The following is a 282828-nucleotide window of genomic DNA, read 5'->3' as shown; positions in this document are numbered from 1 at the left end:
TGATCGCTTATCAATCTTTCCGTGGTGACCGGATTCATGGGTGTCGGGGCAGCTGTGGGGGTTGGTGCGGCCTGTGCAGCCGGTGCTGCCGGTGCCTTTCTTTTTGGGATGCGTGCTGGCTGCTTTTCACTTTCCGTTCTTTTAACGTACATTTGCGTGCTTTCAGTTAACTCTTCGCAGCCTGCCATCTCTTCTTCATCTGTCTTGTCTGTCCCGAAGGCACACATAAAACCATTCTGAACTGAAAGTAACGACTGGAGCTTATCTATCTTCCACTGGCATTTAACGTGGTCAACGGTGCTCTGCCTGTGTTCTTTAGTGGACTGGTGGAGCACTGCTCCTTCCTCAGGTGAATGAAGAGGTATGTGCCAGAAACATTTACTAGACAAGGTCAAAGATGCAAGGTGATACTTTGAATGCGAGCATTTGCAGGTGATCCAAGGTCCCGGTTGAGGCCGTACTCGTGTTCGACCGGCACCTGGGATTCATGTCGCATTACATTCACCCCCGCCATCTGGCTTGGATTTGCAAAATCCTACCAACTGTCCTGGCTTGAGACAATTCACACCTCTTTAACCTGGGGTTACCCCTCTCTCTGGCTCTGTAAAGACTTAATTACCTGCAAATGCACAGTAGCCTTGTGGAGGGCAGCACGGTAGCCTTGTGGATAGCGCAATGGCTTCACAGCTCCAGGGCCCCAGGTTCGATTCCGCTTGGGTCACTGTCTGTGCGGAGTCTGCACATCCTCCCCGTGTGGCCGTGGGTTTCCTCCGGGTGCTCCGGTTTCCTCCCACAGTCCAAAGATGTGCAGGTTAGGTGGATTGGCCATGATAAATTGCCCTTAGTGTCCAAAATTGCCCTTAGTGTTGGGTGGGGTTACTGGGTTATGGGGATAGGGTGGAGGTGTTGGCCTTGGGTAGGGTGCTCTTTCCAAGAGCCGGTGCAGACTCGATGGGCCGAATGGCCTCCTTCTGCACTGTAAATTCTATGATAATCTATGAAATGCTCTCATTCAAAGTATCGTCTTTGACTTTGTCTCTATATATGTTTCTGGAACCTACCCCTCCATTCACCTGAGGAAGGAGCAGTGCTCCAAAAGCTAGTGTTTGAAACAAACCTGTTGGACTTTAACCTGGTGTTGTAAGACTTCGTACTGTGTTCACCCCAGTCCAACGCCAGCATCACCACATCATTTTTTTAAATGGGATGTTATGTTGCCAACATTTGTTTCCACCTTGGACTAAATTGGTTATTAGTCCATTTTAAGGGTATATCTTTTTCATTAATTTAATATTTAAATTCCACCAGCCTCATCTGTTGCCGAAGTCCTCATCCATGTCTTTTTTACTCCTACCCTTGACTATTCCACTACCCTCCTGGCCACTCTTCCGTTTTCCACCCTCTGCAAACTGGAGCTCATCTACTGTCAGTATCCTAACTTGCACTAAGTCCTGTACACCCATCTTCTTTGTATTCGATTATCTATTTTAGCTCCCTTTCCAGCAATGTGTCAATTTTAAAATTCTACCCCTCGTGTTCAAATCTCCCCATGGTCTCTCCCATTCCTACTTCTATTTTCCTCCAGCCCTACAACCCTCTGAGATTTTTGCACTCCTCCATTCTGCCATCTTCGGCATCTCTGATTTTAATTCTCCATCATTGCATGTGCCTTCCGTTGCCTGGGCCCGAAGTTCTAAAATTCCCTAAGTCTCGCCTCTTTAGTTCTCGTTCCTCTAAGATACTCCTTAAAACATAACTCTTTTAATCCATGTGTCACTCAGTGTTAAATTGTGTTTGACAATGTTCCCGTGAAGCTGCTTGGAATGGTTTACCATATTTAAGGGGCTATATCAATACAGGTGGTTGTTGCGTAGGGATTTCTGGAATTCACTCACTTCAAGAATCACTGGCAATGCACCTTGCATCGTGATTACATATCCCCCAAGGCACAAACCCTGACCCTGTCCACGTGCTGCCTCGCAGCAACATCATCCAAAAGCACAGAAGTACTGTTCAAATATACGCCGATGACCCCTATCTCCACCCCACCACGACCTCTCTCAACTTCTCCATTGTTGCTAAATTATCAAAATGTTTATTGATCTCCAGTACTGGATGGGCCAAAATTCCCTCTATTAAACATTAGGAAGACTGAAACTATTCTTTTTGTCCCCATTCCGAGCTCCATTCCCTCATAACTCACTCCATCCGTCTCCTTGACAACAGTCGTTTAAGCCAGTCTGTTTGCAATGTTGTTATCCTTGTTTATAAATCTGTCTATGGCCTCACCCCTCCCTAGTTCTGTAATCACCTCCAGCCCCGGAACCTACAGAGATATCTGCACCTCTTATTTTGGTGCCTTCGGCCATTTTATCGCTCCAATATTGGCGGCCACACTTTCAGTTTCCCAGGCCGCTAGCCTTCCTTTAAATCTCCGCCGCTCTATATACCTCATTCGAGAAACTTCCTAAAACCTACCTCTTTGACCAAGCTTTTGGTCTTAGAGTCCTAGAGTTTTCCAACAGAGCAAGAGGCCCTTTGGCCCATCGTGTCTGTGCTGGCCAGCAAGCATCTATCTACTCTAATCCCACTTTCCAGCACTTGGCCTGTCGCTTTGTATGCTAAGTGTCGTGTTGGGTGTTCTGATGTACAAACGATCCAACACGGCTGGAGATGGTGTCACTCAGTTTTATTAACTACTCAACACACTGCTAACTTGCGTACGTGCATTACCAGTTAATCTGTGGACCCTGTCCTATCACTATCTGGGTGAGGCACTCAGCACATGGTGAATGTCTGAGTGGCAGGCTCTGAGCTGGCTGCTGGTGCTCTGAGCTGGCTGCTGCTGGAATGGGCGGGAACTGTAGTGTCCCGTTGTTATAGTGCGTGTGCTCTCACTGGTGATTGGCTGCGATGTTGTGTGTGTGTTGGTTGGTCCTACTGCATGTCCATCAGTGTGTGTGTGATTGCACCTTGATATGCTGATCTAAATATCATGACATCCTCCCTTTTCGCAAAGAATATGTGCCTACATGATAATAAATAAAGAAGTGTAGTGAGTGCATCGAATCATGTGTGTGCAATATTTACAACAATATGTACATGTGGCTATACTATATACACAGGAAGGTGCCAGGTGCAGAAACTAACTATGTTACACCAAGAATGAAACCAATGTTATTAACAAACAAGAACAAAATCTTAAACAATATGGCAAAAAGTCTGAAACAGTATGTCAGAACAAGTCAGTGAGTCCAATATGAAAAGGTTCATAAATTAAGTCTCTCAGGTGGGCGACGAATTCGGGTTGACCGCCTCAAGGGTGGGTCAGGATCCACCGGCTGAGGAACGGGCCGGGCCACAGTCGAGTGAGGAGGATGCAGGGTGTCCGGAAGGTCAACAAAGTCCATTGCAGGGACAACAGGAGGGCGTGGCACCGGTGCAGGATCACGTGGCGAGCACGGAACCAGACGATGGGCACGCCGATTGCGGCGGTGAATAGAGCCATCAGGCAGACGAACCAGGAACGAGCGGGGAGCTATCTGTCGGAGAACCTCAGCAGTTGCCGACCAGCCGCCCTCTGGAAGGTGTATGCGGACATTATCTCCAGGCGCCAGGGCAGGAAGATCAGTCGCCTGAGCATCATGTGTCGCCTTTTGTTGCTCACGCTGTTGCTGCATCCGCCGAAGTACCGGAGCATGGTCGAGGTCTGGGACGTGAATGGATGGCACAGTGGTCCTGAGGGTGCGACCCATAAGCAGCTGGGCCGGCGATAGGCCCATGGACAGTGGGGCCGAGCGATAGGCCAGCAAGGCGAGGCAGAAGTCAGATCCTGCATCAGCAGCCTTGCAGAGGAGCCTTTTAACCATGTGGACGCCCTTTTCTGCTTTGCCATTCGACTGAGGATGCAGAGGACTGAACGTCGCGTGTGTGAAGTTGTATGAGCTGGTGAAGGAAGACCATTCCTGACTCGCAAAGCAGGGGCCATTGTCTGACATCACGGTGAGCGGAATGCCGTGGCGAGCAAAGGTCTCTTTGACGGCCCGGATGACAGCCGATGACGTGGTGTCGTGCAGGCATATGAACTCTGGATAACTGGAAAAGTAGTCGATGATGATGATGTAGTCCCTGCCGAGCGCATGGAATAGGTCCACGCCCAGCTTCGACCAGGGGAACGTGACCAACTCATGGGGCTGAAGGGTCTCACGGGGTTGTGCCGGCTGAAACCGCTGACAGGTGGGGCAATTGAGCACAGTGTTAGCAATGTCCTCACTTATTCCCGGCCAGTACACAACCTCTCGGGCCCTCCGCTGGCACTTCTCAAGGCCGAGATGGCCTTCGTGCAGTTGTTCTAAGACAAGCCGGTGCATGCTGTGTGGGATCACGATGCGGTCCAGCTTCAGGACAACACCATCAACGACTGCCAAGTCATCCCGAACGTTGTAAAACTGTGGGCATTGTGCCTTGAGCCACCCGTCCATCATGTGGCGCATCACACGTTGCAGAAGGGGGTCGGCCGCAGTCTCACGTCGAATGTGGGCCAGGTGTGCATCAGTGGCCGGCAGATTGGCAGAAGTGAAGGCTACATGTGCATCGACTTGGCAAACGAACCCCTCAGGGTCGGACGGCGTGTTGACTGTCTTGGACAGAGCGTCTGCTATGATGAGGTCCTTACCCGGGGTGTAGACAAGTTGAAAGTCGTACCTCCGGAGTTTGAGCAGAATGTGCTGGAGGCGAGGGGTCATATCATTGAGGTCCTTTTGAATGATGCCAACCAGCGGGCGATGGTCAGTCTCCACAGTGAACTGGGGAAGGCCATACACATAGTCGTGGAACTTGTCAACGCCAGTCAACAGGCCTAGGCACTCCTTTTCAATCTGCGCATAGCGCTGCTCTGTGGGGGTCATGGCCCGTGACGCATAGGCGACTGGGGCCCATGATGAGGCGTCATCCCGTTGCAGGAGGACCGCCCCAATGCCGGACTGGCTGGCGTCAGTCGAGATTTTCGTCTCCCTTGCAGGATCGAAAAACGCCAGTACCGGGGCGGTGGTGAGCTTGACCTTGAGCTCCTCCCATTCACGCTGGTGGGTGGGAAGCCACTGGAATTCAGTTGTCTTCCTGACAAAGTGCCGGAGAGCTGCAGTGTGGGAAGCAAGGTTAGAGATGAACTTCCCCAGGAAGTTGACCGTTCCGAGAAAGCGTAGCACCGCCTTCTTGTCTGTGGGCTTCTGCATGGCCGTGATGGCTGCCACCTTGTCGGCCTCCGGCCGCACCCCCAACTGGGAGATGTGGTCTCCCAGGAACTTCAGCTCGGTTTGTCCAAAAGAGCATTTGGCTCGGTTAAGATGCAGGCCTTGGTCCCGTATCCGTTTAAAGGCGCGCTGGAGACGACTGATGTGCTCCTGCGGTGTGGTGGACCAAATAATGACGTCGTCTACATAGACGCGCAGTCCTTCGATGCCCTCCATCATCTGTTCCATGATGCGATGGAACATTTCAGAGGCCGAAATGATGCCAAATGGCATCCTAGTGTAGCAGTATCTGCCAAATGGAGTGTTGAAAGTGCACAGCTTCCTGCTGGACTGATCCAATTGAATCTGCCAGAAGCCCTTTGAGGCATCGAGCTTGGTGAATATTTTTGCCCGAGCCATCTCGCACGTGATCTCCTCACGTTTGGGTATGGGGTAGTGTCCCTCGTTATGTTGCGATTTAAGTCTTTCGGGCCTATACAGATCCGGAGCTCGCCGGAAGGCTTCTTGACGCACACCATGGAGCTGACCCATGGAGTCGGCTCCATTACCCGGAAAGCACGCCTTGGTCCTGAAGGTCCTGCAGCTGCTGCTTGAGGCGGTCCTTGAGGGGTGCTGGGACCCTGCGAAGTGCGTGAACTACCGGGGTGGCATCCTGTTTAAGCTGGATTTTGTACGTGTTGGGCAGTGTGCCCATGCCCTCAAAAACATCCTGGTTGTGCGTGAGGATTGAGTTGAGCTGTGCCCTAAAGTCTGCATCTGGGAAATCGGACGTGCCTTCTGGAGAGAGGGAGTGTACACGCCGAACGAGGTGGAGGATTTTACATGCTGAACGAGGTGGAGGATTTTGCACGCCTGTGCGCCGAGCAGAGAGTCCTTTGAGGAGCCCACGATTTTGAATGGTAGTATGGCTTTACATGAGTTGTGTGTCACTTCGAGCTGGCACGACCCCGTGGCAGGGATGACGTTGCCATTATAGTCAACGAGTTGACAGTTGGATGGAGAATAGGTGGTTTAACCTTCAGGGTCTGGAATGCTGACCATGCGAGGAGAGTGGCGGAGGCACCAGTGTCCAGGCGGAATCTGATCTGGGATTGGTTGACCGTCAGGGTGGCACACCACTCGTTGTCCGGATCAATGCTGTGCACTGACAGAGGCTGGTGCATTCAACTCGGGGACAGCTTGTTCTTGTTGATGACAGCAACGCGCGGAAGGGCTCCCTGTCCTCTGGTTAAACGGGTACGAGTTGGCAGGGTGAGCTGCTCGACAGCAGGCAGCGTAGTGGCCCAACCTGCCACAGCGTAGGCATTGTCGCGCTTTGGCAGGACATTGCCACTTTAAATGGGCGGAGCCACAGTTGCCGCACGTCGTGACGTCAGTGCGTTCGTTGCGCCACCGCGCATGCGTGGTGCGGTCTTGCATAGTGCCTGCGCATCGCGTTCCTCTGCATCAGCGTCCCTTCTTTTGGAGCGTACAAGCGAGGGAGGCCTCGGAAAGCACGCAAAATGGCCGGCCTCCTCCAGGCCACGGCCAGGGAGGTACTCGATCGACTGGACCCGCTCCGCCTCGTGGGGCCTGTGCCGCACCATTTAGGCCGCCTGGATGTGTGAGTACCGGCTGGTGGCGTTCTCATGCAGGACGCAGGTCTCGACGGCAGTCGCCAGGGTGAGTTGCTTGACCCAAAGGAGCTGCTGGCGCAGGGTGTCCGACATGACTCCGAAAACTATCTGGTCGCGTATCATGAAGTCAGAGGTGGTCCCATAGCCACAGGACTGCGCGAGGATGCAAGAGTGTGTTAAATAAGACTGGAAAGGTTTGTCCTTACCCTGCAGGCACTGCTGAAACAGGTACCTTTCGAAGCTTTTGTTTACTTCAATGCTGAAGTGTTCGCCGAACTTCAGGAGCACCGTCTTGTATTTGGTTTATTCCTCGCTGTCCGCAAATATAAGGGAGTTAAAGATGTGGATGGCGTGTTGCCCCGCCGTGGAGAGAAGGGGGCAATCTTCCTGGTGTCCGATGCATTCTCCCTGTCTGTGGCCTCGAGGAAGAGCTGGAAGCGCTGCTTGAACAGTTTCCAATTGACCCCGAGATTGCCAGCGATTCGGAGCGGCGGCGGCGGGTTGATGTTCTCCATGGTGCAGGACGGCGGATTGCTGATACGTTGCAGGTAGGTCTCACAGGCGCTGGTTTGCGTCCACTTCTGGTATCATGTCGTGTTGGGTGTTCTGATGTACAAACGATCCAACACGGCTGGAGATGGTGTAACTCAATTTTATCAACTACTCAACTGTAACAGCACACTGCTAACTTGGGTACGTGCATTACCAGCTAATCTGTGGACCCTGTCCTATCACTATCTGGGTGAGGCACTCAGCACATGGTGAATGTCTGAGTGGCAGGCTCTGAGCTCGGTGCTCTGAACTGGCTGCTGCTGGAATCAGCGGGGACTGTGGTGTCCCCTGTTTTTATAGTGCGTGTGCTCTCACTGGTGATTGGCTGCGATGTTGTGTGTGTGTTGGTTGATCCTACTGCATGTCCATCAGTGTTTGTGTGTGATTGCACCATGATATGCTGATCTAAATATCATGACACTAAGCACTTTAAATGCTCATCTAAATACTTCTTAAATGTTGTGAGGGTTCCTGCCTCTACCACGCTTTCAGGCAGTGAGTTCCGCCGGGTGGAAATGTTTTTCCTCATGTCCCCTCTAAATCTCCTGCCCCATACCTTAAATCTGTGTCCTGTGGTTATTGACCCCTCCGCTAAGGGGAAAAGTTCCTTCCTAGGTTATCGGACCCAATGCCTCCTTATGTGCCTCGGTCTCATATTTTGTTTTATAATGGACTTTTGAAGCACTGTGGGATGTTTTAATACATTAAGGACATTATCCACAAACAGTTAATGTTGTTTGAAAAGCTGTTTCTATTTAGTTATTTAACAATCTGGCTTTTGTTTGTTAGTCGGTGCTGGGAATGTGGGAGCCAATCACTGTCTCTGGAAAGCAGGGATCTGCTGTGCCCTCTGTTCTCGTAAATTGGAATATGTGTGATTTGTTCACCATTTGCTTTTCTCCCCCAGGTAATGAATGAGATCGCATTTATATAGCGCCCTTCATGATTTCTGGATGACAGAAAGCACATCTAGCTTTTTAAGTGTGTAATGTAACAAAATTCAGCAGCCAGCTGCCATACAAACAGCAAGGAGATCCTACAACCAGAAATGTGTTTTACAGTAACATTCCTGTTATCCGGCATGCTACCAATTTCAATTCTCTATTGGCTGGGATTCTGCTGTTGGTTCTTCATTTTGAATGGACCATTCATTGATAGCTGCTGTTGGGGGGCCTGTCTTTGCTCCAGTCTCAATCTCCCGCTGTTCTGCAGCACCATGTTCCTTCAGCATCACTCTCTTAATTCACTCCCCACCCCATTTCTCGCAAGTCGTCAATGCCTCTGTGATCACCCCAGAGGTTCCTGACTGGATGAAAACGCGGAGCCCCACTTGCGTCTTAGTTCACCAGCATTTTCGATTAACTGGCTCATCCCATTACCAGAGCATGTCGGATAACCAAGATGTTCCTGTGGATGATTTTGATTGAGAGTTGTATGTTGGCCAGGTCACTTCCCCTGTTCCTCTTTTACATTTGCCTGAGAGGCAGCTTTGAGCCTCCATTTAGCATTTCATGTAAACATGAGAACTCCCACTTATTCAGTACTGTCCCAAAACACATACTCAGGTTTCTGGAGTGGGCCTTGAACCTACAACCTTCTGATTCTGGGGTAAGTGAGAGTTACTACTGAGCTGAGTCTCACATCTAAATCAGCAGCTGTTCTTTGCTCAGGGCCACTGTTCTTTGGTGTGACTGAGATTAGGAATTACTAGGCCAATGCTTCTCAAACTGTAGTGCATGTATCCATGGGGACCCGTAGAGACTTTCCAAGCATAGTCATGCAAATGGAATCTGTGGGATCGAGCAGAGCTGGTACAGGTCGGGCACCCGCCATTGTTTTGATTTTCTTCATCCACTTGAGCAGCACAGTCATGATCTTAAGCATCACAGTGTTTGATGTCAGATCTGGCGTGTGGAGGGAGGAGTGGTGGGGGGGGGGGGAGGGAGGGGGCTGGGGAGGAAGTGGGGTTGGGAGGGGAGGAGGGGGTAAGTGAGGGTGAGGGGGAAGTGGGGGGAAGGGGAAAGTGGGGGATGAAGGGGTGAGGGGGCAAGTGGGTGGGGGAGTGGGCGGGGTGGCTGGTGGACTTGCACACTAGTGAGCAATCACCATCCAGGCACTGGGACGAAGGCATCTCTAAATTTGCTGCGTCTTGGACTGAACTGAGAGAGGAGATGAGGAGGTTGCCAACCCTCCAGGACTGGCCTGGAATTTCCTGGAATTAAAGATCAATCTCCAGAATACTGCTGTGTGGAGAAAAAGCCCGAAGACATTAAAAGATATTTATTTTTGTCTTTTGCTTTGAACAATTCTCTTTACCAGATACAGAAATATTGAAATGGGAGAGATAAAAGGCCATGTGGCTGACAGTAAGCATTATCCAAGTAGGTAATGGGTCTTTTTACCTGTGGAGTTATCATTCATAGAAGACATAACTTTTCACATCACCAGTGTCATCAATGTTCACTATATCAGACAGCCCTGGAATAATGCCAGCCTCTTTAATAGGATGCTGATAAACTTTGCATCCAGAAGTGTAAATGTGTAAGGAGGTTATAGTGTAGATTGGGATCCATGATTACTCCGCCAATCAAAAAGGGCTCCTTCAATCAAAAATGTCAGAGAACCACTGTTCTAGCTGGAGCCCACTGCCTCCTGCCCCAAGTCCCTTAATACTGCACTAAAATATTGGGAATTTCTCTATTGTTGCAGTACATAAAATACTGAGAGAATGCTCATCTCCTCGTATCCTAACTCTCTAATCTTGTCTTCCAACCATGTTGAGCTGAATTCTTTGCTTCGCGACACTGGCAGCGAGAATTACAATCAGGCAGAAAATAGCACGCAATGAAAAATTGCCATGTTGCGTCTGGCGCCGATTCTACTGCCATGCTCTGGTCCCTTGCGGGCAGCATTATCAAAGTTTACATCCCGCGCCAGCGGCTCCATGCATTTTCATGGATTTAAATATCATTAGCAGCTTGGACACTTCATGCTCCACCCCTCCATGATGCTCCATCCCCTCTTAGGGAGAGGTCTTGTGGGTGCGTATTGGGTGCGTGGCGATAGTATCCACAAGAGGAGCCTTGGGCATTGGCTGCTGAGGGGGAGCAGACGCTATGTGATGAATGGTTACTGTATTACTGTACCCGTATCATCCTGTAAGGTGATGTCCCCTTTAAGACCGGGCTTGGAACCCTGGGGGACTCCGCCTCTGGCTCCGCCCACCTGGGAGCCGTATATAAGGGGCCGCCTTGTGGGCGGCACCCAGTAAGCACCCGTCTCGGCACCAGGCTAGTTCTTAGCTTATTAAAGCCTTCTTTACCGTTTTACTCTCTAAGCGTCGTTATTGAGGGTACAAAAATTTCATGAGCTAAACTACATCAGGATGGGCGCAGGCCTAAAACCAGAGAAGTTCAATCTCGAAGCACGGACACCGGATGCAAAATACATTTTTAAATACTGGCTCCGATGCTTTGAGGCCTACCTGGACTCCTCAGAGACTCCCATCCTGGGGCCACGCAAGCTGCGCCTACTCCACGCCCGGGTGAGTCACAGAATCTCCGCAACTCTCGAAAAGGCGACTACCTACGAAGAGGCAGTCGAGTTACTAACGGTTTATCAAACCCATCAACGAGAGAGCCCGGCATCTGCTCTCTACATGCCGGCAGCGCTCGGGGGAATCGCTAGACAAATTTGTCGAAAGACTTACCACGCTCGCCAGGAACTGTGACCATCAGGATGTGACAGGGGAAGTCCATATGAACCTGCACATCAGAGACGCTTTTGTGTCCGGCATCCGCTCGACCTACATCCGGCAGCGGCTACTCGAAAACGGGGCAAAAGACCTCCAGGCAACGCTAACGCTCACCTCCTCACTGGAAGTGGCCCACCATAATTTGGGCACGTACCCGCGGACTCTGCAAGGCCCCCTTGGACTTCCCCAGACTTGGCCACGTTACGGGCCTGTGCTGCGCAGCTACCCGCCCAGACCGGGGGCACACCGTGCTACTTCTGCGGGCAGGGCCAGCATCCATGCCCACGCTGCCCAGCCTGCTCCGCCATATGCAGCGACTGCGGGAAAAAGGGGCATTTTGCGAGGGTCTGCCTGGCCAGGCCCAAGGGCCAGAAACACAAAGAACAGCAGGCCCGAAAATCAGGCTCACAGGCCCGAAGGCCTCGCAATGCGGCTGCGCATCGACCTGACACGCCCCCTTCTGACGCGTCATCCGCCTCGTGCGAATCATGAAGGCGGCCATCTTGTCGGCGGCCATCTTCTCGACCCGACACGTGTGACCGATGGCAACGGCCATTTTACGAATCCGACTCGGCTGAGGACTCGGACTACCCGCAACTGGGAGCGATTACCCTCGACCAAACGCGCCAAAACATCTGCAGAACTCTATGATGAAGGTCCAAGTCAACGGGCGCTACACTCCATGCCTTTTCGACTCCGGGAACACGGAGAGCTTTATTCATCCTGAGATGGTAAGGCGCTGCTTCTCGAGCACCCATCCCGCGTCCCAAACCATAGCCCTTGCATCCGGGTCCCACTCGGTACAAATCAAGGGGTACTATATTGCGGATCTCTCGATCCAGGGCGCCGAATACACCCGTTACAAACTGTATGTCCTCCCTCACCTCTGTGCCCCCCTGCTGCTCGGACTGGATTTCCAGTGTGGCCACCGAAGCCTGACACTGAAGTTCGGCGGACCCTTGCCCCCCCCTCACGGTATGCAGCCTTGCGACACTGAAAATCGCACCCCCCTCTCTATTCGCGACGTCACTCCCAACTGTAAGCCCATTGCCACCAGGAGCCGGCAGTACAGTGCCCAAGACATGACCTTTATCAAGTCAGAGGTCCAGCGTTTACTGGGAGAGGGGGTCATCAAGGCTATCAACAGCCCCTGGAGAGCACAAGTGGTGGTAGTCCGGTCTGGGGAAAAGAAACAAATGGTCGTGGATTATAGCCAGACCATAAACCGCTTCACGCAGTTCAATGCGTACCCGCTGCCCCGCATAGCAGAAATGGTAAATTGGATCGCCCAATACCGGGTATTTTCCACGGTCGATCTCAAATCCGCCTACCACCAGCTCCCTATCTGACCGAAAGACCGCCCCGATACTGCCTTCGAAGCAGCCGACCGGCTCTTCCACTTCCTCAGGGTCCCCTTCGGCATCACAAATGGGATCTCCGTCTTCCAAAGGGTAATGGACCAAATGGTGGACCAGTACAGGTTGCGAGCTACATACCCGTACTTGGACAATGTCACTATCTGCGGCCATGAGGGGCTGGTTTAGCACAGGGCTAAAGAGCTGGCTTTGAAAGCAGACCAAGGCAGGCCAGCATCATGGTTCAATTCCCATACCAGCATCCCCGAACAGGCGCCGGAATGTGGCGACTAGGGGCTTTTCACAGTATCTTCATTTGAAGCCTACTTGTGTAAATAAGCGATTTTCATGTCATTTTCATTTCATGACCAGCAGGATCATGGCGCGAAGCTCGAAAAGTTCCTCCAGAACACCCGAGCCCTCAACCTGACCTATAACAAGGAAAAATGCGTTTTCCACACAACCCGGCTAGCCATCCTCGGCTATGTCGTGGAAAACGGGATCCTAGGTACCGACCCCGACCGCATGCGTCCCCTAAAGGAACTTCCCCTCCCCCGCAGCCTCAAGGTCCTCAAACGGTGCTTGGGGCTCTACTCCTATTACGCCCAGTGGGTCCCTAAATATGCGGACAAAGCCCGCCCACTCAGAAAGACCACAATATTTCCCCTGTCGGCTGAGGCCCGATCGGCCTTCAGCCGCATCAAGGCCAACATCATCAAGGCCGCTATGCACGCGGTGGACGAAACTATCCCCTTCCAGTTAGAGAGCGATGCATCAGACATCGCCCTGGCTGCTACCCTCAACCAGGCAGGCAGACCAGTAGCGTTTTACTCCCGGACCCTCACCGCCTCCGAGATTCGGCACTCTGCAGTCGAGAAGGAGGAACAAGCCATTGTGGAGGCCGTGCGGCACTGGAGGCACTACCTAGCCAGTAGGAGGTTCACCCTCATCACCGACCAAATGTCGGTAGCCTTTATGTTCGATAACGCACAACGGGGCAAAATAAAAAATGATAACATTTTGAGGTGGAGGATCGAACTCTCCACCTACACGTACGATATCAAGTATCGTCCAGGGGAGCTCAATGAGCCCCCAGATGCCCTGTCCTGTGGCATGTGCACCAAGGAGCAGGAGGACCGCCTGCAAGCCATCCACAATGACCTCTGTCACCCGGGGGTTACCCGGCTCGTCCACTTTATCAAGTCCCGCAACCTACCTTACTCAACCGAGGAGGTCAAGGCCATGACCAGGGCTTGCCAGATCTGCGCGGAGTGCAAACCGCACTTCTACCGGCCAGACAAGGCTCGTCTCATGAAGGCCTCGGGGCCCTTTGAGCGACTAAGTGTGGACTTCAAGGGCCCCCTCCCGTCCACCAACCGCAATGCCTATTTCCTCACCGTCATCAACGAGTTCTCCCACTTCCCATTCGCCATCCTCTGCCCCGACATGACCTCAGCCACCGTGATAAAGGCACTGCACAGCATCTTCACCCTGTTTGGTTTCCCCGCTTATATCCACAGCGACCGGGGTACATCGTTCATGAGCGATGAACTGCATCAGTATCTGCTCAGCAAAGGCATCGCCTAGAGCAGAACGACCAGTTATAACCCGCGGGGAAACGGGCAGGTGGAGAGGGAGAACGCGACAGTGTGGAAGGCTGTCCTTCTGGCCCTACGGTCGAGACGTCTCCCAACCACCCGCTGGCAGGAGGTCCTACCCGATGCCCTACACTCCATTAGGTCGCTCCTCTACACGGCCACGAATGAGACTCCTCACAACCGATTGTTTGTCTTCCCCAGGAAGACCACCTCCGGGGTCTCGCTTCCACCTTGGCTGACGGCTCCGGGACCTGTTCTTCTCCGGAGACACGCGAGGAGCCATAAAACAGACCCGCTGGTCGAGAGGGTCCGATTACTACACGCGAACCCCAGATACGCCTACGTCGAGTACCCCGACGGCAGGCAAGATACGGTTTCCATCCGGGATCTGGCAACCGCTGGTTCCCCCACTACAGATGCCCCCTCCCTCACAGCTCCCCTGCTCCCCTGCGGGATCCTGCACCCACTACAACACCGCCCCCCCCACCACCAGGTCCCATTCCCCGTCAGTGGACACCGACCGCGCGCGCCCCCTAGCGCCCCCCCCTCTACACACCCCGCCGGCGCTGGCACTGCTATCCCCAGCCCCAGCTATTTCCCCTGCGCCCCGATCCCCTACCCTGACCCGGACCGAGGCTCCGACCACCATGCTCCCGGACATACCCTCAACTATGACGTCTGTGTCCGCCGCACCACCGCCCGAGCTGAGGAGGTCGATGAGGACGATCAGACCGCTGAAACGAATGGACTTATGATGGCACTTCACCCCTGCCGGACTTTTTTAAAACAGGGGGTGAATGTGATGAACGGTTACTGTATTACTGTATCCTTATCATCATGTAAGGTGATGTCCCCTTTAAGACCGGGCTTGGAACCCTGGGGGACTCCGCCTCCAGCTCCGCTCACCTGGGAGCCGTATATAAGGGGCTGCCTTGTGGGCGGCACCCAGTAAGCACCCGTCTCGGCACCAGGCTAGTTCTTAGCTTATTAAAGCCTTCTTTACCGTTTTACTCTCTTAAGCGTCGTTATTGAGGGTACAACACGCCAAAAAAACTCTAAAACCCTCAAAGATTTTCAGGCTTGCTGGGGTGTGGCTGCCCGGGCCAGTGGTAGTAACGGAGCGATTTGGTGCCATGTCCGTGGCATCAGTGCATCAGGGTGGAGGCTCAGACCGCCATTGCTTCAGTATGTTATTTAAATGCACCCTTTTGATGCTAACTACAGGCCCCTGGCTGCTCCCTGTATCCTGTGAATGGTCAGAGAGCCTCTGGTGATGAGGTAGCCCACTCAAGCCCCTCTGGACACCCTCATACCCCAGCAGTGTCATCAAGGGGATGGGCATGGCCAAGCTCAATCAGTGGCCCACTAGGTGTTGCCATCCCTCAGAAACGCAGCCCCACTGCAGAGGAAAGAAGGGATCAGCAGTGCTCACCCCAACGAAAGGGCACCTACACCATAGCCTTTGGAGATCTCCTTGGTTCTCTGCCTCTCTCAAGTGACCACACCCCTCAGGATTGCCAGCTGACTCCTCCTGGTGAGGCTGGCAGCACTGACTGCCTCTGCCACCGGGCACTGTTCAGGACTGCAGGCTTAAGTGTCCGGCCCACCCTGGGGAAGACGATGTCCCTCCTCCTCAGTGGCACTGAGCTGTGCGTCCATCTCGAAATCGAGGGGCACGTCTTCTCTGGGCCAGCTTTGTGGCTGCAATGAGTGTGTGGCAATTGGAGCTCTTCTGAACAGCTCCAGCTGCCAGGCTCTTTAGCACTAACTCCAGTCCCACTGGTTACAACCCCGCTCGGCCGGGAATTGCTTTCATTTCCCGCCAGCTGAGAGCTGGACCATTTGCACGTCCTGAATCCCGCAACGAAAAGCGTTCCCAACGGAAACATGAAACACACGTTATTCAGTCCCGGCAGGAACACAAACCTGGATTCTCCGCCAACGGGATCCTCCGCTTCGTCAGCAGCGCACTCACGCCCTCGGATTTCCCGACAGCGTGGGGGTGTCCACAATGGGAAGCTACATTGGCCAGCTAACGGGATGGAGGATCCCACTGCCGGCAGGGGAAAACTGGTGCGGTGGGATGGAGTATCCCGCCCACTGTCTCCCAAAAGGAGAATCCCAGCTATTTTGTTTCAATTAAACTGCTATCCCAATTACTCCCAAGGCGAGCCCTCAGATGCAGTACTAAGTTTACTTTTTACTCCTACCATTAATATCCCGCTTTTCTAGTGTACTTTAAATTAATGATCTGGATTTTACATATATATATATATTGTGGTGAAGTGCATCAATGTAAATGCATGTAGGCTAGCTAGACGCTAGAGGGAGCACCAGGAACAACACACACACACACTCAACCAATAGATCAGTTAGATAGGACACGACCAATGGGTATTCACGATACACACAGAGGCGACACGACCACAGGGGGCATTACAGCAACCCATATATAAAGGACACCACACACATGATCTGCCTCTTTCTAGTGGAGACAGTCAGTGAGTAGAGACACAGGGCTGATTCAATATTACACCCACCACGTGGATTGCAGCAACTGGTTAGTCAGTCTGGGTAGCTATAGTAGGATTAGCAGTAGTGCCGAACCCGAGTAATAGAAGTGTAAATAGTTTAATAAACATGTTGAAGTTATCTCCACGTCTGAATCTTCTTTTGTCAAGTGCACCACAAGGAAACCGCTTATGTTACACCTACAACATAACAAATCATGGTACCAGGACTGAACTGTTTCAATCCATATAGCCATACCTCAACGTACAGTGACAACCAGGAACGATACCCAGGCAAGATGTTTGAGATCCGGGTTCTGCAGCAGCTCCAGTGCCACGGCAATCTCTGTGAAAACAGGCGGGTATTCCGGCAAATGTTTGAAATCTTCCTGGTAGCAGCCGAACTAGAAGACGTGGCCGATGCTGAAAAGACAGAGCTTCTGCTCACCATCGCCGGTGCCAGAGCAGAAGAAATCTTAAAAAAATTCAAGTTCTCCAAAGGTCAAAACAGGAGCGACTTCCAGGCAGTCTTGGACAAATTCGGCAAATACTGTGAGGAAAACACACTCCAACCAGCAAGAAAAGCAGAGAGAAGCGCCAGTACTCACCACGAGGCCGGGATTCCGGAGCAGAGAACAATTTTGATCGGCGGCCATCTTTCTAAAGGGACTGCACTTGCACAGTTGCGCGAGAAACGCACAGAACGGGAAGGTCCATTTGCGCATGCGCGAGATGCCGTGCATGCGTAAGCATGAAAACGGCCATCGGTACAGGGACAGCGATTTGTGTCACATGTGTCATGATGTCAGAGGCCCCGGACCACGCCCATTTAAAGGGGAAACGTCCCAAATCAAAGAAAAAATATTTTAAAGCCGTAAAACAACCTTCCTTCACCTGGAATGACAGCACAATGCCTCAAATTGAACCAGGAAATGAAATTAACCTCCGAAGAACCCTGCAACAAGCAGTTACCTACGCCCAAACCGATGATTCCAACCTTGAATACTTCGATACCGACCTTTACATTTTCTCTGGACCTCGCGAACCCAATACCAGCTCCGACGCAAACAGTGATGATATGGTCCTAGAAGACAACGACTCAGACAACCCTTTCACCTTGGGAGGCTTCCCCAATACCAAATCCGAACCGCAACTAGACGAATTGCACATTGACGACCCCGACAACGAGTTCTTCAGATTTGAGGATCTTCAGCCCAGCAGATGTGACATCCTGACTCGTGAGTGCAGGATTATGCTGCGGCCTGACACCAAGAGACAGAGAGCGGTACAAGCCCACAGAGAGCGGCCTGCTGTCACACAGAGCGTGGTCTACACACCGCTCAGGGTTCCCGACTCTACGAAAGAAGACACGCAAGACTCCACACCGCAGTCCTTGCACACACAAGACGTGACTCCAGTGTCACAAGCCTCCATAGCGATCTCGTGGACAGACTCCACGACTGAAGAAACGCAAGACTCCAGAGCGCAGTCCTTGCACACACAAGACGTGACTCCAGTGTCACAAGCCTCCGCAGCGAGCTCGTGGACAGTCTCCACGATAGAAGCAACGCAAGACTCCAGAGCGCAGTCCTTGCACACACAAGACGTGACTCCAGTGTCACAAGCCTCCGCAGTGAGCTCGTGGACAGTCTCCACGATAGAAGCAACGCAAGACTCCGATGCGCAGTCCTTGCAGGAACAAGACCATGAGGGTCTAGCAACCTCCTCTGACCAACTAGCGGCAGACGATGCAATTCTGCCATGCTCAAGTAAACAGCAAGAAGACTATGACAGTCTACCACGCTCCAATGCACAGCAGAACAACCATGACGGTCTATCATGCTACAGTGAAGAACAAAGCGACGATGACAGTCCAAGCCCAAATGAAGGACAACAGCAAGACAATGACAGTCCACCCACATTGTTTGCACCATCAGATGAAGACTCTGACAATTTACCCAACCCAAGTGAACAACAAGCAGCTACTGAGGCTCTACCCACGGTATGTGAGACGAGTGACGACAGCATCCCACTTCCCATGCAAGATGTGCAATGTGACAGACCTCAGCTAGTGTATACAGAGGCACTCGACGATCACTATGAAACCACTGGTGACTCCGGTGACACCACGATACTTCCACCCTCATTCGCTCGAACCTCTCCACAAGTCAATGCATTCCTGCATGTTCCGACTCCAGACGTGCAGCTTCAAGAAATCTCAGCTGACTCCAGTGAACCTGCTAAGACCCCGGATGGGGAGCATCAACAAACCAACACTGACTCAGTTAAAACAGACCAGACTCCAGATGGGGAGCAACCAAACGCCGACTTTGATTCACGTAAGCCGGACTTTACTCCAGACAGGGAGTGACGCAACCTCAGTGATGGCACGCTCAGGGTGACAGCAGATGCCACAACGACAGGAGGTGGATCACTTAACAATTACACTGGGTCAGTAATAACAAGCAGCGGCTACAATCCAAGAGGAATACACCAATATTCACCACAGCTATATCCACACATTTTTCCACACCAGCAGTGCAGCCAATGACAGCTCATGCTGGACAAACCCAGTATTCAGGCATGCAGCAGCCAGCAGTCTATGCAGCATATTCTCAAACAGGCCAGCACTACGGATTGCCCACTAATGGAATCAAGACCGAAGGAGGACTACCGCAAGCGCAATCTGCACTACAGACTGGATGCCTTAGTTACAGCCCAGGATTTGCTGCACCACAGCCTGGCCAGACGGCATAGTCCTATCAAAGGTAGTAATCTCAGGATTGCTACCAGTGCCACGTGATAGTCAGAGTAGGAATGACAGGATAGCTAGGATGAATACGTGGCTTGAGAGATGGTGCAAGAGGGAGGGTTTCAAATTCCTGGGACATTGGGACCGGTTCTGGGGGAGGTGGGACCTGTACAAATCGGACGGTCTGCATCTGGGTGGGACCGGAACCAATGTTCTCGGGGGTGTGTTTGCTAGTGCAGTTGGGGAGGGTTTAAACTAATGTGGCAGGGGGATGGGAACCGATGTAGGAAGTCAGTGGGGACAGAAACAAAAGGCAGGAAGGGAGAGTGTGTAAAGCATTACCAGAGAAAGCAGGGCAGAGAGCAAGGAAGGTCTGCATTAAACTGCATTTATTTCAATGCAAGGGGCCTGACGGGCAAAGCGGATGAACTCAGGGCATGGACGGGCACATGGGACTGGGATATTATAGCTATGACTGAAACATGGCTAAGGGAGGGGCAGGACTGGCAGCTCAATGTTCCGGGGTACAGATGCTATAGAAAGGATAGAACAGGAGGTAAGAGAGGAGGGGGAGTGGCGTTTTTGATTAGGGAGAACATCACGGCAGTACTTAGAGGGGATATATCCGAGGGTTCGCCCACTGAGTCTATATGGGTGGAACTGAAAAATAAGAAGGGAGAGATCACCTTGGTAGGACTGTACTACAGGCCCCCAAATAGTCAGCGGGAAATTGAGGAGAAAATATGTAAGGAGATTACAGATAGCTGCAAGAATAATAGGGTGGTAGTAGTAGGGGACTTTAACTTTCCCAACATTGACTGGGACAGCCATAGCATTAGGGGCTTGGATGGAGGGAAATTTGTGGAGTGTATTCAGGAGGAATTTCTCATTCAGTATGTGGATGGACCGACTAGAGAGGGGGCAAAACTTGACCTCGTCTTGGGAAATAAGGAAGGGCAAGTGACAGAAGTGCTAGTGAGGGATCACTTTGGGACAAGTGACCATAACTCCATTAGTTTTAAGATAGCTATGGAGAATGATAGGTCTGGCCCAAGAGTTAAAATTCTTAATTGGGGCAAGGCCAATTTTGATGGTATCAGACAGGAACTTGCAGAGGTAGATTGGGGGAGACTGTTGGCAGGCAAAGGGACGGCTGGTAAATGGGAGGCTTTTAAAAATGTGTTAACCAGGATGCAGGGTAAGCACATTCCCTTTAGAGTGAAGGGCAAGGCTGGTAGAAGTAGGGAACCCTGGATGACTCGCGATATTGAGACTCTGGTCAAAAAGAAGAAGGAGGCATATGACGTACATAAGTAACTGGGATCAAGTGGATCCCTTGAAGAGTATAGAGATTGTCGAAATAGAGTTAAAAGGGAAATCAGGAGGGCAAAAAGGGGACATGAAATTGCTTTGGCAAATAATGCAAGGGAGAATCCAAAGAGATTCTACAGATACATAAAGGGGAAAAGAGTAACTAGGGACAGAGTAGGGCCTCTTAAGGATCAACAAGGACATCTATGTGCAGAGCCACAAGAGTTGGGTGAGATCCTGAATGAATATTTCTCATCGGTATTCACGGTGGAGAAAGGCATGGATGTTAGGAAACTAAGGGAAATAAATAGTGATGTCTTGAGAAGTGTGCATATTACAGAGGAGGAGGTGCTGGAAGTCTTAAAGCGCATCAAGGTAGATAAATCCCCGGGACCTGATGAAATGTATCCCAGGATGTTGAGGGAGGCTAGGGAGGAAATTGCGGGTCCCCTAACAGAGATATTTGAATCATCGGCAGCCACAGGTGAGGTGCCTGAAGATTGGAGAGTGGCGAATGTTGTGCCCTTGTTTAAGAAGGGCAGCAGGGAAAAGCCTGGGAACTACAGACCGGTGAGCCTAACGTCTGTAGTAGGTAAGTTGCTAGAAGGTATTCTGAGAGACAGGATCTACAAGCATTTAGAGAGGCAAGGACTGATTCAGGGCAGTCAGCATGGCTTTGTGCGTGGAAAATCATGTCTCACAAATTTGATTGAGTTTTTTGAGGGGGTGACCAAGAAGGTAGATGAGGGCAGTGCAGTAGACGTTGTCTACATGGACTTTAGCAAAGCCTTTGACAAGGTACCGCATGGTAGGTTGTTGCAGAAGGTTAAAGCTCACGGGATCCAGGGTGAGGTTGCCAATTGGATTCAAAATTGGCTGGACGACAGAAGGCAGAGGGTGGTTGTAGAGGGTTGTTTTTCAAACTGGAGGCCTGTGACCAGTGGTGTGCCTCAGGAATCGGTGCTGGGTCCACTGTTATTTGTGATTTATATTAATGATTTGGATGAGAATTTAGGAGGCATGGTTAGTAAGTTTGCAGATGACACCAAGATTGGTGGCACAGTGGATAGTGAAGAAGGTTATCTAGGATTGCAACGGGATCTTGATCAATTAGGCCAGTGGGCCGACGAATGGCAGATGGAGTTTAATTTAGATAAATGTGAGGTGATGCATTTTGGCAGATCGAATCAGGCCAGGACCTACTCAGTTAATGGTATGGCGTTGGGGAGAGTTATAGAACAAAGAGATCTAGGAGTACAGGTTCATAACTCCTTGAAGGTGGAGTCGCAGGTGGACAGGGTGGTGAAGAAGGCATTCGGCATGCTTGGTTTCATTGGTCAGAACATTGAATACAGGAGTTGGGACGTCTTGTTGAAGTTGTATAAGGCATTGGTACGGCCACACTTGGAATACTGTGTGCAGTTCTGGTCACCCTATTATAGAAAGGATATTATTAAACGGGAAAGAGTGCAGAAAAGATTTACTAGGATGTTGCCGGGACTTGATGGTTTGAGTTATAAGGAGAGGCTGGATAGACTGGGACTTTTTCCCCTGGAGCGTAGGAGGCTTAGGGGTGATCTTATAGAGGTCTATAAAATAATGAGGGGCATAGATAAGGTAGATAGTCAACATCTTTTCCCAAAGGTAGGGGAGTCTAAAACTAGAGGGCATAGGTTTAAGGTGAGAGGGGAGAGATTCAGAAGGGCCCAGAGGGGCAATTTCTTCACTCAGAGGGTAGTGAGTGTCTGGAATGGGCTGCCAGAGGTAGTAGTAGAGGCGGGTACAATTGTGTCTTTTAAAAAACATTTAGATAGTTACATGGGTAAGATGGGTATAGAGGGTTATGGGCCAAGTGCGGGCAGCTGGGACTAGCTTAATGGTAAAAACTGGGCGGCATGGACTGGTTGGGCCGAAGGGCCTGTTTCCATGCTGTAAACTTCTATGATTCTAAGATGCAAGGTTCTAGTTTCACACCATCACAAGGTATTTATGCGAGCAGCAATTCTGTTTCCAATTCGACAAGCTTCAACGCTTCCCAGCAGGATCACCCTTCCTGCACAGCATGTGGCCAGAACCAGTATGTACAGTCTTATCCAACTTCAACATATGGCACATCCATGACCTCGCATGATACTGTTGATGGTACCTCTTCAACATCAACACCTTATCAGCTACAAGATGCCATCCGACAGCACCATCACAAACATCGAAAAAGAAAGGGACTCCAAATCAGACAGCGAAGTGATTTGACCACTTCTTGGTTCCTGTGGCACAGGGACGTTGATGGCGTTCATAACCAAGAGAGACATTTGAACCTGATGATTGATGGTTTTTGGACTCACACGAATGATGTGGACTTATTGTTTAATCACTGTTCCCATGACTTGTATATACCTTAACCTAGCTACCTGTTTTTTGTTCAATTTTCTTAAAGTGTACAGAAAATATGTAACATATAAAAAAGGGGGGATGTGGTGATGTGCATCAATGTAAATGCATGTAGGCTAGCTAGACACTAGAGGGAGCACCAGAAACATCACATACACACACTCAACCAATAGATCAGTTAGATAGGACACGACCAATGGACATTCACGATACACACAGAGGTGACACAACCACAGGGGGGCATTACACCAACCCATATATAAAGGACACCACATACATGATCTGCCTCTTCCCAGTGGGGACAGTCAGTGAGTAGAGACACAGGATTGATTCAATATTACACCCACCACGTGGATTGCAGCAACTGGTTAATCAGTCTGGGTAGCTATAGTAGGATTAGCAGTAGTGCCGAACCCGAGTAATAGAAGTGTAAATAGTTTAATAAACGTGTTGAAGTTATCTCCACGTCTGAATCTTCTTTTGTCAAGTGCACCACAAGGAAGCCACTTATGTTACACCTACAACATAACAAATCATATATATCATATTTCCTTTCATGTAACTTGTTCATGTTCCCCACCTTTTCTAAAATATAAATGTTGGTCTTCTCTAATCTTACTTCGTGGCTCTTTCTCCTTTCATTCATTCCCGTTTCCTTTACTTTTCACTGTACCTCAGTACATGTGACAATAAACAAAATCCAATCCAACTTGAATCTTTCCTGATTGATATGAGTACCCTAATTCCATTGTGAAGAGGTTTGGCTCTACTGTCAATCAAAGACATCTTTATACCCAAAGCGAGAGGATTCGCTGAAATTAAAAACAAATTAACTTGGGAACTTCAACGTGTAGTTTTAATTAATGTATTTCACAGTTTTTCCATTTACTTTTACAACTCCAGTATCAAACAAAAAAAACTGACATGTTGAGAGCACGTATTACAAATCTAAAATTCATCAAACCTCGTTTTGGCCACCTACTCACAAGTATTCATTTTGCAGCGAGATAACCTCACTGTACCTTGACGTGGAATCTTTACCAGATTTTGAGAGCTAAACTGTTGAATGGAATGTTTTTTTCGGTGTAAAAGATTTCGGGCTGACATTCTTCAGCACCAAATATCTGTACATATAAATGTTCTGCGTGCGGAAGGGCAACCACTAGATGGGGAGAGAGGGAGGGAGGGATTCTCTGACCCCCCCCGGGGGTGGCGTAAATCCCGCCCGGCCGCCCCGCGATATTCTCCGGCCCCCCCAAAAATTCCGTCGACGTGAATCGCGCCGCGCGCCTCGGAGAATGTCGAGGACCGGCGCGACGCAACGGACCCCGGGGCTGCCCCAATTCTCCGGGCCGGATGGACCGAAGTCCCGCCGACGTGACCACGGGGTAAATCAAACCACCTATTTAACGTCGTCAACCAGTCATGCTGGTTACGCCGGCCAGCGCGGAGGTAGGGGTCGGCGTGGAGCGGCTGCCGGAGTAGTGACGGCACGACCGCAGGTGGTGGGGGGAGTCGCAGGAGCTGTTGGAATGTGCGTGCCGGGGGGGGGGAGGGGCTGGTGGGGAGGGGCTGGTGGGGAGGGTGCGTGATGGAGAGGGTGCGTGCCGGGGAGGAGAGGGGGGGGGGGCGTAGGTGAGCGTGCGTGCCGGGGAGGAGAGGGGGGGGGGGTTGGGCAGGGTGCGTGCCGGGGGGAGAGGGGATGGGTTGGGGAGAGTGGGTGCCGGAGAGGAGAGGGGGGGTTGGGGATGGTGCATGCCGGGGGAAGAAGGGGGGATTGGGGAGGGTTCTTGCCGGGGAGGAGAGGGGAGGGGTTGGGGAGGGTGCATGCCGGGGAGGAGAGGGGGTCGTGTTTGGGGAGGGTGCGTGCCGGGGAGAAAAGGGGGGGTTGAGGAAGGTGCGTGCCGGGGAGGAGAGGGGGGCGTGTTTGGGGAGGGTGCGTGCCGGGGAGAAAAGGGGGGGGTTGAGGAGGGTGCGTGCCGAGGGGGGAGGTTGGGTTGGGCGAGTGATGGAGAGGGTGCGTGCCGGGGAGGAGGGTGGGGTGGTTGAGGATGTTGTGTGCCGGGGAGGAGAGTTTGGGGAGGGTGCGTGCTGGGGATGAGGTGGGGGGGGGGTGTTGGGGAGGTTGCATGCCGGGGAGGAGCGGGGGGGCTGGTTGGGGAGGGTGCGTGCCGGGGAGGAGAGAGGGGGATTCGGGAGGGTGAGTGATGGAGAGGGTGCGTGGCGGGGAGGAGGGGGGGAGGCGGTTGGCGATGGTGCATGGCGGGGAGGGGGGGGGGGTTTGGGGACGGTGCTTGCCGGGGAAGAGAGGGGGAGGTTGGACCGGGCGAGTGATGGAGCGGGTGCGTGCCGGGGAGGAGGGGGTGCGGGGGGCGGTTGGGAAGGGTGTGTGCTGGGGAGGAGAGTGTGGGGGTTTTGGGGAAGGTGCGTGCCGGGGAGGAGAGGGGGGTGGAGGTTGTGTGCCGGGGAGGAGAGTGGGGGGGGGGGAGGTTGCGTGCCGGGGAGGAGAGGGGGGGGGGGGGTTGGGATGGTGCGTGCCTGGGGGAGTGGGGGAGATGTCCGCCGTTGCCATGTGCCAGCTGGCAACAGTCGTGACCATGCAGCCCATGGCATCTGGCTGTGCGGGGGGGTGGGTATGGGCAATCGTGACATGTCGTCTGGCACTGGTGGGGGACTCCCTCTCCCTGTGGCCGTCAAGGTTACGGTGCCCCTGAACATTTATGCCACGGGGTCATTCTAGGCGCCGAGTGGGGCCTGTCCAGCATCTCGCAGATATCAGTGCACCGGTGCATCCGTGCAGTGACAGATGCCCTATATGCCATTGTGGACCGCTACATCAAGTTCCCTGTGGACCGGGCAGCGGGTTTCGCTGCCGTGGCCAGGATGCGCATGGTCCAGGGTGCGATCAATGGGATGCGCATCGCCGTGCGGCCACCTGCGGATAACAGGGCCGTGTTCACGAATAGGAAGGGGACCTATTCCATGAACGTGCAGGTGGTCTGTGACCACCGCATGATGATCCTGCACGTCTGCGCCCGGTACCCGGGCAGTGTACATTACTCATTCGTATTGGCACAATCTTTCATCCCCACCATGTTCGAGGATCGCCCCCCCCACGGCTGAGGGACTGGTTGCTGGGCGACAGGGGTTGCCCGTTGCGGTCGTGGCTGATGACGCCGATACGGAGGCCACAGACTGACGCGGAGACCGGCTTCAACGATGCCCATGCAGCGACCAGGGGTGTGATAGAGAGGTGCTTTGGGCTGCTGAAGATGCGCTTCAGGTGCCTGGACCTCTCTAGGGGCGCTCTCCGGTACCCGTCAGATAGGGTCGGCCGCATCATTGTGGTCTGCTGCGTCCTGTACAACATAGCCCAGCAGGGGGCGATGTGCTGCAGGCAGAGGAGGGGGAAGGGGAGGAGCAGCAGGATGAGACGTAGTCCTCCCCAGATGAGGAGGATGGGGGCAATGGTCAGGACAGACGGGCGGGACATGGATGGGAGGCTGCCCACCGTTACCGGGTGGGCCAGCGGGCACGGGACAGGCTGATAGCCGCCCGGTTCACGTACTAGGGGGCCATGGGAATCGCCGAGTATGGGCACAGACCGCACACTATGACACCAGCCTACCACCCTCACCTCACCCACACACCCACCACCAACCACCCTCACCCCACCCACCCAACACCAAGCACCCTCACCCCACCTACCCACCCACCACCAACCACCCTCACCCCACCCACCCAACACCAACCACCCTCACCCCGCCCACCCAACACCAACCACTCTCACCCCGCCCACCCAACACCAACCACCCTCACCCCACCTGCATGCAAACCACCCCGCCATTGCACATCTACATGCGGCACAACGGGCCGGGCTCACACGGTCGTCGGTGGAAGCGTGTCTGTTGCAGACCATGGAGGATGATGACAACCTGCCTGCGATGAGCTCTGGGCTCTACATCGTTGGACAATACCTGACCCATGGCCACAGTACCACCCTCCTCCCAGACCGTCCCTGCATGCGGCCGTGACACAGCAGCGCGCGGTCCCGTCGTCTCACCGGAAGGGATGGTGAGGGCGACTCGGGGAGAGGGGGGGGGGCGCACTCACCTGAGGGCGACGTTCTATCACCCCTCACACACACACTGGCGCTCACCTCACACCACACCCCTGCACACATCGGACAGAGCACAAAGGCAGCTTCTGTAGGTGTGAAAGTGATTTTAATAACAAACAGTTCATACACGTGCCCTAGCCCCTATAACTCGTCTGTGCCCTGCACCAACTTACTCAGTGTCTAATTTTTTGGCCTTATGGGCCCTATGACTACATCTAGCTGGTTCCCCAGACGGTGCAGCAGAACTGGAGGTGGACTCCTGTGATTCCTGCCTTGTGACTTGGGACCCCTTTGGCGGCCGTTTCCTGGGGCGGCCGGCCTAGATGGGCCAGGCTGCGGCTCTGGCGACGGGGATGGCGAGCTGCCAGCCTGTCCTGCCCGCTGCCCACCAGATGCACCTGGGACAGAAGTGGGGGGGGGGGGAGTCCGAGGTGTTGCTCTGTTCCGAGACCTCCCCTACAGGGGGACCCGGAACAGGCCCTAGCACCTCCTCCTCCTTTGGGGTGCCCGATGGTCCCCGGGCCTCTACATGGGTCGGGGATGCTAACAGACCGAGCACTCGACGCCCCTCGACACCTGGCGCTGCCAGCCCTGGAGGCCCGCCCTAGTGTCAACAAGGATCTGCAAGTTTGCAGCCATGGAGCTCAAAGTTGGCCATCCCTGTCTGTGTCTGGGCGACGCCGGCCAGCACCTGGGCAATGGCACCGATGCTCTCAGCGATGGCCTGCAGAGACTGGGCCGTTCCCTGCTGAGACTGGGTCATTGCCTGCTGAGACTGGGCCTGGGCGATCTGCTGCTGGCTCTGGCTCATGGCTGCCTGTGCGAGGGCAGCCATCTCCTGGGCCATGGACGCCGCCTGCATGGAATTCCCCACATCTCGCATACTGCGACCCATGTCTGACACCGTCGTCCCCATTGCCTCCACCGCAGATGCCACCCGTGCGGTTTCGGCCTGGGTGGCACGCATGACCAGCACCACTCCCTGCTCCTGCACGCGGGTGGACTCCTCAACCTTCGTCTGCAGCTGCCGCAAGCTGGCCGTCACCCACTTTGGTCATCCCTTGGTCCGTGCCTGCATCGGGTCTATGGGTGGGTGTGGTAACTCCAGGAACCCGGGACCCATCTGGGCGGCAGATGGTTGCCTGCGTCGGGCTGCCCTCCGATCTCCCGGCCTCTCGGCTGCTCCTGCCTCCACCGGCTGTACCGGGATGGCTGTGTTGTGCGCACCAGTTTGTGTCGCAGATGCCTCATCGCTAAAGTGCCCAACCGAGGTGAGTGTCTCTGCGATGGTGGAGGGTTTAGGAGAGAGCAGTGGCGGAATGGCGTGTTCCTCATCCGACCCGAAGTCCGGGGTCCTCTGGAGTGGCGATTCCTGTCCATCCATCCCCTATGTGTGGGTGCCATGTGCGTCAGTGTCCTGGGCATCGGTGTCCTGTGTGTTAGGATCCTGTGTGTCAGTGTCCTGTGTGTCAGTGTCCTGTGTGTCAGTGTCCTGTGTGTCAGTGTCCTATGTGTCAGTGTCCTATGTGTCAGTGTCCTGTGTGTCAGTGTCCTGTGTGTCAGTGTCCTGTGCATCAGTGTCCTGGGTCGACTGCGATGGGGGCCTGTTGCTGTGGCTGCCCTCTTCGTCGCTGGGTGTGGCCCGCCGGCGTCGCCGCACTCGCACCAGATGTGGGCGGCGTCCGCCTGGTGCTCCGGGTCTGTCCCTGGCTCGTGGCCGCCGTGGAACGTCCTGGGGACGTCGTATGTCTGATGGGTCGGGTCTGTCCCCCCTTCCCCCACATGCCCCCTCCCCCCAAATCCCCCCTCCCCATATCCCCTCTTCCCCATATCCTGCATTCCCCCATATCCCCCCTTCCCCATATCCCCTCATATCCCCCATCCTCCATATCCCCCTTCCCCCATATCCCCCTTCCCCATATCCCCCCTTTCCCCCTCCCCATATCCCCCTTCCCCATATCCCCCATATCCCCCCTTTCCTCCATATCCCACCTCCCCCATATCCCCCTTCCCCCATATCCACCCTTCCCCCATATCCCCCTACCCCCATATCCCCCCTTCCCCATATCCCCCTTCCCCCATATCCCCCTTCCCCCATATCCCCGATTTGGGGGATATGGGGAAGGAGGATATGGAGGAAGGGGGATATGGGGGAAGGGGGGATATGTGGGATATGGAGTATATGGGGGAGGGTATTTGGGGAAGGGGGATATGTGGGATATGGAGTATATGGGGGAAGGGGGATATGGGGGAAGTGGGTATGGGGCGATATGGGAGAAGGGGATGTGGGGGAAGGGGGATATAGGGGGATATGGGGAACGGGGGGATATGGGGGAAGGGGGATATGGGGGATATGGGTGAAGGGGTATATGGGGGGATATGGGGGAAGAGGGGCTATGAGGGAAGGGGGGATATGGGGAAGGGGGATATGGGGGAAGGGGATATGGGGGAAGGTGGATATGGGGAAGGGGGATATGGGGGAAGGGGATATTGGGGAAGGGGGATATGGGGGATATGGGAGAAGGGGGATATGGGGGAAGGGGATATGGGGTATATGGGGGAAGGGGTATATGGGGGAAGGGTTATATGGGGGAAGGGGTATATGGGGAGGGGTGTATGGGGAAGGGGTATCTGGGGAAGGGGTATATGGGGAAGGGGTATATGGGGGAAGGTGTATATGGGGGAAGGGGGATATGGGGAGGGGGATATGGGGGAATGGGCATATGAGGGATATTGGGGAAGGAGAATATGGGGTAAGGGGGATATTGGGGATAGGGGAAGGGGAATATGGGGGAAGGGGAGATATGGGGGAAGGGGGATATGAGGGAAGGGGATATGGGGGCAGGGGGGATATGGGGGAAGGGGACATGGGGGAAAGGGGATATGGGGAAGGGGGTATAGGGGGATATGGGGAACGGGGGGATATGGGGGAAGGGGGATATGGGGGATATGGGTGAAGGGGTATATGGGGGGATATGGGGGAAGAGGGGCTATGAGGGAAGGGGGGATATGGGGAAGGGGGATATGGGGGAAGGGGGTATGGGGTGATATGGGGGAAGTGGGTATGGGGCGATATGGGAGAAGGGGATGTGGGGGAAGGGGGATATAGGGGGATATGGGGAACGGGGGGATATGGGGGAAGGGGGATATGGGGGATATGGGTGAAGGGGTATATGGGGGGATATGGGGGAAGAGGGGCTATGAGGGAAGGGGGGATATGGGGAAGGGGGATATGGGGGAAGGGGATATGGGGGAAGGTGGATATGGGGAAGGGGGATATGGGGGAAGGGGAAATGGGGGAAGGGGGATATGGGGGATATGGGAGAAGGGGGATATGGGGGAAGGGGATATGGGGTATATGGGGGAAGGGGTATATGGGGGAAGGGTTATATGGGGGAAGGGGTATATGGGGAGGGGTGTATGGGGAAGGGGTATCTGGGGAAGGGGTATATGGGGAAGGGGTATATGGGGGAAGGTGTATATGGGGGAAGGGGGGTATGGGGAGGGGGATATGGGGGAATGGGCATATGAGGGATATTGGGGAAGGGGAATATGGGGGAAGGGGAGATATGGGGGAAGGGGGATATGAGGGAAGGGGATATGGGGGCAGGGGGGATATGGGGGAAGGGGACATGGGGGAAAGGGGATATGGGGAAGGGGGGTATAGGGGATATGGGGAAGAGAGGGTATGGGCGGATATGGGGGAAGGGGGGAATCGGGGAATGGATAATATGGGGGGAAATGGGGAAGAGGGTTATGGGGAAGGGGGTTATCAGGGAAGGGGGAATATGGGGGAAGGGGGGGTATGGGGAAGGGAAGGGGGATATGGGGAAGGGGGGATAATGGGGAAGGCTATATGGGGATATGGGGAAGGGGGATAATGGGGAAGGGTATATGGGGATATGGGGATGAGGGATATGGGGCGTATAGGGGAAGGGGGATGTGGGGGAAGGGGGTATTTGGGGGCTATGGGGAAGGGGATATGGGGGAAGGAACGATAATGGGGAAGGAGATAAGGGGATGTGGGGGAAGGGGGGTATGGGGGATATGTGGGAAGTGGGGATATGGGGGAAGGGGGGATATGGGGGATATGGGGAAGGGGGATATGGGGGAAGGGGCCTATGGGGGATGGGGGGATATGGGGACGGGGATATGGGGGACAGGGGGATATGGGGGAAGGTGGATATGGGGGAAGGGGATATGGGGAAGGGGATATGAGGAAAGGGGATTATGGCGAAGGGGGATATGGGGAAAGGGGATATGGTGAAGGGGATATGGGGATATGGGGGAAGGTGGATATGGGGATATGGGGAAGGTGGATATGGGGAAAGGGGATATGGCGAAGGGGAATCTGAGGACATGGGGAAAGGTGGATATAGGGATATGGGGGAAGGTGGATATGGGGAAAGGGGGATATGGGGAAAGGGGGATATGGGGAAAGGGGGATATGAGGAAAGGGGGATATGGGGAATGGGGGGATCTGGGGGGGCTATGGGGAAGTGGGGTATGGGGGATATTGGGGAAAGGGGATATGGGGAAGGGGGATATGGAGGGATATGGGGAAGGGGGGATATGAGGGAAGGGGATATGGGGAAGGGGGATATGGGGAAGGTGGATATGGGGGAAGGAGGATATGGGGAATGGGGGATATGGGGGAAAGGGGATATGGGGGAATGGTGGATATGGGGGATATGGGGAAGGGGGGATATGGGGAATATGGGGAAGGGGGGCTATGGGGAAGGAGGATATGGAGGAAGGGGGATATGGGGAAGGGGGGATATGTGGGATATGGAGTATATGGGGGAGGGTATATGGGGAAGGGGTATATGGGGAAGGGGGATATGTGGGATATGGAGTATATGGGGGAAGGGGGATATGGGGGAAGGGGGTATGGGGTGATATGGGGGAATGGGGTATGGGGCGATATGGGAGAAGGGGATGTGGGGGAAGGGGGATATAGGGGGATATGGGGGACGGGGGGATATGGGGGAAGGGGGATATGGGTGAAGGGTATATGGGGGGATATGGGGGAAGAGGGGATATGAGGGAAGGGGGGATATGGGGAAGGGGGATATGGGGAAGGGGGATATGGGGGAAGGTGGATATGGGGAAGGGGGATATGGGGGAAGGGGATATGGGGAAGGGGGATATGGGGGATATGGGAGAAGGGGGGATATGGGGGAAGGGGATATGGAGGATATGGGGTATATGGGGGAAGGGGTATATGGGGGAAGGGGTATATGGGGGAAGGGCTATATGGGGAAGGGGTATATGGGGAGGGGTGTATGGGGAAGGGGTATCGGGGAAGGGGTATATGGGGAAGGGGTATATGGGGGAAGGGGGATATGGGGAGGGGGATATGGGGGAACGGGCATATGAGGGATATGGGGGCAGGGGAATATGGGGTAAGGGGGATATTGGGGATATGGGGATAGGGGGGGAAGGGGAATATGGGGAAAGGGGAGATATGGGGGAAGGGGGATATGAGGGAAGGGGATATGGGGAAGGGGGATATGGGGGAAGGGGACATGGGGGAAAGGGGATATGGGGAAGGGGGTATAGGGGATATGGGGAAGAGAGGGTATGGGCGGATATGGGGGAAGGGGGGAATCGGGGAATGGATAATATGGGGAGAAATTGGGAAGAGGGTTATGGGGAAGGGGGTTATCAGGGAAGGGGGAATATGGGGGAAGGGGGGTATGGGGGAAGGGGGGGTATGGGGAAGGGAAGGGGATATGAGAAAGGGGGATAATGGGGAAGGGTATATGGGGATATGGGGAAGGGGGGATAATGGGGAAGGGTATATGGGGATATGGGGATGAGGGATATGGGGGGATATAGGGGAAGGGGATGTGGGGAAGGGGGTATTTGGGGGCTATGGGGAAGGGGATATGGGGAAGGAAAGATAATGGGGAAGGAGATAAGGGGATGTGGGGGAAGGGGAGTATGGGGGATATGTGGGAAGTGGGGATATGGGGGAAGGGGGGATATGGGGGATATGGGGAAGGGGATATGGGGGAAGGGGGGCTATGGGGTTGGGGGATATGGGGGAAGGGGGGATTTGGGGAAGGGGGATATGGGGTATATGGGGAAAGGGGGATTTGGGGAAGGGGATATGAGGGAATGGGGTATGGGGCTATGGGGAAGGGGGGATATGGGGGAAGGGGGTATATGGGGGAAGTGGTGATATGGGGATGGGGATATGGGGAAGGGGATATGTGGGGATATGGGGGAAGGGGGTTATGGGGGGATATGGGGAAAGGGTGGATATGGGGAAGGAGGAAGGGGGATATGGGGAAGGGGATACGGGGATATAGGGGAAGGGAGATATGGTGGAAGGGGAGTATGGGGGGATATGGGGGAAGGGGGGATGTGGGGAAGGGGGTATTTGGGGGCTATGGGGAAGGGGATATGGGGGAAGGAAAGATAATGGGGAAGGAGATAAGGGGATGTGGGGGAAGGGGGGTATGGGGGATATGTGGGAAGTGGGGATATGGGGGAAGGGGGGATATGGGGGATATTGGGGAAGGGGATATGGGGAAGGGGGGATATGGGGGGTGGGGGATATGGGGGAAGGGGGGATTTGGGGAAGGGGGGTATGGGGTATATGGGGGAAAGGGGGATTTGGGGAAGGGGGATATGAGGGAATGGGGTATGGGGCTATGGGGAAGGGGGGATATGGGGGAAGGGGGTATATGGGGGAAGTGGTGATATGGGGATGGGGGATATGGGGAAGGGGATATGTGGGGATATGGGGGAAGGGGGTTATGGGGGGATATGGGGAAAGGGTGGATATGGGGAAGGAGGAAGGGGGATATGGGGGAAGGGGATACGGGGATATAGGGGAAGGGAGATACGGTGGAAGGGGAGTATGGGGGGATATGGGGGAAGGGAGGATGTGGGGAAGTGGGGTATGGGGTGATATGGGGAAGTGGGGATATGGGGGAAGGGGGGATATGGGTGAAGGGGGGATATGGGGGATGGGGAGATAGGGGAAGGGGGATATGGGGAAGGGGGTAAGGGGTAAAGGGGGCAGGCAGTGGGGTGCTTACTTGGCGCTGCATGGTGGGAGACCAATTTTCCGAGTCTCCGGGGTGATGTGTTATGGACTCTGGGATAACGCAGGCTGCAACCCGATGCAGCTTTGACCAAAAGATACTCCAGACATTGAAGTAAGTTCAATGTGATTTATTGAACCATTAGCACAGTTCTCTATGAGTTCGACTCTCCTGCTAATGTTGCTATAGTAACTCAGTCTAACTAACCAGTCTGCTCTAAGCCACATGGTGGGTGTGATGCTTCTGATCTGCCCTGATGTACTCTCCAGATGTCTATCTGTGGGAAGAGAAAGAGAATGTGTGCCCTGTCCTTTTATATACGGATTTTGTAATGCCCACTTGTGGTAGTGTCATCTCTGGGTGTCTTGACTGTCCATTGGTCGTGTCCTATTCTATGTGTTCATTAGCTGTATGTCTGCATGTCATGACATCTCTGGTGCTCCCTCTAGTGTTTACTTTGTTGTGGTGTAATTACATTAACCCCTTGTGTATTTACAGTGATGCATATCACCACATCCCCCCTTTTTTCGTGTTACATATTTTCTGTACTGTGTTAAAGAAAATTGAACAAAATAGGTAGATAAGTGATGACATGTACAAGTCCTGATGATAGTGATGATTGTACAATACCAAATAATATTTATGAGCCCAAAGTTCATGAATTTAAATGGTCGAGTGGCTTTCTTGTTTTGTTACTGAAGTGTCGATGTTGATTTTGTCATTTCCTTGTGAACGCCGTCAGTGTCCCTGTGCGTAAGGAACCAAGAAGTCATCAGGAGGTGTTCAAATGGTCAAATCACTTTGTTGTCTGTTTGGGACTCCTTTTTTTCGATGCTTGTGGTCGTGATTCTTGATGTCATCTTTCCTGTCTGACCTGGACTGGTGTCTGTGTTTGTGGTATTGATGCCGTATGTCAGCTGCCTTGAAAGCTGGTTTGCTCATTTGTAGTGCAGCAAATGTGAATTTGTAAGGTGCGTTATCATGCCATGGTATGTCAGCACAATTGCCATTGTCTTGAGTTGTGCTGTCACAGTGTCCTGCATTGGCAGAGTTGTACCATGTCGTACCAATTGTAGTTCTCTTGTTGTTGTCATTGTTGTCATTGACGTGCTTGTTGGTGTGTTTGTTGCGCTCAATGACCACACTGAGTGGAGAATTCGAGTCCTTCACAAAATTACTTGTGTCAGTGTCCTTTGTGGCATTTGCTGTTGCATTAAGCATGCCGCCTCTGATTCCTCGGCGCTCCCCGTCTGGAGTCATGTCCAGTTAAATAGAATCATCTTTGGCTTGTTGATGCTCCCCGTCTGGAGCCCTTTCTGGTTCACCTGAATCACCTTTGGTTTCTTGATACTCCCGTCTGGAGTCATTTCAGGTTCTTGTGGAGAGGTTCGAGTAGATGAGGTTTGAATTAACGTGGTGTCACTGGAGTCACTAGTAGCCTCACTTTGATTATCGAGTGCCTCTGTACATGCTAGCTGAGATCTGTCAGTCTCGCTGAGATGTCGCATATCTTGTATGGGAATTGTGAAGCCTTTGTCACTTGTCGCACATACAGTGGGTAGACCTTCAGTGTCTTCTTGTCGGTTAGATGAGCTGGGTAGACTGTCAGAGTCTTCTTCTGGTGGCTCAAATAATCTGGGTAGACTGTCATAGTCTTTTTGTTGTTCACATGAGTGTGGCAGACTGTCATAGTCGTCTTGCTGTGCACTTGAGCGTGGCAGATTGCATCGTCTGCTGCTGGTTGCTCAGATGAGGTTGCTAGACCTTCATGGTCTTGTTCATGCAAGGACTGTGCTCTGGAGTTTTGCGTTGCTTCCATCGTAGAGTCTGTCAACGAGCTCGCTGTGGAGACTTGTATCGCTCTCTCTGTGGAGTCTGGCAACATTCCCTGTGTGGAGTCGTGCAGTGGTCTCGCTGTGGAGTCGATCTGTGCGCTCTCAATGGAGTCGTGCAGTGGTCTCGCTGTGGAGTCTTTCTGTGTTCTCTGTGTGGAGACGTGCAGTGGTCTCGCTGTGGAGTCTGTTATCGCTTTCTGTGTGGAGTCGGGGACTCTTCGTGGTGCGTGGACCGCCTTTCGTGTGGAGTCGGGGACTCTCCATGGTGCGTGGATCACTCTTCGTGGTGCGTGGACCACTGGTGTGGCATCAGGCCGCTCTCTGTGGGCTTGTACCACTCTCTGTCCCTTGGCGTCAGGCTGCAGCAGAATTCTGTACTCATGGCTTGGGATGTCGTCTATGCTGGGCTGAGGATCCACAAATCCGAAGAACTCGTCCATGACTGTGCTGGATGCTTCAATGGACAACACGTTTCGTTGCGGTTCGGATTTGGTACTGAGGTCGCCATGTCCAATGATGAAATCATCATCTGACTCGTAGTCTTCAAGGACTAAATCATCTCTTAGGGCGGTGCTAACTGCTTGTTGCAGGGTTCTGCGGAGGTTACTTTCAGCTACTGGTTGAAGTTCAGGCATTGCGCTGTCGTTCCAGGTGAAAGAATTGTGTTTTCTGGCTTTAAAAGATTTTTTCCACTATTTTCAAACATTTCCCCTTTAAGTGGGCATGGTCCGGGGCCTCTGATGTCATGGTGCTTATGACGTAGAGCGTAGGAATGGATTGCGCATGTGCAAATCACTTTTCCTTTATTGTGCGCTCTTTGCGCAACCAAGCCGCGCATGCGCAAACGGGCTTTCCTTTACTGTGCTCATTTTTTGTAACTGCGCATGCGCAAAACACTGGTTTGTCGGATCGCGTCTTCTCGGGAACTGCGCATGTGCGGCTCCTTGCGCAAGATAGTTGCCAATCAAAACTGCCGTTCGCCCCTGCTGCAGGCCTACCTTTGCCTCTTGGTGAGTATAGGCGCCAGTTTTACCGATTTGTGTTGTGTTCACCTCGCAGTAGTGTTCAAACTTGTCCAGGACTGTTTGGAAGTCTCACTTGTGCTTCCCTTTGGAGTACTTGAAGGGGTTGAAGATTTCTGTTGCACTTTCACCCGCAGTGGTGAGTAGAAGATCTATCATCTCAGCATCGGCCACGCCATCTAGGTCGGATGCTACCATGTAAATCTCAAATCTCTGCTTGAATGCACGCCTGTTGGCACTGAAATTGCCGTGGTACCTGAGCTGCTGGGGAACCGAAATCTCAATCCTCTTGCCTGGGTGCTGTTGCTGGTAGTCACGGATCTTGCTGAGTTGAACTATATAGATTCAACAGGCACTACTGGTACCATGATGTGTTATGTACTCTGGGATAACACAGGCTGCAACTCGATGCAGCTTTGACCAAAAGATACTCCAGACGTTGAAGTAAGTTCAATGTGATTTATTGAACCATTAGCAGTTCTCTATGAGTTCGACTCTCCTGCTAATCTTGCTATAGTAACTCAGTCTAACTAACCAGTCTGCTGTAAGCCACGTGGTGGGTGTGATGCTTCTGATCTGCCCTGATGTACTCTCTAGATGTCTGCCTGTGGAAAGAGACAGAGCATGTGTGCCCTGTCCTTTTATATATGGGTTTTGTAATGCCCCCTTGCGGTAGTGTCACCTCTGGGTGTCTTGACTGTCCATTGGTCGTGTCCTATTCTATGTGTTCATTAGCTGTATGTCTGCATGTCATGACATCTCTGGTGCTCCCTCTAGTGTTTACTTAGTTATAGTGTATTTACATTAACCCCTTGTGTATTTACAGTGATGCATATCACCACACGGGGGTGGGGGGCTTTTTTTGCAGTGAAGCCGCCCGGCGTCACTGCCGGTGCGCGTGTCCGTCATGGGTGACGCCATCGCGAATGGCGTCACGCAACGTTTTGGGGGCCCGATAGCCGGAGCTATCGCGCCGATTCACGGAGAATCCCACCCGGAGTGTTTGGTGGAAGGCGAATGATCAGCCAGCCTTTTACAATGGCTCCTTTAAAAGGAAGGGGAGCCTTCCAGAGCTCTCACTACCCCCCTCTTCTGCCTGAAAGAGGGAGTACAGGATTAGAAAGGGAATAGTTGAGGATAATGTTTTTTTAAAGTGAACATGACATGTGTTGAATTTTGGTCAGGTTTCTTCCGATCTCCTACCCTAACTCAGAAACTCTATAGAAACGACAGACAGCCATCTTTCCAGCATTTATGACAACCTTCCACCAACATTGAAGCCAGAAATTAGATAAACTGCCATGGAAATTCTATGCAAAAACCTTTTTAGGAGAAAGTCCTGAAATCAAACACAATGATTCTCTGATTTTGACACTAAGGGCTGACGCCGGTGTCAAAACGGTGGAGTTTCACACCAAAACACTGGCGTGAAAGGACCACTAATTCCAAGCGCTGCAGGGGGCTAGCAGGGACCCTGAGTAAATCTCGCAGCTTCTGCTGCAGATACGGGCCCCCGCACTTCCGGGTCAGAGGCCGTGCATGCACACGGTGGCATCTCCAGCGGCCGCGCCGTGCTCCATGGCGGACTTGGACCGCAGAGGTAGACCCACAAAGGAGACACCCCCCCCCCCCCCCCCGATCAGCTGCGTGCCAGACCCGCAAACCCCGCACAAATATTCCCCGGCAGCCTGTAAGGCCCCCGCGACCTCCGATCCGCCCGCCCACGACCAGGGCCCGCAGCCGCCACACGAGCATCCCGACCGGCTGGACCAGGTTAGTTCCACGCCGTCGGGACTTCGGCCAGTTGGGGGGGGGGGGGGGGAGGATGTCGGAGAGGGCCTCTGGCAGTGGCCCAGGTGGTGCGACACACTCCCCGGGGACGCCGCTTTTCGGTGCCCGGTGAACCGGCCCCGGTCCCGATTTCTGACTCAAACTTGATTCTCCGCCCTGGCGCCGGCCGTGATTTCGGCATCAGGGTACAGAGAATCCAGCCCAATATTTCTGCTTCACAAATCAACTTCTCCAGTCTCACTGGAGTTCATTTATTAATCCTTGCACTCTCTACAAATGTGTTTAATTTCCCTTTCATCCAATGCAGTGTCAGCTTCATTAGACCTTCCTTGGTAACTTATTGCACAAATCTAGTGCCCATCAGGTGGAAAGATTTGATTTATTGTCCATTAGGCTAATACTCTAGCACATCATAATGTAATAAACCTGCTAAAAATCCTTCAGTAATACCAGATGGTCAAATTTTGACTCTGATGGCAACTTCTAAAAGCATTTTCCATATTGACAGTTGCCCTGCAATGCCAGCATCCTAAGCAGACCTGCAAGTTAGAAGCATAGAATAGAATCAAAGAATCCCTGGACTGCAGAAGGAGGCCATTTGGCCCATCGAGTCTGCATTGACCCTCTGAAAGAGCACCCTATCTAGGCCCACTCACTTGCCTTATCCTTGTAACCCTACCTAACCTGCACATCTTTTGGACACTAACGGGGCAAATTAGCATGGCCAATCCACCTAACCTGCACATCTTTGGACTGTGGGAGGAAACCGGAGCACCCGGGGGAAACCCACGCAGAAAGGGGGAAAATGTGCAAACTCCACACAGTCACCCAAGGCCAGAATCGAACCCCGGTCCCTGGTGCTGTGAGATAGCAGTGCTAACCACTGTGCCATCATGTCGCCCCATTGTAGCTATGAATACTTTTATGAATGCTAATTGAACCTGTCTGTAAGTCTCAGTGGGTGAAAGGGAAATAATGGAATTATTCAGATTAAATTTGGTAATTTGTCAACATCCAGAAAATCCACATTTAACTTCTGTAGTATCTACACTCCCCACCCGAAACCATTGGTGTGGATCAATACTGACGCAGGTTAAAGCATTATGGTCGTTCCCCCTGCCACTCGGGACGGCCACTGCTTTTTGGTACTTCTTAGGCAGGTTCATCCCAAAGAACAGCGTCATTGGTGACAAAAGATTTTTTAATCAGATATGTTTTCCTTCTGGAAATATTTATACTGTTCCACCAGGGCACATATGTTTATGTATTTCAAAAAGAGTCAGAGGCCAACAGCGGCATGTAAACAAACACGATGTACAGTAAACAGAGAGGCAGCAATCCAAACTCCTTGTCTGAAGCAAGTTGAAAGAAGGAGCTAAATAATTAAATTCTCACAGGTTAATGTTGCTGTTTACAAGACTAAAGATGGTTCATTACGATTGGTGCGACCAACTTCTGTGAAACAATATTGGAATGGGTTTGGCCATTTTGGCCATTAAGAGGCAGTGCACCCTCGCTCAAGGCAAAAAATGAAAGAGTTAGGAGTGGGATGATATTTCTGGATAAGGTGAGACGTTTTGAGGGTCTCTTGCACATTTTGCACTCAGTGGAAATATTAACCGTAGATTTGGTTCAATTCACTCGACCCTAGAATTCCATTTCATTATCACCGGATATTAATTCAGAAAGCATTTGAAAGTTGGCCTCAAATTTCTGTAAACATTTATTTTCTGCTGATTCACACCAGACACTGCATGGCCTCCCCTATAACCCCACCCAGTACAATCCAGGAAAGAAAATGATAATCACCTTGAGGTGAATTTATCTAAAATGACACAAACGTTGGGCGCGATTCTCCACTCCCACGCCGGTTGGGAGAATCGCCTGGGCCGCCAAAATTTATGGGGACGTCGGTCCGACGCCCTCCCGCGATTCTCCCAAGCGGCGGGAACGGCCCGGTCGAGTTTCGCGGGCCGCAGGCCGGAGAATCGCCGGAGACACCCAAAATGGCAATTCTCCGGCACCCCCGCGATTCTGAGGCCCGGATGGGCCGAGCGGCCAGGCCAAAACAGCGGGTTCCCCCCGGCGCCGTCCACACCTGGTCGCTGCAGTCGTGGGCGGTGCGTGAACGCTGGGGGGGCGGCATGTGGGGGGGCGAGGGGGGATCCTGCACCGGGCTTCACCTGCAATGTGGGGTGGCCCGCGATCGGTGCTCACCGATCGTCGGGCCGTCCTCTCTGAAGGAGGACCTCCTTCCTTCCGCGGCCCCGCAAGATCCGTCCCCCATCTTCTTGCGGGTGGATTTGGACAGGACGGCAACCACGCATGCGCGGATGACATCCGTTATGCGGCGCTGGCCGCGAACATCTATGCGGTGCCGCTTTTACGCGGGCGACAAGGCCTGGCGCGGGTAGATGACGCGGCCCCGATACTGGCCCATTGTCAGGGCCTGAATCGGTCGGGACCGGGGCCGTTCCATGCCGTCGTGAACCTTGACGCCGTTCACGACGGCGCGGCCACTTCGGCGTGGGATTGGAGAATCCCGCCCGTTATCTTTGGTTAAAACCACATGCAATGACCATGTCTGTGGTGGAAAAAAGAACAAGAGGAATGGAAAGCATCTTTTTAAACAAGACATTAACCCTGGTTTTTTTCAACATTATTTTGGCAATGTGAACAGTAGCTCCACCCAGCACGTGGACAAGTTGCCTCTACAATTTAACATGACAAGTGTTCAGTTGTAGATCCCTTTGACTGACCTTGACCAAGGTATCCAGCAAAAATGAATAGGGTGCAATGATGTCTAAGTATGTGCTGGTAAAAGACAAATTATATTCCACTATCATTACAGATTTGATAGCACCTTTGCATTTCTCCCATTTAATCATTTTCTCTCTTTAGCTCAGGGTCGGTTAATGTTGCCCAGAGTTAGGTGGAGCTCAGTAAAATCCAACGGTCACTCAAATTCAAACAGAAGCCATTCTCAATTTATTAGCCACCTTGAACTCCATTAGGACTCAAATATGAATGTATATTTTGGTCAAAGTAAGATTCTTATGGCCCTGCTCAATTGACTGATACGGCTAAAAGGAATCTTGGTCCTGATTTTTAAGTGAACTGTATCAAAGCAGAGAAAACTACTAAAATAATTCAGAGGAAGTGGTGAATTGGAATGAATTGGCCAATTATTGACTAAGCTGTAACTTATAGTAGATGTCTGTTCAGAGACCATGGCAAGAGGTCTCCCCACACTGTTCTTAAGGTCATGAAGCTCCATCTCATCAATAATGAGTTTGGGTTATAATCCCAGATTTTCTTGGCGTGTCTTGATTTGATTGTTTGAAAGTTGTTTTTCAGTTAGGGATCTAACTTGCTGGTGATTCAGTTGTGGAAATTGCTCTTGCAATTTGGTCTCCAGCTGGAAGGGAGGTGAACATGCAACGCATGGGGTCCTGATTCTGCTGTTAGTCAGTGCAAGCGATGATGTCGATAACGTCTGAGTTCAGCAAGTAAAAATGGGGTGGAGGAGCGGGTGTTGTGTGCCGCAAGTTCGGAGGGTGTTATGAACAGTTTCATTAGCATCTACTCCAGACACTACTGGGTTTTAATCCAATGTCATGCCTTCTTTATGAAAATATACAATACCATCAACAACATGATACGTTGAGCATTTCTTGCTAATGTATGTTACTCTACATCGGCACAAGGTAATGGAATTTTGGAATAAACACTGTCATCTGACAAAGATTTTTTAAAAGGGTGTCCTTTAGTATGCCTCATGCTGGAGAGTTATACTCTATCTGTTTGAATGTACCACTTCATGTAGGATTGGAGAATTCCTGTTCAGCATCAAACACTCTGTCTGCGGGCTGCTCATCTTTCCCCAACCCCCCATCCACGTTGTACCCACTCCAGGTTTTACAGTCAACCTGCCCCAGGGCAGCACCAATGTTACTCTGAATCTGAGAGCTATACGAGTTATAGGGATGACTGTTCTCTGACATTCAGTCCCAGTGTCTAGTGAAGAACCTGACATCTATGCTTCACTTCCATGCTGCTGTGATTAGAAACTCCGCACATGGAGCATTAGAGACATAAACTAGCCCCCACCAATGTGCTGTTGCAATATGTTGAGGTTTCCATCTGATGTGCCAACCAATGGAGGGATATTTTTATACTGAGAGATGCCCCTGACAAGGGCTTAACCCAAGATGGATGCATCCAACCAAGCTTTGTAAATTTCGCTCTGGGCTTTAATTTTGGATATTGACCATTTTAACCATTTCATATTTCTATACAATTTGCCTGCTCGCAATGTTATTTTTCATTGGGTATATATTCTTTCTCAATGTTCATACTTGTACCTCTCCTAACAGCAGAAAAGATGGGAATGCCTCATTCGTGGATGTTTGCTTAGCCACATTGCTTTGTGACTATCTGACAGCAGGCAATTGTTCAGCTAAGGTGGGTCCTTCAAAAACAACTTGTGTGTAGGTATCATCTTTAACATGAGAAAACGTCCCAAGGGTGCAACATGGGAAGGTTATAATGCAAAATGTGATGCCAAGCCACAGAAGGCAGTAATAAGGCAGATGGCCCAAATCTTAGTCAAAGAGGTAGGTGAAGGAGGAAAGAGTGCTGGAGAGGCAGAGAGATTTTACGGCGGAAATTCCCGAGCTTAGGGCCTAGGCAACTGCAGAAATGTTTACCAATGGTGGGATGTTCAAGAGGCTAGAATTAGATGAGTGCAGATATCTCAGAGGTTTTGTGGCAAAAAATGTTATGATGACAGGACACACATGTTTCTACTTCTTGGGAATCCAAAAGTAGGTGTTAGAAATAAATATGATAGTCACAAATAAATTCAATAGGAAGTCTAGGTGAAAGTTCTTTACCCAAAGAGTGGTGAGAACATGCTGTCACCAAGTTGAGGTGATTGGCATTGATGTATTTAAAAGAAAGCTTGCTAAGCTCGAGGGGAAGGAATAGAAGGATATGTTGACAAGGTTAAATAATTAGTGTGGGAGAAGGCTTTTGTGCAGGGAAGAAACATTGACATGGTCTGGCTGGGCCAAATGGTTGAAGACCCTATAGACTCGATTCTAACCCACTCATTTACACAAAGTCAAAATCATTCTGCCTGGGCACATATTCAGTTCTAGCCATTAAAAATCTGCAACGTATATTGTTGATGTTTCTCACTGATCGAAATAGGGAGAGAAAAAGGTGCAATACAGGTTATGAGCTACTATATACCATTGATGATGCATCAGAGAAATTTTAGTTCAGGAGGCTATGTTGCTGAAATATTTGGTTGTCAGTAAATCTTTAAAGGTTTATGTGAGGAGAGGCAGATATCTATTTGCTCCCCTCTCATCCTCTCCATTGATCCTCAGCCTGCTGGGTTGCCAGCCCTTACCCTACTGGTAACCAATAAAATGGCACAAATCTTCTTGATTGAGATTATGTTTGAAATAATGCAGTATCGCTATTAAAGGCAGAAATATGAACAAAATTCATAGCCATAGTGCAGTCCCAGGCTACTGGAACACTAATTGGGCTACTGAAATGTTAATTGGATAACTGTCTTTCAAATCATAAAACAGTTTTTAGGTAGAGCAGAAAAAAAAGCAAATAAGGTTTAGTAGTAATCACATGACCTCAGGGTTTTGATGGGCTACCAAATTTCATAAATAGTGAGCCCAAACTGGTGGCTAAAATATTTTGGCCACTGTAGTAAATTGAAAACCAATCTGAAAGAGTTTGTGAAATGTAAATGCAGGTAGAGCAGGCAGGCAGTGTGTATTCAAAACACATCCTGAAACTTCAGGCAGACTTTGGGCTTTCAATGTTCAGACATTTCCTTCAAGTCACCCGTTCTAGGATGTGAACATCACTAAGTCTCTGAAGCTTCCGTTCCTCCCCTCATACAGGGTGTACGAACTGGTACACCAAACGCTGCGATACATCAGGCTTCCGGATAATGCCCTTTTTATAATATTGCCGGATAGAACGGCTTAGCTTATCATAGTTCATTGCTGGCCGATTCTTCCGGATTCCCCATAACCTGGCAACCTGTGCAGAATCTTCAATCTTAAATATACCTGGAGAAAGATAAGATGAAAAAGGTTCCTGCTTGTTAGTGATTACTAATTATGTAAGTACTTAGAACAAGACTAAGGTGGGTTGAAGTGCTTTCCTTTCAATCCATGATGAAGCTGAAATCTAACTCTGACTGACTTCAGTTGGGGCTGAAGTTGGGTCTGTGTAATCGCCTTTAATATGCCCAGGGTTTTCCAGGAGTTTTTTTCTTACTTCATTAATGGATGGGGGCATCAAGGCAGCATGTGTAACCCATCCCCTAATTGCCCTTGAGAAGTTTGTGGTCAACTGCTTTCTTGAACTGCACCATGTGGTGCGAACTGATTTCCACTTGTTGGGAAGAAAAGAGAGCCTGTCTCTATTTTTGGGGGATTTTGCGAATAGACTTACGTTAAAGAAAGACTAACTCTAGCTTCTTCCTTTGCTGAGCGAATGAGCATTGAATTATAACCAGAATGGGGGCCGGAATTTTCCGGCCATTGGGATTCTCTGTTCCTGCCGGAAGTGGACCCCTGCCCGTGTGTTTCACGGCGGCGTGGGGTGTCTTTGATGGGAAATCCCATTGTCGAGGCAGGAACAGAGAATTCCACTACTGCCGAATGCAGCCGGTGGGACTGTAATATCCCACTGGGCAGGAGGGGTCGTAAAACACTGGCCTAAGCGACTGACCTTTCTCTTTATTCAGCCAGCGGATGAATCGACCGTAGTTGTGTGGTTTCAGCAATAGTTCCTTCAGAAATTGCCAAAGGTGAATTGGTTGTCCAGAGCAGGAGGAGTCAGCCTCTGTGTCCATCCATCCTTCGTCACTGCCTGTTGAGAGGAACCACAGTTTGTCACGTCACTTTTCCTTACAGTGGACAATGCTTAACCTGAGAAAGAGGCCATTAATCCAAAATGAATTGTAAGTGATCTGAGTATAGAGGGTCAGGAGAAATCTCTTCACACTGAGAGTTTTGAGGATGTGGTGTTAATGTCCAGAGTTAGTAGTTTCTCTTTCAACTATGTCTACATTCAAGCTTGGATTGGATAATTGATGGAAGGAAATGAAGAAGAACATTAAAAATGTGGTTCAGTGTAATTAAGACAATTGCTCAAAAGGAAAGTAGATGCTAGTTCATACTTGTGAGACTGAATACTAACATCTATGTAGTTCCGAGGCTGTATTTGGGAATACAATTAAGATAAAGAATTTCTATTAAACAGATGCCTTTTTTCCAATTCAATTATGCAGTCTATGTTTAAAGGTTATTTCAATATGATAAGTGGAGAGAGCCTTTCCACCGGTAATTCCAAAATGCTATTGACGTATGGCACCTTATTTTCTGGATGGACATTGTGGCTTTCGTGATATGGGTTGGTGACGTAGATAGGTAAGAGAGATTTCCCGGTGGATCTTGCCAGCGAGGGGCGGATCCAATGGGAAATCCCATTGACAGCAGTGGGCCCAGAAGATCTCGCTGCGGCCAACAGCAGGCCGCCTCCTGCCGCCAAGAAACATGCCACGGGGGTGAGTGGAAAATCCCTCCACTGAGTCCAATTTAGAGGGAGCCATGCACTTTGCTACCAATGGTATCTACTCGTGTGGATTCAATATCTTGACAGATTGTCTCTTTACTTTGAAGAACTGATTCTTGAACGAGTCTTACAATTATGGTATGTGTTAGCCAATGGATTAGGATCCTCCTTGTGATGTAGGGTGAGTTCAATTGCTCCACATTGTTTTGTCTTTGTATTTACATCGTGCCTTTACCATCAAAAACTACTTTGCAGAGGCAAATGCCGAGTGATCATGAGAATCAAATTAGATGAGAAAGGTAGAAAAATGGAAGGTTTAAGAAGAGGGTTTTAGAGCAGTCTTTTATAATTTGTGCCTTTTTTTCTATTTGTCAAACTCTCCCTGGTGGGGCAAATTCCAGGGGTTTCGGGAGATTGAAGTGTTGTTTTAGCGGTGGGAGAACTCGCACATCTACAAAGGGAAAAGTGTATTGTTGGTTTAGAAGGATGAGGGGGGATCTTATTGAAACTAGTAGGATACTGAGAGGTCTAGATAGAGTAGACGTGGAGAGGATGTTTCCACTAGTAAGAAAAACTCGAATCCAAGGGCACTGCCTCAGACTGAAGGGACGACCCTTAAAAACCGAGGTGAGGAGAAATTTCTTCAGCCAGAGGGAAGTGAACCTGTGGATCAGATTGCTACAGAACACTGTGGAGGCCAAATCACTGAGTGTCTTTAAGACAGAGATAGATAGCTTCTTGACTAATAAGGTGATCAGGGGCTATGGGGATGAGAAACATATCAGCCATGATTGAATGACGGAGCAGACTTGATGGGCCAAATGGCTTAATTCTGCTCCTAGGTCTTCTGGAACTGGCACGCTGAGCACGCCACTTTCCTCAGTGTAAACAAGATAGCTGCCTCTGTCTGTGGGAATTGCTGCCTTGGGACGTTTCTGAGGGAAAACATCACTGGATGTGGGTCCTGGTGCCTTCAGAGGCAGCTGTGTGTTGTTTGTTGTTCAGCATTGCCATTGAAGTTGGAACTGTATTCAGTAGCCGTACAACGAAGATGACAAGCTCCTTCCACCCAGGTATCCCGCAAAAACCATGAACATTCATTACCTAAATAAATATATCTTCCTTTAAAAATCAATGAAAGCAAACAGAAAAAAGACTTATTTAGGTTAATTCTAGCTTTTTGTAATAGTTTGAGGTTGTGGTAAACACCACTAGTAACATTGCATGTATTACGGTACTGCCCTTGTATTACAGATACAACAGTAAATCCCCGCCTGCTGGCTCCTCCCAGCAGGCGGCGTATAAAAGTGTCCGCTCTCCTGCGCTGCTTCCATTCTGGTTCCAGCTGCAGGAGGCACATCATCTTGTGCAATAAAGCCTCGATTGTTTCACCATTCTCAACTCGTGGTAATTGACGGTACATCAATTTATTGCACAAGATTTTAAAAGATGAACATCTTAATAAAGCCTGATCGCCTGGAGCTGAGCCCTCACGCAGCCAACGCCAGGCCCACTTTCGACCACTGGCTAGCCTGCTTCGAAGGCTACCTCAGAGCAGCCACTGAAGAACTCTCGGACCCACAGAAGCTCCAAGTCCTCTACTCACAGGTGAGCCCTGAAATTTTTCCCCTCATCCGGGATGCGGCCACCTACACAGAAGCGATGACACTACTAAAGGGACATTACGTTAAGTCGGTGAATCAAGTGTACGCCAGGCACCTCCTGGCCACGAGGCGGCAACTCCCGGGAGAGACTCTGGACGATTTCTTGCGGGTCCTACAGATTCTCGGTAGGAACTGTGACTGCCAGGCAGTTTCGGCAGTCCAACACACCAAACTATTAATCAGAGACGCTTATGTCACGGGCATGAAGCCTACGTACGTTCGCCAGCGACTATTGGAAAGGTGTATGCTCGACCTTGCAGAGACTAGGCAGTTCGCTAACTCACTAGAAGTGGCCTCCCGTAATCTGGAGGCCTACACCTCCGACCGCGCGGCATCCTCGTGGGCATCGTGGGCCTCACCGGCTGCCAACTCGAGCTCAACGCAAGCCTGCGCCGCGTGGCAGCCAGCCAACCCCGGGGGGCCCAAGTGTTATTTTTGTGGCCAGAGCAAACATCCCAGGCAGCGCTGCCCGGCGCGGAGCGTGACCCGCAATGAGTGTGGGAAGAAGGGCCACTTGTTACCATTTGCCAGGCCCGGTCGGTCGCCGCTGTTTCCAGACCCGGCATTACTACACCCCCCACGTGTGGTCCAGGGGCGCCGCCATCTTCTCCACCACAAGCCACGTTCGACCGTGGGCGCTGCCATTTTTGATGCCGCCAGCCATGTGCGCCCCGTGGGCGCCGCCATCTTCACCGCCATTTTGGGCCGCGCCTCAGGACCCCTGCTCGTCTGGCCATTCGCTACCAGCTGATACCTCCGCCACCACTGATCAGCCCGGGACTTCCCAACATCTTCCGCAGCTCGCGTCCATCACCCTGGATCAGTCTCGGCCCCGCAACCTCGCGACCGCTACAACGACGGTGAAGATCAACGGGCATGAGACGACCTGCCTCTTTGACCCCAGGAGCACAGAGAGTTTCATCCACCCTGCTACGGTAAGGCGCTGCTCCCTCCCGGTACTCCCCATCACCCAGGAACTCTCCCTGGCCTCCGGATCCCATTCCGTTGAAATCCGGGGGTACTGTGTCGCGACCCTCACCGTTCAGGGCGTAGAGTTCAGCAACTTCAGGCTCTACGTCCTCCCCCACCTCTGCGCTGCCCTGTTACTAGGCCTTGATTTTCAATGCCACCTCCAAAGCCTTACTTTGAAATTCGGCAGATCCCTGCCCCCCTTCACCGTCTGTGGCCTCACGACCCTTAAGTTCAAGCCTCACCCCGGACTGCAAGCCCATGGCCACTAGGAGCAGACGATACAGTGCCCAGGACAGGACCTTCATCAGGTCGGAGGTCCAACGGCTTCTGCGGGAGGGGATCATTGAGGCCAGCAACAGCCCCTGGAGAGCTCAAGCGATGGTAGCGAAGACTACGGAGAAGCACAGGATGGTCATTGACTACAGACAGACCATCAACCGGTACACGCAGCTCGACATGTACCCCCTCCCACGCATATCTGACATGGTCAATCAGATTGCGCAGTATCGAGTCTTCTCCACTGGTGACTTGAAGTCCGCCTACCACCAGCTCCCCATCCGCCCGGAGGACCGCCAATACACTGCGTTCGAAGCAGTTGGCCACCTCTATCACTTCCTTAGAGTTTCCTTCGGCATCACAAATGGGGTCTCGGTCTTCCAGCGAGTGATGGACCGAATGGTTGACCAGTACGGGCTGCGGGCCACCTTCCCGTACCTAGATAATGTCACCATCTGCAGCCATGATCAGCAGGACCATGACGCAAACCTCCAAAAATTCCTCCATACCGCCAAACTCCTTAACCTCACCTAGAATAAGGAGAAATGCGTGTTCCGCACCAACCGCTTAGCCATCCTTGGCTACGTTGTGGAAAATAGAGTCCTCGGGCCCGACCCCGACCGCGTGCGCCTCCTCCTGGAACTCCCTCTCCCCCACTGCCCCAAGGCCCTGAAATGATGCCTGTTTTTTTTTTTCGTATTATGCCCAGTGGGTCCCGAATTATGTGGACAAGGCCCGCCCACTCATCAAGTCCACAGTTTTCCCCCTGATGGCTGAGGCCCGCCAGGCCTTCAGCCACATCAAGGCGGACATCGCCAAGGCCACGATGCACGCAGTCGACGAGACCCTCCCCTTTCAGGTGGAGAGCGATGTATCAGACGTAGCTCCGGCCGCCACCCTCAACCAGGCGGGCAGACCCGTGGCTTTCTTTTCCCGCACCCTCCATGCCTCCGAAATCCAGCACTCCACAGAGTGCAAGCTGCACTTCTACCGGCCAGATAGAGTGCACCTGGTGAAGGCCTCCTGCCCCTTTGAGCGCCTTATCATGGACTTCAAAGGGCCCCTCCCCTCCACCGACCGCAATGTGTACTTCCTCAACGTAATTCATGAGTAATCCCGGTTCCCTTTCACCATCCCATGCCCGACATGACTTCTGCCACGGTCATCAAAGCCCTGCACAGCATCTTCACCCTGTTTGGTTTCTCCACCTACATCCACAGCGATCGGGGATCCTCCTTCATGGGTGATGAGCTACGTCAGTTCCTGCTCAGCAAGGGCATCGCCTCGAGCAGGACGACCAGCTACAACCCCCGGGGAAGCGGGCAGGTGGAGAGGGATAACGGGACGGTCTGGAAGGCCATACTGCTGGCCTTTTGGTCTAGAACTCTCCTCGTCTCCCGCTGGCAGGAGGTCCTCCCCGACACGCTCCACTCCATCCGGTCGCTCCTGTGCACCGCCACTAATGAGACCCCTCACGAACGTGTGTTTGCCTTCCCCAGGAAGTCTACCTCCCGGGTCTCGCTCCCAACATGGCTGACAGTTCCTGGGCCCGTCCTCCTCCGGAAGCATGTGTGGAGCCATAAATCGTATCCCTTGGTTGAGAAAGTCCACCTCCTCCATGCAAACCCACAGTACGCCTACGTGGCACACCCCAATGGGCGATAGGACAGTCTCCCTCCGGGACCTGGCACCTGCTGGGTCCCCACCCACAACCGCCGACCTGATACCGCTCCCCCCCCCCCGGTTGCCTCATTCACCCCTGCGCCACCCACCCCCCCACCAGCGAACCTCACCGCAGCCCCCACCCCAGCAGGATCCGTCCCCTCACTGGATCCACTAAGGGGTGACGAAGCAGAGGACAACACGCTCCCGGAGTCGCAGGTGACCACGTCGGCGCCCACATCACCATCAGGACTGAGGCGATCGTAGCGGAGGGTCAGAGTCCCCGACAGACTCAATCTGTAATGTTTTTCTTCACCCCCGCCGGACTCTTTTTTAAACAGGGGGTGAATGTGGTAAACACCACTAGTAACATTGCACGTATTACGGTACTGCCCCTGTATTACAGATACAACAGTAAATCCCCGCCTGCTGGCTCCTCCCAGCAGGCGGCGTATAAAAGTGTCTGCTCTCCTGCGCTGCTCCCATTCTGGTTCCAGCTGCAGGAGGCACAACATCTTGTGCAATAAAACCTCGATTGTTTCACCATTCTCGTCTCGTGGTAATTGACGGTACATCAGAGGTTTCAAGTGTTTGCTTAAAGTGAGACTTTTCTTTACGTGAACAAGCTCATCCTTTTGTCTTTCCAAGGAGCAACAGGATCAAGGGAGCTGCCAACATGGGTGTTATGAATGCTGCTCTTGATTATGTTGCTGGAGGATAAGATCCAGAGGTGTGTGGCATAGTAAGTACACATTAAACCTCTCCAGTCAATGGACATTGGAGAGGGAGCAGGGCATTGATACACATATTAGTGCTCAAAGGCCCATGTGCATGGAGTTGTTGAGTTCCTGTTGCTGGCCTTGTGAGGAACGTTAGGCAGCAAATAAAGGTTTGGAACATAACAATAAGGAGGGAAGAGAGGAAGGTCAGCCTATCGTGAGATGCTACTTTTGTGCGCCCACCAATGACCAGTTCGAACAGCACTGGCAAAGGTGTTGGCACAGATCATGCACTCCATCAGAATATGACGGGTCACCACACCACCTCGTCCAAGAAATACCACAGGTCCAAGAGGCAGCAGAACACGATTTGATTTTTAATAATTGTATTGAGTAGTTGTAGTTGGGTTGTTAGAATAACTGGAAGAAACAGATTAGTGGTACAGTTTTGTATATGCCAATGTTTACACCAAGCTTAAGGAGCGTATATGAATGCATTGCACAGCACATTCTTCAAAAGTGTGATTTAACTGCAGCACAAAATGTGAAATCTTGACATAAATTGCAGGGAGGCCACAAACTCTTTTAATCAAATCCTTCTGCATTGATGCATTCAGGTCATCTGCTGCATTCAAACTCAATAGCTGTTTCCTACTGAGTATATTCATGCCTCAAGTAAAGTTTTAATTTTCTAGAGGAAGGTTCTGCTCCACCCAATGTCGGTCTTGTACACAGGCCTTTCTTTTTAAAAAAAATGTTTTTAAAACTATTTTAAAAAATAATTTAGAGGACCCAATTCTTTTTTTCCAATTAAGGGGCAATTTAGTGTGGCCAATCCACCTACCCTGCACATCCTTTTCGGTTGTGTGGGGTAAGACCCACGCAGACTCGGAGAGAATGTGCAAACTCCACACGGCCAGTGACCCGGGGCTGAGATTGAACCCGGGTCCTCAGCACCATGAGGCAGGAGTGCTAAGTACATAGGCCTTTCTTAATAGTATTGTGTTGGGACATTGCAATTCAGATCTCTTCCTATAGTGCAAGAACATAGGAAGAGGAGGAGACCATTCGGCCCCTTCAGCCTGCTCGCCATTCAATAGAATTATAGTCGGGTCGCGACCTAACTCTATGTCTGCGTGGAACGTGCTCAGAGGGACACTCTTCACTCGAAATTGTTTGGAAAATCTTTGCTCCTAACTCACATGGCAAGATTTTTAAAAAAATTGTACAAGGCTCCTTGCTGTAACACTTCCCGCACAGACCCCTCCCACAGAGGATCCTGAATCTTTGCTGCTGTCACAAGACACAGGGACAGCTGGGTAAGGATTAGGATCCTCTGCGGTGCAAACTGAAACAAAACTGATCAGCTGGTGGTTGCTACATTTGGTGCCCACATTGTTTCGGTACTAGTTACTTTTATTGATGCAGCACTGGCCATGGCCTCCCTATAAGTATGTCAGCACAGCTACCAGTGAATTGAACACATCAATTTAGTATAAAGAGAGGTTACATACAGATGGAAGGTTCAGATGTTGTGAGCAGCATGTTACCATTATATCTGTTATCTCCAGGTGATGACTTCTCTTTCATCCAGGCAGCTGGAAGAGGAAAGTACTTTGTGTTAACATCCGCGTCTCAACACCGCCCCATCTCCTAAATATCGGTGGCTTAACTTCCCCATTCCCCTTTAACATCTACTGCCCCAGCACCCCTCATCCCGTTAATATTCATTGTTCAACATCTTCCCTTCCCCCTCTTAGAGAAACAGAAAAAGGATTTATTTTAATAAAGTGTATTTCATGACTTTAAGATGTTCCAAAGCATTGTATGGCCAATGAGGTGTATTTGAAATTTACCCATCATTGTTCTGTAGCAAATACAGAAATATATACACTTTTTTACAGTTAGGCTAAAATGACTGAATCATCTTCGGAAGGGAGCAAGGATCAGAGTTAAAGTTGGAGTTGAGGGAGGTTGATGCTCTCCATCAATGAGGAATTATAGGGGCTGTATTATATTAGAATGTTATATTGAAGTGAATGTTATAGGACAGAGTGTTATGTGTTACCAGTGAGAGTGGGATAACATTTCTGTTTTATAGATGGTTATTGAAATAAAGGAGTTTGCTCTGGAGAGGGGCTTTGTATAAATGAGTTATAAGGAAGATATGTTTTATTAGTTAAGGGGTTAGAAGAAGTCAGGGGATGAAAAATTCCTAGCTGTTGTCATGTTCATCTTCTATGCTCTCTATCAGTGACAGCCTGCCAGAGTGGCTGATATCTAGGTCAGGATCCGGATTTGCTGCATCTCAGATGCTGATGTTACATTCGGGTTTTCATAAAACATAGCAAATAGGAGCAGGATTAGCCATTCGGCCCTTCGAGCCTGCTCTGTCTTTCAATGGCTGATCCTCTATGTCAATGCCCCGCGCTCTCCCCATACCCTTTGATGCCTTTAGAGTCTAGAAATCCATCTATTTCCTTCTTAAATATATTCAGTGATTTTTACTTCACACTCTTCTGTGGTGGAGAATTCCACAGGTTCACTATCCTCTGAGTGAAGAGGTTTCTCCTCATCCCAGTCTTAAATGGTCTATCCCATGTCCTTACACTGTTACTCCCTTGTCCTAAACCCTCAGCCAAAGAACACAACATCCTTGCATCCAGTCTGTCCAGCGCTGTCATAATTTTATATGTTTCAATGAGATCCTCTCTCATTCTTCTAAATTCCAGTCAATACAGGCCCAGTCGACCCAATCTCTCCTCACACGACAATCCTGCCATCCCAGGAATCAGTCTGGTAAACCTGTGTTACACTCCCTCTATGGCAAGTATATCCTTTCTGAGATAGGGAGACTAAAACTGCACACAATACTGCAGATGTGGTCCCACCAGGGCCCTGTACAGCTGCAATGAGACATCCTTGTTCCTGTACTCAAGATCTCTTGCAACAAAGACCAACATACCATTTGCCTTCCTAACTGTTTGCTGTACCTGCATGCTTGCTTTCAGTGCACTCGGACACCCATATCCCTTTGTATGTTAACATTTCCGAATCTATCAGCATTTAAATCATTGTCATTCTGTTTCTCCGTCCTAAGTAGATAACTTCACATTTATCCATGTTATACAGAACCTGCCATGTATTTGCCCACCAACTCAACTTGGCTAAATCATCCTGAAGCCTCTTACATCCTCCTCACCACTCACCTTCCCACCAAGTTTTGTGTCGTCAGAAAACTTGGAAATAGTACTTTTTGTTGCCTGATCCAAATCGTTGATGTGCATTGTGAATAGCTGGGACCCAAGCAGAGATCCCTGTGGGACCCCACTAGTCACTGCCTGTCACTTTGGAAAATACCCATTTATTGCTACTCTCTGTTTCCTGTCTGCGAACCAATTCTCGATTTGTGTCAATATTATATTATGTATTTTCATGGAGAAACACCTCTTCCACGGCGATCTGGCCTCCTCCAAGACACCCGGTCATTTCTCAGTGCTGTTTGTTAGATTTTGCTGTTGTGTAAATTAGCTGCTGTGTTTCTGCACATTGCAGTAGTGTCGACACTCCAACAACATTCCATTTGCATTTAGCACTTTTGGGCTTCATGAAAAGTGCTACATAGGCGCAGGTTTAATATCTTAAACACTGGATATTCTGACTAGATTAAATATCTGTAATTTCCATTCCGAAAGAGTGTTCGAAACAGCATTTGTAAGATTCATTGTCTTCAAATTGCCTTCACACCTCTCTCCACCTGATTTGAATGATCTCCTCCAGTACATCCTCGGACTCTCCCTCCAACTCCTCTGACCTGTCACACCGGTTCTAGGTTCCTCTGCTCCAACATTGGAAACCAAGCAAAGTGCCAACTGCTGCCTTGATGCCACTGTCTATTTCCGACCCTGTCTCAACCTATCTGCTGCTACAACCTTCATTCATTCCTTTCTTACTACTCTAGACAAATACCTGCTGCCTTTACTCGGACCAAAGTCCTGTTCACCCATCACCCCCAAAGTCCCATTCACCCATCACCCCCAAAGTCCCGTTCACACATCACCCCATGCTCACTGACTCCAGGTCCACAGATACTTTGATTTTAAAATTTGCATCCTCATTTTCAGATTGCTCCATAGCCTCACTCCTCCCGATCTCTGGAATCACCTCCAACCCTTCATGGTGCCTGCACTCCTCCAATTCTGGTCTCTTGCATATCCCTGATTTGGACAGCTCTGCCATGAGAAGCCATATTTTCAGCCAGTACGCTGCCTGGCACCTAAACTCAGGAATTCCATCCCTCAGATCCTTTGCCTCCTTACCTCTCTCTTCTCCTTTAAACCTACCTCTTTAATCCAGTATTTGGCTGGCAGTGCCAGGCTGGCATTTTCCCTGTTCTGTGGAACAGGCACGGGGTGCCCTGCTCTGGTGCAGCGGGTGTGGGGAACCTGAGGACCCCCCTTACAGGTGAGCCGGGGCTTTGAGGGGGTTTGTGGGTCGCGTTGGGGGGTTGAGAGATCGTGACGCCATTTAAAAATGGCATCCCAATCTCCTTCTGCACTGAGGGCTCCTGGTGACCGGAGCTCCTCAGTGCAGAAAATGGGACAAAGTGTGGCCTCGTCGGGGTGTTCCCCACTGAGACCCCGTATCTACCTGAATGGGCGTTCAAAAGCGTGGGGGTTCTCAGCGTTCTGAGCACCGGGAAACTCCTGGCTAAACGCGCTAATTACGGGACTCCGTTCCCATTCGGGTAGTTCATGCGCTACAATTATAGGTTTGGTTAGTGGACCCTCTGGTGGTTCTTTAAGTGAATGATGTGGTTTAACTGGAGAGTGGAGATCAGTATCTAACATGTCATCCTTTGACTAGAATTCCATCGCCCCCTGAAAATGGTTGCGCAGATTGCAATACACGATTAACTTGGGCCACTTGAAGTAATGCAGGCAGCATGCACATTTGGTGCTGCCGGCTAATTATAATGATAGTGGCACGGAGTCCAACATTAAACACACTGCTGAATGGCTTCATGCCTCAGCAGGTGACCCAAATTCCTGTGAACCTCACAAAACTTAAAGCTGCAGTTGGCTGGCCAGTGCCAGCACTTTAGCTTCAAGGATGTGGATGCAGTGCCGCAAAAGGTTCAGTGACCTCACTCGAGTGGTCAAGGTCAGTGAATGCATCTTCATATTCCACATTATAACTGAGCCACTAGTCTCACACACTGTTCAGAATGCCAACTGTGGGGAGACCACATCACTCAACTCTTAACATTCTCAATCAAACTTGACGCCAACCCAACATTCACCAGCCTCCCCTCACCCCCACACACCCTGCTGCAAGTCTCACGCTGTCATCTCATAGTTTGCAGGCATTGCCAGCTAATAAACTGCGACAGCTTCATCATATAAACTGACAGACTTCCTTCTCTCTATCTCTCTCTTTCTCTCTCTCGCATGGGAGCAGCAGCATCTAATAGGCAAGAGGCAGGCACGGCTGCATGTTCTCACCCCCCAGAAAGTAGTCATTCGTACGACAATGACTGGCACCAGGACAGTGGTGGGAATGAGGGATGTGGATGAATGTTCACTTCTCATCCACCTTCTCCCGTCCGTCTTCACCCCTACCCCCTCATTCCAAACTCTCTTCTGATAAAATGCACTCATGGTTTGTGTGCGTCACTATGATAGTATCCCTAATTGTCCCTCAACTGAGTGGCTTGCTCGGCCATTTCAGAACACATATAAGAGTCAGAATTTAAGAGCAAGACAGTTTTTGGTGGGCCTGGAGTCACATGTAGGCCAGACCAGGTAATGGTGGCAGATTTCCTTCTGTAATGGACATTAGTGAACCAGGTGGGTTTTTACAACAATCAACAATCATTAGACCTTTAATTACAGATTCTTTGTGAATTCAAATTTCACCATCTGCAGTGGTGGGATTTGAACCCTGGTCTCTAGATTGCTTGTCCAGTGAGAATACCACTATCACAATCTCTGGTGTAAAGTCACTCACACTCTTTGGTGTAAAGTCACTCACACTCTTTGGTGTAAAGTCACTCACACTCTTTGGTGTAAAGTCACTCACATTCTCTGGTGTAAATTCACTCACACTTGCTGGTGTAGAGTCCCTATCACACTCTCTGGTGTAGAGTCCCTCTCATGCTCACTGGTACATAATCACTATCACAGCCTCTTGTATAAAGTCACTATCACACTCGCTGGTGTAGAGTTCCTATCACGCTCACTGGTACATAGTCACTATCACAGCCTCTTGTGTAAAGTCACTATCACACTCGCTGGCGTAACATCCCTAGGAATACTCACTGGCGTATAGCCACTTTCACAATCGTTAGGGTAAAGCACCTATCACACTCTCTGGTGCAATGTTACTATCACACTCACTATTGTAAACTCCCCATCACAATCTTTGGTGTAAAGTTACTCACACTCTCTGGTGTAAAGTCTCTGTCACAACGTCTGATGTAAAGTCACTCACACTCGCTGGTGTTAAGTCTCTATCACGCTATCTGGTGTAAGGTCACTAGCACTCTCCAGTGTAAAGTCACTCATACTCTCTGTTGGAAAGTCATTCACACTCTCTGGTGTAAAGTCACTCACACTCACTGGTGTAAAGTCACTCACATTCTCTGGTGTAAAGTCCCAATCACAATCTCTGGTGTAAAGTCACTCACAATCTTTAGTGTAAAGCCCCTATCACACTCTCTGGTGTAATGCCACTATCACATTCACTAATGTAAACTCCCCATCACAATCTTTGGTGTAAAGTTACTCGCACTCACTGGTGTAAAGTCTCTGTCACAACGTCTGGTGTAAAGTCACTCACACTCACTGGTGTAAAGTCACTCACACTCTCTGGTGTAAAGTCCCAATCACAATCTCTGGTGTAAAGTCACTCACAATCCTTAGTGTAAAGCCCCTATCACACTCTCTGGTGTAATGTCACTATCACATTCACTGATGTAAACTCCCCATCACAATCTCTGGTGTAAAGTCACTCGCACTCTCTGGTGTAAAGTCTCTGTCCCAATGTCTGATGTAAAGTCACTCACACCCGCTGGTGTAAAGTCACTATCACACTCTCTGGTGTAAAATTACTATCACACTCTCTGATATAAAATCACTCACACGTGTTGATGTACAGTCACTCATTCCCTGGTGTAAAGTCACTCACACTCTCTGGTGTTAAGTCTCTATCACGCTATCTGGTGTAAGATCACTCATACTCTCGGGTGGAAAGTCACTCACACTCACTGGTGTTAATTCTCTATCAAGCTATCTGGTATAAGATCACTCACACTCTCTGGTGTAAACTTACTCACACCTTCTGGTGTAAGGTTACTCACTCTCTGGTGTAAGGTCACTCGCACTTTCTGATGAAAAGTCACTAACACTCTCTTGTGTAAGGTCACTCGCACTTTCTATTGGCAAGTCGTTATGGGCAGCACGGTAGCATTGTGGTTAGCACGATTGCTTCACAGCTCCAGGGTCCCAGGTTCGATTCCCTGCTGGGTCACTGTCTGTGCGGAGTCTGCACATCCTCCCCGTGTGTGCATGGGTTTCCTCCGGGTGCTCCGGTTTCCTCCCACAGTCCAAAGATGTGCAGGTTAGGTGGATTGACCAAGCTAAATTGCCCTTAGTGTCCAAAATTTCCCTTAGTGCTGGGTGGGGTTACTGGGTTATGGGGATAGGGTGGGGGGGTGGACTTGGGTAGGGTGCTCTTTCCAAGAGCCGGTGCAGACTCGATGGGCCGAATGGCCTCCTTCTGCCTGTAAATTCTATGTAATTCTATATAATACTACGTAACACCCTCTGGTGTAAGGTCACTTGCACTTTCTGGTGGAAAGTCACTCACACTCTCTGGTGGATAGTCACTCACACTCTCTGGTATAAGATCACTCACACTCTCTAGTGTAAGATCACTCATACTCTCTGGTGTAAAGTCACTTACAGTCGCTGGTGCAAATTCACTCACACTATCTGATGGAATGTCACTCACACTCTCTGGTGTAAAGTCCCTATCACACTCTCTAGTGTAAGATCACTCACACTCTCTGGTGTGAGATCACTCACACTCTCTGGTGTGAGATCACTCACACTGTCTGGTGTAAGGTCACTCACACTCTTGGTGTAAAGTCACTCACAGTCACCGGTGCAAATTCACGCACAATCTCTGTTGGAAAGTCACTCAATCTGTGCTGTAAAGCCATTCATTTTTGCTGGGGTGTAAAGTCACTCGCACTCGCTGGCGTAAAGTAATTTACACGTGCTGGTGTAAAGTCCCGATCACAATCTCTGGTGTAAGGTCGCTCACACTCTCTGGTTAAAGGTCACTCTCTCTCACTGGTATAAAGTCAAGATCACATTCACTGGTGTACAGTCCCTATCACACTCACTGGTGTAAAGTCCCTATCAATACTCACTGGTGTACGACCTGCCCTTATACATCACAGATCCAGTGGCTGGGATGGATAAAATCATGGGGATCCTGAAGGAATTCGGCCGGTTCTCGGGGTACAAACTGAACATGGCAAAGAGCGAGTTGTTTGTAGTCCAGGCAAGGGGCCAGGAGGGTAGGTTGAGGGGGCTGCCGTTCAGGCTAGTAGGGGACAGTTTTAGATACTTAGGGATACAGGTGGCGCAGGACTGGGGCCGTTTGCACAAGTTGAACTTATCTCGGTTGGTGGAGCAAATGAGGGTTGGGTTCCGGAGGTGGGATGCGCTCCCACTGACACTAATGGGGAGAGTGCAAACGGTTAAAATGACAATCCTCCCGAGATTCCTGTTCGCCTTCCAGTGTCTCCCCAGTTTCATTCCGTGGCCTTTTTTCAAGAAGGTCAATAAAATGATTATGGGATTCGTGTGGGCGGGGAAGTCCCCGCGGGTGAGGATATTGATGCTTGAGAGGAACCGGGGGGAAGGGGGGCTGGCACAGCCAAACTTTAGTAACTACTACTGGGTGGCCAACATAGCTATGATAAGGAAGTGGATGGGGGATGCGAGGTCAGTTTGGGGGCGAATGGAGGCCACTTCGTGCAGGGGCACCAGTTTGGCAGCCCTGGTCACGGCGCCCCTGCCGCTCCCGCCGGCACGGTACTCCACCAGCCCCGTAGTGGTGGCGACTTTGCGGATCTGGGGCCAATGGAGAAAGCACGTGGGGGAAGTGAGAGCATCAGTTTGGTCCCCAATTTGCGACAATCACCGGTTTGCCCCGGGGAATATGAACGGTGGATTCTGAGCATGGCGGAGGGCTGGGATTGAGAGCATGGGGGATTTGTTCTTGGAAGGGAGCATCCCGAGCATGAGGGCGTTAGAGGAGAAATTTGGGCTGGCGAGAGAATTTGAGCTCAGGTAGTTGCAGGTGTGGAACTTTCTACGCAGACAGATTCCATCCTACCCACGCCTGCCACTTAGGGGGATCCAGGACAGGGTAGTGTCCAGTGGATGGGTGGGGGAGTGGAGAGTCTCGGATATATATAAGGAACTTATGGGAGCAGAGGAGTCACAGACCGAGGAGCTGAAGCTTAAGTGGGAAGAGGAGCTCGGGGGCGATATGGAAGAGGGCTTAGGGGCGGAGGCGTTGAGCAGGGTAAACGCGACCGCAACATGCGATAGGCTCAGCCTGATTCAATTCAAGGTCGTCCACCCGGCCCACATGACAGTGGCCCGGATGAACAAATTTTTCGGATTGGAGGACAGGTGCGCCAGATGTTCGGGAGGGCCAGTGAATCATGTTCACATGTTTTGGGCATGCCCAAAACTCAGGGGGTACTGGCAGGGGTTCGTGGATGTTATGTCTCGGGTACTAAAAACAGGGGTGGTGATGAGTCCAGAGGTGGCTATTTTGGGGGTTTCAGAGGACCCGGGAGTCCAGGAGGAGAGAGAGGCTGACGTTTTGGCCTTTGATTCCCTGGTAGCCCAGCGACGAATTCTGTTGGCATGGAGGGACTCAAAGCCCCCGAAGTCGGAGGCCTGGCTATCAGATATGGCGAGCTCTCTCGGTCTGGAGAAAATTAAGTTCGCTTTGAGAGGGTCACTGTCAGGGTTCGCCCGGAGGTGGCAACCATTTATCGACTTCTTCGTGGAAAATTAATCATCGGGGGTGGGGAGGGGGGGGGGGGGGGGTTATTGTGCCAAAATGTCTCAATAAAATTGTTTATCAAAAAATACTCACTGGTGTACATACACTATCATAATCTCTAGTGTAAAGTCCCTATCACACTCACTGGTGTATAGTGACTATCAGAATCTCTGGTGTCAAGTTACTAAGTTACTATCATACACTCTGGAGTAAACTCACTCACATTCACTGGTGTAAAGTGTCTATCGCAATCTCTGGTGTAAAGTCCCTATCCCACTCACTGGTGTAAAGTCCCTATCATTACTCACTGGTGTATAGACACTATCAAAATTTCTGGTGTAAAGTCCCTATCACACTCACTGGTGTATAGTCACTATCAGAATCTCTGGTGTAAAGTTACTATCATACACTCTGCTATAAACTCACTCACATTCACTGGTGTAAAGTCTCTGTCACAATCTCTGGTGCAATGTCATTCACACTCATAATTGCTGGTGTAAAGTTACTCACACTATTTGGTATAAAGTCCCTATCACAACCTATGGTGTAAAGTCCATATCACACACTCTGGTGTAAAGTCCCTGTCACACTTCTGGTGTAAATTCAAGATCGCACTCCCTGGTGTAAAGACAAGATCACACTCCCTGGTGTAAAGACAAGATCACACTCCCTGGTGTAAAGTCAAGATCACACTCCCTGGTGTAAAGTCAAAATCACAGTCCCTGGTGTAAAGTCAACATCAAACTCTCTGGTGTAAAGTCCCCGTCAAACTCACTGGTGTATAGTCAGTATCGCAATCTTCAGTGTAAAGTCCCTATCAAAATCTCTGATGTAAAGTCACTCACACTCACTGGTGTAAAGTCATTCACACTCTCTGGTGTTAAGTCTCTATCATGCTCTCTAGTGTAAAATCACTCACACTCTCTGGTTTAATGTCATTCACACTGCTGGTGTAAAGCCACTCACAAACTTTGGTGTAAAGTCACTCGCTGGTGTAACATCCCTATCACAATGCCTGGTGTAAAGTCACAGTTGATGGTGCAAAACCACCATCACACTCTCTAATGCCAAGTCCCTATCACACACCCTAGTGTAAAGTCCCTGTCACAACCTCTGGTCTAAAGTTACTCAAAACTTCTTGTGCATTGTTATTCACACTCATTGTTTTAATCACGTTTGCACAAGCAGGTGTACATTTCCTCACACCCAGTGGTATAAACTCGCCCACATTCCCTGGTGGAAAGGTGCTCACACTGCCTGGTGTATAGCTGCTCAAATCCTTTTGTAAAAGGTTGGACAGTCCCTGCGGTAATGTAGTTCAAAATTCCTTGTGTAAAACATTCCACAATCCAGAATATATATGGACCCAAGTTCTCCGATTTACAATCACTCACTGTCTGGTTTACAGTCACACACTGTCTGGTTTACAGTCACTCACTGTCTGGTTTACAGTCACTCACTGTCTGGTTTACAGTCACACACTGTCTGGTTTACAGTCACTCACTGTCTGGTTTACAGTTACTCACTGTCTGGTTTACAGTCACTCACTGTCTGGTTTACAGTCACTCACTGTCTGGTTTACAGTCACTCACTGCCTGGTTTACAGTCACTCACTGTCTGGTTTACAACACTCACTGTCTGGTTTACAACATTCACTGTCTGGTTTACAGTCACTCACTGTCTGGTTTACAACACTCACTGTCTGGTTTACAGTCACTCACTGTCTGGTTTACAGTCAGTCACTGTCTGGTTTACAGTCACTCACTGTCTGGTTTGCAGTCACTCACTGTCTGGTTTACAGTCACTCGCTGTCTGGTTTACAACACTCGCTGTCTGGTTTACAGTCACTCGCTGTCTGGTTTACAGTCACTCACTGCCTGGTTTACAGTCACTCACTGTCTGGTTTACAGTCACTCACTGTCTGGTTTGCAGTCACTCACTGTCTGGTTTACAGTCACTCGCTGTCTAGTTTACAGTCACTCACTGTCTGGTTTACAACACTCACTGTCTGGTTTACAGTCACTCACTGTCTGGTTTACAGCCATTCACTGTCTGGTTTACAGTCACTCACTGTCTGGTTTACAACACTTACTGTCTGGTTTACAGTCACTCACTGTCTGGTTTACAGTCAGTCACTGTCTGGTTTACAGTCACTCACTGTCTGGTTTGCAGTCACTCACTGTCTGGTTTACAGTCACTCGCTGTCTGGTTTACAGTCACTCACTGTCTGGTTTACAACACTCACTGTCTGGTTTACAACACTCACTGTCTGGTTTACAGTCACTCACTGTCTGGTTTACAGCCATTCACTGTCTGGTTTACAGTCACTCACTGTCTGGTTTACAACACTCACTGTCTGGTTTACAGTCACTCACTGTCTGGTTTACAGTCAGTCACTGTCTGGTTTACAGTCACTCACTGTCTGGTTTGCAGTCACTCACTGTCTGGTTTACAGTCACTCGCTGTCTGGTTTACAGTCACTCACTGTCTGATTTACAGCCACTCACTGTCTGGTTTACAGTCACTCACTGTCTGGTTTACAGTCACTCACTGTCTGGTTAACAATCTCCCACTGTCTGGTTTACAGTCACTCACTGTCTGGTTTACAGTCACTCACTGTCTGGTTAACAATCTCCCACTGTCTGGTTTACAGTCACTCACTGTCTGGTTTACAACACTCACTGTCTGGTTAACAGTCACTCACTGCCTGGTTTACAGTCACTCACTGTCTGGTTTACAGTCACTCACTGTCTGGTTTACAGTCACTCACTTTCTGGTTTACAACACTCACTGTCTGGTTTACAGTCACTCACTGTCTGGTTTACAACACTCACTGTCTGGTTTACAGTCACTCACTGTCTGGTTTACAGTCACTCACTGTCTGGTTTACAACACTCACTGTCTGGTTTACAGTCACTCACTGTCTGGTTTACAGTCACTCACTGTCTGGTTTACAGTCACTCACTGTCTGGTTTACAACACTCACTGTCTGGTTTACAGTCACTCACTGTCTGGTTTACAGTCAGTCACTGTCTGGTTTACAGTCACTCACTGCCTGGTTTGCAGTCACTCGCTGTCTGGTTTACAGTCACTCACTGTCTGGTTTACAACACTCACTGTCTGGTTTACAGTCACTCACTGTCTGGTTTACAGCCATTCACTGTCTGGTTTACAGTCACTCACTGTCTGGTTTACAACACTCACTGTCTGGTTTACAGTCACTCACTGTCTTGTTTACAGTCAGTCACTGTCTGGTTTACAGTCACTCACTGTCTGGTTTACAACACTCACTGTCTGGTTTACAGTCACTCACTGTCTGGTTTACAGTCACTCACTGTCTGGTTTGCAGTCATCACTGTCTGGTTTACAGTCACTCGCTGTCTGGTTTACAGTCACTCACTGTCTGGTTTACAGTCACTCGCTGTCTGGTTTACAGTCACTCACTGTCTGGTTTACAGTCACTCACTGTTTGGTTTACAGTCACTCACTGTCTGGTTTACAGTCACTCGCTGTCTGGTTAACAGTCACTCACTGTCTGGTTTACAGTCACTCGCTGTCTGGTTTACAGTCACTCACTGTCTGGTTTACAGTCACTCACTGTCTGGTTTACAACGCTCACTGTCTGGTTTACAGTCACTCACTGTCTGGTTTACAACACTCACTGTCTGGTTTACAGACACTCGCTGTCTGGTTTACAGCCACTCACTGTCTGGTTTACAGTCACTCACTGTCTGGTTTACAGTCACTCACTGTCTGGTTAACAATCTCCCACTGTCTGGTTTACAGACACTCGCTGTCTGGTTTACAGTCACTCACTGTCTGGTTTACAGTCACTCACTGTCTGGTTAACAATCTCCCACTGTCTGGTTTACAGTCACTCACTGTCTGGTTTACAGTCACTCACTGTCTGGTTTACAACACTCGCTGTCTGGTTTACAGTCACTCACTGTCTGGTTTACAGTCACTCGCTGTCTGGTTTACAGCCATTCACTGTCTGGTTTACAGTCACTCACTGTCTGGTTTACAACACTCACTGTCTGGTTTACAGTCACTCACTGTCTGGTTTACAACACTCACTGTCTGGTTTACAGTCACTCACTTTGTGGTTTACAACACTCACTGTCTGGTTTACAGTCACTCACTGTCTGGTTTACAGTCACTCACGGTCTGCTTTACAACACTCACTGTCTGGTTTACAGTCACTCACTGTCTGGTTTACAGTCACTCACTGTCTGGTTTACAGTCACTCACTGTCTGATTTCCAGTCACTCACTGCCTGGTTTACAGTCTCTCACTGTCTGGTTTACAGTAACTCACTGTCTGGTTTACAGTCACTCACTGCCTGGTTTACAGTTACTCACTGTCTGGTTTACAGTCACTCACTGCCAGGTTTACAGTCACTCACTGTCTGATTTACCGTCACTCACTGTCTGGTATACAGTCACTCACTGTCTGGTTTACAGTCACTCACTGTCTGGTTTACAGTCACTCACTGCCTGGTTTACAGTCACTCACTGTCTGGTTTACAGTCACTTACTGTCTGGTTTACAGTCACTCACTGCCTGGTTTACAGTCACTCACTGCCTGGTTTAAAACCACTCACTGTCTGGTTTACAGTCACTCACTGTCTGGTTAACAATCTCCCACTGTCTGGTTTACAGTCACTCACTGTCTGGTTTACAGTCACTCACTGTCTGGTTTACAACACTCACTGTCTGGTTTGCAGTCACTCACTGTCTGGTTTACAGTCACTCGCTGTCTGGTTTACAGTCACTCACTGTCTGGTTTACAGTCACTCGCTGTCTGGTTTACAGTCACTCACTGTCTGGTTTACAGTCACTCACTGTTTGGTTTACAGTCACTCACTGTCTGGTTTACAGTCACTCGCTGTCTGGTTTACAGTCACTCACTGTCTGGTTTACAGACACTCGCTGTCTGGTTTACAGCCATTCACTGTCTGGTTTACAGTCACTCACTGCCTGGTTTACAACGCTCACTGTCTGGTTTACAGTCACTCACTGTCTGGTTTACAACACTCGCTGTCTGGTTTACAGTCACTCACTGTCTGGTTTACAACACTCGCTGTCTGGTTTACAGACACTCGCTGTCTGGTTTACAGCCACTCACTGTCTGGTTTACAGTCACTCACTGTCTGGTTTACAGTCACTCACTGTCTGGTTAACAATCTCCCACTGTCTGGTTTACAGACACTCGCTGTCTGGTTTACAGTCACTCACTGTCTGGTTTACAGTCACTCACTGTCTGGTTTACAGTCACTCACTGTCTGGTTAACAATCTCCCACTGTCTGGTTTACAGTCACTCACTGTCTGGTTTACAGTCACTCACTGTCTGGTTTACAACACTCGCTGTCTGGTTTACAGTCACTCACTGTCTGGTTTACAGTCACGCACTGTCTGGTTTACAACACTCGCTGTCTGGTTAACAATCTCCCACTGTCTGGTTTACAGTCACTCACTGTCTGGTTTACAGTCACTCACTGTCTGGTTAACAGTCACTCACTGTCTGGTTTACAGACACTCGCTGTCTGGTTTACAGCCATTCACTGTCTGGTTTACAGTCACTCACTGTCTGGTTTACAGTCACTCACTGTCTGGTTTACAGTCACTCACTGTCTGGTTTACTATCACTCACTGTCTGGTTTACAGTCACTCACTGTCTGGTTTACAACACTCGCTGTCTGGTTTACTATCACTCACTGTCTGGTTTACAGTCACTCACTGTCTGGTTTACAACACTCACTGTCTGGTTAACAATCTCCCACTGTCTGGTTTACAGTCACTCCCTGTCTGGTTTACAGTCACTCACTGTCTGGTTTACAGACACTCGCTGTCTGGTTTACAACCATTCACTGTCTGGTTTACAGTCACTCACTGTCTGGTTTACAGTCACTCACTTTCTGGTTTACAACACTCACTGTCTGGTTTACAGTCACTCACTGTCTGGTTTACAACACTCACTGTCTGGTTTACAGTCACTCACTGTCTGGTTTACAGTCACTCACTGTCTGGTTTACAACACTCACTGTCTGGTTTACAGTCACTCACTGTCTGGTTTACAACACTCACTGTCTGGTTTACAGTCACTCACTGTCTGGTTTACAGTCACTCACTGTCTGGTTTACAGTCACTCACTGTCTGGTTTACAACACTCGCTGTCTGGTTTACAGTCACTCGCTGTCTGGTTTACAGTCACTCACTGTCTGGTTTACAGTCACTCACTGTCTGGTTTACAGTCACTCACTGTCTGGTTTACAGTCACTCACTGTCTGATTTACAGTCACTCACTGTCTGGTTTACAACACTCACTGTCTGGTTTACAGTCACTCACTGTCTGGTTTACAGTCAGTCACTGTCTGGTTTACAGTCACTCACTGTCTGGTTTGCAGTCACTCGCTGTCTGGTTTACAGTCACTCACTGTCTGGTTTACAACACTCACTGTCTGGTTTACAGTCACTCACTGTCTGGTTTACAGCCATTCACTGTCTGGTTTACAGTCACTCACTGTCTGGTTTACAACACTCACTGTCTGGTTTACAGTCACTCACTGTCTTGTTTACAGTCAGTCACTGTCTGGTTTACAGTCACTCACTGTCTGGTTTACAACACTCACTGTCTGGTTTACAGTCACTCACTGTCTGGTTTACAGTCACTCACTGTCTGGTTTGCAGTCATCACTGTCTGGTTTACAGTCACTCGCTGTCTGGTTTACAGTCACTCACTGTCTGGTTTACAGTCACTCGCTGTCTGGTTTACAGTCACTCACTGTCTGGTTTACAGTCACTCACTGTTTGGTTTACAGTCACTCACTGTCTGGTTTACAGTCACTCGCTGTCTGGTTTACAGTCACTCACTGTCTGGTTTACAGTCACTCGCTGTCTGGTTTACAGTCACTCACTGTCTGGTTTACAGTCACTCACTGTCTGGTTTACAACGCTCACTGTCTGGTTTACAGTCACTCACTGTCTGGTTTACAACACTCGCTGTCTGGTTTACAGACACTCGCTGTCTGGTTTACAGCCACTCACTGTCTGGTTTACAGTCACTCACTGTCTGGTTTACAGTCACTCACTGTCTGGTTAACAATCTCCCACTGTCTGGTTTACAGACACTCGCTGTCTGGTTTACAGTCACTCACTGTCTGGTTTACAGTCACTCACTGTCTGGTTAACAATCTCCCACTGTCTGGTTTACAGTCACTCACTGTCTGGTTTACAGTCACTCACTGTCTGGTTTACAACACTCGCTGTCTGGTTTACAGTCACTCACTGTCTGGTTTACAGTCACTCACTGTCTGGTTTACAACACTCGCTGTCTGGTTAACAATCTCCCACTGTCTGGTTTACAGTCACTCACTGTCTGGTTTACAACACTCGCTGTCTGGTTTACAGTCACTCACTGTCTGGTTTACAGTCACTCACTGTCTGGTTTACAACACTCACTGTCTGGTTAACAATCTCCCACTGTCTGGTTTACAGTCACTCCCTGTCTGGTTTACAGTCACTCACTGTCTGGTTTACAGACACTCGCTGTCTGGTTTACAGCCATTCACTGTCTGGTTTACAGTCACTCACTGTCTGGTTTACAACACTCACTGTCTGGTTTACAGTCACTCACTGTCTGGTTTACAACACTCACTGTCTGGTTTACAGTCACTCACTGTCTGGTTTACAACACTCACTGTCTGGTTTACAGTCACTCACTGTCTGGTTTACAGTCACTCACGGTCTGGTTTACAACACTCACTGTCTGGTTTACAGTCACTCACTGTCTGGTTTACAGTCACTCACTGTCTGGTTTACAGTCACTCACTGTCTGATTTCCAGTCACTCACTGCCTGGTTTACAGTCTCTCACTGTCTGGTTTACAGTAACTCACTGTCTGGTTTACAGTCACTCACTGCCTGGTTTACAGTTACTCACTGTCTGGTTTACAGTCACTCACTGCCAGGTTTACAGTCACTCACTGTCTGATTTACCGTCACTCACTGTCTGGTATACAGTCACTCACTGTCTGGTTTACAGTCACTCACTGTCTGGTTTACAGTCACTCACTGCCTGGTTTACAACACTCACTGTCTGGTTTACAGTCACTCACTGTCTTGTTTACAGTCAGTCACTGTCTGGTTTACAGTCACTCACTGTCTGGTTTACAACACTCACTGTCTGGTTTACAGTCACTCACTGTCTGGTTTACAGTCACTCACTGTCTGGTTTGCAGTCATCACTGTCTGGTTTACAGTCACTCGCTGTCGGGTTTACAGTCACTCACTGTCTGGTTTACAGTCACTCGCTGTCTGGTTTACAGTCACTCACTGTCTGGTTTGCAGTCATCACTGTCTGGTTTACAGTCACTCGCTGTCTGGTTTACAGTCACTCACTGTCTGGTTTACAGTCACTCGCTGTCTGGTTTACAGTCACTCACTGTCTGGTTTACAGTCACTCACTGTTTGGTTTACAGTCACTCACTGTCTGGTTTACAGTCACTCGCTGTCTGGTTTACAGTCACTCACTGTCTGGTTTACAGTCACTCGCTGTCTGGTTTACAGTCACTCACTGTCTGGTTTACAGTCACTCACTGTCTGGTTTACAACGCTCACTGTCTGGTTTACAGTCACTCGCTGTCTGGTTTACAACACTCGCTGTCTGGTTTACAGACACTCGCTGTCTGGTTTACAGCCACTCACTGTCTGGTTTACAGTCACTCACTGTCTGGTTTACAGTCACTCACTGTCTGGTTAACAATCTCCCACTGTCTGGTTTACAGACACTCGCTGTCTGGTTTACAGTCACTCACTGTCTGGTTTACAGTCACTCACTGTCTGGTTAACAATCTCCCACTGTCTGGTTTACAGTCACTCACTGTCTGGTTTACAGTCACTCACTGTCTGGTTTACAACACTCGCTGTCTGGTTTACAGTCACTCACTGTCTGGTTTACAGTCACTCACTGTCTGGTTTACAACACTCGCTGTCTGGTTAACAATCTCCCACTGTCTGGTTTACAGTCACTCACTGTCTGGTTTACAACACTCGCTGTCTGGTTTACAGTCACTCACTGTCTGGTTTACAGTCACTCACTGTCTGGTTTACAACACTCACTGTCTGGTTAACAATCTCCCACTGTCTGGTTTACAGTCACTCCCTGTCTGGTTTACAGTCACTCACTGTCTGGTTTACAGACACTCGCTGTCTGGTTTACAGCCATTCACTGTCTGGTTTACAGTCACTCACTGTCTGGTTTACAACACTCACTGTCTGGTTTACAGTCACTCACTGTCTGGTTTACAACACTCACTGTCTGGTTTACAGTCACTCACTGTCTGGTTTACAACACTCACTGTCTGGTTTACAGTCACTCACTGTCTGGTTTACAGTCACTCACGGTCTGGTTTACAACACTCACTGTCTGGTTTACAGTCACTCACTGTCTGGTTTACAGTCACTCACTGTCTGGTTTACAGTCACTCACTGTCTGATTTCCAGTCACTCACTGCCTGGTTTACAGTCTCTCACTGTCTGGTTTACAGTAACTCACTGTCTGGTTTACAGTCACTCACTGCCTGGTTTACAGTTACTCACTGTCTGGTTTACAGTCACTCACTGCCAGGTTTACAGTCACTCACTGTCTGATTTACCGTCACTCACTGTCTGGTATACAGTCACTCACTGTCTGGTTTACAGTCACTCACTGTCTGGTTTACAGTCACTCACTGCCTGGTTTACAGTCACTCACTGTCTGGTTTACAGTCACTTACTGTCTGGTTTACAGTCACTCACTGCCTGGTTTACAGTCACTCACTGCCTGGTTTAAAACCACTCACTGTCTGGTTTACAGTCACTCACTGTCTGGTTAACAATCTCCCACTGTCTGGTTTACAGTCACTCACTGTCTGGTTTACAGTCACTCACTGTCTGGTTTACAACACTCACTGTCTGGTTTGCAGTCACTCACTGTCTGGTTTACAGTCACTCGCTGTCTGGTTTACAGTCACTCACTGTCTGGTTTACAGTCACTCGCTGTCTGGTTTACAGTCACTCACTGTCTGGTTTACAGTCACTCACTGTTTGGTTTACAGTCACTCACTGTCTGGTTTACAGTCACTCGCTGTCTAGTTTACAGTCACTCACTGTCTGGTTTACAGACACTCGCTGTCTGGTTTACAGCCATTCACTGTCTGGTTTACAGTCACTCACTGCCTGGTTTACAACGCTCACTGTCTGGTTTACAGTCACTCACTGTCTGGTTTACAACACTCGCTGTCTGGTTTACAGTCACTCACTGTCTGGTTTACAACACTCGCTGTTTGGTTTACAGACACTCGCTGTCTGGTTTACAGCCACTCACTGTCTGGTTTACAGTCACTCACTGTCTGGTTTACAGTCACTCACTGTCTGGTTAACAATCTCCCACTGTCTGGTTTACAGACACTCGCTGTCTGGTTTACAGTCACTCACTGTCTGGTTTACAGTCACTCACTGTCTGGTTTACAGTCACTCACTGTCTGGTTAACAATCTCCCACTGTCTGGTTTACAGTCACTCACTGTCTGGTTTACAGTCACTCACTGTCTGGTTTACAACACTCGCTGTCTGGTTTACAGTCACTCACTGTCTGGTTTACAGTCACTCACTGTCTGGTTTACAACACTCGCTGTCTGGTTAACAATCTCCCACTGTCTGGTTTACAGTCACTCACTGTCTGGTTTACAGTCACTCACTGTCTGGTTAACAGTCACTCACTGTCTGGTTTACAGACACTCGCTGTCTGGTTTACAGCCATTCACTGTCTGGTTTACAGTCACTCACTGTCTGGTTTACAGTCACTCACTGTCTGGTTTACAGTCACTCACTGTCTGGTTTACAACACTCGCTGTCTGGTTTACTATCGCTCACTGTCTGGTTTACAGTCACTCACTGTCTGGTTTACAACACTCGCTGTCTGGTTTACTATCACTCACTGTCTGGTTTACAGTCCTCACTGTCTGGTTTACAACACTCACTGTCTGGTTAACAATCTCCCACTGTCTGGTTTACAGTCACTCCCTGTCTGGTTTACAGTCACTCACTGTCTGGTTTACAGACACTCGCTGTCTGGTTTACAGCCATTCACTGTCTGGTTTACAGTCACTCACTGTCTGGTTTACAACACTCACTGTCTGGTTTACAGTCACTCACTGTCTGGTTTACAACACTCACTGTCTGGTTTACAGTCACTCACTGTCTGGTTTACAACACTCACTGTCTGGTTTACAGTCACTCACTGTCTGGTTTACAGTCACTCACTGTCTGGTTTACAGCCATTCACTGTCTGGTTTACAGTCACTCACGTTCTGGTTTACAACACTCACTGTCTGGTTTACAGTCACTCACTGTCTGGTTTACAGTCACTCGCTGTCTGGTTTACAGTCACTCACTGTCTGATTTACAGCCACTCACTGTCTGGTTTACAGTCACTCACTGTCTGGTTTACAGTCACTCACTGTCTGGTTAACAATCTCCCACTGTCTGGTTTACAGTCACTCACTGTCTGGTTTACAGTCACTCACTGTCTGGTTAACAATCTCCCACTGTCTGGTTTACAGTCACTCGCTGTCTGGTTTACAGTCACTCACTGCCTGGTTTACAGTCACTCACTGTCTGGTTTACAGTCACTCACTGTCTGGTTTGCAGTCACTCACTGTCTGGTTTACAGTCACTCGCTGTCTGGTTTACAGTCACTCACTGTCTGGTTTACAACACTCACTGTCTGGTTTACAGTCACTCACTGTCTGGTTTACAGCCATTCACTGTCTGGTTTACAGTCACTCACTGTCTGGTTTACAACACTTACTGTCTGGTTTACAGTCACTCACTGTCTGGTTTACAGTCAGTCACTGTCTGGTTTACAGTCACTCACTGTCTGGTTTGCAGTCACTCACTGTCTGGTTTACAGTCACTCGCTGTCTGGTTTACAGTCACTCACTGTCTGGTTTACAACACTCACTGTCTGGTTTACAACACTCACTGTCTGGTTTACAGTCACTCACTGTCTGGTTTACAGCCATTCACTGTCTGGTTTACAGTCACTCACTGTCTGGTTTACAACACTCACTGTCTGGTTTACAGTCACTCACTGTCTGGTTTACAGTCAGTCACTGTCTGGTTTACAGTCACTCACTGTCTGGTTTGCAGTCACTCACTGTCTGGTTTACAGTCACTCGCTGTCTGGTTTACAGTCACTCACTGTCTGATTTACAGCCACTCACTGTCTGGTTTACAGTCACTCACTGTCTGGTTTACAGTCACTCACTGTCTGGTTAACAATCTCCCACTGTCTGGTTTACAGTCACTCACTGTCTGGTTTACAGTCACTCACTGTCTGGTTAACAATCTCCCACTGTCTGGTTTACAGTCACTCACTGTCTGGTTTACAACACTCACTGTCTGGTTAACAGTCACTCACTGCCTGGTTTACAGTCACTCACTGTCTGGTTTACAGTCACTCACTGTCTGGTTTACAGTCACTCACTTTCTGGTTTACAACACTCACTGTCTGGTTTACAGTCACTCACTGTCTGGTTTACAACACTCACTGTCTGGTTTACAGTCACTCACTGTCTGGTTTGCAGTCACTCACTGTCTGGTTTACAGTCACTCGCTGTCTGGTTTACAGTCACTCACTGTCTGATTTACAGCCACTCACTGTCTGGTTTACAGTCACTCACTGTCTGGTTTACAGTCACTCACTGTCTGGTTAACAATCTCCCACTGTCTGGTTTACAGTCACTCACTGTCTGGTTTACAGTCACTCACTGTCTGGTTAACAATCTCCCACTGTCTGGTTTACAGTCACTCACTGTCTGGTTTACAACACTCACTGTCTGGTTAACAGTCACTCACTGCCTGGTTTACAGTCACTCACTGTCTGGTTTACAGTCACTCACTGTCTGGTTTACAGTCACTCACTGTCTGGTTTACAACACTCACTGTCTGGTTTACAGTCACTCACTGTCTGGTTTACAGTCACTCACTGTCTGGTTTACAACACTCACTGTCTGGTTTACAGTCACTCACTGTCTGGTTTACAACACTCACTGTCTGGTTTACAGTCACTCACTGTCTGGTTTACAGTCACTCACTGTCTGGTTTACAACACTCACTGTCTGGTTTACAGTCACTCACTGTCTGGTTTACAACACTCACTGTCTGGTTTACAGTCACTCACTGTCTGGTTTACAGTCACTCACTGTCTGGTTTACAGTCACTCGCTGTCTGGTTTACAACACTCGCTGTCTGGTTTACAGTCACTCGCTGTCTGGTTTACAGTCACTCACTGTCTGGTTTACAGTCACTCGCTGTCTGGTTTACAGTCACTCACTGTCTGGTTTACAGTCACCCACTGTCTGGTTTACAGTCACTCACTGTCTGGTTTACAGTCACTCACTGTCTGATTTACAGTCACTCACTGTCTGGTTTACAACACTCACTGTCTGGTTTACAGTCACTCACTGTCTGGTTTACAGTCAGTCACTGTCTGGTTTACAGTCACTCACTGTCTGGTTTGCAGTCACTCGCTGTCTGGTTTACAGTCACTCACTGTCTGGTTTACAACACTCACTGTCTGGTTTACAACACTCACTGTCTGGTTTACAGTCACTCACTGTCTGGTTTACAGCCATTCACTGTCTGGTTTACAGTCACTCACTGTCTGGTTTACAACACTCACTGTCTGGTTTACAGTCACTCGCTGTCTGGTTTACAGTCACTCACTGTCTGGTTTACAGTCACTCGCTGTCTGGTTTACAGTCACTCACTGTCTGGTTTACAGTCACTCACTGTTTGGTTTACAGTCACTCACTGTCTGGTTTACAGTCACTCGCTGTCTGGTTTACAGTCACTCACTGTCTGGTTTACAGTCACTCGCTGTCTGGTTTACAGTCACTCACTGTCTGGTTTACAACGCTCACTGTCTGGTTTACAGTCACTCACTGTCTGGTTTACAACACTCGCTGTCTGGTTTACAGACACTCGCTGTCTGGTTTACAGCCACTCACTGTCTGGTTTACAGTCACTCACTGTCTGGTTTACAGTCACTCACTGTCTGGTTAACAATCTCCCACTGTCTGGTTTACAGACACTCGCTGTCTGGTTTACAGTCACTCACTGTCTGGTTTACAGTCACTCACTGTCTGGTTAACAATCTCCCACTGTCTGGTTTACAGTCACTCACTGTCTGGTTTACAGTCACTCACTGTCTGGTTTACAACACTCGCTGTCTGGTTTACAGTCACTCACTGTCTGGTTTCAGTCACTCACTGTCTGGTTTACAACACTCGCTGTCTGGTTAACAATCTCCCACTGTCTGGTTTACAGTCACTCACTGTCTGGTTTACAACACTCGCTGTCTGGTTTACAGTCACTCACTGTCTGGTTTACAGTCACTCACTGTCTGGTTTACAACACTCACTGTCTGGTTAACAATCTCCCACTGTCTGGTTTACAGTCACTCGCTGTCTGGTTTACAGTCACTCACTGTCTGGTTTACAGTCACTCGCTGTCTGGTTTACAGTCACTCACTGTCTGGTTTACAGTCACTCACTGTTTGGTTTACAGTCACTCACTGTCTGGTTTACAGTCACTCGCTGTCTGGTTTACAGTCACTCACTGTCTGGTTTACAGACACTCGCTGTCTGGTTTACAGCCATTCACTGTCTGGTTTACAGTCACTCACTGCCTGGTTTACAACGCTCACTGTCTGGTTTACAGTCACTCACTGTCTGGTTTACAACACTCGCTGTCTGGTTTACAGTCACTCACTGTCTGGTTTACAACACTCGCTGTCTGGTTTACAGACACTCGCTGTCTGGTTTACAGCCACTCACTGTCTGGTTTACAGTCACTCACTGTCTGGTTTACAGTCACTCACTGTCTGGTTAACAATCTCCCACTGTCTGGTTTACAGACACTCGCTGTCTGGTTTACAGTCACTCACTGTCTGGTTTACAGTCACTCACTGTCTGGTTTACAGTCACTCACTGTCTGGTTAACAATCTCCCACTGTCTGGTTTACAGTCACTCACTGTCTGGTTTACAGTCACTCACTGTCTGGTTTACAACACTCGCTGTCTGGTTTACAGTCACTCACTGTCTGGTTTACAGTCACGCACTGTCTGGTTTACAACACTCGCTGTCTGGTTAACAATCTCCCACTGTCTGGTTTACAGTCACTCACTGTCTGGTTTACAGTCACTCACTGTCTGGTTAACAGTCACTCACTGTCTGGTTTACAGACACTCGCTGTCTGGTTTACAGCCATTCACTGTCTGGTTTACAGTCACTCACTGTCTGGTTTACAGTCACTCACTGTCTGGTTTACAGTCACTCACTGTCTGGTTTACTATCACTCACTGTCTGGTTTACAGTCACTCACTGTCTGGTTTACAACACTCGCTGTCTGGTTTACTATCACTCACTGTCTGGTTTACAGTCACTCACTGTCTGGTTTACAACACTCACTGTCTGGTTAACAATCTCCCACTGTCTGGTTTACAGTCACTCCCTGTCTGGTTTACAGTCACTCACTGTCTGGTTTACAGACACTCGCTGTCTGGTTTACAACCATTCACTGTCTGGTTTACAGTCACTCACTGTCTGGTTTACAGTCACTCACTTTCTGGTTTACAACACTCACTGTCTGGTTTACAGTCACTCACTGTCTGGTTTACAACACTCACTGTCTGGTTTACAGTCACTCACTGTCTGGTTTACAGTCACTCACTGTCTGGTTTACAACACTCACTGTCTGGTTTACAGTCACTCACTGTCTGGTTTACAACACTCACTGTCTGGTTTACAGTCACTCACTGTCTGGTTTACAGTCACTCACTGTCTGGTTTACAGTCACTCACTGTCTGGTTTACAACACTCGCTGTCTGGTTTACAGTCACTCGCTGTCTGGTTTACAGTCACTCACTGTCTGGTTTACAGTCACTCACTGTCTGGTTTACAGTCACTCACTGTCTGGTTTACAGTCACTCACTGTCTGATTTACAGTCACTCACTGTCTGGTTTACAACACTCACTGTCTGGTTTACAGTCACTCACTGTCTGGTTTACAGTCAGTCACTGTCTGGTTTACAGTCACTCACTGTCTGGTTTGCAGTCACTCGCTGTCTGGTTTACAGTCACTCACTGTCTGGTTTACAACACTCACTGTCTGGTTTACAGTCACTCACTGTCTGGTTTACAGCCATTCACTGTCTGGTTTACAGTCACTCACTGTCTGGTTTACAACACTCACTGTCTGGTTTACAGTCACTCACTGTCTTGTTTACAGTCAGTCACTGTCTGGTTTACAGTCACTCACTGTCTGGTTTACAACACTCACTGTCTGGTTTACAGTCACTCACTGTCTGGTTTACAGTCACTCACTGTCTGGTTTGCAGTCATCACTGTCTGGTTTACAGTCACTCGCTGTCTGGTTTACAGTCACTCACTGTCTGGTTTACAGTCACTCGCTGTCTGGTTTACAGTCACTCACTGTCTGGTTTACAGTCACTCACTGTTTGGTTTACAGTCACTCACTGTCTGGTTTACAGTCACTCGCTGTCTGGTTTACAGTCACTCACTGTCTGGTTTACAGTCACTCGCTGTCTGGTTTACAGTCACTCACTGTCTGGTTTACAGTCACTCACTGTCTGGTTTACAACGCTCACTGTCTGGTTTACAGTCACTCACTGTCTGGTTTACAACACTCGCTGTCTGGTTTACAGACACTCGCTGTCTGGTTTACAGCCACTCACTGTCTGGTTTACAGTCACTCACTGTCTGGTTTACAGTCACTCACTGTCTGGTTAACAATCTCCCACTGTCTGGTTTACAGACACTCGCTGTCTGGTTTACAGTCACTCACTGTCTGGTTTACAGTCACTCACTGTCTGGTTAACAATCTCCCACTGTCTGGTTTACAGTCACTCACTGTCTGGTTTACAGTCACTCACTGTCTGGTTTACAACACTCGCTGTCTGGTTTACAGTCACTCACTGTCTGGTTTACAGTCACTCACTGTCTGGTTTACAACACTCGCTGTCTGGTTAACAATCTCCCACTGTCTGGTTTACAGTCACTCACTGTCTGGTTTACAACACTCGCTGTCTGGTTTACAGTCACTCACTGTCTGGTTTACAGTCACTCACTGTCTGGTTTACAACACTCACTGTCTGGTTAACAATCTCCCACTGTCTGGTTTACAGTCACTCCCTGTCTGGTTTACAGTCACTCACTGTCTGGTTTACAGACACTCGCTGTCTGGTTTACAGCCATTCACTGTCTGGTTTACAGTCACTCACTGTCTGGTTTACAACACTCACTGTCTGGTTTACAGTCACTCACTGTCTGGTTTACAACACTCACTGTCTGGTTTACAGTCACTCACTGTCTGGTTTACAACACTCACTGTCTGGTTTACAGTCACTCACTGTCTGGTTTACAGTCACTCACGGTCTGGTTTACAACACTCACTGTCTGGTTTACAGTCACTCACTGTCTGGTTTACAGTCACTCACTGTCTGGTTTACAGTCACTCACTGTCTGATTTCCAGTCACTCACTGCCTGGTTTACAGTCTCTCACTGTCTGGTTTACAGTAACTCACTGTCTGGTTTACAGTCACTCACTGCCTGGTTTACAGTTACTCACTGTCTGGTTTACAGTCACTCACTGCCAGGTTTACAGTCACTCACTGTCTGATTTACCGTCACTCACTGTCTGGTATACAGTCACTCACTGTCTGGTTTACAGTCACTCACTGTCTGGTTTACAGTCACTCACTGCCTGGTTTACAACACTCACTGTCTGGTTTACAGTCACTCACTGTCTTGTTTACAGTCAGTCACTGTCTGGTTTACAGTCACTCACTGTCTGGTTTACAACACTCACTGTCTGGTTTACAGTCACTCACTGTCTGGTTTACAGTCACTCACTGTCTGGTTTGCAGTCATCACTGTCTGGTTTACAGTCACTCGCTGTCGGGTTTACAGTCACTCACTGTCTGGTTTACAGTCACTCGCTGTCTGGTTTACAGTCACTCACTGTCTGGTTTGCAGTCATCACTGTCTGGTTTACAGTCACTCGCTGTCTGGTTTACAGTCACTCACTGTCTGGTTTACAGTCACTCGCTGTCTGGTTTACAGTCACTCACTGTCTGGTTTACAGTCACTCACTGTTTGGTTTACAGTCACTCACTGTCTGGTTTACAGTCACTCGCTGTCTGGTTTACAGTCACTCACTGTCTGGTTTACAGTCACTCGCTGTCTGGTTTACAGTCACTCACTGTCTGGTTTACAGTCACTCACTGTCTGGTTTACAACGCTCACTGTCTGGTTTACAGTCACTCGCTGTCTGGTTTACAACACTCGCTGTCTGGTTTACAGACACTCGCTGTCTGGTTTACAGCCACTCACTGTCTGGTTTACAGTCACTCACTGTCTGGTTTACAGTCACTCACTGTCTGGTTAACAATCTCCCACTGTCTGGTTTACAGACACTCGCTGTCTGGTTTACAGTCACTCACTGTCTGGTTTACAGTCACTCACTGTCTGGTTAACAATCTCCCACTGTCTGGTTTACAGTCACTCACTGTCTGGTTTACAGTCACTCACTGTCTGGTTTACAACACTCGCTGTCTGGTTTACAGTCACTCACTGTCTGGTTTACAGTCACTCACTGTCTGGTTTACAACACTCGCTGTCTGGTTAACAATCTCCCACTGTCTGGTTTACAGTCACTCACTGTCTGGTTTACAACACTCGCTGTCTGGTTTACAGTCACTCACTGTCTGGTTTACAGTCACTCACTGTCTGGTTTACAACACTCACTGTCTGGTTAACAATCTCCCACTGTCTGGTTTACAGTCACTCCCTGTCTGGTTTACAGTCACTCACTGTCTGGTTTACAGACACTCGCTGTCTGGTTTACAGCCATTCACTGTCTGGTTTACAGTCACTCACTGTCTGGTTTACAACACTCACTGTCTGGTTTACAGTCACTCACTGTCTGGTTTACAACACTCACTGTCTGGTTTACAGTCACTCACTGTCTGGTTTACAACACTCACTGTCTGGTTTACAGTCACTCACTGTCTGGTTTACAGTCACTCACGGTCTGGTTTACAACACTCACTGTCTGGTTTACAGTCACTCACTGTCTGGTTTACAGTCACTCACTGTCTGGTTTACAGTCACTCACTGTCTGATTTCCAGTCACTCACTGCCTGGTTTACAGTCTCTCACTGTCTGGTTTACAGTAACTCACTGTCTGGTTTACAGTCACTCACTGCCTGGTTTACAGTTACTCACTGTCTGGTTTACAGTCACTCACTGCCAGGTTTACAGTCACTCACTGTCTGATTTACCGTCACTCACTGTCTGGTATACAGTCACTCACTGTCTGGTTTACAGTCACTCACTGTCTGGTTTACAGTCACTCACTGCCTGGTTTACAGTCACTCACTGTCTGGTTTACAGTCACTTACTGTCTGGTTTACAGTCACTCACTGCCTGGTTTACAGTCACTCACTGCCTGGTTTAAAACCACTCACTGTCTGGTTTACAGTCACTCACTGTCTGGTTAACAATCTCCCACTGTCTGGTTTACAGTCACTCACTGTCTGGTTTACAGTCACTCACTGTCTGGTTTACAACACTCACTGTCTGGTTTGCAGTCACTCACTGTCTGGTTTACAGTCACTCGCTGTCTGGTTTACAGTCACTCACTGTCTGGTTTACAGTCACTCGCTGTCTGGTTTACAGTCACTCACTGTCTGGTTTACAGTCACTCACTGTTTGGTTTACAGTCACTCACTGTCTGGTTTACAGTCACTCGCTGTCTAGTTTACAGTCACTCACTGTCTGGTTTACAGACACTCGCTGTCTGGTTTACAGCCATTCACTGTCTGGTTTACAGTCACTCACTGCCTGGTTTACAACGCTCACTGTCTGGTTTACAGTCACTCACTGTCTGGTTTACAACACTCGCTGTCTGGTTTACAGTCACTCACTGTCTGGTTTACAACACTCGCTGTTTGGTTTACAGACACTCGCTGTCTGGTTTACAGCCACTCACTGTCTGGTTTACAGTCACTCACTGTCTGGTTTACAGTCACTCACTGTCTGGTTAACAATCTCCCACTGTCTGGTTTACAGACACTCGCTGTCTGGTTTACAGTCACTCACTGTCTGGTTTACAGTCACTCACTGTCTGGTTTACAGTCACTCACTGTCTGGTTAACAATCTCCCACTGTCTGGTTTACAGTCACTCACTGTCTGGTTTACAGTCACTCACTGTCTGGTTTACAACACTCGCTGTCTGGTTTACAGTCACTCACTGTCTGGTTTACAGTCACTCACTGTCTGGTTTACAACACTCGCTGTCTGGTTAACAATCTCCCACTGTCTGGTTTACAGTCACTCACTGTCTGGTTTACAGTCACTCACTGTCTGGTTAACAGTCACTCACTGTCTGGTTTACAGACACTCGCTGTCTGGTTTACAGCCATTCACTGTCTGGTTTACAGTCACTCACTGTCTGGTTTACAGTCACTCACTGTCTGGTTTACAGTCACTCACTGTCTGGTTTACAACACTCGCTGTCTGGTTTACTATCGCTCACTGTCTGGTTTACAGTCACTCACTGTCTGGTTTACAACACTCGCTGTCTGGTTTACTATCACTCACTGTCTGGTTTACAGTCCTCACTGTCTGGTTTACAACACTCACTGTCTGGTTAACAATCTCCCACTGTCTGGTTTACAGTCACTCCCTGTCTGGTTTACAGTCACTCACTGTCTGGTTTACAGACACTCGCTGTCTGGTTTACAGCCATTCACTGTCTGGTTTACAGTCACTCACTGTCTGGTTTACAACACTCACTGTCTGGTTTACAGTCACTCACTGTCTGGTTTACAACACTCACTGTCTGGTTTACAGTCACTCACTGTCTGGTTTACAACACTCACTGTCTGGTTTACAGTCACTCACTGTCTGGTTTACAGTCACTCACTGTCTGGTTTACAGCCATTCACTGTCTGGTTTACAGTCACTCACGTTCTGGTTTACAACACTCACTGTCTGGTTTACAGTCACTCACTGTCTGGTTTACAGTCACTCGCTGTCTGGTTTACAGTCACTCACTGTCTGATTTACAGCCACTCACTGTCTGGTTTACAGTCACTCACTGTCTGGTTTACAGTCACTCACTGTCTGGTTAACAATCTCCCACTGTCTGGTTTACAGTCACTCACTGTCTGGTTTACAGTCACTCACTGTCTGGTTAACAATCTCCCACTGTCTGGTTTACAGTCACTCGCTGTCTGGTTTACAGTCACTCACTGCCTGGTTTACAGTCACTCACTGTCTGGTTTACAGTCACTCACTGTCTGGTTTGCAGTCACTCACTGTCTGGTTTACAGTCACTCGCTGTCTGGTTTACAGTCACTCACTGTCTGGTTTACAACACTCACTGTCTGGTTTACAGTCACTCACTGTCTGGTTTACAGCCATTCACTGTCTGGTTTACAGTCACTCACTGTCTGGTTTACAACACTTACTGTCTGGTTTACAGTCACTCACTGTCTGGTTTACAGTCAGTCACTGTCTGGTTTACAGTCACTCACTGTCTGGTTTGCAGTCACTCACTGTCTGGTTTACAGTCACTCGCTGTCTGGTTTACAGTCACTCACTGTCTGGTTTACAACACTCACTGTCTGGTTTACAACACTCACTGTCTGGTTTACAGTCACTCACTGTCTGGTTTACAGCCATTCACTGTCTGGTTTACAGTCACTCACTGTCTGGTTTACAACACTCACTGTCTGGTTTACAGTCACTCACTGTCTGGTTTACAGTCAGTCACTGTCTGGTTTACAGTCACTCACTGTCTGGTTTGCAGTCACTCACTGTCTGGTTTACAGTCACTCGCTGTCTGGTTTACAGTCACTCACTGTCTGATTTACAGCCACTCACTGTCTGGTTTACAGTCACTCACTGTCTGGTTTACAGTCACTCACTGTCTGGTTAACAATCTCCCACTGTCTGGTTTACAGTCACTCACTGTCTGGTTTACAGTCACTCACTGTCTGGTTAACAATCTCCCACTGTCTGGTTTACAGTCACTCACTGTCTGGTTTACAACACTCACTGTCTGGTTAACAGTCACTCACTGCCTGGTTTACAGTCACTCACTGTCTGGTTTACAGTCACTCACTGTCTGGTTTACAGTCACTCACTTTCTGGTTTACAACACTCACTGTCTGGTTTACAGTCACTCACTGTCTGGTTTACAACACTCACTGTCTGGTTTACAGTCACTCACTGTCTGGTTTGCAGTCACTCACTGTCTGGTTTACAGTCACTCGCTGTCTGGTTTACAGTCACTCACTGTCTGATTTACAGCCACTCACTGTCTGGTTTACAGTCACTCACTGTCTGGTTTACAGTCACTCACTGTCTGGTTAACAATCTCCCACTGTCTGGTTTACAGTCACTCACTGTCTGGTTTACAGTCACTCACTGTCTGGTTAACAATCTCCCACTGTCTGGTTTACAGTCACTCACTGTCTGGTTTACAACACTCACTGTCTGGTTAACAGTCACTCACTGCCTGGTTTACAGTCACTCACTGTCTGGTTTACAGTCACTCACTGTCTGGTTTACAGTCACTCACTTTCTGGTTTACAACACTCACTGTCTGGTTTACAGTCACTCACTGTCTGGTTTACAACACTCACTGTCTGGTTTACAGTCACTCACTGTCTGGTTTACAGTCACTCACTGTCTGGTTTACAACACTCACTGTCTGGTTTACAGTCACTCACTGTCTGGTTTACAACACTCACTGTCTGGTTTACAGTCACTCACTGTCTGGTTTACAGTCACTCACTGTCTGGTTTACAGTCACTCGCTGTCTGGTTTACAACACTCGCTGTCTGGTTTACAGTCACTCGCTGTCTGGTTTACAGTCACTCACTGTCTGGTTTACAGTCACTCGCTGTCTGGTTTACAGTCACTCACTGTCTGGTTTACAGTCACCCACTGTCTGGTTTACAGTCACTCACTGTCTGGTTTACAGTCACTCACTGTCTGATTTACAGTCACTCACTGTCTGGTTTACAACACTCACTGTCTGGTTTACAGTCACTCACTGTCTGGTTTACAGTCAGTCACTGTCTGGTTTACAGTCACTCACTGTCTGGTTTGCAGTCACTCGCTGTCTGGTTTACAGTCACTCACTGTCTGGTTTACAACACTCACTGTCTGGTTTACAACACTCACTGTCTGGTTTACAGTCACTCACTGTCTGGTTTACAGCCATTCACTGTCTGGTTTACAGTCACTCACTGTCTGGTTTACAACACTCACTGTCTGGTTTACAGTCACTCGCTGTCTGGTTTACAGTCACTCACTGTCTGGTTTACAGTCACTCGCTGTCTGGTTTACAGTCACTCACTGTCTGGTTTACAGTCACTCACTGTTTGGTTTACAGTCACTCACTGTCTGGTTTACAGTCACTCGCTGTCTGGTTTACAGTCACTCACTGTCTGGTTTACAGTCACTCGCTGTCTGGTTTACAGTCACTCACTGTCTGGTTTACAACGCTCACTGTCTGGTTTACAGTCACTCACTGTCTGGTTTACAACACTCGCTGTCTGGTTTACAGACACTCGCTGTCTGGTTTACAGCCACTCACTGTCTGGTTTACAGTCACTCACTGTCTGGTTTACAGTCACTCACTGTCTGGTTAACAATCTCCCACTGTCTGGTTTACAGACACTCGCTGTCTGGTTTACAGTCACTCACTGTCTGGTTTACAGTCACTCACTGTCTGGTTAACAATCTCCCACTGTCTGGTTTACAGTCACTCACTGTCTGGTTTACAGTCACTCACTGTCTGGTTTACAACACTCGCTGTCTGGTTTACAGTCACTCACTGTCTGGTTTACAGTCACTCACTGTCTGGTTTACAACACTCGCTGTCTGGTTAACAATCTCCCACTGTCTGGTTTACAGTCACTCACTGTCTGGTTTACAACACTCGCTGTCTGGTTTACAGTCACTCACTGTCTGGTTTACAGTCACTCACTGTCTGGTTTACAACACTCACTGTCTGGTTAACAATCTCCCACTGTCTGGTTTACAGTCACTCCCTGTCTGGTTTACAGTCACTCACTGTCTGGTTTACAGACACTCGCTGTCTGGTTTACAGCCATTCACTGTCTGGTTTACAGTCACTCACTGTCTGGTTTACAACACTCACTGTCTGGTTTACAGTCACTCACTGTCTGGTTTACAACACTCACTGTCTGGTTTACAGTCACTCACTGTCTGGTTTACAACACTCACTGTCTGGTTTACAGTCACTCACTGTCTGGTTTACAGTCACTCACGGTCTGGTTTACAACACTCACTGTCTGGTTTACAGTCACTCACTGTCTGGTTTACAGTCACTCACTGTCTGGTTTACAGTCACTCACTGTCTGATTTCCAGTCACTCACTGCCTGGTTTACAGTCTCTCACTGTCTGGTTTACAGTAACTCACTGTCTGGTTTACAGTCACTCACTGCCTGGTTTACAGTTACTCACTGTCTGGTTTACAGTCACTCACTGCCAGGTTTACAGTCACTCACTGTCTGATTTACCGTCACTCACTGTCTGGTATACAGTCACTCACTGTCTGGTTTACAGTCACTCACTGTCTGGTTTACAGTCACTCACTGCCTGGTTTACAGTCACTCACTGTCTGGTTTACAGTCACTTACTGTCTGGTTTACAGTCACTCACTGCCTGGTTTACAGTCACTCACTGCCTGGTTTAAAACCACTCACTGTCTGGTTTACAGTCACTCACTGTCTGGTTAACAATCTCCCACTGTCTGGTTTACAGTCACTCACTGTCTGGTTTACAGTCACTCACTGTCTGGTTTACAACACTCACTGTCTGGTTTGCAGTCACTCACTGTCTGGTTTACAGTCACTCGCTGTCTGGTTTACAGTCACTCACTGTCTGGTTTACAGTCACTCGCTGTCTGGTTTACAGTCACTCACTGTCTGGTTTACAGTCACTCACTGTTTGGTTTACAGTCACTCACTGTCTGGTTTACAGTCACTCACTGTCTGGTTTACAGTCACTCACTGTCTGGTTTACAGACACTCGCTGTCTGGTTTACAGCCATTCACTGTCTGGTTTACAGTCACTCACTGCCTGGTTTACAACGCTCACTGTCTGGTTTACAGTCACTCACTGTCTGGTTTACAACACTCGCTGTCTGGTTTACAGTCACTCACTGTCTGGTTTACAACACTCGCTGTCTGGTTTACAGACACTCGCTGTCTGGTTTACAGCCACTCACTGTCTGGTTTACAGTCACTCACTGTCTGGTTTACAGTCACTCACTGTCTGGTTAACAATCTCCCACTGTCTGGTTTACAGTCACTCACTGTCTGGTTTACAGTCACTCACTGTCTGGTTTACAGTCACTCACTGTCTGGTTAACAATCTCCCACTGTCTGGTTTACAGTCACTCACTGTCTGGTTTACAGTCACTCACTGTCTGGTTTACAACACTCGCTGTCTGGTTTACAGTCACTCACTGTCTGGTTTACAGTCACTCACTGTCTGGTTTACAACACTCGCTGTCTGGTTAACAATCTCCCACTGTCTGGTTTACAGTCACTCACTGTCTGGTTTACAGTCACTCACTGTCTGGTTAACAGTCACTCACTGTCTGGTTTACAGACACTCGCTGTCTGGTTTACAGCCATTCACTGTCTGGTTTACAGTCACTCACTGTCTGGTTTACAGTCACTCACTGTCTGGTTTACAGTCACTCACTGTCTGGTTTACAACACTCGCTGTCTGGTTTACTATCACTCACTGTCTGGTTTACAGTCACTCACTGTCTGGTTTACAACACTCGCTGTCTGGTTTACTATCACTCACTGTCTGGTTTACAGTCACTCACTGTCTGGTTTACAGTCACTCACTGTCTGATTTCCAGTCACTCACTGCCTGGTTTACAGTCTCTCACTGTCTGGTTTACAGTAACTCACTGTCTGGTTTACAGTCACTCACTGCCTGGTTTACAGTTACTCACTGTCTGGTTTACAGTCACTCACTGCCAGGTTTACAGTCACTCACTGTCTGATTTACCGTCACTCACTGTCTGGTATACAGTCACTCACTGTCTGGTTTACAGTCACTCACTGTCTGGTTTACAGTCACTCACTGCCTGGTTTACAGTCACTCACTGTCTGGTTTACAGTCACTTACTGTCTGGTTTACAGTCACTCACTGCCTGGTTTACAGTCACTCACTGCCTGGTTTAAAACCACTCACTGTCTGGTTTACAGTCACTCACTGTCTGGTTAACAATCTCCCACTGTCTGGTTTACAGTCACTCACTGTCTGGTTTACAGTCACTCACTGTCTGGTTTACAACACTCACTGTCTGGTTTGCAGTCACTCACTGTCTGGTTTACAGTCACTCGCTGTCTGGTTTACAGTCACTCACTGTCTGGTTTACAGTCACTCGCTGTCTGGTTTACAGTCACTCACTGTCTGGTTTACAGTCACTCACTGTTTGGTTTACAGTCACTCACTGTCTGGTTTACAGTCACTCACTGTCTGGTTTACAGTCACTCACTGTCTGGTTTACAGACACTCGCTGTCTGGTTTACAGCCATTCACTGTCTGGTTTACAGTCACTCACTGCCTGGTTTACAACGCTCACTGTCTGGTTTACAGTCACTCACTGTCTGGTTTACAACACTCGCTGTCTGGTTTACAGTCACTCACTGTCTGGTTTACAACACTCGCTGTCTGGTTTACAGACACTCGCTGTCTGGTTTACAGCCACTCACTGTCTGGTTTACAGTCACTCACTGTCTGGTTTACAGTCACTCACTGTCTGGTTAACAATCTCCCACTGTCTGGTTTACAGTCACTCACTGTCTGGTTTACAGTCACTCACTGTCTGGTTTACAGTCACTCACTGTCTGGTTAACAATCTCCCACTGTCTGGTTTACAGTCACTCACTGTCTGGTTTACAGTCACTCACTGTCTGGTTTACAACACTCGCTGTCTGGTTTACAGTCACTCACTGTCTGGTTTACAGTCACTCACTGTCTGGTTTACAACACTCGCTGTCTGGTTAACAATCTCCCACTGTCTGGTTTACAGTCACTCACTGTCTGGTTTACAGTCACTCACTGTCTGGTTAACAGTCACTCACTGTCTGGTTTACAGACACTCGCTGTCTGGTTTACAGCCATTCACTGTCTGGTTTACAGTCACTCACTGTCTGGTTTACAGTCACTCACTGTCTGGTTTACAGTCACTCACTGTCTGGTTTACAACACTCGCTGTCTGGTTTACTATCACTCACTGTCTGGTTTACAGTCACTCACTGTCTGGTTTACAACACTCGCTGTCTGGTTTACTATCACTCACTGTCTGGTTTACAGTCACTCACTGTCTGGTTTACAACACTCACTGTCTGGTTAACAATCTCCCACTGTCTGGTTTACAGTCACTCCCTGTCTGGTTTACAGTCACTCACTGTCTGGTTTACAGACACTCGCTGTCTGGTTTACAGCCATTCACTGTCTGGTTTACAGTCACTCACTGTCTGGTTTACAGTCACTCACTTTCTGGTTTACAACACTCACTGTCTGGTTTACAGTCACTCACTGTCTGGTTTACAACACTCACTGTCTGGTTTACAGTCACTCACTGTCTGGTTTACAGTCACTCACTGTCTGGTTTACAACACTCACTGTCTGGTTTACAGTCACTCACTGTCTGGTTTACAACACTCACTGTCTGGTTTACAGTCACTCACTGTCTGGTTTACAGTCACTCACTGTCTGGTTTACAGTCACTCACTGACTGGTTTACAGTCACTCGCTGTCTGGTTTACAACACTCGCTGTCTGGTTTACAGTCACTCGCTGTCTGGTTTACAGTCACTCACTGTCTGGTTTACAGTCACTCGCTGTCTGGTTTACAGTCACTCACTGTCTGGTTTACAGTCACCCACTGTCTGGTTTACAGTCACTCACTGTCTGGTTTACAGTCACTCACTGTCTGATTTACAGTCACTCACTGTCTGGTTTACAACACTCACTGTCTGGTTTACAGTCACTCACTGTCTGGTTTACAGTCAGTCACTGTCTGGTTTACAGTCACTCACTGTCTGGTTTGCAGTCACTCGCTGTCTGGTTTACAGTCACTCACTGTCTGGTTTACAACACTCACTGTCTGGTTTACAACACTCACTGTCTGGTTTACAGTCACTCACTGTCTGGTTTACAGCCATTCACTGTCTGGTTTACAGTCACTCACTGTCTGGTTTACAACACTCACTGTCTGGTTTACAGTCACTCACTGTCTTGTTTACAGTCAGTCACTGTCTGGTTTACAGTCACTCACTGTCTGGTTTACAACACTCACTGTCTGGTTTACAGTCACTCACTGTCTGGTTTACAGTCACTCACTGTCTGGTTTGCAGTCATCACTGTCTGGTTTACAGTCACTCGCTGTCTGGTTTACAGTCACTCACTGTCTGGTTTACAGTCACTCGCTGTCTGGTTTACAGTCACTCACTGTCTGGTTTACAGTCACTCACTGTTTGGTTTACAGTCACTCACTGTCTGGTTTACAGTCACTCGCTGTCTGGTTTACAGTCACTCACTGTCTGGTTTACAGTCACTCGCTGTCTGGTTTACAGTCACTCACTGTCTGGTTTACAGTCACTCACTGTCTGGTTTACAACGCTCACTGTCTGGTTTACAGTCACTCACTGTCTGGTTTACAACACTCGCTGTCTGGTTTACAGACACTCGCTGTCTGGTTTACAGCCACTCACTGTCTGGTTTACAGTCACTCACTGTCTGGTTTACAGTCACTCACTGTCTGGTTAACAATCTCCCACTATCTGGTTTACAGACACTCGCTGTCTGGTTTACAGTCACTCACTGTCTGGTTTACAGTCACTCACTGTCTGGTTAACAATCTCCCACTGTCTGGTTTACAGTCACTCACTGTCTGGTTTACAGTCACTCACTGTCTGGTTTACAACACTCGCTGTCTGGTTTACAGTCACTCACTGTCTGGTTTACAGTCACTCACTGTCTGGTTTACAACACTCGCTGTCTGGTTAACAATCTCCCACTGTCTGGTTTACAGTCACTCACTGTCTGGTTTACAACACTCGCTGTCTGGTTTACAGTCACTCACTGTCTGGTTTACAGTCACTCACTGTCTGGTTTACAACACTCACTGTCTGGTTAACAATCTCCCACTGTCTGGTTTACAGTCACTCCCTGTCTGGTTTACAGTCACTCACTGTCTGGTTTACAGACACTCGCTGTCTGGTTTACAGCCATTCACTGTCTGGTTTACAGTCACTCACTGTCTGGTTTACAACACTCACTGTCTGGTTTACAGTCACTCACTGTCTGGTTTACAACACTCACTGACTGGTTTACAGTCACTCACTGTCTGGTTTACAGTCACTCACTGTCTGGTTTACAGTCACTCACTGTCTGGTTTACAGTCACTCACTGTCTGATTTCCAGTCACTCACTGCCTGGTTTACAGTCTCTCACTGTCTGGTTTACAGTAACTCACTGTCTGGTTTACAGTCACTCACTGCCTGGTTTACAGTTACTCACTGTCTGGTTTACAGTCACTCACTGCCAGGTTTACAGTCACTCACTGTCTGATTTACCGTCACTCACTGTCTGGTATACAGTCACTCACTGTCTGGTTTACAGTCACTCACTGTCTGGTTTACAGTCACTCACTGCCTGGTTTACAACACTCACTGTCTGGTTTACAGTCACTCACTGTCTTGTTTACAGTCAGTCACTGTCTGGTTTACAGTCACTCACTGTCTGGTTTACAACACTCACTGTCTGGTTTACAGTCACTCACTGTCTGGTTTACAGTCACTCACTGTCTGGTTTGCAGTCATCACTGTCTGGTTTACAGTCACTCGCTGTCTGGTTTACAGTCACTCACTGTCTGGTTTACAGTCACTCGCTGTCTGGTTTACAGTCACTCACTGTCTGGTTTGCAGTCATCACTGTCTGGTTTACAGTCACTCACTGTCTGGTTTACAGTCACTCGCTGTCTGGTTTACAGTCACTCACTGTCTGGTTTACAGACACTCACTGTTTGGTTTACAGTCACTCACTGTCTGGTTTACAGTCACTCGCTGTCTGGTTTACAGTCACTCACTGTCTGGTTTACAGTCACTCGCTGTCTGGTTTACAGTCACTCACTGTCTGGTTTACAGTCACTCACTGTCTGGTTTACAACGCTCACTGTCTGGTTTACAGTCACTCACTGTCTGGTTTACAACACTCGCTGTCTGGTTTACAGACACTCGCTGTCTGGTTTACAGCCACTCACTGTCTGGTTTACAGTCACTCACTGTCTGGTTTACAGTCACTCACTGTCTGGTTAACAATCTCCCACTGTCTGGTTTACAGACACTCGCTGTCTGGTTTACAGTCACTCACTGTCTGGTTTACAGTCACTCACTGTTGGTTAACAATCTCCCACTGTCTGGTTTACAGTCACTCACTGTCTGGTTTACAGTCACTCACTGTCTGGTTTACAACACTCGCTGTCTGGTTTACAGTCACTCACTGTCTGGTTTACAGTCACTCACTGTCTGGTTTACAACACTCGCTGTCTGGTTAACAATCTCCCACTGTCTGGTTTACAGTCACTCACTGTCTGCTTTACAACACTCGCTGTCTGGTTTACAGTCACTCACTGTCTGGTTTACAGTCACTCACTGTCTGGTTTACAACACTCACTGTCTGGTTAACAATCTCCCACTGTGTGGTTTACAGTCACTCACTGTCTGGTTTGCAGTCATCACTGTCTGGTTTACAGTCACTCGCTGTCTGGTTTACAGTCACTCACTGTCTGGTTTACAGTCACTCGCTGTCTGGTTTACAGTCACTCACTGTCTGGTTTGCAGTCATCACTGTCTGGTTTACAGTCACTCGCTGTCTGGTTTACAGTCACTCACTGTCTGGTTTACAGTCACTCGCTGTCTGGTTTACAGTCACTCACTGTCTGGTTTACAGTCACTCACTGTTTGGTTTACAGTCACTCACTGTCTGGTTTACAGTCACTCACTGTCTGGTTTACAGTCACTCGCTGTCTGGTTTACAGTCACTCACTGTCTGGTTTACAGTCACTCACTGTCTGGTTTACAACGCTCACTGTCTGGTTTACAGTCACTCACTGTCTGGTTTACAACACTCGCTGTCTGGTTTACAGACACTCGCTGTCTGGTTTACAGCCACTCACTGTCTGGTTTACAGTCACTCACTGTCTGGTTTACAGTCACTCACTGTCTGGTTAACAATCTCCCACTGTCTGGTTTACAGTCACTCACTGTCTGGTTTACAGTCACTCACTGTCTGGTTAACAATCTCCCACTGTCTGGTTTACAGTCACTCACTGTCTGGTTTACAGTCACTCACTGTCTGGTTAACAATCTCCCACTGTCTGGTTTACAGTCACTCACTGTCTGGTTTACAGTCACTCACTGTCTGGTTTACAACACTCGCTGTCTGGTTTACAGTCACTCACTGTCTGGTTTACAGTCACTCACTGTCTGGTTTACAACACTCGCTGTCTGGTTAACAATCTCCCACTGTCTGGTTTACAGTCACTCGCTGTCTGGTTTACAGTCACTCACTGTCTGGTTTGCAGTCATCACTGTCTGGTTTACAGTCACTCGCTGCCTGGTTTACAGTCACTCACTGTCTGGTTTACAGTCACTCGCTGTCTGGTTTACAGTCACTCACTGTCTGGTTTACAGTCACTCACTGTTTGGTTTACAGTCACTAACTGTCTGGTTTACAGTCACTCACTGTCTGGTTTACAGTCACTCGCTGTCTGGTTTACAGTCACTCACTGTCTGGTTTACAGTCACTCACTGTCTGGTTTACAACGCTCACTGTCTGGTTTACAGTCACTCACTGTCTGGTTTACAACACTCGCTGTCTGGTTTACAGACACTCGCTGTCTGGTTTACAGCCACTCACTGTCTGGTTTACAGTCACTCACTGTCTGGTTTACAGTCACTCACTGTCTGGTTAACAATCTCCCACTGTCTGGTTTACAGTCACTCACTGTCTGGTTTACAGTCACTCACTGTCTGGTTAACAATCTCCCACTGTCTGGTTTACAGTCACTCACTGTCTGGTTTACAGTCACTCACTGTCTGGTTAACAATCTCCCACTGTCTGGTTTACAGTCACTCACTGTCTGGTTTACAGTCACTCACTGTCTGGTTTACAGACACTCGCTGTCTGGTTTACAGCCATTCACTGTCTGGTTTACAGTCACTCACTGTCTGGTTTACAACACTCACTGTCTGGTTTACAGTCACTCACTGTCTGGTTTACAACACTCACTGTCTGGTTTACAGTCACTCACTGTCTGGTTTACAACACTCACTGTCTGGTTTACAGTCACTCACTGTCTGGTTTACAGTCACTCACGGTCTGGTTTACAACACTCACTGTCTGGTTTACAGTCACTCACTGTCTGGTTTACAGTCACTCACTGTCTGGTTTACAGTCACTCACTGTCTGATTTCCAGTCACTCACTGCCTGGTTTACAGTCTCTCACTGTCTGGTTTACAGTAACTCACTGTCTGGTTTACAGTCACTCACTGCCTGGTTTACAGTTACTCACTGTCTGGTTTACAGTCACTCACTGCCAGGTTTACAGTCACTCACTGTCTGATTTACCGTCACTCACTGTCTGGTATACAGTCACTCACTGTCTGGTTTACAGTCACTCAATGTCTGGTTTACAGTCACTCACTGCCTGGTTTACAACACTCACTGTCTGGTTTACAGTCACTCACTGTCTTGTTTACAGTCAGTCACTGTCTGGTTTACAGTCACTCACTGTCTGGTTTACAACACTCACTGTCTGGTTTACAGTCACTCACTGTCTGGTTTACAGTCACTCACTGTCTGGTTTGCAGTCATCACTGTCTGGTTTACAGTCACTCGCTGTCTGGTTTACAGTCACTCACTGTCTGGTTTACAGTCACTCGCTGTCTGGTTTACAGTCACTCACTGTCTGGTTTGCAGTCATCACTGTCTGGTTTACAGTCACTCACTGTCTGGTTTACAGTCACTCGCTGTCTGGTTTACAGTCACTCACTGTCTGGTTTACAGACACTCACTGTTTGGTTTAACTGTCACTCACTGTCTGGTTTACAGTCACTCGCTGTCTGGTTTACAGTCACTCACTGTCTGGTTTACAGTCACTCGCTGTCTGGTTTACAGTCACTCACTGTCTGGTTTACAGTCACTCACTGTCTGGTTTACAACGCTCACTGTCTGGTTTACAGTCACTCACTGTCTGGTTTACAATACTCGCTGTCTGGTTTACAGACACTCGCTGTCTGGTTTACAGCCACTCACTGTCTGGTTTACAGTCACTCACTGTCTGGTTTACAGTCACTCACTGTCTGGTTAACAATCTCCCACTGTCTGGTTTACAGACACTCGCTGTCTGGTTTACAGTCACTCACTGTCTGGTTTACAGTCACTCACTGTCTGGTTAACAATCTCCCACTGTCTGGTTTACAGTCACTCACTGTCTGGTTTACAGTCACTCACTGTCTGGTTTACAACACTCGCTGTCTGGTTTACAGTCACTCACTGTCTGGTTTACAGTCACTCACTGTCTGGTTTACAACACTCGCTGTCTGGTTAACAATCTCCCACTGTCTGGTTTACAGTCACTCACTGTCTGGTTTACAACACTCGCTGTCTGGTTTACAGTCACTCACTGTCTGGTTTACAGTCACTCACTGTCTGGTTTACAACACTCACTGTCTGGTTAACAATCTCCCACTGTGTGGTTTACAGTCACTCACTGTCTGGTTTGCAGTCATCACTGTCTGGTTTACAGTCACTCGCTGTCTGGTTTACAGTCACTCACTGTCTGGTTTACAGTCACTCGCAGTCTGGTTTACAGTCACTCACTGTCTGGTTTGCAGTCATCACTGTCTGGTTTACAGTCACTCGCTGTCTGGTTTACAGTCACTCACTGTCTGGTTTACAGTCACTCGCTGTCTGGTTTACAGTCACTCACTGTCTGGTTTACAGTCACTCACTGTTTGGTTTACAGTCACTCACTGTCTGGTTTACAGTCACTCACTGTCTGGTTTACAGTCACTCACTGTCTGGTTTACAGTCACTCACTGTCTGGTTTACAACGCTCACTGTCTGGTTTACAGTCACTCACTGTCTGGTTTACAACACTCGCTGTCTGGTTTACAGACACTCGCTGTCTGGTTTACAGCCACTCACTGTCTGGTTTACAGTCACTCACTGTCTGGTTTACAGTCACTCACTGTCTGGTTAACAATCTCCCACTGTCTGGTTTACAGTCACTCACTGTCTGGTTTACAGTCACTTACTGTCTGGTTAACAATCTCCCACTGTCTGGTTTACAGTCACTCACTGTCTGGTTTACAGTCACTCACTGTCTGGTTAACAATCTCCCACTGTCTGGTTTACAGTCACTCACTGTCTGGTTTACAGTCACTCACTGTCTGGTTTACAACACTCGCTGTCTGGTTTACAGTCACTCACTGTCTGGTTTACAGTCACTCACTGTCTGGTTTACAACACTCGCTGTCTGGTTAACAATCTCCCACTGTCTGGTTTACAGTCACTCGCTGTCTGGTTTACAGTCACTCACTGTCTGGTTTGCAGTCATCACTGTCTGGTTTACAGTCACTCGCTGCCTGGTTTACAGTCACTCACTGTCTGGTTTACAGTCACTCGCTGTCTGGTTTACAGTCACTCACTGTCTGGTTTACAGTCACTCACTGTTTGGTTTACAGTCACTAACTGTCTGGTTTACAGTCACTCGCTGTCTGGTTTACAGTCACTCACTGTCTGGTTTACAGTCACTCACTGTCTGGTTTACAACGCTCACTGTCTGGTTTACAGTCACTCACTGTCTGGTTTACAACACTCGCTGTCTGGTTTACAGACACTCGCTGTCTGGTTTACAGCCACTCACTGTCTGGTTTACAGTCACTCACTGTCTGGTTTACAGTCACTCACTGTCTGGTTAACAATCTCCCACTGTCTGGTTTACAGTCACTCACTGTCTGGTTTACAGTCACTCACTGTCTGGTTAACAATCTCCCACTGTCTGGTTTACAGTCACTCACTGTCTGGTTTACAGTCACTCACTGTCTGGTTAACAATCTCCCACTGTCTGGTTTACAGTCACTCACTGTCTGGTTTACAGTCACTCACTGTCTGGTTTACAACACTCGCTGTCTGGTTTACAGTCACTCACTGTCTGGTTTACAGTCACTCACTGTCTGGTTTACAACACTCGCTGTCTGGTTAACAATCTCCCACTGTCTGGTTTACAGTCACTCACTGTCTGGTTTACAACACTCGCTGTCTGGTTTACAGTCACTCACTGTCAGGTTTACAGTCACTCACTGTCTGGTTTACAACACTCACTGTCTGGTTAACAATCTCCCACTGTCTGGTTTACAGTCACTCCCTGTCTGGTTTACAGTCACTCACTGTCTGGTTTACAGACACTCGCTGTCTGGTTTACAGCCATTCACTGTCTGGTTTACAGTCACTCACTGTCTGGTTTACAACACTCACTGTCTGGTTTACAGTCACTCACTGTCTGGTTTACAACACTCACTGTCTGGTTTACAGTCACTCACTGTCTGGTTTACAACACTCACTGTCTGGTTTACAGTCACTCACTGTCTGGTTTACAGTCACTCACGGTCTGGTTTACAACACTCACTGTCTGGTTTACAGTCACTCACTGTCTGGTTTACAGTCACTCACTGTCTGGTTTACAGTCACTCACTGCCTGGTTTACAGTTACTCACTGTCTGGTTTACAGTCACTCACTGCCAGGTTTACAGTCACTCACTGTCTGATTTACCGTCACTCACTGTCTGGTATCCAGTCACTCACTGTCTGGTTTACAGTCACTCACTGTCTGGTTTACAGTCACTCACTGCCTGGTTTACAGTCACTCACTGTCTGGTTTACAGTCACTTACTGTCTGGTTTACAGTCACTCACTGCCTGGTTTACAGTCACTCACTGCCTGGTTTAAAACCACTCACTGTCTGGTTTACAGTCACTCACTGTCTGGTTAACAATCTCCCACTGTCTGGTTTACAGTCATTCACTGTCTGGTTTACAGTCACTCACTGTCTGGTTTACAACACTCACTGTCTGGTTTGCAGTCACTCACTGTCTGGTTTACAGTCACTCGCTGTCTGGTTTACAGTCACTCACTGTCTGGTTTACAGTCACTCGTTGTCTGGTTTACAGTCACTCACTGTCTGGTTTACAGTCACTCACTGTTTGGTTTACAGTCACTCACTGTCTGGTTTACAGTCACTCGCTGTCTGGTTTACAGTCACTCACTGTCTGGTTTACAGTCACTCGCTGTCTGGTTTACAGACACTCGCTGTCTGGTTTACAGCCATTCACTGTCTGGTTTACAGTCACTCACTGCCTGGTTTACAACGCTCACTGTCTGGTTTACAGTCACTCACTGTCTGGTTTACAACACTCGCTGTCTGGTTTACAGTCACTCACTGTCTGGTTTACAACACTCGCTGTCTGGTTTACAGACACTCGCTGTCTGGTTTACAGCCACTCACTGTCTGGTTTACAGTCACTTACTGTCTGGTTTACAGTCACTCACTGTCTGGTTAACAATCTCCCACTGTCTGGTTTACAGACACTCGCTGTCTGGTTTACAGTCACTCACTGTCTGGTTTACAGTCACTCACTGTCTGGTTTACAGTCACTCACTGTCTGGTTAACAATCTCCCACTGTCTGGTTTACAGTCACTCACTGTCTGGTTTACAGTCACTCACTGTCTGGTTTACAACACTCGCTGTCTGGTTTACAGTCACTCACTGTCTGGTTTACAGTCACTCACTGTCTGGTTTACAACACTCGCTGTCTGGTTAACAATCTCCCACTGTCTGGTTTACAGTCACTCACTGTCTGGTTTACAGTCACTCACTGTCTGGTTAACAGTCACTCACTGTCTGGTTTACAGACACTCGCTGTCTGGTTTACAGCCATTCACTGTCTGGTTTACAGTCACTCACTGTCTGGTTTACAGTCACTCACTGTCTGGTTTACAGTCACTCACTGTCTGGTTTACAACACTCGCTGTCTGGTTTACTATCACTCACTGTCTGGTTTACAGTCACTCACTGTCTGGTTTACAACACTCGCTGTCTGGTTTACTATCACTCACTGTCTGGTTTACAGTCACTCACTGTCTGGTTTACAACACTCACTGTCTGGTTAACAATCTCCCACTGTCTGGTTTACAGTCACTCCCTGTCTGGTTTACAGTCACTCACTGTCTGGTTTACAGACACTCGCTGTCTGGTTTACAACACTCACTGTCTGGTTTACAGTCACTCACTGTCTGGTTTACAGTCACTCACTGTCTGGTTTACAACACTCACTGTCTGGTTTACAGTCACTCACTGTCTGGTTTACAACACTCACTGTCTGGTTTACAGTCACTCACTGTCTGGTTTACAACACTCACTGTCTGGTTTACAGTCACTCACTGTCTGGTTTACAGTCACTCACTGTCTGGTTTACAGCCATTCACTGTCTGGTTTACAGTCACTCACGTTCTGGTTTACAACACTCACTGTCTGGTTTACAGTCACTCACTGTCTGGTTTACAGTCACTCGCTGTCTGGTTTACAGTCACTCACTGTCTGATTTACAGCCACTCACTGTCTGGTTTACAGTCACTCACTGTCTGGTTTACAGTCACTCACTGTCTGGTTAACAATCTCCCACTGTCTGGTTTACAGTCACTCACTGTCTGGTTTACAGTCACTCACTGTCTGGTTAACAATCTCCCACTGTCTGGTTTACAGTCACTCACTGTCTGGTTTACAACACTCACTGTCTGGTTAACAGTCACTCACTGCCTGGTTTACAGTCACTCACTGTCTGGTTTACAGTCACTCACTGTCTGGTTTACAGTCACTCACTTTCTGGTTTACAACACTCACTGTCTGGTTTACAGTCACTCACTGTCTGGTTTACAGTCACTCACTGTCTGGTTTACAGTCACTCACTGTCTGGTTTACAACACTCACTGTCTGGTTTACAGTCACTCACTGTCTGGTTTACAACACTCACTGTCTGGTTTACAGTCACTCACTGTCTGGTTTACAGTCACTCACTGTCTGGTTTACAGTCACTCACTGTCTGGTTTACAGTCACTCGCTGTCTGGTTTACAACACTCGCTGTCTGGTTTACAGTCACTCGCTGTCTGGTTTACAGTCACTCACTGTCTGGTTCACAGTCACTCGCTGTCTGGTTTACAGTCACTCACTGTCTGGTTTACAGTCACCCACTGTCTGGTTTACAGTCACTCACTGTCTGGTTTACAGTCACTCACTGTCTGATTTACAGTCACTCACTGTCTGGTTTACAACACTCACTGTCTGGTTTACAGTCACTCACTGTCTGGTTTCCAGTCAGTCACTGTCTGGTTTACAGTCACTCACTGTCTGGTTTGCAGTCACTCGCTGTCTGGTTTACAGTCACTCACTGTCTGGTTTACAACACTCACTGTCTGGTTTACAACACTCACTGTCTATTTTACAGTCACTCACTGTCTGGTTTACAGCCATTCACTGTCTGGTTTACAGTCACTCACTGTCTGGTTTACAACACTCACTGTCTGGTTTACAGTCACTCACTGTCTTGTTTACAGTCAGTCACTGTCTGGTTTACAGTCACTCACTGTCTGGTTTACAACACTCACTGTCTGGTTTACAGTCACTCACTGTCTGGTTTACAGTCACTCACTGTCTGGTTTGCAGTCATCACTGTCTGGTTTACAGTCACTCGCTGTCTGGTTTACAGTCACTCACTGTCTGGTTTACAGTCACTCGCTGTCTGGTTTACAGTCACTCACTGTCTGGTTTACAGTCACTCACTGTTTGGTTTACAGTCACTCACTGTCTGGTTTACAGTCACTCGCTGTCTGGTTTACAGTCACTCAATGTCTGGTTTACAGTCACTCGCTGTCTGGTTTACAGTCACTCACTGTCTGGATTACAGTCACTCACTGTCTGGTTTACAACGCTCACTGTCTGGTTTACAGTCACTCACTGTCTGGTTTACAACACTCGCTGTCTGGTTTACAGACACTCGCTGTCTGGTTTACAGTCACTCACTGTCTGGTTTACAGTCACTCACTGTCTGGTTAACAATCTCCCACTGTCTGGTTTACAGACACTCGCTGTCTGGTTTACAGTCACTCACTGTCTGGTTTACAGTCACTCACTGTCTGGTTAACAATCTCCCACTGTCTGGTTTACAGTCACTCACTGTCTGGTTTACAACACTCGCTGTCTGGTTTACAGTCACTCACTGTCTGGTTTACAGTCACTCACTGTCTGGTTTACAACACTCGCTGCCTGGTTAACAATCTCCCACTGTCTGGTTTACAGTCACTCACTGTCTGGTTTACAACACTCGCTGTCTGGTTTACAGTCACTCACTGTCTGGTTTACAGTCACTCACTGTCTGGTTTACAACACTCACTGTCTGGTTAACAATCTCCCACTGTCTGGTTTACAGTCACTCCCTGTCTGGTTTACAGTCACTCACTGTCTGGTTTACAGACACTCGCTGTCTGGTTTACAGCCATTCACTGTCTGGTTTACAGTCACTCACTGTCTGGTTTACAACACTCACTGTCTGGTTTACAGTCACTCACTGTCTGGTTTACAACACTCACTGTCTGGTTTACAGTCACTCACTGTCTGGTTTACAACACTCACTGTCTGGTTTACAGTCACTCACTGTCTGGTTTACAGTCACTCACGGTCTGGTTTACAACACACACTGTCTGGTTTACAGTCACTCACTGTCTGGTTTACAGTCACTCACTGTCTGGTTTACAGTCACTCACTGTCTGGTTTACAGTCACTCACTGTCTGATTTCCAGTCACTCGCTGCCTGGTTTCCAGTCTCTCACTGTCTGGTTTACAGTAACTCACTGTCTGGTTTACAGTCACTCACTGCCTGGTTTACAGTTACTCACTGTCTGGTTTACAGTCACTCACTGCCAGGTTTACAGTCACTCACTGTCTGATTTACCGTCACTCACTGTCTGGTATACAGTCACTCACTGTCTGGTTTACAGTCACTCACTGTCTGGTTTACAGTCACTCACTGCCTGGTTTACAGTCACTCACTGTCTGGTTTACAGTCACTTACTGTCTGGTTTACAGTCACTCACTGCCTGGTTTACAGTCACTCACTGCCTGGTTTAAAACCACTCACTGTCTGGTTTACAGTCACTCACTGTCTGGTTAACAATCTCCCACTGTCTGGTTTACAGTCACTCACTGTCTGGTTTACAGTCACTCACTGTCTGGTTTACAACACTCACTGTCTGGTTTGCAGTCACTCACTGTCTGGTTTACAGTCACTCGCTGTCTGGTTTACAGTCACTCACTGTCTGGTTTACAGTCACTCGCTGTCTGGTTTACAGTCACTCACTGTCTGGTTTACAGTCACTCACTGTTTGGTTTACAGTCACTCACTGTCTGGTTTACAGTCACTCGCTGTCTGGTTTACAGTCACTCACTGTCTGGTTTACAGTCACTCACTGTCTGGTTTACAGACACTCGCTGTCTGGTTTACAGCCATTCACTGTCTGGTTTACAGTCACTCACTGCCTGGTTTACAACGCTCACTGTCTGGTTTACAGTCACTCACTGTCTGGTTTACAACACTCGCTGTCTGGTTTACAGTCACTCACTGTCTGGTTTACAACACTCGCTGTCTGGTTTACAGACACTCGCTGTCTGGTTTACAGCCACTCACTGTCTGGTTTACAGTCACTCACTGTCTGGTTTACAGTCACTCACTGTCTGGTTAACAATCTCCCACTGTCTGGTTTACAGACACTCGCTGTCTGGTTTACAGTCACTCACTGTCTGGTTTACAGTCACTCACTGTCTGGTTTACAGTCACTCACTGTCTGGTTAACAATCTCCCACTGTCTGGTTTACAGTCACTCACTGTCTGGTTTACAGTCACTCACTGTCTGGTTTACAACACTCGCTGTCTGGTTTACAGTCACTCACTGTCTGGTTTACAGTCACTCACTGTCTGGTTTACAACACTTGCTGTCTGGTTAACAATCTCCCACTGTCTGGTTTACAGTCACTCACTGTCTGGTTTACAGTCACTCACTGTCTGGTTTACAGACACTCGCTGTCTGGTTTACAGACACTCGCTGTCTGGTTTACAGCCATTCACTGTCTGGTTTACAGTCACTCACTGTCTGGTTTACAGTCACTCACTGTCTGGTTTACAGTCACTCACTGTCTGGCTTACAACACTCGCTGTCTGGTTTACTATCACTCACTGTCTGGTTTACAGTCACTCACTGTCTGGTTTACAACACTCGCTGTCTGGTTTACTATCACTCACTGTCTGGTTTACAGTCACTCACTGTCTGGTTTACAACAATCACTGTCTGGTTAACAATCTCCCACTGTCTGGTTTACAGTCACTCCCTGTCTGGTTTACAGTCACTCACTGTCTGGTTTACAGACACTCGCTGTCTGGTTTACAGCCATTCACTGTCTGGTTTACAGTCACTCACTGTCTGGTTTAAAACACTCACTGTCTGGTTTACAGTCACTCACTGTCTGGTTTACAACACTCACTGTCTGGTTTACAGTCACTCACTGTCTGGTTTACAACACTCACTGTCTGGTTTACAGTCACTCACTGTCTGGTTTACAGTCACTCACTGTCTGGTTTACAGCCATTCACTGTCTGGTTTACAGTCACTCACGTTCTGGTTTACAACACTCACTGTCTCGTTTACAGTCACTCACTGTCTGGTTTACAGTCACTCACTGTCTGGTTTACAGTTACTCACTGTCTGGTTTACAGTCACTCACTGCCTGGTTTACAGTTACTCACTGTCTGGTTTACAGTCACTCACTGCCAGGTTTACAGTCACTCACTGTCTGATTTACCGTCACTCACTGTCTGGTATACAGTCACTCACTGTCTGGTTTACAGTCACTCACTGCCTGGTTTACAGTCACTCACTGTCTGGTTTACAGTCACTTACTGTCTGGTTTACAGTCACTCACTGCCTGGTTTACAGTCACTCACTGCCTGGTTTAAAATCACTCACTGTCTGGTTTACAGTCACTCACTGTCTGGTTAACAATCTCCCACTGTCTGGTTTACAGTCACTCACTGTCTGGTTTACAGTCACTCACTGCCTGGTTTACAATCACTCACTGTCTGGTTTACAGTCACTCACTGTCTGGTTTACAATCACTCACCGTCTGGTTTACAGTCACTCACTGTCTGGTTTACAGTCACTCACTGTCTGGTTTATAGTCACTCACTGTCTGGTTTACAGTCACTCACTGCCTGGTTTACAATCACTCACTGTCTGGTTTACTGTCACTTACTGTCTGGTTTACAGTCACTCACTGCCTGGTTTACAGTCACTCACTGCCTGGTTTACAGTCACTCACTGTCTGGTTTACAGTCTCTCACTGCCTGGTTTACAGTCACTCACTGTCTGGTTTACAGGCACTCACTGCCTGGTTTACAGTTACTCACTGTCTGGTTTACAGTCACTCACTGCCTGGTTTACAGTCACTCACCGTCTGGTTTACAGTCACTCACTGTCTGGTTAACAATCTCCCACTGTCTGGTTTACAGTCACTCACTGTCTGGTTTACAGTCACTCACTGTCTGGTTTACAGACACTCGCTGTCTGGTTTACAGTCACTCACTGCCTGGTTTACAATCACTCACTGTCTGGTTTACAGTCACTCACTGTCTAGTTAACAATCTCCCACTGTCTGGTTTACAGTCACACACTGTCTGGTTTACAATCACTCACTGTCTGGTTTACAGTCACTCACTGTCTGGTTAACAATCTCCCACTGTCTGGTTTACAGTCACTCACTGTCTGATTTACCGTCACTCACTGTCTGGTTTACAGTCACTCACTGTCTGGTTTACAGTCACTCACTGTCTGGTTTACAGTCACTCACTGCCTGGTTTACAGTCACTCACTGTCTGATTTACAGTCACTCACTGTCTGGTTTACAGTCACTAACTGTCTGATTTACAGTCACTCACTGTCTGGTTTACAACGCTCACTGTCTGGTTTACAGTCACTCACTGTCTGGTTTACAACACTCACTGTCTGGTTTACAGTCACTCACTTTCTGGTTTACAACACTCACTGTCTGGTTTACAGTCACTCACTGTCTGGTTTACAGTCACACACTGTCTGGTTTACAGCCATTCACTGTCTGGTTTACAGTCACTCACGGTCTGGTTTACAACACTCACTGTCTGGTTTACAGTCACTCACTGTCTGGTTTACAGTCACTCACTGTCTGGTATACAGTCACTCGCTGTCTGGTTTACAGTCACTCACTGTCTGGTTTACAGTTACTCACTGCCTGGTTTACAGTCACTCACTGTCTGGTTTACAGTCACTCACTGTCTGGTTTACAGTCACTCACTGTCTGATTTCCAGTCACTCACTGCCTGGTTTACAGTCTCTCACTGTCTGGTTTACAGTAACTCACTGTCTGGTTTACAGTCACTCACTGCCTGGTTTACAGTTACTCACTGTCTGGTTTACAGTCACTCACTGCCAGGTTTACAGTCACTCACTGTCTGATTTACCGTCACTCACTGTCTGGTATACAGTCACTCAGTGTCTGGTTTACAGTCACTCACTGTCTGGTTTACAGTCACTCACTGCCTGGTTTACAGTCACTCACTGTCTGGTTTACAGTCACTTACTGTCTGGTTTACAGTCACTCACTGCCTGGTTTACAGTCACTCACTGCCTGGTTTAAAACCACTCACTGTCTGGTTTACAGTCACTCACTGTCTGGTTAACAATCTCCCACTGTCTGGTTTACAGTCACTCACTGTCTGGTTTACAGTCACTCACTGTCTGGTTTACAACACTCACTGTCTGGTTTGCAGTCACTCACTGTCTGGTTTACAGTCACTCGCTGTCTGGTTTACAGTCACTCACTGTCTGTTTTACAGTCACTCGCTGTCTGGTTTACAGTCACTCACTGTCTGGTTTACAGTCACTCACTGTTTGGTTTACAGTCACTCACTGTCTGGTTTACAGTCACTCGCTGTCTGGTTTACAGTCACTCACTGTCTGGTTTACAGTCAGTCACTGTCTGGTTTACAGACACTCGCTGTCTGGTTTACAGCCATTCACTGTCTGGTTTACAGTCACTCACTGCCTGGTTTACAACGCTCACTGTCTGGTTTACAGTCACTCACTGTCTGGTTTACAACACTCGCTGTCTGGTTTACAGTCACTCACTGTCTGGTTTACAACGCTCACTGTCTGGTTTACAGTCACTCACTGTCTGGTTTACAACACTCGCTGTCTGGTTTACAGTCACTCACTGTCTGGTTTACAACACTCGCAGTCTGGTTTACAGTCACTCACTGTCTGGTTTACAGACACTCGCTGTCTGGTTTACAGCCACTCACTGTCTGGTTTACAGTCACTCACTGTCTGGTTTACAGTCACTCACTGTCTGGTTAACAATCTCCCACTGTCTGGTTTACAGACACTCGCTGTCTGGTTTACAGTCACTCACTGTCTGGTTTACAGTCACTCACTGTCTGGTTTACAGTCACTCACTGTCTGGTTAACAATCTCCCACTGTCTGGTTTACAGTCACTCACTGTCTGGTTTACAGTCACTCACTGTCTGGTTTACAACACTCGCTGTCTGGTTTACAGTCACTCACTGTCTGGTTTACAGTCACTCACTGTCTGGTTTACAACACTCGCTGTCTGGTTAACAATCTCCCACTGTCTGGTTTACAGTCACTCACTGTCTGGTTTACAGTCACTCACTGTCTGGTTAACAGTCACTCACTGTCTGGTTTACAGACACTCGCTGTCTGGTTTACAGCCATTCACTGTCTGGTTTACAGTCACTCACTGTCTGGTTTACAGTCACTCACTGTCTGGTTTACAGTCACTCACTGTCTGGTTTACAACACTCGCTGTCTGGTTTACTATCACTCACTGTCTGGTTTACAGTCACTCACTGTCTGGTTTACAACACTCGCTGTCTGGTTTACTATCACTCACTGTCTGGTTTACAGTCACTCACTGTCTGGTTTACAACACTCACTGTCTGGTTAACAATCTCCCACTGTCTGGTTTACAGTCACTCCCTGTCTGGTTTACAGTCACTCACAGTCTGGTTTACAGACACTCGCTGTCTGGTTTACAGCCATTCACTGTCTGGTTTACAGTCACTCACTGTCTGGTTTACAACACTCACTGTCTGGTTTACAGTCACTCACTGTCTGGTTTACAACACTCACTGTCTGGTTTACAGTTACTCACTGTCTGGTTTACAGTCACTCACTGCCTGGTTTACAGTTACTCACTGTCTGGTTTACAGTCACTCACTGCCAGGTTTACAGTCACTCACTGTCTGATTTACCGTCACTCACTGTCTGGTATACAGTCACTCACTGTCTGGTATACAGTCACTCACTGTCTGGTTTACAGTCACTCACTGTCTGGTTTACAGTCACTCACTGCCTGGTTTACAGTCACTCACTGTCTGGTTTACAGTCACTTACTGTCTGGTTTACAGTCACTCACTGCCTGGTTTACAGTCACTCACTGCCTGGTTTAAAATCACTCACTGTCTGGTTTACAGTCACTCACTGTCTGGTTAACAATCTCCCACTGTCTGGTTTACAGTCACTCACTGTCTGGTTTACAGTCACTCACTGCCTGGTTTACAATCACTCACTGTCTGGTTTACAGTCACTCACTGTCTGGTTTACAGTCACTCACTGCCTGGTTTACAGTCACTTACTGTCTGGTTTACAGTCACTCACTGCCTGGTTTACAGTTACTCACTGTCTGGTTTACAGTCACTCACTGCCTGGTTTACAATCACTCACCGTCTGGTTTACAGTCACTCACTGTCTGGTTTACAGTCACTCACTGTCTGGTTTATAGTCACTCACTGTCTGGTTTACAGTCACTCACTGCCTGGTTTACAATCACTCACTGTCTGGTTTACTGTCACTCACTGTCTGGTTTACAGTCACTCACTGCCTGGTTTACAGTCACTCACTGCCTGGTTTACAGTCACTCACTGTCTGGTTTACAGTCTCTCACTGCCTGGTTTACAGTCACTCGCTGTCTGGTTTACAGTCACTCACTGCCTGGTTTACAATCACTCACTGTCTGGTTTACAGTCACTCACTGTCTAGTTAACAATCTCCCACTGTCTGGTTTACAATCACACACTGTCTGGTTTACAATCACTCACTGTCTGGTTTACAGTCACTCACTGTCTGGTTAACAATCTCCCACTGTCTGGTTTACAGTCACTCACTGTCTGATTTACCGTCACTCACTGTCTGGTTTACAGTCACTCACTGTCTGGTTTACAGTCACTCACTGTCTGGTTTACAGTCACTCACTGCCTGGTTTACAGTCACTCACTGTCTGATTTACAGTCACTCACTGTCTGGTTTACAGTCACTAACTGTCTGATTTACAGTCACTCACTGTCTGGTTTACAACGCTCACTGTCTGGTTTACAGTCACTCACTGTCTGGTTTACAACACTCACTGTCTGGTTTACAGTCACTCACTTTCTGGTTTACAACACTCACTGTCTGGTTTACAGTCACTCACTGTCTGGTTTACAGTCACACACTGTCTGGTTTACAGCCATTCACTGTCTGGTTTACAGTCACTCACGGTCTGGTTTACAACACTCACTGTCTGGTTTACAGTCACTCACTGTCTGGTTTACAGTCACTCACTGTCTGGTATACAGTCACTCGCTGTCTGGTTTACAGTCACTCACTGTCTGGTTTACAGTTACTCACTGCCTGGTTTACAGTCACTCACTGTCTGGTTTACTGTCACTTACTGTCTGGTTTACAGTCACTCACTGCCTGGTTTAAAATCACTCACTGTCTGGTTTACAGTCACTCACTGTCTGGTTAACAATCTCCCACTGTCTGGTTTACAGTCACTCACTGTCTGGTTTACAGTCACTCACTGCCTGGTTTACAATCACTCACTGTCTGGTTTACAGTCACTCACTGTCTGGTTTACAATCACTCACTGTCTGGTTTACAGTCACTCACTGTCTGGTTTACAGTCACTCACTGTCTGGTTTACAATCACTCACTGTCTGGTTTACAGTCACTCACTGCCTGGTTTACAGTCACTTACTGTCTGGTTTACAGTCACTCACTGCCTGGTTTACAGTCACTCACTGTCTGGTTTACAGTTTTCCGCAGTGATGGGAGCCATTTGCGTTGCTTGCTTGGTCCTGACCACTTGCTGAAGGTGATCAGCTACGTGGTCAGCTGGGCTGCTATTCCATTGCTGAATAAGAGATTATCTCGCGCCATCAGGTCTCACTTTGGTAACTTGATTTACAAAACAATGGCGTGGTCAATCTGACACAGAGTGTTGCCAGTCTTACGAGTTGTTTCATTACATCCTTGCATTTGCATTACTCCCAATACCTTAGGTTATTTAATGCAATGCTCTACTAGGGGCTTTTCACAGTAACTTCATTGAAGCTGACTTGTGACAATAAGCGATTATTATTATTATTATTAATAAATATTTAATATTTTGATGACGTAATTAAAAAACAATCTGTCTTTATCAACACAGCAAAAATGCGTGGGAACCACTCAACTGGCTTTTTAATCTAAGCTTCATCTCACTGAAGTCCTCCAAACATTATGATGGAACTTCACCGAGAACCAAGGGAAAGCTTTCTACTCATGGGAAATGTATAAATGACAGAGTTTATAATAAGGGCAAGATTTCTAATAGCGGCATCTATAATAATGCAGATTGTAAATAGAGTCGAATAACAGTGGGGAGGATTTTGATCACTGTCTGCAATAATGTTGATTTGTAATAACAAGAGGTTATAAGAATGATGAAGTTTATCATCAATCTAAATTTATAGGCTAGCAATGAGAAAGTCCATGAAATTGCTGAAATTTGTTATGAAGAGCATAATAAGGAATGGGATTGCAATGTAAAGGTTTGATGCAACTTATTACAATAGTAATATTTTAACATTGTAATGAGTGCCGCTGATAATGAAGAGGTTTGTAACATGAGTTCGTACCGGCAAGGAGGTTTATATGATGTTGCAGAAATGAGGAGCGACGGGAAGAACGGAGACTCTTTTCACTGCAAGGGAACAAGTTAAAATTGTGAAACGTTTTAATGAGCTGAATAGGGACATGGTATTTCTTCTATAAATGGCAGCACAGTGGCACAGTGGTTAGCACTGCTGCTTCACAGCGCCAAGGACTTGGGTTCGATTCCGCTCTCGGGTCACGGTCTGTGTGGAATTTACACGTTCTCCCCGTGTCTGCATGGGTTTCCTCTGGGGGCTCCGGTTTCCTCCCACAGTCCAAAGATGCGCAGGCTAGGTGGATTGTTCACTCTAGATTGCCCTTAAGTGTTCAAAGGTTGGGTGGGGTTACAGGGATAAGGTGGGGGATTGGGCCTACGTAGGGTGCTCTTTTGAAGGGTCGTGAGACTTGAGGGGCCGAATGGCCTCCATTTGCCCGTACCAACCTCCCCGAACAGGTGCCGGAATGTGGCGACTAGGGGCTTTTCATTTAATTTAATTTCTATTTGTTGAGTTGGTAGCTTAAGGCCACAAATTTGAATCATTTCTGAAGGGAGAGATTTTGGTGACTTTCTTTTTCAGCGGGTGTTGTTCGAACGGAGTATGTCCCAGCAGAAACAATAAGCAAGGGAATATCTTTTAACGGGTAAATGATTAAATATTGAAAAGGCAAAACTATTTAAAAGCAGAAAACAGGCCTGGAAATTGAACAGTGGATAAATCTTTCAGAGCACCTTTGCCAGTATGGTAAGCTGGATGACCAGTTCCATGATTCTAGAATTTGAATTGATATTTTTAACAAAGTGGTTCATAATGAGCATTTGAAATACAATATTTGCAATGTGGGTTTATACTAATGAGGTTTACCAGCATGGTTTTCATAACCACAACCTTTATAGTTTTTATCAGTTCTAAATCTGACATCCAGCCTCCTTCACAAATGCTCACACTGAGGCTCTGCTCATCAATTTTCATATAAAAGAATTCCAAGCAGCACCGACAAAAAAATTAAAGTTCCCCGTTCATATTGGTACCCCCCGAGCTACTGTACACCAGGTACCATCCAGACAAGGAGCGGAGTTGTCCTGTCTACACTGTGGACTCGGTTGTTTAGACATAATATGACCAGTGGTTTGGACAGCCCGCCACCACAATTAACACCGGCAGTGATGCCGGCATTGCCTTGGAAAAGGAGCCTGACTGGGTGGATATCATGCTTGGCATCGGATAACCACTCACCCTGCCAGAATGTCAGTATGACACTTCAACAAAATCACAAGGTAGGCAGAATTTCCAGGGCACTGAGTTGGGGGGGGGGGTGGAGAGAGATATCAGAAGAAAGTACTCAGGGTAAACAGAAATAGAGCAGCCACATTGCAGGTACAATCCCAGGTCTGTGTTGTGTGAGACGATTTCAGATAGGTGTCAGCAGTGACCGACGTGTGTCAGCAGGGAAGGAGAAAAACACACTTTGAAACTTCCCCAGTCATAGACTGTCATAGAACATACATGCAGAAGGAGGCCATTCGGCCCATCGCATCTGCACCGACCCACATAAGCCCTCACTTCCAGCCTATCCCCGTAACCCAATAACCCCTCCTAACCTTTTTGGTCACTAAGGACAATTTATCATGGCCAATCCATCTAACCTGTACGTCTTTGGACTGTGGGAGGAAACCGGAGCACCCGGAAGAAAACAACGCAGACACGGGGAGAACACGCAGGCTCCGGACAGACAGTGACCCAGCAAGGAATCAAACCCGGGACCCTGACACTGTGAAACCACAGTGCTATCCACTTGAGCTACCATGCTGCCCCCAGTCTCGACCCACAGCCTCTGGCCATTAAATGCATGCTATAGGCATTAGCCTGTGTTGCTCCCTACAGCCCCCTGCCCTCCTCCCTCTGCCCCCCAGGGCTAACACCTGGTAGCATGGACGTGGGGGGTTGAGTTGGAGAGGGGGAGGGGTTGGAGAAGGAAGAGATTGTACCCCAAAGGAGCGGCTGGGTAGCACAGTGGTTAGCAAAGTTGCTTCACAGGGTCAGGCACCCGGGTTCGATTGCCGGCTTGGGTCACTGTCTCTGCGGAGTCTGCACGTTCTCCCTGAGTCTGTGCGGGTTTCCTCCGGGTGCGCTGGTTGGTTTCCTTCCACAGGTCCTGAAAGATGTGCTGTTAGATCATTTGGACTTCTGAATTCTCCCTCTGTGTACCTGAACAGGCGCCGGAGTGTGGTTAATTTTCATTGCAGAGTTAATGTAAGCCTACTTGTGACAATAATAAAGATTATTATTATTAACTTCAGGGGAAAACGGGGAGATGGAAAACAGTTCTGGTAAATACAGGTATGGATTAGTGTCTGGGTCAATGCTGCCTCGCTCTGTTGAGTTGAGCACATACCAGATTTCCAGATGTCCAGATGTGCATACAAAATATCACCGCACATGGGCGATCTCTGTCTGAACTCGTCCTCCGACATGGAACACAGGTCCTTCCCACTGAGCTCCTGGAAAGATTTCCCAATTTGCGGCAGTCGATACTGATGCTCAGTCCACAAAATCCATTTTTGAACGTTGCCCACACTCCACTCTATCGGGTCTGCAAACAAGAATTGGAAGTAATGGATTATAGTATCTGAGCGTGATATCAATCCAAGACAATTCATTCCAGAATGTGAAGGCGTGCATTTCAAGTGAACTGAATCAACTTGTTCTGAATGGGACTACCTGCATCTTACTCTGTCCTATAATAAAATAGATGAGCCTGTACATTCCAAAGATGTGCGGTTTAGGCAGATTGGCCATGGTAAAACTGCCCCTTGGTGTCCAAAAGATGTGCGGATTGGGTGGAGTTTTGGGGATGGGACGGGGTGGGTGGGCCTAGGTAGGGTGCTCTATCAATGGGTCGGTGCAGACTCGATGGGCCATTTGGCCTCCTTCCACACTATCGGAATTCTACGATTTTATGGGTTGGATTCTCCGCTCCGTGACGTCAGTAATGCAGATCGCGATCGGGCAGAGGAATGGGCATCTGGCCAAAATCGAGGTCTGTGCCAGGCGCTGACACGACTGCTATGGTCCGGCTCTACTGCTGGCAGCGGAATCGGGGTTTGTGCCCGCAAACCAGAGGGGGGAGGCTAATGGATGCAAATGTGTCCTAATGACCCAGTTGCATCCACTTAGTGGGCCCAGGCATTCACGATTCTCTGGTCATCCGGCCCGGGAATTATGTGGGCGTGGGTCACTACTGGTATTTACCAGAGTAGCCCTGACATGGTGGACCTCACTGGGGTGTCCCCTTGCCCCCAAAGACCACCTATGGGCCATCCTCCCCATCACAATGCACAGCCTGTCCACCTCTCCCCTACCAGACCATCCCCACTGCCCGCACCCCTGAGACCCCCCCCTAGATAGGAAGAACCCCCCAGAGACCCCCAAGATAAGGAGACCCCCCCATAGAGTCATGGGCATACACCTGCTGGTTCAGACAGAAGAAGCACACGTGTCCGTTCCTGGAAAGAGAAAAGCAGTGAACTGTGTTCAACCCCCTCAGATTCTTTAGCTACAAGTCATTCATTCATTTCTCCTAGTGGGCTGTGGTTGACAGTTTCCACGAACACAACTGTTAGCCTTGCTTCATTCATCTCCCTTGATGGATGAGTAACTAAGTGCTCTGACCACAGTGTAGTGATTGTCACTTTAGGGGCAGCACAGCAGAGTAAGGGTCACATGGCATCTGTGACCAATCCGGATTCACAGTGCGGAATCACCCCATGGTGAGAGAGGCTCCTAGGCAACCAGAGATTTTGGGAGCGAGCTCCAGCTATGAGGCTGCTGTGCAATTCTTATTAATAAATCTTTTTTGTGTTCATCTGTAAAGGTGCATCTTTACAGTGAGGTAACAGGTTTTTTCAGAATTACAGAGGAAATAAAAGTGAGTATAAAGAACCAAGCTCAAGGGAACAATTATTATGGGATGCAAGGCAGGAGAGATTAAATGACAAAGGGGACAATGGTGCAAAGAAAAAGGGAAATAGTGGGACAGGTTAAGCCACCTAGGTGGGTGGAGATGTCCTGAGGTCAGTGACAGTCTCAAACTCTGACTTGCTGTTTGATGTGGGGTCATGGTCCTCAACTTAGGGAAACTAAACGCGGATTGTGTGACTTCTTTACGGAACACCTGCGTTCAGGCCACAAGTGGGATTCCTTTCTCCCAGAATCACAATCAGGTTTTCCTCGTCCCAGCCTTCTATTCCCCCCAAACTCTGCATTTAACAGATCATCATGGTTGCCACTTCCACCACCTCATACATCTTCTCCTTCCCTTTCCACATTCTAAAGGGAATGTTCCCTCCATGATACCCTGGCCCATTCCTTATATCACTATCAGATTCTCTCCTCTTCCCATGGCACCTTCTAATGCAAATGCTAGAGATGTAACACCTGCTCTTTGGCCTTCTCCCTCCCCAGAATCCAGGGCCACAAACACTTATTCCATATGAAAGCTGGTTCACTTGCATTCCTTACAATCTAGTCTACTGTATTCGCTGGTCGCAATGTGGCCTCCTGCAAACTGGGGAAACCAAAAGCAGATTCGGTGACTGTTTTGCAGAACATCTCTGTTCAGTCTGCAAGCATGGCCCCGACCGTCTGGCTACTTGCCATCTTAAATCTCTGCTCCACTCCCACTCTGACCTTTTTGCCCTCAGCCTCCTACACTGCTCCACTGGAGTTCAAGGAACTGCAACTCATCTTTCAATTAGTAACTTTACGGCCTTCGACATTGATTTCAACAGTGTCAGATCATAAGCTTTGTTGCAGTTTTTAGATGGTAGTTGGTGGTAATGATCTGCTATTTTCATCCACACCCCTCTAGACCTTTTGTTTCTTTATTTACCCCATTACTATCCCCATTTCGTCTTCAACCATCTTCCCTTTTGTTATTTAATCTTTCCAGCCTAACACCCAATCACCAACCTTCCCCTCGTGTTCTTTCCTACCTTCGCCCCTTTTCCTGCCTGCTTAAAACCTGTCACATCTCTAACTTTGTCCAATTCTGATGAAAGGTGGTCAATTTCAAATGTTGACTCTGTTTCTTTCTCCATGGGGTACTGCCAGACCTGCTGAGCATTCCCAACACTTTCTGCCTTAATGCTCTCCTTAACTCTATTCCCTTGTTCACCCTATGTTGCAAGTGTGCGGCCGTAGAGTGGAAAAGGAGCAGGACTGTTGTGGTTAATTAGATAATTCTGTCAAATAACCTGCTTGGGCCTAATGGCCTCCTTCTGTACTATATGATTTAATGTTTCGAAACATGCTTTCTCCTTTCTGCATCATCACTGTGTTGAAATCAGGACCTTACTCGGAGCTGTTTTTCCCAGGACCTCACTGTCCCAATTTCCCAGTGTCTTCCTTTAATCTTGCAGTCTTCAAAAAAAAAAATGTGCATTTATATAGCGCCTTTCATGACCACAGGACCTCCCAAAATTGGTCAATTAAATACTTTTGACATGTAGTCACTGTTGTAATAGTGAAGGCCAATTTGCACAGATGTTACCTCAAACAACAATGTGACACTCAGCTGATCTTTTTGTCATGTTTTTTTTTCATAAATGTTTTATTAAAGTTTTCCAATGAATGTTTTTACAGAACAAAAATAGAAATACGGATAGTAATAAACAATGACAATTAACATATCCCAAAGCTTGCAGTGAAACTACTTCCACAACAGAATTTTTTTTTTTTAAGCAGAACAAGGTGGGTTTTGTCTCCATGCCCAACTCACATTGTATCAACAGTGCCCCCACCTGAACCCCCCCTCCCTCCCCCCCAGGATGCTGCTGCTGACGACACTTACTGCTCTCCTAGAAAGTCAAGGAAAGGTGGCCACCGCCTGGAGAACCCCATCAATGACCCTCTCAAGGCGAACTTTATTCGCTCCAGGCTGAGGAACCCCGGCATATCGCTAACCCAGGTCTCCACACCCGGGGGTTTTGAGTCCCTCCACATTAGCAAGATCTGTCTCTGGGCTACCAGGGAGGTAAAGGCCAGTACCTCGGCCTCTTTCGCTTCCTGCACTCCCGGATCCTCCGACACCCCAAATATCGCTACTGTTGGACTCACCTTCACCCGAGTGTCCAAAATCCTGGACATCACCCTCGCAAACCCCTGCCAGAATTCTTTAAGCGCCGGGCATGCCCAAAACATATGGGCATGGTTCGCCGGACTCCCTGCACATCTCTGACACCTGTTCTCCACCCCAAAAAACTTACTCATTCTTGCCGCCGTTATATGCGCCTGATGCACCACCTTAAGCTGATTAAACTGAGCCTGGCACATGATGAGGAGGAGTTCACCCTGCCCAGGGCGTCGGCCCATAGGCCCTCATCCAGCTCCTCCTCCCACTTGCCCTTCAACTCCTCCACTGAGACTTCCTCCACCTCCTGCAGCTCCTGATATATGTCTGACACCTTCCCCTCCCCTACCCAGATGCCAGACACCACCCTGTCCTGGATCCTACGCGGGGGCAGCAGCGGAAATGTCCCCATCTGTTTTCTAAGAAAGTCCCGAACCTGGAGGTACCTGAACGCATTCCCCGGGGGTAGGCCGAACTTCCCCTCCAGCGCCTGCATGCTCGGGAAGTCCCGTCTATAAACAGGTCCCCCGTCCTCCTAATACCTGCACTATACCAGCCTTGGTATCCCCCACCCAACCTACCCGGAGCAAATCTGTGGTTATTCCGTATCGGGGTCCACACTGAGGCCCCCTCCTCTCCCCTGTGTCTCCTCCACTGCCCCCAGATCCTCAGTGCCGCTGTCACCACCGGACTAGTGGTGTATTGCGCCGGCGAGAACGGCAGCGGAGTCGTAACAAGTGCCCCTAGACTGGTGCCTCTACACGACGCCACCTCCAACCGCCCCCACGCCGCCCCTCCTCCATCATGCACTTCCTGATCATGGCCACATTGGCCGCCCAGTAATAACTGCAGAAATTCGGTAGTTTATTACATTCTGCGGGAAAGCCGTCTGCATGCCTGCCAGCCCCCTGACTACCTCCTCCAACCCAATCGGGGCCCCCAGTCCCTGCATCCGCTCTGCTTCCACCCGTGGGAACCTCAACCGGTCCATGAACCGCCTCATCCCTTCCCCCTCCCCGGGGGGTTCCGACTTGTATAACCTTCTGTAGAACTCCCTGAAGACTTCATTGACCCTCTCTGGGCTCCACTCCATGTTGCCTTCCCTGTCCCGCACTCCCCCAATCTCTCTGGCCGCCTCCCTCCTGCGCAGCTGGTGCGCCAGCATCCTACTCACCTTCGCCCCATACTCATAAACTGCCCCCTTCGCTTTCCTCAGCTGCGCCTCCGCCTTCCCCGTGGACAGCAGGTCAAACTCCACCTGTAATTTCCGGCGCTCGTTCAACAGCCCCCCCTCTGGGGCCTCCGCGTACCTCCTATCTACCCTGAGTATCTCTCCCACCAGTCTCTCCCTCTCCGCCCTCTCCTTCTCTCTATGGGACCTAATGGAGATTAACTCTCCCCTAATGACCGCCTTCAGAGCCTCTCAAACCACTGCCACCGTCACCTCTCCTGTGTCATTCACTCCCACATAATTCTCACTGCTCCTCCTTATCTGCCCGCACACCTCTTCGTCTGCCAGCAGCCCCACATCCAGTCGCCAGAGAGGGCACTGAGCCCGTTCCGCCCCCAGTCGTAGGTCCACCCAGTGCGCGGCATGGTCCAAGACCGCAATGGCCGAGTATTCTACCTCCTCCACCCTCGGGATTAACGCCCTACTCAACACAAAAAAGTCTATTCGTGAATAGACTTCATGGACATGGGAGAAAAAGGAAAACTCCTTCGTCCTTGGCCGTGTAAACCTCAAGGGGTCCACTCCCCCCATCTGGCCCATGAACTCCCACAAGGCCCTGGCCGCCGCCGGCCTCTTTCCCGTTCTGGACTTGGAACGATCCAAGCTCGGCTCCAAGACCGTATTAAAGTCCCCTCCCATAATCAGGTGACTTATCTCCAAGTCTGGGATCCTACCCAACACGCGCCTCATAAAGTCCGCATCGTCCCAGTTCGGGGCATATACATTCACTAACACCACTCGGGCCCCCTGCAGCTTGCCACTCACCATTATATAGCTGCCCCCCTTATCCGCCACAATGCTCCCCACCTCAAATGCCACTCGTTTACTGACCAAAATAGCCACCCCTCTGGTCTTGGAGTCTAACCCCGAGTGAAACACCTGTCCCACCCACCCTTTCCTCAACCTCGTCTGGTCCGCGAGCTTTAAGTGCGTCTCTTGCAACATGGCCACATCCGCCTTCAACCCCTTCAAATGCGAGAACACGCGGGACCGCTTGACCGGCCCATTCAGGCCCCTCAAGTTCCACGTAATCAGCCTGGTCGGACGGGGGGTAACCACCCCCCCATCCCGCCGACTAGCCATCTCCCTTTTTTGGCCAACCGTGTGCCCCCGCCTCCCGCTCTCCCCCCCCGGCGGCCCCACCCTGCCCGACTCTCCATCCATATACCCCTCACCTGGCTCTACTTCAGTCAGCAAAGCAGCACCCCTCCCCCCCCCCCCCCCCCCCCCCCGCCGACCCCCCCCCCCCACCAAGCATCCGCTTAGCTCTGGTTTCCCCCCCATTGTGCTTCCGTGAGTCAGCTCACCCATGCTGTCCCCGGCCGCTCCCAGCTCTGTATATCCACCCTTAACTTGTTGCCTCCTTCGGGCCACCCTCCGCCCCCTCCCCCGCAGGGTAGAAGGGCATGCGCCATCTGGACCTCCCCGTGCGCCGGACAGCCCGTCCCGGGCGTTTCCCACCCCCAGCACTGAACACCTGGAAAACAAAACACCTGGAAAACAAGCAAAACAAACAACAAAACCCCAACCAACTCGGCAGACATGCCCATAAACTTATGCTTTACCCACCGCCCTCTCCTCGGTCCCTCCCCACCCGCACATTTCACCCCCATACAACAGTCCCTTAGTTCAGGTCCAGCTTCTCCTGCCTGATGAATGAACCACGCCTCATCTGGGGTATCAAATAGTGGTGCCTGTCCTGGAATGTTACCCACCGTCTCGCCGGGTGCAGGAGCCCAAACTTCGCCCGTTAAAACCTGCACGCCTCCTCACCAGCTCAGCTCCCAGGTCCTGGTAAATTCGGATCTTGCCATTCTCCCACTTACTGCTCCGCTCTTTCTTCGCCCACCGCAAGACTCGCTTCGGTCTGCCAAGCGCTGAAACCTTATCACCATCGCCCTCGGTGGCTCGTTAATCCTCGGCTTTCTGGCGAGAACCCCTGTGCGCCCCATCCAGCTCCAAGGGCCGCGGGAAGGCCCCCGCGCCCATCAGCGCCCCCAACATTGTGGCCACCTACGTGCTTGCATCCGCCCCCTCCGCTCCTTCAGGAAGGCCCAGGATCCGCAGATTGTGGCTCCGAGACCTGCACTCAAGGTCATCCAGCCTCTCCTGCCATCTTTCATGGAGCGCCTCGTGCGCCTCCACTTTCACCGCCAGGCCCAGGATCTCGTCCTTATTCTCCGCCACCTTCCTCCTCACCTCCTTGATTTCCTTCTCCTGTGCCTTCTGGGTCACCACAATTCTCTCCATGGAGGCCAGCATCTCCGTTTTCAGCTCCATGAAGCAGTTTTAAGGCGCTCCTGCTGTTCTCTGGGCCCACTGGGCCCACACCTCCCGATCTTCTACGGCCGCCATTTTGACCTCCCGAACCTTCTCGACCTTCTTCCCCGGTTCGCCCGTCTGCCGGCACCGCTTCTGGTCCTCTCCCATGCACCAGTGGGGGGGCGGAGGGCTCTCCCACGTCTGTTCCCACGCCGGTCCCTCCTGTTAATTGCTGCCACCGCTCCTTTTAGTGGCCCGAAACACCGATCCCGGCGGGAGCTGCCGTTCACGTGACTTAGCAGGTCATGGCCGCTACCGGAAGTCCTTTTTGTCATGTTGATTGTGGAATAAATATTGGTGAGGACATTGGAGGTAACTCTCCTGCTCGTCTGCAAATTTGTGCAATGGGTTCTTTTGCTGACATCTGATAGAGCAAACAGGTCCTTGGTTTAACATCTCAACCAAATGTCACACCTCCAACAGTGCAACAATCCTTCAGTCCTGGTGTGGGTCTTGAATCCAAATCTCTTCAATTCATAAGCGAGAGTCGTACTGACTGAATCACAGCCGACACATGATTCAGTGTCACATAATCATAACTCTTCCTTTTGTTTCCCTTTCTCTGAACTGGTAGACTTTTTTAACTTGACCAAGGTCTCATAATCTGTGTAAATGCTCATGGCCTTGATATGGCCCCCATTCATGGGCTCCTTCAATGTTCACTCCCTGACCACAAGTGTCCACTGGTCCCGACTAAAAATTGTATTCTCTGAATTGTGCATTACCCCCACAATTTCACATTTCCTTAGCCCCTTTTCCCTTCTGAAAATACACAATCGTTCACCCTTCATAGACAATACCACAAAATATTAGTTTCCTTATAATTATGATTATGGGCAGCACGGTAGCATTGTGGTTAGCACAATGCTTCACAGCTCAGGGTCCCAGGTTCGATTCCGTCTTGGTCACTGTCTGTGCGGAGTCTGCACGTTCTCCCCGTGTGTGCGTGGGTTTCCTCCGGGTGCTCCGGTTTCCTCCCACAGTCCAAAGATGTGCAGGTTAGGTGGATTGGCCAAGCTAAATTGCCCTTAGTGTCCAAAATGTGCCCTTAGTGTTGGGTGGGGTTACTGGGGTTATGGGGATAGGGGTGGAAGTGTGGACCTTGGGTAGGGTGCTCTTTCCAAGAGCTGGTGCAATCTCGATGGGCCGAATGGCCTCCTTCTGCACTGTAAATTCTATGTCTAAAACACCACGTTCTTCAGCTGCCTGTGAGCAATGCATAAAAGGTCCAACTACATTAACAATGTTAGCCCTAACTTTCTATCTGTTACACTTGACATTGCATGGTGCCTAACAAAAGCTTCTCTCTATACTTGAAACACCGGGCGGGATTTTCCGGTCCTTCCTTGACCATTCCCCCCCCCCCCCCCCATCCCCATCCCATCTCATCCCCCCTCCCCACTCCACCACCCTCCTAGAATAAGGCCTCATTGACATATTAAAACAATAAGCCCAGCTTTTTAGAACAGGTTAATTGAATATCCAAACTACTGCGGTTAAACTGGAAGTAAGTATATTTCTGCTGGGTTGGGGTTGAATTTTGCATATTTGTCAATTTAGCCACCAACAGCTCCCAACCCATCACCCCACTCTCCACCCTTTATGAGGGGCGCCGAAGCTCCCCGCGTCGTTTAGCACAGAACCCAGGCAACACACTTCACCAGGCTCATAAGCAAAAGGTGCATACAAGGCTACGAAGGATAGCGCAACTACCCTAAAGTCAGACTGATGAGCCATCCTTGAGTTACTTCATGATTAATCACATGTGCCTTTGTAAACTTTGACTAAATCAACCTCCAAAGAATAGTGCCAATGAGTCAGGACCCTAAGTCCTGTACCAGATCTGTGCCAACTTAGCTTGTCCCCATAATGGTGGCAGTGCAGCTGGTGCAATGGGTGGAGAAAAGGAACATTGAGTCTGAGTTTCCTTTCTTCTATTTGCTAACGAACTAACTTTACTGAAAGTATGTATGTGCAAAGGAATTTGGCTCACCCTCCATGGCTTTCCTGTTGGAATAACCTTCCAGTAATCACTGTCCTGGCATCAGGGTGTGCATTTGAATGGGGCAGTAAAGGTAACAAGGCCTGTATAATCAGCAGGGTGCCATGCTTCGAGGAAGCGTAGGTTGAAGATTTGGCACCATTGCGTAGCCCTATTTCCAACTGTTTTAGAATCGCTCCATGCTGGAAGCAATGGCCAGCACATTTAATTGATATGATCTAGTGTAACGTGTACCCGTTCCTGTAGCCATAGCCAACATGTGGCATTTCAAGAGACTGTTGAGCAGGCTGTTCCTAGAATTGCTGCAAACTCTCCATTGTGCCAGCAGTAGCCCTTTAAGATATGTGAGGTCGACTGCTACTAAAAAAAAATCATACTTGTTAAGTAAAGTAGAATCAGTAAAACATAAATGCAGAAACTAATTTTAAACTCGATTGGCCAAATTTAGGTGTTTACAGGTCAACACAACCTTGGTTCTAAGATTGTATTGGCTGAATAATATGCTCAGGTTTGACTATTGGCTAGTCGCTGAAAATATCCAATCGACGAGGTCTGTTTTCAATCTGACCTCTTATTTCCAAGGCTACCCTGAAGATCACCCCTCTGACCCTATGTTATTGGTCGATGCACCTACTTTTCAATATTGTGACAGCTTATCATATCACTCAGTTACTGGGTGTGTCAGAAATTAGGGATAAAGGTTGAACCTGGGGAACCAAAGTGCGAAATTATGTTGGAAAGGTTGAAAACATTGGTTACTTCTTGTTAACAGAACGATCTATGTATATATATTTATATATATATATATATTATATTGACATATATTCATCTTCAAAATATCAGTAGGTTTGAGTTACAGTTCATTAAAATCCTGGAACAATGATATACAATATGGGTGGCACGGTAGCACAGTGGTTAGCACTGTTGCTTCACAGTTCCAGGACCTGGGTTCGATCCCGGCTTAGGTCACTGTCTGTGCGGAGTCTGCACGTTCTCCCCGTGTCTGCGTGGGTTTCCCCCGGATGCTCTGGTTTCCTCTCACAAGTCCCGAAAGATATGCTATTCGGTAATTTGGACATTCTGAATTCTCCCTCAATGTACCCGAACAGGCGCCGGAATGTGGCGACGAGGGGATTTTCACAGTAACTTCATTGTAGTGTTAATGTAAGACTACTTGTGACAATAAAGATTATTATTATTATATGGTGGTAAAGAGGTTACAGAAATTCTGTCTTCTTTAATTAATTTTTGGGGGGGGGTTAGCATCATCCTTGCCAAGGTCAGCCCTATCTGCCCTTCAAACAGTGATGGTGAGCTGCCTGCACCTGAGTACTTTGCTAAGGCCATTTCAGAGGGCAGTTATGGGTCAACCACATTGCTGTGGGTCTGGAGTCACAGGAAATAAAGGCAGCAGATCCCTTCCCCAATGGAATTAGCGAACGAGGTGGTTTTGTAAACAGTCCAGCAGCTACAAAGAAGTCAAATAAGGATTTTCATTTCAGATTTCCTGGATTTAAATTCCCCCAGGCTGCTCAGGTGGGATTTGATGTCTCCAGATATTAGTCCGGGCCTTTGGTTCACATTACCACTATGCTACTGACTCCTGAGCAAGTGTACACAGAGAATCTGGGCTCACTCCCAAACATCAATTGGTGTTCATGATAACGTTCCACAAGAAAAAAAGGCAAATTCAGCTGGGCTGTTACTGGAACATAGTCTCACTAGACTGGAGCCCAAATTCTCCCGGCCCACACTCTTTCTAGTGAGTACAGCCCTCACTGCACTAAAACACCAATTCATTATATTGGAGGTTTGATCAGGGAAGCATTGGGATAGCATATAGACCATGATTGCAAACCTAACAGTATCTCATGACTACATTCATAGTCTTTATCAAACAGAGCAAATGAAGAACTTGTGATATTTTCCAGAAGCCAAAAGCAGATACTTGGATTACCAACTGATTTGGCTGCACAGAGCTGAGTGTTCATCCCAAAAGGAATCAGGAATAAAGTTGACCGTATTAGCCAATGCTGGACAGCAAGCAACAAAGTAAAGGCAGCACGGTAGCACAAGTGGATAGCACTGTGGCTTCACAGCACCAGGGTCCAGGATCGATTCCCTGCTGGGTCACGGGTTTCCTCCGGGTGCTCCGGTTTCCTCCCACAGTCCAAAGACGTGCAGGTTAGGTGGATTGCCATGCTAAATTGCCCTTATTGGTCAAAAGGTTAGGAGGGGTTATTGGGTTACAGGGATAGGGTGGAAGTGAGGGCTTAATGTGGGTCGGTGCAGACTCGATGGGCCGAAAGGCCTCCTTCTGAACTGTATGTTCTATGTTCTTAACAAGAATGCTGCTCTATATTGCTAATGTGACCATCAGCCGCTACACTGAAGCTGTGCAGTCTTCAGGACAGGCCACACCTTGAATTCTGCCATCAGCTCTTGTCCTCGATGCACAACCAAGCCAGTGAACTGCTGAAAAACTTGTTGATTAGAATGAACCCTAGAGATGGGAGCCTGAGCTATCCTCAAGTCAGAGGGATGAGATTCTGTCGGATCAGGAGGGGGAGATTCCCCCGGGTCAGAAGGGACAGATTCCCTCGGGTCAGAGGGACAGATTCCCTCTGGTCAATGGGACAGATTCCCTCGGGTCAGAGGGACAGATTCCCTCGGGTCAGAAGGACAAATTCCCTTGCGTCAGCGGGACAGATACCCTCGGGTCAGCGGGACAGATTCCCTCGGGTCAATGGGACAGATTTCCTCGGGTCAGCGGAACAGATTCCCTCGGGTCAATGGGACAGATTGCCTCGGGTCAGAGGGAAGAGATTCCCTCGGGTCAGAGGGACAGATTCCCTCGTGCCAGAGGGACAGATACCCTCATGTGACAGGGACAGATTCCCTCGTGTCACAGGGACAGATTCCCTCGGGTCAGAGCGACAGATTCTGACCCGAGGGAAGAGGTCAGGGGGAAGAGATTCCCTCGCGTAAGAGGGACAGATTCCCTCGGGTCAGGAGGATGAGATTCCCTCGCGTCAGAGGGACAAGATTCCCTCGGGTCAGAGAGACAGGTTCCCTCGGATCAAAGGGACAGATTCCCTCAGGACAGAGGGACAGATTCCATTGGGTCAGAGGGACAGATTCCCTTGGGTCAGAGGGACAGATTCCCTCAGGTCAAAAGGACAGATTCCCTCGGGTCAGAGAGACAGATTCCCTCGGGTCCAAGGGACAGATTCCCTCGTGTCAGAGGGACAGGTTCCCCCGGGTCAGAGGGACAGATTCCCTCGGGTCAATGGGACAGATTCCCTCGGGTCAAAGGGACAGATTCCCTCAGGTCAGAGAGACCAATTCCCTCGGGTCAGAGAGACAGATTCCCTCGGGTCAAAGGGACAGATTCCCTCGTGTCAGAGGGACAGGTTCCCACGGGTCAGAGGGACAGATTCCCTCGGGTCAAAGGGACAGATTCCCTCGTGTCAGAGGGACAGGTTCCTCCGGGTCAGAGGGACAGATTTCCTCGGGTCAGCGGAACAGATTCCCTCGGGTCAATGGGACAGATTGCCTCGGGTCAGAGGGAAGAGATTCCCTCGGGTCAGAGGGACAGATTCCCTCGTGTCACAGGGACAGATTCCCTCGGGTCAGAGCGACAGATTCTGACCCGAGGGAAGAGGTCAGGGGGAAGAGATTCCCTCGCGTAAGAGGGACAGATTCCCTCGGGTCAGGAGGATGAGATTCCCTCGCGTCAGAGGGACAAGATTCCCTCGGGTCAGAGAGACAGGTTCCCTCGGATCAGAGGGACAGATTCCCTCAGGACAGAGGGACAGATTCCCTTGGGTCAGAGGGACAGATTCCCTTGGGTCAGAGGGACAGATTCCCTCAGGTCAAAAGGACAGATTCCCTCGGGTCAATTGGACAGATTCCCCCGGGTCAGCGGGACAGAATCCCTCAGGTCAGAGAGACCGATTCCCTCGGGTCAGAGAGACAGATTCCCTCGGGTCAAACGGACGAGATTCCTTCGTGTCAGAGGGACAGATTCCCCCGGGTCAGCAGGACAGAATCCCTCAGGTCAGAGAGACCGATTCCCTCGGGTAAAAGGGACAGATGCCCTCGGGTCAAAGGGACAAATTCCCTCGGGTCAGAGGGACAGATTCCCTCGGGTCAGAGGGACAGATTCCTTTGGGTCAAAGGGACAGATTCCCTCGGGTCACAGAGACATATTTCCTCGGGTCAAAGGGACAGATTCCCTCGTGTCAGAGGGACAGATTCCGTCGGGTCAAAGGGACAGATTACCTCGGGACAGAGCGACAGATTCCCTCGGGTCAGAGAGACAGATTCCCTCGGGTCAGAGGGACAGATTCCTTCGGGTCAAAGGAACAGATGCCATCAGGTCAAAGGGACAAATTCCCTCGGGTCAGAGGGAAGAGATTCCCTCAGGTCAGAGGGACAGATTCCCTTGGGTCAGAGGGACAGATTCCTTGAGGTCAAAAGGACAGATTCCTTCGTGTCAGAGGGACAGATTCCCTCGGGTCAAAGGGACAGATTCCCTCGGGTCAGAGGGACAGATTCCTTCGGGTCAAAGGGACAGATTCGCTCGTGTCAGAGGGACAGATTCCCTCGTGTCAGAGGGACAGATTCCCTCGTGTCACAGGGACAGATTCCCTCGGGTCAGAGGGACAGATTCCTTCGGGTCAAAGGGACAGATTCCCTCGTGTCACAGGGACAGATTCCCTCGGGTCAGAGGGACAGGTTCCCTCGTGTCAGAGGGACAGATTCCCTCGTGTCACAGGGACAGATTCCCTCGTGTCACAGGGACAGATTCCCTCGGGTCAGAGGGACAGATTCCCTCGGGTCAGAAGGACAAATTCCCTTGCGTCAGCGGGACAGATACCCTCGGGTCAGCGGGACAGATTCCCTCGGGTCAATGGGACAGATTTCCTCGGGTCAGCGGAACAGATTCCCTCGGGTCAATGGGACAGATTGCCTCGGGTCAGAGGGAAGAGATTCCCTCGGGTCAGAGGGACAGATTCCCTCGTGCCAGAGGGACAGATACCCTCATGTGACAGGGACAGATTCCCTCGTGTCACAGGGACAGATTCCCTCGGGTCAGAGCGACAGATTCTGACCCGAGGGAAGAGGTCAGGGGGAAGAGATTCCCTCGCGTAAGAGGGACAGATTCCCTCGGGTCAGGAGGATGAGATTCCCTCGCGTCAGAGGGACAAGATTCCCTCGGGTCAGAGAGACAGGTTCCCTCGGATCAAAGGGACAGATTCCCTCAGGACAGAGGGACAGATTCCATTGGGTCAGAGGGACAGATTCCCTTGGGTCAGAGGGACAGATTCCCTCAGGTCAAAAGGACAGATTCCCTCGGGTCAGAGAGACAGATTCCCTCGGGTCCAAGGGACAGATTCCCTCGTGTCAGAGGGACAGGTTCCCCCGGGTCAGAGGGACAGATTCCCTCGGGTCAATGGGACAGATTCCCTCGGGTCAAAGGGACAGATTCCCTCAGGTCAGAGAGACCAATTCCCTCGGGTCAGAGAGACAGATTCCCTCGGGTCAAAGGGACAGATTCCCTCGTGTCAGAGGGACAGGTTCCCACGGGTCAGAGGGACAGATTCCCTCGGGTCAAAGGGACAGATTCCCTCGTGTCAGAGGGACAGGTTCCTCCGGGTCAGAGGGACAGATTTCCTCGGGTCAGCGGAACAGATTCCCTCGGGTCAATGGGACAGATTGCCTCGGGTCAGAGGGAAGAGATTCCCTCGGGTCAGAGGGACAGATTCCCTCGTGTCACAGGGACAGATTCCCTCGGGTCAGAGCGACAGATTCTGACCCGAGGGAAGAGGTCAGGGGGAAGAGATTCCCTCGCGTAAGAGGGACAGATTCCCTCGGGTCAGGAGGATGAGATTCCCTCGCGTCAGAGGGACAAGATTCCCTCGGGTCAGAGAGACAGGTTCCCTCGGATCAGAGGGACAGATTCCCTCAGGACAGAGGGACAGATTCCCTTGGGTCAGAGGGACAGATTCCCTTGGGTCAGAGGGACAGATTCCCTCAGGTCAAAAGGACAGATTCCCTCGGGTCAATTGGACAGATTCCCCCGGGTCAGCGGGACAGAATCCCTCAGGTCAGAGAGACCGATTCCCTCGGGTCAGAGAGACAGATTCCCTCGGGTCAAACGGACGAGATTCCTTCGTGTCAGAGGGACAGATTCCCCCGGGTCAGCAGGACAGAATCCCTCAGGTCAGAGAGACCGATTCCCTCGGGTAAAAGGGACAGATGCCCTCGGGTCAAAGGGACAAATTCCCTCGGGTCAGAGGGACAGATTCCCTCGGGTCAGAGGGACAGATTCCTTTGGGTCAAAGGGACAGATTCCCTCGGGTCACAGAGACATATTTCCTCGGGTCAAAGGGACAGATTCCCTCGTGTCAGAGGGACAGATTCCGTCGGGTCAAAGGGACAGATTACCTCGGGACAGAGCGACAGATTCCCTCGGGTCAGAGAGACAGATTCCCTCGGGTCAGAGGGACAGATTCCTTCGGGTCAAAGGAACAGATGCCATCAGGTCAAAGGGACAAATTCCCTCGGGTCAGAGGGAAGAGATTCCCTCAGGTCAGAGGGACAGATTCCCTTGGGTCAGAGGGACAGATTCCTTGAGGTCAAAAGGACAGATTCCTTCGTGTCAGAGGGACAGATTCCCTCGGGTCAAAGGGACAGATTCCCTCGGGTCAGAGGGACAGATTCCTTCGGGTCAAAGGGACAGATTCGCTCGTGTCAGAGGGACAGATTCCCTCGTGTCAGAGGGACAGATTCCCTCGTGTCACAGGGACAGATTCCCTCGGGTCAGAGGGACAGATTCCTTCGGGTCAAAGGGACAGATTCCCTCGTGTCACAGGGACAGATTCCCTCGGGTCAGAGGGACAGGTTCCCTCGTGTCAGAGGGACAGATTCCCTCGTGTCACAGGGACAGATTCCCTCGTGTCACAGGGACAGATTCCCTCGGGTCAGAGCGACAGATTCCCTCGGGTCAGAGGGACAGATTCCCTCGGGTCAGAGGGACAGGTTCCCTCGGGTCAGAGGGACAGATTCCTTCAGGTCAAAGGGACAGATTCCCTCGTGTCACAGGGACAGATTCCCTCGTGTCACAGGGACAGGTTCCCTCGGGTCAGAGGGACAGATTCCCTCGGGTCAGAGGGACAGATTCCTTCAGGTTAAAGGGACAGATTCTCTCGTGTCACAGGGACAGATTCCCTCGTGTCACAGGGACAGATTCCCTCGGGTCAGAGAGACAGATTCCCTCGTGTCACAGGGACAGATTCCCTCGGCTCAGAGGGACAGATTCCCTCGTGACACAGGGACAGATTCCCTCGTGTCAAAGGGACAGATTCCCTCGGGACAGAGCGACAGATTCCCTCGGGTCAGAGAGACAGATTCCCTCGGGTCAGATGGACAGATTCCTTCGGGTCAAAGGGACAGATTCCCTTGGGTCAGAGGGACAGATTCCCTCGGGTCAGGGGGAAGAGATTCCCTCGCGTCAGAGGGACAGACTCTCTCGGGTCAGGAGGTTGAGATTCCCTCGCGTCAGAGGGACATGATCCTCTCGGGTCAGAGAGGCAGATTCCCTCGGCTCAGAGGGACAGATTCCCCCGGGTCAGAGGGACAGATTCCCTCGGGTCAAAGGGACAGATTCCCTCAGGTCAGAGAGACAGATTCCCTCGTGTCAAAGGGACGAGATTCCCTTGTGTCAGAGGGACAGATTCCCTCGGGTCAGAGGGACAGATTCCTTCGGGTCAAAGGGACAGATTCCCTCGTGTCACAGGGACAGGTTCCCTCGGGTCAGAGGGACAGATTCCCTCGGGTCAGAGAGACAGATTCCCTCGTGTCACAGGGACAGATTCCCTCGGCTCAGAGGGACAGATTCCCTCGTGTCACAGGGACAGATTCCCTCGGGTGAGAGAGACAGATTCCCTCAGGTCAGAGGGACAGATTCCTTCGGGTCAAAGGGACAGATTCCCTTGGGTCAGGAGGATGAGATTTCCTCGCGTCACAGGGACATGATTCTCTCGGGTCAGAGAGGCAGATTCCCTCGGCTCAGAGGGACAGATTCCCTTGGGTCAGAGGGACAGATTCCCTCGGGTCAGAGGGACAGATTCCCTCGGGTCAGGGGGAAGAGATTTCCTCGCGTCAGAGGGACAGATTCCCTCGGGTCAAAGGGACAGATTCCCTCAGGTCAGAGAGACAGATTCCCTCGTGTCAAAGGGACGCGATTCCCTCGTGTCAGAGGGACAGTTTCCCTCGGGTCAGAGAGACCGATTCCCTCGGGTCAAAGGGACAGATGCCCTCGGGTCAAAGGGACAAATTCCCTCGGGTCAGAGGGAAGAGATTCCCTCAGGTCAGAGGGACAGATTCCCTCAGGTCAGAGAGACAGATTCCCTCGTGTCAAAGGGACGCGATTCCCTCGTGTCAGAGGGACAGATTCCCTCTGGTCAATGGGACAGATTCCCTCGGGTCAGAGGGACAGATTCCCTCGGGTCAGAAGGACAAATTCCCTTGCGTCAGCGGGACAGATACCCTCGGGTCAGCGGGACAGATTCCCTCGGGTCAATGGGACAGATTTCCTCGGGTCAGCGGAACAGATTCTCTCGGGTCAATGGGACAGATTGCCTCGGGTCAGAGGGAAGAGATTCCCTCGGGTCAGAGGGACAGATTCCCTCGTGCCAGAGGGACAGATACCCTCATGTGACAGGGACAGATTCCCTCGTGTCACAGGGACAGATTCCCTCGGGTCAGAGCGACAGATTCTGACCCGAGGGAAGAGGTCAGGGGGAAGAGATTCCCTCGCGTAAGAGGGACAGATTCCCTCGGGTCAGGAGGATGAGATTCCCTCGCGTCAGAGGGACAAGATTCCCTCGGGTCAGAGAGACAGGTTCCCTCGGATCAAAGGGACAGATTCCCTCAGGACAGAGGGACAGATTCCATTGGGTCAGAGGGACAGATTCCCTTGGGTCAGAGGGACAGATTCCCTCAGGTCAAAAGGACAGATTCCCTCGGGTCAGAGAGACAGATTCCCTCGGGTCCAAGGGACAGATTCCCTCGTGTCAGAGGGACAGGTTCCCCCGGGTCAGAGGGACAGATTCCCTCGGGTCAATGGGACAGATTCCCTCGGGTCAAAGGGACAGATTCCCTCAGGTCAGAGAGACCAATTCCCTCGGGTCAGAGAGACAGATTCCCTCGGGTCAAAGGGACAGATTCCCTCGTGTCAGAGGGACAGGTTCCCACGGGTCAGAGGGACAGATTCCCTCGGGTCAAAGGGACAGATTCCCTCGTGTCAGAGGGACAGGTTCCTCCGGGTCAGAGGGACAGATTTCCTCGGGTCAGCGGAACAGATTCCCTCGGGTCAATGGGACAGATTGCCTCGGGTCAGAGGGAAGAGATTCCCTCGGGTCAGAGGGACAGATTCCCTCGTGTCACAGGGACAGATTCCCTCGGGTCAGAGCGACAGATTCTGACCCGAGGGAAGAGGTCAGGGGGAAGAGATTCCCTTGCGTAAGAGGGACAGATTCCCTCGGGTCAGGAGGATGAGATTCCCTCGCGTCAGAGGGACAAGATTCCCTCGGGTCAGAGAGACAGGTTCCCTCGGATCAGAGGGACAGATTCCCTCAGGACAGAGGGACAGATTCCCTTGGGTCAGAGGGACAGATTCCCTTGGGTCAGAGGGACAGATTCCCTCAGGTCAAAAGGACAGATTCCCTCGGGTCAATTGGACAGATTCCCCCGGGTCAGCGGGACAGAATCCCTCAGGTCAGAGAGACCGATTCCCTCGGGTCAGAGAGACAGATTCCCTCGGGTCAAACGGACGAGATTCCTTCGTGTCAGAGGGACAGATTCCCCCGGGTCAGCAGGACAGAATCCCTCAGGTCAGAGAGACCGATTCCCTCGGGTAAAAGGGACAGATGCCCTCGGGTCAAAGGGACAAATTCCCTCGGGTCAGAGGGACAGATTCCCTCGGGTCAGAGGGACAGATTCCTTTGGGTCAAAGGGACAGATTCCCTCGGGTCACAGAGACATATTTCCTCGGGTCAAAGGGACAGATTCCCTCGTGTCAGAGGGACAGATTCCGTCGGGTCAAAGGGACAGATTACCTCGGGACAGAGCGACAGATTCCCTCGGGTCAGAGAGACAGATTCCCTCGGGTCAGAGGGACAGATTCCTTCGGGTCAAAGGAACAGATGCCATCAGGTCAAAGGGACAAATTCCCTCGGGTCAGAGGGAAGAGATTCCCTCAGGTCAGAGGGACAGATTCCCTTGGGTCAGAGGGACAGATTCCTTGAGGTCAAAAGGACAGATTCCTTCGTGTCAGAGGGACAGATTCCCTCGGGTCAAAGGGACAGATTCCCTCGGGTCAGAGGGACAGATTCCTTCGGGTCAAAGGGACAGATTCGCTCGTGTCAGAGGGACAGATTCACTCGTGTCAGAGGGACAGATTCCCTCGTGTCACAGGGACAGATTCCCTCGGGTCAGAGGGACAGATTCCTTCGGGTCAAAGGGACAGATTCCCTCGTGTCACAGGGACAGATTCCCTCGGGTCAGAGGGACAGGTTCCCTCGTGTCAGAGGGACAGATTCCCTCGTGTCACAGGGACAGATTCCCTCGTGTCACAGGGACAGATTCCCTCGGGTCAGAGCGACAGATTCCCTCGGGTCAGAGGGACAGGTTCCCTCGGGTCAGAGGGACAGGTTCCCTCGGGTCAGAGGGACAGATTCCTTCAGGTCAAAGGGACAGATTCCCTCGTGTCACAGGGACAGATTCCCTCGTGTCACAGGGACAGGTTCCCTCGGGTCAGAGGGACAGATTCCCTCGGGTCAGAGGGACAGATTCCTTCAGGTTAAAGGGACAGATTCTCTCGTGTCACAGGGACAGATTCCCTCGTGTCACAGGGACAGATTCCCTCGGGTCAGAGAGACAGATTCCCTCGTGTCACAGGGACAGATTCCCTCGGCTCAGAGGGACAGATTCCCTCGTGACACAGGGACAGATTCCCTCGTGTCAAAGGGACAGATTCCCTCGGGACAGAGCGACAGATTCCCTCGGGTCAGAGAGACAGATTCCCTCGGGTCAGATGGACAGATTCCTTCGGGTCAAAGGGACAGATTCCCTTGGGTCAGAGGGACAGATTCCCTCGGGTCAGGGGGAAGAGATTCCCTCGCGTCAGAGGGACAGACTCGGGTCAGGAGGTTGAGATTCCCTCGCGTCAGAGGGACATGATCCTCTCGGGTCAGAGAGGCAGATTCCCTCGGCTCAGAGGGACAGATTCCCCCGGGTCAGAGGGACAGATTCCCTCGGGTCAAAGGGACAGATTCCCTCAGGTCAGAGAGACAGATTCCCTCGTGTCAAAGGGACGAGATTCCCTTGTGTCAGAGGGACAGATTCCCTCGGGTCAGAGGGACAGATTCCTTCGGGTCAAAGGGACAGATTCCCTCGTGTCACAGGGACAGGTTCCCTCGGGTCAGAGGGACAGATTCCCTCGGGTCAGAGAGACAGATTCCCTCGTGTCACAGGGACAGATTCCCTCGGCTCAGAGGGACAGATTCCCTCGTGTCACAGGGACAGATTCCCTCGGGTGAGAGAGACAGATTCCCTCAGGTCAGAGGGACAGATTCCTTCGGGTCAAAGGGACAGATTCCCTTGGGTCAGGAGGATGAGATTTCCTCGCGTCACAGGGACATGATTCTCTCGGGTCAGAGAGGCAGATTCCCTCGGCTCAGAGGGACAGATTCCCTTGGGTCAGAGGGACAGATTCCCTCGGGTCAGAGGGACAGATTCCCTCGGGTCAGGGGGAAGAGATTTCCTCGCGTCAGAGGGACAGATTCCCTTGGGTCAAAGGGACAGATTCCCTCAGGTCAGAGAGACAGATTCCCTCGTGTCAAAGGGACGCGATTCCCTCGTGTCAGAGGGACAGTTTCCCTCGGGTCAGAGAGACCGATTCCCTCGGGTCAAAGGGACAGATGCCCTCGGGTCAAAGGGACAAATTCCCTCGGGTCAGAGGGAAGAGATTCCCTCAGGTCAGAGGGACAGATTCCCTCAGGTCAGAGAGACAGATTCCCTCGTGTCAAAGGGACGCGATTCCCTCGTGTCAGAGGGACAGTTTCCCTCGGGTCAGAGAGACCGATTCCCATGGGTCAAAGGGAGAGATGCCCTCAGGTCAAAGGGACAAATTCCCTCGGGTCAGAGGGAAGAGATTCCCTCAGGTCAGAGGGACAGATTCCCTCGGGTCAGAGGGACAGATTCCCTCGGGTGAAAGGGACAGATTCCTTCGGGTCAAAGCGACAGATTCCCTCAGGTCAGAGGGAAGAGATTCCCTCAGGTCAGCAGGACAGATTCTCTCAGGTCAGGGGGACAGATTCCTTTGGGTCAAAGGGACAGATTCCTTCGGGTCAAAGGGACAGATTCCCTCGGGTCAGAGAGACAGATTCCCTCGGATCAGAGAGACAGATTCCCTCGTGTATGAGGGACAGATTTCTTCGGGTCAAAGGGACAGATTCCCTCGGGTCAGAGAGACAGATTCCCTCGGGTCAAAGGGACAGATTCCCTCGTGTCAGAGGGACAGATTCCCTCAGGACAGAGAGACAGATTACCTCGGGTCAGAGAGACAGATTGCCTCGGGTCAGGGGGACAGATTCCCTCGGGACAGAGAGACAGATTCCTTCGGGTCAAAGGGACAGATTCCCTCGGGTCAGAGGGACAGATTCCCTAGGGTCAGAGAGACAGATTCCCTCGGGTCAAAGGGACAGATGCCCTCGGGTCAAAGGGACAAATTCCCTCGGGTCAGAGGGAAGAGATTCCCTCAGGTCAGAGGGACAGATTCCCTCAGGTCAGAGAGACAGATTCCCTCGTGTCAAAGGGACGCGATTCCCTCGTGTCAGAGGGACAGTTTCCCTCGGGTCAGAGAGACCGATTCCCTCGGGTCAAAGGGAGAGATGCCCTCAGGTCAAAGGGACAAATTCCCTCGGGTCAGAGGGAAGAGATTCCCTCAGGTCAGAGGGACAGATTCCCTCGGGTCAGAGGGACAGATTCCCTCGGGTGAAAGGGACAGATTCCTTCGGGTCAAAGCGACAGATTCCCTCAGGTCAGAGGGAAGAGATTCCCTCAGGTCAGCAGGACAGATTCTCTCAGGTCAGGGGGACAGATTCCTTTGGGTCAAAGGGACAGATTCCTTCGGGTCAAAGGGACAGATTCCCTCGGGTCAGAGAGACAGATTCCCTCGGATCAGAGAGACAGATTCCCTCGTGTATGAGGGACAGATTCCTTCGGGTCAAAGGGACAGATTCCCTCGGGTCAGAGAGACAGATTCCCTCGGGTCAAAGGGACAGATTCCCTTGTGTCAGAGGGACAGATTCCCTCAGGACAGAGAGACAGATTACCTCGGGTCAGAGAGACAGATTGCCTCGGGTCAGGGGGACAGATTCCCTCGGGACAGAGAGACAGATTCCTTCGGGTCAAAGGGACAGATTCCCTCGGGTCAGAGGGACAGATTCCCTCGGGTCAAAGGGACAGATTCCCTCGGGTCAGAGGGACAGTTTCCCTCGGGTCAGAGAGACAGATTCCCTCGGGTCAAACGGACAAATTCCCTTGGTTCAGTTGGAAGAGGTTACCTCAGGTCAGAGGGACAGATTCCCTTGGGTCAAAGGGACAGATGCCCTCAGGTCAAAGGGACAAATTCCCTCGGGTCAGAGGGAAGAGATTCCCTCAGGTCAGAGGGACAGATTCCCTTGGGTCAGAGGGACAGATTCCTTCGGGTCAGAGGGACAGATTCCCTCGGGTCAGAGGGACAGATTCCCTCGGGTCAGAGAGACAGATTCCCTCGGGTCAGAGAGACAGATTCCCTCGGGTCAGAGAGACAGATTCCCTCGGGTCAGAGGGACAGTTTCCTTCGGGTCAAAGGGACAGATTCCCTCGGGTCAGAGGGAAGAGATACCCTCAGGTCAGAGGGACAGATTCCCTTGGGTCAGAGGGACAGATTCCCTCGGCTCAGAGGGACAGATTCCCTCGTGTCACAGGGACAGATTCCCTTGTGTCAAAGGGACAGATTCCCTCGGGTCAGAGAGACAGATTCCCTCGGGTCAGATGGACAGATTCCTTCGGGTCAAAGGGACAGATTCCCTCGGGTCAGAGAGACAGATTCCCTCGGGTCAAAGGGACAGATTCCCTTGTGTCAGAGGGACAGATTCCCTCAGGACAGAGAGACAGATTACCTCGGGTCAGAGAGACAGATTGCCTCGGGTCAGGGGGACAGATTCCCTCGGGACAGAGAGACAGATTCCTTCGGGTCAAAGGGACAGATTCCCTCGGGTCAGAGGGACAGATTCCCTCGGGTCAAAGGGACAGATTCCCTCGGGTCAGAGGGACAGTTTCCCTCGGGTCAGAGAGACAGATTCCCTCGGGTCAAACGGACAAATTCCCTTGGTTCAGTTGGAAGAGGTTCCCTCAGGTCAGAGGGACAGATTCCCTCGGGTCAAAGGGACAGATGCCCTCAGGTCAAAGGGACAAATTCCCTCGGGTTAGAGGGAAGAGATTCCCTCAGGTCAGAGGGACAGATTCCCTTGGGTCAGAGGGACAGATTCCTTCGGGTCAGAGGGACAGATTCCCTCGGGTCAGAGGGACAGATTCCCTCGGGTCAGAGAGACAGATTCCCTCGGGTCAGAGAGACAGATTCCCTCGGGTCAGAGAGACAGATTCCCTCGGGTCAGAGGGACAGTTTCCTTCGGGTCAAAGGGACAGATTCCCTCGGGTCAGAGGGATGAGATACCCTCAGGTCAGAGGGACAGATTCCCTTGGGTCAGAGGGACAGATTCCCTCGGCTCAGAGGGACAGATTCCCTCGTGTCACAGGGACAGATTCCCTTGTGTCAAAGGGACAGATTCCCTCGGGTCAGAGAGACAGATTCCCTCGGGTCAGATGGACAGATTCCTTCGGGTCAAAGGGACAGTTTCCCTTGGGTCAGAGGGACAGATTCCCTCGGGTCAGGGGGAAGAGATTCCCTCGCGTCAGAGGGACAGACTCCCTTGGGTCAGGAGGTTGAGATTCCCTCGCGTCAGAGGGACATGATTCTCTCGGGTCAGAGAGGCAGATTCCCTCGGCTCAGAGGGACAGATTCCCTTGTGTCAGAGGGACAGATTCCCTCGGGTCAGAGGGACGGATTCCTTCGGGTCAAAGGGTCAGATTCCCTCGTGTCACAGGGACAGTTTCCCTCGGGTCAGAGGGACAGATTCCCTCGGGTCAGAGAGACAGATTCCCTCGGGTCAGAGAGACAGATTCCCTCGTGTCACAGGGACAGGTTCCCTCGGGTCAGAGGGACAGATTCCCTCGGGTCAGAGAGACAGATTCCCTCGTGTCACAGGGACAGATTCCCTCGGCTCAGAGGGACAGATTCCCTCGGGTCAGAGGGACAGATTCCCTCGGGTGAGAGAGACAGATTCCCTCGGGTCAGAGGGACAGATTCCTTCGGGTCAAAGGGACAGATTCCCTTGGGTCAGAGGGACAGATTCCCTCGGGTCAGGGGGAAGAGATTTCCTCGCGTCAGAGGGACAGACTCCCTCGGGTCAGGAGGATGAGATTTCCTTGCGTCACAGGGACATGATTCTCTCGGGTCAGAGAGGTAGATTCCCTCGGCTCAGAGGGACAGATTCCCTCGGGTCAGAGGGACAGATTCCCTCGGGTCAAAGGGACAGATTCCCTCAGGTCAGAGAGACAGATTCCCTCGTGTCAAAGGGACGCGATTCCCTCGTGTCAGAGGGACAGTTTCCCTTGGGTCAGAGAGACCGATTCCCTCGGGTCAAAGGGACAGATGCCCTCGGGTCAAAGGGACAAATTCCCTCGGGTCAGAGGGAAGAGTTTCCCTCAGGTCAGAGGGACAGATTCCCTCAGGTCAGAGAGACAGATTCCCTCGTGTCAGAGGGACAGTTTCCCTCGGGTCAGAGAGACCGATTCCCTCGGGTCAAAGGGACAGATGCCCTCGGGCCAAAGGGACAAATTCCCTCGGGTCAGGGGGAAGAGATTCCCTCAGGTCAGAGGGACAGATTCCCTCGGGTCAGAGGGACAGATTGCCTCGGGTGAAAGGGACAGATTCCTTCGGGTCAAAGCGACAGATTCCCTCAGGTCAGAGGGAAGAGATTCCCTCAGGTCAGCAGGACAGATTCTCTCAGGTCAGAGGGACAGATTCCTTTGGGTCAAAGGGACAGATTCCTTCGGGTCAAAGGGACAGATTCCCTCAGGTCAGAGAGACAGATTCCCTCGGGTCAATGGGACAGATTCCCTCGTGTCAGAGGGACAGATTCCTTCGGGTCAAAGGGACAGATTCCCTCGGGTCAGAGAGACAGACTCCCTCGGGTCAAAGGGACTAATTCCCTCGTGTCAGAGGGACAGATTCCCTCAGGACAGAGAGACAGATTCCCTCGGGTCAAAGGGACAGATTCCCTCGGGTCAAAGGGACAGATTCCCTTGGGTCAGAGGGACAGATTCCCTCGGGTCAGAGAGGCAGATTCCTTCGGGTCATAGGGACAGATTCCCTCGGGTCAAAGGGACAGATTCCCTCGGGTCAGAGAGATAGATTCCCTCGGGTCAGAGGGACAGGTTCCCTCGTGTCAGAGGGACAGATTCCCTCGGGACAGAGAGACAGATTCCTTCGGGTCAAAGGGACAGATTCCCTCGGGTCAGAGGGACAGATTCCCTCGGGTCAAAGGGACAGATTCCCTCGGGTCAGAGGGACAGTTTCCCTCGGGTCAGAGAGACAGATTCCCTTGGGTCAAACGGACAGATTCCCTCGGGTCAAAGGGACAAATGCCCTCGGGTCAAAGGGACTAATTTCCTCGTGTGAGAGGGACAGATTCCCTCAGGACAGAGAGACAGATTCCCTCGGGTCAGAGAGGCAGATTCCTTCGGGTCAAAGGGACAGATTCCCTCGGGTCAAAGGGACAGATTCCCTCGGGTCAGAGAGACAGATTCCCTCGGGTCAGAGGGACAGATTCCCTCAGGACAGAGAGACAGATTCCCTCGGGTCAGAGAGACAGATTCCCTCGGGTCAGAGGGACAGATTCCCTCGTGTCAGAGGGACAGATTCCCTCGGGTCAGAGAGACAGATTCCCTCGGGTCAGAGGGACAGATTCCCTCAGGACAGAGAGACAGATTCCCTCGGTACAGAGAGACAGATTCCTTCGGGTCAAAGGGACAGATTCCCTCGGGTCAGAGGGACAGATTCCCTCGGGTCAAAGGGACAGATTCCCTCGGGTCAGAGGGACAGTTTCCCTCGGGTCAGAGAGACAGATTCCCTTGGGTCAAACGGACAGATGCCCTCGGGTCAGAGGGACAGATTCCCTCGGGTCAAAGGGACAAATGCCCTCGGGTCAAAGGGACAAATTCCCTCGGGTCAGAGGGAAGACTTTCCCTCAGGTCAGAGGGACAGATTCCCTTGGGTCAGAGGGACAGATTCCTTCGGGTCAGAGGGACAGATTCCTTCGGGTCAAAGGGACAGATTCCCTCGGGTCAGAGGGACAGATTCCCTCGTGTCACAGGGACAGGTTCCCTCGGGTCAGAGAGACAGATTCCCTCGGGTCAAAGGGGCAGATTCCCTCGGGTCAGAGGGACAGATTCCTTCGGGTCACAGGGACAGGTTCCCTCGGGTCAGAGAGACAGATTCCCTCGGGTCAGAGGGACAGATTCCCTCGTGTCACAGGGACAGATTCCTTCGGGTCAGAGGGACAGATTCCCTCGGGTCAGGGGGAAGAGATTCCCTCGCGTCAGAGGGACAGACTCCCTCGGGTCAGGAGGATGAGATTCCCTCGCGTCAGAGGGACATGATTCTCTCGGGTCAGAGAGGCAGATTCCCTCGGCTCAGAGGGACAGATTCCCTCGGGTCAGGAGGATGAGATTCCCTCGGGTCAGAGGGACAAGATTCTCTCGGGTCAGAGGGACAGATTTCCACGGGTCAGAAGGATGAGGTACTCTAGAATCAGAGGGTTTGAGCGCATGTCAAGTTCGCTGCTGTATTTCCTACATTACAACAGTGACTATTACAGTGACTAGACTTGAAAAGTGCTCCTTGGCAGTAAAGGACTTCAGGATGTTGTGCGGTTGTGAATGCCCCATATGAATGGAGTTTTAGTTTCTTTGATAGGTCAATGAAAGGATTCTTTAGAGAGGTACATTAGACACTAAGTTGCATAGTAAAACCATCACTATAGGAGAAGGAGACATAGGTACAAAGAGAAGTTTAGGATTGTTTTCAGACAGCACAGCGCAGAGACAGTAATTAATATCAGGAATGGTCTGCCAGGTAGAACAGTGGGGCCAAATCTCTGGAATCAATATGGAGACACTTCAAGCAGCGCTGGGTGGGATGGAGTGCGAATAGAGAATTTGAAAGGCCTTTCTCATCTGTATGTACCTTTGTGACTTTTGTGATAACATTTCCTACTAGTTGTAAGATCTGGAAGTAGCTCACTTGGTTACTATCCATCGGAGAGGTCTACCCATAATAGGGCCTCTGCAGAATTCTGCTCACCTCTTGCTAATCTGACATGAATGGCCCAAGAATGAACTGATAAATATGAGCGGTGCACACCAGAAAAACCTGGGAATTCAAATTCATAAGGACAGAAAGATAAACTTGCATTTATACAGGACCTTATCACAGGAACATAGGACTTAGGAGCAGGAGGAGGCCATTCAAGCCTTCAAGCCTGCTCCACCGTTTGACAGGATCAAGGCTGATGATAATGTGCTCTCAACTTCACTTTGTAAACATCTCAATAGTGCTTCACATAGAATGAGATACTGTGCAATATACTGACTTGTTCTAAGTAGATTCAGTAGAATAGTGAGTATTGTTACTGGACTAGTAATTAGAGACATGGACTAAACTCGTTTATCTCGATACACAAGCTGAATCCCAATAGGAGGGGGAATTTAAATTCAATTAATTAAATCAATGTGGAAGTAAAAACTAATCTCAGTGATGTTGATCTTGAAATTAGCAGGTTGTCGTAAAAACCCATCTCGTTCATTGGTGTCTTTTAGAGTCATAGAATTGCTACAGTGCAGAAGGAGGTCATTCAGCCCATCGAGTCTGCACAGACGCTTGGAAAGTGCACCCTACCTAGGCCCAAGCCCGGACCCTATTCCCGCAACCCAGTAACCCCCATCTAACCTTTAGGATGCTAAGGGGCAATTTAGCATGCCCAATCCAGCTAACCTGCTCATCTTTGGACTGTGTAAGGAAAGCGGAGCTCCCGGAGGAAACCCAGACAGATACGGGAAGAACGTGCAAACTCCACACAGTGATCCAATACTGGAATTGAACCCGGGTCCCTGGCACTGTGAGGCAGCAGTGGTAACCACTGTGCCACCGTGCTTTAGGGAATGAAATCTGCCATTCTTACCCGATTCAGGAAGGCAGCTCACTGACGTCTCATTAGCAATTAATGATGGGTCATAAATGCTTTCCAGCAATACGCCCAACTCGTGAATAAATAAAGTAAGACAGAAGCAGTAAACACACCAAGCTGTCCCTCTCACTGACTTGCTTGATAATATTTAGTGTGATGGGGAAGATAGTGGCGTAATGGAATGTCACTGGCCTAGTAATTGAGAGACCCAGGCTAAAAGTTCAAAACCCACCTCAGCCGCTGGTGGAATTTAAACTCAATTGACAAAAGGAAACTCTGAAATTTAAAACTAGCTGTGATAACTTGCAAGGGGCACATCCTGCTGGGGATGATTGTTTCCCTGTGCTCATTGGTGCTGCGAGCTCCCCCACAATGGGCGGGTGCCTTATTAGCCCTGATATAAAAATTCAGCCAGTGTGGGGCTGACCAGAAAGGAGAGGGAACCCGGTGAGGTGTACCGAGCCTCGTGTACGTAATGTTGTTTGCTGAATAAAATGACAGCCCTAATTTGGGCAGGATTCACATTGCAATGTCTTGCGAGATTGCGTCGAACTGCGCGAGATATTGCGAGCCGGGATAGGGATCTCCCAACTTTCAACGGCCGTGTTGAGCTGCGGCGAGCTGTGTTCCCAGCACAGCGTGGTCATAGGATCGCGTCCTAGACCTTGTGAAACAGCAGGTTGTTCTTTAGCCCACACCTAGAATTTATTGCTTCACAAACACACTTCCTCCTGCCTGTTCTTGCATAAACAGATTGAAACTTTATTAAGGGGTGGGATGTATTGCAAAACTTCAGAAGGAAGTTAGAATACTGTTTGCCATCTGTCTTAGGCTCAAATAATCTGCAACCTGGTACCTAGACATCTTTGCACTAAGGTTATGGAACCAACCGGGATGAATGCAAGTAAGATACAGATCGGTCATGATCTAACTAAATAGAGGAGCAGGCCCCAGGGGCTGAATGGCATACAACCTATGTTTCCATATCATAAACTATAATAGCTGCTCTCTACTGTAGCAAGCTTTCAAAGGTTCAGAACCAGGTTTAGCTGCATCTAAAATTGTTTTGTGACATGGTAAAAGTAGTTTTGTGTTTGTGGATACATAGCCCTGTTCACAAACCAGCAGTGAAGTTATTTGCAAGGACGTCAATCTTACATTAGATTCACAATAGGTTCAGGAACTGAAGGACGGACCTGACTGCAACAGGCCTGTGGTTTCAATTTAATATCAACTGTCAAGAAGATAATGCAGCAAACATCTTAAAACGTGGATTGTGTTATTGGTTCGCAAGCTCCATTGACCAAGTAGACAACCTGGCAGCTATACTGAACATACAGTTTTGATTACTCGCCTGTGCGGAACCTGTGTGGAGTTGGAGGGATTCGGCCTTGGCAGTGCTTCTGGAATTGGCCTCAGGGTGGATTAGCCCTGTACATCCGCCAAAGTCACCCTTCCGCAGATCACTGTTCAGTGACCCTTGCTGGAAAGGCTGACTGTGCTTTTGCCTGCTGTGGACAGATGCATCGCATGGTTGAATATTCTGTCAACTCTTGCTGTTCACCCAGACACCTGACAGACCTTTGTCTGGGTGAGGTAAAGAAGGATTAATACCAATCGAGTGACCACATGAGATGCAAAGGACAAGATCAGAGTGAAAACTAAAGGAAGTAAAATAATTGGGTAGCTAACTGACAGAAAGCAGAAAATGGAGAATAGAATTCTTGCACTTATCTATTGAGGAGTGCTCCCCTGAGGTTGAATCTCAGGTAGAATAGAGGGAGATCTATAAAGATGTGTGAGGTTTCAGCCACCCAATTTCTACACAATCCAGTCTGTGTACAAAAAGCAGAATTGAGTAACAGGCTGAAGTAAAATTTAGCCGAAAGATAGAAATAATAATTTCAGGTAAGTATGTACTTTTTATATGCTCCAAATCTGGGAGCTGTTGATTATTGAAGTGAAAATTGTTCCGCACTGTTTCGATTAACCTGAAGCTTCCTGTCCGGCCCTGAACTGCAGAGATTCCCCTCTTAGCACCGAGCTTTGCTCAGAGATCAAATTGACAGTTTGCCAGATATTCAGAAGCAGAGGCAATAATAGTTCACATGCACTCTACGTTAAATAGATGGAAATATTGCCATAACATAGGAGGCAGCAGTGGTGGTGGCTAGCAAGTGGTTAGCACTGCTGCCTCACAGTGCCAGGGTCCCGGTTCGATTCCGGCCTCAGGTGACTGTGTGGAGTTTGCACGTTCTCACCATGTCTGCGTGGGTTTCCTCCTGATGCTCCGGTTTCCTCCCACAGTCCACAGATGACTGTCTCCCGTGGTTATACTGGTGCAAATGACTGATTGAAATCCTGACTTGGCCTGAAATCACCTTTAATGTGGCGAGTACTGAGCTTCTCAAAATAGTTGGCCCAATGGGTCACAGCAGTGACCCGAGGATGCAGATTGGCAGGAGAAGCAGAGAAGTGAAGAGTTACTATGGTCTGGAATGGACAATTTATTTATTTATTTAAAATTTAAAGTTGGCATGTCTTGCTGAAAAGGCCACACTTGAAATACTGCGTACAGTTCTGGTCACCCTATTATAGAAAGGATATTATTAAACAAGAAAGAGTGCAGAGAAGATTTACTAGGATGCTATCGTGACTTGATGGTTTGAGTTATAAGGAGAGGCTGGATAGACTGGGACTTTTTCCCATGGAGCGTAGGAGGCTTAGGGGTGATCTTCTCGAGGTCTATAAAATAACGAGGGGCATAGATAAAGTAGATAGTCAACATCTTTTCCCAAAGGTAGGGGAGTCTAAAACCAGAGGGCATAGGTTTAAGGTGAGAGGGGAGAGATACAAAAGGGTCCAGACGGGCAATTTTTTCACACAGAGGGTAGTGAGCATCTGGAACAAGCTGCCAGAAGCAGTAGTAGAGGCGGTACAATTTTGCCTTTTAAAAAGCATTTAGACAGTTATATGGGAAAGATGGGTATAGAGGGCTATGGGCCAAATGTGGGCAATTGAGACTAGCGTAGTGGTAAAAGCTGGGCGGCATGGACAATTTGGGCCGAAGGGCCTGTTTCCATGCTGTAAACTTCTATGACTCTATTCTGTGACTCTACCCAATTCTTTTTTATTCCCAATTAAGGGGCAATTTAGCATGGCCAATCAATCTACCCTGCACATCTTTGGGTTGTGGGGGTGAGACCCTCGCAAACACGGGGAGAATGTGCAAACACCACACGGACAGTGAACCAGGGCCAGGATCGAATCCGGGACCTCGGCACCATGAGGCAGCAGTGCTAACCCTTGAATGGACAATTTAAAGGGTGGTGGAAACCGATTCAATCATACTTTTCTAAAGGGAACTGTATATGAACTTTTAAAGGAAAAATGTTTAAGCACATGCGGGTGATGGGTCTAATTGGATAGCTTTTTCAATAGGCCAGTGCAGCCATGATGGGCTGAATGGCCTCCTTCTTTGCAGAAGAATTCCATGGTGGTCACAGCTCTTTCTCGCCCACTTCAGACTTCAAACCCTGGTGCTATTCTATCTCAACAAAGAAAGCAAAGACCTAAAATAGGAAGGAAAGAAGTAAGAGCTACACACTCCTCTTTCATTGAACTTCTCTTCAATCCTCACTCCCTCTGCTCCACCAAAATGACTGCTTCTTCAGCCACCCTATTCCTGCTCTCTAGTGTTCCCTCTCCATTTCCCTCTCTTTTACCCATGCTCAGTGTCCGCTATATTCCTCTCCTCTTTTTACTGTCAGGTGTTGCGAGGAATCCTCTCCATGAGGAGCGTGATATAAAGAAAATTTGTACAGATAATCATTTCATTTACCCAGAACCTTGAGGTTGTGAATTAATTGGGGCACCTCTTAGTTGCTCAAGTAAGGTTCAAGAAGTGGGCAGCACGGTAGCATAGTGGTTAGCACAATTGCTTCACAGCTCTAGGGTCCCAGGTTCGATTCTCGGCTTGGGTCACTGTCTGTGCGGAGTCTGCACATTCTCCACGTGTGTGCGTGGGTTTCCTCCGGGTGCTCTGGTTTCCTCCCACAGTCCAAACATGTGCACGTTAGGTGGATTGGCCATGATAAAATTGCCCATAGTGTCCAAAATTGCCCTTTGTGTTGGGTGGGGTTACTGGGTTATGGGGATAGGGTGGAGGTGTGGACCTTGGGTAGGGTGCTCTTTCCAAGAGCCGATGCAGACTCGATGGGCCGAATGGCCTCCTTCTGCTCTGTAAGTTCTATGTTCTATTATTTTTGCTTGCAGTTAAAACATTTATTTCCTCACTTGATGCACTTTAGATTTGCTGATTGAGATGCACTTTGTTGCGTTGTCAATATAAAAGCGAGAGTGCATGATCCCATGTGTCTCACTGTTTTAAGATCATTAAGATACCATTAAGAACAGCACATTCTAGATCGATTCACACCAATTCACCCGGAAGAGATGGAATGGTCAGAGACCACAACATAACTTACAGATATTAGAAATTAAATGAGGAAGAACTACTTTTCGCAGAGGGTGGTGAATTTGTGGAAATCGTTGCCCTATAGCGCGATGGAATCTTAGTCTTTAAATGGTTTCAAGAAGGAGATAGATATATTTCAGATAAATAAACAGGTTAAAGGGATATGGGTAACAGGTAGGGAGGTGGATTTGAGACCAGGAAGAGATCACCCATGATCTTATTGAATGGCGGAGCAGGCTCGAAGGGCTGAATTGCCTACTTCTGCTCCTCATTCTTAAGTTCCTATGTTCCTATATTCTCTTTGTATGTAACATAACTGTGCAACAATATAGGGTGCCACATGAATGCAGAGCCAGTGAACTTTGTCCCATTGTCCAGTGTTGCTTTCTCTGGAACAATCTGTCAATTAACAATTTTCCATTAATCTGAAGCAAGCAATTTTACTTCATCATAACACATTAATTTTGATCAGCCAGCAATGTCGCACAACAAATTAATCTGTATCGTATTGCTCCAGGCAACCTCTTATCAACACTTACGCCATACTGTAACAATAATTTTGTTTATCTGGCTCAAATGTTTGATAAAGTCCAGAATAGTTTGTCATAATCTAACTGTATCACATTTATTGAGTGTCAAGAGCATTTATTCAGTGAAAATTTATGAAAATACATTAATATTATAAGGAATTAATCCATAGCTAACAGTTGTGGGATTGATACAATAGAGCGCCATAGTTTGAGCCCAGTTTTGGATTACTTTAAAAAAGTTAAATCAGGCTAGTTGCTAAAGCCAAACATTTAAGTTCCATTTGGTATCATTTACCTGCTGCAATGTTTAGTAGTTTACAGGCTGTTTCTATCTCCTTGAGAACTTCCCCAACCACCATCGTCTGGACCTGTTCTAGGGATCTTTCTTCTAAGTGGACACTGTTCTGATAGTCCAGCTCTGTGGGCACACACAGCTCCTGACTGTCCACTATGGGGCATTGGTCTGGCTCTTTGTGTGGCTCAGTCTTCAAACCATGGTCAATCTCTGGACGCTCCACCAGCCCCTTAGATAGCCATGCACAGTCTTCAGTTAGCAGCATGTCAAAGTAGGACAAGTAGACAGGCAGTGTCCGTTCAGGGGTTGAGGGGTTACTGGATGGTTCCACCACGGTCCACTCAAGCCCTTTTGGATGGCTGGGTTTCTCCAGATTGGTTAGTAACGCACCCTCAAATGCAGTCCGGTTCTGCTGCAGCATTGTCAGTCGCCGACCAGCACTGCCCATCACCTCAAGTAAACGCTTCAGGTCTACAGCAAAACAAGAAGAGACAAATGTTTAATAGCATATTACTGTCCATAGACTGATGACTATTGACTGCCTCACAGCAATACTGTTTATTGAACCCTTTGGGAGGCTGTAAGCTAGAAACGGGGGATTATAGGGTCAGTTGGTCACTTAAATATCCCAGTAACTCCTGAATGGGCTTTAATGAACGTTTTACTCATGGGTCAGTTTGTATTAATGGGTGATCACGTTAAGTGCGGCTGTTAGTCCAAATACAGGATTCAAACTGCAGTTCCTTTCTTCTGCAATGAAAAGCTCCTACTTAAACAGACAACATCTGACTTTCTTTTCATGACTTTTAATTAAAAGTGCCCATCTCTTTCTTGCAACGACGCTTTTGCCATTTACCAAGTGAAGAGGATTTAATTCTGCATGACACTGAGAAGAGCAAGAATTAGATATTGAGGTTTACTCCTTCTTAAGCTTCAATATGTCCTAGTTTTAAAGATTGTTTTGTACTTATTTTATATAATTCGTCTGCACAGCCCGACTCAAACGCTTTCGCATCTCTAGTTGGGCCTGCTGTAGTGATCAACATGGAAGTAAAACTACCACTTTGGTCAGTATCCTGAACTCTGCCTGATAAATAGGTGTAGACCACTGTGCGGGGGTGGCGGGGGCGGGGAATGTGCAGTCACAGTCTGCTCCTTGACAGATGTATACGGTTCAAATTTGAAAGGAAATTTTCATGTAAAGATTTTAATTAATAGGCTGGTGATGTTAAAATCATAATATTCACTATTTAACACCAGCAGTCTCAAGGTGCTGTTCGAAGAGTTGTGAAGCTTTCAATTAGGACAAAAACATTAGTCCCTCGCCCACAGGTAATATAACAAAGAGCTCAGGCAGTTGTTCTGCAATTTAAACACCGCCACCCCGAGGTTTTTGCAGAGTCACTGCCGGGTCCTTCATCGTAACACCATTTTCAACCCTTTATCCCATTCCTCTCAGATTCTACCAAACTCCTGTCATGGTTACAGCAGAGGATTGGAGGAAGCTGCGGAACATCAAAGCCTGCAAACCTTCCCAGTCCCTTCTCTCCTGCAGGCGGAATCGTCCAAGAGACATTTCTTGTTGTGTGAATGCTGACAGTGAGGTTGTGCACGTTATTGTGCTGCTATAGGCACCACAGTCAAGTCCGACCCCATCAAGCATGGATCATTGGATAAGAGCAAACAGCAGAAACACTGGTACTTTGTCATCCCCCCCCCCCCCCCCCTAAACCATGAGGCATTTGGGACACCCAACTAACCAATGGCAGAGAACATCTAACCACAGACATTTTGGTCTGTATGGCATTGTGCTACACAGAATGATGCTTTCACCTGTGACCAGCTGATCAAAAAATCTTTTTTGTTCTCTTTGTTGAGATTTTGGATTCATACCCCAACCATGTGCCTTCAAGATAGTAAGCTATAGAAACCTGGACATTATAGCTTCAATGAGACTGCCACCATTGCCAGTCCATTTGTGCGTGGGACTGTGCATAGCAGGTCACTCAGTGATCTTTTCACGTTAATCTAGAACAATCTGTTATACTGCACAATATCGTATTGATCTAGGGACAGTCTGTCAAGGAGCACTGCATTACATTTAAACAGGACCCGCCAAGAATATGTAGTGACTGAATGTTGTTAAAAAGATATAAATAGTTGAAGGAAATTATTTAGTATTTAACAGTCACGAGATTGAATGCATTTGAGCTCATCAGGATAAGCAAAAATAATGGCAAAGGTGAAGCTTGGGGGAAAGGCCCCTGTCACCGCAGCAATGGAGAGTCAGAAGTATGTTTGGAGATATTCAGTTTGTGCTCACATTTACTTCCTCAGTGCAAGACTTGATTGAGTTATTGGACAGAGCGTCTCGTAGTGGTTGAACATTGTTTTGAGGCTATACTAGGGACATAAATTATGAACACAGTAATAGCACACTATATTATTATACATCTGGGGGCACTTCTTTCCAAGCATTGATACAGGAATGATGGGCTGAATGGCCTCCTTCTGTGCTGTATAATTCTTTTACTAACCATTAAACACTCCAAGCCCTGGAAGCTAGTAATGACTGTTCTGTCTTAACCAAGAGGAGATCAAGGACCCAAAGAGAGTGAATACACTTAAAGTGACGCTGGAGATTAGGAGGAGTCCCAAAATGTTTTCTTTTAATTGATCTTTATTTTATTAACTTCAGTCAGACATACTGCTCCGGACAGTTATTTTTAGTAAGACTTTGGATGGTAATATACCAAGAGTAGCTCTTGTAATGGATAGGAAATTGGCAAAAAGGTCAGAAACAACAGACACAGCAATATGGGATTGATGGGGAGCACTGAGTGATGTGCCCAAGGCCGTAGAATTGAAACCACTGCCATTTTTACATCAATGGCTTAGATTCAGAAACTGAAGGGAAATGGTCTTAGAACATACGAACAAGGAGCAGGTTTCAGCCCCTCGAGCTTGCTCTGTCATTTAATAAGATCATGGCTGATTTGATAGCAACCTCAAATCTGCATCCTGCCTACCCCCAATAACCTCCTTGCTGATCAAGAATCTATCCACCTCTGTCTTAAAAATATTCAAAGACTCTGCTTCCACCATGTAGCCCGTGTGGAAGCTACGGGGTTGGAATGGTTGAATTCCCGTGCTCCTTTCGGAGTACGAGCTCCCCCACTAGGGGAGGGGAATCTCTAATAACCTCTGTATAAAATGTCGGCCAGCGAAACACCGACTAGAACTGGAACCCAGTAGGGATCTACCGGACTGTGTACATATCGTGTTGTAAATAAAATTGTTTCTTATTTCACTCGGTGTGGACTCCCTGTGTGCTTATTAAACACCACCTTTTCAGGAAGAGAGTTCCAAAGGTTCATGACAACCCGCAAAGTGAAAAATGTTTCTCTCATCTCCATTTTAAATGGGCAACCTCTTATTTTTAAACATTGACCCTAGTTCTAGAATCTCTCACAAGAGGGAACATCCTTTCCACACCCACCCACCCAAGCCCCTCAGGATCTTATATGTTCAAAGCAAATTGCCCCTTACTCTTCTAAACTCCAGCAGATACAAGCCTAGCCTGTCCAACAAGACAACCCTCCCATTCCAGGTTTTAGCCTAGTAAATCTTCTCTGAACTGCTTCCTTAAATAAGGAGGCTGACACTGTACACAGTACTCCAGATGTGATCTCACCAATGCCCTGCAGAGTTGAAGCATAACCTCCTTACTTGTATTCAATTCCCATCACAATAAACAATAATATCCTATTAGCTTTCTTAATTACTTGCTGTCCATGCATACCAGCCTTTTGAATGTCATGCACTAGGACACCCAGATTCCTCTGCACTTCAGAGCTCTGCAGTGTTCCACCATTTAGATAATATGCTTCCTGTCAAAATTAACAATTTTACATTTTCCCACATTGTACTCCATTTGCCAGGTTTTTGCCCACTCACTTAACCTATCAATGTCCCTTTGTATTCTCTTTATAGTCTCCTTGCACCCCACCTATCTTTGTGTCAACAGCAAATTGGGCAACCATCCCATCATCCAAGTCATTTGTATAAATTGTAAACATTTGAGACCCCAGCACTGATCCCTGTAACACATCATTGGATACAATTTGCCAACCTGAAAAAATCCCAGATAAATCTATTCTCTGTTTCCTGTTAGCCAGCCAATCTTCTATCCATGCCAATATTTACCCCCTATCTTTATTTTCTTCAATAACCTTTGATGTGGCACGGACTTTGGGGGACTCCAAGATGCCACGGGGAAAACCACTTGGAATTTCACAGGTAAGAGTTTGCACAGCAATTGCTCAGATGTGCTAAATTCCTCTGGGTAATTGTGCTGCACTGGGAAAAGTGTCAAAGTGATTTAAATCGCTAACTTCAGATGGTTACCTCAGGGTTGTTCTCATAGTTATTCTGAGAAGATTAGAAGAATTAAAACCTCTTCTAACTACTGGATGGCTATTGTAAACACCCTGGCATTTCTACCCACGGAACCACCCCCAGTACAAAAGCAACACCCCACCTTGTCCGTGCCCCCTCCAGCCCATGAGACCCAACCTGACCACCTGCCCGACCCTTGGATGCAACCTGAATCACAGCCAGGCAGTAAAAAAGAGAGCGTGGACTTCTTTGATTTGATTTATTGTCACATGTACCGAAGTACAGTGAAATGTATTTTTCTGCGGCTAAGAGAACATACACAGTACGTACATAGTAGAAGAAAAAGAATAATCGACAAGAGTACATTGACATCAAATTGAAATCAAAATCAAATCAAATCAAATTCATTGGATTTTGTACCTGTATACTAAAGTTTAATGAATTGTGTACTTGGATGAAATTTATTGCAGACAAGAAAGAACATGGACCACACAAGCCATCTTTGAATAGCTTTGAAACTAAAAATTAAATTTAACAGGATTTTGGAGTCTCAGAAGACTTGAAACACATGCAGACAGTATAGAGCCAGCAATTCCCAAATAGAAAATTGGATTATTTGGCCAAAACTGTAGAACACAAATCCGAGAAAGCTTTGATCAAACTTCAAGGTGTTCTGATGTGATCGCACTTTGAGTATTGTGTCCACCATGATTGCAAAGATACAAGGGAGACATTCACACATTGCAGACAGTCCAGAGAATAGTCACAATGCTGCTCCCAAATTATTATAAAGTAAGATTGGATGAATCCAGTCTTTTCACCATTGAAAGGAGAACTTGAAGGTTGGTGTATAAGAGATGGTTAACAGTGTGGAAAAATAAATTTGGAAAATTGCTTTACAAGAATGCGATAAGCTAATAATAGTAATTTTAAGATTGATATAAGGAAATTGGTCTGCCCCCTAGGTGCCGCTCAATACATGGATACTCTACTGGAGAGAGTAGTAAGATGCAGTAGATTTTCTAGAAGGATTACCTAATCATCTTGTGATCTGGTAATGCAACACAGCCAGACACACCACAGTAGGATACACCAGAGCCAGATACACCACAATAGGATACTCCACAACCAGATACTCCACAGCCCAGCATATCCCAGCCTATAATAATCTTTGATATTAAGCATGTTCTGACATATCAATGCCTCCAATTAACCCCACTCTCTGATGTACCACTGCCTCCAATAAACCACACTCTTCTGAAATTGCACTGCCTCCAATAAACCACACTCTCTGATATATCTCTGCCTCCAATAAACTACACTCTCTGATATATCACTGCCTCCAATAACCAACACTCCCTTGAAATTACACTGCCTCCAATAAACCACAGTCTCTGATATACCATTGCCCCCAATAAACCACACTCTCTGATATACCATTGCCTCCAATAAACCACACTCTCTGATATACCACTGCCTCCAATAAACCACACTCTCTGATACCACTGCCTCCAATAAATCACAGTCTCTGATATACCACTGCCTCCAATAAACCACACTCTGATACCACTGCCACCAATAAACCACAGTCTCTGATATACCATTGCCTCCAATAAACCACACTCTCTGATATACCACTGCCTCCAATAAACCACACTCTCTGATATACCATTGCCTCCAATAAACCTCAATCTCTGATATACCACTGCCTCCAATAAACCACACTCTCTGATATACCACTTCCTCCAATAGACCACAGTCACTGATATACCACTGCCTCCAATAAACCACATCCCTGATATACCACTGCCTCCAATAAACCACAATCTCTGATATACCACTGCCTCCAATAAACCAGTCTCTGATATACCACTGCCTCCAATAAACTACACTCTGTGATATACCATTGCCTCCAATAAACCACACTCTCTGATATACCACTGTCTCCAATAAACCACAGTCACTGATATACTACTGCCTCCAATAAACCACAATCTCTGATATATACCATTGCCTCCAATAAACCACACTCTCTGATATACCACTGCCTCCAATAAACCTCAATCTCTGATATACCACTGCCTCCAATAAACCACACTCTCTGATATACCACTGCCTCCAATAAACCACAGTAACTGATATACCACTGCCTCCAATAAACCTCAATCTCTGATATACCACTGCCTCCAATAAACCACACTCTCTGATATACCACTGCCTCCAATAAACCACACTCTCTGATATACCACTGCCTCCAATAAACCACACTCTCTGATATACCACTGCCTCCAATAAACTACACTCTCTGACATACCACTGCCTCCAATAAACCACGCTCTCTGATATACCACTGCCTCCAATAAACCACAATTTCTGATATACCACTGCCTCCAATAAACTACACTCTCTGATATTCCACAGCCTCCAATAAACCACACTCTCTGATATACCACTGCCTCCAATAAACCACACTCTCTGATATACCACTGCCTCCAATAAACCACACTCTCTGATATACCACTGCCTCCAATAAACCACACTCTCTGATATACCACTGCCTCCAATAAACCACACTCTCTGATATACCACTGCCTCCAATAAACTACAATCTCTGACATACCACTGCCTCCAATAAACCACGCTCTCTGATATACCACTGCCTCCAATAAACCACAATCTCTGATATACCACTGCCTCCAATAAACTACACTCTCTGATATACCACAGCCTCCAATAAACCACACTCTCTGATATACCACTGCCTCCAATAAACCACACTCTCTGATATACCACTGCCTCCAATAAACCACACTCTCTGATATACCACTGCCTCCAATAAACCACACTCTCTGATATACCACTGCCTCCAATAAACCACAATCTCTGATATACCACCTGCTCCAAGAAATCACAATCTCTGATATACCATTGCCTCCAATAAACTACACTCTCTGATGTACCACTGTCTCCAATAAACCACAGTCACTGATATACCACTGCCTCCAATAAACCTCAATCTCTGATATACCACTGCCTCCAATAAACCACATCACTGATATACCACTGTCTCCAATAAACCACACTCTCTGATGTACCACTGTCTCCAATAAACCACAGTAACTGATATACCACTGCCTCCAATAAACCTCAATCTCTGATATACCACTGCCTCCAATAAACTACACTCTCTGATGTACCACTGTCTCCAATAAACCACAGTCACTGATATACCACTGCCTCCAATAAACCTCAGTCTCTGATATACCACTGCCTCCAATAAACTACACTCTCTGATGTACCACTGCCTCCAATAAACCACACTCTCTGATATACCACTGTCTCCAATAAACCACACTCTGATATACCACTGCCTCCAATAAACCACACTCTCTGATATACCACTGCCTCCAAAAAACCACACTTTCTGATATACCACTGCCTCCAATAAACCACACTCTCTGATATACCACTGCCTCCAATAAACCACAGTCTCTGATATACCACTGCCTCCAATAAACCACACTTTCTGATATACCACTGCCTCCAATAAACCACACTCTCTGATATACCACTGCCTCCAATAAACCACACTGTCTGATATACCACTGCCTCCAATAAACCACAGTCTCTGATATACCACTGCCTCCAATAAACCACACTCTCTGAGAAACCACTGCCTCCAATAAACCGAGGTCTCTTGAAATGACACTGCCTCCAATAAACCACAGTCTCTCATGTACCACTGCCTCCAATAAACCACACTCAGTGATACCACTGCCTCCAATAAACCACACTCTCTGATATACCACTGCCGCCAATAAACCACACTCTGTGATATACCATTGCCTCCAATAAACCATAATCTCTGAGATACCACTACCTCCAATAAAACACAATCTCTGATATACCACTGCTTCCAATAAACCACACTCTCTGTTATACCACTGCCTCCAATAAACCAGTTTCTGATATACCACTGCCTCCAATAAACCACATCCCTGATATACCACTGCCTCCAATAAACCACACTCTCTGATATACCACTGCCTCCAATAAACAACACTCTCTGATATACCACTGCCTCCAATAAACCACACTCTCTGATATACTACTGCCTCCAATAAACCACACTCTCTTGAAATTACACTGCCTCCAATAAACCACACTCTCTGATATGCCACTGCCTCCAATAAACCACACTCTCTGATACCACTGCCTCCAATAAACCCCACTTTCTGATATACCACTGCCTCCAATAAACCACACACTCTGAAATTACACTGCCTCCAATAAACCACACTCTTTGATATACCACTGCCTCCAATAAACCAGTCACTGATATACCACTGCTTCCAATAAACCACACTCTCTGTTATACCACTGCCTCCAATAAACCACACTCTCTGATATACCACTGCCTCCAATAAACCACATCCCTGATATACCACTGCCTCCAATAAACCACACTCTCTGATATACCACTGCCTCCAATAAACCACACTCTCTGATATACCACTGCCTCCAATAAACCACACTCTCTGATATACCACTGCCACAAAGATACCACAGTCACTGATATACCACTGCCTCCAATAAACCACACTCTCTGATATACCGCTGTCTCCAATAAACCACAATCTCCGATATACCACTGCCTCTAATAAACCACACTCTCTGATATACCACTGCCTCCATTAAGCCACACTCTCTGATATACCACAGCCTCCAATAAACCACACTCTCTTATATGCCACTGCCTCCAATAAACCACGCTCTCTGATATACCACTGCCCCCAATAAACCACGCTCTCTGATATACCACTGCCTCCAATAAACCACAATCTCTGATATACCACTGCCTCCAATAAACCACACTCTCTGATATACCGCTGTCTCCAATAAACCACAATCTCCGATATACCACTGCCTCTAATAAACCACACTCTCTGATATACCACTGCCTCCATTAAGCCACACTCTCTGATATACCACAGCCTCCAATAAACCACACTCTCTTATATGCCACTGCCTCCAATAAACCACGCTCTCTGATATACCACTGCCTCCAATAAACCACGCTCTCTGATATACCACTGCCTCCAATAAACCACAATCTCTGATATACCACTGCCTCCAATAAACCACACTCTCTGATATGCCACTGCCTCCAATAAACCACAATCTCTGATATACCACTGCCTCCAATAAACCACACTCTCTGATACCACTGCCTCCAATAAACCACACTCTGTGATATACCACTGCCTCCAATAAACCACAGTCACTGATATCCCACTGCCTCCAATAAACCACAATCTCCGATATACCACTGCCTCTAATAAACCACAATCTCTGATATACCACTGCCTCCAATAAACCACACTCTCTGATACCACTGCCTCCAATAAACCACACTCTCTGATATACCACTGCCTCCAATAAACCACACTTTTTGATATACCACTGCCTCCAATAAACCACAGTCACTGATATCCCACTGCCTCCAATAAACATCACTCTCTGACATACCACTGCCTCCAATAAACCACACTCTCTGATATACCACTGCCTCCAATAAACCACACTCTCTGATATACCACTGCCTCCAATATACCACACTCTCTGATATACCACTGCCTCCAATAAACCACACTCTCTGATATACATGATGTGGAGATGCCGGCATTGGACTGGGGTGAGCACAGTACGAAGTCTTACAACACCAGGTTAAAGTCCAACAGGTTTGTTTCGATGTCACTAGCTTTCGGAGCGCTGCTCCTTCCTCAGGTGAATGAAGAGGTATGTTCCAGAAACATATATATAGACAAATTCAAAGATGCCAAGCAATGCTTGGAATGCGACTCATCGATCGACAGTTCCAACGCGCCACAGCGAAAAACTGCACCGACCTCCTCAGAAGACAAACATGGGACACAACCGACAGAATACCCTTCGTCGTCCAGTACTTCCCCGGAGCGGAGAAACTACGTCATTTTCTTCACAGCCTTCAACACGTCATTGATGACGATGAACATCTTGCCAAGGTCATCCCCACACCCCCACTACTTGCCTTCAAACAACCGCGCAACCTCAAACAAACCATTGCTTGCAGCAAACTACCCAGCCTTCAGAACAGTGAGCACGACACCACACAACCCTGCCATGGCAATCTCTGCAAGACGTGCCAGATCATGGACATGGATCCCACTATTACACCCACCAGGTACGCGGTACATACTCGTGCGACTCGGCCAACGTTGTCTACCTCATACGCTGCAGGAAAGGATGTCCCGAACCGTGGTACATTGGCGAGACCATGCAGACGCTGCGACAACGAATGAACGGACATCGCGCAACAATCACCAGGCAGGAATGTTCCCTTCCAGTCAGGGAACACTTCAGCAGTCAAGGGCATTCAGCCTCTGATCTCCGGGTAAGCGTTCTCCAAGGCGGCCGTCAGGACACGCGACAACGCAGAATCGCCGAGCAGAAACTTATAGCCAAGTTCCGCGCACATGAGTGCGGCCTCAACCGGGACCTGGGATTCATGTCGCATTACATTCATCCCCCACCATCTGGCCTGCAATATCCTACCAACTGTCCTGGCTTGATACAATTCACACCTCTTTAACCTGGGGTTACCCCATCTCTGGATCTGTAAAGATTTAATCACCTGCTAATGGTCGCATTCCAAGCATTGTTTGGCATCTTTGAATTTGTCTGTATATATGTTTCTGGAACATACTTCTTCATTCACCTGAGGAAGGAGCAGCGCTCCGAAAGCTAGTGACATCGAAACATCTCTGATATACCACTGCCTCCAATAAACCATAGTCTCTGTTATACCACCTGCTCCAATAAACCACACTCTCTGATATACCACTGCCTCCAATAGACAACAGTCACTGACATACCACTGCATCCAATAAACCACACTCTGGTATACCACTGCTTCCAATAAACCACAGTCACTGGTATACCACTGCTTCCAATAAACCACAGTCTCTGTTATACCACTGCCTCCAATAAACCACAGTCTCTGATATACCACTGCCTCCAATAAACCACACTCTCTGATATACCACTGCCTCCAATAAACCACAGTCTCATATATACTACTGCCTCCAATAAACCACACTCTCTGATATACCACTGCCTCCAATAAACCACAATCTCTGATATACCACTGCCTCCAATAAGCCACAGTCTCTGATATACCACTGCCTCCAATAAACCACACCCTCTGATATACCACTGACTCCAATAAACCACACTCTCTGATATACCACTGCCTCCAATAAACCACAGTCTCTGATATACCACAGCCTCCAATAAACCACACTCTCTGATATACCACTGCCTCCAATAAACCACACTCTCTGATATACCATTGCCTCCAATAAACCACAGTCTCTGATATACCACAGACTCCAATAAACCACACTCTCTGACATACCACTGCCTCCAATAAACCACAGTCTCTGATATACCACTGCCTCCAATAAACCACACTCCCTGATATACCACAGCCTCCAATAAACCACACTCTCTGATATACCACTGTCTCCAATAAACCACAGTCTCTGATATACCACAGCCTCCAATAAACCACACTCTCTGATATACCACTGCTTCCAATAAACCACAGTCTCTGATATACCACTGCCGCCAATAACCCACAATCTCTGATATCCCACTGTCTCCAATAAACCTCAATCTCTGATATACCACTGCCTCCAATAACCCACAATCTCTGATATCCCACTGTCTCCAATAAACCTCAATCTCTGATATCCCACTGTCTCCAATAAACCTCAATCTCTGATATCCCACTGTCTCCAATAACCCACAATCTCTGATATCCCACTGCCTCCAATAAACCACGCTCTCTGATATACTACTGCCTCCAATAAACCACATCCCTGATATACCACTGCCTCCAATAAACCACAATCTCTGATATCCCACTGCCTCCAATAAACCACACTCTCTGATATACCACTGCCTCCAATAAACCACATCCCTGATATACCACTGCCTCCAATAAACCACACTCTCTGATATACCACTGCCTCCAATAACCCACAATCTCTGATATCCCACTGTCTCCAATAAACCACAGTCTCTGATATACCACTGCCTCCAATAAACCACACTCTCTGATATACCACTGTCTCCAATAAACCACAATCTCTGATATACCACTGCATCCAATAAACTACACTCTCTGATATACCACTGCCTCCAATAAACTACACTCTCTGATATACCACTGCCTCCAATAAACCACACTCTCTGATATACCACTGCCTCCAATAAACCACACTCTCTGATATACCACTGCCTTCAATAAACCACACTCTGTGATATACCACTGCCTCCAATAAACCACAGTCTCTGATATACCACTGCCTCCAATAAACCACACTCTCTGATATACCACTGCCTCCAATAAACCACACTCTCTGATATACCACTGCCTCCAATAAACCACACTCTGTGATATACCACTGCCTCCAATAAACCACAGTCTCTGATATACCACTGCCTACAATAAACCACACTCTCTGATATACCACTGCCTCCAATAAACCACACTCTCTGATATACCACTGCCTCCAATAAACCACAATCTCTGATGTACCACTGCCTCCAATAAACCAGTCTCTGATATACCACTGCCTCCAATAAACCAGTCTCTGATATACCACTGCCTCCAATAATCCACACTCTCTGATATACCACTGCCTCCAATAAACCACAATCTCTGATATACCACTGCCTCCAATAAACCACACTCTCTGATATACCACTGCCTCCAATAAACCACACTCTCTGATATACCACTGCCTCCAATAAACCACACTCTCTGATATACCACTGCCTCTAATAAACCACACTCTCTGATATACCACTGCCTCCAATAAACCACACTCTCTGATATACCACTGTCTCCAATAAACCACAGTCACTGATATACCACTGCATCCAATAAACCAGTCACTGATATACCACTTCCTCCAATAAACCACATCCCTGATATACCACTGCCTCCAATAAACCACAGTCACTGATATACCACTGCATCCAATAAACCAGTCACTGATATACCACTGCCTCCAATAAACCACATCCCTGATATACCACTGCCTCCAATAAACCACACTCTCTGATATCCCACTGCCTCCAATAAACCCCAGTTTCTGATATACCACTGCATCCAATAAACCAGTCACTGATATACCACTGCCTCCAATAAACCACATCCCTGATATACCACTGCCTCCAATAAACCACAGTCACTGATATACCACTGCATCCAATAAACCAGTCACTGATATACCACTGCCTCCAATAAACCGCATCCCTGATATACCACTGCCTCCAATAAACCACACTCTCTGATATCCCACTGCCTCCAATAATCCACACTCTCTGATATACCACTGCCTCCAATAATCCACAGTCTCTGATATACCACTGCCTCTAAAAAACCACATCCCTGATATACCACTGCCTCCAATAAACCACGCTCTCTGATATACCACTGCCTCCAATAAACCACAGTCTCTGATATACCACTGCCTCCAATAAACCACTTCTCTGATATACTACTGCCTCCAATAAACCAGACTTTCTGATATCCACTGCCTCCAATAAACCACCCTCTCTGATATACCACTGCCTCCAATAAACCACAGTCACTGATATACCACTGCCTCCAATAAACCACGTCTCTGATATACCACTGCCTCCAATAAACCACAGTCTCTGATATACCACTGCCTCCAATAAACCACTTCTCTGATATACTACTGCCTCCAATAAACCAGACTTTCTGATATCCACTGCCTCCAATAAACCACAGACTGTGATATACCACTGCCTCCAATAAACGACGTCTCTGATATACCACTGCCTCCAATAAACCAGACTTTCTGATATCCACTGCCTCCAATAAACCACAGACTATGATATACCACTGCCTCCAATAAACCACAGTCTCTGCTATACGACTGCCTCCAATAAACAACGTCTCTGATATACCACTGCGTCCAATAAACCAGACTTTCTGATATCCACTGCCTCCAATAAACCACAGACTATGATATACCACTGCCTCCAATAAACCACACTCTCTGATATACCACTGCCTCCAATAAACCAGACTTTCTGATATCCACTACCTCCAATAAACCACAGTCACTGATATACCACTGCCTCCAATAAACGACGTCTCTGATATACCACTGCCTCCAATAAACCAGACTTTCTGATATCCACTGCCTCCAATAAACCACAGACTGTGATATACCACTGCCTCCAATAAACGACGTCTCTGAGATACCACTGCCTCCAATAAACCAGACTTTCTGATATCCACTGCCTCCAATAAACCACAGACTATGATATACCACTACCTCCAAAAAAAACACCGTCTCTGATATACCACTCCCTCCAATAAACCACACTCTCTGATATACCACTGCCTCCAATAAACCACACTCTCTGATACCACTGCCTCCAATAAACCATAGTCTTTGATATACCACTGCCTCCAATAGACCACACTCTCCGATATACCACTGACTCCAATAAACCATAGTCTTTGATATATCACTGCCTCCAATAAACCACAATCTCTGATATACCACTGCCTGCAATAAACCACAGTCTCTGATGTACCAGTGCCTCCAATAAACCATAGTCTTTGATATACCACTGCCTCCAATAAACTACACTGTCTGATACCACTGCCTCCAATAAACCACACTGTCTGATACCATTGCCTGCAATAAATCATAGTCTTTGATATACCACTGCCTCCAATAAACCACATACTATGATATTTGACAATTACCACAACTTCTCTCTTATCACTGTACCCAGAACAAGACATGTGGTTAATGACTACCATGTAAACTTAGAAATAGTCACTCCCTTAATTACTGGTTAATTAGAAAATCTTCCATCCTCCTGGCTGTAAAACAAACATAAAGAAGATCTAGACTGAAAAGGATGAGGAATATTTACACAAGTATTGCCATGGTGGATATTGCCTGGAATGAACACCCAGCTGTTGTTTGATACCCTTTGAGGAATTGATTAAAAAGTATCTCAGTTATACTTTTTTCAATAAAACCCAGCAGAGATCTCTAAACTTGGCCACTTCTTTAAAGATTATAGATATTATTCAGGATCACGGTGCCTGAAAAGGCAGGAGAACTGAGAGAGTAATAATACTTCTGAAAGGTGGGCTGTCGCTCTTAGTTTGATCTCACAGCGTTGCATCTAACCGGCCATAGTTGCTGCTGCACACGGAGGCAATGTGTTGCTGTGGGGATTTTATTTCCATTATTTGTCTCGGATTGGATTAAGTGATTAGAGGATTTACCCCTGCGGTTTTACTCTTTTAAATCCTGCAGCAGCTTGATGGCTGTCCATTGGTGCAGGACGCACCGAAAACTATTTCTATTGGCCCAACAGCAACCAATGAAAAGCAAGATTGTTGTGAACAGAAAGACAATAATAATAAATCTCAATTAAACCACTTCTCCCAGTGTCAAATTGTGTTTACTAAAGCGCTGGGAAGCACCTTGGGATATTTTTACAGCAGTTTCTGCGGCTCTGTTCTGGCATGAAGCATTTCATTTCTCGAAGAACAATTTCAGATTGAACCTTAATATTTAACTCAAGAAATTTCTGCTCAGAAGAGATTGGGTGGAATTGGTACCATTGCACAGAGACAATCTAGAAGAATCTGGCATCTTTTCTGCCAACCATAATAAAACATATAAACACACAATAATACACAGTAAAACATAATGTAACATACAAATACACAATAACACATGGTAACACATAATGTGACATAGAAACACACAACACACAGTAAACCATAATCTAACATATAAACACACAATAACACTGAAACACACAATGTAACATACAAACACAGAATAGCACAGTAAATCATAATGTAACATACAAACACAAAATAACACACAGTAACACATAATGTAACGTACAAACACACAATAACACAGAGTAAAACATAATGTAACATAAAAACACACAATAACACACAGTAACACATTATGTAACATAGAAACACACAATAACACACAATAACACACAATGTAACATACAAACACAATAACACACAGTAAAACATGATGTAACCTACAAACACACAATAACACAATAAAACTTAATGTAACATACAAACACGCAATGACACAGTAAAACATAATGTAACATACAAACACACAATAACACACAGTAACACATAATGTAACATACCAATACACAATAACACAGAATAAAACATAATGTAACATACAAACATACAATAACACAGTAACACATAATGAAACATACACACATACAAACACACAATAACACAGTAGCACATAATGTAACATAGAAACACACAATAACACAGTAACCCATAATGTAACATACAAACACATAGTAACACACAGTAAAATATAATGTATTTTAAAATATAATGTAACATCTAATGAAACATACAAACACATAATGACACGTAATGTAACATATAAACACATAATAGTACACTGTAATACATAAGGTAACATACAACACAGAATAACGCATATTAACACACAATGGAACATACAAACACAATAACACTCAGTAACATGGAATGGAATGTGCAAACACACAATAACACACAGTAACACAATGCAACATACAAACATACAATTACACATAATGGACCATACAAACACACACTAACACAAATTAAAACATAAAAACACACAGTAACACATGATTAAACATACAAAAATACAATAACATAGTAGTGAGGTCTTGCTTCATTTGTATAGAAGCTTGGTTACATCTGGAGTACTGTGTGCAGTTTTGGTCCCCTTGCCTCAGAAAGGATATTATTTCCATAGAGGGAGTGCAGTGAAGGTTCACTAGACTTGTTCTGGAGATGGCGGGACTGGCTTATGAAGAGAGATTGGATAAACTGAACCTGTATTCTCTAGAGTTTCGAAGAATGAGAAGTGATCTCATTGAAACCTACAAGATACTTAAAGGAATAGACAGGGTAGATGGAGGTAGGATGTTTCCCCCGGTTGGGGAGTCTAGATTGAAGGTGTGACCAGGGGACACAATTTCAAAATAAAGGGAAAGTCACTAAGGATTGAAATTAGGAGAGGTGTCTTTACACAGAGGGTTGCGAATCTTTGGAATTCTGTACCCCAAAGGGATGCGGAATCTTAGTCATTAAATGTGTTTACGGTAGAGCTTGATAGATTTCTGATTAGCAATATCATAACGTTTGGAGGTAATGTGTGTAAAAAACATTGAAATGTCTGATCAGCCATGATCGTATTGAACGGCAGAGCAGGCTCGATGGGCTAAATGGCCTACTTCTGTTCTTATGCTCCTATGTAATATATAATGAAACAGCCAAACACATAATAACACAATGTAACACACAAACACAATAACATGAATAACACAATATAACATCCAATATTGCTTTTGCAGTGGAAGGACATTTTGTGATATGAATTATGTCAATGTGCTGCCATAAACCAAGGATAAACTCTATCAAAGATTGCACAGCCCCATTAAATCTTGCCCTCTTCACAGTTGAAGAATATCAGGAATTCTTTTCTGGAGCAGTGGCATCTGAACCTTGAAGTCTAAACACCTAAAAGCCAAAAGAATATTTATTTTAAAATAGCAGGCCATCATTTATCGCCCACCCCTAATTAGCACAGTGGTTAGTACTGTTGCTTCACAGCACCAGACCTGAGTTCGATTCCTGGCTGTGAAGTAACTGTGCTACCCACTGTGCTACCGTGCTGCGATTAGTTGCTATTTGTCAGCCTATGCCTGGATATTGTCGAGGTCTTGCTGCATTTGAACATGGACTGCTTCAGTCACTGAGGAATTGCAAATGGTGCTGAACATCCCCATATCTGACCTTATGTTGGAAGGAAGGCCATTGATAAAGCAACTGAAGATGGTTGGGTCTAGAACACTACCCTGAGGAACTCCTAGAGTGATGGCCTGGGACTGAGTTGACTGACCTGCAACAACCACAACCATCTTCCTTTGAGGGTGCTATGGCTCCAATCAGTAGAGAGTTTCCCCCCTGATTCCCATTGACTCCAGTTTAGCTAGGGCTCTTTGATACCATACTCGGTCAAATGCTGCCTTGATGTCAAGGACAGTCACTCTCACCTCACCCCTGACATTCAGCTCTTTTGTCCAAATTTGAACTAAGGCTGTAATGACGTCAGGACCTGAGTGACACTGGCGGAATCCAAACTGAACATCAGTGAGGAGGTTATTGCTGAGTAAGTTTCGATTGATAGCACTGTTGATGACCCGTTATGTTACTTTCCTGATGTTTGAGAGTGGACTGATAGGGTGATAATTCACCAGGATTGATTTGTCCTGCTTTCTGTGTACATATCTGGGCAATTTTCCACATTGCCAGGTAGATGCCAGTGTTGTATCTGTACTGGAAAAGCTTGGCTAAGGTCATAGCTCGTTCTGGGGCACAGATCTTCAGTACTATTGTTGGAATAATGTCAGGGCCCATAGCCTTTGCAGTATCCATTGCCTTCAGCCATTTCTTGGTATCATGTAGGGTGAATCAAATTGGCTTCAGACTGGCATATGTGATGGTGGGGAGATCTGGAGGAGACCGAGATGGATCACCGGCTCAGCACGTTTGGCTGAAGATTATTGCAAGTGCCTCAGTCTTGTCTTTTGCATTGATATGCTGAGCTCCTCAATCATTGAGGATGGGGATTATTGTGGAGCCTCCTCCTCCAGTGAGTTGTTTAATTGTCTACCACCATTCACAACTGGATGTGGCAAGACTGCAGAGCTTAGACCTGATCCGTTGGTTGTGGGATTGCTTATATCTGTCAATTACTTGCTGTTTATGATGTTTGGCACACACAAAGTCCTGTGTTGTAGCTTCACCAGGTTGACACCTCATTTTTCAGTATGAATGGTGCTGCTCCTGGCATGCTCTCCTGCACTCTTCATTGAACCAGAGTTGATCCCCTGGCTTGGTGGTAATGGTAGTGGGTGATATGCCAGGCCATGAGATTGCAGATTGTGGCTGAGTAAAATTCTGCTGCTGCTGATGGGCAACAGCACTTCATTGATGCCCAGTCTTAAGATGCTGGATCTGTTCTGAATCTATTCCATTTAGTACGATGGTAGTGCCAGGCAACACGATGGATGGTATCCTCAATGTGAAGATGGGACTTCATATCCACAAGGACTGTGCGGTGGTCACTCCTAACGATACTGTCATGGACATGTCTGCGACAGGTGGGTTGGTGAGGATAAGGTCCAGTGTGCTTGTCCCTCTTGGTTCTCTCACCACCTGTTGCAGACCCGGTCTAGCAGTTATATCCTTTAGGACTTGGCCAGCTCGGTTAGTAGCGGTGCTACTGAGCCACTCTTGGTGATGGACATTGAAGTCTCTCACCCAGAGTATATTCTGTGCCCTTGCCACCCTCAGTGCTTCATGCAAGTGCTCCAAGAGGTGTTCCACATTGAGAAGTGCTGACAGTGGACAGTCTGTGATAATCAGCAGGAGGTTTCCTTGCCCATATTTGACCTGAAGCCATGAGACTTCATGGGGTACAGAGTTGATGTTGAGGACTCCCGGGGCACTCTCTCCTGACTGTATACCACTGTGCTGCCATCTCTGCTGGGTTTGTCCTGCGGTGAGACACATAACCAGGAATGGAGATAGTGTTGTTATCTGTAAGGTGTGATCCTATGTGTATGAGTATGTCAGGCTATTGCTTTTTAAAAACAATTTCCATTTAAGGGGTAATTTAGCCTGGTCAATCCACCTGCCCTGCACATCTTTGGGTTGTGGGGATGAGACCCGTGCAGACACAGGGAGAATGTGCAAACTCCACACAGACAGTGACCCGAGGCTGGGATTGATCCCGGGTCCTCGATGCCGTGAGGCAGCAATGCTAACTGCGCCACCGTGCCATCCATCAGGCTGTTGCTTGACTAGTCTGTGAGACAACTCTCCCAATTTTGGCACAAGCCCTCAGATGTTAATAAGGAGGACTTTGCAGGGTCGACAGGGCTGGGTTTGGCCGTTGTCGTTTCCAGTGCCTAGGTCGGTGCTGGGTAGTCTGTCCAGTTACATTCCTTTTTATTGAATTTGTAGCGATTTTGATACATTGCAGTGGCTTGATGAGCCACTTAAGAGTCTGTGGATCTTAAGACACATGTAGACGAGACTAAGGATGGCAGATTTAATTCCCTAAAGGACATTAGTGAACCAGCTGGGTTTTTTTTTCAACCACAATTGGATTCAATTTCCACCATCTGCAGTGGTGGGATTTGAACCTGGGTCCCCAGAATTTAACCCTGGGCCTCTGGATCACCAGTCCAGTGACAATGCCAGTATGCCACCGCCTCCCCTCCTTGAATATTGAAGGTATTCTCCTTTTTTGCAGTGTTAAAGGAATATTTTCCACAACTTTAAAAAGTTCTTCCTTGTTTGTGAAGAGACAAATGACAATTTCATTATGACGATGACACTTTTAAAAATCTTTTTAATTAATGATTTTAACACGAACACCAGAACCTGGGAACCAGTGCTAACCATTGTGACAAGGTGCCACCGGTATATCCCCGTAACTCATGCTTTCCTTACTGATAGAAAATCTGTCTCGGTGTTATGGTGGCACAGTGGTTAGCACTGCTGTCTCACAGCAGCAGGGACCCGGGTTCGATTCCGACGTTGGGTGACTGTGTGAAGTTTCGCCATTCGGCCCATTGAGTCTGCACAGATCCTCTGAAAGAGCACACTACCTAGACTCACTCCCCATAACCTCACCCAACCTTTAGACACTAAAGGGCAATTTAGCACAGCCAATCCACCTAACCTGCATATCTTTGGACTGTGGGAGGATACCAGAGCATCCGGAGGAAACCCGCGCAGACAGTGGGAGAACATGCAAACACTACACAGACAGTGACCCAAGGTCATAATGGAGCCTTGGTCATTGACACTGTGAGATGGCAGTACGAACTACTGTGCCACCATGCCGTCCCAAGGCACTCCCTTTTAAATATTTACATGGTTCCCTGCAGGTGATGACTCAATCTTAGATACCCCCTTCAAATAACATCGCACAGCCAGCAGCTCCCTGTCACAATGGCTTTTCCCTGTCCTAACCTGCAAACGATAGTGTCAACTACACAATGGAAAACTGCAATCAATCAAAAAAAAAACTTTCTCCAGTGAACGATCCCTGTGAAATAGGATTTCTATGATCCTGTTACCATAGTTTGGAAAGTATTTTATTAAGGTAACTTTCGTGCATTGGAACCACATGGGACAGTTGAGGTGTTTAAGAGGATGTTAGACAAGTTTGTGAGGGAGAAACAAAGTGATGGTTATGTACAGGTGAATTAAGGTGAGAGAAGGCTTGTATGGAACATAAACAGTGACCTGGACTAGTTGGGTTGAGTGGCCAGTTTTTGCAGTGCAATTTCTATATAATTCCGTGCATTTAATTCAGCTCCACTCAGCACTGTAAGGCACACTTCAGCCAGCGCAGCACTGCATCCTATCACTGTCTCTAAATAATTTCTCCTTGAATAACCCAAAATACAAGCAAAATAACTACTTTTGTTCAAATACGATGACCAGAGCTGTACTCTCAGATCAGACACACAGCTATCAAACCCTTTGCTTGACGAGTGTAGGGGTTTGCGGAGTGGATGCTCTCAGTTTGAGAGATTTCAATGCCACATTAACTCGATTGCTCCAAAAGAAAACACCCCAAGAATCAATAAGGTTTTAGCACCAAATATTTGGAGTAGGGATGGTTTATTTTCTTAAACATTATGTATTAATTGAGTCACCATAACTCCATTGGTAGCACTCTCCCCTCTGTGATTGAAGGTTATAGGTTCAGGTTCCACTCGAAAGACATCAACACATCATCCGGTGGAGTGCAGCACTGTTGGAGGTGCTTCCAGATAGCTCAACCACAGCCCTCGGGCGAATGTAAAAGATCCCATGGCTCGATTTTGCAGATGAACAGGGCAGGGCTCCCCAGTGTCCTGAGCATGAATTCTCCCTCAAACAATATTACCAAATAAAAACAGACAATCTGCTCATTTTACTATTGGCATTGCACACATTGGCCGCCATGTTTGCTATACTACACCAGTGACTAAACTTTAAAAATGTACTTAATTAGCTGTGAAGGACTTTGGGATTGCTGGCGGTGTGAATGGTGCCATATAAATGCAAGTTCTTCACTCCTTTAATCTCACAGCAGAGGCAATGCGGCACCAAGCACTGTCAGAAGATCAGATCTCCTTTCAGCTTTACTGGCCAGTTAAGTGTGTCTGAAGTCCACAGGTGCATGAACCCGTGAATAACAGCATGTCCAATCCAGACAAAAAGAGTGAATGTTTGTGGTCACTTTGCCCTGGATATTTTTACATTTAGTCCAAGAAGAATAAAGCTGCTGAAGCATTAAACAGGTTTACGTTGTAATTCATTACATATTACACCTCACTGCAGAAGGTTATGTAAAGACCAAAATTCCCACATATTTCAAGAACTGTCAACATTGGTTGCAATCTTTTATTTCTTGCCAGCTGAGTAAAGATGTATGAGGAAGGTACAATGAACCTAGTGCACAGATAGGTTAATGTGATAAATTGTTACCTAATGACTTAATAAAAGGCTTTTTAATATTAAACTGTACGATCATTTAAAATTAAGGAGACTGTGCTCTTAAAGTATTTTGAAAACAGTCGCACTGCTTTGAGTCCAAGATGACAGATGGTCGGAACTTTACAGCAGGTGGTCCCTGTCGCCAATTAAGTAGCCACAGGAATGTGTGCATTGTGTCTTCTGTTGGACAAGGGAATGAAAATGGGAAAATAATGGGCCTTCTTCTCCATTTTTTTGTCATATTCAAAATGGTGGCCAGACATTACCCGGGTCTAACCAATCACCATTACCAACATACGAGGAGCGGGAGCAGGCCCACTCAACCCAATGCACCTGTTCTGACATTCAATCATAGCTGATCTGATTTCAACCTCAACTTCACATTTCCGACTACTACCGATAACCTTTCATCCCACTGCTTATCAAGAATTTATCTATCTCTGCTTTAAAATTATTCAACTGCGTTTTGAGGGAGAGAGTTCCAAAGATTCATGATCGCTTGAGAGAAAATATTTCTCCTCATCTCCTTCCTAAATGGACAACCCTTTATTTTTAAACTGTTGCCCCGGTGCTAAATTCTCTCACAAGAGGAAACATCTTCTCTTGCCAACCCAGTCAAGCCTCCTCAGCACCTTAAACGTTTCAGTCAAGACACCTCTTACTCTTCTAAACTCCAGCAGATACAAGCCTAGCCTACCCATCCGTTCCTCAGAAATCAATCTACCCATTCCTGTTCTTAGTGGAGTAAAACTCCTCTGAACTGTTTCCAATGCAATTCCAACCTTCCTTAAATAAGGAGACCAATACTGTACACAGCACTCCAGATGTGGTCTCACCAATGCCCTGCAGAACTGAAACACAACCTCACTACTTCTGTAATCAATTCCCTTTGCAATAAACGATAACATTCTATTAACTTTCCTAATTACTTGCTGTTCTTGCACACTAGCCTTTTGTGATTCATGCACTAGGATACCCAAATCCCTCTGCCTCTCAGACCTCTGCAATCTTTCACCACTTAGATAATATGCTTCTTCTTTATTTTTCCTACCAAAATGGACAATTTCACACTTTCTCACATTGTACTGAATTTGCCATGTCTTTGCCCGCTCACTTAACCTATCTAAATCCCTTAGCAGCCTCCTTGTCTCCTCTTCAGAGATTACTGTCCTACCTATCAGTAAATTTGGCAATCATTCTTGTCGACCCTTCATCCAAGTCATTTGTATAAATTGTAAATTAAAAGTTTGGGGCCCCAGCACTGACTCCTGTGGCACACCACTCGTCACATCCTACCAATCAGAAAATCATACCCTCTGTTTCCTGTTAGCTAGCCAATCTTCTATCCATGTGAATATGTTATCCCGCACACCTTGAGCTTTTAACAATAACCTGTGATTTGGCACCTTATCAAATGCCTTCTGGAAATCTAAGTACAGTACATCCACCAGTACCCCCTTTATCCACAGCACACGTGACTCCTTCAAAGGAGTCAAATTGGTTCAACATGATTTCTCTCTCACAAAACCATATTGACTCTGCCGTTTTTCCAAGCACCCTTAGAGTCATAGGGCGGGGTCTTACAAAAAGGTTTCTAAGTGTCATTTCAGGTGCGTTTGGCTGGGAGTTTCCCACTGGCTCTGTCGCCGTGTTCCCAAAGCTTTCTAACCATACTTAGTCACCTATTCGGGCCCTGGGGAGTTTCTCTCCCGGCTAGCCCATGGTTTGAATTTTTTCCATCACTGGGGAGCTGAATGCGCTGGTCAGAGTGGTCCTCAGATATCGAGCCACCATTTTGAAAGGGTGCCCCGATCTATAAGGGAGCTTCAGGGGCCCCCACGCCCCCCCACCTAATGGCAGTGTCACCCCCCACACAAAATGGCATTACCCCCCCCCCCAAGTGAGGAAACCCTACCATGGGGCCACTGAGGGCCCCCCTTTTCAGGCCTTCCCCCTCATCTCTCCTTTCATGGGCTTGGCCCCCCTCAGTCCCTGACCCTTAGCAGTGCCACCCTTGCACCTGGCACCCTGGCACCTTAGCAGTGCTCTTGCCAGCCTGGAAGTGCCACTCAGGCACATTGCCAGTACCAGCCTAGCAGTGCCAAGGTGCCTGGGTTCCATGGGAAAGCCAGGATGCCACCCTGCCCTGTTCTTGACCACCCAGGGCCGTCTATGGTGTGTGAGGTCTCCCAGGTGCCGTTCCACCTGGTCCACGTTTGCATGGACCTGTACTAACTGGTGCCAGCTGGATCTCCCTGGAGAGGCTGGTAGATGCCGGGAGCCGGTGAGAACCGGCGTCATCATGCCACAATGGGCGGGATACAGATTGCGACGCCTCGTGAGATTTGGTTAGGTCTCACAAGGTGTACCAGCGTCGGAAAAACTGGGGAAGGCCTCTCCCGGCTAACACACTCCAGCCCAGGCAACATCCTGGTAAATTTCCTCTGCACCTTTCCAGTGCTATCACATCCCTCCGTAATGTGGATTCCAGAACTGCACACAATACTGTGGCTGTGGCCTAACCAATGGTTTATCCAGTTCCAGCGTAACCTCCCTGCTCCTAAATTCCATGCTTCGGCTAATAAAGGCACGTATACCATATGCCTTCTTAACCACTGTATCCAGTGCTCTGCTACCTTAAGGGACAATTGTACATGCACACTAAGGTCCCGCTGATCCTCGGTGCTTCCCAGAGTCCTACTGTTTATTATGTATTTCCTTGCCTTGTTTGTCCTGTCCAAGTGCATCACCTCAAACTTATCCAGATTGAATTCCATTTGCCACTGCTCAGCTCAACTGACCAGCTCGTCTATATCCTCCTGTAATCGAAGGCTATCCTCCTACTATTTACCACCCCACCAAATTTCGTATCATCCGCAAACTTACCGATCAACCCTCCTACATTAATATCTAAATTATTAATATAAACCCCAAACAGCAAGGGCCCAACACAGGCTTCCAGTCAGTCGACCATCACCCTCTGCTTCCTACCAGTCAGCTAATTTTGGATCCAATTTGTCAAATTTCCTTGGATCCCATGGGCTCTTACCTTCACTATCAGTCTCCCATGTTGGACCTTTTCAAAAGCCTTGCTAAGGTCCAAGTAGACCCCCCCGGTGAATGATCCCCACGCCCCCCCACCAGGGTGACCGTGGACTGAGTCCGCAGCTGCCACACCGAGTGCCCGCAGGGTGGAACCATGAGAGAACCATGCCAGCGGGAACTCGGCCAGCTGCACCTGGAGAATCGCTGCGGGGGCCAATTTCAATGGCTCCCGACTGGCGCCGCGTCGAATGTGCACGCCCGATTGGCGACGATTCTCCAGGGACTGGAGAATCGTGGGTGCGGCGTCGGACCCGGGGCGTCATTCTACGCCGGCGGGAGTCTCCGTTTTGCCGGCGCCCGGGGGTTTCCCGACGGCGTGGGGCTGCCCCACAATGGGAAACCCCATTGACCGGCCGGTGTTACGGAGACTCCCGCTGGCCGGTCGGGGCAGAAATGTGGCGGGGCGGGTAGGAGGATTTCGCCCCCGATCTCGGATTTGACGCCCATTCTCCGCCCTCGATTTCGGCCCGGAGGTTCGGAGAATCCCGCCCATTATATTTGCAATCGTCCAACCTCATGGAACCTTCCCCGAATCGAGGGAATTTTGTATAATTAAAACCAACTTATCAACTATCTCACTAGCCACTAGGATGAAGTCCATCAGGAGCTGGAGACTTGTCAGCCTACAGCGCCAACTATTCTCTCAGTACCACTTTTCTGGTTATTATAATTTTCCAGAGTTTCTCCCTTGTTTTCTTTTCCTGATTTACAACTATTCCAGGGATGTTACTTGCATCCTCTATAGTGAAGACCAATGCAAAATACCTATTCAGTTCATCTGTCATCTCCTTATTTTCCAGCATTAATTCCCCAGAATCACTTTCCAGAGGGTCAATGCCCAATTTGCTAACTCTTTTCTTTCATAATATCTATAAAAATCTTACTTTAACTCTGTCTTTATGTCTTTATATTTAAAGCTGGCTACCAATTGCATGGTGTTCTCAAGTGATAAATTTGAAAACCTTGTAGGTCTCTTATATTTATGAGGGAAAGATCGCCAACTCTCCTGATGGCACAGCGAGTAAAACTAGTGCCTGATGTGGGATTATGCCATTCAGACTATGAAGGTCTTAGGTTCAATCTACCGCTGCCTGTACTGAGTCAACTGATCTCCGTTCAGAAAACAGTTGAAATTCTTCAGCTAGCCTCCCTGCCCCTTTGCCAGAGCGAAGGAAAGATACCAGCTAGGATTTCAGCTCCTGACCACTATCCAGTGCCTCCAATTGAAAAGTTCACATATCAGCTAGGACAAGCATGAGGCTCAGCTATAATGATTTTCATAGAATATTGACATTCATTGTCTGAGCTTCTACATGGAGAAAAATCACCGGGGCAAGATGCACGATAACTAGTGCAAGAGTCATAGGGCAGGATTCTCCGTTTGCCAATGCCAAAATTGGGAAAGGCGTTTGGGTGGAGAATCGGTTCCGATGCCAAAACCACGGTAGGCGCCGATTTGATGCCAAATCGCAATGCTCCGACAATGTTGACAGCAGCGACAATGCATTCCGGAATGGAACTATATGCATATCATGAGTGGGCGTGTTATGGGCCAGGGTTTAGAGAACCCCAAAGTGTATCATGGAGTTCACCTGACCCACAATTTTTAATAGATTGTGGTATGGGGAGCACACGGCCCACTCTACAGGTGTGGTACAGCAGAAAGCAAAATAATATTTATTCTATAAACTCAAGTTAACCTTTTTAAAACATAGTGAACATCTTATCAACCATCAATTCAAATACAACCCCCAAAGAATACAACACTAAGTAATCCTTAATAACATCCCAAACAACATCCAGAAGACAAAAGAAACACCTTTTAACAGAAGCACATGAGGTTTACATTCACTACTGAGAACATTTATAATTCTGAATTCACCAAATAATCAAGAGATAGTCTTTTCATGGCAGAGAGATCAACAGTACACCTGCTCTGTCTGGCTTCAGCTCCAACACTGAAAATGAAAATAAAACACACCCTGCAGCAAGCAGCCTAAAATGAAAGTAAGAAGCTGACAGACAGCCCAGCTCCACCCACTCTCTGACATCACTGCAGTAGTAAACACCGATTTCTTAAAGGTACTCTCACTACAGATATTTATATACACACCCATTTATAAATACCCATTTCTTAAAGGTACTCTCATATGACTCCTCTCCTCAAGAAAAAAAACCCCATCAACTTCAAGATGGTTTCATTTTTCACCTTTTCACCATCCTTTTAGAAATTCACACAGTAAATATACTTTATCGTTTCAAAAAACAACCCACGCCAACAGGTATAATAATATAGTCCATTTCTTTTTTTTTCTTCTTCCTCCAACTGGAATCCCTCTTGATTGACAGTCTCTTTGAACAAGAAAGTCTCTGCATGATCCATGCATTTCTCTACGCCTCGGCATTTCTCTGTAAAGTCAGATACTTTAGTTCAATCTGATTGCAGAGTCCCTTGTAATTCTCCATCACAGGAGCATTGGTTATCTCAGCTTTCAGGCCATCAAACGCCTGTTGAAAGTCCGCTGTCCACTGAAATTTTCAACGTTTCTTCAGCAAGTCCATCAGAGGAGCAACCACGTTACAAAAACTTTTCACAAATGTTCGATCAAATCCACTCATGCCAAGACCTCACATTATTTCACTTCGTCTTGAGGGTATTGGAAACTCCTCAACAACTGTTGGTTTCACATCCCGTGTGACCATTCGACCCTGTCCGATTGTATGGCCAAGGAAAGTGACTTGGGCTTTTCCAAATTCACTTTTGGCTAGGTTTATCACTAAACCCGCCTCCTGATGTCGATCGAATAACTCCATCAGATGTTTTAAATGTTCTGTCCATGTCTGTCTTGAAATTACCAGATCGTCGATATACACCACACAATTGGGTAATCCTGAAACGACTTTGTTAGTTAACCGTTGAAATGTGGCTGGTACGTTTTCCATGCCAAATGGCATAACTTTGAATTGGTATATACCATCTGGAGTCACAAAAGCTGAAACCTCCTTCGCCCTTTCGGATAAAGGTACCTGCCAGTATCCTTTAAGTAAATCCAGTTTGGAAATAAAAGCTGATTGTCCCACTTTCTCAATGCAATCCTCCAGACGTGGGATAGGATAAGAGTCCTATAGTCCACACACAACCGTTGGGTACCATCTGGTTTAGGTACCATCACTATGGGTGAGCTCCATTGGCTGCAACCCACTTCAATTATGCCATTTTTAAGCATACTCTCAATCTCTTTGTTAACCTGTGCCAATTTTAAAGGGTTAAGTCTATATGGATGTTTGATCGGAACATCATGTATAGCCATTTTAGTACATCCCAATTTATCTCCACAAACTTGCCCATGTGATATCAATAACTCTTTCAGGCCAGTTTGTTTTTCCTCTGGAAGATAACTCAACAATTTATCCCCAATTTTTAAGAACATCCTCGTTTTCCAATTTATTTTGAAGGATGTCAAATTCACAGTCATCTGGATTTGGTTTGTTACTGTGAGTTAGAATCATTAAAACCGCCTCCTTTTTCTCTCCTTCCCTTTCAAAGTACCTTTTAAGCATATTCACATGACACACTCGGTGAGTTTTCCTTCTATCTGCGTTTTTACCACATAATTCACCTCACTTAATTTACTTTCAATCTGATAAGGTCCACAAAACCTTGCTTTTAAAGGCTCGCCTACCACTGGTAACAATACTAAAACTTTATCTCCAGTGGCAAAACTACGAACTTTGGATTTCTTGTCCGCTACCCGTTTCATCACATTTTGTGCAGCTTTTAAATGTTGTCTAGCCAATTCACCTGCTCTATTTAGTCATTCCCTAAAATTTGACACGTAATCCAATAATGTAATTTCCGATTTCTCACTCGCCAATTTTTCCTTAATCAATTTAAGTGGTCCTCTTACCTCATGACCAAAAATTAGTTCAAAAGGACTAAATTTGGTTGACTCATTAGGTGCATCCCTAATTGCAAACAGTACGAATGGAATTCCTCTATCCCAATCCTCTGGATAATCATGACAATAAGCCCCCAACATTGTCATTAATGTCTGATGCCACCTTTCTAACGCTCCCTGCGATTCTGGATGGTACGCAGTTGATTTAAATTGTTTTATTCCGAAGATATCCATAACTTCTTTGAATAACCTTTAGGTAAAATTTGATCCTTGATCCGATTGTATTTCTGTGGGTAGTCCATATCTAGTAAAGAATTTAAGTAACTCCTCCACAATCTTTTTAGCTGTAATATTACGTACTGGAATGGCCTCTGGAAACCTAGTAGACACATCCATTATTGTCAAAAGATATTGGGTGGGATTCTCTGGGAATCGGCGGGGCAGGCAGAAACGGCGCAGTGGAGTGGGGGGAACCACTCCGGCGTCGGGCCGCCCCAAAGGTGCGGACTCCTCCGCACCTTCAGGGGCTAGGCCGGCGCCAGACTGGTTTGTGCCCCGCCGGCCGGCGTGGAAGGTCTTTGGAGCTGCGCCAGCCGGGGCCGAAGGGACTCCGCCAGCCGGCGCGGGTCCGCGTATGCGCGGGAGCGTCAGCGGCTGCTGATGTCATCCCCACGCATGCGCAGAGGGGGTTCACCTTCGCGCCAACCATCGCGGAGGCTTACACGGCCGGCACGGAGGAATGGAATGCTCCCACGGCACAGGCCCGCCGCAGATCGGTGGGCCCGATTGCGGGCCAGGTCACCGTGGGGGCACCCAGGACCCCGGTGCCCGCTCGCGCTGCCAGGTCCCACCGGTAAGGGACCAAATCCAATTTACGCCGGCGAAACCTGCATAGAACGGGCGGGACTTCAGCCCATTGCGGGCCGGAGAATCACCGGGGGTGGTTTTAAGGGTGCTGGTTTTATCACTGCTTGAGGTTTCCCTATCACTTGACATGTGTGACATGATTGACAAAATTTAACTACATCTTTATGTAGTCCAGGCCAATAAAAATGTTTCTGGATTTTAGCTTGAGTTTTCCTTATTCGCAAATGACCTCCCACTGGTACCTCATGTGCAACTCGCAACACCTCTTTTCTATACCCTACCGGCAATACTACTTGATGAACTTCTGCCCACTTTTCATCTGCCTCCATATGTAAAGGTCTCCATTTTCTAATCAAGACATTACTTTTACGGTAATAACACTCTGGTATGCACGCACATTCCTCTTCCGTGTATGCTTTCTGATACATCCGGTTTATTTCTACATCTTTTTGTTGTAACTCCGCCAATTTTCCTTAACTAAAAATATCCGCCTCACCTCCACGTGTTCTTGTTCTTTTTCAACCATCTGATAATTGCACTTCAACTTCATCTTCACTCTCTGATTGCTCCTTTTGTCTTAACCTATGACTTTACTCCCACTACCACTTCATCACTCTTCACTGGACTTTCCAACCTTACCTTACATAATTGAACACTACTCCTCTCACCCTGAATTCCACATATTACCACCTTTTCTGGCAACATTCTTCCCAAACTACATAACTCCTCATCTCTTACCATTAAAGATTGACTAGCTCCCGTATCTCTTAAAATTGTGACTTCTTTACCTGCTCCTCCTGATACACATGAGTAAACCTTACCCACACAAGTACATTCTTTAAAGACATCTGGCACCTTCTTATCAATCACCTCTTGATCAGGCTGTACAATCTTTTGCACCTCCTTCGCTTCACCTGGGCTTTCCTTTACCACTTTAACAAACCCTACTGTCTTATCCTGTTTTACCACATCAGCCTTCCCAGTGCTTTTCTTCAAACACCAACACTGTGACTTTACATGGCCTAGTTTATGACAGTGAAAACCTTTGAAATTTTTCATTTCTTTTCCACCCTCCTGGATTTCTTCTTTAATCTGAGGCACACTCTCCTTATTATCTCCCATCAGATCACCTTTGCCTTTACCACTTGAGTATTTCTCATGTCCCCAGTTTCTATCCCTCACAGGCTGAAACTGATGTTGGAAACCAAACTTTGATTTATGAACTAATTCATAATCATCTGCCATTTCTGCTGCTAACCTCGCAGTTTTAACCCTCTGCTCTTCCACATGAGTTCTCACTACATCAGGAATTGAATTTTTAAACTCCTCCAAAAGCATATTTCCTCTGAGAGATTCATACGTTTGGCCTACTTTCAAAGCCCTTATTCACCTATCAAAATTACTCTGTTTGAGCCTTTCAAACTCCATGTATGTTTGACCAAATTCTTTCCTTAAATTTCTAAACCTTTTTCTGTAGGCTTCAGGCACTAGTTCATATGCACCTAAGATGGATTTTTGCACCTCCTCATACGTCCCAGATACCTCCTCCGGTAGTGATGCAAACACTTCACGAGCTCTACGTACCTGCTTTGTTTGAATCAGTAATACCCACATGTCATGTGGCCATTTGATTTGTTTAACCACCTTCTCAAATGAAATGAAAAAGGCTTCTACCTCCTTCAAGTCAAACCTTGGCAATGCTTGGACATATTTAAATAGATCCCCACCAAGCCTTCGACTTTGACGCTCTTTCTCACTATCCTCATTACTATCATCCAACTGTACATTTCCCTTTACATCTGCCAATTTTAACTGACTGTCATGTTTCATGGCCAATTTCTGAAGTTCAAACTCTCTCTCTTTATCTTTTTCCCTGATCTGTATCTCCCTTTCTCTTTCTTTTTGTTCTGCTAGGGCTATTCTTTCTTTTTTCCTTTCTTCTCTCTCTTTTTCCTCTTTCTCTCTTTCTCTTTCATTTTCCTCTCTCTCTCTTTCGTATTCAAGCTGCTTTAATTCTTTCTCATGCTCCATTTGTTTAATTTGTAACTGGATTTTTGCCATTTCCAATGAGTCAAACTGTATATCGGCAACTTTAGCCACCGCCTTAATTACCTCATCTTTTCGCATTTTGTCAGGTAATGTTAACTGCAATATTTTTGCCAAATCTAACAGTCTGCTTTTAGTTTCTGTCCGTAAGGTACTGCGTGTGACCGTCTCCACCCCCAAAAGCTTCAGAGCCCATGAAAGAGCCACTGTTCACAACACGCTCCCCACTTAAACTAGAATACTACACCTGAAAAGCAACCACAATATGCTCACCCCTCACTGTCTTTAAGTTCGCTAAGCCAATCCAATAGATAGACTTTTATCCTGGACGAGCCCCCAATTTGTTATGGGCCACGTTTTAGAGAACCGCAAAGTGTATCATGGAGTTCACCTGACCCACAACTTTTAATAGATTGTGGTATGGGGCGCATATGGCCCTCTCAACAGGTGTGGTACAGAGAAATGGAAAAGTATTTTTTAAAGCAAAACAATATTTATTCTATGAACTCAAGTTAACCTTTTTAAAACATACAGTGAACATCTTAGCAACCATCAATTCAAATACAACCCCCAAAGAATACAACACTAAGTAATCCTTAATAACTTCCCAAACAACATCCAAAGGACAAAAGAAACACCTTTTAAAAGAAGCACATTAGGTTTACATTCACTACTGAGAACATTTATAATTCTGAATTCACCAAATGATCAAGAGATCGAATTTTCACGGCAGAGAGATCAACAGTACACCTGCTCTGTGTGGCTTCAGCTCCAACACTGAAAATGAAACTAAAACATACCCTGCAGCAAATAGCCTAAAACGAAAGTAAAAAGCTGACAGACAGCCCAGCTCCACCCACTCTCTGACATCACTGCAGTAGTAAACACTGATTTCTTAAAAGTACTCTCACTATAGATATTTATATACAAACCCATTTATATACACCCATTTCTTAAAGGTACTCTCACATGACAGGCATGACCTGGGGCAGGATTCTCCCGCAATTGGCGGGACGGTCCAACACCAGCTCCAAGAGCGGCGCGAACCACTCCGGCGTTGAGCCGCCCGGATGTTGAGGAATCCTCGGGCCGCTGAGAGTTGCCGCATGTGCAGAACCACCGGCGTGTATCCTGCACATGCGCAGGGGGTTTCTTCTCCGTGCCGGCCATGGCGGAGCCTTACTGAGGCCGGCGCAGAGGGAAAGAGTGCCCCCACGGCACAGACCCCAATCACGAGCCAGGCCACCGTGGGGAACCCCCCCAGAGCCAGATCCCCCCCGCGCCCCCCCGAGGACCCCTCTAGCCGCCCTCCAAGCCAGGTCCCGCCGGGATGGACCATGTCTATTTCACGTTGGCGGGACTGGACGAAAACGGGTGGCTGTTTGGCCCATCGGGGCTTGGGGAATTGCCGGGGGGGGGGTGGCGCTGCCAACGGCCCCCGACCGAAAACCGGCACCAGAGAATTCGGCAGCCGGCAACGGAGCGGCGGGGCGGGGCGGGATTCACGCCGCCCCCGGCGATTCACCGACCCGGCGGGGGGTCGGAGAATCCCGCCCCTTGTATTCTCCGTGGGCTTGCGGTTCTCTGTCTCCGAAGGGCCGAGTTCCGGATGCCGCGGCTCACTTGTGCTTTTAAAATAGTGACACTGGTGTGGCGGCTGCTAAGGGAGAGAGAGGGGGCACGGAAAGTTTCCAACATTGCCATAGTTTGCTGACAGTTGTGCCGCTGGCCAGGGGACTTCTGCCAGGGCCGGGGGGAATAGTGGGGGTGGCCAGGAGGTGGGCTGTGGGGTAGGGGTGGACTGGCACAGAACACCGTTGCAGCATCCGGCAAGGCAGCCGTGCAGCTGTACACGCCGTTAACAGCCCACTTTGAGCTTAGTGCCATGGGTCGTCTCGGTGTCCCCGGGTGCCCTCTGGCCCCAACCGACCCATCAGCACTTTAACAATTGCACCTCCTTTTAATCTTAGAGTAATGAAATACCATGACTCCATGTTACACACATAATGCCTTGCTGTGATCTTACTTTGGCCTCTATGTAGAAAAATGTACAGGAGCTTAGTATATTACAGGATTGATTTGAGAATCCATCGGAGGTATCAGGTACGAAAGAGAAAATGCTGGAAAATCTCAGCAGGTCTGGCAGTATCTGAAGGGAGAAAAAAGAACCAAACTTTCGAGTCCAATGACTCTTTGACAAAGGAGGTATCAGGTAGCCATTGGAACACTGTCAGACAAAACAAGTTGATTTAATTCTTAATCACTTTGAGCAGTGGAATCTATAAAGTGCTATTATCTCATTCCATTCACTCCCTTTATCTTCGGCATTGTTTTTTGGGTTATTTTTCCCTGCTCTATCTTATCGACCTCCTGACACTTAAGTCTGAACTTAATAGGTCAGTTTAACAACATTAGTTGCGCCCATGCAATGTGTTTGCTGGTTTGCATCAACACAAAATGTCTTGTGTTTTTCTGAATGTGGAGTCGTATGGAGCACAGTACGGCAAGATATGTGACAGCCTGTCTCAGAGAGAATGTAGTAGGCACACATTGCAAAGTCAAGAACAAAATGTTCAATCCATGAGGAACTTTGGCTTAAATGTTTGCAGAGATGGGCCATTTCCTGTCTCAACGAACCTGACCCAGGATAAAGATGCCCAGAAGTTGTAAATTCTGCTCCAGGGAGCTGTAACGGTTTAGATGCCGGGCCTGCCACCTCCAGAATGGGTGAGGAGGCTGCTAGGGTGCAGAGGCTGACTCGGCGGAAGGCCTGCCTCTGTGCACTGGCACTTGGTTGAGTTTATTTCTAAAAATGAGCAAAACACAAAATAGCCCACCATACCTCACCCCTTATCCTTCACCCTCCCACACTCCCAGCAATTCATGCCAATGCACGTCACCGTGTGCCCTTCAACCAACCCCCATTTTCCCCTCATACCCCAATGCTACCTTATGCCCCGTACCTAGCCTGTAAGGCCTGTCATAACCCCCATGCCAACTCACACTTTCCCACTTATCTCCATGGCCCTTTATAACCTCTATGTTGACTCAGTGCCAATTCATCCCAACCTATGCCCCCCCCACCCCCCACTACCCTTTGCCCTTAACCTCTCTGTGCCATCTCACCTAGTATCCACCATGGGCAAACCTCAGAAACCATGCTGACATAAAATAATATGTCGATTGATGATGTTGCTATTTAAAAAAGACACTCTCAGTGATAAAAATAATCAATACATTAAAATTCCTTCTATTATGAAAACAATATTTTTATTCAATAACCACTTGGATCTGTCATCAACGGCTCACTTAATAGACAACAGATTATGATAATGTTAGGTTGTAAAATCAGCAACACTAATCGTATAATGATAACTCTTAGGCTTATGTCAACTGACAGAATAAAATATCAAGCTTGCACTTTGTTTTTAAAAGCCACATTTTTGTAAATTTAAAGCCCAGCAGAGTTAAATCCCTTGACAGCTTTGTCAGTTCCAATGAGTTTTGACAGTTTTTTGAGAGCTTTGACAGCTTGACAATTCTTTAACAGATTTGGCAGTAATTTGACAGCTGGGCCAGTTCCAATGTATTTACACACAATCATATCTACTTTTAATGAGCCCAAAGACTTTACCCCAAAGGATTCCTTACCTCTCTCAGAGTGTGCCTTACCTCTCCCAAAGTTATCCTGAAACCATATAGAAAAGGGTACCTTAACTCTCCAAAGGGGATCCTGATTATACAATATGAATTGACAAGGTTTCAGACCTGTTTTTACCTGGTCTAATCTGCACACTTCAGGTTTCAGACCCTACCTCAGCAAAATCACACATGAGTGGAGGCAACCTCTGATATATACATAGGTAGCTGCCTCCGGAAACCAGGAATGTGTACTTTTAGAACTCGCTTCAATCCCACCCCCTCCTTCCGTGAAACAGGTGGAGGTCGGGCGTGGGGACGGATCCTCTGGACTTGGCACATTCACAGAGATGGAGTGTGGAGAGCGTCTGCTTGAAAATTCAGGCCTGTGTTTAGTTTTTCAAATGGAAGCAAAAAATCGATTGCTGCAGATGAAATTGAACTTCCTTTTCATTGTTTGCAGTGCTCTAATGGGATATTTGAACCCCCGCAACTGGGATTTGATCTCAAGTGTTTGAAATAAATTAATGGCCGGAATGCTTGAGGTTAATGACAACTCAAAATTTCTGTGACCTAAGTAGCATTCTGGATGCACGGCTGAATCTACCTCCTGATTTTAAAAAATAGGATTGCCCAATTCTTCTGGCTAGAAATCAAAATATAATTGGATCGAATAAGAAAAAACATTTCCACCAGTCTGACAGACTTCAGTCTTTGACAAGCACATGAAATGGGTTCACTGGGATGTGAGGAGCTGGCTTCAAAGCAGCTTGGAACCACTACAATACAAAAGACAATGGAAAGAGTCCATGTAAAGACTGCTGGTGCCACAACATAACAAAGCTTCAGAATACATGTGCATTTGAAAGAATAATTAATACCTGTCAGGGCGTAATATATTACTTCATTACTTCACTTGGCAATATGTCTAATCCCTATATTGAATGGTAGCAAATGAGAAGAAAAGTCAAATATTTTAATGGTAAGGACTGAGGTTAGCTAGTAAGTGGATATTGATGTAAATTGATTAATTAGTGCTTTTTGTAAACTGATGAGAACTGAACTTTTTATTTTACCAGATTAAAACATTCACTTTTACATTGACCTAATGAAGGAGCTGCGCTCCGAAAGCTAGTTGTTCCAAATAAATCTGTTGGACTTTAACCTGGTGTTATAAGACTTCTTACTGTGCCCACCCCAGTCCAACTCCGGCATCTCCACATTGAGCAGGGACATGTCATCGAAGTAGGAAGAAAAGACACCTGTAAGCTATGCAACAACAACTCGTATTTGATACAGCACCTTTTGTGTAATAAAATGTCCCAAAGCCCATGATTAGAGGTGCACAGGAGCACTATCAAACCAAATTTGACACCAAGCCACATAATGGGTGTGATTTTCCAGCCGTTTCTGCCGACGGTGACCACCCTGCCCTCACCCCCGCACGGCGTGTTCCCTGCAGCGGAGGGTTCGAACAACGAGTAACCACGTTGACAGCGTTGGGACCTGAAGGTCACACCGCCAGCTGATGGTAGGCCGTGTCCGCCTCTGCTGCCACAAAACACGGTGGAGCGCTTAAACAAAACTCCAGCTACTGGGCTCTTTGACGCTAACTCCAGCACCAGCGGTTAGAGCACCCACTGGGCCAGGGATTGCTCAGATTAACGCCAGCAGAGTGCTGGCCCATTAGCATGTCCTGAATTGCTCCATAAATATTGCTGCCCAACAGGAACGCGAATCGCACACAATTCAGTCCCGGCATCAACATTTAGGGCGCAATCGAATGGCCTTGTCATGCCTGACCACTCGGTGACTGGACGAGTCAGTTAAATCTCGCGAGAGGCTTGCGATGCTTGGAATACCTCACGAGATCTAATGAAATCTTGCGAGATGTCGCTGTGATATTCCACACGGACCTAAAGGGTGGGAATGATTGTCTTCCCCATCCTTTCTGCGGAGTACGAGCTCTCCTTTCAGAGGCAGGGTGTCTCAATTACCCAGTGTACATAAGGTCGGTCAGTAAGGCATCGACTGAAGAGGAGTCTGCAGTGGTCTATCAGGAAGTGTATATATATTGTTTGTTAGTAAAACTTAGTTCGTATTTTTACTCAGTGTGGACTCTCTGTATCCTTATTAAAGTCGCATTCTGAATCTCGCCCGCGGGGAATGATCTAGATTTACATATTTAAATGAGCAGTTAGGCTCACTTAAATATGTCAGAGCCGTATTCTCCCAAGGCCTGGGGACTATCGCCCCGCCTGGGAGACCTCGCCATGGAGCCGCTTAGTACTGGTCCACACAAACGTGGAGAAGGTGTAACGGCACCTGGGACATTTACCTCTCAGACTCAACTTCAACACAGTCATCTATCTGCCTGTAATCCAAATTTCCATTTCTTCAACTCACTTCTGTCCAGTCCTGACAAAGCAAATTTATTGGTTTCTTTAAGAATATACACATAGGCATGGGCCGGGATTCTCCGATCCCTCGCCTAGTCGGAGAATTGCCGGGGAGGCGTGAGAATCGCGCCACGCCCCTCCGACGCCGAGCCGCTGATTCTCCGACAACCGGAGATTCGGCGGCAATCGTGCCCGCGGGGTCACCGCTGCGCCGGTTGGGGGCTGTTGAAAGCGGTCTCCCCGGCGATTCTCCAAGCCTCGACGGGCCGAGTGCCCGCCGAGTTCAGCTGAGTCCCGCCGGCGTGGGTTACATATGGTCCTACCCGGCAGGACATCGGAGTTATGGCTGCGGGGGCCGTCCTGGTGTGGAGGCGGGGGATCCGACTCCGGGGGAGGCCTCCACCGTGGCCAGGCCCGCAATCGGGGCCTACCGATCGGCTGGCGGGCTAATTCCAGGGTGAGGCCTATGTTGTTCCGCGCCGGGCCCCTGTAGGGCTCCGCCATATTGCCCAGGGGCCAGCGTGGAGACGGCGACCCACGCACATGCGCGGACCCGCTCCGGCCGTGGCGCACCCACTTTCGAGCAGCGGACAGCACTCCGGTGCCATACTAGCTCCCTAGGAAGGGGTGAATGCCTGGGCCTGGAGAGGCCCATTGATGCCCGAGTCGCTCGTGCACTTTTGACGCCGGCATCAGAACTTGGCCGCGGGATCGGAGATTCCCGGCCATGAAGTTTGCATGAATTGGGCTTGCATGGTGGGCAGATCCGGAAGCAGTTGCGAAATCTGCTCGTGCCCAAAATCGCAGGCTAACCCTAAGAAATGAGAGGGCTGCACTGAGGAAGAGGAAGATGCGGGCTGGCACTTCTATTGGAATCTATCAAGGCGGACAGTTGCTGCGGAGCTGACTCTGGGAGCTACAGGCCTCTACAAATCAAACGTGTTGAAAAACATGTATCAAACTGTGTCTACGGAGCACAGTTCGACACCTGACAGTGGCATTCAGTCCCCAGACATTTTTCTTCATGAAACTTCATCCTGGATATTTCATCCCACTCTGGATCAAGGTTGAAGCGAGAACCTAAAGGCTGCCTGGCTGATTGACCTGCCCAACAACCGTAAAAGTGGATGGACCGCCTTAAATCATTTTTATTTGACTCCTTAATGGACTTAATTGCCGCTTAATGGTTGGCAATTGTTCTTCGGACTCCAGAGCATACCCGTCAAGTGAAATATTGCGCATGTGCATGATGGTGTGGGGATGCACATCCGATGTCTTCTTGCGTGATTTCACACGCTATCGGGTCAGGTGACGCCCTGCATCTCAAACTACATATGATTCTGGCCATGTGGATAAGCTCCCAACTTTCCCTCTTGCTTTGTATTTAAAATGTCAAAATATTGCCGTATAAAGCAATCGAACTGTTCAAACATTTTTATTATGCAGGAATTTATATCCGAAATTCTGAAAACCGAAAAATTCCAAAATCCACACTTTTTTTCGAGCGCCAATGTGATGTCACGAATGGGAAATCCCACAAGGCTCTAGGAAGGCTCCCGGGCAATGCACTGGTCTCAAGGCGCCGCACATGTGCAGGTCCCAACGTGCCGCACATGTGCACGTCCCAGGCCTTTTCTGAACGTGTCAGATCGCCATCATATAGGTGAGACGATACATGTCAGGAACATGCCCAAAACGGCGCAAATCAGACAGGCATCGCGCCGCCCCAAAGGTGCGGAATGCTCCGCATCTTTGGGGGCCGAGCCCCAACTTTGAGGGGCTAGGTCGGCGCCGGACGAATTTCCGCCCCGCCAGCTGGCGGAAAAGGCCTTTGGTGCCCCGCCAGCTGGCGCGGAAATGACATCTCCGGGCGGCGCATGCGCAGGAGCGTGTGCGGCCGCTGACAGCTTCCCACGCATGCGCAGTGGAGACCGTGGCGAAGGCGGAAGGGAAAGAGTGCCCCCACGGCACAGGCCCGCCCGCGGATTGGTGGGCCCCGATCGCGGGCCAGGCCACTGTGGGGGCACCCCCCGGGGCCAGATCGCCCCACGCCCCCCCCCAGGACCCCGGAGCCCACCCGCGCCGCCTTGTCCCGCCGGTAGGGTAGGTGGTTTAATTTACGCCGGCGGGACAGGCATTTTAGCGGCGGGACTTCGGCCCATCCGGGCCGGAGAACCGAGCGGGGGGGCCCGCCAACCGGCGCGGCGCGATTCCCACCCCCGCCAAATTTCAGGTGCCGGAGACTTCGGCAACCGGCGGGGGCGGGATTCACGCCAGCCCCCGGCGATTCTCCGACCCGGCGGGGGGTCGGAGAATCTCGCCCCAGAAATCAATCTTCATAAGAACAGGAACAGGTCCTTTCGCCCCCTCGAAAATTATATTCAGAAATTCGAAAAATTCCGAAATCCGATACACACTCGACCCCAAGGGATGCTCAAACTGTATAAATCTTTGATCAGCATTAACTACCATTTAACATTGTACTGTAATGTGCTTTAATGTACCAACATATATTGCTCCAAGTCATTTAATTCATTTTAATTTCAATTATGGCTTGCTGATTAATGGGGAATGAGATGGAGGAGAATGTGACACATAGGGGGAAAAATAATCAGAAGTTCTGGGAAAAGATCGAGTGAATCAAACCAGGGGACATGGATGGAGATGGGGTAGAGTAGTAAGTATATCAAGCCATAGTGATAGGATGAAACAGCGATTGTTTTTTTCACTAGATTTGCAAACTCATCCACCTTGTTTATTGGTGACGGAAATCCATGACCAAAGCCAAAAAGGGTATTCCCCACCTCAGAGGATTCCAGCCGCCATGAAAATTTGTTATTCTAAAATGTCACGCAATGGTGAACCAGAAGCCTCCACATTACCAAAACCTACTCTAACTCCAAGAGCCAGGCATAGTCAGTGAAACTATTTTAGTAGGCGCCATGTAAGTGGTATGAATGAGGAAGTGCATTACAAAGCTGTGGGCGTTTGCTCAAAGCTGCTTTTCAGGTATAGGTTTTTGCATACTTTAAGATTTACTAATTTAACTATTTAAAATTTTCTTCATGCGCCATCATTTTTTATTGCCCATTGCTAATTGCCCTTGAGAAGGTGGTGGTGGTGAACTGCCCCTTTGAACCGCTGCAGTCCGTGTGGTGTAGGTAAACCCACAGCGCTCCTGGGGAAGGATTTCCAGGAATTTGGCCCAACGACAGTGGGGCGTCAGACAACTGCGGAATTGATGAGGTACATGGGGTTCAGCTACAATTTAAGTGAGCCTATCTCACTTCACTTCGTTCCATTTTCTTTCACATATCATAGGATCAGGCCATTGAGGTTCACATGGAAGCGAATTTCATCAGGATCCTCAAAACCTGATCTGAAGCCCTGAACACCAACGTAATCAAAACATATTTAGTTACCTTAGGGTAATGGTCATGACCATAAACGGTGTAATTTTTGGTTGTCCTGTGCATTGTCTTTTGATTTTTTTTTCAGGCACAGTCAGATTCTTTTCAGCCTGCTTGGCAGTTTTCTTGAGTTTTATAGGTTGGCATCTGTGTGAGATTGATCAAAAGAAGCATCATCCTTCATCTAACTGTGCTATATCTGATCCCGGAATGCTAAGTTGCTGTCACTAGATCTGTCACTGGAATGGAAATTGTCACAGCTGGCTATGCTAACATTTCATTACACAGATGAACGTAACTTAGACCAAACCGAAGGTTGGAGATGTAGTCTGCCGAACTGTGTGTGAATCATAGAATCAGAGATTTTACAGTGCAGAAGGAGGCCATTTGGCCCACCGAGTCTGCACTGGTCCTTGGAAAGAGCCCCCTACTTAAGTCCACGCCTCCACGCTATCCCCCGTAACCCAGTAACCCACCTAACCTTTTTGGACACAAAGGGCAATTTATCATGGCCAATCCACCTAACCTGCACACCTTTGGATTGTGCGAGGAAACCGGAGCACCCAGAGGAAACCCACGCACACACGGGAGAATGTGCAGACTCCTCCGCACAGGCAGTGACCCAAGCCGGGAATCGATCCTGGGACCTGGAGCTGTGAAGCAACTGTGCTAACTACTGTGCTGTGATGTGAATGGGATCACATCACAGAAAAGAGTGTCAAAGCCAACGTTAACTATTCAAATTAAAGCACAGACAAACTGTGCTATTCATTAAAATAGAACTGGAAAGTGACACTTTTAAAGAGAGTATAATGCTGGAACTTCAGCCTTCTGTAACTCAGCCAGATGAAGTGTAAGTGGCATAATATTATCACTATAGGGAAAGGATGTTCTGTCCCAGAGTAATGTTCCAGGACCAGACAGGCGCCTGTTCATTAAAGAAAGATAGACTTGCATTTATGCAGTGCCTTTTGTGACCTCAGGACATCCCATAACACTCTATGACCAATAAAGTACTTCAGAAGTACATTTGCTATTGTAAGCAATGTGGCAGGACAGAAAGTTTCCACAAACAGCAACATAATAATAAGCAGATCATCTGGTTTGGTGGTGTTGATTGAGGAATTAATATTGGCCACTGGTGATAACCCTTCTGCCTTTCTTTAAAATAGTGCCATGGGACCTTCTTTCACGTTTATCTATGAGGCAGACGAAGCCCGAGTTTAATGCCTCACCCAAAAGACAGCACCTCCGACAGTGCAGCAGTCCTTCAGTACTGTCCTGGAGGAACAGCCTAGATTTTACACTCACATCAGGGCAGTGGGTCTTGAACCTTCAGTCTTTCCTCTGGCCGAGAGGCAAGATTGCAATTACTAAGCCAAGGCACACGCTGAGGCACTACTGCTACCATTTGACCACTCAACACTAATGCAGGAAGCACTGGCAGGGAGTACACACAGGGGGGAGGGGGGACAGCTCAATGCGAAGGGAAAGACGGATGCAGTGTCGGCTGAGTGATTGGGCAAGATGTTGACTAATGAAGTACAATGTGAAATTATCCACACTGCAGGAACAATGGAAAAGCAGATTATTTTTCTGAAGATCAGAAACCAGTAGATGCTGGGATTAAGAAGGATTCTTGGTGTCCTTGCACAGAAACACAGTAATTTTTAAAAAATAAATGTAGAGTACCCAATTCATTTATTTCCATTTAAGGGGCAATTTAACGTGGCCAATCCACTTACCCAGCACATCCTTGGGTTGTGGGGGTGAAACCCACGCAGACACGGGGAGAATGTGCAAACTCCACACGGACAGTGACCCGGAGCCGGGATCGAACCTGGGTCCTCAGCGCCGTGAGGCAGCTGTGCTAACCAGTGCGCCACCGTGCCGCACTCGAAGAATCAGTAAGTTTACATACAGGTGCAGCAAGCAATTAGAAAAAGCAAATCAAATGTTAGCCTTTATTTCAGGAAGTTGCAAGACAAGGGTCAGGAACTGTTGCTGAAATTATGTACGGTTTTGGTGAGACCACACCTGAAATACCATTTACAGGTTTGGTCTACTTACCTAAGGAAAGATATATTTGCCTAGGGGGTGGAATGGTGTGGGGGGTTTGCAGTGAGGGTTCATTAGATTGATTCCTGGGATCCGAGTGGTGTTCTATGAAGACTGAGTGGAGCAGGTCTATATTCTCTGAGGTTTTAGATGAATGAAAAGTGATCTCCTTGAAATGTATAAAATTCTAACAGTTCTTGACAGGCCATATCCTTGACAGGACATAGGGCTTGACAGACCTCATCATTTCTGAATAGGGGCTCAATCATTTAGGACTGGGAAGAAGAGAAATGTAGGCGCTAAGCAGGTTGCGAACCTTTGAAATTCTCAGCCCCAGGCGGTTATGGATGTTTAGTTGTTGAGTATCTTCAAAACTGAGATGAAATTTTGACCACAAGGGGAATCGAGGGATGTAGGGATATGATGAGAAAGTGGAGTTGGTGTTCAGCTATGACCTTACTGAATGGTGAAGCAATCTCTTTTTTTTTTATTAAATATTTTATTGAAAATTTTTGGTCAACCAACACAGTACATTGTGCATCCTTTACACAATATTATAACAACACAAATAACAATGACCTATTTTATAAACAAAAAATGAATAAATAATAAATAACAAAAATGAAAACTAGCTCTAATTGGCAACTGCCTTGTCACAAGTAACACTCTCCAAAAATATAATTTAACAGTCCAATATATAATTATCTGTAGCAACGACCTATACATACTACACAGTATATATTAACAACCCTGAGAGTCCTTCTGGTTCCTCCCCCCCCCCCACCCCCCGATCCTGGGCTGCTGCTGCTGCCTTCTTTTTCCCATTCCGTCTATCTTTCTGAGAGGTATTCGACGAACGGTTGCCACCGCCTGGTGAACCCTTGAGCCGACCCCCTTAGGACGAACTTAATCCGCTCTAGCTTTATAAACCCCGCCATGTCATTTATCCAGGTCACCCCCCCCGGGGGCTTGGCCTCTTTCCACACTAGCAATATCCTGCGCCGGGCCACTAGGGACGCAAAGGCCAAAACATCGGCCTCTCTCGCCTCCTGCACTCCCGGCTCTTGTGCAACCCCAAATATAGCCAACCCCCAGCTTGGTTCGACCCGGACTCCTACTACTTTTGAAAGCACCTTTGTCACCCCCATCCAAAACCCCTGTAGTGCCGGGCATGACCAAAACATATGGGTATGATTCGCTGGGCTTCTCGAGCACCTCGCACACCTATCCTCCACCCCAAAAAATTTACTGAGCCGTGCTCCAGTCATATGTGCCCTGTGTAATACCTTAAACTGAATCAGGCTTAGCCTGGCACACGAGGACGACGAGTTTACCCTGCTTAGGGCATCTGCCCACAGCCCCTCCTCGATCTCCTCCCCCAGCTCTTCTTCCCATTTCCCTTTTAGTTCATCTACCATAGTCTCCCCTTCGTCCCTCATTTCCCTATATATATCTGACACCTTACCATCCCCCACCCATGTCTTTGAGATCACTCTGTCCTGCACCTCTTGTGTCGGGAGCTGCGGGAATTCCCTCACCTGTTGCCTCGCAAAAGCCCTCAGTTGCATATACCTGAATGCATTCTCTTGGGGCAACCCATATTTCTCGGTCAGCGCTCCCAGACTTGCGAACTTCCCATCCACAAACAGATCTTTCAGTTGCGTTATTCCTGCTCTTTGCCACATTCCATATCCCCCATCCATTCCCCCCGGGGCAAACCTATGGTTGTTTCTTATCGGGGACCCCCCCAAGGCTCCAGTCTTTCCCCTATGCCGTCTCCACTGTCCCCAAATCTTCAGTGTAGCCACCACCACCGGGCTTGTGGTGTAGTTCCTCGGTGAGAACGGCAATGGGGCTGTCACCATAGCCTGTAGGCTAGTCCCCCTACAGGACGCCCTCTCTAATCTCTTCCATGCCGCTCCCTCCTCCTCTCCCATCCACTTACTCACCATTGAAATATTAGCGGCCCAATAACACTCACTTAGGCTCGGTAGTGCCAGCCCCCCCCCTATCCCTGCTACGCTGTAAGAATCCCTTCCTCACTCTCGGGGTCTTCCCGGCCCACACAAAACCCATGATGCTCTTTTCAATCCTTTTAAAAAAAGCCTTCGTGATCACCACCGGGAGGCACTGAAACACAAAGAGGAATCTCGGGAGGACCACCATCTTAACCGCCTGCACCCTCCCTGCCATTGACAGGGATACCATATCCCATCTCTTGAAATCCTCCTCCATCTGTTCCACCAACCGCGTTAAATTTAACATATGCAATGTGCCCCAATTCTTAGCTATCTGGATCCCCAGGTAACGAAAGTCCCTTGTTACCTTCCTCAACGGTAGGTCCTCTATTTCTCTACTCTGCTCCCCTGGATGCACCACAAACAACTCACTTTTCCCCATGTTCAATTTATACCCTGAAAAATCCCCAAACTCCCCAAGTATCCGCATTATTTCTGGCATCCCCTCCGCCGGGTCCGCCACGTATAGTAGCAAATCGTCCGCATACAAAGATACCCGGTGCTCTTCTCCTCCCCTAAGTACTCCCCTCCACTTCTTGGAACCCCTCAACGCTATCGCCAGGGGCTCAATCGCCAGTGCAAACAATAATGGGGACAGAGGGCATCCCTGCCTTGTCCCTCTATGGAGCCGAAAATATGCAGATCCCCGTCCATTCGTGACCACACTCGCCACTGGGGCCCTATACAACAGCTGCACCCATCTAACATACCCCTCTCCAAAACCAAATCTCCTCAACACCTCCCACAAATAATCCCACTCCACTCTATCAAATGCTTTCTCGGCATCCATCGCCACTACTATCTCCGTTTCTCCCTCTGGTGGGGCCATCATCATTACCCCTAACAACCTCCGTATATTCGTGTTCAGCTGTCTCCCCTTCACAAACCCAGTTTGGTCCTCGTGGACCACCCCCGGGACACATTCCTCTATTCTCATTGCCATTACCTTGGCCAGGACCTTGGCATCTACATTTAGGAGGGAAATAGGTCTATAGGACCCGCATTGTAGCGGGTCCTTTTCCTTCTTTAAGAGAAGCGATATCGTTGCTTCAGACATAGTCGGGGGCAGTTGTCCCCTTTCCTTTGCCTCATTAAAGGTCCTCGTCAGTACCGGGGCAAGCAAGTCCACATATTTTCTATAGAATTCGACTGGGAATCCATCCGGTCCCGGGGCCTTTCCCGCCTGCATGCTCCTAATTCCTTTCACCACTTCTTCTACCTCGATCTGTGCTCCCAGTCCCACCCTTTCCTGCTCTTCCACCTTGGGAAATTCCAGCCGATCCAAGAAGCCCATCATTCTCTCCCTCCCATCCGGGGGTTGAGCTTCATATAATTTTTTATAAAATGTCTTGAACACTCCATTCACTCTCTCCGCTCCCCACTCCATCTCTCCTTCCTCATCCCTCACTCCCCCTATTTCCCTCGCTGCTCCCCTTTTCCTCAATTGGTGTGCCAGCAACCTGCTCGCCTTCTCCCCATATTCGTACTGTACACCATGTGCCTTCCTCCATTGTGCCTCTGCAGTGCCTGTAGTCAGCAAGTCAAATTCTACATGTAGCCTTTGCCTTTCCCTGTACAGTCCCTCCTCCGGTGCTTCCGCATATTGTCTGTCCACCCTCAAATGTTCTTGCAGCAACCGCTCCCGTTCCTTACTCTCCTGCTTCCCTTTATGTGCCCTTATTGATATCAGCTCCCCTCTAACCACCGCCTTCAACGCCTCCCAGACCACTCCCACCTGGACCTCCCCATTATCATTGAGTTCCAAGTACTTTTCAATGCACCCCCTCACCCTTAGACACACACCTTCATCTGCCATTAGTCCCATGTCCATTCTCCAGGGTGGGCGCCCTCCTGTTTCCTCCCCTATCTCCAAGTCCACCCAGTGTGGAACGTGATCCGAAATGGCTATAGCCGTATACTCCGTTCCCCTCACCTTCGGGATCAATGCCCTACCCAGCACAAAAAAGTCTATTCGCGAGTAGACTTTATGGACATAGGAGAAAAACGAGAACTCCTTACTCCTAGGTCTGCTAAATCTCCACGGGTCTACACCTCCCATCTGCTCCATAAAATCTTTAAGTACCTTGGCTGCTGCCGGCCTCCTTCCAGTCCTGGACTTCGACCTATCCAGCCCTGGTTCCAACACCGTATTAAAATCTCCCCCCATTATCAGCTTTCCCATCTCTAGGTCCGGAATGCGTCCTAGCTTCCGCCTCATAAAATTGGCATCATCCCAGTTCGGGGCATATACGTTTTCCCAAACCACCGTCTCCCCCTGTAGTTTGCCACTCACCATCACGTATCTGCCCCCGTTATCCGCCACTATAGTCTTTGCCTCGAACATTACCCGCTTCCCCACTAATATAGCCACCCCCCTGTTTTTCGCATCTAGCCCCGAATGGAACACCTGTCCCACCCATCCTTTGCGTAGCCTAACCTGGTCTATCAGTTTCAGGTGCGTTTCCTGTAACATAACCACATCTGCCTTAAGTTTCTTAAGGTGTGCGAGTACCCGTGCCCTCTTTATCGGCCCGTTCAGCCCTCTCACGTTCCACGTGATCAGCCGAGTTGGGGGGCTTCCTACCCCCCCCCCTTGTCGATTAGCCATCACCTTTTTCCAGCTCCTCACCCGGTTCCCACGCAGCTGTATCTCCCCCAGGCGGTGCCCCCCCGCCCATCCTCTCCCATACCAGCTCCCCCCTCTCCCCAGCAGCAGCAACCCAGTAATTCCCCCCTCCCACCCCCCCCGCTAGATCCCCCGCTAGCGTAATTACTCCACCCATGTTGCTCCCAGAAGTCAGCAAACTCTGGCTGACCTCGGCTTCCCCCCGTGACCTCGGCTCGCACTGTGCGACGCCCCCTCCTTCCTGCTTCTCTATTCCCGCCATGATTATCATAGCGCGGGAACCAAGCCCGCGCTTCTCCCTTGGCCCCGCCCCCAATGGCCAACGCCCCATCTCCATTAGTACATAAAACCCCTCTTTGCCCCCCACATTCGCCCCACCACTTTGTTCGAACGTTCTTTTTAATAACCCGCTCATTCCAGTTTTTCTTCCACAATAAAAGTCCACGTTTCATCCGCCGTCTCAAAGTAGTGGTGCCTCCCTCGATATGTGACCCACAGTCTTGCCGGTTGCAGCATTCCAAATTTTATCTTCTTTTTATGAAGCACCGCCTTGGCCCGATTAAAGCTCGCCCTCCTTCTCGCCACCTCCGCACTCCAGTCTTGATAAACGCGGATCACCGCGTTCTCCCATTTACTGCTCCGAGTTTTCTTCGCCCATCTAAGGACCATTTCTCTATCCTTAAAACGGAGGAATCTCACCACTATGGCTCTGGGAATTTCTCCTGCTCTCGGTCCTCGCGCCATCACTCGGTATGCTCCCTCCACCTCCAATGGACCCGCCGGGGCCTCCGCTCCCATTAACGAGTGCAGCATCGTGCTCACATATGCCCCGATGTCCGCTCCCTCCACACCTTCAGGAAGACCAAGAATCCTCAGGTTGTTCCTCCTTGCGTTGTTTTCCAGTGCCTCCAACCTTTCCACACATCGTTTCTGATGTGCCTCCTGCGTCTCCGTCTTCACCACCAGGCCCTGTATGTCGTCCTCATTCTCGGCTGCCTTTGCTTTCACGACCCGAAGCTCCCGCTCCTGGGTCTTTTGTTCCTCCTTTAGCCCTTCGATTGCCTGTAGTATCGGGGCCAACAGCTCTTTCTTCATTTCCTTTTTGATCTCTTCCACACAGCATTTCAAGAACTCTTGTTGTTCAGGGCCCCATGTTAAACTGCCACCTTCCGACGCCATCTTGGTTTTTGCTTGCCTTCCTTGCCGCTGTTCTAAAGGATCCACTGCAATCTGGCCACTCTCTCCTCCTTTTTCCATCCGTATCCAGGGGGGATTCCCTTCTGGTTTACCGCACAGTGTTTTTAGCCGTCAAAATTGCCGTTGGGGCTCCTATCAAGAGCCCAAAAGTCCGTTTCACAGGGAGCTGCCGAAACGTGCGACTCAGCTGGTCATCGCCGCACCCGGAAGTCGGTGAAGCAATCTCAATGGACATTATGATCCACTGTTGTTCCTATTTCCTAGGCTTTTATGTTCTTATGCAGCGGAGTATCTCCTGCCCTCTGACAGTTACATATTGGAGAGAAAAATTAGTTGTGGGTCCTTCCTAGACGGCAAGTACTGATAAAATGACAGGAAGATATAAGGAGCCTACTTGCTCAACGTGCTTCACCCTTCCACTCCTTTTGGTTGAAAGTACACAACGTATAATAAGTTTTGAAATTGTTTGGCATTTGAAAGTGAGCTGCAGATCAACGGCTAAATTTTCAGGCCCCACCAATGCTGGGAACAGAGGCGTTCCCCAAGATTACCAGACCTATAGATTGATTGATTGATTGATTTATTGTCACATGTACCGAAGTACAGTGAAAAGCAGTTTTCTGTGCCCAAGGGAACGTACACAGTACGTACACAGTAGACAAAAAGAATAATCGACAAAGTACATTGACAACTAGTGATTGGTTGCAGTGAGGAACAAGGACCAAACAAAGCAAATACATGAGCAGATGCAGCATAGGGCATCGTGAATAGTGTTCTTACAGGGAACAGATTGTCCGAGGGAGAGTCGTTGAGGAGTCTAGTAGTTGTGGAGAAGAAGCTGTTCCTATGTTTGGATGTGTGGGTCTTCAGAGTTCTGTATCTTCTACCTGATGGAAGGGTCTGGAAGAGGGCAAAGCCTGGGTGTGAGGGGTCTCTGGCAATGCTGTCTGCCTTTCTGAGGCAGCAGGAGGTGTAGACAGAATCAATGGGAGGGTGGCAAGCTTGTGTGATGCGTTGGGCTGAGTTCACCACACTCTGCAGGCGTGCCAGTTTCCCAACCACATTCCCAATATTGACCATTTTGGCCAGCATGGATTAAGGATCTAGAAAGGCTGCCTGCCCTTACAAGGAGGGCAGGTAATTAGGCTCATTAAGAGCTTTGTTAAAATTTCCTGATGCAATGGACACCAGTTTAACTGCCTGGAGGGAACACCCAGCTCAAGGCTGGGTGTACAGGTCCTTCTTGCCTGTCTGGGTGGGGATAGAGCCAAAGGCCCTCCAGTAGTGCTCCCCCCCCACCCTGCAACAACTCCTATCATGTTAGCCCAGCTAGTTTTTGTGTTTTGTATTAAAGTTTTTTAAAAAGAGCCAAGAGGGCACCTTTTTGTTGAAGCACCCTCCCAGTTACTTACCTTTTATTGCAGCTGAGTGCTTCTGTGAAGCTGGGGAAGGCCCCTGACTTGTTTCCCACCATGGAGAACCCATTTACCCCTAACTGGACAGGCTATCTGTCCAAGCCAATTAACAAAAACAATGGGTACCATGTTACTCTACCTTATTAGGGCAGCACGGTAGCATTGTGGATAGCACAATTGCTTCACAGCTCCAGGGTCCCAGGTTCGATTCCGGCTTGGGTCACTGTCTGTGCGGAGTCTGCACATCCTCCCCGTGTGTGCGTGGGTTTCCTCCGGGTGCTCCGGTTTTCTCCCACAGTCCAAAGATGTGCAGGTTAGGTGGATTGGCCATGCTAAATTGCCCTTAGTGTCCAAAATTGCCCTTAGTGTTGGGTAGGGTTACTGGGTTATGGGGATAGGGTGGAGGTGTTGACCTTGGGTAGGGTGCTCTTTCCAAGAGCCGGTGCAGACTCGATGGGCCGAATGGCCTCCTTCTGCACTGTAAATTCTATGAACTACTCACCCACTTGAAAATCTTGACTATAACTAATTTCCCACCAGGCGTTGGTTTGAGACCCGAAAAGAGTCCTGACCTCTGTTTCCTGCCTCCCTCGCAAAAAATTCAGCTCCAAATATTTGTTTTAAAAGTTGGTCCTGTTTCAGATGAAATACACATTTGGATTGCTTTAATGGCTATTTCATTGTATTAGAAAACAGCCAGATCAAATGTTCTTGTTATTATTAACACTTTAAATGGCCGTTTTAAAAAATGATTATTTATTCATAGCAGCATACCAACCAGGAGGGTTGCGGAGGGGAAACATGAATCATCTGATCCATTGTAGACTTCAAAGATCTGGAAAGTGCATCAAATAAAGTGTCACAAATCAAATTTGTCTGGGGTAACATGCCCCAGATCTCCCTGGAAAGTAAATCTTGTGCTTTCAAAAACAAAATAACAACAACTTGCATTTGTACAGCACTTTCAATGTCACATAATGCCCCAAGGTCCTTCCTAGGAGGGTTATGAAACAAAATCTGACCACCAAGCCAGATAAGGAGCAATTAGGAAGTTTGGTCAATGAGATGTAGGCACAATCCAACAGCGTCATTGCAGCCGGTTCAGTAACGCGATGAGGCTGTTAAATCTCGTGAAAGGCCTCTCAGCAGGATCTTGCGAGACGCCACGATCTAAATCTCGCCCAGCGAGGGTGAGATCCAGATTTACATATTTAACTGCTCACTTAAATGTGTTGGTATCCGATGCTCCCGGGAACCGTAAACAAATGCCCGTGCCTGGGAGGCCTTGACATGGCGCCATTCAGTACAGGGCCACACAAACGTGGACCAAGAGTAAAGGCACACCTGGGGCAAGGGTCTCCCACGCCATCGCAAACCCCCTGCCTCTGGGCAGGGTGGTACCCTGGCACTCCTGCTGTCATTTTGGCACTGCCAGCCTGGCACTGTCAGGGTGCCTGGGGGCACTGCCAGGCTGGAAGGGGCACTGTCAGGGTGCAGGCTGGCAGCACCAAGATGCCCGGGTGCCAGGTTGGCCGTGCCAGGGATTGGGCCCAGGTGTGCCCTGCCTTTACGAGGTGGAGTGAAGGGAGGGGGTCTCGCGGGTCCCCTATAAGGTAAGTTGGGGCGGTGGAGGAGTCTGTCGGTCCCAGTGGGGAGTCTGAGAGGGGGGCATTTAAAAATGCCGCCACGACCTCTTCCTGCACCGGCGAGCTGGAAATTAAGGTAAGTGCGGCCTCAGCAGGGCGTTCCTCTTCGAGGCCAAAACAAAAGAGTCCCATTTGATATCGGGGTCATTCTCAGAGCTGCAGGCGCCAAGAAACACCCTGCTAAATGCACCCAAAACAGGACTCATTTTTTTTCCCCTGTTAAATCGCAGCATTAGGTTAGAAGGAGGGTCTTAAAAGAAAAAGGTGTGGTGGAGAGGTGGAGATCTGTAGGAGAAGGAATACCAGAGCTTAGAGTCTGGACAACTGAACGAATGGCTACCAATGGCAGAACGATTACAATTGGTGATGAACAAGAGTCAGAATTGGAGGAGAGTAGAGATCTCAAAGACTTGTGGGTCTGGAACTTACAGATACAGGGAGAGGTGTGGCCATGGAGGGTTTTGAAACAAGGCTGAGCATCTTTTGAATCCTGTCCCACTACTTGAATCCCTTCAGCCTTCTGTGTTTTTATAAAGGATGATGACATGGCCATGGGAGTGGAATGAACAGAGAGCTGGAGCGTCATTCTCCGACCCCCTGCCGGGTCGGAGAATGGCCGTTGGCCGCCGTGAATCCCGCCCCCGCCGAAGTCTTGGGTACCGGAGATTGGGCGGGGGCGGGAATCGGGCCGCGCCGGTTGGCGGGACCCCCCGTTCAATTCTCCGGCCCGGATTGGCCGAAGTCCCGCCCAGAAATTGCCTGTCCCGCCGGCGTAAATCAAACCTGGTATTTACCGGCGGGACCAGGCGGCGTGGGCGGGCTCCGGGGTCCTGGGGGGGGGGGGGGGCGCAGGGCGATCTGACCCCGGGGGGTGCCCCCACGGTGGCCTGGCCCGCGATCGGGGCCCACCGATACGCGGGCGGGTCTGTGCCGTGGGGGCACTCTTTCCCTTCCGCCTCCGCTACGGCCTCCACCATGGCGGAGGCGGAAGAGACTCTCCCCACTGCGCATGCGCGGGAAACTTTCAGCGGCCGCTGACGATCCCGCGCATGCGCCGCATTTCCGCGGGGCAACAAACGCCATTTCCGCCAGCTGGCGGGGCGGAAATCCCTCCGGCGTCGGCCTAGCCCCTCAATGTTGGGGCTAGGCCGCCAAAATGCGGAGAATTCCGCACCTTTGGGCCGGCGCGATGCCCGTCTGATTGGCGCCGTTTTTGGTGCCAGTCGGCGGACATCGCGCCGTTGGGGGAGAATTTCGCCCCAGATCTTGAAAAGTTACAGGTTGTGAGTTACCATCCGTTAACTGCATAATGAATGGCTGGCAAATCAGATTCGGTGTGCTTTCCCAATACAAGTGATGAACTGCTTGGGGTAAATTCATAATCCAAAATTTCAACACTGCAGCTCTCACCCTTTGATCCCAATGTGCGCTGGAGAACAGAGTGGGAGAACTATCAGTGTTGATGGACCCGTAGTTTAACTTAACAGCCAGTGCTGCACAGCATGTCTATAGTAGGCAAAAACAGATTTCTACAGCACCATTCATGACCTTAGAACATCCTAGGACACAATCAAGTACATTTAATGTGTAGCCTTTGTTGTAACGTAGGACGTATCGCAGCCGATTTGTGTGCAGTAAGCTCCCACAAACAGCCATAAGTGCTTAGTATACAGAGGTAAGATTAATAATCTACAAACTGCATTGCAGCAACTCAACAAGGCTCCTTCAATATCATCTTGCCAATGTGCAGCTACAATCACCACAAAGGACAAGGGCAGCAGTACAGCTACAATAATGGCACCACCTAGCAATGTGGACAATTCACGGTCGTGTCCCAGACCCAACCATCTTCAGCTGCTTCATCAATGAGCTTCCATCCAGCATAAAGTCCAAAGATGAGCAGGTTAGATGGATTCGCAATGCTAAATTGGTTCTTGGTGTCCAGGGATGTAGAGGTTAGGTTACGGGGATAGGACGGGGGAGTGGGCCTAGACAGGGTGCTCTTTCAGAGGGTCATTGCAGAGCCAATGGGTCGAATGACCTACCTCTGCACTGTAGAAATTCTATGGTTCTATAAGGTCAGATGTGGGGATGTGTGCTGATGATTGCACATTCGCAACTCCTCAGACACTAAACAGTCCACGTGCAAATGCAGCAAGACCTGAATAATATCCAGGCTTGGGCTAACATGCGGCAAGTAACATTCACGCCACACAAGTGTCAGGCAATGACCATCTCCAATAAGAAAGAATCTAACCACCTCCACTTGACATTCAATGTCATTACCATCTCTGAATCCTCCACTATCAAACGCCTGGGGGCTACTATTGACCAGAAACTGAACTGGACTAACCAGAGCAGGTCAGAGGCCAGGAATCCTGCGGTGAATAACTCACCTCCTGATCCCCCTCAAAGCCTGTCCACCACATACAAGGCTCAAGTCAGGAATGTAATGGAATACTCTCTTATTGCTTGGATGAGTGCAGCTCCAACAACAGTGAAGAAGCTCAACACCATCCAGGACAAAACAGCCCGCTTGTTTGACACCCTTCCACACGCATTCACTCCCTCCACCACCGATGCACAGTAGCAACCGTGTGTACCATGTACAAGATGCACTGCAAGAACTCACCAAGGTTCCTTAGACAGCACCTCCCAAACCCACAACCACTGCTATCTAGAAGGGCAAGGGCAGTTGATACATGGGAACACCATCACCTGGAAGTTCCCCTCCAAGTCATTCACCATCCTAGCTTGGAAATATATCACCATTCCTTCATTGGCAATGGGTCAAAATCCTGGAACTTCCCCCCTCCCTAACACCACAAGGACTGTAGCAATTCAAGAAGGCAGCTCACCACCACCTTCTCAAGGGTAATTAGGGATGGACAACAAATGCTGGCCTAGCCAGCAGAGCCTACATCCCATAAAAATGAATTTAAAAAGAGAATGGCTCCAAGCTACGCACCATCGGCACAGGGCAGGGACCATCGGCAGCATGGTGGCACAGTGGTTAGCACTGCTGCTTCACAGTGCCAGGGACCCGGTTCACTTCCGGCCTTGGGTGACTGCCTGTGTGGAGTTTGCTCTTTCTCCCTGTGTCTGCGTGGGTTTTCTCCGGGTGCTCCGATTTCCTCCCACAGTCCAAAGAAGTGCAGGTTAGCTGGGGTTAGGGGAATAGGGCGGGGGAGTGGGCCTGGGCAGGATTCTCTTTCAGAGTTCGGTGCAGACTCGATGGGCTGAATGGCCTCCTTCTGCACTGTAGGAAATGTATGGACTGTTAACCATCCTGACGAGGCTGTTCCTTCACTGTTGTTGGGTCAAAATTTTGGAACTCTTTCCTGAACAACACTGTGGGTGTACCTACATCACGTGGGCCTGCAGCAGTCCAAAAAGGCTGCACACCATCCCCTTCTCAAGGGCAATTATGGATGGGCAAATAATGCTGGCCGAGCCAGTGGAGCCTACATCCCGTGAAAGAAGAAAGAAAAGGAAACAAGTTGATAATCTATTTTAGTCATTTTGGTTGTTAGATAAATGTTGGCAAGGAACTCCAATGCTCTTTGTTAAATTATCTCATGGAATCTGTTACAACCACTCAGGAGGGCAGTTGGAGGCCTTTGTTTAGACATCACTTCCAATAGTGTGGCACTCCTTCGACACTGAGCTGGAGTGTCCATCTGGAATTAGTGTGCGCTTGGACCCACATTCTTTATGACTCAGGGCGACGAATGGTACATGTCATGCGACCTGGCAAATGCTTGTTTTTGGAACCTTTTTAAAGTCATCAGCTTTATTGCGTCTACCAGTCAGATTTTACAGGGTTGTCATGATTGCTGATACATTTGACAAAATATTATCCCTTGAAAGCTTGAAAGCTTCAAAAACCAACCTGGAGGGATAACATCTTCATAAGAATACAGTGGGTAAAATAAATAATCGCCAGTCAGTACATTAGTCATATACATACAATTCACACAAGGGGAGGTGAACACTATTGTATGTAACCATTCCCCATTACACAACAGTTTAACAAATAGACTCCTAAAATTTCAAAGCACACAACTTTCCACTCAGCAGGGACTGTGCTCCTTATATATTGTAATAAAATAATTTGAATACAATTGCAATTGTCCAGTTAAAATTTATGCTGGGTTTTCCGTGGGAGAAATACTTTGTGGGTGATTAGTTACATCAGGTGAAGGTACTTTGCTTTGCATAATAGGTGGATTCATGTTTACTCATTATTTTCTACTTGGTCTGGCACACGCCCAAAAACACGTTATGAATAGGTGTGTGGTGTTTACTCAGGTAATTCCACCCTACAGGAAAATACCAGCAGATGGATGGAATTAACTGTGAAGGTCTCTCTTCTTTCTTTATTTCCTATTGCCCTAGATTTCATTTATTACTTAAATGTTACTTTCTCTTGGTTGTTTTGACATTCTTTTGCATCAAGTAAAATTGGCCGGGTGGCAGGAGGCAGAGGGGAATGGCCAAAGGATGTTTTTGTGACTGGAATCCTGTGTCCAGCGGTGTACCGCAGGGATCGGTGCTGGAGCCCTTGCTGTTTGTAGTGCACATTAATGGTCTCGTTGGGAAAGGGGGAGTACGATCAGTAAGTTCACGGATGACATGGAAATTGGTGATGTTGTAAATAATGAGCAGGAAAGCCTTAGATTACGGATGATATAGATGGGCTGGTCTACATGGGCAGATGTGTGAGGTGATGCCTTTTGAGAGGGCTAACATGGCAAAGGAGCACAAAATAAAAAGATCTCTGAAGGCAGAAGGACGGGTAGATAAGGTGGTAAAGAAGGCAAATGGAACACTTGTCTTTATTAATCAAGGAATAGAATATAAGCCATGATGAGGAGATGCCAGTGTTGGACTGGGGTGGGCACAGTAAGAGGTCTGACAACACCAGGTTAAAGTCCAACAGGTTTGTTTCGAATCACTGGCTTTCGGAGCACTGCTCCTTCCTTCATCTGAGGAAGGAGCTGCGCTCCGAAAGCTAGTGATTCGAAACAAACCTGTTAGACTTTAACCTGGTGTTGTAAGACTTCTTACCATAGAATATAAGAGCAGGGAGGTTATGAAGTGGCTGCATAAAATGCTCATTAGGCCACAGCTGGAGTACTTGTGTGCAGTTCAGAGAGGCTGGTTAGACCGGGGCAGTTCTCCTTAGAGCAGAAAAGGCTGAAAGGTTGGGGTGTACAAAATTATGAGAGATATAGAGTAGTTAGGAATAAACGTTTCCCCTTAGTAGAGGGGTCAACAACTAGGAGGCATAGATTTAAGGTAAGGGGCAGGAGGTTTAGTGGGGATTGGAGGAAAGACTTTTTCACTCAAAGGGTGGTGGGAATCTGGAACTCACTGCTTGAAAGGATGGTAGAGGCGGGAACCCTCACAACATTAAAGAAGTATTTAGATGAGCACTTGAAATGCCACAGCATACAATGCAAATGAAAATCGCTTATTGTCACAAGTAGGCTTCAATGAAGTTACTGTGAAAAGCCCCTAGTTGCCACATTCTGGCACCTGTTCGGGGAGGCTGGTACGGGAATTGAACGGTGCTGCTGGCCTGCCTTGGTCTGCTTTCAAAGCCAGCGATTTAGCCCAGTGCTAAACCAGCCCCAAGGCTATGGACCAAGTGCTGAAAGATGGGATTAGAATAGATGGGTGCTTGATTGCTAATGCAGACACAGTGGGGGCGATTCTCCGAGCCCTGCGCCGGGCTGGAGCCACAACCGTGCCCCCACGCCCCGACGCTGGCGCGGATTCTCCGCGGTGCGGAGAATGGGCACCATTTACGCCGGCGCGTTAGACACGGCGCCGGCCGCGGGCCGCTGGAATCGGCAGGGCTGCCGATTCTCCGGCCCGAATGGGCCGAGCGGCCGCGTGGATACGACAGAGTCCCGCCGGCGCCGTTCACCCCTGGTCGCTGCCAGCGGCAACTCTGCGCGAAGGGTCGGGGGGCGGTGGGGGCGGGGGGGGGGGGGCTCTATCCCCAGGGCGGGCCTCCGATAGGGTCTGGCCAGCGATCGGAGCCCATTGATCGGCAGGCCGGCCTCTCCCTCCCCCGGGCCTACTTCCCTGCGCGGCCGGCCCCTGAACATCGACGCCATGTTGAGTCGGGGCCGGCGGGCGTAAGAAGTCCCCCATACATGCACAGGTTGGCGCGGCCCAACTGCGCATGCGCGGGTTGGCGCGGCACCCATTTGCCGCCGGGAAGGGAGGCTGGAGCGGCATGAACAGCGCCGTACTGACCCCCTGTGGAAGCCAGAATTAGTCGTCCCCGTGCCCGTTTCGCGCCGTCGTGAAACGCGATGACGTTCACGACGGCGCGAACACTTGGGCTCCATTTGGGAGAATCGCCCCCAATGTGCTGTAAAGTGCTATGACTAATAATAAACTTTATTCGAGTCACAAGTCGACTTACATTAACATTGCAATGAAGTTACTGTGAAACTATATGACAATGATTTATAACAAAGCGTATCTGCATATTAAACAGGACCTACAGGCAGATCGTTGTTAAGACATTAGGGTCTTGCCTGTCACCTGAGGAGCCAGCAAAAGACCCACACTGCTTCTTTTCGGGAAGGCCAATCGAACTACAGGCCAATCAGGCAGTGGCGAGGCCGGCCATGGGCCTTGCCCTGGAATCAAGACCCCCAAAAGAAGAAGTCTTTTCTACTGATGGCTACCAGCCAATCAAAGGTTGGCAGCTCTTCTGCTCAGCAGCGACACTGATATCCATCAATTTCTATTATCCATTAGGAAAAGGAGTCCAAGTCCACTTTGTTATGCCACATTTTTTGGGGGGGGGGGGGAGGAGAAAGAGTTGGAATGCCGAAAGGACAGGCACTGGAATCCGAGAATTGCTGAGTGACCTAGGCCACAGGTAGATACTATGCATGGGCAATGGGGTTCACAAGGTGGGGGTCACGAAGAGAGGTGCAAGAGGTTCGGCAGTTTCTGGGTGCATTTGCTGCCCTTGCCTTTCCAGATAGTAGAGTTCACGGATTTGGAAGGTGCTGTTGAAGAAGCCTTGGTGAGTTGCGGCAGTGCATCTTGCAGATGGTACGCGCTGCATCCACTTTGCCTCGGTGGTGGAGGGAGTGAATGTTGAGGGAGTGAATGTTGAAAGTGTGGAAGGAGTGCCAATCAAGCCGGCTGTCTTTTCCTGGATGGTGTCGAACGTCTTGAGTGTTGTCGGAGCTGCATGCATCTAGGCAACTGGAGAGTATTTCATCACAATCCTGAATTGTGTCTTGAAGATGGTGGCTGGTTTTAGGGAATCAGGAAGTGAGTTACTTTCTGCAAAATTCCCAGCCTCTGATTGACTCTTGTAGCCACAGTATCTATGTGGCTAGTCCATTTCCGTTTTTGGTCAATGGTAACCCCCAAGATAATGATTGTAATGCCATTGAATGCCAATGGAAGATGGTTAGATTATTTCTAATTGGTGATGTCCGTTGCCTGGCATTTGTGTGGCACAAATGTTATTTGCCACTTGTCATCCCAAGTCTGGATATATTCAGAGTCTTGCTGCGCATGGGCATAAACTGCTTCAATGTCTGAGGAGTCATGAATGGTGCTGTGCATTGCACAATCATCATTGATCATCCCAATTCAGACCTTATGATAGAGGGAAGTTCATTAATGAAGCAGCTGAAGATGGGTAAGCCTAGGACACTACCCTGAGGAACTCCTGCAGCAATGTTCTGGAGCTGAGATGGGTGATGATCAACAACCACAACCATCTTCCTTTGTGCCAGGTGTGACTCCAACCAGTGGAGAGTTGTCTCTATGATTCCCATTGACTCCAGTTTTGCTCAGGCTCCTTGATGCCACACTTGGAAAATGCTGCCTTGATGTCCAGAGCTGTCACTCTCACCTCACCTCTTGAGTTCAGCTCTTTTGTCCATGTTTGGACCAAGGCTATAATGAGGTCAGGAGCTGAGTGGTCCTGGTGGAACCCAAACTGAGCGTCCGTAAACAGGTTATTGCTAAGTAAGTGCCACTTGGTAGCACTGTCGACAACACCTTCCATCACTTTACTGATGATGGAGATTAGACTGATGGGACTAATTGGCCAAATTGGATTTGTCCTGCTTTTTGTGTACAGGACATACCTGGGCAATTTTCCACATTGCTGGGTAGATGCCAGTGTCGTAGCTGTACTGGGACAGTTTGTCTAGGGGAGCAGCAAGTTCTGGAGCACAAGTCTTCAGTACAATTACCAGAATATTGTCAGAGCCAATAGTCTTTGCAATATCCAGTGCCTTCAGCTATTTCTTGATATCACAGGGAGTGAACTGAATTGGTTGAAGACTGACATCTGTGATGCTGGGGACCTCTGGAGTAGGCAGAGATGGATTGTCCACTCAGCACTTCTGGCTGAAATTGGTTCCAAATGTTTCAGTCTTGTCTTTTGTACTGATGTGCTGGGCTCCCCCATCATGAGCCAGGCAAAGCTATGCTTTATACTCATATAAATGGCTATTAAATTGGCTTTGAAAAACAAGTGGTTATGCAAGGTCCCAGCTACAACATTGGCATCTACCCGACAATGTGGAAATTTCCCAAGTGTGTCCTGTACACAAGAAACAGGGCAAATTCAACCCAGTCAAATACCACCGTATCAGTCTACTCTACATCATCCGCAAAGTGATGGGAAGAGTCATCAACAGTGCTATCAAGCGGCACTTACATCGCAATAACCTGTTCAGTTTGGATTCCGCCAGGGTGACTCAGCTCCTGGCATCATTACAGTCTTGGTTCAAACAGGACAAAAGAGCTGAATGCCAGAGATCAGGGGCGGGATTCTCCGCAATCGGCGTGATGTCCGCCGACCAGCGCCAAAAACGGCGCAAATCAGTCCGGCATCGCGCCGCCCCAAAGCTGCGGAATTCTCCGCATCTTGAGGGGCCGAGCCCTCACCTTGAGGGGCTAGGCCCACGCTGGAGTGATTTCCGCCCCACCGGCTGGCGGGAAAGGCCTTTGGCGCCCCGCCAGCTGGCGCGGAAATGACTTTGCCGTGCGACGCATGCGCCAGAGCGTTAGCGGTCGCTCACGGCATCCCCACGCATGCGCAGTGGAGGGGGTCTCTTCCGCCTCCGCCATAGTGAAGACCATGGCGAAGGTGGAAGGAAAAGAGTTCCCCACGGCACAGGCCCGCCCGCGGATCGGTGGGCCCCGATCACGGGCCAGGCCACCGTTGGGGCACCCCCCGGGGCCAGATCGCCCTGCGCCCCCCCCAGGACCCCAGAGCCCCCCCGCGCCGCCTTGTCCCGCCATTCAAAAGGTGGTTCTATCCACGCCGGCTGGTGTGGGTTGACAGCGGCGGGACTTCGGCCCATCGCGGACCGGAGAATCGGCAGGGGTGGGCCTGCTGACCGGCGCGGCGCGATTCCAGCCCCCGTCGAATCTCTGGTGGCGGACAATTCGGGACACGGAGGGGGCGGGATTCACGCCAGCCCCCGGCGACTCTCCGACCCAGTGGGGGGTCGGAGAATCGCGCCCGAGGTGAGAGTGACTGCCCTTGACATCAAGGCAGCATTTGACCAAGTATGGTACCAAGGAGCCCAAGCTATACTGGAGTCAATGGGAATCAGGGCAAAAACTCTCCGCTGGTTGGAGTCATACTTGGCACAAAGGAAGATGGTTGTGGTGGTTGAAGATCATCTCAGTTCCAGGACATCACTGCAGGAGTTCCAACAATCTTCAGCTGCTTCATCAATCACCTCCCTTCCATCATCAGGTCAGAAATGGGGATCGCTCGGATGACTGCACAATGTTCAGCACCATTCGCAACTCCTCAGATAAAGAAGCAGACCATGTCCAAATTCAGCAAGACCTGGACAATATCCAGACTTGGGCTGACAAGTGGCGAGTTATATTTGAACCACATAAGTGGCAGGCATTGACCACCTCCTACAATAGAGGATCTAACCATCGCCCTATGACATTCAATGACATGACTATCACTGAATTCCCCACAACCAACATCCTGGGGGTCACATTTGATCAGAAACTGAACTGGACTAGCCATATTAATACTGTGACTACCAGGGCAGGTCAAAGGTTAGGAATCCTAAGCCAGGTAACTCACTTCCTGACCTCCCACAGCTTGTCCATCATCTACAAGGCACAAGTCAGGAATGTAATGGAATACTCTCCACTTGCCTGGATGAGTGCAGCTTCAACAATACTAAAGAAGCTCGATACCACACAGGACAAAGCAGCCTGCTTGATTGCTCCCCCTTCCACAAACATTCAAACCCTCCACCACCAGCAAACAGTGGCAGCCGTGTGTACCATCTACATGGTGCACTGCAGTAACTCACCAAGGTTCCTTAAACAACACCTTCCAAACCCACGACCACTACCATCTAGAAGGACAAGAGCAGCAGATACCTGGGATCACCACCACCTGGAGGTTCCCCGCCAAGTCACTCACCACCCTTGGAAATATATTGCCGTTCCTTCACTGTCGCTGGGGCAAAATCTTGGAATTCCCTTCCTGACAGAACTGTGGGTGTACCTACACCTCAGGGATTGCAGCGATTCAAGACGGGAGCTCACCACCACATTCTGAAAGGCAACTAGGGATGGGCAATAAATGCTGACCTAAGCAGCGACGCCCACATCCCGTAAATGAATAAAACGTGTTTTTTTTAAAGGTTCAATTCTGTCCCTGCGCTGAGTTAACTGATCTCAACAGCTGGGGCACAATTGCTATGGGCCTGGACTAATCAGGGGGCAATCATCCCAATTACCATTAGAGTCTATCCCTGCTGGCGAGTACATGTGTGTGCCCATCATGTGGACTCAGCTTTTGTGCCCCAGTTGAACAGATGCTGTCACTCGCTATTCAAATCAATACCTCGAGATCAGCAACTGGTGGACATACTCTGTTTGCTGTCGGGGTGAATGTTGAAGATCGCCCCAGTTGCAGTTTGTGCCCTTCAGAAGAAAGGAGAGAAAAAGGACAAGGTGGAAGGAAAATGAATGGCATTTAGAGGATTCTAAACCAGAAAGGAGCTTGTGTGCTTTCACTCCATAAGTCTATTTCCTTGGTTTCTACGTTTGCAACCTCCTTCAGCAGAGACGATGAAGGAAGAGGGGTCACCTCCACATCTCTTGTCACTGAGTGACAAATTAGCCTTGGAAATTGGTGCATTCTAAAAATAGAATGATTGAAAAGAACTTTTGCAGGTTCTTGTTTGAAATCATTTTAGGTTGCTTTGAACTCACTCATACTTGATACTTTCCTCCGTGGATCACCACCTTGTTGTGGTGGAGAGGCTGTGCGCTCTGGAGATCCTTTACACCCCTTCCAAATCAACTCCGATGAACTGGACACTGCGTCTGGGTGGCCGGAAAGCATCTCCCCTGTCAAGTCTTGACTCCTCGACTCGCTAATGGCCAGTGTTCCAGGGGAGGACAAAGAAAACGGTACAAAGATCCTCTGAGGTTCTTTTTGAAGCATGGCAGCATCAGCACTAACGACTGGGAGGGGCTGACAACCGGTTGTTCAAAATGGCGACAACCCGTCAATCAAGCTGCTTCACACTTTGAGACAAAGTGCCTTCATGATGAGGCTGAATGGTGGAAGAGAGGGAAAGAAAAGGAAGTGAGTTTCCCCACCCCCAAAACGACTGCCCGTGTACTGCCACATGTGCCCAAAGATCTGCATGCCAAGAATCGGCCTGTTCAATCACATGAAGACCATATGGCAGAAACTGAGGGACGAGGCCATCCATGAATTGGGAGCCAGCCGACGATTTGATTGTCATTTTATCTCCAATATTCTATCTATGAAGAAAAACTGTATAAGGATGATCCAAACCAGGCCATAAGGTAAATCCTCTCCTCAAAATCTTTCATTCTGGGGCCCATGTATTGTACCTACAGGTCCGTGTGTCTCCCAATCGTGCTCTGAATGGGTTTTTGCCATACTTCGGCCTCAAGGCTCTATCGCCATTGCCCCAAAATACCCGCCCGGGGGTGGGGTCATGTGGGTGCGAGCGCAAAGCTGCAGCTGCCATACTGCCTCGATTGCAACGTGACGCATGACCTAGTGCAGCGCCAAGCCGATTCTGACTTTTCAATGTTGCGTTACCCGCAAAAAATAGTTTGTGCCAAACTATCTATAAAAAAAGCTTGAAAGAGCAACAATTCAGTTATGGGAGCTCTTAAAAGCATTAATTGGGACAGGGCCATAACTGGTGAAACACTGTGTGCCTGCTCCAAGAACACCCTAAAGTAAATAATTCCATCTCACGCCTTTAAAGCAATAGATGACTTCCCCTGACAACAAACTTTTCAGCTACATAAATGTCATCTAATAAAATCAGAACTCAGTTGAAAGGGATACGATTCCCCCCCCCGCACCAATGCAGGGATAACTCTGTTGGAGATTAACAAGCGATTGTTTCATCTTCTGTCACAGAAAGAGCTTTCTCTCTGATTGCCTGACGGTGACAGGGTGAATTATTAATGATGAATGTGACCACTCCAATAAATACATTGGTGGGTTAGAATAGCAGGAACATGTAAGAAAATATTTTACAGCTAACTGTGCCCACTACTAAAACAAACCTGATCATCTGGTTATATTTACATTGTTACCAAAAGTGAAAATTGATTCTAATGCCTGACTTTAATGATCATATATCAATATGAATCGGGAGCTCTTGTGGGGCAGTGGGTAGCGTCCCTGCCTCTGAGTTAGGAGCTCCGGGTTTGAGTCCCACCCAGGACTTGATGGCCAAGGAAGATGCATTCATAACCCGGCCAAACAGATTGAGTGTCAACCTGCAAATCCTTCCAAACACGCCAATGGCCAGTAGTAAGAGGGGGAGTGAGTCCTGGTCAGCCGCGTTTAATGTGGGGTGGTGCCCCTCAAGATATAAGCTCCTGGCAACAGATTAGCAACCTGTTCTGGGAATTACTAGGTAGGAAGCAGATAGAATTCTGCCCTAGTACACCACTAGGTGTGGAAAGGGAATTGGAATTGGAATCAATGTGCATAACCTGTTAATCCACATTCACCCACGGCAGTTTCTTCCCTGCAGTTTATTCCCCATCTCCCTTGGTGACTTTGTCTCATACTGAGATGGGGTTCAAAAGAAAGTAGTCTTTTAGTTTTCGAAAGGCGTCGTTCTTCAGTGTGATCCTTGAAGGTGCTTGGCTGCACCTTAAAGTCACCACACTTGTGTGTAATCCTGTTTCCAATTCAAGTACACATGCACACACCACCTTATTTTTAGATTTTTATCTATTCCAAATGGGCTACATACGAGACTCTTAGTAGTATAGATGTAACTGGGCTTTGAATATCAAATCAGCAAAGGCCAAGTTATAGACCCTGTCAGTTGACCTGGGTCCCTGCTAGCTCACATTGATCCTATACGCTCATTTAATCCCTTGGATCCCTGATGCTGTGAAGCAACAGTGCTAACCACTGTGCTACCGTGTAGTGGGGGTGGGGAGCCCAGAAGATGGTGGCCTGGGTGGAGCAGCAGGTGAATTAAGTTGGGCCAAATGTCCTACTTTCTCCGCAATTGCCTTGCGATCAGAATTCAGTCCCACAGATGGATTGTGAGAGAAGGGAACTGCACATCCATTGATGCTGATTGGAGATGGCAGAGGCACATGGTGCCAACATCAAGGATATAATTCAGAGCTTTGAACTTTGCTATGGTTGTAGTGGCTTTTTGTTCAGCATTAATATGTCATTCAGCTAATCCCTGCACCCACCCTGACCTCCCCACTCTGACATCCACACCCAGAACTTTATAGGAAGGTTCACCTCACCCCTCTATCCATTCCTCTATTCAACACTCAGTGTGAGTGTTGATCAGACTTGGGTCAACTGCCTGTTATCTCCAATGTATCCGTTACAAGTTTGAGCCTGTGCCCCATGCCTATATCATTCAGTTTAATTTAGAACAGTTTTCTGGATTTACTTTTTCAAACCACTTACATGTTTCTGAAAGTTCAGCTCCCTATTATAGGTCATATTTTGACCCTGTGGAACCCTGAACAGAAAAAATATCCTCATCGGAAAGTGTATTATTCTCTAATACACTCGAGATGCCCTAACTGACCAATGAACAAAAACAGAATGGCTAAATGAAATACAAAACATTTGTATTTATTAACTGTGTTCCAAAAAGAGAACTGGAGGTAGAACTTTGGGGGAAAGGCAGAATTGACCAACAATGAAAGCATTTCCTGCTAACACTCTCAGCGATTTTCTTCACCAGACCTGTTCTGCCCCAGTATTATTCCCTTCAAGGTGCTGACTCTCTGGCTATCTCTGCACCCCCCCCCCCACCACTTGACTGGCCATTCATCACATATGAGCCCTAATGGTAGATGCCAATAGGTTATTCTACTGTGTGATGCCTTGTAGCCAAGCTGAATCCTGTGCTTACCTGATATACACACACACACACACACATACACACACACACACATACACACACACGATCAGCCCACTATTTTTGAATAGTACAGGCCTTCCTCATTGAAAGTGGCAGAGACAAGTCAAATATTCTTCTCTGCCCTTCAGGAAATATCCACGTTGATGGCTTGCCAAGTCCAGTTTATTGTCAGTGATGCTCAACTATCTGTGTAAGGGAGTGGGAATAGAATGTGACCCAGTTCTGCATATCTGATGCAATTGTGTAAAAGGAAATACAGGAGAAAAACAAGCTTTTCCAGTTACAATCAGTTTGCAATATCCAAAATGTCCCTGCTTTTGGTTTTGACAAGTATGGGAATATCACTTATATATAAACTTAAAAAGGAAAAATAAAGTGCTGGATCACAGGGAAACACAGAGTAGTGGGATTAATTGGATGGCTCTTTGAAAGGGACAGCATTGGTACAATGGACCGAATGGCCTCCATCAGTGCTGTATCATTCTATAATCACATTGCCACTTAAATTTCTTTACACTGCATCGTACTCCTTTTATTTAATGCAACTTCTAAATAGAGACACTTTTCACGAGGCCAACTTAGTCTTCGGCACTTTAAGACAAAATTGGGTTCTGCATATCATTTATACTGATCAATACAAAAGACAGGAGACCGGTAAATAAAACAGTATAACATACAGAGAAAAAAATCAACAAGTTTTGCCAGTAAATTTAACTGTCTTTCCTAAGCTACTGCTTTTAAAATTGCTCGAGGTCTTTGATATATTGAGAGCTGCTTTAATACATTTTACTGCTTTTCATGAATGAATGTTGACAGATAGACATCAGACTCACCTCCACTCAGGACCTTTCTCCTTCTGAAAAAAGAAAAGAATTCTTTGTATCCACCGTCAGATTGCTTTGCTGAGGACTGTGTCTGGTACAGCTCCACAATACACCTTGTACTGATGTTTCCTGTTTAGTTATAGCAGCTGTAGGCAGTGGCTGAATTTATAATCACACATTGTTTACCTGTACAAACACAATAGGCTTGCATCAGTTGACTATTTGTGTATCCCAGCCAGTGATTAACTCTTCAACACATTTCCCAGTTAGCTGGCGGAAGCAAGTCGGAGCAAAACACGTTTTGCCCCTGCGGCGGGGGCATTGCAATTCGGAGTGCTTCCTTGTGGGTCCGTTCCTGGGCAAAGGTAGCCGCTTAAAGGTTCAGACAGCACATGGTCTGTGGGGGTGGCGCCTCTGGCTTCCATAGTCGTGCCCACCCCAGTGCGACCCTGCAGAAGGCGCATACTGCGTCTGCCTACATGCTTGAGGCTTTCCCCAACTGATGGGCTCCATCGGGACTGGAGTGTGCAGTGGGCACAGGAAATAATATCGCTGCTCTAAGTTGCTTTATTTTGATGTGTAGTCGCTGTTGTAATGTAGAAGGTTTAGTCCTTTATTAGTTAAGACCCTCAAAGAGAAATAACGCTCCTGATTTTTTTTTCTGATCACAATGGGCAACCCAATGTGTCCTCATGGGTTTACTTGAGAGGTTATCTCATTGAAACAGATAAGATCCTGAGGAGATTTCACACGGTGGGAGAGACTAGAACTAGGGGGCCACAGTTTAAAGATGGGGGGTCTCCCTCTTAAGGTTGAGAAGAGAAGATTTTCTTTCTCTCAGAGAGCTGTGAGTCTTTGGAACTCTGTTACCCAGAGAACAATGAAGGCAGGGCAATTGAATATTTTTAAGGCAGAGCTAGGTAGCTTCTTGGCTGACAATGGAGTCGAAGGTTATTGGGGAAGGCAGAATGTGGAGTTGAGGCCACGATGAGATCAGCCGTGAATTTATTGAACGGCGGCGGACCAGGTTCGAGGGGCCGAATGGCCTCCCCGTGCTCCTAATTCCTATGTCCATATGTTTATTTAGAAATGGCACACACAATCCATGGGTAGAAAAAGATTGGACAAATGGGGGGTGGGTGGCGATTCTTTTCCTGAGGGGGGAATTGAAAGAGAATGTAGAAAAGGATGAAACAGGGTATGGGGAAGAATTTTATTTTTTTTAAATGGAGAGAGAGCAAACTGTAGTATGGAGTACCAAGCCTTAAAAGAGTAGGGAAGGAAATGATTTAAAGCATAAAGGAGCTATTAAATGATACCCAAGAAGATATTTTACAAACCCCAGAGAACGAAGGAACAAAAAGAGACAGACTGGTATGGATTTGACAAATGACACTGCCTGAGGTGGAATAATTTAGGAAGGAGACAGGGAGGGAGAATTTCACTAGTTTTTGATGGGCAGAAACCAGACACCTTGAAAATTATGCACAAAATAATTCCTGACCCCTTTCCTGGCTCCGATCCAGCATGCCAGGGCCTGTCACTTTGCAGCCGGAACCCGTTTGAGAGCATGTCTCATGTGGAAACCAGGGTCCTGTAAAGTCAGCAGGACCCCCGGCAACATTTTAGGAGGCAGTTCCCAGTGTGCAAGCTTCTAGTCCTCACTCCACCAGCCAATAATTAAAATCCACATCAGCCAGATCAGTCACATGAGAAATTGAACTTTCTATTCCCTTGCTTTATAGGGTTAAAGCTTTTGGTGCAATTTCCTCAGAACTCTTCGTTCACCAACATTGGCTGGTTCGCTGTCGATGGGACAACAGCTTAGTGACACTTTTGAATCATTAATTTCTCCTGTGGACATACATAAAAAGTGTACTGACTTTAGAACAAACATTGGGACACTTGCAGGGGTTGATGGGTGTGGGAGTTTGAGGTGTGCCAAATCTCACTGGCTAGGGGCTGGTTTAGCACACTGGGCTAAATAGCTGGCTTTTAAAGCAGACCAAGGCAGGCCAGCAGCACGGGTTCAATTCCCGTACCAGCCTCCCCAAACAGGCGCTGGAATGTGGCTACTAGGGGCTTTTCACAGTAACTTCATTGAAGCCTACTTGTGACAATAAGCGATTTTCATTTTCATTGTATGCTGTGGCATTTCAAGTGCTCATCTAAATACTTCTTTAATGTTGTGAGGGTTCCCGCCTCTACCATCCTTTCAAGCAGTGAGTTCCAGATTCCCACCACCCTTTGAGTGAAAAAGTCTTTCCTCCAATCCCCACTAAACCTCCTGCCCCTTACCTTAAATCTATGCCTCCTAGTTGTTGACCCCTCTACTAAGGGGAAACGTTTATTCCTAACTACTCTATATCTCTCATAATTTTGTACACCCCAACCTTTCAGCCTTTTCTGCTCTAAGGAGAACTGCCCCGGTCTAACCAGCCTCTCTGAACTGCACACAGTACTCCAGCTGTGGCTTAATGAGCATTTTATGCAGCCCCTTCATAACCTCCCTGCTCTTATATTCTATGGTAAGAAGTCTTACAACACCAGGTTAAAGTCTAACAGGTTTGTTTCGAATCACTAGCTTTCGGAGCGCAGCTCCTTCCTCAGATGAAGGAAGGAGCAGTGCTCCGAAAGCTAGTGATTCAAAACAAACCTGTTGGACTTTAACCTGGTGTTGTCAGACCTCTTACTGTGCCCACCCCAGTCCAACACTGGCATCTCCTCATCATGGCTTATATTCTATTCCTTGATTAATAAAGACAAGTGTTCCATATGCCTTCTTTACCACCTTATCTACCCGTCCTTCTGCCTTCAGAGATCTTTTTATGCTCTACACAAGAACGGATCTCCAGGCGACCTTTCTAGTCCTCACTCCACCAGCCGATAATTAAAATCCACCTCAGCCAGATCAGTCACATGAGAAATTGAACTTTCTATTCCCTTGCTTTATAGGGTTAAAGCTTTTGGTGCAATTTCCTCAGAACTCTTCGTTCACCAACATTGGCTGGTTCGCTGTCGATGGGACAACAGCTTAGTGACACTTTTGAATCATTAATTTCTCCTGTGGACATACATAAAAAGTGTACTGACTTTAGAACAAACATTGGGACACTTGCAGGGGTTGATGGGTGTGGGAGTTTGGGTTGTGCCAAATCTCACTGGCTAGGGGCTGGCTTAGCACACTGGGCTAAATAGCTGGCTTTTAAAGCAGACCAAGGCAGGCCAGCAGCACGGGTTCAATTCCCGTACCAGCCTCCCCAAACAGGCGCTGGAATGTGGCTACTAGGGGCTTTTCACAGTAACTTCATTTGAAGCCTACTTGTGGCAATAAGCGATTTTCATTTCATTTTCATTTCATTCATAACTCCAAAAGTTCACTGAAACTGTTGTAAACATTTTCTTTGCAAAGGCGCTGTTGTAACTTAAAACATTTATTTGGCAAATATGTGACCTACACAACATGCCGTGTCATTTTGATCGGAAAAGGTAGCAATCTGTCTCCTCTCCCTCCAGGGAAAGCTGGCAAACACATTTAATTCAGGACCTTATAACTTTAAGATCATGCGCTGATATGCCAATTTAAGTAGGTGAGAAAGAATCCATTTTTTTTCTCCCTCAGTGGCTGAGAGGTTTTATAGAAATGGGAATATAGATAGAGGCAGGGGAGCTGATGGGACAGCGCCCGTTGGCAATCTGCCCACAGTCTTCCAGAAATTCACTCCTCAATATTTAGTCACATTTGAGATGTTCGATAATGCTCATCTTTGATTGACATTGTTACCGACCTGCCAAAGTTCTGATAGGCCAGCATTAGGAGTCCAGTGACTGCCTCATATCACTGAGGGATACTAAATCAGGAATGGCCAGAAACACCTCATGACTTTTAACTTACTTTCTCTTCTTTACACCCTTTGAATCTCACCTTTGTCTCCGAGTGAGAGAAGAGGCAGTTAACCCTTCTAGTACTGTGGGTTCTGGAGCTACCATTCGAACTAATCTTCCATTTTTACCCATCTCAATAATACAGCTCAGAAATAGCTTTCTTGGCATTATGCCTGGATGCCTCAATTTTCATTTTTTTTAAATCATGAAATCACTTGCAAACCCTGGGGGAAAAGAGGAAAAACAGAACAAAAAGCTTCTGTTGTGCCCTGTTTGAATGGCTGAATAACCTCATTCTCACAGGAGAGAGAAGTTCTCAACTTCGCAGGACAGTCTCTCATAACAGGACCAAAATGTCCCCATATATTTTTCAGAATAAAGGTGCAATAAAACCCGGAGCAGCTATTCTTTATTGATTACTTTAAAAAAAAACTACAGAAAACACAATATAGTTCTGATGAAAGGTAATTGACTTGAAACATTAACTCTGTTTCCCCCCTCCACAGATGCTGCCAGGACTGCTAAGTGTTTCCAGCATTTTATGTTTTTATTTCAGATAATATATTACTGCCCCACATGCTCCAATTACTCGACATGTAAATAAACAGGCGCTTGAGTGAAGTTTATTTAAACAGGTTAGCCTGAGCACAGTACAATCTGACACTTGAGTCAGACCTTGGGAAACTGGAGCATCTGGAGGTTGTTAATGAAGGTCGGTGGAGTCTGGCAGAGAGAGGAAGTCCAGTTTAGAAAAAGGGTTGCGAGTATGGAGGGGTCAACAAGCCTCTCAAGTTTAGAGTTGCCAACTCCAATTTAACTTACTCCTGGAAGTTCCATCAGGATATAGGTTCAGAAACAGGCCATTTGGCCCAACTAGCCCTTGCTGGTGTTTATGCTCCACTTGATTCTCCTCCCGTCTTGTCTCATAAAATGATTACAGCACAGAAAGAGGCTGTTCGGCCCATTATGGCTGTACTGGCCCTCTGCAGGAGCAATTCACCTCGTGACACCCCCTGCCTGTCACTGCAGCCCTGCATTTTTTTCCTTTTCAGGTAATGATCCAGTTCACTTCTGATTGTCTCGACCACAACCTCAGGCATTGCATTCCAGATCCTAACCACTTGCTGCATAACGGGAGTCGGTGGGGTGGCGTTATTGTCATTGGACTAGTAATCCAGAGTCCCAGACCAAGATCCGGGGACCGGGGTTCCAATCCCACCATGGTAGATGGCGAAATTCTGGAATTAAAAGTCTAATGATGACTATGAAACCATCGTCGTAAAAACCCATCACAAATGTGCTTGAGGGAAGGAAGTCTGCCATCTTTACCTGGCCTATATGTGACTCCAGATCCACAGCAATGTGGTCGACTCTCAAATGCCCTCTGCAATGGAAGGCAGTTAGGGGTGGGACAGTCACTGATGCCCACCCACATCCTATAAATGAATTGGAAAAAAAGTTCCCCCCAATGTCGCCATTGCTTCTTTTGCCAATTACTTTAAATCTGTTCTTATCATTCCACCAAGAGGAACAGATTCTCCTGATCTACTCTGTCCAGACCCCTCATGAATTTGTATGCCTCCACCAAATCTCCTCTCAACCTTCACTGATGTGTTGGGTGTTCTGGATCACATACAGGTCACCAACACTTGAAGTAGTGCAACACTATTTTATTAACAGGTTAACTATTTAAACATACTTGAACTGTGGGTAAATACGATACTAGCTTTAACTAAAGACCTTTGCCTTGTCCTAACCAGTTGATGCACTCAGCACATGGTGAATGTCTGTGCTGCAGGCCGTGAGTTCTGTGCTCCTCGCTTGCTGCTACTCGAATGAGCGGGAACTCTGATGCCCCCTGTCTTTATAGTGCGTGTGCTCTCACTGGTGATTGGCTGCGGTGTTGTGTATGTTGATTGGTCCCACTGTGTGTCCATCAGTGTGTGTCTGCACCATGATATACTGGTGTATATTATGACATCCCCCCTTTTATATTAAAAAATGTGCCTGCGTGACAATAAATAGTGTGTGGTGAATGTTCCTGACTACGTGTGTGCGAAATATTTACAGGACCATGTACATAAAACTAAGCTATTTACATGGGAAGATGCCTGGTGCAGAAAAAACAGTGCGTCACACAAATAACGAGATGAACACTATATACAAACCACTTGAACGATTAAACGGAAGAACAGAACAGACCAGAGAGTCCATTAGTGCACATCCATTGACCCCCATCTACACCTCCCGCTGCCTGGGGAAAGCGGGCAGTATAATCAAAGATCCCTCCCTCCCGGCTTACTCACTCTTCCAACTTCTTCCATCGGGCAGGAGATACAGAAGTCTGAGAACACGCACGAACAGACTCAAAAACAGCTTCTTCCCCACTGTCACCAGACTCCTAAATGACCCTCTTATGGACTGATCTGATTAACACTACACCCTGTATGCTTCATCCGATGCCAGTGCTTTTGTAGTTACATTGTATATGTTGTGTTGCCCTATTATGTATTTTCTTTTATTCCCTTTTCTTCTCATGTACTTAATGATCTGTTGAGCTGCTCGCAGAAAAATACTTTTCACTGTACCTCGGTACACGTGACAATAAACAAATCCAATCCAATCCAAGTTCACAAATTAAGTCTCTGAGGTGGGCGACGAATTCTGGTTGACCGCCTCAAGGGTGGGTCAGGAGTCACCGGCTGAGGAGTGGACTGGACTGCGTCAGAGTGAGGAGGATGCAGAGTAACCGGAATCTCCGCATAGTCTAGGTCAGGGACAACAGGAGGGCGTGGCACTGGCGGAGGATCATGTAGTGAGCGTGGAACGAGACGAAGACGTAGATTACGGCGCAGAATGGAACCATCCGGTAGTCGAACCAGGAACGAGCGGGGAGCCACCTGCCAAAGAACCACAGCAGTTGCAGACCAGCCACCATCTGGAAGATGGATGTGGATGTTGTCATCTGGAGCCAGAGCAGGGAGATCAGCTGCACGGGAGTCATGAGCCGCCTTGTGCTGTGCACGAGACAGTTGCATTCGTTGAAGGACCGGAACGTGGTCGAGGTCTGGGACGGGAATGGACGGCACCGTCGTCCTCAGGGTGCGACCCATGAGCAGCTGGGCTGGCGACAGGCCAGTGGACAGTGGGGCCGAGCGATAGGCCAGCAGGGCGAGGTAGAAGTCGGATCCCGTATCGGCAGCCTTGCAGAGGAGCCGTTTGACTATGTGGACGCCCTTCTCCGCTTTGCCATTGGATTGGGGGTACAGGGGACTGGATGTCACATGCACAAAGTTGTACCTCCTGGCAAAGTTGGACCATTCCTGGCTTGCGAAGCAGGGGCCATTGTCCGACATCACAGTGAGTGGGATGCCGTGACGAGCAAAGGTGTCCTTACAGGCACGGATGACTGCCGATGTGATGTCGTGCAAACGTACCACCTCCGGGTAGTTTGAAAAATAGTCTACAATCAGAACATAGTCCCTGCCCAGCGTGTGGAACAGGTCGATGCCGACCTTGGACCAAGGGGACCTGACCAACTCATGGGGCTGTAGGGTCTCACGTAGGTTGGGCCGGCTGGAACCGCTGACAGTTGGGACAGTTGAGCACTGTGTTGGCAATGTCGTCATTGATGCTGGGCCAGTACACTGCCTCTCGGGCCCGTCGGTGGCAATTCTCCACGCCAAGCTGGCCCTCGTGTAGCTGTTCCAAGACAAGCTGGCGCATGCTGTGCGGGATAACAATGTGGTCCAGCTTCAGGAGGACACCATCGACTACCGCCAGATCGTCTCTGATGTTGTAGAACTGCGGGCATTGGCCCTTGAGCCACCCGTCTGTTAGATGGCGTATGACACGCTGTAGCAGGGGGTCAGCCGCAGTCTCGCGGCGAATTTGGATGAGGCATTCATCCGTGGCGGTAGATTGGAGGCCACGAAGGCCACATGGGCGTCAACCTGGCAGACGAATCCCGCTGGGTCACACGGGGTGTTGACTGTCCTGGACAGAGCGTCGGCTATGATCAGGTCTTTGCCCACGGTGTATACGAGCTGGAAGTCGTATCGCCGGAGTATGAGCAGAATGCGCTGAAGGCGAGGCGTAATGTCGTTCAAATCTTTTTCTATTATATTGACCAGCGGGCGATGGTCGGTCTCGACGGTGAATTGGGGAAGGCCGTACACATAATCATGAAACTTGACAACACCGGTCAAAAGGCCCAGGCACTCCATTTCTATCTGCGCGTAGCGCTGTTCCGTGGGGGTCATAGCGCGTGACGCATATGCAACCGGGGCCCATGATGAGGCCTTATCGTGTTGCAGGAGCACTGCCCCAATGCCAGATTGGCTGGCATCGGTTGAAATTTTTGTCTCTTTCGCTGGATCAAAAAGGGCCAATACCGGGGCCGTGGTAAGTTTGGTTTTAAGTTCTCTCCATTCGCGCTCATGGGCAGGAAGCCATTGGAAGTCTGTCGTCTTCCTGACCAGGTTCCTGAGAGCTGTGGTATAAGACCATAAGATATAGGAGCGGAAGTAAGGCCATTCGGCCCATCGAGTCCACTCCACCATTCAATCATGGCTGATTTCAACTCCATTACCCGCTCTCTCTCCATAGCCCTTAATTCCTCGAGAAATCAAGAATTTATCAACTTCTGTCTTAAAGACACTCAACGTCCCGGCCTTCACCGCCCTCTGTGGCAATGAATTCCACAGACCCACCACTCTCTGGCTGAAGAAATTTCTCCTCATTTCTGTTCTAGAGTGACTCCCTTTTATTCTAAGGCTGTGCCCCCGGGTCCTATTCTCCCCTGCTAATGGAAACAACTTCCCTCAGTCCACCCTATCTAAGCCATTCATTATCTTGTAAGTTTCTATTAGATCGCCCCTCAACCTCCTAAACTCCAATGAATATAATCCCAGGATCCTCAGACATTCATCGTATGTTAGGCCTACCATTCCTGGGATCATCCGTGTGAATCTCCGCTGGACCCGCTCCAGTGCCAGTATGTCCTTCCTGAGGTGTGGGGCCCAAAATTGCTCACAGTATTCTAAATGGGGCCTAACTAGTGCTTTATAAAGCTTCAGAAGTACATCCCTGCTTTTATATTCCAAGCCTCTTGAGATAAATGACAACATTGCATTTGCTTTCTTAATTACGGACTCAACCTGCAAGTTTACCTTTAGAGAATCCTGGACTAGGACTCCCAAGTCCCTTTGCACTTCAGCATTATGAATTTTGTCACCGTTTAGAAAATAGTCCATGCCTCTATTCTTTTTTCCAAAGTGCAAGACCTCGCACTTGCCCACGTTGAATTTCATCAGCCATTTCTTGGACCACTCTCCTAAACTGTCTAAATCTTTCTGCAGCCTCTCCACCTCCTCAATACTACCTGCCCCTCCACCTATCTTTGTATCATCGGCAAACTTAGCCAGAATGCCCCCAGTCCCGTCATCTGGATCATTCATATATAAAGAGAACAGCTGTGTCAACACTGAACCCTGCAGGACACCACTCGTCACCGGTTGCCATTCCGACTCTCTGCCTTCTGCCTGACAGTCAATCGTCAATCCATGTTAGTACCTTGCCTCGAATACCATGGGCCCTTATTTTACTCAGCAGTCTCCCGTGAGGCACCTTATCAAAGGCCTTTTGGAAGTCAAGATAGATAACATCCATTGGCTCTCCTTGGTCTAACCTATGAGAGGTGATGTTAGGGATGAACTTCCCTAGGAAGTTGGCCATGCCCAGAAATCGGAGGACCACCTTCTTGTCCTCTGGCTTTTTCATGGCTGTGATGGCAGCCACCTTGTCCGCATCCGGCCGCACACCCAACTGGGAGATGTGGTCCCCTAGGAACTTGAGTTCCGTCTGGCCGAAGGAGCATTTGGCTCTGTTGAGGCCTAGGCCCTGCTCCCGTATGCGTTTGAACGCACACTGGAGGTGACTGATCTGCTCCTGCAGGGTGGTGGACCAAATGATTATGTCGTCGACATAGACGTGAACACCTTCAATGCCTTCCATCATTTGTTCCATGATCCTGTGGAACACTTCTGATGCCGATGTGATCCCAAACAGCATCCTGTTGTAACAATATCTACCAAAAGGGGTGTTAAAGGTACACAGTTTCCTGCTAGATCTGTCTAGTTGAATTTGCCAGAATCCTTTCGAGGCGTCAAGTTTGGTGAAGAACTTGGCGCAAGCCATCTCGCATGTGATCTCTTCGTGCTTGGGGATAGGGTAATGCTCCCTCATTATGTTGCGATTCAGATCCTTTGGATCAATGCAGATTCGGAGCTCGCCGGAAGGCTTCTTTACGCACACCATGGAATTGACCCAGTCGGTTGGTTCTGTAACTCTGGAGATCACTCCTTGGTCTTGGGGGTCCTGCAGCTGCTGCTTGAGGCGGTCCTTGAGGGGTGCTGGGACTCTGCGAGGTGTATGCACCACAGGCATGGCGTTCTGTTTGAGTAGGATCTTGTAAGTATATGGGAGCGTGCCCATGCCTTCGAAGACGTTGTGGTGCTGGTCGATGATAGCGTTGAGTTGCGCCCTGAAGTCAGCATCCTGGAAGGCAGACGTCTCATCAGGAGAGAGGGAGTGAACTCTTTGAACGAGGTTTAGCAGCTTGCACGCCTGTGCGCCAAGCAGAGAGTCTTTCGAGGAGCCCACGATCTCGAAAGGATGGCTTTCGTGACTTGTGCGTCACTTCGAGTTGGCATGAGCCGGTAGCAGGAATGATGTTGCCATTGTAGTCCAATAGCTGGCAGGCCGATGGAAGAATGGTTGGTTTGACACGAAGGCTTTGGAAAGCAGACCACGCCATGAGATTGGCGGAGGCACCAGTGTCCAGGCAGCATCGTATTTGGGACCGGTTGACCGTCAGGGTGGCACACCACTCATCGTCTGGATCGATGCTGTATACTGATAATGGCTGGTGTCTTTGCTTTCGGGGACAGCCTGTTTTTCGTTATGACACCGACTCGAAAAGGCGCCTTCGGGTCCTCGGTGTCACTGCTGTGTGGGAGGTCAGAATCGGACTCGGTGACCGTGGGTTGAATTGCCCGAACATTCCTGCGAGGCTGGCTGAAGCGATATGAATTGGAAGGTTGAGCTGCTCGACAGCAGGCAGCATTGTGGCCCAGTCTTCCACATCTTAGGCATTGTCGAGATTTTGCGGGGCATTGCCGTGATGTCAGCATGTTCGCTGCGCCATCGCGCATGCGCGGTGCGGTCATGCGTGGTGCGCGCCTGCGCATTATGTTCCTCCACGTCACCGTCCCCTCGTTTGGTGCGTACAAGCGCGGGAGTCCGCGAAATGGCCGCCCTTGTCCAGGCTGAGGCCGTGGAGGTGCTCAATCACTTGGACCCGTTCCGCCTCGTGGGGACCTTGCCACGCCGTTTCAGCCGCTTGTATATGGGAGTACCGACTGGTGGCATTTTCATGTGCGACACAGGTCTCGATGGCAGTCTCTAGGATGAGTTGCTTTACTTTGAGGAGCTGCTGACGAAGGGGGTCTGACTGAACACCGAAAACGATCTGGTCACGTATCATGGAGTCAGAGCTGGGCCCGTAGCTGCAAGATTGCGCAAGGATGCGGAGGTGCGTAAGAAAGGATTGGAAAGGTTCGTCCTTACCCTACAAACGCTGCTGGAACACGTAGCGTTCAAAGCTTTAATTCACCCCAACGCTGCAGTGAGTGTCAAATTTGAGGAGAACCGTCTTGAACTTCGTCTTGTCTTCGTCATCTGCAAAGGCGAGAGAGTTGAAAATGTGGATGGCATGGTCCCCGGCCGTGGAGAGGAGAAGAGCAATCTTTCTGGTTTCCGAGGCGCCCTCCCTGTTCGTGGCTTTAGGGAAGAGCTGGAAGCGCTGTTTGAAAATCATCCAGTTGGCCCCGAGGTTGCCGGCGATGCGGAGCGGCGGCGGCGGGCTGATGTTGTCCATGTTGCAGGATGACGGAATGCTGGCGGAAGGCAGGTCACTTGCAGGTAGGTATAAGAAGTGCTTAAGGAGTTTGCAACCACTCCTGGTATCATGATGTGTTGGGTGTTCTGGATCACATACAGGTCACCAACACTTGAAGTAGTGCAACATTATTTTATTAAAAGGTTAACTATTTAAACATACTTGAACTGTGGGTAAATACGATACTAGCTTTAACTAAAGACCTTTGCCTTGTCCTAACCAGTTGATGCACTCAGCACATGGTGAATGTCTGTGTTGCAGGCTGTGAGCTCTGTGCTCCTAGCTAGCTGCTACTCGAATGAGCGGGAACTCTGATGTCCCCTGTCTTTATAGTGCGTGTGCTCTCACTGGTGATTGGCTGCGATGTTGTGTATGTTGATTGATCCCATTGTGTATCCATCAGTGTGTGTCTGCACCATGATATACTGGTGTATATTATGACATTCACTTCTCCAAGGAAAACATTCCAGCTCCTCCAATCTATCTAAGAATTCAAATTTCTCATCCCTGGGAAACATTCTCATGAATCTTTTCTGCACGCTCTCAAATGCTTTTACGTCCTCCTTAGTGTGATGCCTAGAACTGGACGCTATACTCCAGTTAAGGTCAAATCATTGGCCTGAATTTGACATTGCTTTGGCGGTGGGCACCTGACCCGGAAGTCTGTGAAATTGCATGAGAATCCGTAGGGTGTGCAGCCTGATGTCATCGTGCACTCGAGCAATATTTTGTGAGAGTTGGAGGTGCGCCTGCTATCAGTCGAGCAGGTAATTTAGTCCATTAAGTGGAGAATTGAACGCAATTTTACATTTCCTGTCTGCTTTTACGCTTGGCGGATTGGCCGATTGGCCAGGAGGCCTTTACGTTTTGGCTTCAACCCCAGGGTGGGATGAACTGTCAGGGGTGGGATGAACTGTCAGGGGTGAAATAAAATTGAAAAGGTGTCCGGTGACTGAGTTTGTGTTTGAATGCGCTGCTTAGTCACGCTTTGCATAGATTTCCCTTCACTATTTGCAGCTCCCTGACACTGAGCTCTGCAGTGGCTGCCCCCCTGAGGGAGCACATTAGATGCGCCAACCCGCACCCTCCCTTTCCTTGGCACCTGCCCTCTTCCCGCCCTCCCGGGCAGCGTTGAGCTTTTCCCAGTGCGTGTTTCACACTGACTGCCTGTTGATTGGCCAGCCAGTGTGGAATCGCATTCAGGGACTGATCGCAGCCAGAAATTCATTTCGCACCTGCTTCCAGGCCCATCGAATGCGAGTTCCCAATGAGCAAAAACTCAGGCCATTGTTTTATTCAGGTTTAACAGAATTTCCTTGTTTTCATACTGTGTCCTTATTTATAAAGCCCAGGATGCCATATGTTCCATCAACCACTCTCTCAACTTGTCCTGTCACCTTCAATGACTTATGCACATATACACCCAGGTCCCTCTGCTCCTGCATCCCCTGAAGAATTGTACTCTTTATCTTACTTTGGACGAGATTTTCCGGCTGTTCACGCTGACGGGATCTTCCAGTCCCGCCGACATAGCACCCCCACTTCCGGCTTTCCGGCAGCGAGGGGTGCATTCAACGGGAAACCCTGCTGACAACGAGGGAATCAGAAGATCCCGCCGCCAGCCAAGGGCAGGCCGCCTCCCGCCGCCACGAAATACGCAGCGGGCGGGTTGCTCGGTAAATCCCACCCATTATCTCTCTGAATTCTTCCTGCCAAAATGAATCGCTTCACATGTCTCTGTGTTAAATTGCATCCGCCACTTGTCTGCCCCATCCACCAACTTGTCTCTGTCCTTTTAAATTTCAATGCTATCCTCATCAGGGTTCACAGTACCTCCAGGTTTTGTGTGGTCTGCAATTTTTGGAATTGAGCCCTGTACACCAAGGTCCAGGTCATTAATATTTATCAGGAAGAGCAGAGGTTCTTATACCAACCATCAGGGAACTCCACTATAGACCTTTCTCCTGTCCATTACATAGAACATACAGTGCAGAAGGAGGCCATTCGGCCCATCGAGTCTGCACCGACCCACATTAATCCCTCACTTCCACCTTATCCCCGCAACCCAATAACCCCTCCCAACCCTTATGGACACTACGGGTAATTTAGCATGGCCAATCCACCTAACCTGCACGTCTTTGGACTGTGGGAGGAAACCGGAGCACCCGGAGGAAACCCACGCACACACGGGGAGAACGTGCAAACTCCGCACAGACAGTGACCCAGCGGGGAATCGAACCTGGGGCCCTGGCGCTGTGAAGCCACAGTGCTAATCACTTGTGCTACCGTGCTGCCCGAAACACAACTGTTCACCATTATCCTCTGTTTCCTGATAAACTGTCAATTTCATATTCATAAAGCTACTTTCCCTTTTATTCCATGAGCTCTAACTTTGCTGTTGTGTGGCATCTCTATCAAATACGTTTTGAAATTCCATGTATACCACATGAACATCATCGCCCCCATTGAGCCTCTTTGTACCTCTTCAACAAATTAAAGCAAACATGATTTGCCCTTAACAAATCCATCTAAATATATGACCATAGCTATTCCCTTATCCCTCATATGAATTATAGAATCCCTACATTGCAGACGGAGGCCATTCAGCCCATCGACTCTCTGAAAGAGCAACCTACCTCAGCCCACTCCCCCACTCCATCCCCACAACCTCACCCAACGTGTACATCTTTGGACTTTAAGGGGCAATTTAGCATGGCCGATCCACCTAACCGGCACATCTTTCGACTGTGGGAGTAAACCCACGCAGACACGGGGAAAACGTGCAGACTCCGCACAGTCACAGACAGTTCCACATTCTCACCACTCTTTGAGTGAAGGTGATTCTGCTAAATTCTCCATTGGTTTTTTGGTGGGGCTATCTGACATTGATGGTTTCTGGTTGTGTTCTTTCCCCAAGGGGAAACATTCTGTATCACAAAACCTTTCCTAACTTTAAAATGCCTCAGCCGTCTTTTATCAACTGAGGGAAGTGCCTCTCGGCACGTGGCACAATGGTTAGCACTGGGACTGCAGCACTGAGGACCCAGGTTCAAACCCCAGCTCTGGGTCACTGTCCGTGTGGAGTTTGCCCATTCTCCCCGTGTCTGCGTGGGTTTCACCCCCACAACCCAAAGATGTGCAGGTTAGGTGGATTGGCCACACTAAATTGCCCCTTAATTGGAAAAAAAAAAAATTGGGTGCTCTTAATTTTTTTTTTAAACTAAGAGAAGTGCCCCATTTATGTCCTATCTGTTGCTGATGTATATGCCCACCCATTTCTGATATTGTTCTTGTAATCATTCTTCTCTGTCTCTTTCCAGTGCCTTTACATCTTTCTCATGACATGGCAGCCAGAAATACATGCAGTATTCTAAGTGTGGGTTGATATAGATTTAGCACAACTTCCCCACTTTTTAATTCTACATTGACTTCTCACCTTTAACAGTCAACGCCCACCCCCCCACCACCCCATTCTGCGATTGGCTGCCCAACATGGTCATCATCAGTGCATCATCTTCCTGCACCAATCGAAAAGCGAACAGAATCTTCATTAAACATTTGGATGATTAGTGAAAAAGCCTCCCATCTCCATTATTTTTATCGCATGTAAACAATAATGTTGAAAGAAAGTGGAAACATAACTTACAGTTGTGTCTGAGCATTTGCAACATTTGTTTTTGTTATTTTACAATCCTGATGGTTTGTACCAGGAAATCACCAAGTTTATTGATTTTGCAGTATTCTACTATTTGCCACCAGTAATCGCAGGGCTTGCCTTGCTGGGATTATGTGCAAAGGGTCAGGAATTAGATCAGCTCGAGGCTGCTGATTGTACATTTGTATGGGTCATTAGACACTAATACTGCCAGGACTTTGCCGATGATCTAGCGGGTATTTTGTGCTGGAAGCTCAGCCTGTATGGACTGACCATTGATGCCACAAATGGCTGTTTACGGGGACTGGCGTCCCCCCTTGCTGCCTCCTGAATTTGTATGCATTGCTTGGCAATGTCTCCCACCCTGGTCACCAGCAGGGAGTAAACCCGAGTGACATGCAAAAGTCTGAATATTTGTGCTCACGAGGCCTAACCTGGGCTGACTCCCAGCTCCACTCAGGGGTTAAGGAGCCATTTCAGCGCCCGGCGCCGCTGCTAGCCCCTCACCGGTGCCGGAATCGGGGAGGGGTCGCCGCCGACTTTCCGGCCGTAGAACTCCCGCGATTTCTCAGTTCGGGCCGGCACTTAGCCGCTGAAACGGAGAACCCTACCCCGTATCTGCCAGATTCCTGGAAGATTCCAGTCTCCCGACCAATATATCTCCCTTGACCAACACCATCAAAAACAGGTTAAACAGTCATTCACCTTATATTATGTGAACCTGCTGTGCGCCAAATGATTTATACATGTACCGACATAAACTTAAAGAAAGATGTGATAAAATGCTGCATAAATGCAAGTATCACTTTTCTCGCCAAAATGAAGGGAAATCAAGTTGAGTGATAAAATGGCAATAGTGTGTCTTTGTAATTATACAACAGTAGCTTCTTCCTTCCCCGACCCAGGTCAACCCCAGCTGTCTGATGGACCTGCATTTCTCCTCACTGAGGAAAACATTATGTGCTGGATTCTCTGGTCCCCTATCTCTGTTTCCCAGCGACGTGCCGTACGCTGACAACGGGATTCCCTCTTCCCACCGTTTGTCAATGGGATTTTCCATTGAAGCCACCCCACGCCGCCGGGAAACCTGTGGGCGGGGATGTGCTGCCAGCAGGAACAGAGAATCCCAACGGTCAGAGAATTGCGGAATGGTCAGACATTTTTATTCTTAAGGCAGTGGAAAATAATTTGCTGGGCAGAGGCTGGGCATTCCCATCGATATATCAGATGCTGGGTACACTAGCAAAGTGGATGTCACCTATCCCTCTTGTCTCTCCCTCTTGTGTTCCCTCTTGAAAATCTTAGTGACCCTTCACAAGAGGATGTAGGATGTCAACCAATACACTGGTGGAAAAATCTGGAAGGTGCTGGTGGGATGACAGGTCATATAGATGTGTAACTTACTCTTACTGAATTCTTACCTGTATGAAGAATTGGCAACAACAGAGATTGGTGGGGCTAAGTGACCTGTTTCCAAGTAGTAATTTGAAAGTAATTCTGTATTAACATAGGTATCACATATGGTTGTGTCGTGGTAATGTCCCTGCGCTAGTCATCCTGAGGCTCAGGCTGATGCTCTGGGGACATGGGTTCAAATCCCGCCATGTCAGCTGGGGCAATTTTAATTTGGAATTGAAAACCACTCTCAGTAATGGTGACCATGAAACTATCATCGATTGTTGTAAAAACCCATCTGGTTCACTAATGTCCTTTAGGGAAGGAAATCTGCAATCCTTACCTGGTCTGGCCTACATGTGACTCCATGACCCACAGCAATGTGGCTGTCTTCTGAAATGGTCTCGCACGCCACTCAGTTTAAGGGCAATTAGGAATGGGTAATAAATGCTGGCCCAGCCAGCGATGCCCACATGCCATGAAAGAATAAAGTGAAAGGCCTTGGTGGGAGGTAGTGTTCTCCCCTAAGTGGGAAGGTTATAGGTTTCAGCCTCATTCCAAGCAGAGGTAAGAGATTTTGTTTCTGTGTTGACAACCAGGAAGACATTTGTATCTGATGAGAGGGGAGAGGTGACCCACCTCCCACCATATATAACCAGCCCACCTGGGAGAGAGTTGTGAGTCAGGCTAATGCCCAGACCACATATAAGAGGTCTTTCTTACAGTAACAAGCCAAAGCTGTGGAAAAAATGGTTCCCTCATCTACTGTTGGACATGGAACATACAGAAGATCAGCCTAATGATTTTAAATAGGTTCTTTTTTTGAGAGGAATTTGATACCATTCAAGCAAGGGCAGCACACATCATTATTTTACCACAATAACGTATTTGTTTTATATTCACAGTAGTACAGGGCAGCACAGTAGCACAAGTGGATAGCACTGTGGCTTCACAGCACCAGGGTCCCAGGGTCGATTCCCCGTTGGGTCACTGTCTGTGCGGAGTCTGCACGTTCTCCCCGTGCCTGCGGGGGTTTCCTCCGGGTGCTCCGGTTTCCTGCCACAGTCCAAAGACGTGCAGGTTAGGTGGATTGGCCATTATAAATTGTCCTTAGTGACCAAAAAAAGGTTAGGAGGGGTTATTGGGTTACGGGGATAGGGTGGACGTGAGGGCTTAAGTGGGTCGGTGCAGACCCGATGGGCCGAATGGCCTCCTTCTGCACTGTATGTTCTATGTTCTATGTACCTCTGGCTCAAAGCATTGAGAAGGATCCTGACAATATCTGTGGACAAGTAAACAAATAATGTTTGGTTTTTGAAGCAGTCTTTTTTGATTACCTATTTTTGAAGCTCACTATTTCTTCCATCAGTGATCAGACATCCACATCATCCACATGCAAGATTCCACTATTATCCTTGGATCAACCTTAGGCAAACATGAATGCAGAATGCTGCCTCTTAACAGATTGCACTCCAATCCCGGAGTAGGGTTCTTTGCCTGCGCTCAGTGGCCCTACAAAACCTTACAACCGAGATAGGGAGCTCAGCATTGGGACCAACGCTACTGTGATGCTGCATGTTTGCTGCTTTAACACACAGGGTCTCTGCACTGTTTTCCCAGCAGGCAAAGTAAGAATGAGCTGTGCACTGAAAATATCACACTCCTCATAACAAATATGCCTACTGATATCCATCCTAATGAAAGTAGACTGCCATAGGAAGAAGTGTTGAAAATATTGGTTTCCACAAAAAAAATCTGTATAAAAAGAGCTTGCATGTAACTAGGTGGAGGTCCTGTGGCACACCGGGTAGTTTTCCTGCCTCTGAACCAGAAACTCTGGGTTCTAGACCCACCACAGGGCATGATGGCCAAGGAAGGTGTGTTCATGACACGTTCAAACAGGTTGTTTGCAAAATCCTTCCAAACACTCCAATGGCTAGCGGTAAGAGCAAGAGCGACTCCTGATCAGCCACGTTTGATGGGGTGTGGTTCCCTCAAGCTATTCGTCCCTGGTGACAGACTAGCAACCTGTTCCAGGAATTACTAGCTATGGAAGCAGACAAAAGTCTGCCTTAATGCAGCACCAGGTGTGGAAAGAGAATTGGAATTGCAATGGAACTAGGGGTTGGATTGTACATTGAGGGCAGGCTTCCCACACCCCAGGGTAAATGTCGGGGGCGAGACTGCCCCCGCTTGGATGGCTCGCCCCGCTTTAATTTTTCAGACAACAGCCCTTTAATAAGCATGAGGCATAAATGTTGTCCGTCTCCAAGAAGAATGTCCGGCCTTACAGAGCCGCTTCCAATCGTAGACCAGTGGCTCTAAGCTACAATAGGATCGGTGGCCACTGTCAGTAATGCCAGAGTCTGGAGAGGAAGAGGAGCCAAGAATTCCCCCAAACTCAGGTTAGTCTGGGATCTCAACAAAGTCAGGTTGGCAGGCCCCAGTGAGAGCATTGGGGTACATGTTGCACAGGGTAGTGGGAAGGGAGAACGCGGGGAAGAAAAACTGTGTAGGAAGACCTCCGATTGGTCCCATGAGGCATGGGAAGGAGCACCAACACCCCTCCCCCACCGCACCCCACGCCCGCTTTTGACTGACCAGCAGCCGCAAGGTTAAGTCTGTCAGCCTACATGTTGGGAGCAAGCCTCTCCTTCTACCATTGAATTGGAGGAGTGATGGGCAAATTAATTACCCACTCAAGGGCCCCAATTTGGCCATGAGCAGGAGGCCCACCAATGCCTCCTCGGTACCCCCACCAAAGTTGGCTGGAAGTGGCCATGCCACCAAATACATGAGCCCTGATCTACAGGTCCATCCGCATTTTCTCCTGCCCATAAGTCGCCCATAAAATACAGCCCAAGGTAGCTTTGTGGTGTAGATGGCAGTAAAACCAACTTTCACCTGATAATTCCAACAGGAAAGTGGAAAATTTGGCATGGGTATAGGAACAGGTTATATTACCCTCCTATTTGCCTTAATTGGATGCATTATTTTAAAAAAGCACATATTTCTCTGCCCTTGGGAATCTCACTATTCCCTCCCTGCTCTCCTGAATGCAATGTCAAATGCTGATATAAAGCTCCTCGCCATCCGTTCAAGTTTCCATACTCTACGTGTTGGTTACTTGACCCGAGGGGCGTAACAACCAGGCTTATCTCATCATTTAATAAACTTACAGCCAATTGTAAAGCTTCTAGACGTGTACTCACCGTTACAATGTAGGAATCGCAGCAGTCAACTTGTACACAGAAAACTCCCACAGACAAAATATGATAGGGATCAGAAAACCTGTTTTTCTGATGTTGATTGAGGAATGAATATTGACCAAGGCACTGGGCGAACTCTCCTTCTCTTTGTCGAAATTGTGACATGGGATGTTTTACGTCCACCCGGGAGGCAAATGGGGCCTCAGGTTAATGTCTCACCTGAAAGACAGCACCTCCGACAGTGCTGTACTGCACTGGAGTGTCAGCCGGGAATTCTGTGCTAAAGTCTCTGGAGTGTGACTTGAACCCACAACCTTTTGAGATGAGGGTTCTAGTTCTGAGCCATAGCTGACAATGACTCCGTCATGGGAGCTCTAGTGCACCTCTTTGACCACACACTTATATCAGGAGACCGGTGAAGAACCACTAACCCAGCAAGCTCCAAGAAAGATAAAGGATTTCTCACCAACCTAGATCCTAAACATGCTGCGTACATTGTAACACCAACTTCCTCCTGTAGAGTACAACTGAGATGCACGCAGTAGGGTGACCTGAAGAACACTGAGCAGCTTCTCTCGTGAATGATTTATATATAAGGCACAGAACTTGCATTGGTTCGCTGCCCTGCTTCATGTAATGGGTGTGATTGTTACTGTTGTTGGCCAGTACGGTTATGTCACCGAGGCTGCAAAAGAAAAGTGCAGAAATAATAACTCACATGCGTGAAGTATAACTCAAACACGTAATGATCGTTAGAAGTGCACAGTGTTCCTGGATGTATTTAAAAGGCACTTAAGATTCTAGCAGAGGCTGCGTGGCTGTTGGAAAAAAAGAATAGGCTCAATTTTCTCTGTGACCAGGTGCAGCTGCAGAAAATATTCCGGATAAAAAATGGCTGCCATGGAGCTTTTCTATATAAAAGAGTCACTGCACTGTAAAGAAATTCATCAAATGTGAAGCACTTGGAAATATTTCTGAAGAATGTAAAAAGGGCACAAAGTAAATGCAAGTCTTTCTTTATATTGGGCAGCATGAGCCCCCAGTAACACCACGCCGACTAGTGAGGATAAAACGAAAATTGAACATGCTGGAAATAGTCCAGAGGTCTGGCAGCATCTGTGGAGAGAGAAATGGAGTTAATGCTTCAGTTCGGTGACCTTTCATCAGGATTGGGAGACGTTAGAGATGTAAGCAAGTACAGAGGCAGGGAGCGGAGGGAGTGAGAGAATAAGCAGAAGGATCTGGTGGAAAGCAGAAGTGATGAAATGGCAAAAGGGATGATGGTACAAGGCAGAAAATAGAAGGTGATTGGAGAAGTAAAGGAACAAAAGAAGGTGTGAGCGGGAGTAGCAGAATCGTTACCACCGTCTGCTATCTGAACAAATAGGGGCAGTGGTTAGGATCGAAAATTGTTGAACTTAACTTTGAATCCAGAAGGCTGTGGAGTGCGTCATCAAAAGATGAAGTGCTGTTCCTCAACTCACGTTGAGCTTCATTAGAACCACGCAGGATGCCAGGAACAGAAAGGTCAGAGTGGGAGTGGGGTGGAAAATTATAAATGACAAGCGACCACATGCTGGAGATCTGAGAGGAGGTATTACGCAAGGTAGGTACTTAGTGCACGATTCAACGGGACAAAAACAGTGTCCCATTTCGGGCGCGTTTAGCGGGGTGTTTCTCAGAGCCTGCAGTGCCCAGAAAGACTCCGCTATTCAACAGCACATTGCTGCTTTCTGTTCCCTGCCTAGGACTCATTTACATCATTTCCTTAGCTGGGCTCAGCTCACCAGTGCAGGAAGTGTGCTTGTGGGTCGGGGTGCCGTTTTTAAAGTTCGCCCTGATCTTTTGACCTCCTCAGCGATCTTACCGCAGCCTCCAGACCCCCCATTACACCCAAACTGCCTCTGACGGAGTCCTTGAGCTCCCCCCTCACCCCACCTCTTATGGGCAAGGCACCCCGGGCCTGATCCCTGGAATGGGCAACTTAGCACCCAGACAGCTTCATGCTGCCAGTCTGGCACCCTGGCAGTTCCCCTGCCAGCCTGGTAGTGCTAAGGTGCCTGGGTGCCAGTGGAGTGCCAGGGTACCACCCTTCCCAGAGTGCTATCACCCGGGGGTCTCTAATGGCCTGGAAGACCCCCCCCCCCCCAAGTGCCATTATGCCTTGTCCACATTTGTGGAAACCAGTGCTAAACGGCATCAAGGCGAGGTTGCCCAGGCGTGGCCGTTAGGTCCGGAAGGCCAGAAGAATCTGGCACAGACATATTTAAGTGAACCATTATGCTAATGGGCGGGATCCAGATCGCGGCGTCTTGCAAGATTCAAATGCCTCGTTGCGCCACCAAGTTACGTGAGATGAGGCCGGTATATCGTGCCCTTAATCTATGTTCGGCCCCCTCGTGTAAAGAAGGTCACATCATGAGCAACGATTACTAACTTGAAAGAAGCACAGATAAATCACTGTTTCATCTGGGGGCTGTCATAATATACACCAGTATATCATGGTGCAGACACACACACTGATGGACACACAGCAAGACCAATCAACACACACAACACCGCAGCCAATCACCAGTTAGAGCACACTCACTATATAGACAGAGGGCATCAGAGTTCCCGCTCATTCGGGATGCAGCCTCTCAGAAGGACAGAGCTTACAGCTCAGATCTTCACCATGTGCTGAGTGCATAGACTGGTTAGGACGGGCATAGGTCTTTAGTTTAATCTAACATTGTGTTAACCCACTGTGAAAGTATGTTCAAAAGTTTCTAACTTAATAAAACACAGCTTGGTACCAGTAGTTGAGGGATGTTAGAACTTCTTAGACCTACCTGCATACAGCCATCCTGCAAAATGGACAGCGTCCACCCACCGCCGCTCCACATCATCGGTAACCTGGGGGCCAACTGGAAGATATTCAAACAACACTTCCAGCTCTACCTTGAAGCCACAGACCGGGAAGCTGCCTCAGACACCAGGAAGATCACTCTCTTCCTATCCACGGCCGGGGACCATGCCATCCACATTTTCAATTCTCTCACTTTTGCTGATGGTGAAGATAAATCAAAATTCAAGACAGTCCTCCTTAAGTTTGACAGTCACTGCGACATCGAGGTGAATGAAAGTTTCGAGCGCTATGTATTCCAACAGCGTTTGCAGGGTAAGGATGAACCTTTCCAGTCCTTTCTCACCCACCTCCGCATCCTTGCGCAGTCCTGTAATTACGGGCCCACCTCCGACTCCATGATACGCAACCAGATCGTTTTCGGTGTTCAGTCATAAGAACATAAGAACTAGGAGCAGGAATAGGCCATCTGGCCCCTCGAGCCTGCTCCACCATTCAATGAGATCATGGCTGATCTTTTGTGGACTCAGCTCCACTTTCCGGCCCGAACACCATAACCCTTAATCCCTTTATTCTTCAAAAAACTATCTATCTTTATCTTAAAAACATTTAATGAAGGAGCCTCTACTGCTTCGCCGGGCAAGGAATTCCATAGATTCACAACCCTTTGGGTGAAGAAGTTCCTCCTAAACTCAGTCCTAAATCTACTTCCCCTTATTTTGAGGCTATGCCCCCTCGTTCTGCTTTCACCCGCCAGTGGAAACAACCTGCCCGCATCTATCCTATCTATTCTCTTCATAATTTTATATGTTTCTATAAGATCCACCCTCATCCTTCTAAATTCTAATGAGTACAGTCCCAGTCTACTCAACCTCTCCTCGTAATCCAACCCCTTCAGCTCTGGGATTAACCTAGTGAATCTGCACACCCTCCAGTGCTAGTACATCCTTTCTCAAGTAAGGAGACCAAAACTGGACACAATACTCCAGGTGTGGCCTCACTAACACCTTATACAATTGCAGCATAACCTCCCTAGTCTTAAACTCCATCCCTCTAGCAATGAAGGCCAAAATTCCATTTGCCTTCTTAATCACCTGTTGCACCTGTAAACCAACTTTTTGCGACTCATGCACTAGCACACCCAGGTCCCTCTGCACAGCAGCATGTTTTAATATTTTATCATTTAAATAATAATCCCTTTTGCTGTTATTCCTACCAAAATGGATAACCTCACATTTGTCAACATTGTATTCCATCTGCCAGACCCTAGCCCATTCACTTAGCCTATCCAAATCCCTCTGCAGACTTCCAGTACCCTCTGCACTTTTTGCTTTACCACTCATCTTAGTGTCGTCTGCAAACTTGGACACATTGCCCTTGATCCCCAGCTCCAAATCATCTATGTAAATTGTGAACAGTTGTGGGCCCAACACTGATCCCTGAGGGACACCACTAACTACTGATTGCCAACCAGAGAAACACCCATTAATCCCCACTCTTTGCTTTCTATTAATTAACCAATCCTCTATCCATGCTACTACGTTCCCCTTAATGCCATGCATCTTTATCTTAAGCAGCAACCTTTTGTGTGGCACCTTGTCAAAGGCTTTCTGACAATCCAGATGTACCACATCCATTGGCTCCCCGTTATCTACTGCACTGGTAATGTCCTCAAAAAATTCCACTAAATTAGTTAGGCACGACCTGCCCTTTATGAACCTATGCTGCGTCTGCCCAATGGGACAATTTCCATCCAGATGCCTCGCTATTTCTTCCTTGATGAAAGATTCCAGCATATTCCCTACTACCGAAGGTAAGCTCACTGGCCTATAATTACCCGCTTTCTGCCTACCTCCTTTTTTAAACAGTGGTGTCACGTTTGCTAATTTCCAATCCCCCGGGACCACCCCAGAGTCCAGTGAATTTTGGTAAATTATTACTCGTGCATTTGCAATTTCCCTAGCCATCTCTTTTAGCACTCTGGGATGCATTCCATCAGGTCCAGGAGACTTGTCTACCTTTAGCCCCATTAGCTTGCCCATCACTACCTCCTTAGTGATAACAATCCTCTCAAGGTCCTCACCTGTCATAGCCTCATTTCCATCAGTCACTGGCATGTTATTTGTGTCTTCCACTGTGAAGACCGACCCAAAAAACCTGTTCAGTTCCTCAGCCATTTCCTCATCTCCCATTATTAAATCAGTCGGACCCCCTACGCTAGCAGCTCCTCAAGGTAAAGCAGCTCACCCAAGCAATTGCCATCGAGACCCGCGTGCTACATGAACACTCCACTAGTCGGTATTCCCACATCCAAGCAGCTGAAACGGCACGGCAAGGTCCCCACAAGGCAGAACGGGTCCAAGCAATCGAGCAACTCCAGGGCCTCAGCCTGAGTGAGGGCGGCCATTTTGCGCGCTTTTCGTGGACTTCCGCGCTTGTGCGCATCGAACGAGGGGACGGCGACGTCGACGAACGTACTGCGCAGGCGCGCACCACGTACGGCCGCACCGCGCATGCGCGGTGGTGCAGCGAACGTACTGATGCTACAACGTGCGGCAACTGTGGCTCCACCCACTTAAAGCGGCAATGTCGGGCCAGATCCCGACGATGCCTGCGATGTGGCAAACCTGGCCACTATGCTGCTTTATGCAGATCAGCTCAGCCTGCCAACTCTCGTCGCTCCAGCCAGCCTCGCAGGAATGTTCAGGCCATTCAACCCACAGTCACCAAGCCCAATTCGGACCTGCTACCCGATATTGACACCGATGACCCGAAGGCGCCCTTTCGAGTCGGTATCATTACAAAAAACAGAGAGTCCCCGAAGCAAAGAATCCAGCCTCTATCGGTATACAGCATCAATCCGGACGATGAGTGGTGTGCCACCCTTACGGTCAACCGGTCCCAAATACGATTCCGCCTGGACACTGGTGCCTCCACCAATCTCGGTCTGACCTCCAAAGCCTTTGTGTAAAACCAGCCATCCTGCCATCAGCCTGCCAGCTATTAGATTATAATGGCAATGCCATTGCTGACAGCGGCTCATGCCAACTTGAAGTGACGCACAGGTCACGCAAAGCCTTCCTTCCCTTTGAAATCGTGGGCTCCTCGAAAGCCTCCCTGCTTGGCGTGCAGGCATGCAAGCTGTTGAACCTAGTTCAGAGAGTTCACTCTCTCCTGCTGACGGGTCTGCCTTTCAGGACACTGACATCAGAGCGCAGCTCAATGCCATTATCACCCAGTACCACAATGTCTTCGAGGGCATGAGCACGCTCCCGTACACCTACAAGATTTTATTAAAACCGAATGCCACGCCTGTGGTCCACGCACCTCGCAGGGTCCCAGCACCCTTAAGGACCGCCTCAAGCAGCAGCTGCAGAACCACCAGAACCAAGGAGTGATTTCCAAAGAGATGGAACCGACCGGCTGGGTCAGCTCCATGGTATGTGTAAAAAAGCCTTCCGGCGAATTGAGAATTTGCATTGATCCCAAGGATCTAAATCTCAATATCATGAGAGAGCACTATCCAATTCCCAAGCGCGAAGAGCTCATATGTGAGATGGCTCGCGCCAAGCTCGTTACCAAACTCGGCGCCTCAAAAGGATTCTGGAAAATCCAGCTCGATAAATCCAGCATGAAACTCTGCACGTTTAACACTGGGCACAGTCCGCAGCCGCCATGCCGGGTTCACTATTGGTGTGAGCCCACGCTTCCCGCACCGTCAGGAACTCGGCCCAGCGGGGGCGGAGCTGCACCACGTTGACACAATTTCAGAGGGGGTGGAGCATGGCTGACCGGCGTCAAACTGGCGCCAACGCCGATGTTGGCGTCGGACCCCATTCTCCGTCTGATCGCTGAACACGATTTCAGCGTGGGGCAACAGAGAACCCGACCATGGTCACTTACATCCACTTAATGGAACAGAATGTCGTCTCACCCAAAGGACAGCACCTCCAACAGTACAGTGCTCTCTGGGATGTCAACTTAGATTGTTTGCTCCCCCCACCCCCCACCCCCCCCCCCCCGCCCCCCACCCCACCCCCCCCCCCCCACCCACCCACCCCCGCCCCCCCCACACACACACACTTTGCAACTTAAGTTCCAACATCCTCACTTAAAAAAATAATTTTGTTTTCTCATGCCACGAACATTTTCGAGTTAGGATGATGGCGCAGTGTTAATGTCACTGGATCAATACTGCAGCGGGGAGAGAGGAGCAGCAGCGGGGGGAGAGGAGCAGCAGCGGGGAGAGAGGAGCAGCAGCGGGGGGAGGGGAGCAGCAGCGGGGGGAGAGGAGCAGCAGCGGGGAGAGAGGAGCAGCAGAGGGGGGAGAGGAGCAGCAGCGGGGAGAGAGGAGCAGCAGCGAGGAGAGAGGGGCAGCGAGGAGAGAGGGGCAGCAGCGAGGGGAGAGGAGCAGCAGCGGGGGGAGAGGAGCAGCAGCGGGGAGAGAGGGGCAGCAGTGGGGAGAGAGGAGCAGCAGTGGGGAGAGAGGAGCAGCAGTGGGGAGAGGAGCAGCAGCGGGGGGAGAGGAGCAGCAGCGGGGAGAGAGGAGCAGCAGCGGGGAGAGAGGGGCAGCAGTGGGGAGAGAGGAGCAGCAGTGGGGAGAGAGGAGCAGCAGTGGGGAGAGGAGCAGCAGCGGGGGGAGAGGAGCAGCAGCGGGGAGAGAGGAGCAGCAGCGATGTGCATTATCGAACATAAAGGCTACCGACCGTTGGTCAGTGAGGAGAGTGAATCTCCTGCCGGCCAGGTAATTCCTCCAATGTCGCACAGCTTCCACTATGGCTTGGGCTTCCTTTTCCACTGAGGAGTAGCGGATTTCTGAGGCGTGGAGGGTCCGGGAGAAAAAGGCCACGGGTCTGCCCGCTTGGTTGAGAGTGGCCGCCAGAGCTACTTCAGATGCGTCGCTCTCGACTTGGAAGGGGCGGGACTCGTCGATTGCGTGCATCGTGGCCTTTGCGATATCCGCTTTGATGCGGCTGAAGGCCTGGCGAGCCTCTGTCGACAGGGGGAAGGTCGTGTACTGAATTAACGGGCGGGCCTTGTCCACGTAGTTGGGGACCCACTGGGCGTAATAAGAGAAGAAGCCCAGGCAGCGTTTCAGGGCCTTGGAGCAGTGGAGGAGGGGGAACTCCATAAGGGGGCACATGCGTTCAGGGTCGGGGCCTATCACTCCATTACGCACCACGTAGCCAAGGATAGCTAGACGGTCGGTGCTAAACACACATTTTTCCTCGTTATAGGTGAGGTTCAGTGCGTTAGTGGTCTGGAGGAATTTGCGGAGGTTGGCGTCGTGGTCCTGCTGGTCATGGCCGCAGATGGTTATATTGTCGAGGTATGGGAACGTGGCCCGCAAACCGTGCTGGTCAACCATTCGGTCCATCTCCCGTTGGAAGAACGAGACTCCGTTAGTGATGCCAAATGGGACCCTTAAAAAGTGGTAGAGCCGCCCGTCTGCCTCGAAGGCCGTGTACTTGCGGTCGCTCGGGCGGATGGGGAGCTGATGATATGCGGACTTGAGGTCCACGGTGGAGAAGACCTTGTATTGTGCAATCCGATTGACCATGTCGGATATGCGGGGGAGAGGGTACGCATTTAGCTGCGTGTACCTATTGATGGTTTGACTATAGTCTACGACCATCTTCTGCTTCTCCCCAGTCTTTACAACTACCACCTGGGCTCTCCAGGGACTATTGCTGGCCTGGATTATGCCTTCCTTCAGCAGCCGCTGGACTTCAGACCGGATACATGTTCGGTCCTGGGCGCTGTACCGTCTGCTCCTAGTGGCGATGGGTTTGCAATCCGGGGTGAGGTTCGCAAACAAGGAAGGCGGTTCAACCTTGAGGGTCGCGAGGTTGCAGATAGTGAGTGGGGGTATCGGGCCACCGAATTGGAACGTTAAGCTCTGGAAGTTACATTGGAAATCTAACCCTAGGAGAGCGGGAGCGCAGAGGTGGGGGAGGACATAAAGCCGATAATTCTTAAACTCTCTCCCTTGCACTGTTAGGTTCGCGATGCAGAACCCTTTGATTTCTACGGAATGGGATCCCGCTGCCAGGAAAATCTTTTGGGTACTCGGATGGATTGAAAGAAAACAGCGTCTTACCGTATCCGTATGGATAAAACTTTCCGTGCTCCCAGAGTCGATCAGGCATGGTGTTTCGTACCCGTTAACCAGCACCGTCATTGTTGCCGTTTGGAGCGTCCGGGGCCGCGACTGGTCCAGGGTCACCAAAGTCAGTCGTGGTTGCTGCATCGGGGCGTTTTCTTCCGACCCCGTGGAGCCGTTTATGCTGGGGTCCTTGGCTATCAGCCAAGATGGCGACGTCCATGGATCGCACGCGGTCGGGGGCGGACAAAATGGCCGCACCCATGGATTGCACGTGTCCGGAGGGTCGCAAGATGGCGGCGCCCATCCTCCCCGCGTGGAGTCCGGGACCCAAAATGGCGGCGCCCGTTGGCCGCACATGGATCGTTGGGGGGGGTTGAGTCTGCTGTCCCCGTTCTCCCCCGGAGATTGCGACGACCCCCCGGGACTGGCACACCACCGAATAGTGACCCTTCTTGCCGCAACCTTTACAGATGGCCGAGCGGGCCGGGCAGCGCTGCCGGGGGTGTTTCGACTGCCCGCAAAAATAGCAGCGGGGCCCCCCTGGGTGGTCTGGTGCTCTGGCCGCGCAGGCTTGCGGGGGGATGGGGGCTGCCGGGGAGTCGGTCGCAGCGGGGTCCACGGAGCCCAAGGGGCTGCCGCATGGTCGGGGCCGTAAGCGCGGGCATTTTGTGAGGCCACATCGAGGGAGGCCGCACGGGCCCGTGCCTCCGTGAGCCCTAGTGAGTCTCTCTCCAGCAGTCGCTGGCGGATTTGGGTTGAGGTCATACCTGCCACAAAAGCATCCCTGATTAGGAGTTCCGTATGTTCGTTTGTGGTCACCGATGGGCAGTTGCAGTTCCTTCCCAATATTAGCAGCACACTGTAGAACTCATCCAGCGATTCTCCGGGGATTTGCCGTCTCATCGCGAGTTGTTGGCGTGCGTAGACTTGGTTTACGGGCCGAATGTAGACTCCTTTCAGCATGGTGAGCGCCGTCGGGAAATCCTCCGCGTCTTCGATGAGCATGTAGATCTCCGGGCTCACCCTGGAATGCAGGACCTGCATTTTCTGGTCTTCTGTGATCCGGCCGGGGGCCGTTCGGAGGTATCCCTCGAAGCACGCTAGCCAGTGTTTAAATACGGCCGCTGAGTTTGCTGCATGGGGGCTGATTCGCAGACACTCCGGGGCGATCCGGAGCTCCATAGTCTTTTTAAGTCTGCTTAATAAATTGTAGCACAATCAATTACTCACGAGACAAGAAGAGATGAAGTCAATCGATGGCTTTATTAAGCAGACTTGTTTCCCAGCAGCTCAGTTACAGAATGCGGCTGCTGGGAGAACCCGGGTTCTTATACTCCGCCTTACTGGGTGGAGCCAGCAGGCGGCAGATCCAATCAGGACCCAGTGTCTGTCTACTAATAGCCTCTCGGCATCACAGGTACCGTACTACCCCTAATACATACCACCACAGGCACGTAACCACAGAAATGGAGAATCCAGCTCCATGTGGCACAACTTCAACGAGGATTAGGGAAATTCTCATTGGTACACTGCCCAATATTTGTACAGCAACCAACAGTTTGAAACAGATTATCTGGTCTTTTAGCTCAATGCTGTCTGTACACAACTCAACAGCAGTGTTTCCTACATTACAACAGTGACTATAATATTGGCTGTAAATTGCATTGGACATTCCTGAGGATGCAAAATGTGCTCTAGAATTATCAAACATTTCCGTCACAAAAAGGGGCCATTTGGCCCATCGGGTCTGCAAACACTACTTCCTGTTTTCTTTCAGTGCAATAATGGATAAGCAGACTGTTTAGTGCACTTTATTGCAATAATGAGATTCAGCAAGCAACCTCATATTATGATGTTGGTGAGTAAAGCTCACCGTCTTTAAGTAGTTATATAAATTGTGAGACAGCTGGCAAGTGTCATTTGATGTTATCTTGATCAAGTTGCTCATGTATAAATACTCTGACACAATACTGCATGTGTTTATGATACACTCCTGGAGTTGCTATGCTTGCTTTTTGCACACTCATGGCATTTATAACTTTAACCCTTCGCAGGCTGTACAAGCACCTCACACCATGTCCAATAACTGCATTTAGCACTGGGTGGACAATAATGGTGTAACTGATAGCAATAAATATGTCCCGGCAGTAATTGTCAGATGTGAATGTTTAACTGTCCGGCCAGAGTACTCTTCATGGTCTGATTGTTTTTCACAGAGCATGGAAAATAAGCTGCAGTAAATTAAAAATGTTTTCCATATCCACACTACTCCACCCGCCTTCCCAACAAGGCCATGTAAACACATAGCTGTCATGTGCAATAAAGGAAGTGGCACGGAAAAATCAATCACTAGTTGGCCTTATTGCCAGCAAATATATTACCCCCTTTTCTTCCCTCTTTCTTAAGCTGCTGATTATTGTTTGGGAATGATTCTGTATCACCCTCCCAACTCATCGCTCTCCACAGCAGTGCTGTCAATGAGCATCAGCAATCTATTGGACAGTTAAAGGTGCTGTAGTCAGTTGTGATTTTGGCCTCTCTCGCACGTACATGTCCCATACACCCTCACGTACATAGTGCATACACCAACATATGGATAATCACACCCATAAACACACATATGTGTGCAAATACACATGTGCATGAAAACACATAATAATAATTGATAATCTTTATTATTGTCAGAAGTAGGCATAATTAACACTGCAATGAAGTTACTGTGAAAAGCCCCTAGTTGCCACACTCCGACGCCTGTTCGGGTACACAGAGGGAGAATTCAGAATGTCCAATTCACCTAACAAGGACGTCTTTCGGGACTTGTGGAAGGAAACCGGAGCACCCGGAGGAAACCCACGCAGACATGGGGAGAATGCACTGATTCCGCACAGTGACCCAAGCCGGGATTCAAACCAGGAACCCTGGCGCTGTGAAGCAACAGGGATAACCACTGTGCTACCCTGCTGCCCATGCACATTGCACATGCACAATGCACATGCACATTGCATACACATGGGGCGAAATTCTCCGTAATCGGCGCGATGTCCGCCGATCGGCACAAAAAACGGCGCAAATCAGTCCGGCATCGCGCCGCCCCAAAGGTGCGGAATCCTCCGCATCTTGAGCGGCCGAGCCCTAACCTTGAGGGGCTAGGCCCGCGGCGGACTGATTTCCGCCCCGCCAGCTGGCGGGAAAGGCCTTTGGTGCCCCGCCAGCTGGCGCGGAAATGACATTGCCGGGCGGCGCATGCACGGGGGTTTCAGCGGCCGCTCACGGCATCCCCGCGCATACGCAGTGGAGGGAATCTCTTCCGCCTCCGCCATGGTGGAGACCGTGGCGAAGGCGGAAGGAAAAGAGTGACCCCACGGCACAGGCCCGCCCGCGGATCGGTGGGCCCCGATCGCAGGCCAGGCCACCGTGGGGGCACCCCCCGGGGCCAGATTGCCCCACGCCCCCCCCCCCCCCCCCCAGGACCCCAGAGCCCGCCCGCGCCGCCTTGTCCCGCCGGTAAGAGAGGTGGTTTAATCCATGCCGGCGGGACGGGCATTCCAGCAGCGGGACTTCGGCCCATCCGGGCCGGAGAATCGCCGGGGAGGGCCCGCCAACCGGCGCGGCGCTATTCCCGCCCCTGCCGAATCTCCGGTGCCGGAGAATTCGGCAACCGGCGGGGGCGGGATTCACGCCAGCCCCCGGCGATTCTCCGACCCGGCGGGGGGTTTGGAGAATGTCGCCCATGTACACTCACTTGCACACATGTATACACATGCACACAAACACACATTTCCAACAAGAACCTCTGTAGCAGGAATATCGCCTGCCGATGTTTCCTTTCTCTGGCTTTGTGTTGCTGAGGTCAAATGTAGAGATCTGAGAGCTTCCTGGAATATTTTCAAAGAAAGTCACATGATGAATTGTTCATCCACCAATCCACTCCACACTCTGCCCTGCCAGGTCAGCTTGATCCAATGGTATCACTCATATCTGTGCACTAGAATAGCGTGGAGTCAAGGTCATTACCAAGACGTGCATAGTTTAGTGGACACAGCAATCACAAGAGTTGGACAATGGGACTATCGGTACTCAACTGATCAACAGAGCATAAAATCGACTGCCCATTGTGGAAACTGCCCAATTTTAATTTTCATTGAAGTCAACGCAGTGAAAAGCAGATAAGTTGTAAAATGACAGAACCACAACTGCAGTTTTAGGCTCACACAGTACATTGAATATTTAGCCAACTTTCTTTCAAAGAGACATTAAACCAGGGTCCTGTCTGCCTGCTTCAGTGGATGTTGTTACGACCATGTCACATATCAGGACTTGCCATTTCTTTCCCACTCCGTGAATGATTGTAACATGGGGTTTTGACCTTTATAAGAATGAGTGTCTGTACTTAACTGTTTATGAGCTGATTGCAATGAACTAATGCCAACAGGTTTTCTTGAGTTAAAACACAAAGATATCAGCTTTTGTTGTGCTAAAAACTCACATGGCAAAGATATAAAGATGTTTTAATCTTGTCCTGACATGCACAACACACACACATTGAAATTCTCTGTACCTGTGAAGTATTCCGCCATGTAATAGAGATACATAGAAGATAGGAGCAGATGAGGCCTTTTAGCCCTTCGAGCCTGCTCCATCATTTATCACAATCATGGCTGATCACCAAGCCTAATCCTGCTTTCTCCCCATAACCTTTGATCATATTCGCCCCAAGCGCCATATCTAGCCGCCTCTTGAATATATTCAATGGTTTAGCATCAACTACTTCCTGTGGTAATGAATTCCACAGGCTCGCCACTCATAGAATCATCGAATCTTTGAATTTACAGTGCAGAAGGAAGCCATTCGGCCCATTGTGTCTGCACCGGCCCTTGGAAAGAGCACCCTACACAAGCTCACACCTCCACCCTATGCCCATAACCCCACCCAACCTTTTTTTTTGGACACTAAGGGAAATTTATCATGGCCAATCCACCTAACCTGCACATCTTCGGACTGTGGGAGGAAACCGGAGCATCCGGAGAAAACCCACGCAGACATGGGGAGAAAGTGCAGACTCCGCACAGACAGTGACCCAACTCGGGAAACGAACCTGGGACCCTGGAGTTGTGAAGCAACTGTGCTAACCACTGTGCTACCGTGCTGCCCTCTTTGGGTAAAGAAATGTCTCCTCATCTCTGTCTGAAATGGTTTACCCTGAATCCTCAGACTGTGACCCCTGGTTCTGGACACACCCACCACCGGGAACATCTTCCCTGCTTCTCCCCTGTCTAGTCCTGTTAAAATTTTATAAGTCACTATGTGATCCCCCCTCATTCTTCTGAACTCCAGCAAGAACAATCCTAACCTGGTCAATCTCTCCTCATATGACAGTCCCGCCATCCCTGGAATCAGTCTGGTAAACGTTCGCTGCACTCCCTCGAGAGCAAGACCATTCTTCCTCAGAAAAGGAGACCAAAACTCCACACAATATTCCAGATAGGGCTATGAACTTGAGAGAGGAGAGCTGAGAAAGAGATGATGATGCTGGTCCATTTGCAGACTTCTTCTGACTGCCCAAAGGCAACCAATTTTAATAAAAGTTATTTCAAAATAGTGATTCTGGTCACATGGCATTTTCCTCCATGATCCGCATTCCACAGAAGATAATGGTTCATGTTTGGGCAGTCCTTGGCAGGGATTCACCGATATCGCGGGCAAGTGTTGACGCCAGCGTCAAAACCGGCGCGAGCGACGCCGGCGTCAACAGCCCTCCAGGCCCAGTAGTTCTCCTCTTCTTCGGTGGCGAGAACGGCGCCGGAGTGCTGTGCGCTGCTCCGGCGCTGAACGCCGGCCCCACATGGCTGGCACGGGTCCGCGCATGCGTGCCATGGTCGTCTCTGAGCCCGCGCATGCGCATAGTTGCCGTCTCCGCACCGGCCCCACGCAACATGGCGGAGCTCTACAAGCGCCCAGCAGGGAGGAACCTAGGCCCCCCCCCCCCCGGAATGAGCATGCCCTCCAATTGGTAGCCCCCAATTGCGGGCCTTGCCACTGTGGAGCACCCCCCAGAATCGGATCTCCTCGTTCCCCCACCAGGACGGCCCCCGCAGCCAGAACGGCGAGGTCCTGCAGGATGGGACCATATGTAAACCATGCTGGCGGGACTCGGTGGAACTTGGCGGGCACTTGGCCCGTCAAGCGCGGAGAATCACCGGGGGGCCGCTTTCAATGGCCCCTGACCGGCGCCGTGGCGGCCACGCGTGTGTGATTGGCACCGATTCTCCGGTCGCCGGAGAATTGGCGGCCCCGTGTCAGAGCGGCGTGGCGGGATTCTCACACCCCCCCCGCGATTCACCGACCTAGCGCGGGCTCGGAGAATCCCGGCCCTCGGGCGAAATTCTCCGGAAACGACGCGATGTCCGCCGACTGGCGCCCAAAACGGCGCCAATCAGACAGGCATCGCGCCACCCCAAAGGTGCGGAATGCTCCGCATCTTTGGGGGCCGAGCCCCAACATTGAGGGGCTAGGCCGACGCCAGAGGAATTTCCGCCCCGCCAGCTGGCGGAAACGGCATTTGTTGCCCCGCCAGCTGGCGCGGAAATGACATCTCCGGGCAGCACATGCGCGGGAGCGTCAGCGGCCGCTGACAGCATTCCCACGCATGCGCAGTGGAGGGAGCCTCTTCCACCTCCGCCATGGTGGAGACCGTGGCGGAGGCGGAAGGGAAAGAGTGCCCCCACGGCACAGGCCCGCCCGCGGATCGGTGGGCCCCGATCGCGGGCCAGGCCACCGTGGGGGCACCCCCCGGGGTCAGATCGCCCCGCGCCCCCCCCAGGACCCCGGAGCCCGCCCGCGCCGCCTTGTCCCGCCAGTAAGGTAGGTGATTTAATTTACGCTGGCGGGACAGGCAATTTATCGGCGGGACTTCGGCCCATACGGGCCGGAGAATCGAGCGGGGGGGGCCGGCCAACCGGCGCGGCGCGATTCCCGCCGCCGCCGAATATCCGGTGCCGGAGACTTCGGCAACCGGCGGGGGAGGGATTCACGCCAGCCCGTGGCGATTCTCCGACCCCCGCCCCTCATCTATTGTATTATGGCCTAGGTGATTAATTTATTTAATGCCCCGGCCATCATTGCCTAATAGACCATTCTTCCCTGTGGTGAGTTGGGAAGAACATCTCAACACCTTTTATATAGACATTGTCCTGGTAATCTTTCTGTTTCTGCCTGAAATGTAACTTTATAGAGATACAAAAGGGGAGAGATAGTTACAAGTTTCAGTTTATCTTTTAAGTAATTATTGATATTAACATAGAAGGTTTGCTGTGGCATATTCTAATTGTCTTCCACCGTGGAAACTTCCAGAAACTGACCGAATTTGTGATACAACATGTATCAGGTGACATGTGGCAGCCATCTTAAGTCGGTGTCTTTGTTTGTTTTTTAAAAATCCTTTGAAAGAAGCTTAACATATATTTGACCATCCAGTGAAATTAAAGGTTAATGTCACACATGCACGTATCACATCATTATGACAATTGAAACAACCCAATAGTACTTTTTTTGAAGAAAAGCAGCTCCTGGCTGCTGCAAGGTCCTGACCAAGAATCAAGCTTCAAATCAACACCACAAAAAATAATAACTGGTCATGTACCTCATTGTTGCTTATGCAATCTTGCTGCAGCTAGTACATTAGCCTGCAAAAGAAAAACTACACTTTCAAAAAAGCATTGAGTGGCTGTGGAACACTGGGGTGTACTGAGAGCATGAACTGCACTATATAAATACAAGTTTCCTTCTCATTCTTTCAACAGTGGTTCCCTCCCAATAGATAAGTAGAGTGCATATTCCCCGTCACTATCAGCTGCTATGAAAAGCTATAAAATGTTGTTGGGTTATTACAATAACATTCTAGGAAAATTATCAATATTTTACAGCATAGCCTGTGCGGAAGCAGGCAAAATCCATTTCTGAAGAAGCATTAATTCGGGGAATGTTGTGAATTTATAGTGCATGAAACAAAGACACAACACCTGCTTAGTCATTAAGTTGATTTGCTCTAGCCAGTGCTGATAGTTGTGGGATTTCACTGGTAATTAATTATCACAGTTTAAATCTTGTAATTAGGGCTCTTTCTGTCTTCCTTTATTCTTAACTGATTGAGAATGCCATGGAATAATTAACATCAAATGCAGATATAAAATAACAATAATCATAAAGATGCGTGGGCGACACAATGGTTAGCACTGCTGCCTCACAGCGCCAGAGACCTGGGTTTGATTCTGACCTTGGATGACTGTCTGTGTGGAGTTTGCACGTTCACCCTGTGACTATGTGGATTTCCTCCGGGTCCTCCAGTTTCCTCCCAGAATGCAAAGATGTTCAGGATGGGTGGATTGGCCATGCTAAATTGCCCCTTAGTGTCCAAAGCTGTGCAGGTTAGGTAGTGTTATGGAGATAGGGGGAGGGAGTGGAAGTGGGCTGGGTAGGGAGCTCTTTCAGAGGGTCAGTGGAGATTCAATTGGGCCAGATTACCTCCTTCCACATTGTAGGAATTCTATGGTTATATGGTGCGATCTCAAGGCTCCAGAGATATCCCCAATCTCAATGATCAGGAGCCTAGCACATCAGTGCAAAAGACAGGACTGAAGCACTTGGTAAAACCTTCAGCCAGAAGTGTCGATTGGGGATCCATCTTGCCTCCTCTGGAGGTCTGCAGCATCACAGATGCCAGGATTTAGCAAATTCAATTCATCCATGTGATATCAAGAAATGGCTGAAGGCACTGGATACTGCAAAGGTTATGGGCCCTGACAATATTCCAGCGATAACACTGAAAGCTTTTCTCCAGAACTTGCCGCTCCCCTAGCCAAGTTGTTCCAGTACAGCTATAACATTGGAATCTATCTGGCAATGTGGAAACTTGCACAGGTGTGTCCTGTACACAAGAAACAGGACAAATCCAACCCGCCAATTACCGTCCAATCAGTCTATTCTCGATCATCAATAAAGTGATGGAAGGGGCCATCAACAGTACTATCAAGCGGCACTTAGTCAGCAATAGCCTGCTCATGGACATTCTGTTTGGGTTAAGCCAGGGTCACTAAGCTCCTGACCAATGTTCAGCACCAATCATGACTTTTCAGATACTAATGCAGTTCATGTCCAAATGCAACAAGCATTAGACAATATCCAGGCAAGTAAAATTTGGGCCACACAAGTGCCAGACAATTACCGTTTTCAACAAGAGAGAATCTAACCATCACCCCATGTCATTCAACGGCATTACCATTGCTGAATCCCCCACTATCAATATCCTGGGCGTTACCATTGACCAGAAACTGATCTGGACTAGCCATATAAATACTGTGGCTACCAGAGAAGGTCAGAGGCTAGGAATCCTGACTCCCCAAAGCCTGTCCACCATCTAGCTCCAACAACAGTCAAGAAGCTCAACATCATCCAGGAAGAAACAGCCCGCTTGAAGGGGGAGGTGAGCTTCCTTCTTGAGCTAGTGGACATCAAGTAGTGTATGTCCATCCACTATTCTGCAAGGGAGGACTTTGATCCAGCCACGTTGGAGGAGCGGTGATATAATTCCAAATAAGGATGTTTTGTGGCTTGGATGGGAACATGAAGGTGGTGGCGTTCCTTCTCCTTCTAGGTAGCAAAGGACATGGGTTCGTAAGGTGTTAAAGAAACCTTGGTGAGTCAACGCACTGCATCTTGTATATAGTACACACTGTTGCTACTGTGCACCAGTGGTGGTGGGAGTAAATGTTTAATGTGGTGAATGAGGTGCAATCAAGTGGGCTGCTTCGTCCTTGGTTGTATTGAGCTTCTTGAGTGTTGTTGGAGCTCTGCTCATTCAGGCAAGCGGAGAGTATTCCATCATACTCCTGACTTTTGCCTTGTAGATTGTGGACAGGCTTTGTGGGACATTGGGAGATTTTCTACTGTCCAGAGAACTCCCAATTCTTGGCCTGCTCTTATAGCTACAGTATTTATGTGGCTTGTTCCGTTCAGTTTCTGGTCAGTGGTAAGCCACAGGATGGTAATGGTAATTCCATTGAATATCAAGGGTGGGTTGTTACGCTCCCTCTTATTGGACAATTTTACTTGAAACTTATCAACCCAAGCCTGAGTTGCCCAGACCTTGCTGCATGCAGGCAGGCACAGGCAGACTCAGTGTCTGGAGAGTTTCAAAAGGTGCTGAGCATTGTGCAATCATCAGCGAACATCCCACTTCCGACCTAATGATAGAGGCAAGATCATTGATAAAGTAGGTGAAGATGGTTGGGACTAGGACACTACCCTGAGGAACTCCTGCAGCAGTGTCCTGGGACTGATATGATTGGCATCCGACAAGCGCAACCATCTTTATTTGTGCGAAGTATGGATCCTACCAGTGGAGAGTTTTCTCTCTGATTGACTTCAATTTTAGCAGGGCTCCTTCATGCCAAGGGCAGACACTCTCACCATAATATAAAATCTCAGCAAGAAGCATAATTTTGGTGTAATTGAGGACAAATGCAGAAAAACAATTAACAAGTACAATGCAAAGTATTTTTCATAGGTTTTATCTTTAGTTTAGAAGTGCTAGATCTTTTGATAGTACCAGTCAAAAAGCTTGTTTTCTAGACAAATGAGTCAACGGAGTTATAGCCGGTTTCCTGGATGGCTGCCAATGTAAATGTTCATTGACTGGCTTGAGGAGTGGTGAGATGAACAATTGACCAAACTCATTTGGATCAGCTGCCATGACGTTTTGTTCACTGGAATGGGTGGGACATAGAATCATAGAAACATAGAAACTAGGAACAGGAGGAGGCCATTTGTCGCTTTGAGCTTGCTCTGCCAGTCAATATGGTCATGGCTGACCCTCGATCTCAATGTCATATTCCCATTTTCTCCCCATATCGCTTGCTGCCATAAAAATCTAAAAAAAACTCCATCTCTTTCTTGACTACATTCAGTGACTTGGCCTCCACAGCCTTCTGTGGTAGGGAATTGCACAGGTTCACTCGCCATTGAGTGAAGAAAAGTTTTCCCATCTCAGTCCTGAGTGGTCTATCCTGTATCCTGATACCGTGTCCCCTTGCTGTAGGTCCCCCAACCAGGGAAAACATCCTCCCCTGCATCTAGTTTGTCCAGCACTTTTAGAGGGTATGATTCTCCATCCGCCTCCGCCCGGCGACCGTAAATTCCTGCCCAACGTCAATGGACCTTTACATGGTCCGCGTCCCACCCGTGGCGATCTTGTGGCCGGGCTGGGCTGAAGAATCCAGCCCAGAATATTATATGTTGCAATCAGGGGCGTCATTCTCCGCCGGCGGGAGTCTCCGTTCTGCCGGCGCCCGGGGGTTTCCCGACGGCGTGGGGGTGCCCCACAATGGGAAACCCCATTGACCGGCCGGTGTTACGGAGACTCCCGCCGGCCGGTCGGCGCAGAAATGGGGCGGGGCGGGTAGGAGAATTTCGCCCCAGATCTCTCATCCTTCTAAACTGAATATAGGCCCAGTCGAATAAATCTCTCCTCATAGGACAGTCCCCAACAATCCCGCTGTCAGCCTGGTGAACCTCCGCTGCACTCGTTCTATGACAAGTACATCCTTTCTCCAGTAGGGAGACCAATACTGCACACAATATTCCAGATGTGGGGCTGGATTCTCCGTGCTGACGCCGTCGTGAAAACTGTGGACTTTTACCACGGCAAAAACGGCTTGACTGGTGCAACGGTTCACCAGCTCCAAAGGGGCTAGCACGGTCGTCACGTGAAATGCCGCAGTTTGCGAGTGAAACGGTGGCAGATTCGCTGATTCGCACAGCTGCAGTCGCAGTGAAGCGATTCACCCTCCACCCCCGACACACACCGTCGCAGCCAACATGGCTGGAAGGAGAGCAGAGCCACGGTTCCGAGACGCAGAGCTGGAGACCCTCCTGGACACCGTGGAGGAGAGGTGGATGGTCCTGTAACCCGGCCCGGGAGGAAGGTCCTCAGGCGCCGCAGTTCGCCGTGCCTGGGCCGGGGTGGCAGATACCGTCAGCGCCGTTGGCGAAGTTGCCCGGACTGCCATCCAGTGCAGAAACTCCACGACCTCCTCAGGGTGGCCAGGGTGAGTAGGCAGCGCTGTGCCCCTGACAGGGGATTGCCAGACCCACACCCTGACCCACATGCCTGCACCCATGCCAGCCACAATGGTCGGGTGTCCTGGCCACTAATACCATCATCTACCCAACCGCTGGGTTGCATGCACTGGACTGTCTAACAGTGTCATTGTTTGACGGGGAGAGCAGCCCGAAGACCAGCCCTCTGCCCGAGTCTCAGGAGACCCCGGAGTGCGGGTCGGAGGAGGACACAGACTTTCCGTCACAGCGTCCCCAACACCCTCCACCATCACCTCGGTTGGGAAAACTAGTGAAGAGGCTCCTGGGACACTATCTGGTGCGCACCACACATCGCAACCGGTACAGCAGGTGGTGGTAGGAGCAGCCGAGGGACCGGACAGTCGGAGGGCAGCGCGGCCCCAGGAACCAGCTGCCGTCTAGATGGGTCCTGGGCTCCTGGAACATCCAGTCCCAGCCACAGTGCAGATGCAGGCAGAGACCTGGGGACTACGGGAGGGGATGATGGCCGGCGTCCAGCACCTGCGTGCCACCCAAGCCGAAACCGCACGGGTGGCATCTGCGGTGGAGGCAATGGGGGCAACGGTGTGGGATATGGGTCAGAGTGTCCAGGGCCGGGGGCATTCTGTGCAGGTGGGGGCCAAGGCCCAGGACAGGGCTGCCCTCTCACAGACAACCATGTGCCAGAGTCACCTGGAGATTGCAGCGGTGCTCCTCAGCGTGGTCCAGTCACAGCAGGTCATTGCTGAGAGCGTCGGCGGCATTGCCCATGTGCAGGCCGGTGCGGCGCAGACACAGAGGGAGGTGACACAGTCCCAGAGGGACATGACCCAGTCCCAGAGGGACGTGGCCCATTCACTGGCTGATGTGGCACAGACCCTCAAGGTGGTGGCACAATCACATAGTGATGTGATGCAGTCCCAGACATTGATAGGCCACTCTCTGTGCTCCATGGCTGCGAACGTGCAGACCCCAGTCGAGACCAGAGCAGGCCTCTAGGACTGGCAGAACCAGGTGGCGGGGGGGCCTAAGGGGATGGCTCCACTGGCACCCCTGTCCCATGGAATAGCCCAGGGGCCATCGGGCACCCCGAGTGAGGAGGAGGTGCTGGGGCCCATGCCACCTAGGCATAGTGTTAGGGCCCGTAAGGCCAGAAAGTTATACGCCAGTTACGTTGGCACGGATGCAGGGCACAGTTTAGTTTGGGGCTAGGGCACAGACTATATATCGCTTCACATTAACACCGTTCAATCCTGCCTCTGTGCTCTGTCTGATGGGTGTTGGTTGGGTGATCAGTGCTGGCCAGTGGGAGTGGGGGATGACTGAAGGCCCAGTGGGTGGGCCATGCCCCTCCCCCCACCCCACCCGGACCATCCCCAGCACCCCCACCCCAGGAATTCAACGGGACTGTGTGATGGACTGTGCAGCTCGCATGCACAGATCACCCAGGCGGAAGGTGCTACTGTGGGCATGAGTCAGACATTGTCATACAATGTTGGGAACGGTGCTCATCGCAGAGCGGGCTTTCATCATCCTCCATTCCATGGACCAGACCCGCTGTCACTGCCAACCCAATGCCCCCAGCCCGTAGTGCCACAGGTATGTGTAACGGAAGCGGTGTACATGCGGATGGTTTGGTGGTGTGGAAGGTGAGGGTGTTCGGTGCTGTGGGAGGTGAGGAGGTGTGGGATGGTGGCGTCCGAGCCCCTGGCCAGCGACCCTCCCCCCCACCACCTAGTCGGTGAAGCGTGGCGCGACGAGTGTGTCCCGTGCGTGCTGGCCCTGGCGGTATCGTTGTGCGGCCTCCCGTGTCTGGCCAGGCTCCATGTCCCACTCATTGTCCCCCCCCCCTCATCCTCCTCCTCTGATGAGGCATGCCCTTCCTCCTCCTCCTCCTCCAGCACAGCGCCTCTCTGCTGGGCTATATTGTGGAGGACGTAGCAGGCCACCACGATGCGGGCGACCTTACGGGCCTCGTACTGGAGGGACAGAGCGGTCCAGGCACCTGAACCACATCTTCAGGACCCCGAAGCACCTCTCCACCACACCTATGGTGGCTGTAGGGGCGTCGTTGTGGCGGGTGTCCATGTCGGTCTCTGGCCTCCCATCAGCCACGACCGCAACAGGTAACCCCTGTCACCTAGCGACCAGCCCCGTAGCCGGAGGTTGTGTCCCTCGAACATGTCGGGGATCACCAAGTGCGCCAGTATGAACGGGTCATGTCCACTGCCCGGGAATCGGGCGCAGACGTGCCTAATGCACATCTGATGATCGCAGACCACCTGTTTGTTCATCGAATGGTACCCCTTCCTTTTCGTGAACAGCGGCCTGTTATCCGCTGGTGGTCGCAGGGTGACAAGATTCCCGTCTATCAACCCCTGGACCCGGGGCATCTCGGTGATGGCAGTGAAACCCGCTGCCCGGGCATCCTGGTGGGCACGGTCCAGAGGGTACTTGATGTACTGCTCTGCCTAGGGATACCGGGCGTCGGTGACGGCACGTATACACCTGTGCACCGAAGCCTGCGAGATGCCGGACAGGTCACACTCAGCGACTGGAACGACTCCGTCGTGTAAAGGTTCAGCGCGATCGTCACCTTGACGGCCACCGGGAGCGGGTGTCCTCCCCCATACCCACGCAGTGCCAGGTGTGCCATCATCTGGCAGATGTGTCGCACTGTCTCCCTGTTAATCCGCTGTCCCCTTCTGTGTGCCCAGTCCAGAAGGTCCTCAAAGGACATGCGGCACCGGTACACGCGTGGCCTCATCCGGCGCCTCCTTGGCACCTCCTCCTCTTCCTCCCCCTCCTCGGCCTGTTGGGCGGCCGGCCCTCCAGCCTGAGGGGCTGCCACCTGCCCTTCCGCAGCCCGCTCCTCTGCTGCAGGGTTTCATGCAGGGCAGCAGCCATCGCCACGGCGGCCGAGCATCGCAGGTTGATGACCGAAAGCCATTATTTTCTGCAGAGGGGTGAAAGGCAAACATGTTATCTTGGCGCGTACACCCGTGCCCAACAAGGTACCATGGGTTACATGGTGGCCCCGGTTGGCACCGCAGGCCCCACTCATGCATGTCCCCCCCGCACCCCAGCTCTGGAGGTGCCCCCGGTCCTGGTGCCCGTCCCTGCTGCTTGGAGGAGGCCCAGAGGCGGAGGAGATGGTGCCGGCCATGCATGGCACCGAGGCCAACACTGCTAGGGTGACGACCGCAGTGGCGAGCCTGGAGCATGACGTCAGCAGCATGAGTGGAGATGTCCAAGGCCGAGCTCATTCAGTGACGGCCAATGCTGAGCGCCTCGGCAGAATGTCCGACTCGCTGGGGGATGTGACCCAGTACCAGGTGCACCTTGATGAGGCACCACGGAGCATGTCTTAGGTGGGCACTGCCGAGGCGCTTCAGAGCATGTCCCAGTCACTGAGGAGCATCGCTGAGGGCGTCGGCACTGTGCTGCAGACATTGGGCAGCCACCAGGGCTGGCAGAGCCAGATGTTGCATGGGCAGGCGTGACTCAATCCAGCTGCCCCTCTGCCCCGAGGTGAACCCTAGGGCCCTATGGGCACCGACCAGGAGCAGGGGGCACTGGGTGCCAACCTTTAGCCACCCTATGCAGTGGCGACGGTGACCACCAGCTCCCCCGAGACCCACTCCTCCTGGCAATGGTGTGTCTTGGAGTCAGCACTTGGAACCGGGTGACACAGTGGGGCAGGGGTTAAGAGGGTGAGGGTGCGTTGTGGAGGGGAAGGGGGAGGGGTGGCACCATCGAGGGCTTTGAGCAGTTGGGGACACGTGTATAGAAAAGGTTGACCTCGATCAATATGATGCCTCTGGCACTTTCTTCTGCAATGCGGGCAAGGCACCATTCCCATGCTCCAGCTCCCCGGACATGAAGGTCCTGGATTCCTCTTCCAGAGGGAATGGGCATGGCTCCCCCAGGCCCTGAGCCTTGACAGTGCTACCCTGACACCAAGGCACCCTGGCACTGCCACCCTGGCTTTGCATTGCCACCCAGACACCTTGGCAGTGCCAGCTTGGTCATGCCAAGGTGCCAGCCTGGCCATGCCAAGGTGCCGCGTTCCAGGGGGAGGGTCAGAGGGCCACGCTGCATGGGGTCTGCGTACTTAGCCCCCTACTCTACTCCCTGTACACACACGACTGCGTGGCAAAACTTGGTTCCAACTCCATCTACAAGTTTGCTGACGATACGACCATAGTGGGCCGGATCTCGAACAATGATGAGTCCGAATACAGGAGGGAGATAGAGAACCTAGTGGAGTGGTGTCGCGACAACAATCTCTCCCTCAATGCCAGCAAAACTAAAGAGCTTGTCATTGACTTCAGGAAGCAAAGTACTGTACACACCCCTGTCAGCATCAACGGGGCCGAGGTGGAGATGGTTAACAATTTCAAATTCCTAGGGGTGCACATCTCCAAAAAACTGTCCAGGTCCACCCACGTCGACGCTACCACCAAGAAAGCACAACAGCGCCTATACTTCCTCAGGAAACTCAGGAAATTCGGCATGTCCACATTGACTCTTACCAACTTTTACAAATGCACCATAGAAAGCATCCTATCGGGCTGCATCACAGCCTGGTATGGCAACTGCTCGGCCCAGGACCGCAAGAAAATTCAGAGAGTCGTGAATACCACCCAGTCCATCACACGAACCTGCCTCCCATCCATTGAGTCCACCTACACCTCCCGCTGCCTGGGGAAAGCGGGCAGTATAATCAAAGATCCCTCCCACCCGGCTTACTCACTCTTCCAACTTCTTTCATCGGGCAGGAGATACAGAAGTCTGAGAACACGCACGAACAGACTCAAAAACAGCTTCTTCCCACTGTCACCAGACTCCTAAATGACCCTCTTATGGTCTGATTTAATTAACACTACACCCTGTATGCTTCATCCGATGCCGGTGCTTATGTAGTTACATTGTATATGTTGTGTTGCCCTATTATGTATTTTCTTTTATTCCCTTTTCTTCTCATGTACTTAATGATCTGTTGAGCTGCTCGCAGAAAAATACTTTTAACTGTACCTCGGTACACGTGACAATAAACAAATCCAATCCAATCCAATGGCCCGGGAGACCTCCCCTGGTGCCGTACTGTCTGGTCCACATTTGTATGGACCAATATTAAACGGCACGGCTTAGGACTCCATGGGGAGGCCATTCGATGCCGGGAGGTCGGTAGACCCCAGATGAGCCTGCCTAAGTATGTTTAAAACCGACTTAGATGCGTGAGGTTGTCATGCCCATTGTGGGTGGGATCCTGATTGCGACACCTCACCCCACACCACCGTCACCACACACAACCCCCACATCGCCCACACCACACACCATCCCCACACCACCCTCACCAGCCCCCCACCCCCACACCACCTTCACCACACATCACCTTCACCTCACATCACCCCCACACCACCCTCAAATCATTCTCACCCAACACCACCCCCACCCCTCACCTACACCACACCACCCTCAGCAACCGCCACCACCACCCCCACCCTCACCCCCGCACCCTCACCACACATCACCCTCACCCTCACCCCCCCCCCTCACTACCCTCACTAACCCCCCCCCCCCCCCCCCGTGAGCCAAGCAGTGACGAGAGCAGCAGGGACGGCAGCCCTCCGCCTGAGACTCAAGAGACCCCGGAGCTGGAATTGGAGGATGACACTGACTTTCCATCACAGCTGTCGCCAACACCTTCCACCATCCCAGAGACACTCATCTCGGTTGGGCACTTTTGTGAAGAGGCTCCTGGGACACTCTCTGGTGTGCACCACACAGCTGATCCAGTACAGCAGGTGGAGGTCGGCTGGCATTGCCCTTGCCAGCGTTACGCTCCTCCGCCCCCGCCTGGCGCCCCCATACTGGCTACAGTGTGCGTTGCGCTGGGTGGGCTGCTGGCGGATGGCGGCCGGGTAGGGGGGAGTGGGGAAGAGTGGGGTCTGGGGGGGCCATACGGCTGGCGTCACACTGCAGAACCAGTCGCCAAGGTGGGCAGTCAGTAGGTATGCAGCAAGATGGCCGCCTTGCAGGTTGCTCTAATGGTAGTCCATGACCAGACACCGCCCCGTCCAATCGGCCTGTTCCCCCGCCATCCTCCCCCGGCCCTGGCAGGGTCTGCCTCCACTCCAGCCAGCCCGGCCAGTGTCCGGCCCAGCACCCCACAGTCGCGCCTCTGTGTCCTATCTCCTCTCTCTCCCTCATCAGCCATGACACCGGTTTGATGCCAACTCAGCCCATCGGAGGAGGAGAATCACAGAGGCCCCAGAGAATACCGGGTCAGGCCTGCTAATGACCTGCAAGCGGTGTCGACTGTACATGCATTCTGGAGCACATTGACGCCACTGTAAAGGTGGCAGAGAATTGCGATTTGGCGTCAAATCGGCACCCGCCGTGATTTTGCTGTCGGAACCTATTCTCCGCCCAATTGCGTTTCTCAATTTCAGCGTCAGCCAATGAGAATCCACCCATGGAAATTGGAGGAAGCGTGTCAGCATGGATTGAAAACAGGCTGTCACAAAGGACAGTTCACCATATATAATGGACTACAGGAGCTCAAGAAGGTGGCTTACGACCATCTTCTCAAGGGTAAATAGGGACGGGCAATAAAAGCGCTGGCCAGCAATGTCCAGGTCCCGTTAATGAATTTTAAAAATTTCTTTGATTTTTTTATCTTCTTCACGATCTGCAAAAATCTGGGGCGCGATTTTCCACTCCCACGCCGAAGTGGCCGCGCCGTCATGAACGCCGTCGAGGTTCACGACGGCGCGGAACAGCCCCGGTCCCGACCGATTCAGGCCCTGACAATGGGCCAGTATCGGGGACGCGTCATCTTCCCGCGCCAGGCCTTGTCGCCCGCGTAAAAGCGGCGCCAATTAGATGACACGGCCAGCGCCGCATAACGGACGTCATCTGCGCATGCGCGGGTTGGCCAGCGCCAACCCGCGTATGCGTGGTTGCTGCCCTGTCCAAATCCGCCCCGCAAGAAGATGGGGGACGGATCTTGCAGGGCCGCGGAAGGAAGGAGGTCCTCTTCAGAGAGGACGGCCCGACGATCGGTGGGCACCGATCGCGGGCCACCCCACATTCCAGGTGAAGCCCGGTGCAGGGTCCACCCTCGCCCCCCCACAGGCCGCCCCCCCCCCCAGCGTTCACGCACCGCCCACGACTGTAGTGACCAGGGGCGTCATTCTCCGACCCCCCCAGCGGGTCGAAGAATGGCCGTTGGCCGCCGTGAATCCCGCCCCCGCCGGTTGCCGAAGTCTCCGGTACCGGAGATTGGGCGGGGGCGGGAATCGGGCCGCGGCGGTTGGCGGGCCCCCCCGCTCAATTCTCCGGCCCGGATGGGCCGAAGTCCCGCCGAGAAATTGCCTGTCCCGCCGGCGTAAATTAAAGTAGGTATTTACCGGCGGGACATGGCGGTGTGGGCGGGCTCCGGGGTCCTGGGGGGGCGCGGGGCGATCTGACCCTGGGGGGTGCCCCCACGGTGGCCTGGCCCGTGATCGGGGCCCACCGTTCCGTGGGCGGGCCTGTGCCGTGGGGGCACTCTTTCCCTTCCGCCTCCGCAACGGCCTCCACCATGGTGGAGGCGGAAGAGACTCTCCCCACTGCGCATTCGTGGGAAACTGTCAGCGGCCGCTGACACTCCCGCGCATGCGCCGCCCTGGGATGTCATTTCCGCGCCAGCTGGTGGGACAACAAACGCCGTTTCCGCCAGCTGGCGGGGCGGAAATCCCTCCGGCGCCAGCCGAGCCCCTCAATGTTGGGGCTCGGCCCCCAAAGATGCGGAGCATTCCGCACCTTTGGGGCGGCGCGATGCCCGTCTGATTGGCGCCGTTTTGGGCACCAGTCGGCGGACAGCGCGCCGTTGGGAGAGAATTTCGCCCCAGGTGTGGACGGCGCCGGGGGGAATCTGCCGTTTTGGCCTGGCCGCTCGGCCCATCCGGGCCTCAGAATAGCGGGGGTGCCGCAGAATCGCCATTTTGGGTATCTCCGGCGATTCTCCGGCCTGCGGCCCGCGAAACTCGACCGGGCCGTTCCCGCCGCTTGGGAGAATCGCGGGAGGGCGTCGGACCGGCGTCCCCGGAAATTTGGGCGCCCCAGGCGATTCTCCCAACCGGCGTGGGAATGGAGAATCGCGCCCCTGAATCTTCTTCTTCTACCATTTGGACCAGCGTGCACCCAGGTTCCATTCCTGGCTTGGGTCACTGTCTGTGCGGAGTCTGCACATTCTCCCCGCGTCTGCGTGGGTTTCCTCCTGGTGCTCCGGTTTCCTCCCACAAGTCCCGAAAGATGTGCTGTTGGGTAATGTGGACATTTTGAATTCTCCCTCGGTGTACCCGAACAGGCGCTGGAGTGTGGTGACTCGGGGTTTTCACAGTAACTTCATTGCAGTGTCAATGTAAGCCTACTTGTGACAACAACAAAGATTATTCTGTGTGCCAAGGAAATATGTGTGACGAATGAATGGTGTTTCCAATTCACCTCGTTTTTTTATCATTCGAGAAGTAGGGTCAATGAACTTATCTTGTTCTCTGTTTAAACTCAGAAAACCTGTCTGGCTAATTCTTTATCATTTGAAAGCATACATAATGGGACTCCTACGATATTGGTTCAGCAAACCTTCGTTAAAATCACAAAGTAAAAGTGCTGTTACATCTGTGCTTGTAACAATGAGGCAGTTTAGCATTCGCCTTTCGAATTTCCAACGGCGCAGAGATCATTCTCTGGGATCATGGCCCATTGAGGCCTCATCTGCCATTGCTGAGTAACCAAGTAACCAAAACAATACAAATTGCACATAATTTGTATTTGACCCATTTGGGACTTAACTCCTCACAGTTTTCAGAACTCCCATTGGTAAACCTCAGGAACTTTCCAATTTAAAAAAGTTTGGACAGTGTTTTGCAAGGAGAGCTTTTAAGATTTCCACTCCTTTTTTTGTGAAGACGTACTCTCTGGCATCACCAATGAATGGTTTGGCTCTAATATTAAGCTTACACCCTCTTTCTCCGGACAGCTCCACAAGAGGATATAGTTTCTCTCTATCTATCTATCTAAAGGAAATTTTAATTTATAGGGATCTTAACCTGTCGAACCACGCCAAGTTTGGTGGAAGCTTAGTTGATGAATCAAGTCCTGGCGCAATACGACAAGTTGTAAGATTTGTAATATTTGTAGACTGTGTTAAGTTGTTCGATTCCTTGTATTATTCGACTGTGTAAAGTTGAAGGAATTTATATCATCTCTGCTATTCGGTTATCAGTAGCACTTTGCGAATACTGGAACTCAGCAGAAATTTGCAGTATAAACTCCTCAGGTGCCAAAAAGAATTGTTTTATTTGTAGTCGCTTGATTACAATTTGAAAGTCATTTAAAAGGCAATTCGTAGACAATTCGAAGCTTTCAGAGAATTACAGACATTATCTTTCTTTGCTTAGGCAGACAGCTCGAAAGTAACTTTTAAAAGGTCAAAGTCTGGCAATGAAACATGAAGAGAGAGAGAAAGCTAATCTTCAGCTAAACTCAAACTCAAAGTCAAAAGTGGACTAACATCACTGACACAGACTGTTAAACTGACAACCCCCAAACCTAACCTAAAATGGCCGGGAGAAACTTTTCAGTTATACACTTTCATATCTGTCTTAAGTCATCTAATTACACCCCAATATAATCCTAATTGGTTTGGGTTAGACTCAAACACATTTGATTTGATGGCAAGCCGTCCATCTTCAATGTGCAACATCAGCTTTTCTGACCTAGCTGTTATCTGCATTGTGAACAATGGTGCCTTCATGTTGCTGTGTATTCAATCCCTTGACCTTGACAATTAGCACAAGACAGTGACGAATGTGATATAAAATAGTTACTTTAGAGATACTAGTTAATGTAATGTAGAAATAAGCCACTTTGATTCTGGCAGTTAGGGACAAAGGGGTTTGAAACTTAAAGAAGATCATGGACACCATTTTAAAAAGTGTCAATCTGGAGATGATAGTTGATTTTGCTAATACTTATGTGTATGTAAAAGAAAAAAAACTTGTTAAAAGAAAAATTGTTAAGATAAAGAAATAATTAAGTTGTAAATGTTATACAAGTTTGTGTTAAGCAAATTGTAAATTTAGTTCTGAGTTGAGATCAGAGCTAAGCTTGCAAGTTGCAGTAATTCAACTTGAATTTTCAAACATTTTTAAGTTTTAAAAAAAAGAGAGCAAATAGAGAAAAGAAGGACACAGATCTTGAATGCGTTGAATAGCACATTTCAAAGGCCCATAAATCTTTCTGTTATCTTAGACCTAAAACCTAGGAAGATTGAAGAGCCAGAGGAATGTCTGGAGCGTTTTAATGAAATCCACCGGGGGCAGTCAGGCGATTTGCTGTATCAAAATGGTCAGAATTCCCCTCAATACTGTGCTATGTTAATGCATTGCCTACCACCTTCTGTGGTTACTGCTGTGAAATGTAATAACATGAACTGGACAGAGAACGACCCTTCCCAGATGGCAAGGGCAGTCAGATTTTACTGGAAGGAAGGTGTAGGCCAAGAAGGAGGCTCAGTTACAAAGGTTAAGACTGAGTATGTAATGAAAAAGGATGATCTGCGACCCCAACAAGCGGCAGAAATGGTAGTTTACCAGCAGGAGCTCCAATATAGTGACTTTGGGTGGGTGGATCAGCGAAGAGGAGGATGAGACAACAGTGCTATATTTCTATCACCCCCCAGTGGTGGACGTTAGACGTTGAACAGTCACTGCATCACGTTACCCTGGCCTATGACAGAACTGGACGAAACAGGGAGTTGGAGGACAAATACCGGCCATTACTTGAATGGCCAGTCAAGGTTACAGCCACAGTCACGGGAAAAGAAGGTACAGCCGATTTTGTTACAATATCACAACATTTATGGCCACAGTCAGCTTCGGTAAGTCCTCATATTACACGTCAGGTCCACGACCAGTACCAAGCCAGGGATATGGGGCGAATGGTCAGCATCTTACCGCAGCTCGTCAGAATAGGTATGAGATATACCTTTTGAACAATCCACGTCTGACATTTAAACACTGTACCACTATCAATCCAGCCTGTTTTCTTAGTGGTCCCCCTGTCCATGAAGACGCACCTGGCCACGACTGTTTAGCCTTGATTCAGGAAACTACCACAATAAGGGGCGATTTGAGTGACATTTCGTCAGAACAACCTGACATGATTATGTGTGGTCAAATATCCCACCGGGGTTTAGTTAATGACCTACTGCAGGCCCTCCTTATGCCCGCGCAGATTTCCGTTCTTAAATGCGCTGCCCACACGAATGGTACAACCCCAGTTGACGTTGGTAATGAACGAGCAGATCGTGCACAGCAGCACAAATTCAGCAAGTGATGGTGCCTAAAATGTTAAGTCAGACTAAACGATCTACTATGAATATGTCTGCTTCTGACAAGCCAATGCCAACCATCCAAGATGTCATAAGGTTACAGGAGGACGCTCCTGAGAGTGATAAACAAATGTGGAAACGGTTAGGTTGTACATATGATTCTGTTTCCTCTTTATGGACCACGCCAGCACATCAGACTTGTGTGTCTGATGTGCTGGCTTTATGGGTCATTGAATGTGTACACTTTGCAACTCATTGTGGGGCTCGAGGGACTAGTGATTTGTTGCTGGACACTTGGTGGCACCCTAAAATGCAGGGGTTGGCCCAAAGTATCAGTAATCGGTGTTTGATTTGTCAGCAATATAACACCGGAAAAGGTATCCCTTGTGGGAAGGGGCAAACCCCGTTGTCCAGTGGTCCCTTTGAGACGCTCCAAATGGATTACATTGAGTTGGAAAGGTGTCAATGTTACAAATATGTTTTGGTCATTGTGGATGTGTTCAGCAGATGGGTCGAGGCGTATCCGACTATCAAGGGTAAAGCTGCTACTGTGGTTAAAGTCTTGATGAGGGAAATCATTCCCCGGTACGGTATACCAGCTCAGTTAAGTTCTGATAATGGGCCTCATTTTATTGGACAAATTAACAAGGAGTTTTGCTCCCAGTTGGGCATACGCCAGCAGTTACACTGTGCTTACAGACCGCAGGCGGCCGGGTTGGTTGAGAGACACAATGAGACCCTCAAAACTAAATTGGCTAAATTAAGAGCAGACACGGGACTGACATGGCTTAAGTTGCTCCCCGTTGCCCTCTTCCAGCTGCGGGTTACACCTGCGGGACCAGCCCGGCTCTCTCCCGCCGAGATTCTTTATGGCAGGCCTCTTAGAACTCCTTGGAGCCTGCAGGTTCCCAGACGGGTTCAGTTTCATCAGATGACTGAAGAAATGACCGCCTATGTTCTAGCCCTTACGCAAGTGCTCAAGGAACTCCATGGCCAGGTCTGAGCGGCTCACCAGCCATTGCCCCCAGTACCTAGCTCACTTTCAGTCCAGCCCGGTAATTATGTCATGGTCAAAAATTGGACTAGGAAGGGGTTGGAGCCGCGATGGGACGGGCCCTTCCAAGTTCTCCTTACCACCCCCACAGCAGTTAAAGTGGAGGGGCGAAGTGCTTGGTTCCACCTACATCACTGTAAATTGAGTCCATCTCCACTACTGTAAAAGGTCGGATACTAACCTGCCTCCCTTCTCCAGTGCTATTTTACAGGTGTGGAGCATGATGGAGTGGCTACGCATCGTCTGTCTGATATTTGGCCTCACTTCGCTTGGCGTGTTATTGGCGATGGACATGGAAAAGGGGAATATTATGTATCTGTGTAGCCCCAACCAATCTACAAGGATACATCACCTATGCAAAGGTGATGTTCTTCGCTGCCCCCATATACGAGGACATGGTATCGACTCATGGAAGGTCATCAAAGTTAAGGAGAATGCAGGAGTCATGAAGCAGCTGCACCGGTCCCGGCGATGGGAAGGGAACATTATATGGACATTGCCTTGTTTTTGGAATACATGTAAATTTGATTTTGGATGTGTTAAGAGTGGTATAATAAAGGTAAAATCAGGCTGTCAGAAGAGTGTAGGAAGAGACCATGAGAAAGAGAAAGGGACTAGAGAGAGGATGGGGCGTGTGAGAAGGGAAGTACAGCTAGAACGTAGGTTACCGGGAGATACACTTAAGTTAGTTAAAGGCCAAACTGAGGAAAACCCGGGTAGTAAACCTTGGGAGCCCTCGGGGCAATAACCAAGGAGTTGTCTCAGCTACGGTTGTTTGCAATGCAGAACCGGTATGCTCTTGACTATCTTCTGGCCCGTGAGGGTGGGGTATGCGCCATAGTACAGGGCAAGTGTATCATGGGTGTTCAGGACTTGACCGCTAACATTACTAAATTTATGGATCGCATACGGGATCACTTGGACGGGATGCAGGATCCTGACTCTTGGGGTAACTGGGGATTTGGAGGATGGAAGGACTGGTTGATAAATATGGCCATGTATCTAGTGGTAGCTATCGGCTGCATCTTTGTGGGCCTGGCCATCCTTAAATGTGTGATGGGTAGAATGCGGGGTGCACTGGATCAGATCACCGCCCCAATCACCGGAAAAAAAATTTAACTGTTAAAATCCATGAGGGTGAGGCAGATGAAGGGGGGCTAAGACAGGAATTGGAAATGCAGCGACAGATCTTTTTAGATGAGGAACCGTAGCTATGGATTGGATAGTTCGGTTATCATGGAATGATAAAAGGAGGGAATGACGAATGTGATATAAAATAGTTACTTTAGAGATACTAGTTAATGTAATGTAGAAATAAGCCACTTTGATTCTGGCAGTTAGGGACAAAGGGGTTTGAGACCGCATGGAAAAAGCAGGAAGAGGTGTGTCTATGAGAGTGATGCTGCATTGATAGGGGCCAGAGAAAGGGATTGGAAGTGAGCCAATCAGAATAGATCGAACAGGTCAGGAGGGACATAGGCTGACCTATGTCCGTCGAGTATGTGAAACTTGATACCATTTGAATTGATTTGCAGAGATCCCTTTGTTTCTTTGTTCATTCGCTTTCTGGGATATAGGAAACTGGATGTCTCTTATATTTCTATGAAATGAATCAAGCTTGCAAGCTAAATAAATAACTTCTTTTTACGTGCGAATCCATCTCAACTTTTATTGAGGCCAGACTGACAGAGAAAGAAATTTGGGGATCAACAACAGTGTCAAATTATCTTGCAACTGTGCTTTTTTTTTTAATGTCACACTGTCTTTGAAAATATGCATTTGCCAGAACAACGGACTTCAGTATAAGTGAATTATGCTGTATAAATGGGTATTAAAAGTGGGGCTCAACATTTATGCTTAAACAGCTATCTTTTACCTATACTAGTTGTATTCGAAATACCTGGCTTCTACACCTATCACATTCCTTTCATCATCTCAAACACTTTTGTTAGGCTCAAGCAATTCCAAGCTGAAACAGGAGAAGCTGGGGAAATTGGGCAGATTTAGGGGCTAGAAGAGATAACGAGCTGGTTGGCACTGGGCAAGCGGATCCTCCGACCCAGTGTGTGAAGAGCTGGCCTCCACCTCAAGCACCAACCTCCCTCCTCCCAACATCAACACAAGCACGAGTGGGGATGGGTGATTATCTTGCATTTCTGCCCTCCAGCTACAAACACACGGGCAGAAATAACTTTTCCAAAAATTTACTCTTTCATGAGATGTGGGTGTCGCTGGGGAGTCTGCCATTTGTTACTCATCCCTAACTGTCCTTGAATTGACTAGCTTGCTAAGCCATTTCAGAGGGCAGTAAAGAGTCAACATCTGGGACAGGAGTCACATGTAGGTCAGGATGGCAAATTTCCTTCCCTAAAGGGCATTAGTGCACCATGATTTGGTCACTGAATTTCATTTTTTAAATTTTAAGTCAAATTTATTGATTTGAACCCATGTCTCCAGAGAATTAGGCTGTACCTCTGGATTACTAGTCCTCCACCATCAAAGACAACACCAAAGCTGTATCAGAAACTTAAACGGTTTGTTCCAATTAAAAGAGCATCTTTTCCTTAGTTTCTAAAGCCTTTCACTCCAACATCACCTCAATGAACCTTTTTGCACCTCTCCATGACTTTAACAGCCTCTTCCAAGATGCCCAAACTGACACAATATTCTAACTGCGTCCTCACCAAAGATTCGGAAAGGTTTAGCATTAGTTCTTTGTTTTTCTACTCTGGACACCTATTAATAAAATCCAAGATTTCGGATGAGATCTTCCGGCTGTTCACGCAGGCGGGATCTTCCGGTCCGGCCAATGGCACACCCCCGCAGTGGGTTTCCCAGCGGCGTGGGGTGGAATAAATGGGAAATCCCATTGGCAATGACAGTACCAGGAGATCCAGCCGCCGGTCAACAGTGGGCCACTCCCGTCTCCGAGAAACAGGGGAGGCCAGAGAATCTCTGCCGTCACTTTCAACAAATTTATTTTCTTGTTCTCTGATTGATCTCTCCCTTATCTTTATCTCAAAATCCCTTCCCATTTCTCCACACAAAATGTTGTCTGCCGTTTTACTGCCCAATATACTGTGACCTCCTGAAGTCTTTTTCCCAGTTAACCAGGTTCCTTTATTTTGTGCCGTCTACTCGCTGGTCCAAGTAAGAACACTCCCTCCTCAGTGCCAATATTGGACTTTCAAAAGCTAGAATGGGAAAGTAAAACTTGAGGAGTAACTTAGTTCTAACTTGCCTGCAGGGAAACTGATAAGACCAAACCAGAGTTGAATGGAAAGTGAAGTCAGGCAGCATGTAAACCAGACAGCCAATCCAATCGAATTCTCACCAGACAAGTTTAGATAAATTCACGCACTGTGTTATAATAACCAAAGGTGTGTTTACCAGAAAGGATATAATTCAGCATGGTTTATTTAATTTAACAAACACAAATCCATGAAGCCAAGTGACAACCTCCTCACTTCTTGAGTTCAAGGTGATTAGTCCATCAGTCTGTATAGGGGACAGTCCCCAGTAATATGCAGCAATATTTGTATCTCTCGACAAGAGCATAAAGGATTTGCACTGAGGCCCCAGCGATGAGGGTTGGTTGTAGGGGCTCAGGCCTGTCTTGAATCTGGCCATGGTAGTTCAAAGGTAGTTCATTCAATAGATGATATTTTCAACAAGGAGCTTATTCATGACTTGCTGTGTTTCCCATCCCTTGATCCAAAGGGTGTCTGCTGGCAATCTTGCTGAGAGAAGCTGCTCTATATGGGGTGCTGAGATAGAAAATAGGCAGTAGGTGGGTTGAGCAGGTCATCATGGAATGGTAAGTGAGGTGCAGCACAGGCGGTTTCAACCAGCTTGTGGGTTTTTGTCAGTTGGCAGATGAGTGGGGGAGTGATGTTTGTGAGGTCAGGAAGCCAGGGTAGGGGTGTTGACCGGAGAGCTCGTTGTGATGTGCATTGTTGCATTCAATTGAGAGTCCACAATTTGCGTGTGTGATGACTTTTGTCCTGACCCAAGTTGGAAGCACTCTGCACAGCTTTAGGAGCAGTCCAGTGTACTACACTGTACCATAACCAGCTGTCAGGTTCAGTACCACTATGTCTGCCTTGAGGTTCTCCTTAATTATGTAGCTGTTGAGTGCCAGAGGTTGGTCACATGTGATGACCAAGGAAACCAGCCTTGTTGACATTAAGGATGGTCTCTACTTCCGAAGATATGCATTGCAGGACAAGATGCTCAAAAGATCTTAGGGCACACAGGAAATAGTGAACGCAGTCAATAGTTGGTCACCAATGTTAGATCTTTTCCAGCTTTTGAAATGACAATGATTTTTGCCATTGGCCACATATTCGGGAGTGAGTTTAAGCTGTGGATTCTTGTGTGGCACTGAGTCAGGTAGGTACGTGCTTGGGTGCAAGGTTGTCACAGGAATTCTGGTGTGATGTTACCTTTTCCCGCTGCTATGTCACATTTCAGGCCCACGTATGGGGTGAAATTCTCCCCCAACGGCGCGATGTCCGCCGACTGGCGCCAAAAACGGCGCCAATCAGACGGGCATCGCGCCGGCCCAAAGGTGCGGAATGCTCCAACATTGAGGGGCTAGGCCGGCGCCGGAGAGATTTCCGCCCTGCCAGCTGGCGGAAATGGCGTTTGTTGCCCAGCCAGCTGGCGGAAATGGCGTTTGGTGCCCCGCCAGCTGGCGCGGAAATGCGGCGCATGCGCGGGAGCGTCAGCGGCCGCCGACAGTTTCCCGCACATGCGCAGTGGGGAGAGTCTCTTCTGCCTCCGCCATGGTGGAGGTCGTAGCGGAGGCGGAAGGGAAAGAGTGCCCCCACGGCAAATGCCCGCCCGCGGATCGGTGGGCCCCGATCGCGGGCCAGGCCACCGTGGGGGCACCCCCCGGGTCAGATCGCCCCGCGCCCCCCCCAGGACCCCGGAGCCCGCCCACGCCGCCTGGTCCCGCCGGTAAATACCAGCTTTGATTTACGCCGGCGGGACAGGCAATTTCTGGGCGGGACTTCGGCCCATCCGGGCCGGAGAATTGAGCGGGGGGTCCCGCCTACCGGAGCGGCCCGATTCCCGCCCCCGCCCAATCTCCGGTACCGGAGACTTCGGCGGGGGCGGGATTCACGGCGGCCAACAGCCATTCTCCGACCCGGCGGGGGGTCGGAGAATGATGCCCCCCGGGATCTGGACTGCTGTGTTCTGCATGTTGCTGGCAATATTTTGTCAGTTTGTTCCAGGTGATGTGTTTTATTTACTTTTCTAATGGTGCTTTCGCCACATGTAGCAGGTGACTGGCAATTTGGTTCGGGGTGACTGATGGACGATTTAGTATGGGTGATTTTTGTGTTACTCTGAGGTGGTGAATCAGGCTCCAGCGCGTCTCACTAGAATGACTGGTACTGAACCTTGCTGTCATTTCCCTCCACTTTGTGGAACGTGTGGCACTGAGAGACTCAATGAGGTAGTCTCGTATACGGGGGGCCACCATATGATTCATACCTCTTTAGGGGTGCTGCACTTTCTGCATCATAGAATCATAGAATTTACAGTGCAGAAAGAGGCCATTCGGCCCATCGAGTCTGCACCGGCTCTTTTAAAGAGCACCCTACCCAAGCCCACACTTCCACCCTGTCCCAATAACCCAGTACCCCACCCAACTCTAAGGGCAATTTTGGACACTAAGGGCAATTTATCATGGCCAATCCGCCTAACCTGCACATCTTTGGACTAGTGGGAGGAAACCAGAGCACCCGGAGGAAACCCATGCACACACGGGGAGAACGTGCAGACTCCGCACAGACAGTGACCCAAGCCGGGAATCGAACCTGGGACCCTGGAGCTGTGAAGCAATTGTGCTAACCACCATGCTACCGTGCTGCATCAAGGCATGGGGCTTAGGTGTATCGATAGCCACAAGGGATGGCTGTGCAAGCAGCTTTGTAAATGGTGGTTATATGTCTCTTCCACAGATAATCTGTGAATGTGTATACTTACAATGATGTGGCCCACGATCTTCCTGCATTTTGATCAATCTGCTTTAGGGAAGCTCCATCCCATCTTCCTTGAGCTGTTGCTGACTGGGCGACAAAGGCCAATTGGATGACCAATAGCCTGTGTTGATATAGTAATCCGGGAGACACAAAGATAAAGGTTAACTAACTTTATTTTAACTCAAAAGTAAAGATGGCCATGGCATGCAACACAAGTGTTCTAGCCCGGGACTAACATGAACACCCGGTCCGGGACTCGGACGGTACTTAAAAGGCTCGATAAGATAGGAAACAGTTTCGGGTGAGGGCGACTGTCAATAGGACTGACCCAACACAGGTTAGGTGAGCGTTTGCAGACCCATCTGGCTGAATGGAATGTTCCTCATTGCTTAGGCCATGTATCAGGGTGAGGCTCACTCTAGGAGCTGTTCACCATCACTGCCTGGTGCATGGTAATCCCAGGCACTGAGGAGGTTTTTAAAGTCTCCCACATAGTTGGCAGACAGTATTGGAAGAAATTGCTGTTCTCTGCTGGCACTTGAAGGCTTGTACTCATTTAAGATAGGAAACTGTCGACTTGTATTGTGTTTTAAAATGTGATTGATGACAGGGCGTCTGCATTGATTATGTTGGATCAGACATAGGTGACATGGGCATGTTTAGTATGAGCGAAGCAGCACAGTAGGTTGAAATCTTTGATGTGATCGCAACCTGCTTCTTCAGTTCCAATCTGAACCTCTTGCAGGAGAATTATGTTGGTCGAGCGAGTGTTGAGTGGCAAGACATCCAATGAGGTTTTGCTTGGCAGCCGACAGGCCCTCAAAATTATGTTGTAAGGCTTGGAGAGCATGGCCTGTTGCCATGAAGCCAGGCGACCGCTCAGTATTGAGACTGGCACTTCTGGGGGTGGGGGGGAGGGGCTCTTTTTGAGGTGGCTCTTTTGGAGTTTGGTAAATTTTCTTTGAATCTAGTCTGCTGGTGGGATTATTTTGCGAAGTAATATCTTATTAAAGATTTCATATTTAACAAACAGGGTCATAACTATAACACAACAACTATGAAAATAGTTTAAACATGGTACAATTGTCGTGTTAACAACACAAGAAATCAGAGATATAGAAAAACACATAACAAGGGCTACAACCAAAATTACCCCCCCCCCCCCGTATCCCCCCTAACCCCCCCCAACTAAACCCCCCCCCCCCAACAACTGATGGTAATTACCTCTTTACAGTGAGAGATAAATGGCTGCCACTTCAGGAAGAATCCCTCTACTGATCCTCTGCAGGTGTACTTGACTGTGTCTGGTTGGCGGGCCCACGTGAACACCTCTCACACCTGTCTTCCACTCCATCAAAGAACCCGCTCATCCTACTTTTGGTTAGACGAGCTCTGTGTACCACCTTGAGTTGGATGAGGCTGAAGCGGGTGCAGGATGAGGTGGTATTTACCCTACAGAGGACCGAATTCCACACATCCTCATCTAAGATGGGTCTCAACATCCTCCGGCCATTTCGCCTTCACCCGATCAAGCAAGGTAGATTCCAAAGAGATGGTCCGCTCATAGATATTCATTCCCTCGAGTTTTTGCCAACCGTAAGGTTTCCTCCAATAGGGAAGGCCGTGGCATCAAGGGGAATGCAGGGCCAAACCCACGCATTTGAAAATATAGGAATAGGTGTATCTCCGCTATTTGGAATTTCCCCCAAAACCCCTACCAACTGGCGAGCCACCCATCTGTAAACAGTTCTCTAAAACACTTTAGCCCCTTCCCTTCCCACGCCTTAAAAGTCAAATCCAAACCCGATGGCGGAAACAAATGTTACCATTTATAGGAGCCAGTAATGACATGGCACTAAGCTTGTAATGTTGTCCGAGCTGCCTCCATATCGTCAAGATCACCACTGGTTTTCAGGTATATTTTGTTGGAGGGCTTGGAAGTGGTGCAGTTACTAGAGCCCAGAGGCTTGACCCTTTACACGAATGTGCCTCCATCCTCCCCCATATGGGCAGGGATTCTCCGTCAGCCGACACAGGAATTGGGAAATGCGATTGGACGGAGAATCGGTTTCCGTCGCCGAATTCATGGCAGGCTCCGGTTTCACGCCAAATCGCAATTCTCCATTGCCCCAGGAGCGGCGTCAATGCATTTCAGAATGGACGTACAGACACCTAAACCCCCACCCGCCCACTACCCCCAGAGTGTGTGAAAGACACTGGGTGGGATTCTCCGTCAGTTGACGCCAAAATCGGGAAACGCGATTTGGCGGAGAATCATTTTTGGCGACAAAATCGTAGCGGGCATCAGTTTCACGCCAAATCACAATTTTCCGTCACCTCAACAGTGGCATCAATGCGTTCCAAATCGCTCGTAGAGTAAACTCCTTTGGCATATCATTGGTGGGCCTGACCCGATATTCTCTGGGGTCTCCGCGATTCTCTGCCTCCACTAGGGCGAATTCCCAATGGCGAGGTTCGCTTGTGATTTAAATAATTGTGACACTGGCGCTATGGCTGATGAGGGAGAGAGAAGAGGTAGAAGATGGAGAGATGTGACTGTGAGCTGCCAGGCTGGACACTGGCCGGTCAGGCTGGGGTGGGGTGGGGGGGGGGGGTGCTGCCTGCCAGGGCTAGGGTGGGGGGGTGTTGATGAAGGGGAAACAGGCCGTGGGGCCGGGGTGACCCCCCACGGGACTGGAGCAGTGTCCAGGCAAGGACTGCCATTGCTGTGGCCTGCAAGCCATCTTGCCACGCACTCCACTGACCACCCACTTTGGCCCTGGTTCTGCGGAGTGATACCGGCCGTATGGGTGCACCCACCCCCACACCCCAACCCCCACTCTCCAATCCCACCACTCTAGCCCCCACCTGGATAATCTCCCAAGATGCTGGTAGGATTATTAATTTCCCCAGTGGGGAGAGGAGTGCTGGGTACTGACGGGATCCATTGGTCCAACGCTGATACATTGGTCTCCTTGCACTGAAGATTATTCATGATGTTGAAGCAATCCAATAAAATGTATACTAGCATCTTGGTATGACCGGAATGCCTTGTCTTAATTTGTTTTCATGTTGGACTACTTTTTATTCTTTGTTTGTAATGTCAGACGATAAGACGTAAGAGCAGAAGCAGGCCATTCAACCCATTGTATCTTACTGGGAGATTATGTCCTCTTGTCCGATACTGTCCTACAAGCCTCTCAGCATCTACCTTGTCAAGCCCCCTGAGAATCCTTTATGTCTCAATAAGGTCACCTCTCATTCTTCTGGACTCCAATGATACAGGCCCAACGTCCTCAACCTCTCCTCATAAGAAAATCCCTCCATACCTGGGAGTAACAAAGGGAATTTTCTCTACTTCCTCCAACATCATGGGCTCTTCTCCTATTAAGTTGCCTTTTGCGCAGTACTTTATCAAATGTTTTTTGGAAATCCAAGTATATTGCATCTATTGGTTTCCCTTTATCTATCCTGCTCATTACCAGCTCAAAGAATTCTAATACTTTTGTCAGGCATGATTTTCCCTCATGAAGCCATGCTGACTCTGCTTGATTGTATTGGGTCTTTCACAGTAACTTAATTGAAGCCTACTTATAACAATAAGGATTATTATTATTATGTATTTCTAAATGCTCTGCTATTACATCCTTTATAATGCGCTCTACCCTTTTCTTAACGACCAAAGTTAAGTTAACTGGCTTACAGTTACAGTTTTTTGTCTACTTTCCTTTTTGAATAATGGTGTTACATTGGCAGTTTTCCAATCCTCTGGGAGCTTTCCAGAATTTAAGTATTCTTGGAAGATTACTACTAGTGCATCCACTGTCTCTGCAGCTATATGCTTTAACACCCTAGGACGTACCCACCACGTTATGGTTGCTGACGTCATCCCCGCGCATGCGCAGGGGGAGGGTGTCTCTTCCGTGTCGGCCACGGTGAAGGCTGTGGCCGAGGCGGAGGAAAAAGAGTGCCCCCAAGGCACAGGCCCGCCCGCGGATCGGTGAGCCCCGATCGCGGGCCAGGCCACCGTGGGGGCACCGCCCGGGGCCAGATCGCCCCGCGCCCCCCCCCCCAGGACCCCGGAGCCCACCCGCGCCGCCTGGTCCCGCCGGTAAGAGAGGTGGTTTGATTATCGCCGGCGGGACTGGCATTCCAGCAGCGGGACTTCGGCCATCCCGGGCCGTAGAATTGCCGGGGGGGGGGGCTCGCCGACCGGCGTGGTGCGATTCCCACCCCCGCCGAATATCCGGTGCCGGAGAATTCGGCAACCAGTGGGGGTGGGATTCACGGCAGCCCCCGGCGATTCTCCGACCTGGCGGGGGGAATCCCGCCCCTGTTCTCTAATTCCTTGTCAGTGAAAGGACAAAGTGTAAGGAAGAGGGACAAGACTGAAGGTGGGTGCCCACAATTAGTTCAGTCCATAGAGGCAATTGAGGGGATCAGGAGATGAGTGACACATTTGTGTCCCGCTCAGTAAGAGATGGAGAGAGAGAGAGAGAGAGCTCATAGATAACTGGAGACAAAACTACAAATATGACTGAGACATATCGGCTGATTTTATTTAAACAATGACTGAACAATGAGAAGGCTGAGTATGGCTCTTATAACCTGCAGGAAAATTATGGGGTTGAAGCAATCAGTCTCAATGTGAGTCTTGCCGAATATGAGCTCCCCCGCTAAGGGTGCAGTGGGTCCAAGATCATTCATGATTAAGATCTGTATACAGTCGGCCAGGTAAACCGTCAGATCTAATGTATATTGTAAATATAATTGCTTTGCAATAAGCCAAGTCTTCCTTTTACTCACTCTGTTCAGACTCATTTATGGTCTACAAAACTGGTGACAAGGCTACAAGTGGATTACTGTCGATGCTGCTACACTGTCGGGTGAACCATCACCTTTACTCTGCTGGACCAAGATTGGATTTTCTTTTCAAATATGCTTTTGTTTGGAAGATTGGACGTTTTGACGCAAGCTTAGGGGATTGGATACAGTACGCATGCATTACATTTTCTGGGTGAATACTATTACAGATGATGATCGACAGACTGTAATATTGCTGACTGCCTATGGAGCACATATCTACGGAGTGATAAAAAGCTTTTCATAACCTGCAGCTCCGGACACTAAAACCTTTGAACAATTGGTTACCCTAGTGGCACAACACTTCAACTTTAAACCTTCCATAATAGTGTAGAGATGCCGTTTGAAGACAACAGAGTGGGATCCTGGGACGTCTGTAACCAAGTTTTTGACAAGGCGACGAAAATAGCCGAATTTTGTGAATACGGAACTTACATTTCCAAAATGCTGCGCGACCGTTTGGTTTGAGGCGTAAATAACATGGCTTCTCAAAGGAACTTGCTAGCCGAACCGTTCCTAAACCTTCAGCAGGCTTTGCAAATTTTGCTTTCCCACGAAAGTGTTGAGAGAAGAGTGCAGACGACCCAGGGGATGGAGGTAAACATTCTAGGATGTGCCCCCTCCCAGCAAGTGCCCCCCCCCCCCCCCGCCCCCCCAGACTAATACCCGCCCTGGACCAAGTACCATAGGGACCAGGTTTGTTGGTCAAAAACTGAGTCATCCCGAAGGGACACCTCCCTGGAGTCTATAGAGGGAGAGCCAGGCTGATGTTGTAGGGCACATGGACCCAGGCACAAATCAGCCAAAGATCTAGGTGCCCCGGTTGAGTCAGGCGCCAAACAAGGGCTTGCACCTTCCACCTGGACCAGCCAGAGGAGGAGTGCATGCAGTTGAATTGTTACGGCACCCCGAATGGCCTCCATCCAGATAACTGTGCAGGTTAGTGGGGATCCATTAGTCATGGAGCTAAACATGAGAGCTGCGGTTTCCATTGCTGGAAAGCAGACTATCGATAGGATAAAATTGGGTCAGCAGTTGGACCTGCGGGACGCTGAGGCAAGATTAGCGACATAGACCAGTGAACTGTTAGCCATTGCAGGAATCACTATGACCCCGGTAGTTTACGGGCAACAGTCAGTGCATCTCCAATTGATCATAGTCAAAGGACACAGCCCCTGTCTGCTATGCCGCAATTGGCTAAAGCACTTAAATCTGGACTGGCAATAAATCTTCCAAATGGGATCTGGGGCTTCTCCTGAGGTACTAGGAAAATGCTCTGAGATTTTCCAACCTGGACATGGCAAAAATTTAGGTCAACTCGGACACACGACCAAAATATTTCAGAGTTCATCCGCCCCCACGCTTTGTTAGCGTAAGTTGAGGCCGAACTCATCCGGCTCGAACTACTTGGGATCATCAGGCCGGTACGTTTTGCCAATTGGGTGGCACCTGTGGTCCAGGTGTTCAAACCTGATAAAACTGTCAGACTGTGTGGGGACTATAAGTTAATGATCAACAGGGCCTTTCAGTTGGATCGTTACCTGATGACCCACATCAAGGACCTGTACACAAAATTGGCTGGTGTACATGCATTTACCAAGCTCAATATGGACCATGCGTATTTGCAGTTAGAGTTGGACCCCGCCTCCCGTAAACATGTTACTATAAATACCCATTGAGGCCTGTACAAATATACCAGACTACCCTTTGAAGTGTCGTCGGCCTGCGCCATATTCCAGAGGGCAATGGAAAACAGTCTACGAGGGTTGCCGCGAGTGGCAGTATATCTGGATGACGTGTTGGTCACGGGGAAACCGAACAGGAACATTTAAGTAACTTGCGCGAGGTGCTCCGAGGTTTCTCGGAGACGGCTGTTCGCCTACAGAGAGAAAAATGCATTTTCCACGCAAAGGAAATGGTGTACCTGGGCTACTGAGTGGGCTGTCTGGGGTTACACCCGGTCGCAATGAAGGCATGGGCTAGTCAGCAGACTCCTACCCCTGAAGATGCCACGGGCTGGGGTCTTTTTTTGGATCGGTGAACTATTACGGCAAGTTCATCCCTGGCTTCACGACAATCTTAGCTGCCCTACATCTCCTCTTAAAAAAGGACTAGGAATGGGCGTGGAGAAAAAAACAGGAAGCAGCGATCATGCAAGGAACAAACAACTGTCTTCCTCAGGTTTGTTAACACATTATGATGCCTCCAAACAGCTAATTGTCGAGTGTGACGCATCACCATATGGTATTGGCGCCGTTGAGAGGCCAATCGCTTTCACCACCAGGACACTGGTCGTGGCCGAGCGCAATTATGCACAAATCCAGAAAGAAGATTTGGCAGTTGTCTTCGCCGTGAAGAAATTCCGTCAATATGTTTCTGGTCGACATCTCACGATCATCGTGGACCACAAGCCACTGCTCGGCCGTTTTAAAGACAAGGCAATTCCACCCATCGCCGCCGCCGCCAGGATCCCCCACCATCTGGCCTGCGAAATCCTACTAACTCTCCTGGCTTGAGACAAAACACACCTCTTTAATCTGGGGTTACCCCATCTCTGGATCTGTAAAGATTTAATCACCTGCTAATGCTCGCATTCCTAGCATTGTTTGGCATCTTTGAATTTGTCTATATATGTGTTTCTGGAACAGACCTCTGCATTCACCTGAGGAAGGAGCAGCGCTCCGAAAGCTAGTGACATCGAAACAAATCTGTTGGACTTTAACCTGGTGTTGTAAGACTTCGTACTGTGCTCACCCCAGTCCAACGCCGGCATCTCCACATCATGTCCAAAGATGTTCAGGTTAGGTGGGTTGGCCCTGCTAAATTGCCCCTTACTGTCCAAAAAGTTAGGTGGTGTTACAGGGTTACGAGGATAGGGTAGAGGCATGGGTGAGGTGCTCTTTC

The 282828-nt window shown here is 49.0% G+C and overlaps 1 protein-coding gene across 2 annotated transcripts; it reads right to left on the bottom strand.

The window, feature by feature from the left end:
- Positions 1–40126: 40126 nt before the first annotated feature.
- Positions 40127–236088, bottom strand: spdef (SAM pointed domain containing ets transcription factor). 2 transcript variants are annotated; one of them, XM_072480510.1, is made up of 7 exons: positions 236037–236088; positions 215472–215648; positions 146715–147185; positions 112699–112896; positions 53339–53422; positions 45686–45826; positions 40127–45018 (listed from the first exon to the last, which is right to left on the bottom strand). In XM_072480510.1, the coding sequence occupies exons 3-7, from the start codon at positions 147160–147162 to the stop codon at positions 44840–44842; spliced, it is 1050 nt and encodes a 349-aa protein (XP_072336611.1). In that variant the 5' UTR covers positions 147163–147185; positions 215472–215648; positions 236037–236088; the 3' UTR covers positions 40127–44839. The 2 variants fall into 2 exon arrangements, with proteins under 2 accessions (XP_072336611.1, XP_072336612.1); XM_072480511.1 differs by having other exon boundaries at positions 53375–53422.
- Between the last annotated feature and the right edge of the window lie 46740 nt (positions 236089–282828).

Source organism: Scyliorhinus torazame, chromosome 17, assembly GCF_047496885.1.
Source record: "Scyliorhinus torazame isolate Kashiwa2021f chromosome 17, sScyTor2.1, whole genome shotgun sequence".
Taxonomy (NCBI): Eukaryota; Metazoa; Chordata; class Chondrichthyes; order Carcharhiniformes; family Scyliorhinidae; genus Scyliorhinus; species Scyliorhinus torazame.
Note: the sequence above shows the minus strand (reverse complement) of the source record. Positions and strands in the feature narration are given on the sequence as shown.

Coding starts and splice junctions, on each gene's coding strand:
- spdef (XM_072480510.1), bottom strand. CDS start 147,162: ATGGGCAGTGCTGGTCGGCGACTGACAATGCTGCAGCAGAACCGGACT. Junction 112,897..146,714: donor ACTACTAAACATTGCAGCAG/GTAAATGATACC, acceptor TCTTGTTTGCAG/ACCCGATAGAGTGGAGTGTG. Junction 45,019..45,685: donor CTGGCTGAATAAAGAGAAAG/GTCAGTCGCTTA, acceptor ATCTTTCTCCAG/GTATATTTAAGATTGAAGAT.